General features: G+C 42.8%; 3 protein-coding genes across 11 annotated transcripts; 1 reads left to right on the top strand and 2 right to left on the bottom strand.

The window, feature by feature from the left end:
- Positions 1-7,686: 7,686 nt before the first annotated feature.
- On the bottom strand, positions 7,687-37,545 carry ODAD3 (outer dynein arm docking complex subunit 3). The gene is made up of 13 exons (XM_089487569.1): positions 37,202-37,545; positions 34,036-34,157; positions 32,470-32,547; positions 29,200-29,379; positions 24,868-24,969; positions 23,965-24,090; positions 23,099-23,221; positions 18,478-18,630; positions 15,345-15,505; positions 14,979-15,135; positions 13,613-13,768; positions 9,660-9,744; positions 7,687-8,391 (listed from the first exon to the last, which is right to left on the bottom strand). The coding sequence occupies exons 1-13, from the start codon at positions 37,284-37,286 to the stop codon at positions 8,264-8,266; spliced, it is 1,656 nt and encodes a 551-aa protein (XP_089343695.1). The 5' UTR covers positions 37,287-37,545; the 3' UTR covers positions 7,687-8,263.
- Positions 37,546-39,581: 2,036 nt separating this feature from the next.
- On the top strand, positions 39,582-102,785 carry PRKCSH (PRKCSH beta subunit of glucosidase II). 3 transcript variants are annotated; one of them, XM_089487505.1, is made up of 18 exons: positions 39,582-39,735; positions 47,707-47,822; positions 49,413-49,529; positions 51,382-51,477; positions 51,577-51,634; positions 54,139-54,256; positions 54,767-54,896; positions 60,550-60,634; positions 61,135-61,213; positions 66,360-66,446; positions 69,651-69,812; positions 72,780-72,876; positions 88,471-88,540; positions 94,533-94,622; positions 98,365-98,439; positions 99,373-99,472; positions 100,948-101,085; positions 102,156-102,785. In XM_089487505.1, the coding sequence occupies exons 1-17, from the start codon at positions 39,653-39,655 to the stop codon at positions 101,077-101,079; spliced, it is 1,695 nt and encodes a 564-aa protein (XP_089343631.1). In that variant the 5' UTR covers positions 39,582-39,652; the 3' UTR covers positions 101,080-101,085; positions 102,156-102,785. The 3 variants fall into 3 exon arrangements, with proteins under 3 accessions (XP_089343631.1, XP_089343643.1, XP_089343639.1); XM_089487513.1 differs by lacking the exon at positions 39,582-39,735 and adding an exon at positions 41,123-41,209; XM_089487517.1 differs by lacking the exon at positions 69,651-69,812.
- A 7,394-nt stretch (positions 102,786-110,179) lies between these two features.
- On the bottom strand, positions 110,180-203,646 carry ELAVL3 (ELAV like RNA binding protein 3). Of its 7 annotated transcripts, none has more exons than XM_089487521.1 (8): positions 203,593-203,646; positions 203,233-203,303; positions 145,894-146,116; positions 129,804-129,907; positions 129,150-129,303; positions 126,813-127,038; positions 119,088-119,126; positions 110,180-116,380 (listed from the first exon to the last, which is right to left on the bottom strand). In XM_089487521.1, exons 2-8 carry the CDS (start codon positions 203,299-203,301, stop codon positions 116,032-116,034), a joined length of 1,164 nt encoding a protein of 387 aa, XP_089343647.1. In that variant the 5' UTR covers positions 203,302-203,303; positions 203,593-203,646; the 3' UTR covers positions 110,180-116,031. The 7 variants fall into 7 exon arrangements, with proteins under 7 accessions (XP_089343647.1, XP_089343654.1, XP_089343648.1 ...); XM_089487528.1 differs by having other exon boundaries at positions 110,180-116,359; XM_089487522.1 differs by having other exon boundaries at positions 145,894-146,113.
- Positions 203,647-232,873: the final 29,227 nt, after the last annotated feature.

Genomic DNA, 232,873 nt, shown 5'->3' with positions numbered 1-232,873 from the left:
CATGACCCAAGAAAAGCTCAGAAGACTCCTAGAAATAGAAATTCACTCCACACAGGGTGGCCAGATGTTCTCCTGACCACCAAGGAGGATGAGGAATTGCAAAAAATGGAGGACATGGTCCAAGAAAAGCTCGGAACAATCCTAAAAATATTAATTCACTTCATACATGGTGACCAGAGGTCCTCCTCATTACCAAGGAGGAGGAGGAACTGCACAAATGGAGGACATGACCCAAGGAAAGCTCAAAAGACTCCCAGAAATTCACTTCATACATGGTAACCAGATGTCCTCCTCACCACCAAGGAGGACCAGACATCTTCAAATGGAGGACGTGACCCAAGAAAAGCTCAAAACAAAAATTTCTATTTCTAGAACTTCACTTCATATAGGGTGAGCAGATGTCCTCCTGACCACCAAAGAGGACCAAGCACAGCACCAATGGAGGGCCTTCTAGAGAAATGGAGGACATGGCCCAAACAAAGCTACAAAACACTAATAGAAGTAGAAATTCACTTCACACAGGATCACCAGATGTCCTCCTAACCACCAAGGAGGACAAGGCACTGCAAAATAGAGGATGTGACCCAATAAAAGTCTTGTAGATTCATGCCTGTGATCTTTGTAGAGTTCATCCATCTGGCGTGGGGTCTTCCTCTCTTTGTATTACCCTCAACCTTCCTAGCATTGTCTTTTGTGGCCACAGCATGGCAGCCTTAATTTGATCATTTTGGCTTCTAGAGGTATTTCACATTGGCTTCTAGGGGTGTCACACTGAGGATGGACCAAGCTTGTTTTCTGCTGTTCCAGAGACTAGAACACAGGAGCTACAGGAAAAGAGATTCCACCTAAACATTAGGAGGAACTTCCAGATAGTAACAGCTGTTTTACAGTGGAGCACACTCTCTCAGAAAGTGGTGGAGTCTCCTTCCTTGGAGGTCTTTAAACAGAGGCTGGATGGCCATTTGTTGGAGATGCTTTGATTGAGAGTTCCTGCATGGCAGGGGTTGGACTGGATAGCCATTGTGGTCTCTTCCAACTCTATGATTCTATAATTCTATGATTCAGGCTAGATCTGTTCAAGGACCCATTTGTCTGTATACTCAGCACCCTTCACCAGCACTACATTTCAAATTACTTGATTTTCTTTTTATCTGCTTTCTTCACTGTCCAGCTGTCGCATCTGTACCTTTCCTAACATCATTGTCTTTTCCAAATATTCATGCCTTCTCATGACATGGCCAAAATACGATTGCCCCAATTTACAGTAACAGTGACAGTTAACAAGAAGAAGAAAAGTGAGGAATCTGGTGAGGTACACACATGATGGTCCTGATCCAGGTTGGACACCACACACTTTGACAGTAAATAAGTGACTGTGTGATATGTGCAACTCATTTAAGGTAGTGTGCCTTTAAGACAGTGTGCCTGTTAATGCTTCATGCAGTTTGCGTGTGTTTATCACATGAATCTCACTTACAGTAACTCTGTATGCATATGGAAAAGCATCGTCCTCATATTGAAGATGGGAAAAGTGCCCAGGTGCTGAGGACAAGGTGGGAGATAAATACATAAAATAAAAATAATAAGAGGGCTTTTTAAGGCATCACAAGAGGCTCGTACAGAAAGGTCCTCTTATTTATTTGAGGCTCTTTCCCTTGGGTAAGGTAGTATAGCGGTTAGAGTGTTGGTCTGAGACTCGAGAAATCTAGTTTATGCTCAGTCATGATGTTCATTGGCCAACTGTTGACTAGTCAATGAGTCTCAGTCTAATACAGTATGTGAGGATAAAATGGAGAGGAAGAGGAGTATTGTGGTAGGTTCCCTGGATGAAAAAAGGACAAGTATAAATAGAATACACCAAAATCTAAGCATGGTTGGGCTGGGCTGCTGCCATTAGCACTGCCTCTGTCTGGAACCATTTTGCTCACACTGTCACGGCAAAAGGACTCTGGCACCAGTCAGTCAGTGTTTGCTTGGTAATTTCCTCCATTATGTTTGTGGAGTTAGTGAGATTGTGAAAAAATGAAGTTAGCCACAATGCAGCGAAGCCAACGCTGGTGTGGCCCCCTGTCTGGTTGCATCTACTAATGCAGAATTAATGTGGGAAACATATTCACAGGTAGCCATATTGGCCATATAGCAAAGTACAATAATGTCCAAAATTCCCAAAACACTGATACTTTTATTGGATCAACCCAAATGCACAAAATGTATGAAGCTCCACCGGCTTCTTCATCAGGCAAAGATGTTAAAATCATATAGGGAAAAAAAACATAATTAAAAAAAATGATTATACAAAAAACATAACAACAACATCTGAGGGGCTCAAAAGACCGCCCCTTCGGAGCAGCCTGCAGCAGCCCCTTTCCTCACTAGATCAGGGCCGTGGCAACTACATGCCACAGCCCTGATCTGGCCTTTCCGCAGCACAAAAAGAAGCTGCAAAAAGCGGCTTCTTCTTGCGCTGTGGAAAGGGCGTCCTAGCAATGGCGTTGGCGGATTTTTGCTGCTGCTTTGGCGCAGCACATCTATCAAAGCATCAGACCAAAAATTGAGATGTTGCACAAGTGGAAGGCATGGCATTGTCATTTCACTGCTATATTGTAAAAATAAAGACCATTTTCCTTCAAATAAAAAACTGTGATGTAAGGAACCAGAAATTTTCTCCATCAGCATCACATTCCAAAGTCTAGTCCACCAATCTTCCATTCTAACATTTCCTGTCTTCCAAGTTTGGGCAATTTCAATTCTTGTTAGTGCAAGAATTTTTTTTTAAAAAAAACATGACAGTGTTGGTCACAGGCCTGCATTTTTCAAGATATTGTTGTAGTAGTTCTGAGTTAAGATGATATGGAGGGATATCTGTGCAGACAGGGCTCTCCTCCTTCTGGCCAAGTAGCACTGGGAACAAAGCATTCCAAAGTCCAGGAGATAAAACCAGATAAAATCTCACACAAGGGATGGCCTCACAAGGGACAGAGACATGTTGAATCTCAGAGGAAGTACCTTTTTGTATTGATAATGGAATTTAAATTTTATGTGCTGTACTTTGGAATGCTTTGCTCGCAGTGCCACATGGCCAGAAAGAGAATCAATGCAGTCTGACACCGCTTTAACAGCCATGGCTTAGTTCTGTGGAATTCTGGGATTTGTAGTTTTGTGAAATATTGAACCTTCTCTGTCAGAGAGCTATGGCGCCACAACAAACTACAAAAGCCAGGATTCCATAGGATAGCACCTTGACAATTAAAACAGTGTCAAACCGTATCTGCAGTATGGCAGCAGCCTCTGTAAAAGATGGAATTTAAATGAATTTAAATGGTTTCTTAGGATACTGTTTACAGCAGGGGTGGGAATCATGGAGCCCTCCAGATGTTATTTGGCTGCAGCTTCCAGCATCCCTGACCATTGGCTATGCTGGCTAGGGTTAATGGGACTTATAGTCCACCGACATCTGGGGAAGGCACATGATTTCCACTCCTATCCTGCAGTGTGATCAGGGAGGTAATAAGTGTACAAATCATAGGTCTGTTGTCCTTTCTGTGCTGCATTGGGAGTTAATATGGGAACATCTGGGGAAGCATGGTAACTTTACACTATCTCTGCTTACTGGTTTGGCTGAGACCTGGCAACGTGGGTTTACCTGCAACAGTGTGGAAGATGTAATGGTGTTCTATGTGAAATCCTCTTTCCCCACCTTCTGTTGAATGTTATTTTCTCTGTAGGCATACTGTTTTAAAAGTCATATTTTCCTATTAATATACTCTCAGAAAGACCATTTTGTGGTAGTGGTCATGGGGAGAGGTTGTTGGCAGAATTCATAGCACCTGCACCAAACTACACATTTAGAGGATTTTGTGGCAATACAGATTTGATTGAAACGTGTACAAATTCAGAAGGATTGATAATAGTCAAATTCTCTCTTCTCAGCCTGACTTTCTACTTGTGTTTTATCTCTCTTCTCCATACTGTGCTTTCAGTAGCACAACCCACCATAAGCCAGACTCCAGTCCACATGGAGGCATTTACCTACTTGCTGGAGATCAAGAATTTAGGATTATCCTCCACGGTACATGGCCTGTGTGAGCTTTGGTACGTATCAGGGAGACTTGTCATTACGCTCATAGGATTTCCCACAACAGAAAACGGGATAGCTGTTTCTTCATGGAATGCTTTGGAGAGGGGTGTGGAGTTAGAAGCCTTTTTGGCCAGCAGCCTCAAAATCGAGTGCTCTCCATACAGTGTGAATGAGGGACCGAGAAGGACTGGACTGCACCAAGGAAACCTCAAGCAAAGGCAACTGAGCAAATGGAGCGGTTCATCAAGTATCTCCCCTTTCGTGCAATTTCAGCCACAAGGTGACACTGAAAAAAAGAAAACAGTAATTCAGTAGATCAGGGTCAAGACTGCCCCTTCTGCTCCTAGATGTGCTGTGAGCACAGGCTTGGTTATACTATGTCAAGATTCAAGCATGCGATCTGCAAGGCCAAGGCAAACTGGTTGCCTCTCTCCCTCTGTGATAGGTTAAACTTATTAGGTGTTTGGCAAAAGGAATCAGAGGAGAATGTGTACTATCTCACTCAGAGATACTTAATTCTGCAATACATTCATTCTGGGTTGGACTGGTCCTTTAATTCAGCACTGTCCCAGTGATGTGGCTGATGGTAGTGACAGCTGTGCACATCAGTGTCTGCAAGGGGGCATAGGATCTTAAATTATTTAGCATCAGTGTAATGTACACAGATGGGCAGACATCCAGCTAGTCAGCAAGAGGTTTAAAGCGATCTCTGAGACTATCTTTATGGAGATTTTGGTGACTTGAGCTCTCTGCACTGTTCTGGAGGAGAGCCTGCCTAGTCCTGCAGTCAGCTCAGACGACTGCTGATTGTTTTGATTAAATTATGCTGCTTTCACAAATTTTACAAGATTTGGACATTAAAAAATATAATGATAATATATGAACTGAGGACTATATGTTTGCATAAATAAGATTTTAATTTTGGGACTACATATTTGCATAAACAAGATCTTCATTTTGGGATAGGTTTAACAGCCTCCAATTTTTTGTTTTGTTTTGTCTCACCGTAGCATAGTTTTACAACCTGGAGACAACAGGAGACACCTTAGTATACTAACCACTACATTTATTGAATATTTTATAACAGGAGTCATGGGCATCCGCAGGTGGAAAGGCAAGGGAACAATCACCTCCCTCAGAAAGACGTAACTCCCAGCAATATTTTCTGTAAATCAAATGTTGTCATACATGGGGACATGTGCAGGCACTATGAATTTTAGTTTTTTCAGCCAATAAATTAAGCCATTATGACAATGACTGAATCAACCTCTCTCTAGAAAAGTTGCTTCTTGTTTCATTTGAAAACCAATGTTTCAATCTTATAGGGAGTGACTACTAGCCCATAATAATATTAAAACTAATAAGAAATATCCAGATTTTTGTTGGAGGAAGTTAGAGGGCTCTGAGGCAACCCAGCAATGTAGAATCATGGAATCATAGAGCTGGAAGAGACCACAAGGGTCATCCACTCCAACCCCCTGCCATGCAGGAGCTCATAATCAAAGCACACCTGACAGATGGCTATCCAGCTTCTGCTTAGACCTCCAAAGGAGACTCCACCACAATCTCCGAGGGAGTGTGTCCCACTGTTGAACAGCTCTTACTGTCAGGAAGTTCCTTCTAATGTTGAGGTGGAATCTCTTTTCCTGGAGCTTGCATCCATTGTTCCATGTTCTAGTCTATGGAGCAGCAGAAAACAAGCTTGTTCCATCCTCAGTGTGACACCGCTTCAAATACTTAAACAGGGCTATCATATAACCTCTTAACCGTCTCTTTTCCAGCCGAAGCATACCCATAGGTAGGTATGCATATGTCGATACACACACACACGTCCCTCCATATTTGCTAGGGTTAGGGGCACAAGACCCTCGTGAATATGAAAAAACTGCAAATAACAAAAACACAAATTTTTTACCTGAGGACACCTCTCTAGGAATCTCTACGTCCTCAAGTGCAACTCTGGTCAACGTCCAACAGACACTGAACACAGAACTGCACAGGAGGAACTACAAATACCTAGTGGAGTGTTCTCTCTAGAAATCTCTAGGTCTTTCAGTGCAACTTTTAGTTAAAGTTGACTACAGAGTTGCACTGGAAAGATACCTAGAGAGAACATATTTATTAAATCCATGAATAATCAAATCCGCAAATATGGAGGGATGAGTGTGTGTGTGTGTGTATATATATATATTATATTATAGTATGTAGGTATGTATATAGATATGTGTACCCATAGGGATGGGATGGGTATGTTCCGCCCCTCTGCCCATTAATCCCTCCCTTCAGATGCCCTGGATGGGATTGGGGGGGGGGAGTTCACATTGGCAGCACACTGATAAAACCTGTTCCACCACAGAAAAAGACATGGGGAAAACTTGATATTGGAAAACCTGCAATGGGGGATGGGGGGTGGATTTGCCCCAGGTCCATTCCTATTTGGGTGTGCAAAACCCGGTGCCAGTGTGAACTACCGATTTTTAAACTGGTTTGCAAGACCAGTTTATAACATAGTGTGAATGGCCCCTTAGTCTTTCCTCATAAGGCATGCTTTCCAGGCCCTTCCCCATTCTAGTGGCCTTCCTTTGGACACACTCCAGCTTATTCAGTCTTTCCTACTGTTGTTTTTATAGGGAAATGCAAGGGCTATGAAGTTGATTGTAACAGCAGTACAATTTATTAAGGGCCCATGGCCATGTTTCATATACAGAAAGTGTAGTTCTGAAAGAATGTCTGCACAGTTTAAAATTCAAGTCAGGCAAAAGTTATTTTATACGTGCTGATGTAAGAAGTGGATGATACTAATATGAAAAGTGAAACAAACATCCCAGCTCTTCCAGAACTCCTAATCTTGATCAAATATAATCTTCTCCCTGCTGTGAAAGACACTCCCTATAGGCCCCACTGTTGCTGTCTACAGAGTATTCACCAATATCTCCCAAGAGGAATGAAACCATTCTGGAGCATGCAAACCTTTTCCTGACAAGTCTTATGAAGTTGTCAACCTGATAAGGAATGTAATACTAGAAAATATCCAGTAATACTTAAATACTGTATTCATTTATCTGGGTCTCTTTCCCCCACTGACAGTCATCTTAGGTATTTTATTTTATAAAAGTTTCATTGGGGTTCATGATGCCTATCGTCTTGTATTTGAGTGCTGTCAAATGTCAAGTTTTGACTATTTTGCTTCAACAGTTTGTACTTCTAAATGCCACTGAATGTGACATTACAGAACAAACTTGTCTACACACTCTTCCACACACAATTTAAATGCACAGGTATGTTGTAACAGTGCATAGCATGCATGCAAATTATATTAATGTACTTCTGTGCAGCTTCCCATTCCCCACCTCCCTGGAAAAAAATTCCTTTGAACACTTGGCCATACTCTCTGGGTTTGGAGTTTTCAGTGTGTTTTCATAAGGTGGACTGATCTGACAAAAAGGTCAACACTCAAATTTGACCTCTGCCTAGCAGACTCACTTCAGAAAGTCAACCCCTGAGAGCTTAACTTCAAAGTCTCCTACTGCCCTGCCCTGCGGAGTACTGGGCCCACTTCAAAATGCAAACCATCCCATCCTTGGCAGAGGCACACACAGAAGGGCAACTCAATCTGAACAAGGTTTATTGCATGAAATACAGCAAACAATGCATTCAGCCGCCCTACTCCACCCTGAGTGTGACTGCCTTTGAGACCTCCAGTCCACCTCTCCCTAAGTGTGCAAAGGCCAAGGGGTCAATTGTGGTTGTAGGTGGTAGTGTAGATTAGTCAAAGGGTGTGGAAGGGTTTTGTTTTTGTTTTGCTCATGTTTTAGTCTTGGAATGGCAAGGGGCTGGGTTCACTTGGAGGATCTCTCTTCTTTCTCTCCTTGTGAGTGTCAGGGTCACTCCTCATGTACCAGCACTGAAGAAGCCATGCTTCTCACATTGCTGGGAACTCAAAGGCAGGAGAGAAGGAGAGAAACACCCACTGCAGGTCACTATGGGTCCAGACCTGGTCCATCCAGGGATGGGGAACAGATCCACAAGGAGTCATATTCCTTTCTTTCCTGGGGCCTGGAAGTGGTGGAAATGAAAGGTGGAACTGGCTCATATAGGAGACCAGTGCCTAGGAGGCATCTTTAATAACCAAGAACTTTGGTCTGCATCAGGAGCTGGGAAGGAGGACTACACAGGACACAGTCACTACTTCCCATCCTTCTTTCTGTAGCGGTTGCGGCGTTTGGTCTTGGCCTCTATGATTTGCTGGGATTGACGCTTCAGGGCTGTACGTGTCACCACGTCTGCATCATCCTCTCCACTGTCCTCCTCATCTGTGAAGAGACCAAAGAGTTAGTCACAGGGACACAAAGCTCAGTTCTCAAGCCCTGGGAGACCATTGCCAGGAATCACATTAAGGAGATAGATGTGTGCAGACATGTGCTGAAGATGATGGTTGTTGCAAACAAGAGAAAACACGTGCAATACAACAGAGAGGGCTTCAGCTAACTCATTGCTGAAAACTACTGAAGTGCCTACAACAGATTAAATTAGTGTATCCTGTGCAAGCAAAATTTAAAATTCTGGACCCAAGTTCTCTGAATCCCGGGAATTAAAGAAAGCTGAATTCTACACCCTGTATAAATTATGCAGGTATGTACATTTGCTCTGGTTTTATCAGCTGTATGTATACCACAAACCTTTTGGCCAGAATCCTGTTGGTTTTGCTAGTGGTGTAACTGTGTCCAGAAGTAAAGTCCATAGATACATCAACAGCAAAGAAAAGAATAAAAAAAGTCAGCAGTGGCAGAAGGCAGCATGTAGCTCTGTGCCTCCTGTTTCCCAAATGCCTGGCTTTAGGGAGAGTTAACTTTAGAGGCAACGTAATCTTGGAAAGATGGCTAAGACAATTACCTGCACTATGGCACAGGCAGCTGTCTAAGCCATCACTCCCAGAGTGTCTTATCTCCAACAACACTTTACTCCCAGAATAAAGGCACTTGGGAAACAGTACCAGCAGACTTCTGCTATGCCCACTACATCTCTTCATGAGTGCTGTGAAAGAACAATCATGCATATAACAGATACTTACATGTCACATACATTGAAAGCGTTCCGTCTTGAACTCCCAGCCTCAGCACTGAGATTCTTACTTAGCCACTTGTCTAGTACCAGAAGCATGACCATGCACTATTTACAGATTTTCACATCTATCTCCACAGCCAAAAGGGCTAAGAACTTACAGGTGTGTGTGTGTGTGTGTAAATGGAAAATCTCAGGAAGCTGCATTCTGCCCATGAATGCATGTTGCACCAGTACAGAAATGTGGCAGGACTAAGACTACAAATGGTCCACAGGTACACTGAAACTGAAGCTCCTGGTATACCGCTCAGGAGAGGTGCTACCATGATACGTACACTTTTCAGATTCAGAGTGACTGGAGTACCACAGAGCTAGTCTTCCTTGGAAAGATCTCCTTATGCATATGTTTTCTGTTCCATAGCCATACATTAGAAGACATGCACATTCCTGGCCAAGACTGTTCCATAGCCATACATTAGAAGACATGCACATTCCTGGCCAAGACTCAGTATTTACTTACCATAATAAATGTCTGCTTTCTGACCCATGGGCAGTTTGACCCTGGTGTTATAGGCAGGCAGCCTCCTCTCAAGTTTTGAATGGAACTGTAACAATAACACAGGGTGGAATTTAGACTGAAGCAGCCATGAAAAGGGGAGGGAGGGAGAAGAGAAACTATGTTGGGGGCAAAGAGTGGCACAGTGGGTAGCCCAACAATACTGTCTAGTTTCCTCCAAATCAAACTGTGTCTGCCTCACAGTCATAGGCAGAAGATCATTTATGGAAATGAACATTACATCATTTTTTAAAAAAAGGGTTTGTGTGGATAACAAAGCACTACTATCAAATATTAGCTATGAGAATGAGTTATGAACGGAACAGTCAACAGTTCAAATTTTTAATCAGCTTCCGTAGCAAACCATCACTTTCTCTCAACCTCCTCTCCAATGTGTAATATGGTGTTAACAGAACCAGCCTAATAAAACGATTATTAAATATTAATTTAAGAGCATTTTCTGTCCTAATTATTTTGAATGGGTGATGTTTTGCCTAAAGTGTCACCTGGTTTAATAAAGGAACCTTAATGTTTCTTAACAGCAGAGTGCTGCCTTGATGACCTAGATATTTCTGTTGTCTTAGATTATAACAGGGGAAGGCAATTGAGGGATGCTAGGGGGCTGGATTACCCCACCCAGGAGATTGTGGAAGGCTGCACACATACTGCACCCCCATAATTTTTTAATACATCCCCTACATTCTAGGGGGCATGGGAACATTTTCATCCTGTTTTTAGGCATCCTTAGGATTTTTCTCACAACAGGAGGTGAGTGGAAATCATTTTCTGTTCACTATCTGTTGTTTTTTTTAAAAACCTCTCCTGAGCTTAAAATGGCTGAGAAGGCCAACAAATGTGGTAAAAGTGTTCCCATGTCCCCTAGGGTGCATTTGGGGACAAAAATATTAATCCTCTGGGGGAGTGCATATGATGTCCTGGCTGTGCATTGTCCACTTGTTTTAAGATGTTATCAACTGGAGCCAAGTATGCCTTGGATTATACATACACATGCTAAGCTCTCTTTGCTGAGCTAAAGAGATAGGGAGAGAAAGTATTTGGTACCAGTTTGAAATATGGTAGGAAGAAAAAAACAAGAGCTGGTAATTTGTAGCGAACATAATAATATAATAATAATAATATAGTTTATTTGTAACCCGCTTTTCCAAAATTTTGATCAAAGCGGCGAACAATTATTTATAAAAACATTCCAATAAAATCAATTAAAAACAGCATTAAAAGCAACATAGTAATACTAATGACAAAAGGGCCAGATGGAAGGGGAAATCGATATATACAGTCTGGGGTCATCAATGAAAAGGGGTAAGAGAAGATTTTTCACGGTGGGAAGGCTTGGGAAAAGAAATACGTCTTCAGATTCTTTTTGAAAAGAGCTAAGGATGTGGTGGAGCGAAGCTCATCTGGGAGACTATTCCAAGATCTTGGGGCCACGATAGAGAATGCCCTCTGTGAGGTCCTCACATAGCGTGTCGCTGGGACCTCCAACAATTTCATCCCTGTTGATCTGAGTGTGCGGGGCAGATTATATGGGGAGAGGCGGTCCTCCAAGTACTCTGGGCCCAAGCCATTTAGGGCTTTATAGGTCATTACCAACACCTTGTATTGAGCCCGGAACCGAATAGGCAGCCAATGAAGATATTTCAAGATGGGTGTTATATGGTCAGACCTGGAACAACCAGCGACCAGTCTCGCTGCCATATTCTGCACTAACTGTAGCTTCCGGGTTTGGTACAAGGGTTGCCCTATGTAGAGCGCATTACAGAAATCCAATCGAGAGGTTACCAGAGCATGTACTACAGTTTCAAAGTCTCTCCGGTCCAGGTAGGGACGCAGCTGGTGTATCAGCCGAAGCTGATAACAAGCGCTCCTGACCGTCGCATCCACCTGAGATGTCAGCTGGAGCGACGAGTCCAGGAGCACTCCCAAGCTGCGGACCGAGTCCTTCAAGGGGAGCGTGACCCCGTTCAGGACTGGATGGCAAATCTTACCACCCAGACCCAGGGAACCTATCGCCAGTACTTCCGTTTTCTCTGGATTCAGACTGAGTTTGTTTTCCCTCATCCAGCCCATTACCGACTCCAAGCAGGCATTTAGAGGAGAGATGCCATCCCTAGTTACTGCATAAGTCGGGGACACAGAGAAACATATTTGAGTGTCATCAACGTACTGATAACACCACGCCCCGTGTCTCCGGATGATCTCTCCCAGCGGTTTCATGTAAATGTTAAATAGCATGGGGGACAGAATCGCTCCTTGAGGGACGCCAGATGTAAGCATCCTCTTATCGGAGCAGGAGTCCCCCAGCTGCACCATCTGGAATCTACCCGAGAGGTAGGAACGGAACCACTGGAGCACAGTGCCCCTGATACCTAACTCCCTCAGGCGTTCCAGAAGGATGCCATGGTCAATGGTATCGAAAGCCGCCGAGATGTTCAAAAGCACTAACAGGGACACGCTTCCCCTGTCCATGCCCAGACGGAGATCATCAACTAAGGCGACCATGGCAGTCTCAACTCCATAGCCCGCCCAGAAGCCGGTTTGAAATGGGTCCAGAAAATCCGTCTCATCCAAGATCGATTGAAGCTGGGAGGCGACCGCTCTCTCGATCACCTTCCCCAAAAATGGCAGCAACGATATAGGCAGGTAGTTATTATAAGCCAGGGGGTCTAGAGAAGGTTTTTTTAGCAGGGGTTTAACCACTGCTAGTTTTAATTTAGATGGAAATTGTCCCTCTCTTAAAGATGTATTGATTATGCGGTGCAGCATAGTTAGCACCACATCCCCCCCCCCTGGGCCGCCAGCCATGAGGGACAGGGATCGAGAGAGCATGTTGTCTTCCTAACACTTTGAAGGATCTTGTCCACTTCCTCGGTACTAACAAACTCAAAGTGATCCAGTATAACAGGGGCCATGGAAGCTCTGGATGCCTCTCTAATAGATTCTGAAGAAATACTGACGTTGAGATAAGCCCTTATCCGAGAGATTTTGTCCGCAAAGAAGTTATTAAATTTGTCACAGCAGGCTTTAGATGGTTCTAAAATAGGGTTCAGGGAGGGGGGCAGTTGTGTCAGCTCCCTCACTACCCTGAACAGCTCTGCCAGACGCGACTCCGCGGACGCAATACGTGCAGCATAGAACGAATTCTTTGCTGCACTTATTGCCACTCCGTAGGCCTTCAAATGAGAGTCTAGGAGTGCCTTGTCGGCTAAGTGCTGGTGTCCTCGCCAGTCGCGCTCTAGTCGTCACAGAACCCGCTTCCTTTCCCTGAGGTCTTCCGTATACCAGGACTGGTTTTTGGAAGCAGGCCTGAGAGGACGCTTGGGAGCGATACTGTGTATAGCCCTGGAGAGATCAGTATCCCAGATGTTAGTCAGGGCATCAACAGAGTCGCCGTCAGTTCCAGCCATATACCCCTCTAGGGCTTCTTGGAACCTTTTGGGTTCCATCAGCCTTCGAGGGTGGACCATCCTAATAGGTCCACCACCCCCGGGGGGGCTAGAGGTAGAAGCCTTGATTCGAGCCTCAACCAGAAAATGATCCGTCCATGACAGGGCAGAGATATTAGAGATCTCTGCCCACGGAGACTCCATTGGGTGCATTTGGGGAGTGGGGAAGCTGTTCTTGTTGAGTTAATAACTGGGCTGACTGTCTTAGGAATTTTCTATCAGAGTGCTTGTATATTTATAAATTAAACAAAATATATAATTCTACCAAATGTCTCATTTGAATTAAGCTAAAGTCTATAGCACTGGTTTTGGAAATGCCGCTTGATGAATTGGGGAATGCATCACTACATTACTCACCCAGACAATAGAACCTCAACCAGACAACAACATCTAGTCAAAAATATTAATGAGAAAATGAATCTGTCTTGGCCTGTTAGTTTGCTCTGAACCCACCTCCACTTCCTCAATTCTCTTGAGAAGCTCCTGCTTGTCTCGGTCCTTGAGGAATTCCAGCAGGTATAGAAATTTCTCCTCTGTTTGGGCTAGGAGGTCAAGCACATAGTCAGTGGCTTTCTCATCTAGCTCAGTAGTAGCAAAGCGACTATCTTCCTAGGAAAAAGAAGAGATGTTCATTAGCCCCTGGCCTAGCATCAGGGAAACATAGATGAGTTTTCTGAAAAAAATATTGTTGAAGCCACAAGGAGAAATAAAATAATAAATAAAACTTTATTTGTACCCTGCTTATCTGTAATAGAACAATCAAAGTGGCTAACATAGTTAAAAACATCCAATATCCAATATAATATTACAACATCCCTCCTTAAAAAAGAATTAAACATGGTATAGTTAAATTTAATTTTAAAATAAGCTATTAATAACAACATAGACAGTGGACAGAATGGTAGCATGATACATGGTGTAAGGGAGTAAATTTTATGGTCGAGTGCTTTTATTCAAGAAAGGCCTGCTGGAAGAGATCCATCTTGACAGCTTTTTTGAAGCCGTCTAAGCTTGTAATTTGACGGATCTCATCCTGCCGGCCATTCCACAGTCTGGGAGCGGTTGCCAAAAAGGTCCTCTGGGAGATTGCAGTTAGTCTGGTCTTTAAAGGCTGCAATAAATTCCTCCCAGAGGACCTGAGTGTGCAGGGTGGATTATGTGGAAGTAAGTGATCCCTTAAATAGGATGGACCCAAGCCATGTAGGGCTTTAAAGATGATACCCAACACCTTGTACTGTGCCTGGAAACCAATAGGCAACCAGTGGAGTGATTTCAATATTGGTGTTATAAGTTATATGGTCACTTCTAGATTTACTGGTGACCAGCCTGGCTGCCATATTCTGTACTAATTGAAGTTTCTGGGTTAAGCACAAGGGTAGCCCATATAAAGTGCATTGCAGAAATTGAGTCGTGAGGTTACCAGTGCATGTACTACAGTTTCAAGGTCTCCCGGTTCCAGGAAAGGATGCAGAAAGAAAGAAATGGGTAGAACCCAGAAATCCTGCTTCTCACTCGATATACCTTACAGCCTATCCTTTTGGTCGGCACAGAATCCAGGAGTCCTCCTGCCTTGTAGCCCTTTCAATGATTAATAATATGTACTGCTTCATTCCTCTTTTCCACTATGAAGCGCCTCAGTCAGCTCCCCACACTACTAATTCTGGTGGAGGAGAGCAGCTCAGAGATGCTATCAAGCACTACAGATCAGAAGTTTTTGTTTCTGCCCGCATTAGGCTGGTTGAAGGAAAGTTACTGATTTAGCTACATACCAGGTATGAGGCCATGTGGCTGCAGTAGTTAGGCAAAATGGAACACTCACCAGCTTGATGTGCTGTACTTTGGAGGCCAAATGTTCCACTCCAGCCTTCGCATCAAGCAGAAAACGATTCACTTTATCCAGTTCTTCCTGGGTTGCATTCTGCCTCTTTTCATCTCTCTTCCGGTATTCACTCAAATTCTGCATTAGTTTCTGAGTTCTGGAGGTGATTGACGCAAGGGTTAAATCCCAAAGAGAAGTCATGAACTCCAGATCCTAGTCCTCATGACTTTAACCAGTATGTAAAAGTGGGTTGGAGGAAGCAGTGATTAGCACACTCTGCATGACTGGTGGCAAGTATATGCCCTGCTCCCCCTTATTGCCCAAAGCTTATTTGCACAAAGCATGCATACTGAGGAACCAACTTACCCCACCTTTCGGGCCTCTCCTGAATACTTGGTGTGTTCAAGTTTACGTTGCAATGCATCCTTCTCCTCTTTAAGCTGTATCTGGGTAACTTCATTCATATTCTTCATTTCTTCCAGCTGCTTGAAAGTTTCTTCCTGAGCCATGAAGCAGGCTATAACATCCTATCAAGAAAACATATGGATTGACAAAAATATAAGGTCCCAGTTCTGAGAAAGGTCTGAAGACATTAGTTGAAAGACGTTTGCTGAACATCTCACAATGTTCAGCAAAAGGAACCATGAGAGAAAGACCAGCAAAATTCCTTAGTACTATCTGGCCATCAAGTTGAATCCTAGGCTGTACCAAAGGCCCATTCTTCCAACTCAAGCAGTTCCAGGGGAATGGAGCAAAACTGCCACTTCAGGAGTATGTGGTATATAGCTGAAACAATGGTGTAAAGCAACGGTCTGCAAAGGTATTGTAAAGGACAAGAGGATGGGTTTCTGGCTGCATAATGATAATTATGTCAAATTACTACAGCCTTAAAAGGGGCCATCCATTTGGTTAGGAGTGCTGTCAGGGTTGTGGACAGAATGGTCTCAGAAGCCCTGGATGCCAAGGGATTTGAGCAAATGCCATGTGCATGGGAGACAGATGCCAGTAATCTGGGCTGATATAAAGACGACCTGTGTTTTATTATCATGTGGATCTCCCCACACCATCAAACACAGTAAAGACTGATCCAGACACAAGCTTGACAGAATGTGCTAGGTTTGTGTCACTGTATGTTGAAGAAGTGATTGGAAGCCCTGGTGGCGCAGTGGTTAAATGCCTGTACTGCAGCCACTCACTCACAAACTAAAAGGTTATGAGTTCAATACCAGCAAAAGGGCTCAAGCTCGACTCAGGCTTACATCCTCCCAAGATCGTTAAGATAAGTACCCAGATTGTTGGGGGGTATTAGCTTATACTTTGTAAACCGCTTAGGGAGTGCTTAAGTGCACTGATAAGCGGTATAGAAATGTACTTGCTATTGCTAAAGTTGGCAGTTTGAGGCCCGGATACTGCATGATGGGGTGAGCTCCTGTCACTAGTCCCAGCTTCTGCCAACTTAGCAATTCGAAAGCATGCAAATAGATACGTACCACTTCTTAGTGGGAAGGTAAGCGTTCGGTGCTGTCATGCTGGCCACATGAACCAGAGCAGTCCTTGGACAACGCTGGCTTTTTGGCTTGGAAATGGAGATGAGCACACCCCCCCCTACAGTCGGTTATGACTAGACATTCATATCAAAGGACTACCTTTACCTTTAATGTTGCAGAAGCACTGCTGTGTATAGAGAGATGTAGCTCTAAACTAGGAGGCAGGGAGGGCATCAGAACAAACATTTTTCTCAGAGTAGCCAATAGGCAGAATTTCTAACATTCATGAATTTTACCATTCTATCAAGATGTATGAGTTCAGCTAATTCAGCCCTGCCATACAAGTTCATCCCTCCCGTCCCCACTCAGTACTGGAAGAGATCCAGATTTCATGCCCTTGGCCTTTTGCCCTCTGTGCATCCACCATGCAAATGCCTTGAAGCCACACTAGTGGCTGATTTCTGTCAGCTCTGATTCCTGCCAGGAAGCAACAATTGATTGGGCAGATATAGCTTGGCTGCAAGCCTGAGCCTGCTGCTAGCACAGCAGCATTCCTGTTAAGGACACAGATGGGTAGGCCTGGCTGGAAATACAGAAGGACATGCAGTTTTCCAGAACTGCTTTTATTACCAGGTTGATGGGGCAAGAAGGGCATTTTGAATAGGTCAAGTACAAGCTTAATTGACAACCAGGCCCCAAACAAATGTCAGAAGGCCAAGGTCATAAGAAAATTGACTCCTTTCTCAGGATGACAGACTTTATGAATGGAAATCAGAAAATGACAGCATGACACAGAGGCTGCTATGAAGCCTTGATTGGCTAGCAGCAGCTGGTGCATGGAGAACAAGTTTTGCAGTTACACATGAATGATTAGTGCCTTGAGCAACTATTGACATGTGGCGTCAAGGGTGCACCAGTAGGCAATAGTCATGGGATTTGCTGGAGCTGCTGAAAAATGAGAGTGAGAAGTCATGGACCAATACTGACAAAGAAGAGAAAACTGCCCAGAAAATGCTTTCTCTTTATTTGAGTGGGGCAGCTACACCCAGTTCTGTTTGGATCACTTCAGATGTCATTTCTATTTGTTGTCCTCTTGTTGGGTTAGTCTGGAGTGCAGGAAAAAACACACCCTTCCACGCCCCATGGAATCCCTCCTTCCCACTTTAAAAGGATTAAGGGTTGGACAATGGCATGTTCTAAGTAGTTGTCAGTCTGACCTCATTTCTTTTTTAATGTAGAATATTGGGGGATAAATTTGGGTTATTGTACAAATCACACCAGGATAAAGGAGCCTGCTCCCGCTTCAAGAACAGGCTATTCTTACTCCTGAGTTTGGGCATGCAAACAGGTAGCCTAAAGATAGAATTGGTGAATACCTTTTACACAACTGATAATATTGTAGGAATATATGCTCTTTTTGCTTGAAACAAGTGGACAGTCCAGTCTTAAGCATGTTGACTCAGAAGTAAGTACAGTCCGCCCTTCTTATACATGGGTTTTTTGTACGCGGATTCAAGCATCCATGGTTTGAAAATGTTCCAAAAAAGTATAAATTTCAAATATCAAACCTTGATTTTCCATTTTTGATAAGGGACACTATTTTGCTATGTCATTATATTTAATGGGACTTTAGCATCCACAGATGTTGTTATGCACGGGGGATCTTGGAACCAAACCCCAACGTATAACAAGGGTCCACTGTACTTACTTCTAGAGTTTACTTGCAAGTAAGTATACAAAGAAATGCAGTTTTAATGCCACACTGGGCTTGGCCAGATTCCCAGGACACATTTTTGGAAGGCAAGGCAGGTCAGATATGTTTTTTGAGCCCTTACATCAGTCCTGTTCTGCATGGTGACAGCCCGCAGTATAACAGATTTTGAGGAACCAGATAGCAACATCTCACTCTGGAAAGGGACTAGAAGAGAGTGGCGCTGACTGTAATATAATGATATCTACACGTAAGAAATCAACAGAGAAGTCTAGGAAGAGACAGAGGGCAAAGCTCTTACGTCTGCATCAGTGACACCAGTGGCTGATCGGATCTTGTCAAAGGCCTCTGATGCAACGAACAAGGCTTGTTTGCTCTTCATGATACTTGCTTTCTTCTGCTGGGGTTCTCTGAGCAACTCTTCAGTTCCAAATGGGACACGATCCTTTTGAGACTGTTAGAACAAACAAAGCACACTTTGACAAGGTTCTTTTTTAGCAACAGGGTGGGGAAAATGTGACCCCAGAGGCTTTTTTCACAGCTCCCAAGGATGCCCCACACTCTCCTCTATGTGTTTATACAAAAAGGTTTTTTTCCCTTTTTTTTATATCCCAAATGCCTCCCATGCCCTCTAGGGCAATCTTGTCATGTCCTTTCATCAGAGCACATTTTAAGTCTTGGGTGGCCTTTTTTCAAAATTGGAGGAGATTTCCATTGCACATCCTGCTGGCCTAAAGCAGCTGTGGGAAGACTGTTTCCAAAATATTATTAGGTTTTTTTTTTTTTTTTTTTAAAAGAGAGATTGGACATGAGGGATGTGTCCAGGGCTCTGAACTCTGTTGAAGGGCGTATGGCGCCTCCAGACCTAGGCTTACCAGAATGAAAACTGGAAACAGCAGGTGTTGCTTGTTACCTGGTTGCCAAATTTTCCTCTTTTGTCATTAAAGGTAGAGGAGCCCTCTATTCACACTGGCAACTTGACCAACCTCAGATAGTTGTCTACCCATTCTAGCCTACTGGTGTTATGTTTTCTGCACCAGGACCAGCACAAGGTTTTTAGATCCCACTCCTTTCTCATCATGGAGTTGTCCAGATTAATATTCCTTTCTAATCAGAAGTTCCTGTCTTGGATGCTAGTCTTATAACAGAATCGATCAATGAGGTGTCCAGCAACTCCGTGAATGAGATTAAACTGGATCAGTTGAGTCTGTGAGTACTGAGGATGTGGACAAACTTCGTGGTAGTATGAGGAAGACAACATGCCCCCTCTATCCTTGCCCTTCATGGCTAGTAGTCTGAGGGCAGATGCCATAGTGACGTATATGACATGTATTATTAATGCATCTCTTAGGGAAGGCCAGTTTCCAACTTGTTTAAAAGAAGTGGTTGTTAGACCGCTTCTGAAAAGCCTTCCCTAGACCCTTTGGACATGAACAACTATAGGTCAGTTTCACACCTTCCATTTTTGAATAAAGTGATCGAGAGGACCATTGCTCGTCAACTCCAAGTAGTTTTGGATGAAACCGATTATCTGGATCCATTTCAAACCGGCTTCAGGACAGGGGAAGTGTGACCCTCTCAGTACGTCTGGACCTCTGTGGCTTTTGACACCACTGATCATGACATTCTTTTGTAACGCCTGAGAGGGTTGTGAGATGGGGGCATTGCATCTCTTGGGTAGATTCCAAAGGGTGATATTTTGGGATAGTTGCTCTTCTAAAAGAGAGATCTGGCATCCCCCAAGGAGATCATCTGGAGACATAGGGTGGGATGTTATCAGTATGCTGATGACACCCTCTCCATGCCTCGGATGATAGCTCTGGCCAAAGACGGCATCTCTCCTCTCAATGACTGCCTTAAGGTGATAATGGACTGGATGAGGAAAAACAGACTAAAACCGAATCCAGACAAGACAGAGGTACTCGCTGTTGGGACCCCTAACCTAGGTATAGGGATATATCAACTGGTCCTGTATGGGGTCACACTCCCTTAAAGGACTGTGTTCATAACTAGGGAGTGCTCCATCACTTGTCGCTTCAGATGTCAAACCAAGTAAATGTGACGGTCAGGAGTGCCTGTTATCAGCTCTGGCTGATATGCCAGCTACATCCTTTCCTGGAACCAGGGAACCTGGAGGCAGTGGTACATGCGTGGTAACATCACAACTCGACTTCTGTAAGGCACTCTACATGGGCCTACCGTCGTACTTAGTCTGGAAACTTCAATTAGTCCAAAATATGCTAACCAGACTAGTTACCGGAACAGCTAGAGATCTCATATAACACCTATCCTAAAATCTCTATGCTGGCTGCCTATTAATTTCCAGGCACAAACAAGGCATTGGTTTAAGGCCCTTCATGGCTTGGGTCCAACTTATTTGCAGGATCTCCTTCTTCTGTACAATCCACCCTGCACACTTAGGTCCTCTGGGGAAAACCTACTGCAGCCAATAAAGACGAGAGTGGCAGCGCTTATCCAGAGGACCTTTTCATCTGCTGCTCCCAAACTATGGAATGGCCTGTCGGAAGAGATCCAGATGATTACCAACCTTGACAGCTTTAAAAAGGCTGTCAAGATGGATCTCTTCCGACAGGCCATCCCTGAATATGGACTATCAGGCAGAGAACTCCAGAAGGCCCATCTCTGTGTCGTTTAACTGTTTGTTTTAATCAATCTAGATGTTGTTTTACTATTGTCTTTGTGAATTATAGGTGTTGATTGGAGGGAGGGATAATGGGTTTATTTTGTACTGCTGTATTTTATCATATTTTATTTCATTGCTGTATTTTACTGTTTTATTGTTATATTTTATTGTAATGTAAGCCGCCTAGATCCTGCTGGAGAGGCGGGATAAAAATAAAATTTCTATTCTCTTTTAATCAGTTCTTTATGATATCTTTACAATTTTGTTTGTTCTAGATAGCTGGTGGGAAACAAAAAACTCTCATTTGCAACCCATAGCACAGAAGATACTACCCAAACAATAGTTTCTAAGTTGGTAGGGTGTGGAGGAAAATCAAGAAGGCTCCAAGGTTCAGGGTTAATAGCCCTGGATGATCAAACCACTGAGCTCTAAAGACCAGCTAGTCACATTTCTCTTCCCTGGAAAAACCTCAATGAATTTATCTGCATCTCCATCAGACCCACCCTATTTCCAATTAATCAGGTCACCCCAATTAAAGCATGCCTCAGGAGAATGTATACAAAGCTGGCTCTGCAAATTAATTGAGAATGGGGAAATTCTTTCTTACCTGGAAGTTGAGATCAATGAGGTCCTGAAAGAATGAGTGAAAGCCCATCCACTAGGACTCCACCTCTGAAGGAAAATGTGATGCTTGATGGAAGGGGAAACGTGGGTGGATAGTAAGCATCTAAGTAATTATGTAGGCCTGAACCACAGGGTCTAGGAATGCCTAGTTATGACAGCAGCTTTCATATATGATGGGCCGTGTGGGAAAATCAAAGCACAGGAGCTAGGAAGGCTGGAGTAGCTGGAATTCTTATCCCCATGCTTTTGAAAGAAAGGGATCTTCTTTATTATTATTATTCTCTTTAAAGCTAATCAATGTCTTTATGTTTTAGGCCTTTTCTACCATAGCTAAATCTTTTTTTGTTCCAGAGACTGAATATTAAAGGATTAAAACTGCATAAGAGTCAGGGCCAAGGCAAAGTGGCTGTGGCTAGATAGGCTGTATGACTAATCAGGAGTAAACCCAAGTCCAAACATTTCAGACATCTGCTCAGAAAGCATTTACAATCTACATACCCTACTGTGTTGAAAAGAAAGGCATTTAATGTCTTCAAATCTTTTATTCCTTATATCTGAGGGAGACACAGCAGGGTTTCAGCTGTCTTAAGTGCTGAGTAGGAAAATCCTCCCTGTTATCTTTGATCACTGATTGGAAATATGCAGAATCTTGGAGGGAAAAGCTTGTAGAAGAAGATGGTGGGCTAGACAGGCAACTCCTTCAGAATACTGGGCCTCAGAGCTGGCATTTTCCTGTCTGTCTCATAAGCTGTACTGTATGCAGTCAATAATTGAGTGCCTCTGAACAGAATTCAGCATTATATAAATCTGAACGTTCATTTTGAAAGACAAAGAAGTACCTAGCCTGGCTGAATACAAGCTCAGTGATATATAGGAACATTTCAAAAGCTAGCACATGTGCAAGGCAGAAAGAGTTGCTCTAAAACTAGTGCATGTGCATGGCAAAAAGAGGTTTTTCAGCTGCTAGAGCAGAGTCTCAGTATTTTCCACAGCTCTTTGTGCAAAGGAGACTAGGTGAATGCATGTAATTTTATAGTCTGCAAAGGTCACATAAAACAGCAAATATAAACTTTCCCCAAAGCAAACTTTGTGTGATTTTCATCTGGATCATGGTTGGGAAAGAAACAGTCAAATTTAAACTTAACTCCCTGTTTTTGGTCGTCATGAAAGTGAAGTGGAGCTCTAATATTCAGTTAAAAACTATCCCCTAAGATAGCTGCTAATGAGATATTAAGCCTTATGTCTTGTATCCCAAGATTATAATTCTTGTAGTTAGTATCTATAAGACACTAATCGACTAATAGTTATCTATTTTTTTAATCTTGTGAGCTGCCTTGGGCCCTTTTCTGGGAGAAAGATAGCATAGAAATGAAATAAACAAAAAAGAATCTAAAGAAATAGAAACTGACTGCTGTTGTGTTTGTGTCCATGTACACATGTCAAAGGTCGTCTTGCATATAAAATATCCCCCTGAAAATAAATATCCCCTTCAAATTTTTGCCTTGGGAAAATTACTTTTTTGGGCTATAACTCCTAGAATCTTCCAGTCAATAGGTCTGCAAACTGTAAAATTTTAAAGCTCTGCCCTCAACCTGTCACTAGCATGACAAAGAAAGGGCAATCTCTTCATGCAAAGCAGACGACTCTACAGTACCCGTTTTTCTGTACGCTCATTCTGTGCTCTTTTTTCCTCAATCAGCTTCTTGAGGTCCTTCAGCTTCTTATCACGTATCTTACGTTCTCGGAAGATGGCTTCCTCTTGAGTCTGGAGCTGTCCCTGCAGTTGCAAGGAAAAGAGAAGGTAACACATTGCCCTGATCTTGAAAGTTCTAAACTGAGGCATACACTGTAAGCATTTATGCTACCTCAGATGTTGTTTGGGCATTGGGCAACCAGATAAGCCTGCTGTTGTGTGAAACCAGCTCATGTTTCTGGGAGTGCCAATTATTCTGCTTCCTAAGACTACCTTCCTGATGGTTTTTGTCTAAGACACCAAGCTATACACAGAGTTCTGGGTTTACCCCTCAGTCACTATGTACTATTTTCCTGTTGTAAATCTGTCCCAGTTGCTTTTTGATCCATTAAGGAAAACATACAGGTATGTGGCAGCAACCAGGGATTTGTCACACAAGCAGTGTCTCATGTCTGGTGTGCTGCTCTGAACATCAAACACCTCAGGTTTTAGTTTCCATAAACTGAGTGTGACTTGCCCAATGTCACCCAGTGGGTTTCCATGGCTAAGTAGGGATTCAAACTCTGGTCTCCTGGGTTGTAGTCCTATGCTCACTACACCACAGTCTTTCTCTCTCTTTTACCACATACACGTCCCCAAACACACTATCCATTGCTGGCTTGTCCAGCACCCCTTTCTACCAGCCTGTTGCACCTGTTGTTGGATCATTCTGGACCTGATTTTTTTCACCTCCTGTAGCAAGACTGCAAGGCTATCCAGAGCTACCCCATATCACATGTCTTCTAGTCTTCCTTCATTTGGTATCCCACCCTGACCAAACCCCTTACTCTAGTTGTATCACGGGCATGTTGCGCTTCTGACTCCACGCTTTCCAGCTCGTTGAATTCATGACGCAGGTGTGAGATCTCGGTTTGCAGAGCATCTAGCCTGTTCTGAAAGTGGAGGCTTTTCTCCTACAAGAGGGATGAAGGTTCCCAGAGTGAATGGTAGAGCTAACAGCCTTGGTGCCCCACTCTCTCTACAACATGCCATGCTCAATTACAGCAGCAGGGACCACAACAACAAAACTCTAGGTCATGTAACTTCCTTAGGAGGCTCCCTGTTCTGACCTGGACCTGGATACAATCCTGAATAGCTCAAAAGATTTGTTTGGCATTGAGGCTAAACAGTTGAACAATAAGGTCTATTGATAGATAATGAGTGCAGAATATATTTTATAGCTTCCCTGAACTGACGGGGATTCACAGCACATGGTGTCTTTAGGCTGGTGCATGTCCCCCCAACCATGGAGTGAGACTCAGGTGCGGGTCACAGGAAAAATATAACAGTTTAAAAAAGGCATCCCTGGTGCAGACTCAAACCCAAATGTTAAAAACATGGGACATGGAAAAAGCCCTCCCACATCTCTCCTAGCTAGGATTCTCATAAGAAAGCAAGTCCTTAGCTTCTGCCTTATCTACTGGAATGACAGGGAATTTTTAAATATCACACTCATCATATGCCTTCTAAACCATCTGCTTGTTGGCAAATGTCATTCACCTTACAGCCCTCAATGCAAGCTTCAACTTGGTGATCTTTTGATCCAAACCCAAAACCTCACTGCTGTCTATTGGTCATCACAAACTGACTGGCAATGTAGTGACAAATGCTAAAACATGCCTTCCTTTCTCCACGGTGGTGGGAAGGCTACTTCCTCTCAACAATTACCTTTTAGGAGATGTCTGTCTCACCTGCATGTGTGCTTTTAGTTTCTGGTACATGCTGGTGATGCGTGCAGCTTCCTCATTCTTGAACCGAGCTTTTTCCAGACGGTTTTCCAACATACGCAGTGTCTGGACAAAAACAGCAGCAAACTGAGCAAGAAGCCAGAATCTAGAGAGCCTTCAAAAGCTATCCAGTTCAAAGATGTCCCTGCTCCATGGTGTTGTAGAGATGATCTATATGGCTTCTGTGCACAGAAGTGAGATCTTTCCTTCCTTGTGTTCTTCAGATCATAGTCTGGCAACCGCACAAAATGCTCTGGAACTGAATGGGAGTTTTTCCAAAGCCCCTCTGACTTGTGGAGAATTTTTAGCCAGCAAAGAACAATGGTGGCTGCTGCCTTGTTGTTAAAGGAGAAGGGAGCAGCCACCATTATTCTGGCCAGGGGACACCTAGTCAATCCACTTCCAGGGAATCTACTCTGGATTTTACTATCATTCCTGCTTCAGCTGCTCCAATACAAAATATAGGTCTAGATTAGTCAGTCAGAAAAGTGAAGCATTAGCTCTACACTGTGCAGATCTCATGGGCCAGCGATCAGGAATATTGTGGATGGGAAAGTTGCCTGCTTGCAAGTATGACCTTCAGGAAACAGACAGAAGATATGGAATAGGGGCTCAAGGATTAAATTCATCATAGACACTCATTTCCTGTGCTTCTGAGACATGTCTAGAGAACAGAAGACACTGGAACTCTCACCCTTTTTCAGGCAAGTTTATGATGTCACATCTGTCTCTTTCACTGTATGGGAATGGACTGTGGGCAAGTACAAAACCTTTGAATGGGACATTTAAGATCTGGATGGCTGAAAATTCTCAGTTGTCAATACACATAGTTCCAATAGTGGAGTAGGTGCTGTATAAGGAAAATGCTGTTTAATGCTGCCTTTTATAAAAAGGTAGAGAAACCAGCATCTGTTAGAAGATAACCAAGAATGCAAGAGAAATGTTTGGCATTACTTTTAAGAGATACATTAGCATTTGAAAAATGAAAAATGGCAATGTTAAACAACCTATTGGCTCAGTGTACAGTGAACTAACTGATGTGCCATTATGGAACCAGGCAATCCTTCCGTATTTTATTTTCATTACACATTAAATAGTACACATGGCTGCAGAAGTATTAATACCTCTAATGCCAGCTAGAGGAGTTTTGTCAACATTTTAAAGAATCTCATTTGATTTTTAAAATTAAAGCACACTTACATAGAAACACACAGAGTGTCCAAGTGTACTGAGACTTGACTTGAGGGTTCACATGAACATAGGAAATCAATGTACCAAACAAGATAGCTGGTTCTTTGTCTACCTCCCTACTTTGACTTCTGCAGCTCTGTCATCTATGATCTCTATGGCATACTTTCTCTAATGCTTTCTTTTTCAAAATGCAACTCACCTTTAAAGAGAACCTAAACCAATTTTTTTAAAAATTTTTGGTCTGCTTCCCAATGACATAACCATAGAGATCTTCATGCTACTGGCATCACATCAATATTCCTTGCTGCAAATGCAGTGGTATCTTGTCCTGCATCTGTTACATATTCTAAAACCCTTTGGAACCTACCTCATGCTCTATGCATGTCATGTAAATTCAAGTCCTGACTCTTATTTATTTCTTGAACTCATAAGAATGCTGCCCTTGCAAACATGAAAGTAGCAATAGATGCCCTAGTTGCTACGGCTGGAGCTTCATGTGCTTCTGTTAGGGTTGCATAATGGCCCCTGAAATTAGAGCAGCTATTGAACCATCTACTTGAGATATCTTCAGAAATTTTACCTTTTTTACACATGAATACATCCTTTGGCTATTTCCAAGATACCTTTTTGTATTCAAAGGTGTATTCCTTATTCTGTTTCAATTAAGTCCTTGGATATATCAGGTAATGGCATTTCTACGTGTGAAAGTAACTGTCTTTTTAATATTAAAACTATCCCATCTTTTTTGCTATTAACACCTTCTGACTACAAAGTTTCATTGGCAGGTTCTAAACCCAATGTTTGTAATACTCTTCAAAAGATTCTTAATGTTTCACTTCAGAACAATATATTGGGGGATATTTCTTTTATGTCCTCCTCTCAGGAATGATGTTCCTCACTGAAGATATTCTCCACTATATCATTATGCCACTCTCCTTTCACTTATATGACTCTAACGACAGCCATTTGTGAATTCTCTGCATGCTTTAATTTTTAAAAACACTTTTTGGTTAGTTTTCCATTACTCTGTACTTAGGTAAAGAATGCTACATTCTTTCTGTCCTAATCCTTATTTGCTTACATCCAATCTCTCACTAAATTCTTTACTTAAATGCACAGTATACATGTTGCAAGCTTCCGAAGCTTCACTGGCTTCTTCATCAGGCAAGGTGTTACAAATCAAACTGGAGGGGGAAAAAACCCTGAATATGTTAGTCATAGGCTTGCATTTGGCTGTTTCTCTTGTGAGTTAAGATAGTAAGGAGGGGCCTATCTTGTAGGCTGGTAGCTCCTCTTTCTGGCCATGTGGCAACTGGGAGATTTTCAAAGTCCAGAAAATTTAACATCTATTTGCATCACAACAAAGATACTTCATTTCCAGATGATGATTGGTGGTATTGTAGTATCACAGTACACAACAATTTTTGGTTTTTGAAATATACATTTGAGTATGCTAGATATTTTGTTAATTTTGTTAATATACTAAGAGTTGGGCTGCCACCATACTTGCAGTCAAGAGAAGTTATTGTTCTTGGTCCTAAATGGGGTTTTTTCTTTTAGCAATAAAGTTACAAAAAATTACAAAAAAAGTTATCTCCTCCTGTAGATGCTGTTAGCTCTAGTCTAGAAGGACAATATTTTTTTTTCAGAGGATGGTATTTCATTTAGAATAACCAGGTCTGGGGCATCTCTCTCTCTTTTTAAAGATATTCACAGCTAACCACTTCTCCTTTGTAGTTCTGAAACATGAAAGGGCTCACAAGAAACAAAGAAAGCCAACACTGACAAGACACCATCCTTTCCTCAATGTTTGTGTCTAAGGGATGCTTCTCCCCCATTTTTATTCCCCCCAAGGGCTACACTTGGCCATTTTCTGGGGACTGGCTGTTTCAAGCCATTGGGAGACCTGAAGAGAGAAGGGCAATTAAAAGGAAAATTGCACCTCCTGGAGGTGTGATTCTTAGTTGTTGGCTGAATTATTTTTCTGATCATGCTAGCTGCGGGATCTAGAATTTGTTTTCTAAAAAAGGAGCTTTTCCAAGCTCTGGATGAGGCTGTCACTCAGCCATGGGCATTTACATCTCCAGTTCCAGCCCTGCAACATTAGCTATAGATACAGCTTATAGTTTGGTCACGTTTAACCATCTACAAATAGGCAGTGGCTTCTAGTGAACTAGGCAAAGTATCTTTTGTGAAATCCAGGCATTGGATTTTGGCCCCCATTCCCAACTGTGGGAATTACCCAGGGTAATTAGAAGGGCTTGTCCTTCATCTGTGGCAGTCTTACCCAAAGCAGTGACTGCCAGATGTTTTAAGACTACAACTATCAGTCCAGCCAGCATGGCTAATAGTCATGAATGATGAACATAGCAGTCAACAACATCCCGAGGGCATCACATAATGGAAAGTTGATCTATGGTTTCTGACTTTTGTAAAAAAAATATCAATAACAAAAATGCCTTGCAACATATACCATATATACTCGACTATAAGTAGACCTCATGTGTAAATCAAGGGCAGGTTTTGGGGCCAAAATTGTGGATTTTGCTATGACTCATGGATAAGACAAGAGTAAAACTTAGGGGTATGTAATAAAGGATGCAAAGGCTGAAGCAAAGAAAACAGTGCTAGAAAACTTACAAAATTCCAGCAGGCATAACCATTTGTGCTCATACTAAAAGCTTCATGAATGAGAGAATATAATGGGAGTGTGAGTGCTTCCAGGACAGATTACAGTCTTGCCTTTCACCAGGGATGGCTACTTTTTTTTGTAAGAATTAAAGTACAGTACTTACATTGACCTGTGAATAAGGTGACTCACATTTTTGGAGTCAATTTTTGACTAAAATTTCTAGACTTATACAAGAGTAATATACAGTATATACAGTAAGTACAGCAATGATCCATGTGATTCACTGGGACTGTAAATAAATCTGATGTTCTTCTTTGGATTTAAGACAATTGCACAGTTAAAACGGGAGTCTAGTGGAAGCAAAGAGTCAGCTTGCCCAAACCTAGGATGTTTGGTAGGTTCTAAACCAGAGAAAGAAAACCTCTTGTGAAGCATGTTGGCATTCCTCTTCCAAGGGATGAAACTTTTCTTACCTTAGCTTCTTCAATGTTTCCTTCTTCCAGTGCTTGCATGTCACTGATCTCTTGAGCCCTGGTACTGTACTGAATCTGTAGCTCTTCTAGATGGTGCTTCTGCATCTCCACCTGATACTTCAGATTGTTTAACTGATTGATTGTCTCACGTAGCCGGTGATCTAGGATCTGAATAGCACCCTTGAAGCACAGGAGAAAATTTATAAGTTTGAGCAGTTGTGCAGATAGTGAATTCAAAGAAGGTGATCTAGACTGTACACACAATAATTTCTAAGAGAGCTGAAAATGATTTGAGCTGAGAGAGGTTCCCAATGTTTCTCATTTTTCACTTACAGCTCTCCAGTCATTTTATGAACAAATGGATATTGCAGGTTTCTGAAGTGAAACAGAAGCTTGAAAAACCAGCTTTCTAGTAAAAACTGCTATTTTTCATTTCTTCATCTTTTTTAGGATTTTCAGAGTTTTGTGTTTCTTATCATAACTATATTTGATAAAATTTAATCATGTATATGGAAAACACTGTTTAAAAGAAACAAAGGCAGGATTAACCTTCCAAACTTGAGCAGCAATCCCTCTTTCAATTAAGTTTACCTCTGGAGAAATAATTATCATCTGGACAGATTGTGACCAGAAAGAAAAGATTCTAGTTGGCCAGTCAAGAGATCAAAAGTTAGCTCTCCTCATTTAGCCTTTCCCACATTATTTATTTATATAACTTATATGCCACTTTATAGTCTTCAAAGCAAATCATCTCACATAAGACAATATAATTACTAAAAAAGGAGGGTGTAAGAATAATAAAATTTGACAACCTACAAAGAAAAAAACAAAACAAAACTGGCACAAAATGGATAACATTGGACACAATGATACACAAGTTTTATTGGGGCAGTATGAGCTTCAGACTTGTGCACTTCTCTCCTTCCTTCATGAGGCCTGCTAGAAAGTGACTACAAGCTTTTGCTTACAGTGTCAATGAATTATATTTGAAGAAGGGTGCTGAAATCCACAAAAGCATATGCTGAAATAAATGGTTAGTTTTAAGGTGCCACAAAATCCCATTTTTCCTTTTCTCTTCTTATAGACTAACATGGCTGTCTCTTTGAAAATTGCTACACTTGATAACTGTGTGTAAACCCAGAAATGTGGTTATTTTTAAATATGGTTAATTGAAACATAAACTACAGTATGAGGCTGGCTTGTTACAGTTAACCTTAGGTAAGGCTAATCACAATTGTTCATATTCAGATATTGCATTTAACTATATCCAATCTAATATAAAGTAAAAGCTTCTGAATTCTTTCTCCTGGCTATGCTAGAGGAGGGGAAGAGGAGCCTGATGTTCACTGCAACTCTTTCCTGTGGCATAAAATTACATTCATTATCAAATTGTTCACTGTCTGAAAAAAGCCAGTAAAATATTATTAAAAAAACATGTTGAATAACTAGATTTTAACCTAGCACCTTAAAGATGGTAATATTCATGACTCTTAATCTCTTTGAGCATAGCAATTCATGTTGTGAGGTGGATCTTTCTGCAATCCCACGTCTCCCCAAGACTTTGTTTGATGCTAAAAACTGACACACATCACTAGTATATGATCAGCTTTGTTGCTGCTGTGTCTTCAAGTCATTTCCACATGAAAAAAACTAAGGTTCACCATCACAAAGTTTTCTATGCAATATTTGTTCATAGGGGGTTTGCTGTTGCCTTCCTCTGAGGCTGAGAGAATGCGACTTGTCCAAGGTTACCCAGGGGGTTTCTATGGCTAAGTAGGGATTTGAACCCTGGTTTCCAAAGGGGGATCCCCAGTTGAGATGCAAATGGACCTTAAATTTCCTGGAAATCTCCCTATTGCTGCATGGCTGGAAGGAGGAGGAGCCTGCCTGCAAAAGATATCCTCCCCAGCATACCATCTTTACTAAGGACTGAAACAATATGCAGGCATCTGACTAATATCTCCAATTGTTTTTCCCCCTCCTGTTAGGTTTGTAACATCTTGCCTGATGAAGAAGCCCATGGAGCTTCGAAAGCTTACAACGAGTATATTGTGCATTTCAGCTGGCCAATAAACGTATCACTGATGGATTTTTGTTTGTATTTGTTAAATGGCCAACACAGCTACCCCTGCATGTTTTCTGGTTTCCAAAGTTGTAGTTCAACACTGAAATCACTACACTGTCTCTCAAGGTAAACTTTACTGATGGTAAATGATGCAGCAAGTGGTGTATAGCAGAGAAATCATTTCACACCTTTAGCTGATGGGGTCCAGTATCCCCTTGCAATAAGTGGTAAAACTGGACCTCTAAGAAACTAATTCTACCCAAATTATCCTAAGTCTTGCACTCCACATCACTGTGGGTAGCCTGTGGACCAGGGTTCACCCCTCTGGGAAAGGCCAATGGAACATGGACTTCCAAGGCCTAAACAGTGCGGAAGTGAATGTAGGAAATCAAAGTGCATAGTGGGGATCCATCTCCCATCTCAGTCGCTATGAGAACTGTGGAAGCTGGTGGCTAACAGCAAAGTTTATTCCCCCAGTCCATTACCAGCCTTCATAATGTGTCTGAGCTTTAAACTGCCAAGCTGAAGTAAAACTATCAGGGGTAAAAAAAAAAAAACACTGCAGAAACAATCCAGTTTGAGACTGCTTTAACTATCCTGGCTCAATGCTAGGAAATTGTGGCACCATAGAGCTCTCTGACAGAAGGCTAAATATCTCATGAAATTACAGTTCCCAGACCAAGAACTACTAAATACAGATTAACTTCTTCTATGGCACTGGAGAGTTGTTAATATTTGGCCATGATACTAAGGACTATAAAATCCAGCTGCCTGGTGGCAGAGGACATGTTCACTACAGGTGTCATAAATGCGAAGCCCTCTCTTCAGCTACCACCCATTTCTGTTCTGAAACTTGAGCAGAAAGAGGAGAGTCTCTTTTACACACATTAATGACGAGGCAGATCATATGGGATAAGGTGGGATTTCAAATACTCTGTTCTTAGCTAACTAAAACTGCACAAGCTAAAATTAGCTCACTGGATTGTGCACAAAAACAAACTCACAATGCAGAGTATTCAATACTAGTAACACAGATCAAATCAATAAACCTTTATGATGACATGGCAATCAAAATCGAAAGAAACTCAAACCTCTTAGTGAGTTCTTATTCCCAAATAAATTTGCAGGTTTTTGACTGCATTTCCAACTCTGAAAACTTCAATCTTTATTTCATTGTAAGCACATATACCTGCCTCATCACTTACCTCCCCAGTTTTATTTCTCACAGATCCTTGCTCAACTGGATGTTCTTGAAATGCAGCCTTGATGAATTTTTCCTCCCCCTTAAAAAATCCACAAATGGTTATATTCACTTTTGTTGACTTAAATGCAATATACTGCACAGGACCCAAAACATCCCCCCCCCCCCCATACAGATAGGGGGATGAGACATCTTTATGCAATAAACACCTCCCCTCTCAAAGCCCTCATACCAAGCTCTTCCCACTTTTTAAACATGCAGAAGATATGTGGAGAACTATTTACACAGAAACGTCCAAAAAATACAAAACAGTCATCATGAGCCCAAGTTATGCATGGCCCAAGTCCTGACTATCTGACCAAACAAATCTCTTTTTAAGAGCCTGCTTAGGGCCTGAGATCATCAGAAGAGGCCCTTCTCTCAGTCCCACTGTCACAAACATGGCTGGCGGAGACATGAGATTGGGCCTTGTTGGTGGCTGCCCCTAAGTGCTGCAACTCCCTTCTGAGGGAGGCCAGAACAACGTTGTTGTCTTTCCATTGGCAGGCAAGACCCTTTTTATTTCAACAGACTTTTAATATAGAAAGTGTTTACAGAGTGGGTTAATGGGTACTGTATTGTTTTAAACTCAACTGTTTTTAATAGTTTCTTAGTTGTATTTTATTAACTATAGTTCTGAATTGTTTTAATACTGTGATTAGTTTAATTCTATGTTAATGCTTTTAGCCATATTGTTCTTTTTAAATTGTATGCTGCCTTCCATCCCAATTTGGAGGAAGGCGGGTTATAAATAAATATAACAGCAAAAACAAACAAACAAAAATGTAATTCCTAGTTATGATCTAGGGCTGAGGAATTGTAGGTGCTACATGGAGAGAGGAAGAGACCACCTCTTCTTGCATCTGCTGGTGGGGCTTCTTACATCAGTGGAAGCACCCAATTAAATTCTTACATTGAAGTTGTTGCCATCATATGCACAATTTGGACACATATGGTATATTTACACTGCTTTGGACACAATTTTGGATACAGTCGCTCCTCCTAACTCGTGGATCTCGGATCTGTGACCTTGGAAATCCACAGAAGGGCGACCTCCACTATTTTTAAGGGGGTGCACCTTCGCATGCACACAGGCACATGCCCCATTCAAACTGAATATGTGCAAGCCTCTATTTTTGCGGGGTAGTGATGTCCAGAACGAATCCCCCGTGAAAACAAAGGCCAACTGTACAATAAACTTTGAAATATGTCCTTGGATCCTTTTGCTTGTTTTGTTTTTTAGATACAATACTTCAAGATAACCTGAGCAAGAACTGTAACTTCCAATACTGCATCAAAGGGGAGAAGAATACAAGGTTGTCCATACCCCAGCGACAGACAGAGTTACAAGTCTGGTATATCACTGCATTCATATCCACCCCACCTAAAAGGCTAACTTAAGAATTACAACAAACAGAATGCTTATCTCAAAGCAGAAGGTGCTTGGGAATTTATTACAAGCTTTTCTTAGTTTTCCCTTATTCGCGAGTGCACCCATTTCTCCCATAGAAGAATATGCTGCAGGGCTTACCGCAAGGGCCTCTGCGAGCTTCTGGTGGAGCTTCTTGTTGTCCTGTCTCAGCTTGAAAATTAAATCCTTGTTTTTCTTAATGTTCCATTGGGAATTCTCATAGAAAGCTTTCCGATCACTTTCTAGAACAAGTAGAAAAGAGCTGATAATTTTCATATTGCCCATTTACCAAGTTAAGCACAAGGTGAGCAAACTGGTGATTTTGAATCACCTTCATTTCCTCCCAGACAGATACTTTCTCAACTATATACTCAGTGCGACTAAAAAAACTTATGCTAAACTATGTGATATACTTTGGGACTGAAATTTTGCTTTGTTTTAGTAAGCAGAAACACAGCTATGGTTAGGATGACTTCTTCCTATAGGATAAATCTAGGATCATTCAATTCTACCTGTAAAAATATGATTTCAAACACTTACCTACCCTTGACTGAAAGCCTGGAAATAAGATGGCTTTTAAATTTCTCAGCAATTCCTTTCCATTGATCTTGTATGTCAATGATAATAATATCTACTATACATCTCTAGTAGATAGGGTTGTTATTATTGTTGGTGTGTGCTTTCAAGTCATTTCCAACATATCGCAACCCTATCATGGGGTTGTCTTGGCAAGATTTGCTCAGAAGTGGTTTGACATTGTTTTTTGAGGCTGAGGCACTGTGACTTGTTCATGGTTTTCCATAGGTAAGTCAAGTCAGGGTCTCCCAGTCTCCTAGTCTAACTCTTAAACCACTACACCACACTGGTTCTCAAATAGATATCTACAATTTAATGTAGTAGAAATAGCCACAAGCCTGATCATTGATGGTGCGTATAAATTGCTGCCAGGCAACCAAACAGGGATGTTTACTATCTCTTGTGGTTTTCTTCCCTTTACAGTATTGATATAGATAAGAGTAGATAGGTTAGTAAATAACATTGTGGGTTATAAACCCTTGTGGTCACAAATACCAGGGTAGCCATATTGAACATAATACAAATTCTAAACTTTCTACTATGATTATTACGCTGACCAGAAAGGGACAAAAATGTCTGAGAAGCTACATTAAAATAAAATAAAATCAGATAGAGACTATTTTTAAAAAAAGCAGGGAAGTAACTGTCAGTCACACAATGTGTATCCTGCCATGAGATGCCTCGGAGGTTCTTGAACCTATACTATATGATAACATGCTGATCATGCAATGGCCATTCTCCTCTTCCCCAGCCTATTTTTTAAAAATATTGTTACCAGATGATTAAATCCTATGGTTTGAAAAACTTATATAGATATTGTTGTACACCTTTAGAATAGTAAATAAAACAGTAGAAATAGTAATCGAATAACAATAGAAGTATTACTGCACAATGTTACTGCCATAGAATCATAGAGTTGGAAGAGACCACAAGGGCCATCCACTCCAACCCCATTCTGCCATGCAGGAACTCACAATCAAAGCTCCCCTGACAGATGACTCCAAAATCCTCTGAGGAAGCGTGTTCCACTGTCCAACAGCTCTTACTGTCAGGAAGTTCCTCCCAATGTTTGGATGGAACCTCTTTTCCTGCAGCTTGCATCCATTGTTCCGGGTCCTATTATCTTTAGTAGCAGAAAATAAGCTTACTCCCGCCTCAATATGACACCCCTTCAAATATATAAACAGGGCTATCATATCACCTCTTGACCTTCTCTTCTCCAGGCTGAACATACCCAGCTCCCTATGTCTCTCCTAATAGAGCTTTATGGTTTCCAGACCCTTTTCCAGACACAATTTTTGATCTGTAGTGCCCAGAACTGGACACACTATGATTCCAGGTGAGGTCTGACCAAAGCAGAATAGAGTGGCAGTATTACTTCCCTTGATCTAGACACTATATTTCTATTAATGCAGCCTAGAATCGCATTCATCTTTTTAGCTGCCACATCACACTGTTGACTCACATTCAACTTGTGGCCTACTAGGACTCCTAGATCCCTTTCATATGTACTGTTGTCACTCCAGGTGTCACTCATCCTCTATCTATGCATAGAAGCTTTTCATTCAATAATGCCACCTCCTCCTTTTTTTCCTCCTTCTGAGCGCCTGATCCCTTGACTCTTGAGGCAGGCCAGACTTACTCAGGGTGACCAAATCTCCGAACTGCAAAGGAGGGCAAGGCACCACAAAATGTAGGACATCTGAGATGAATGTATGCCATTCCAAAATAAAAGCTAAACATATAAAAGTAAATTAATGTTTCTTAGTCTTGCTTGAAATGGGGGACCTCTAGAAATTCTTCCTGGACAGAAGAGTGAAATGAAGGACATGTCCAGACAAAGGAGGAAGTCTGGGTCACCCTGGCTTTGGTAGCTATAAACCTCCTCTTCAGATATACTCAGGGTGACCAGCTTAAATGCAAAGGAGGACAAGGCACTGTAAAATGTGGGGCATTCAAATATAATATTTGTGTGTATATCTGTGTGTATATATATACACACACATTCATATTATGTCCTGGAAAAGGAGGACATCTCATCACCTTGGTTTTGGTACCTATAAACCCTTCTTTGGATACTCTCAGGGTGACCAGATGTCCTCACTGCAAAGGAGACAAGGCATCTCAAAATGTAGGACCTTTGAAAAAAAGTAAGACATTCCAAAATAAAAGGGCGAAAACACTAGTATAAATGTAAATCCATGCTTCTCAGTCATGCTCAAAAGGGATGACATTTTGGGATTCCTCCTGGGCAGAAGATTGAAATGGGGGACGCGTCCTGCAAAAGGGGGACCTCTCTGGTCACCCTGAATGTGATTCTTAGTCATGCTGAAAATGGAGAACCTTTTGATGTTTCCCCTGGGCAGGAGGCTGAAATGGGGGCCATTGCCCTGGAAAAGGGGGTTGATTCTATGAAATGGAGGACGTGTCCAGGAAAATAAGGACTTACCTAGAAGCTCCTGGACTTACCTAGAAGCTGTATCTTCTCCCTGCTTCTTAGTGTTGCTCAAAATGGAGGACCTTTGGGGGATTTCCTTTTGGAGAGAAGGTCTTTAAGCAGAGGCTGGATGGCCATCTGTCAATGGGGATGCTTTGACTGAGAGTTCCTGCATGGCAGAATGGGGTTGGACTGGATGTCCCTTGGGACGGTCTCTTCCAACTCTTATGATCCTATGAAATGGAGGACTTGTCCAGGAAAAGGAGGACTTACCTAGCAGCTGTATCTTCTTCTGGAGCTCTGCGATCTGCTCATGGACGGGGGGCTTTATGCCTTGCAAGGCCTGGGTCACTGGCATGGCAGCAGTGTGTGTTGAGGTTGTGGTTGTGTGTGTCTTTGTGTATCTCACAAACCCAAGGGGGCAACCCTTCAGGAATGGAGGGCTGCCAAGAAAAGTGTGTATGTATATATATCTCAAAAGATAAAGATTTCTAACAAGCTTTGTTTCTCTGATGCCTGGTTTGTGCTAAGAAGCCCCACAGTCCCTCCTGCTTCCCTGCCTTGCCAGGTCCAAGAAGTGGTCCTAGGAGTGGAGGAGCCTCAGCATCCTTAAGATGGGTCCGTCTCCATGGCAACGCCCACCACGCAGAGCTCCCATTGGCCGAGGGAGCCACCCGCCGCAATGGCCGACGGGAAGAAGGACAAGGCCTTCCGTCCCATTCCCTTTCTAAAATGGCGGGCCATTAGTTCCTGCCACTGAGGGGAATGGGGAAAGCCTTTTGTTCTTTGGGGTCCACAAAACACACTGGGGGAATAATAATCCCAGTTTGAGACCCCTTTAACTGTGCTAGGGAATCCTGGGAACTGTAGGATTCAAAGAGATAATAGTCTGTAAAATCAATCCATAGAGGGATGTTGTAGCACTTTTGAGACTGACTGAAAGGAAGAAGTTGGTAGTATGAGCTTTCATAGACTTGAGCCTACTTCCTCAGATGCATGCGTTGCATGTGACAATGAAGTAAAACAGCCCGATATACATGGCAGAATTCAAAGATACAGCTGTTTTAGTCTCAGTATTTAGACTAGACTGTATAGAATCAGTCTGTAGAGAGATCTTGTAGCACTTTTGAGACTCACTGAAAGAAAGAAGTTGGCAGCAGGAGCTTTCCTAGACATAAAGTCTAATCCTGAGGTAATATTTAGTGTACTGTATACTGTAGTATATTTAGATATAGCCATGTTAGTCTGTAGAGAGATCTTGAAACACCCTTGAAACTCACTGAAAGAAGGAAGTTGGCAGCAGGAGCTTCTTTCCTAGGCTTAAAGTCTACTTCCTCAGATAATATTTAGTATGCTGTAGTATACTGTAGTATATTTAGATACAGCCATGTTAGTCTGTGGAATCAGTATGTAGAGAGATCTTGTAGCACTTTTGAGGCTCACTGGAAGAAAGAAGTTGGTGGCAGGAGCTTCCCTAGACTTCAGTCTACTTCCTCAGATAATAGCGTATACTCTCAGTCTCTCCACATACTGATTTTACAGACTAACAGAGCCATACTCAATATACTACATTATACTACTATCTGAAGAAGTAGACTTTAAGTCTGCGAAAGCCCATGCTGCCAACTTCTTTCTTTCAGCGAGTCTACATACGATTTCTACAGACTAACATGGCTGTGTATCTAAATATACTACAGTATACTAAATATTATCCCAGTTTGGCCATGGAAACCCACTGGGCGACCTTGTGCAAAGTCTCAGTCTCAAAGGATGGCGATGGCAAACCCCCTCTGAAGAAACTTGGAAAGAAAGCCCCATGATAGGTTTGCCTTAGGGTCGCCCGAAATCAGAAAACGAATCAAGAAGGCACTCAAGAGATGTTTTATATATATATTTATTTATTCATATTCTGCTTTCCCCTCAAAAATTGGGGCACAAAAACAGCTTACAAATTAAAACAAACACCAAACACAGTACAATTTAAAATATACAAAAGTGGGCATGAATGTGGAATTGAATTAATATAGTGTTTAAAATACATTACTCGTATTTAGAATACTATATACTGTAGTATACTGTAATATAGCAATATATTACTATAATATATTAATATATATACTACAATATATTAATATAGTAATATAGTGTAGTATGTTTAGATATAGCCGCGTTAGTCTGTAAAATTACAGCACTTTATAAATAAAGGTTAATAATAATATTAATAATGTTGTAGTGCCTGAGAGACTGACGGAACGAAAGAAGTTGGCATCATGAGCTTTCCTAGACTTCAGTCTACTTCCTCAGATGCATTTAGTGGCGTGGAAACCAGGGACATATATATATATATATATATATATATATATATCTGCCATTGGTATGTGAGGATGTCAGTTCAAATTACAAATCCCTGGGAGAATGGTGGAATCTCCTTGTTGGGAGGTTTTGAAACAGAGGCTGGATGGCCATCTGTCAATGGGGATGCTTTGATGGAGAGTTCCTGCATGGCAGAATGGGGATGGACTGGATGGACTTTGGGGTCTCTCCTAACTCTAGGATTCTTTGGTTAGTGGTAGTGGGGAAAGGTGTGTGCAGCACTTCCGCCACACCTGCCATGGCCGCGCGAAGAAGCGGGACACTTCCGGCCCACTCTTAAAATGGCGCCAGGGGAGAGGAGAGGAGAGGAGTCTCCGCCTCTCTTTCCTCCCCGCCGCCGGCGCTGAGCGGATGTCCTGTCCTCCTTCCTTCCGGTTTGTGGGTGGCTGGACTTGGGACCGTGTTCCACGAGGGTTTCTGCGGCCGCCTTGGTGGTAAGGGAAGGCATGGGGCTGGAGGCAGGCTCTGGGCGGCGGCAGAAAGGGGTGGGAGGGCGGGGGGTCCCCTATAGAGGCTGCTCTTTAGGGGAAGGTCTTCCCACCTCTGGGGCTGTAGTTGGGGCATAGGGACCAGGGGTCCTCCTTTTCCCGGACGCGTCCTCCCTTTCAGCCTTCTGCCCAGGAGGAATTTCAAAATGTCCTCCGTTTGGAGCATGGACCATAGGTTTGCATTTATATCAGCGTTTCTAGCTTTTATATTGGGTCGTGTCCTACTTTTCTCCCCTTCCACGTCCTACATTTTGACTGGTGACCAAGCACCCTCCTTTTCGGGGACCTGTCCTCCATTTCAGCCTTCTGTCCAGGAGAGATATCAAAATGTCCTCCATTCTGAGCAGGACTAAGAAGGGCTTACGTTTACATGAGCGTTTCTAGGTTTTATTTTGGGTTATGTCCTGCTCCCTCCCCCCATTTTGCCTGGTATCCTCTTTTTCCAGGACATGCCCTCCATTTCAGCCTTCTGTCCAGGAGGGATATCACAATGTCCTCCATTTTGAGCAGGACTAAGTAGCATAGATTTACATTTCTAGGAGTGTTTTTAGCATTTATGTGGTCATGTCCTACTTTTTTCTTTTTACATTTTTCCAGGTGACCAGAAGTCCTCCTTTTCTAGGTCATGTCCTCTATTTCAGCCTTCTGTCCAGGAGGAATTCCAACGTATATTCCCTTTTGAGAATCACTAAGAAGCATGGATTTATATTTCTATCAGTGTTTTGAGCCTTTATTCGGGCATGTCCTCCGTTTTTTTTCTCGCAAGTCCCACATTTTTGAGGTGCCTTGTCCTCCATGGCAGTGAGATGATCTGGTCACCCAGATTTGGGGAGAACTGAGAAGGGGCTGGGCTAAATTTATGCCTCAAGGTTGGCTCTGGCTGGTAGGTTGGGGATAGCAGTCAGTCTCCACTCATAGAATCATAGAGTTGGAAGAGACTGCAAGGGCCATCCAGTCCAACCCCTGCCATGCAGGAACTCTCAATCAAAGCATCCCCGACAGATGGCCATCCAGCCTCCATTTAAAGACCTCCAAGGAGGGAGACTCCACTGCACTCTGAGGAAGTGAATTTTACTGTTGGAACAGCCCCTACTGTCAGGAAGTTTCTCCTAATGTTGAGGTGGAATCTCTTTTCCTGGAGCTTGCAGCCATTGCTCCATTGGGTCCTAGTCTCTGGAGCAACAGAAAACAAGTTAGCTCCCTCCTCAATATGACATCCCTTCAAGTATTTAAACAGGGCTATCATATCACCTCTTAACCTTCTCTTCTCCAGGCTAAACATCCCCAGCTCCCTAAGTCATTCCTCATACGACATGGTTTCCAGACCCTTTACCATTTTGGTCGCCCTCCTTTGGACACACTCCAGGTTTTGAACATCCTTTTTAAATTGTGGTGCCCAGAACTGGACACAATATTCCAGGTGAGGCCTGACTAAAGCAGAATAGAGTGGCACTATTACTTCTCTTGATCTAGATACTATGCTTCTATTGATGCAGCATAAAATCGCATTGGCCTTGTTAGCTGCCGCATTGCACTATTGACTCATGTTCAATTTGTGGTCTATTTGGACTCCTAGATCCCTTTCACACATAGTTTCATTCAGCCAGGTGTCACCCATCCTTTATCTGTGCATTTCATTTTTCCACCTTAAGTGCAGTACCTTACATTTCTCTGTGTTGAATTTCATTTTGTTAGCTTTGGCCCAGCTTTCTACTCTATTCAGGTCATTTTGAATTTTGATCCTGTCCTCTGGAGTATTAGCTACTCCTCCTAATTTGGTGTCATCTGCAAATTCGATGGGTATTCCCCCAATTCTGTCTTCCAAGTCATTGATAAAGATGTTGAATAGCACTGGGCCCAGGACAGAGCCCTGTGGGACCCCACTGGTCACTTCTCTCCAGGATGAAAAGGAGCCATTGTTGAGCACCCTTTGGGTTCGGCCGGTCAACCAATTACAGATCCATTTAACAGTTCCTTTGTCTAGCCCACATTTTACAAGCTTGTTTGCAAGAATGTCATGGGAAACCTTGTCAAAGGCCTTACTGAAATCAAGATATACTATATCCACAGCATTCCCTTCATCTAGCAAGCTGGTAATTTTATCAAAGAAAGAGATTAGATTTGTCTGGCATGACTTGTTTCTCTGAAACCCATGTTGACTTTTTGTGATTATGGCATTGCCTTCTAGATGTTCACAGACTCTCTGTTTAATGATCTGCTCTAGAATCTTTCCTGGTATAGATGTCAGACTAACTCTTCTTCTTCTTCTTCTTCTTCTTCTTATTATTATTATTATTACTATTATAGGATACTAGAGTTGGAAGAAACCTCAAGGGCAGGGTGACCAGAGGTCCTCCTTTCCCAGGTCATGTCTTCCATTTCAGCCTGAACTTTCTCTAGAAGCCAAAGTGGCTAAACTGATGCTTTTGTGCTTTGGACATACCATGGGTTGGTCCAACTCACTGGAAAAGACAATATGGTTGGGAAAAGTGGAAGACCACAGGTGGATAGACTCAGTCAAAGAAGCCAGGGCCCTGGTTTTGCAAAGCCTTAGCAGGGCTGTTGACTCAGATATCTCATTCATAGGGTCACCATAAGTCAAAATTGACTTAACAGCAATTAACAAGGGCATCAAGAAAGCCTACTCAATCAGTCATTACTTGTGACTGCCTCCAAATCTCACTGCTTCCCTAATGGCTCCAGATTACACTGAAGCATTGAGGAGGGCAAGAGGGTCAGAAAGTCAAAGGATGTTGGGGCTAAGTAGGTTTAAAAATGTTAAAAGAGCAACAAGGCAGTAGTGAACTGCTAGGCAGCCAAAGGGACACATTGATGTTAATCCTTTGCACTGTATATGTGGGGATGTCCCTAGATTCTCCTGTGAGGTTATGTTTTCCAACTCTTTGGTTAAAGTCTGAATATGAAACATCAAATGCCGTTTGCATCAGGAGGAGCATCATTGCTAGGGATTAACAAGAATTTAACTTAGAATTCCAAAAGTAAAAAAAATCTTTGGAAGAAGAATTTGGGAGTGCTTTTTAACTGGATTATGAAGAATGAGTAGAGAATGGTCTTCTGTCTTTGTGATGGGGATGGACAGATCTGTCAGCTTTGTTTTCTCCTATTATCACATTTTTAAAATCCTATTTTTCTATCAACTTGTGAAAAATATGTAAATCTTGGTTGTTACTCCAAAATGAACCAAATGAAATTCTTTAATTCCATAAACTCTGATCAGGAAAGTTAATATTTACTGAGATTTCTGCTTTCTATGTTAATGAAAGTCAATTAGAGTTAAACTATTAAAAACTTTCAGTTACTATGGTAGTTTCTCTAGAAGGGCAAAACTTGCTGAGCCTATGCTTCACTATGGTTAGTCTGCCTATGAAATGGGAAATCCCATTAGGGTTTTTCAGGATACTGAACACTGAAGGGGTGGCATCACAGAGAGCAAAGGAATTAAGAATCATATTGCAATATTAAAAGGTTGTTGTCCTTGTTTCATTCTGTCTACTTAAGGTTTTGCCTTTTTTTAAATGAAGGAGAAGCAGAGTTGACTATGCAAGTCTCCTGCAGTATATTAGACTACTTTCTTTCATAGTATGAAGCTCTAAACATTCTTAGCAAAGTTTATGCAAGGTATCTTTAGTTGGATTAAGTGGGCAGGCTGTGTAAAGTCATATCATCTATTTACTGTGATGATAGATATCTGAGCCCACTGTTTTTGAAGCATTTAAGTAAATATACTTTCTTGTGTTACGGGTCAGGGCAGGTTTATTAGGCAGAATAACAGCTCTTGTTCAGTATGTTTTGTTAATAATTCATTTTACTGAAAGCACAGCTTGTGTGCTTCAGTCCAAGGAAATGCTGAATACCTATAAGTCATCCCACAGTTATACCTTGAATCTTAGATCCAAAGCACACTGCAGAAATGATCCAGTTTGACACTTCTTTAACTGCCATGTCTCAAGGCTAAGGCATTCTGGGAACTGTAGTTTTGTGAGACATTTAGCCTTCTCTATCAGAGATATAGTGACACAATAAACTACAATTCCCAGAATTCCCTAACTGAGCCAGGTCAGTTAAAGCAGTCTCAAATGAGGTTATTTCTGCAATGTGTTTTGGACCTTACTAGAGACTCTTTCACCAGAAGGTGCCAGTAAATGATCTGTTGAGTTACTTTATGCTACCAGGGTTCAATTTCTTGCTCTAGCATAAAATCCCACTGGGTGACCTTGGGCAAGTCACACTCTCTCACCTTCAGAGGATGGCAATAGCAAACCCCCTCTAAAGAAACTTGCCAAGAAAACCCTACAATAGGTTTGCCTTAGGGCCTCCGTAGGTCAAAAGTGACTTGGAGGCAGACAACAACAACATATCCTTCAGCAACACAGATGAGGCACTTGGATGACCTGTTGAGAAATGTAGGAATTCTGAAGGAGTCAAGATATACTCATGTACATGTCTAGAAATTTTAGTCAGAAAATTGACCTGAAAAACCTGGATCAACTTATCTATGGGCCAAAATAACTCCTGTACTTTAACTCTTATAAAAACGGGAACAATCCCCTGGTGAAAGGCAAGAGCATAATCTGTCCTGGAAGCATTGACACCTCCTCTATTATCTCAGCCATCCATCCTTTAGTGTGAGCACATACAGTTATATCTTCTGGAATTTGTAAGTTCTTTGACATTGTTTTCCTTTGCTTCATCCTTTAGATCTTTTGTTACATGCCCCTAGGTTTTACCCTTGATTTATACACAGGTCATATCAAAAGCTATAATTTTGGCCCTAAAACCTGCCCTCGACTTATATATGAGGTTGACTTATAGTCGAGTATATATGGTAAGCAGAATTACATTTTCACAAAAATAACATACAACCAATAGAACTAAATGCTTTGCTGCTCTCAAAATGTAGTTTTGCCATTTTACCAACTTTCATTTTAATGTCAAGTTGCTCAAATTTTGGTTGCTGTTTTAAACATACCTGAGCTTTAAAGACAGAAGTAGCTTATAAGACCTATAGTGTTTTGTCTTACACCAAAGTGCAGCACAAATAAGAGGATGCTGCCTTTCCACTGAATCTTTTGGTGGGTGCAGAAATTTTACAGGATAAAGGAAGAAGGCACTCATTTTTGCAGTGGTTTGGAGGAGATAAGAAATAGTGGAGGTATTCTCCAGTGAGGAAGTCCTACTATTTATTTTCTCAAATCTCAGGATAAAATGAAAGAAGATGCTACCCTTCCTAATGGAGAACTTGGGCCATAGTTTATGTTTGTGCTGGGCATCATAGGGAAAGGATTGCCTAAGGGAATGGACAGGCAACATTGGAGAGCTGTTTGCGGCACTCCCGCCAAAATGATATTGGCTTTAATTAGCAGGATAAGCTGAAATGTGCTAGAATCCAACACTGATGGCTTCTTCAGATGAAATCTAGTATCAAAAATTTAAGCTTGGTTTGCAAAGTGTAGTGTAGTATTTACCTTTTGATTTCTAAAGTTTTATACTGTAACATTACATCTGATATGGTTCCATATGAGAGAAAAGCAGGACATAAATTAAATAAATATCATTACAAATACTCATGTGTTTACTAATACCTATGGATGTGCACAGTAAGATGCCTCCACTATGTGTTTGGAATTTCAATTTGAAAGGAATTACATAGTGCAGAAAGTTATAATTAAGAGAAATATCTTCCACAAATCTGAGTGAATGTGCTCACTGCTCACTTTCAGCTGAGTAATTTGGTCTCAGTTTATGCCATAACACAAGAGGAGGTGGCATACTAGATTGTGTTTAAGATTCTTTGTTGACTTGAGTAAGTGACATGTGTTAAAGTAGTACAAAAATCCCCTGGATAATTAATTAGTGTGGCTGGGGAGGGGACATGATCCCCCTGTCCTATATGCATTGTCTAATTGGACAAAGTTATAGACAAAACCCCACCCTTGAAGGCTACAGCATGCAGTTGTCATGAGGCCACACAGCCTTCTCACAGAGAGTCATCCCTTGTCTAGCTGAAAGGTATATAGTAATTTACTGTCTGGATCTTACCATTCCTCTGTGAATTTGCCATTTGTGAGAACGCAGAGATGTACACCCTCTTCTAAGTAGCTCTGTAGTTCGAGGCCAAGACAGGAATCCTTTTTTGAGAAAGAAGCTTTTGTTAATATCTTCACAACTATAATAGGTTCTGTGACTTTTTGGTGATCTCATGGTGTTTCTTAATTAGTTCATATAACAGTATAACAAAGAATTTGTACATATAACAAATACATGTGTGTGTGTATAAAACAAACATAACCAAAGAATTCCCATACCTTGGGCCAAACATTAATCAGAGTGGACACTGCAGTCAAAAAATCAAGAGAAGACTAGGACTAGAAAGGGCAGCTATGAGGGAACTAGACAAGCTACAAAAATGAAAAAAATGTAACACTGAATGCTAAAGTAAGGATCATCCAAGCCATTATATTTACTATCATGATGTACAGATGTGACACCTGGACAGTAAAGAAAGCAGAAAGAAAATCAACTCATTTGAGATGTAGTGCTGGAGAAGTGTACTAAAGAGACCATGGTTGGCCAAAAAGACTAACAAATAGGTTCTGGAGCAGATAAAGCCCGAACTCTCCCTGGAAGCCTTGATGACTATACTGAGGTTGTCATATTTTGAACACATCTTGAGAAGGAACTTCTCATTAGAAAAGTCAGTGATCTAAGTAAAGTGTAAGGCAGCAGAAAGAGATGTAGATTGTAAACCAGATGGATAAACTCGGGTGAAACAGACTGGCATAAATATCCGGCTTCCGGGCATCTTGGGGCATGGCACATAGACAGTGCCCACCCCAAAGACACCTGGAAGCTGGCTTCAAGCTGGGCAGGTGCACATACATGGGCCAGCATCCAAGTGCTCCAGCGGCACGGTATTTACACACTGCGTGTCATCAGAGTGCCTTAAAACCAGCTTCCCACTGTAGCAGGGTAGAAATGCAACATATTGCTGTACTGGATTTGTATGGGGCTGAGAAAATCCAGATTTTAGAACTGTGGTTTTAGGACCTCAGATTAGAAGATAAGATTGACCTGCCCTGACAAAGCAGAAAATATTACTTTTTAAAAAAAGAATAAAGTTACTTTAAAAAAGGAGAGGCGACATTGTGATTCAAAATCAAATCAAGCTCCTGCTATTTGAAAGCAGTCTTGCTTTCAGTAAGAGGTTGGGAAGCATTCTCTGCTAATTGCTATTAGCTATGATTGTTGTTGTATGCCTTCAAGTTGTTTCTGATTTATAATCACCCTCATGTGAACCTATCATGGGGCCTTTGTGGAAAGATTCATTCAGAGAGGTTGTTGTTGGCTGTATGTGCCCTGCAGAAATAATTCAGTTTGACACTACTGTAACTGCAATGGCTCAGTGGTATATAATTCTGGGATTTGTAGTTTGTTGTAGCCCCAGAGTTCTCTGGCAGAGAAGGCTAAATATCTCACAAAGATGCAGTTCCCAGAAATCCATAGCATTGAGCTGTGGCAGTTAAAGTGGTATCAGACTGGATTATTTCTGCAGGGCGCATGCAGCTATTGCCTTCCTCTGCGCAAGATCACCCAATGATTTTCCATGGCTGAGCAGGGATTTGAACCCTGGTCTCCTAGAGTACAGCACTCAAACTACTACACCATGTGGCCTCCATTAGCTCTGATGACTATATATTACTTCCATTATCAGAAGAAATATGCCTTTGAGTACCAGTGTCACAACAGGGGAGGTGTTGTCACCCTCATACACTGTATGTGCACTTCCCAAAGACATACATTTGTTTGCCACTTTGTTAACAGGATACTGCACTAGGTAAGTCTTTGGTCCAGTCCAGTAGTGCTCTTCTTATGTTGCTTATTTTCTCTTTCCCTCAGGAATTGCTGCTACTTTTGCCTGTGGATCATGCCTGTTCTGCCTTTAGCTCTGCTCTTGCTTTCTGGCTTAGCTGCTACTGTGGAAGTGAAACGCCCACGAGGTGTCTCCCTAACAAGTGAGTTCCTAACAGATTATACCAAGCTAGCGGACAGCTGAGAAATTGTCTTATAACACATTATTCCATCAGGAGGTCTTCTGTTCCTATTGTCATGGAGACTTGAAGCAAGATGGGTACCTGCCAGTATTGTAAATTTGTTGATACATCATTGATAATATAATACTGATAATAATTGATAATAATACTAATAAAGCTCCACAGTTATTTTTTCCTCTAACTTAGAAATAGTGCTATAAGAAAGAAACATGACTCCAAGTATGAGAACTACCATTATATCCTGCCCTAAGTAATGCATTATGTTGTAAAAATAAGAATAAAGCATCAGAGTCTAGTCCTTGCGGTCACACATGCATCTTTTGTAACATTTTTATTTTTTGCAATGCATGGGTGTGATTCTTGCTATTCTTTTGTAGTAAATGCTGCTGGGACTGGGACTGATGAGAAGCATTTCCTATTTAATATTCTCTGAACAGTTTCAGGTCAGTGTTAATGCTCTGGTTCCCACATAATGCCAAGTGAAAATTCAGTGCTATAAGGCTGAGCAAGAATGTACCCAACCAAAGCTATGGCACTTTTGCTCCTCTCCCCACAAGACCCAGAGAAGGACTCCCGCTGAGTTTAGTTGTAGTTTCCACAAATACTACCTGCATGTGAAGTTCAGAACAGAGATTGATTTGAAATTGACACAGGTTTAACAAAGGAGACAGACAAACCAGGCTTTAAAGCTGTCTTGTTTAGAAAATGACCAAAATATGTTTTATACCACATTCTCTGATTTTAATACAGCGGGTCCTTGTTAGCCACTGAAATTTGGTTCCAGGAACCTCAGTGGATAACAAAATCCATGGATGTTTAAATCTCATTAAATATAATGGCATAGAAAAATGGCATCCCTTATATAAAATGGAAAATCAAGGTTTGCCATTTAGAATTTAGAATTTTTCTGAATATTTTCAATTCGTGGATGCTTGAATCCGTGGATAAAAAAATCTGTGGATAAAAAAATCCGTGCATAAGGAGGGCTGACTGTGTAACAAGAAATGAGATTTTATAGAAAGTGAAACTAAAGTCAGCAGGACTCCTCCTCCTAGCCAAGTGGGGAGAAAGAGAGGAATGGTGTGAGATAGTATATATAGTGTTAAATACTAGTTTTATGTATTATTTTTAAATATATATACTTAACTCATCTGATTTGCAGCTCCCAGATTCCTGCGGTCCCCTTTGACATAAGGCAGAGGTGGACAACTTAGGATGCTTCAGATGTTGTTGGACTGCAGCTTCCAGCATTTCTGATCACCAGTTATTCTGACTGGGGCTGCTGGGATTTGTAGTTGATCACTAACTGGAAGATGCAAATTGTGTTGCTATAAAAGAAGACTTGGTTCTGTATCCTTCCTTCTCCCACTGTGTCACTGTAGGCACAACTTACCATGGGTGAGTTGCAGAGTATGAGTGGGGAGCAAAGGAATAATTATTAAGTATTCTAGATTCATCTCTGTCATCCACCATGTGTGCTTGAATACCTTTTTAGATCTGTGTATTTATGTTGCCCTTACTTGAGTCAAAGTGTCTCTTTTTCATTTTCAGACCATCACTTCTATGATGAATCAAAGCCATTCACTTGTCTGGATGGCTCTGCAGTTATAGCCTTTGACAGAGTCAATGATGATTATTGTGACTGCAAGGATGGTTCAGATGAGCCAGGTAAGTGAAGCACACGAGACAGATGTTCCACTCAAACACTTTGCTCCACCAGTAAACCTTTGCAGATGCTATTGTTCTGCTTCACAGGTTTATTCAGCCCCCAGTAGATGCCCATCCCTCCCAGTGAGGGAGAGTAGCACATCCTCCAAAGCTCTTGTTCCCCTTTATCTTGTTAGGATGCTATCCTATATACCCCTGGAATCTCCCATTGAACTCAGTGAAGGTCAATTTTTAGTGGATGTATATTGCACTGTGGCATTGGACTTTCAATTCTTAGTAGAATTATGAGCCACTTCCTTTTTTATCACTTTTCCTCTTTTTCACATGTTAAGGTGGGAGGAACCATACTATGTGTGTCCTATATCCCATGGCAAGTTTTATTACTTGATCTCAAGGCAAAGAAACGTTGCCAAACAAAGCAGATGGCAGTTGGATTCCCTTTACCTAATATAAATGTTGTGGAGGGACAATAAGCAATGGAAGGAGAATGTACTTACAATAGCTTCCCAAATGCAGTTGTGCATATCTTACAGTCATAATGGCTATTGGGAGGGACTGGAGGTAGTGAAATTCAATCTAGATCTGGGGCAGGATATTGTGCAGAGAGGTGGTTGTGGAGGGATGATGAAAGAGGTAGAGATGGTTATGCTGGGTTTATATTCTTGGGCTAGAGAAGCCTTTGTAGGAGCTTTGCAAATTATTGGCAGTACTACTACTGATTTATGGTTGTGGCAGAGATAGAAATCTTTTCAGAATTTTAAATTATTTTGTGGAATATATAATATGGCATCTGAAACAGACTGTATTTTTCTCTGCAGATTAAAAACTGAAGTTGGTTGGTATGGGAGTTGTGGCAATCAGATTGGGAACTTTTTGTGCTAAGTACAGATCATTGGTCCGAAAGATACAGATCCAGCACTTCCTGGGTCAATGCTAGGGAATTCTGGGAATTGTAGTTTTGTGAGACATTTAGCCTTCTCTGTTAGAGAGCTCTGGTGCCACAATAAACTACAATTCTCAAGATTGCCTAGCACCCAGCCTGGTCAGTTAAAATGGTCTCAAACTGGATTATTTTTGCAGTGTGTTTTGGACCATTGTCATTATTTAACTGTTTTGTATTCCCTTTTTCTCCAAGAGTTGGGGCTCATGATGGATTATGACATAGTAGAAAAGGGCACAGTAAAAACAAAATTAAGTTGTACACATAAAAATATTTTTGCACTCTGTGGCTGGAATGCTGTTGGTCAATTATGTTTCCATACTTTGCATTTCTTAGGTGATTGTGGCCTGTTACAGACAGGCCAAAATAAACCTGCTTCGAGTCACTTTGGAGGTATGGTATTTCAATGATGCATGCGTCCTAAGAGTCCAAAAGCCGCACCAAAGCCACACTCCAGTCCTAAGCACTGGAGTGCAGCTTTGGTGCAGCTTCCAGACTCTTAGGACGCATGTATCATTGAAATACCATTCCTCCAAAGTGACTCAAAGCAGCTTTATTTTGCCCTGTCTGTAACAGGCCTGTGTAAAAACAAAAGAAAAAACCAATGACTTAATGGTGTGTCCAAATAAAAACTGCCAATTTACGTAATTTATTTAAACCAGAGTGTTTTTGTTAGGGATGGTAAAGCTGGTGAAATTAATACAATATAAAGCTGGTTTTGTAGATTGCTACCAGTGTCCTGTATGTGGGAGAGAGGCAGAGAATCTATAGGATGGGTTAGAAATATTTTAATACATTACAAATAAAACTTTAGCCTAGCATGAAAACATTCCTTTACATTTTTTTCTGATTTCCCTCTCTCCCAGTTTATTAAACATACCTACAACTCTTCTCACTTTTTCCTCTGCCCAGGGACATCTGCATGCCCAAATGGCCGTTTCCACTGTTCCAATGCTGGTTACCGCCCTCAGTACATCCCCTCCTCTCGTATCAATGATGGGATTTGTGGTAAGCTTTGCTAGCTCATGGCAGTTGGGTCCTGTGGATGTGGGCAGCCAAACCCGAGTGGCTGGGTGTTAACAGCTCTCCTTGTCATCTCCCTTTCAGACTGCTGTGATGCAACAGATGAATACAACAGTGGCATTGTGTGTGAAAACACCTGCAAGTAAGTCAGCCTTTGGCCTTTGCACAAGTCTTTTCTCTGTTAAAAGTGATAATTCCAAGCCACCCTAGTGTGGAACTGAGGTAGCTTGGGAAAAATCAAAAGATGATACATACATGGCCCCAAGTGCCAGCTCCCAAAGTTCTGCATCCTCCCAGTTTCCCAGTCTTACAGAAATTCAGTTTACAGTTTTATTTAACCATAGCCCAGTTAAAGGATAAATCACAATGTTAAAGAGAATGCCAAGTTGATGTTGTGCTTTTAATCTTTCAAAAAGGCAACTTTTTAAAGGGTAAAATACAAGCAACAAACACATAGCACCACTTTTGAAAGAAAGGCAATCGCTGGCAATTAGTTACCGGTCTGAATTTAATGTGCTTTTGATGACCTTCAAAGCCCTAAATGGCACCTCAATACTTGAAGCTGAGCCTCTTCCTATATATGCCTGCCTAAGGGGCCTGAACAGACAGGCCAAAATAAAGCGGCTTTGGGTCACTTTGGAGGTATGCTGTTTAAATGATGCATGCATCCTAAGAGGCCGGAACCCACACCAAAGCCGTTCTCAAGGACTGGAGCACAGCTTTGGCTCAGCTTCTCACCTCTTAAGATGCGCGTGTCATTTAAACACCATACATCCAAAGTGACCCAAAGCAGCTTTATTTTGGCCTGTCTGTTCAGGCCCTAAGGATCGCACTCTTCCAGAAGGGTCCTCCTCTGTGTCCCATCAAATGAGGCATTATACTATGGAAGGACCTTATTAGCTGTAGCACCTGCACTTGTGGAATGCTCTTGGCTTGGAAAGCTGACTGACACCAATGTTGGTTTCTTTTTAGCACCAGGTCAAGGTATGGCCTTTTGTTAAAGATTTTGGGGCATAATTTACTTTTAAGTATGTACATGGTTTTTAGTCTTGTTTTAACTTGTTGAGGTGTGTAATGTGTTTTTATATTGTTTGAATTCATTGATTTTAGTCTGGAATTGTTCATGTTGTTTTATTGGGTTACCTTGGGTTATCTTGCTGATGAAAGAGCAGGTTAAAAATATTTCAGTGAATAAATAAGCACTCTTGCAAAGCAACATATATCAAAGTTGACATACTTTGTAAGTCAGGGATGAGAAGAATTTCAATTTGCAGAATCTACTTGTTTTTTTGTGTTTAAAATGAAGCAACAGTATATCTGCATGTGTTACTTCAGAAACTTGTTCTCTGTGCCATGACTTAAGGCTACAGTTCTTTTGCCTACAAATCTGCTGCCAACCCAGTTTTCCACAGACTTAGTTTTAGTGGCTTAATTTGGGGTGGAACATTTTCCATTTGATGTTAAACAGTGGGGAATCAGGTTCTAGTGAATTTACTGCAGATCACCAAGACATGTGTTCTCTTCACTCCCCTAGGTCCTGCCCCCAGTAGTTTCTTAGTATGTTATTATCCTGTTTTTGCATCTTTTTGGGCTCCATTGAATCATATCCATAAAATTTCAAAATGCCATAAAATAAAGACTCATGAAATAATAATGCCAATTAAACTCAAACTCTAAGAACACATGCATTAAATAATCGGAAAGAAGAACCATAATTCCTTGTGAAAAGAGTGTCTTCTCCTTAAAGACCAAAAAGGGAATACCAAAGTAAGTTTGCAGGGATAGAAATTATATCAGATAAGTTGTTGCTTTGTTTTATTGTTGTGTGCCTTCAAGTTGTCTGCAACGTATGATGACCCTAAGACAAACTTATTGAAGAGTTTTCTCAGGAAGATGTTTTCAGAGGGGTTTTGCCCTTCCCTTCTTCTGAGGCTGAGAGCATTATTTGCTCAAGTCACCCAGTGTGTTTCCATGGATGAGAGAGGATTTGAACTCTGGTCTCCAGAGTGATAGTCCAACACTGAAACCATACGCTGGCTCTGCTTTTTTTATTTTGCTTTGTTTTATTATGTTTTATCCTGATTTTATAGACTGCAGTTTTTACATTACTGTGATGGGTAGTCGTATGATATAGTAAATATTTTGCTGTAGGTTGCCTTTATAATGTTGAAAGATAATTTTTAAATTTTATTTCTATGCTGTCTTTCCCCCCAAAAGGGGCCCAAGGCGGCTCACAATATAAAAACACATTAAAATAATTTTTAAAAACATACAAAAGTTATTATAATGATGATGATAACCGTTTGTAATACATAAAACAGCAGTGGTATTCCTCAAGGATGCTCTTACCATTTTCTCTACTGCTGTACAGTTGCACATAGATTTATAGATGTGTGTACATTGTATGTGAGAACTATGCTTGGGTGCACAGAACAAGCTATTCTGTAGGTTTATTGTAGCATTGTCTGGGCTTCCTGCTTGTAGTCACTGTGCTAGTTCTGCCATGGATTATGTACCTCAAGTTGGTTTGATCACTCCCTGAGTGGGATACACACACACACATACACACACACACACCAGTGGTGATTATGAGTGGAATAAGATATGTTGGGCTAAAATCTAGCTATCACCTTTGCCTTTGTACAGAGAGATGGGCCGAAAGGAACGGGAGGCGCTGAAGCAGAAGGCTGAGGTGGCCAGAGAGGGCTTCGAAATCAAGAAGGCCCTGATGGAAGAAGCAAGTAAGAGAAAGGAAGAAAAACAGGTGAGGAGGAAGATGGTGTTGGAAACAGCCACAGCTTGTTGATAGAGTAATAGTGCCCATTTCCAGAAGGCTATAGCTATGTGGTTTTCTTCTCAGTGGTGTACTTTTGCAGTATCTGAGTAAGCAAAGATCGTGCTCTCTTCATGTAAGCTTTAGTCTAGCAAATGAGAGTCATACTTTTCCCAGTCATACATAAATGGAGTCATAAATAAATGGACACTAGGAGGGGTAGAGCTAAGAACTGGGAATACCGCATACATTTTTGCCACAAACAGCTGATTTTTCTTGAAGGATTCTCCCTTGTAGCTCCACTGTTTCCCATCTTGTGCTGCCTGATGGTAGATATTTTTGAATTTAATACTACAGCTTTGTTTATACAGCAAACAAAACAGTTGCTCAACAGACTTATTTTATGAGCATTCCTGTCCATTTCTCTCATGCAGTACTTTAACAAAGTGGGTCACTATGATATTGAAGCAAGGGACAACATTAATTTACCTTCCTTTTTAGAGAAAGCTAATTGAACTACAGGAGAGTAAGAAATCTGTAGAAGAGCAAGTGGAGACTCTCAAGGTACAGAAGGAGGCTGCTGAGAAGCCTGAAAAAGAAGCCAAAGAGATCCACCAAAAAGCCTGGGAAGGTGAGTACACTCTACCATATGAAGGAATTTGCTGGCATTGAGAATCTCATTGTTGGTTGCCAGCCACCAGCCTCCCCCGTAAAGAAATTCTATGAGAGACCATAGGGTGTTTTTAAAATCAGAATTACAGGTTGTTCTGTGGCAGGAAAATGTCATAGACAGTTTAGGAATCTAGGGAAAACAATTTCCAAAATCTGAATAGAGAGCCTCTTGTCAAAAGTTTATTGTTGGTCAGTGATGGCAGATGGCATAGGAGATCACATGGCTTAGGGAAGGCATCCCAACTATTTCTTTTTTTCTCTCCTACAGGAGAATGTTCCTGAATGAATGACCTTTCCCTGCCTTTCACCATTCTCATGGTTATTTAAAATGGTTTTGTTACAAGCAGGTGCTGCCCAAAACTGCGGTTTGTTTGGAGGCAAGCTTGTCTCTTGTGTGCCTATAGAACTGATTCTGATTGCTTTGCTAGCTGCAGATCCCTGCCTCCATGATCTCCAATCCTCACAACTTTGGTAGATCTCAGGCTCAAGGGAGAGGGAGTTACTTCAGCCCTCTTTCACTTTCTCCTTGGTCATATGAGCCTCTATGCGCATGTATGTGTTTTGGATTATCTAGCTGGTGGACTCCACAAAATGTGATGGCCACAGAGCTGAATGGCATTAAAGGTGTTCAGGATGATGATCTTTCAGTGGCTATAGCTGTGATATATTTGCAGTTTCTGTTTGCAAGGCAAATGAGCTCTGAATAACAATTGCTAATGACAAGGGAGGGGGCAAGAAACAGTGACAGGAGGCTCTTACCTTGTGTCTTGATATGGCTTCCTGGCAATATCTGCCTAAGCATTATTGGAAGCAGGATACTAGACTAAATAAGCCCAGCATAGTCAGCAACAGGAGGGCTGCATTTATGTTCTTAGTTTGAACCCAGACTTTACAGGTCCTCAGTGCATTTACCATATTACAAAATCAACATGGTAAAGCCAACACAGTAAAAGAAAATACTGTACCTGGAGATGGATTTGAATTGTCTGTCGATTATGGGCCTGGAGACATGTTGATGTGGATTCTTCCTTCCTCAACACTCCAGTAGACTGGAAATAAGAGTTCGAGAGAGTTACCTACAAGGGAGAGTAACCCCGTTATCCTCAAGTCTAGTTACTGCCTCTGTTCCACATAGGCATCTCCTAGATTTTTCCTACACTTCACTTCTTTTCGACCTTCCCTTCTTCCACCTTTACCACCTCAAAAAACAAAAACCCTTGCTGCTCCTTTCTATTCTTTACTCCCTATCCTTTACTCTCCTGTGGGACTAGACCAGTAGCTAGGCAAGAATCAAAAGAAGGAGCTCACTTGATGACAGCACAGGCATATGGGGTTGAAGAAAACCTGCCCTCTATTACCTCTGGGACTGGGAAGACCAAGTCCCAAGCAGTCTATAATATTAAAAGGAAGGCAGCCTCAGAAGACATCCCTTCAACCATGACCGGGGGGGGGGGGGGGGTGCTGCTGCAAAAGCAGGACCTGGACCAGGTTAGGACGTGAGGCAAACAAAGAATTGGAGCAGAGAGTGAGTAAATACAGTGGGCTCTTGTTATCCATGGGCTTGCAATTTGCGGATTTGAGCTGATGGCAAACCATGTTTTTAATGGAGCTGCATTCACGTGGCCGCACAAGCTGCCACATGCATGTCATGCTGCCATAGGAAACAACAGGACTTGAGGTCATGCATTTTTTCTTGTCCATGGGGAGCTCCAGAACGGATTTCCCCTGCTGATACAGAGGGACTGTATGAACCCCTCCTCCTATCCCAGCAGACCACACAGACTATTCACAGTTTTGCAGCTGGTTAAATGTGTTTGTCTGCACTGAGTCAATGGCCGTGAGTGTGCTCGCCACCACCACTTTGCACCAAATGCTGTCCTTTCACCTTTAACAAATTGCTCAAGTTGCCTTCTCAGCAGATGCCAGCTTGGACATCATGAAATTCAGCACCAGGATGCAAGTGGTATCTATCCTGGTTAGAAGGCAGATCTGAGTTAAAAACTGACTGCTTGATGCGCACTCAAACCAAAACCTAACTTTTTCCCCTTTTACAGGAGGCAAACCCTTTAGGGAGTCATAGACCCAGTACTAGTGGAGGCCAGGGACAAGAAAAGGCTCTATCCACTTTGGTTAAAAAGGATGACAGGAAGTCATTGCACCAGGAGCACTCCTCTTTTTGGGGGCATAGGTCAGGATATGGTTTCTTTCATGTCACTAACAGGAGGTACGGCAGGCAATGGTCTGAGTGTATCTCTATAATCAGCCCTATGTATCCGTGGATTCTTTATGCACAGATTCAACCTTCCATAGCTTGAAATTGTGTTTTTTTAAAGAAAGATACCAAAAAGCAAACCTTAATTTTGCCATTTTATGTAAGGGACATCATTTTAGTATGCCATTTTATTTAATGAGCCTTGAGCATCCATGGATTTTGGTATCTACTGGGTGGGGTGTTCCAGGAACCCAACCCCAGTGGATACCAAAGGCCCACTGTATTATCACAGAAAGCAGACCACATAAAGGGAGAGTTGAACACAAAAGCGGACTGGCTCAGCATGACAGATGTAGACCAGGCAGAGGGTCATCTGCACCCAGAGGTATTCCAACTGATCACAAGAAGATTCAGCCACCCTGAGAAAGATCACTGGTCAACAGACAAATGATTTTCTCAAGATTCCAGTCACAGGGGATAGAAAACTCTTAACACAAAATGGGCAAAGGGCCATCTATATGTATTCCCCCATGATATCCAGATGTGTCAGAAAGGTGCATGCAGAATGGGTGGAGCTGATCCTGATAGTTCTCCACTGGCCCAGGAGGACATGGTTATCAGAGACGATGAGTCTATGCCAGGAGTACTTTTAACTGCAGCTGAGGGAAGACCTGCACACAAAGACAGATATGTCACCCAGACCCAGCATTGTTCAACCTATCTGCACGGAGAGTCAATGGAAAAACTTACTGGACAAATCAGTTACTGCTCAAAGGGTGATGGATACCATAATCAATGCTAGACCCCTGTAACATGTAGGATCTATAAATGCACGTTCAGAGCTTTCATCATATGAAACAAATCGGTCATGGTGAATACCCTATTGTTTCTACAAGAAGTTTTGGACAAAGGACTCCACCCAAATACCCTAAAGAGATAAGTGATGGCAATCTCCTTGGCACTTCCATTATCGAAGGCAAAGAAGATATGTGTACACTGTACATCAAAAACTTTCTGAGAGCAGCCATGCTGATGAAACCTCCAACAATACACAAATATCCGAACTGGGACTTGCATACCATGCTGTCAGCCCTGACTAAGGGCCCATTCAAGCCCCTAAGGGAGGCTTCACTGAAATTAATGATAGGTACTGTTCCTAGTAGCAATCACATCGGTCAGTGAGAAAAGAACTTTGAATCTTCCACCAGGATTCAGTAGTGCTATGGTTAGATCATACGTTTGTGCCCAAGGTTACTCAATTAGTGCTCAAGAGATCGCACTGCCATCCTTTTATGCCCACATCCAACCAAGGACCTAGAGAAGGATTGGCACACATTCGGTAACTGAAGGGCATTCAAAATCTACATTAACCGGACCAAGCAAGTCAGAACACCCAATCACATGTTTGTTTCTCTTTGACCACCATTGATTGGAACGAAGGTGCCCACTTTGACCTTGTCGAGATGGATTAGGGCCTGCATCATCCTGTGTCATTTGCTGTCAGAGGCAGCACTCTCAGGGACGGTAATTGTTCACTCCAGTTGTAGTGCTCCTACCTTTGCTGCCTTGTCCACAAATGCCCCATCATAGACATTTGTAGAGCAGTGACATGGGCATCATTTTCAACATTTCTGTGGCACTTTTGTTTGAAAGCTCTTGTATCTGCAGAGGCATCCTTCAGCAGATGAGTGCTACAAGTGGTAGTGCCAAACTAACCAACTTACCTCAGTTCATCCACCCGTGGAGATGGGGGTGTGGTATGTCCCACATCAGGTTGTCTCCATCTCTGTCCTGGACTGCAGCCAGCAATCGCAGACGTAAACTGATAGGAATGACTCAGCTTAGCAAGTGAATGTAAACACAAACCTTGCAAAAGCAGTCCTAGAAATCAAGCCGAGGTCAGGGTACCAGAAGTCACAACAATCCAAAAGCCAAGCCGAAGTCAGGATACTGGGAGACAGAGTGGTCAAAACAGTCCGAGGTCAAAGCAGCCAGAAGATAACAAGGGTCCGGTCTGAGGTCAAGCAACAAGGAATCAAGGTACAAGAAGCCAGTGCTAGGAGCAATCACGCCAAGGGATCATGCAATAAACTCTGGCAAACAGTGAAGGTCTCTCCATAGTTTAAGTAAGGGGAACTCTCCCTCGTGCCACCTGAGGCTGGTTGGCTAATTGCCTCTTGGCAATCCTTTTGGATCTGCGCCTGCAAGCACTCTCAGCCCTTCTCTCTAGGAACGTAGGCACCTCCAGGCAAGTTTCCTCCCCAGAGTCACCACTAGGCTGTTGCACCATAGGAGGCCCCTCTCTAGCACTAGGACCTGGTTGGGCCTCCTCTTCAGGGGCAAGAAGAGTACAGTTGGGACCTGGCAGAGCAGGATTGCCACCTGGTGTAGCCTCCATCAGCTCTTGCTCTGGAGGAGGCTCATCCTCCTCCTCATCCTCCGAGAGCTGATCTTGGCTGGCCATGACAATCTCCACCACTGGAAAAAGGAACATTGGCATTACCTGTGAGATGTTCCTTATCAGCAATGGGTCTGGTGACATCCGTCCTACTCCGAATTGAGGAATTACAGTCTTCTCACAGAAGCGGTAGTAATCAGACAATATGTAGTTAGCTAGTAGTTAGGGATACTTTGTATGTCTTTAGTCCTCACCCCCTTTTTCTCCCCTTCATGTGTTGTATGTGTTCAACTATATTAGAGGAGCTTGCTATTTGGCTGTAACATGAACTGAGGAACAGGGGTGTGGGGTTGATCCTCTGTAGGTAACTCCCTCGAAGTCTATATCCTGTCTACTGGGGTGATAAGGAAGGGGCAACCCATGTCAGGATTTCGTCAACCCCATTTCTGAAAAGAACCATCTCAGAGGTAAGGTCAGTGTTCCTATTTATGCCATCCATTAGAAACTGAAACAAACATGGATTTATATGACAATGCTGGAAAATGTTCAACAAGACTTCAGGAAATGTGAGTCACATGATTCTTGAGCATCTTAAGCCACTGTAAACTAACTTCCATGGCCCAAGAACTGTTCAGTTTTTGAAGTGACATTTTAAAATGTTTTCTGTAAGTTTGAGATGAGCATGGATATGCAATAAAAATTAAGAGTAAATGTTGGGCATGGCTTTCCATTTCCTGTTGGGTGAAAAGCTTATGTGATCCTAGTGAATTTTGAATTTCAAAAGAATGGGAGAAGCAATCTTCAGGTCTCCAGCTGCTTATGCATGTGTTGATACTTCCTCGCTGGTTGCCCCTTAGGGATCCAGGCTTTTAGGGTGGGATTTTGGATTCAAATAGTAGTGAAAAACACTGCTGTTCAGATGGTTGCAGGAGAAAGCTGAGTTGGGGCCTTTTCTAATTTCGTTTAACAAAAGAGATTTGTGATCTGTCTGCTTTGCAACAGAACAGAAAGCAGCAGAAAGAGCAGCAAAAGATCAAGCCAAAGCAGAAGAAGCCTTCCTGGAGCTGGATGATGATGGAGATGGGATGTAAGTTTACTTGATTCCCCTCTCAGTGACTGACTGTTCCAGTTTCTGTGGGCAAAGCATAGTGCAGGGCAGATGTTGATCCAAAAGCTGTCCTTGTAGGTGTCAGTTTCTGCTGTTTTACATTCTTCATATTTATTTGCAAAACAGGGGTGCTTGGCACCACCAGCTCAAGAACTGCATTGGCTCAAGAAGTAACTAGATAACTGACTGTGTGTTGTTTGTAAGCAATGACATTTAAATAGAATAAACACTAGGCAGCAGTCAAATTCAATTTGTCCATTCTGTTCCATCACTTTTCTTTGAGGCAAGACATCTTGTAACTAAAATTACTCATAAAATGCTTCACGTACTGACAACAGCTGAATCTTGTTCTTCTATTTGATATGAGAGCTGACAATCATAGAAACCCAAAATGCAGTTGTTGTAGGCATATCAGTGCCAGTGTTGTAGAAGGCTTGGATAGCACCCTAATTACTTGTCTGCTATCCTGTTGTCTTCAGAGTATCTGTTACGGAGCTTCAGACACACCCTGAACTGGATGTGGATGACGATGGGATCCTTTCAGAAACAGAAGCCCAGGTATGATGGGGACTGGTAAATTTCAGAGAAGGCTATCTATAAACAGGAACAGCTACACATGATTATTCTAGAATTCAGAGACATAGCTGTGTTAGCCTGGAATATCAGTATGCAAGGAGATCTTGTAGCGCCTTTGAGACTAACTGAGCAAAAGAAATGGTAGTGTAAGATTTTGTAGACTTGCTAGATTACCACACTATTATAGCACTGCTATTCCACTTTAACTGCTCTGGTTGCCTCCTGTTGCATTCTGGGATTTGCAGTTTAGGAAAAGGCATTTAGAATTCTCAGCCAGAGAGCTCTTAGGCCTCACTGAACTACAAACTCCAAAATGCAACAAAAGATAGCCAGAGCAGTAAAAGTGGAATAGCAGCACTATAAGAGCGTAGTGCAGTAAAGTGGCTGATCTACGACATATCTGAAGAAATAGACTAAGTCTTTGGGAAGGCGTATGCTACCACTTCTTTTGCTCATTTTGTCTCAGAGGTTCTATAAAATTCCTTTGCGTAGTTATTCTATGTCAGTGACCTCTTGTTTCCAAGGGTTTCTGACATTTTGTGGTTCACTCCTCTTGGTAGCTCAAGGTGGATACTGCTTGGTATTTAAAGGCAAGCTGGAATCTAGGAGGTGGCAATGTTCTAAATAAACCAGAGGCTCTTAACGTTGTTTGGTTGCCGCTATTATCTTGTGAGAAATGGGATTTGCAAGGATGAAATGTTTTGTAGTTAACAGGTGTTCTTGTGACATTCCTTGTACACCTGTTACCAATGTACTTTTAAAAATATGTGCCCAGTAGCTTTCTTTGTAGAAATTCCCACCCTTTGGCAGATTTTTGCCCCTTAATTGTTAGTTTTTGAACAATTGTTTCATTGGTGACTACTCTGTTCAGTTCCCAAGGACTGGGATCACAAAAAAAGTTGTATATCATGGAACCCAAATGAACATGTATATGGTGATGTATATGACACTTCCTGCCTTGGGTGTGCCTTTTCAGTTTGCCTGTCCTATTTCTTTACATCATTTTAATGTCTTTTTGAAGCTATTTAAAAAAACAGACACAATTAACACTTTACTTTTCACATTCTTCCTGTTCTGTTGCCTCCTTCTCTCACACTCAAGTGGCCACTGGCTTTCTGTTCTCTCTTTCCCTTTCCACCCATTCTTCCATCTTTCCATGCACCATCATGCTTTCTAACCAATGCCTGCTGTCAAACTTTCTACTACAGTTGGCTACATTTGGCTCCATGGATTCTTTATTTATGGACGCAAGCATCCAATGCTTGAAAATATTTTTAAAATATATAAATTCCAAAAAACAAACCTCGATTTTACCATTTTATATAAGGCACACCATTTCACTGTACTATCATATTTAATGGGATTTGAGCATCCACAGGTTTTGGTATCTACAGGCCATTTTGGAACCAAACCTCAGTGGATACCAAGGGCCCACTGTATTTTCTCTTAGTCTCAGAAGTACTACAAGATCCCTTTGCATACTGATCTTAACTAACATGGCTATGCTTTTGAATTTTGCCTGTATCATCTACATTTAGAGAACTGCTGTTGAGTGTGCAGTTTATATTGTTGGGTTCTGGTGGATAGTTTGAGAAATGCTGGTCTAGGGGTATTCACTTGATAGAGTTTTTCCTTTCTTCTGGTGGGATAGTGGAAACTGGGTTGAGGAGGCAGCTGTTTGGGAGAAGGTCTTGCCTTGCAGCAGCACTGTATTGGGCCTGATCTTTTTTGAATATCAAGATCTTCCTTTCTGTAAGTATTGTGAATGTTACAAGGTATAAGAACCCACCCCCTGCAGATGCATAGGACTGATCAGTCAAGAAAACCAACCTGCATAGAGGTTTCTTTTAGAGTGGGCCATTGGTAATTGCTAGGGTTTGGTTCTAGGAGCCCTGGTGAATACCAAAATCCATCTATGCTCACGCCCCATTAAATACAATGACATAATAAAATGGTGTCCATTGTATAAAACGGCAAAATCAAAGTTTGCTCTTTGGATTTCTTTTCAAGCCATGGATGGTTGAATCTGTGGCTAAAGAATCTGAGGTCTGTCTGTATAACCTCAGAAAAGTTCAGGCTTGGGTGAATATATTAGACAGCAGGTGACTTCCCTAGTTTTGGCACAACCCGTTTGACTGGTAGGAGCTTTACTTGGGGCAGCCCCACTCTTCCCTTAGTTCTGCTTTGTCTTTCTGTATTCTGATGGAGCAGTTCTCTACAAATCTGAATTGTTTCAGGATTTACGATTTTGTCCAAAGGAGCAACATAAGCAACCATTTGTTTGTTTGTTTGTTTACTGTATTTATACCCCGCCCTTCAGCCCTAAAGGCTCTCAGAGCGGCTTACAATTATTATTTTAATTAGACGGTTCCCTGCCCTCAGGCTTACTATCTAAAAAGACAAGACACAAAAGGAGAAGGGAATGGTGGTGGGGAAGGGGATCAGGTCCAGCAGTTCTTCTCTCCCTCTGAGGCCTGGACCAAGGCAGATGGATTGGAGGGAGGGCTCTTCTCCTTCAGATGTTGGGCCTGTCCTTTCACTCCCTCCAGGTCAGAAGATGACAGTTGGCAAGGAGGGGGTGCTCTTTGAAGGACTCTTCCTTTACCAATTACAGAGTGGGTTTTGTTGTTCACTCCAGTCCAATTCCCCATTTTATGTCTTCAACAGTTTGCATGTAAGCTTGGCACGCCTTTGTAGTGCAATTACAGATCTAAATCTTACTGTGAATAATAACAATCGGAATGTGTCACATCAATATTTAATTCAATTGGAGTGCATCCTTGTGGTTGTTTTTCAGAACAAGTGAGGCCATATGGTCCTTTGTGATTGCAATAAAAGAGTGGCTTTAAAATAAATAAATAAAGGGGTCCACCAGGTGGAAGCATCATTGTATTTCCTCAGGTGGTTCTTGCTGGTCGGTGAGCCGTAGTAATGACAATGCAGAATTCCTGTTCTATTCCTGCTTGATCCTATGGAATTGCACGGTTAGACAATTTGGAAGAGGATAGCTGTATAACACAGGTACATGACACTGGAGCGGCTTTCCAGATGGTGAAGGACAGCCCAGCATAGTCAGTGATAAGGGCTGATGGGAATTGCTGTCCAACAATACCCAGAGGGCCACATGTTCCCCATCCTTGATTTATAGTTGTCTGTGACAACTATGAGGAATCTTCAGGTATGGGGATGCAAACAACAAGGAAGACCATGGCTTTCTTTCTCTTCTTTCCTCAGAGGTTATTTGTTTTTTTTTTTAATTTCCTTATTGTAGTAATGTAATCACAAAGGAAGACACAGAGCTGCTATTTGAATTCAGTGAAAAATAAGTGGACATTTTAGTAGCTCTGCTTTCTCCATCCTGGGGCCCTCCAGACGTTAGGACTACTATTGCTTGCCAAACATCACTTCTAGAATCCACCCCTGCTGCTGCCATCATCCCCAGCATAATTAGTAGCTATGCCAATTATGGATCAAAGTAGTTGTAAGTCCTATACATCTGCGGGAGGGGGGCAACTTGGGGCAGATGAAGGCTATCTTAGTTTACTTTATTATCATTTATGTTGCCTTTACATCATAGAATTCCACACATAGAAACTTATGGGAAGAAATAAAAACAATTAAAATATAAACAAATTTATATAAAATGCAAAACTGAAGCAGTAATGCACAAAACCCCTGAAAGCCAGATGAGCAGTCCACAAAGAATGCAATATAAGTAGGAGGTTTCCATGGATTGCCCATCTTAATGAATTTTTAACTGAATGCACACAATTAAATTATCACAATTGAACAGTTCCAAGTACAGTATAAGGTTGTTAGCAACCCCACTACTTAAAAACCCAATGAGGCATTATAATTTGCAGTATGTATTAGCTACATAGTGCTAATACATAGCTTAGGCAGGCATCTTGCCTTGATCATAGAAAGCAAAGCAGTTTTTGGTGGGGCTCGTGTCAACCATGTGGAGACTGGGAAGTGCAGTCATTCACTTTCTCCAGAACATATTCAGATGACTGACTTTGTTTCTAGGACATTGCTCCATTTTTCCACTGCTTAATCTTGCTTTCTTGTCTTCTCACACTAACAGCAGAGCAGGTTCTGAATCCTGATGTATCAGCTATGTTACATGGCTTGGTTTATCCCATACAGGAATACAAAGAGGTCACAGTTTGTCTTGCATTACATCCAGCGTAGAGGCTCAGTAGAAGTGTCTGACCAATTATTACTGGAATCCGGATGTCACCTGCTCTCATCTGACAGGGCTCCTTTTTCGATCCATAGCACCAATGTATTTGTGCAGTCTGGCTGGTTTCACACACTCTTATCTTCCCAAATTTCCAGCTGTAATGGGGAGAGTGGGAAAAGGTCAGATTGACTGATACAGCAGAATAATAATAATAATAATAATAATAATAATAATAATTATTATTATTTGTATACCGCCCTATGGCAAACCAATCCGGGCGGTTGACAACAGTAAAATATAAAATATAACAATTAAAAACACTTTATCCCTCCCCTCCTTAAGACAATATTAAACAGTATAACATATTAAAAACACAATATCAAAGCATAAAAACAATTAAAAACTAAAAACCCTGATGTCCCTCTGTTGATCCTCAACCATCACTAAGATGGGACCACGGGAGGAATGAGGGAATCAGGGAACCTGGGCCGGGATGATTAATCTGGAAAGGCCTGCCGGAAGAGATCCGTCTTGACCACTTTTTAAAAGCTGTCTAATGATGTTATCTGACGGATCTCATCCGGCAGGTCATTCCAGAGTTTGGGGCCGACAGCAGAGAACGCCCTCTGGGAGGTCGCCACAAGCCTAGATTTTAGAGGCTGCAGTAAGTTCCTCCCAGAGGACCAGAGAGCGCGGGGAGGATTGTACGGGAGGAGGCGGTCCCTGAGCTAGCTTGGACCCAAGCCATTTAGGGCTTTAAAGGTGATAACCAACACCTTGTACTGGGCCCGGAAGCTGATAGGCAGCCAGTGGAAGGACCTCAAAACCGGAGTAATGTGGTCCCTCCTAGATGTTAATTTATATAATTTATGTAATTAATTTAAAGTATAGTTTAGAACATATGAAATGATGAGAATTAAAATGTGTCTCTTGTTCTTTCAGACTTTGCTGGGCAACTCCTTGCAGGTGGACATGGACAGTTTCCAGAACATAGTTTGGTCTGCAATCAAGGAGAAGTACAAAGCAGAGGTCAGTGTGCTAGTCTTGTCTGTCTTTACCACAGCACCAAATAGCTCAAATGATCCCATCTGGACTATTGATTTGACATCTTAAGTGCTGAGTGAAATTAACAAGAGGTTGCTTTTCAAATAACACAGCTAAGTATCATAGTAGGGGAAAAGCCATTTATTTGTGGGAATAAACACATGCACACCCAAAATAATTTATTTTTATTTATTTATTTTATTCATTTTTATCCTGCCTTTCTCTTGATAATGGGACTTAAGGTAGCTAACACTATATTTAAAACAATATAAATTAAAAGCAGTACACAAAATAGGGTAAATATAAGAGTTATACTGGGACAGAAAGAAAGATCTCTGCAGATATTCTTAGATCTCTCATAGGCTCATAAAGGGAGACATAGTCCTTCAAATAACGTGGACCCAAGCCTAATTATTATTATTATTATTATTATTATTATTATTATTAGGCTTTATACATCAAAACCAGCACTTTGAAGTATGCCTAGAAATGGACCAGCAGCCATTGGAGCTGTTACAACAAGGGAGCTATGTCCTCCATGTAACCAGGCTGCAGCTTTTTGGCCAACAGAGGTTTGTGAACACTTTTCAAAGGCAGTCCCATGTAGAGTGCATTAGAGTAATCCAGATGGGATGTGGCCAAGACATGCACCACTGTGGCCATATCTGACTCTCCAGGAATAGACGCAGTTGATGCATTGGGCTTAACTGTGCAGAGGCACTCCTGGTCACTGCTGAAACCTGGGCTTCCAGTCTCAGAGCTAAATCCATGAGCACCCCTAAACCCCTGTATTTTCAGGGGAGAGTAACCCCATTTAACGTGTTGGATCCCTATTCCCAGATCTGTCATGTCTGGATTAAGCTTCAATTTATTTGCCCTCATCCAGTCCATTACAGCTGCCATGCACCATTTTAACACAGGAACAACTTCCATGGAATTAGGTGGAAAGGAGTGATACATCATAAACATACTCATGACACCAGACCTCAAAACTCTCCCAATGGCTTCATTCAGATCTTAAATATCATAGGGGACAAGACTGAACCCTGAGTGACCCTATAGGCCAAAGGCCAAGGAGTCAAGCAGGAATCCCCTAGCACAACCCTCTAAGAGTGTTCCGCCAAGAAAAAAATGAAGCCACTATAGATAGTACCTTCAAGCCCCATCCCAGAGAGGTGACTCAGAAGGATATCAGAAGCCATTGCGAGATCCAGCAGAACCAACAGGAACACACTTCCTCATCTAGTTACTTGTGCAGGTCATCCACCAAAGTGACTAAGGCGCGTTACAGACCGCCTGAAAGCGGCGGTCTGCCGCCACCGCCATTAGCTGTGCCGAGGAGCCCCAGCGGCCAAACCGCAAGGCTCCCCGGTGCCGCAAAAAAGAAGCGTCAAAATGGTGCTTCTTCTTGCGGTGCGCTAATGACGCCGCAAGGCGCCAATGGCGCACTCACGACGTCATTAGCCCCGTGCAACATGTGGACGCTGAGCGTCTGCTACGTCAAGATGGCGGTGCCCGCCATTTTGTACGTCCCCAGGACGTACTAGGGTTAGGGGCGTGCCACTCTACTCAAGTGGCAATATATAACTAGTCAAGTAAGACTGACGTTATCAAGTCAGAGGAGAGAGCAATCATGTATGTACTGGACCCTTGCCCTTACTGGCTCATTAAGAGGAAGAGGATTTGCTGCGTGAGTAAGAGAACTGATAAATGCCTCTTTACGACAATGCAGGGATCAAACATGCCTGAAGACAGCTGTAGTAAGACTTCTGAAAAAACCTTCCCGGGATCTTACTATACTAGATAACTATAGTCAAGTCTCCAACCTTCCATTTTTGGGCAAGGTACTGGAGCATGTGCTGGCTTCTCAACTCCAGTGGTTCCTGGATGAGGCGGATCATCTATAGATCCATTTCAGTCTGGATTCAGAGCTGGTTATGGGACAGAGAACCTTAGGCCCGTTCCGCACGGGCGTAAAGCACGCGCTTTCCTAACCCTAGTACGTCCTCTGTCCCATAACCAGCTCTCTCCTCTGACTTGATAATGTCAGTCTTATTTGACTAGTTATACATTGCCACTTGAGTAGAGTCATGGATTTTGGAACATAAGTAGAAATCACTGCAGAGAAAATAGTTTGAGAGAGGATCCCTTGGATTCTAGTTAAGGCTTTGAACATTTAAGTTCAGGCATCCTTTCTGATCCTGTAGTAACTGTGGACACAGGTCCTAGTTACTTTGTTATGTATTCCTGATTGGCACCAGCACAAATTTACTGATGTATAATATGAAATTGCTTGATGGTTATTCATCTGAACAGCACTGAAGTGCGTCTTGTGAAGTCTGTAATCTAAATTGTGTTCAAAATACACCCCCCCCCCCCAATGACTCTTGAAGTTAAAGTAACTGTGAAAGAGAAATGGTGGTGAGAACCATGAAGTCTTGTTTACTAGTTTGTTTGTGCTGTAGGTCAGCATTGAGTACTATTGAGTTTGCTTATTTTCTCCTCTTGACTTGAGGACATGTGATCAAAGCATTAATGTCAATAAGCATTAGCTTTCATTTTCATTGAACCCCAGCTGTGAGGATCTTTGTTACTAACAAAATGAAATTTCAGTATAATGTTACCTGCTCACCAAAGATCCCAGAGGCCTAGAGATATATTCATTCAGCAGTTGCTGAAAAAGTTTTTATAGGAATATCTTTAGCTTACTCATCCTCCAGAAGAAACATACTCCTTTCCATGTCATGCCTGTGTAATAAATCTGTCACTTGTGTATTTTCCTAAATGTTGATTCATGTGAAATTGGCAGTGTGAGGGGGAGCGTCTTCATTCATCTGGCTCGTCTTTGAAATATTCAAGGACAAAAGATCTTACTTCTGAAAGACACAGAAAAGAAGGATATGGGATGGTTCTTTGTTACTGAGCTCTTCAAAACGATCTTGATACACACTATGTTTCCCCTGACATTTGTGGTTGCAGGAGCTCCTGTAGACCTCTGCCTACCTCCCACATACCAACACCAAACTAGTGATGCCCATATGGTGTGTGCTTAATTTTTAAAGGTAGCATTCTACTAGCCATAATATCTATGTATTACTTCCAGTAATACTGGCAATATGCCTCTGTCTGCCAGTTGGTAGGGAACATGAGCAGGTACAGATTGGGCTGAACTCAGTCTTCCCTCTCTAGAGCTTGGCTGATATACAGCCTCCATCAAAGGGTCCAGTTGAGGAGGAGCCAGATAATCAGTCTGATGCCCAGTTGGACCAGTTACCTCCTGAAGAGGACTATGATGAAGATGATGATGAAGATGAAGAACCTGATGAAGACAGCATCGATGAGGAAATGAAGGTACTAAACTGAGGTGTACAGCTAAAATATGCCAGTTGGTTCATTGCCTCTCCCACCTAATTTAAATTCTGTATGCAAAGTCATGTGCCTCAGGAAGATGACAGCCAGTGTAATGTCTCCCTCAGGAGTCTTTTGCTTCCAAAAGAGATATTTCTCTGACCATTAATATGTATTCAAACCATACCTGTACAGCTAGCAAAGCTAGAAGCTTCTCCTTCCAAAAAATGAATCTGTATAGAATTCTGCATTTGTGAATTCCAAAAGGGACCTTTTCCTGTATCTATCTGAAAGCCACAGTGAGCCTGGGGTTGGCTTCTCCTGTTGTGCGAATGGGCCATCCAAATCTTCCTTTATTGGACAGGTTATTCTTTTTGGGAAGCAGAATTGACTTTTCTGTTCTAAAATTCTGACATCCCTCCCCTACAGTTTAATCCTTCTGGTTTCACTAATGTAATTATTTTTAGAAACGTATCCAAAAGTAGCCATGTTGGCCATACAGCAAAGTACAATAATATTCAAAATCCAGAAAACTGCAATACCTTTATTAGAACAACCAAACTGCACAAAATAAATGATACAGGCTTTTAAAACTCCACTGGTTTCTTCATCAGGCCAAGGTATTAAAAATCATACAGGAGGGGAATATATGATTCACAGGTCTACATTTTGTCAAGATGTTGTTCTCAGTTAAGATGGAGGGATAGCCATATAGGCAGAGACCATTCCTTTTGTCCCTGTATGCTCTGGAAGTCTTTTTTCTTTTCTTTTCTTTTCTTTTCTTTTCTTTTCTTTTTTTTTTTTTTTTGCATTTTCCTTTCTTATTGAACATTTAAAATATTATCAATCATACATCACCACAAATATAATCAACATTTCTTTAAACATTCCATAAGCATTTGATAAACATACAATAATTATTCCCCACTACTCTAACTCTGTTCTAGCTAACATTACTTACTAATTAATCTTCCAGTGAACTCAGCTTGCATTCCGTCATTGGTCTTCAATCTTCATATCCCCTTCCTTCCATTCCCCTGTACCATCTTCTTCTAATTCCCTTCACTCTGTCTTACCCAAACTCATTCTTTCTAAGTTTTTTTCCTTCCTTACCCTCCCTTCTATTTTTTCACATTCTCCTTCTCTTCAAACCCTTCCCCCACATTCTCATACTCCTTCTCTACATACGCTCACCCTCAGCAACATACTTTACCCTCACCCCTAAGCATATATCTACCATTGGTTTTAACTTCTTTCCTTTAAGCACTTATTTCAATTATCCTTTGACTTTGCTTAAATATGCTAAATTTGACTCATTTGTTCTTCTACCTCTACTTATTTTCCTCAAATCAATACCATATTATTATTTATGCTTATACCCAAATACATCAGTATTCATCTTCCATCATCCCCTTTCTTCTATCATTCTGTCCATCCATATAAATCACTTAGATATTTTAAGGTTCTGGTGCTGCTGTCATCCCCCATTTCTCCTTCAAAAATTTGTATACTATAGACCATTCCATATCAAAATTCTCTAAAGACTTATTTTGGAATACACAGTCTTAAAGTCCAGGAAATAAAATCTAAACTCCATTAACATCACAAAAGAGACTTCCTTTGAGGCAACCTGAATCTCAAAGAAAGTGTCTTTCGTGTTGCTAAAGGAGTTTAACTTTTATTTTCTATCTCCCAAAGCCCACATGGCCAAAATGAATGGTTTCTGTCTGCCTGTATATCCCTCCATACCATTTTAAACTGAGAACAACATCTGGCAAAATGTAGGCCTTTGACTCTTAACATTGTTATATTTTGTCCTCTCTTGTATGATTTTAACACATTTGCTTGATGAAGAAGCCAGTAGATCTTTGAAAGCTTGTGTCATGTATTTTGCGCATTTTGATTGGCACAAGTAAGGTATCACTGTTTTGTGGATTTTGGCTGTTATTGTAATAATTTTTGTTAGTTCTTCAAGGGACTTGGATCAGTACATTCAATTGGGTATTTATTTATTGCCCTGAGTTTACAGTATGGTGGGATATTAAATCTTAACTAATAAGTAGGACCTAGGTTTCTGTTTAATGTTAAGCAGCAGATAAGAAGAGAACTCAGGCTCTTCAGCGCAGGTCTTGTTTGTCCTTTGGGCATATCTCATATTTGACTATTACACAAATCTCTATGACTGTTACATGTATTTATTATTTGCGGTATTTATACCCCGCCCTTCATCCCTAAAGACTCAGAATATCCCACAAGTTTTCCCAAGTTTCTAACAGACAGTACTGGTATAATCTTTCACAGCTGTCTTCTTTCTGATATACATGAAGTAAAAGTAGGTTTTAATTTGTTTCACTTGCATAATGTTGTGTGTGCAAAAATCAAGATTTTATAAATGCAGAATCCTCCACTCTTGCAGATTTGAAAATCATTTAAAGCAAGAGCTCCGTTTTGGATAGATCAAGAAAACTATAAGCATCTGCTTGCAAAATAGTTATGGGAAGTTTTGAATACTGGTATTTACATTAGAACAAACCAGCGTATTATAGTGTTTTGGGCATTGGATTAGAACTATGGGAGACCAGGATTTGATCCTCCACTTGGCCATGGAAACTGACTGGGTGACTTTGAGCAAGTCAACACTTTCTCAGCCTTGGAGCAACAGCAAACTTCGTCTGAACAAAAGTTCCCAAGAAAAACCCATGATAGGGTAACATAAAGAGTTTCCCATATGTGTGGACAACAGTATTTAAAGGCTTCATGCCACATGTTTTCCAAAACATGAATGTTTACATGGAGGACGTAAAATTTGAACTGATCTTTACTTAGTATCAGTTGTGATACTAGCACATATTTCTCCCTATTCTCCTCCTCCTACGGATGTGGTTCCTTCTTCTCTTGCTTTGGATGTGAATGGAAACAGTTTTGAGATTATAGTGACAATGATAGTCTGCTTCATTGATGTTTCTGCAGGTCCCACCATCCAAGCCACCGTCTGATACCAGGGTGGCAGAAGAAGAACTGGAAAAGATGCCTCCTTATGATGAAACTACTCAGGCTCTGATTGATGGTAGGTTGTTCATTTTAAAAGCAGCCTTTCAAATGGAAAGGGATTCCATGGCTGTGTCTGGGTTTACTCTGTGGAAAAGAGGGAGCCCTCTTTGTTTTAGCAGCAGAAGCAGTAAATAGCATGATTGTGAGGGAAGAAGACAATCTTGTTTCCTCGCTTGTAAAGCTAGAGGTAGTTGAAGATCCCTCTAGGAGTCACGAAGAAAGATCCTCCCTAAGCTGTTATGGAAATGCCTTGTTTTCAGCAGCCTTGCCACTAGGTGGGCCTCTTTGGCAGCACTGGCAGTTTTTTCTTGGGCCACCTTGATGTGTGCTTTTTTGCTGCTTGTACGCTTTGCAATCAGTGTCAGCCTTGATGTAAAGGAGCACAGAGAAGTGAATGGGGCCTGCTAATTGGAGGCAACAAAGAGGGGCACGTGATATCAATTTTCCTGTCCAGCCATTCTCTTGGACATCTAATATTCTTCAGTGTTCTGTCTGAACTCAGCTGGGAAGGAGGCACTAGAAGCAATATTGGCAACTATAATTTGCTACTTGAAGGTTAGACAAAGTTTGGCCAGGGCTGTCAGAAGCCTAAGGTAAATAAATTAAAATTCTGCACCCAAGCATCCCAAATTCTGCCACAAGAAAATTTGAAGTCTATAACTTGTATAAATTAGGCAAATTGAATCCCTCTCTTTTCAAAATGTTGTTACTTGTGCAGTTTTGCATAGTTCATGGGGTCTTCCAGAATGCTGAAGACCCACTTCCAACCACTGCTTTGATTCATCCACACTTCTTCTGAGTTTTTAGCAGGCATAGCTCACACACTTCCCACCAAGTCTTAGCTGCAAGGGCTAAAATCTTTGCATTTTAAGATAAAGGTGGTAATAATCAAGGAAAATAACTGCATACATATAAATGTGCTGTACCATTTTCCTGTGTTTTTAAGTTTTGTCTTGTCTTGTCTAGTCTTAGCATTTAATTTTTGTTTTACTGTTGCTATTCCTTTCATGAATGCATTTAAACGCAACTCTTATTTTCGGGCCTCTTTAGTTGAAGACATTTACTGGGATTGGAGGGTTTAGAGGCCTTCACCACTGCCCCAGTAGAGTTCATCCATTGCTGGTAAAACCCAGTAACTTTTCCTTTCTTCCTGTTCAAATAAATGTCATAAAGAGGCTTATGAGCTTAAAGCACAGCAAATGTGCTATCAAGCCACAAAACAAAAGCTATTTGCTATAAGAGGAGATGAGCTGCTGCTTTTAGCACATGGCTGAAAAGGGGAGCTGTTTATGTCTGTAAGAAAATAGGCCTCCTCATTTTCTTTGAGCAGATTCTGAACAAAGCAAAGCTGCTTAGATTGTTTTTTTGCAAGATGGGGGACTAAGCAACGACTTAGATGCGGTTGTCAGGAAAAGAAGCCCTTAATTACATTTGAGTCCACAGCTATGGGGAGCTACCTTCTGTCTCTCTGTCTAGTTATAAATTGCTTTGGCTGAAGGCTAAAGATATAGTGGTTTAGTTGAATTCATGCAGTGTGTCATAATCCCAAAGCATTTGCAAGAGGTGGTAATGAAAAAAGTAGTAACTCTGAGTTGTGGTACTGCAGGTGACTAACCTTGCAGGAAAAGTGTTTAACTCAGTAGACCTTGTGTGAAATGAGGCCTGATCATTCAGTTCAATCTTTATTTACAGTCAATAGACCTGGCGAGACATGTTATAACTTAAAACCATATAAAATAGAAAGATTGCATATAACTTAAAGCCTGATAATGGTTCTTATTCTCAACTATGGTAAGAGTCTGGGAGGAAACTTCACTGTGCCTTATGGGAGAATGGGAATGATTTGGTGAAGGACGAGAGTGTTGAGTAAGGAAGACGCATGTGCACATGTATGTACCTTGGCTTTACTTTGACAAGAACATTCTTAGCCCATCCTATGGCTTCTACTTGTTTCACATTGTTTTCATGAACCTCCTAGCTGTGCTGTCACCAACTGCGTGATGAGCATTTCCTGCTGAATCTCCTCCTGTCCAGTTTTAATACAGTTTTACAAAGAAATGCTCTGTCCCACAGCAAATAACATGCAAATGCCCTTGGAGTCTTTTGTGATGGGCATTGGCCTGGGGCACTAGTCTGGCAAAGGAAGCCGCTTGTGTGGCATGATGGCTCTGCTTCACTGCTTTTGAATATTTGGGCTGCACCCAGCTTTTCTCAGTGGCCCATTGGGACTACCTTTGTGCACTTGGTAGTAATCCCTGTGTGCTTATGATCTTAAAGCAGGGGTTGAGAATGGATAGCCCTCCAGATGTTGTTGATGCATTGCAGATCTTGTCAGCCCTAGGCATCAAAACCAGTGGTAAAGGATGGTGGGGTTGTAGTTCAGCACTATCTGGAGAGTCATATATTTTTCCATCTCTGGCTGAAAAGGCTGTTTGAAGGTATACTTCCACTTGAAGCTGGTTCTTGTAGAGCTAATAATCTCCGTACTTAACAAATTTGCAGCAGATGTAATGGCCAGTGTTTGCTCCTTTCTGTCTTGAAGCCAGTTTCTGTATCCCAGCAAAAAGATAAAACAAGGAGCCTTCATCCATCAGCCTACTGGTAGTGGTGATGCTCTTGCATAAACTGCCCATCTCCTGGAAGTAGTCAGCCTGGTTATGGGTGTTCGTGCAAAACAAGTGTGTCCTGACGGGTAAGCCACAGCAGAAGGACCTTGCCAAAGTAAGGTCTCTGAAGAGCAGAGGATCATCATTTTAATGCTGTACTTGGATTGTTGCTGCTGGGAATAAGCACCTCCTGGAACCATGCTCAGATTTTGGCCAGGCCTTTGCTGAATGCATTAAAGCAGAGCTGGCCTAGTCGACCTCTAAACAGTCAGATATCTTTATTACTCTTTGCGTATCGATCTGTGCTTGAAGTATTCTTGCCAGGAATATTGGCCAGAAGAATACGTGTGTGAGAGAGCAAACATGAGAATGACTAAGCTTGGAAGAGAGGACATTGAGGGAGTAATGTTAAAAAGTTTATGCATATTTACAGTTTTGCCATTACACAGCTTCACATAGCTTCAGGTGTGTTGATGCCTCCAGCGAGTACCTCAGTGTTTATCAAATGGTTTAGCATAAGTAGCACCATTTAAGTCACAAAATCCACAATGCCATTTCCAGTTCCTGTATACTTGTGATAAGTCCTACTTTCCCTGGCTCCTGCTAGGAAATGTCTCCCAATGCAGAAAAGGGTTTGGCATGCCCAGATAGCTTTAGATACTGACATCCGTATTTCTACACATCCAGGCTAACTCTCCCTTGCCATCACTCTGTTTTAATGTTAATTAGGTCCATTTCTGGAATCACCTAAGCAGGCCATTCCAGGCCACTGACTGTCCAGTTTGAATTTCTCTCTCTGACCAGCCCCTACAGAAGTGCATTTTTCCCTAGACAACTTTACTGACTACAGTGGACCCTTGTTATACGCTGGGGTTTGGTTCCAAGATCCCCCGTGTATAACAAAATCCGTGTATGCTCAAGTCCCATTAAATATAATGACATAGCAAAATGGTGTCCCTTATAAAAATGGAAAATCAAGGTAAATTTATACTTTTTTGGAACATTTTCAAACTGTGTATGCTTGAATCCGTGTATAAAAAATCCGTGTATAAGAAGGGCAGACTGTAGTTCTCACCTCCTCCTTACTTTCTTTAATAAACATATGGAATTGGAAACTGGGTTTGATTTAATTCAGTTGCTTAGACTAAAAGCTTCAGTCATGTGCTTGGCAGAAACATTGATGTGGGTTCTAAGGTGTTTAAATGAAGCTCTGGGAAAGAAGCCTATTTCTCATCTCATTTGAAAGCTATTATATTCCTGTGTAAGTGACAAGTTCTTACAGCTGTATAAAAATTATCATTATTAACTTGTGGGAAGTGTCAGTTTGAGAGCCAGCTTGGTTTGGTTGAGTATTGAACTGGGACTCCAGGAGACCAGGTTTTGAATTACCATTCAGCCATGAAAACTTACTCGGTGATAACACGTCACACACACTTAGCCTTAGAGGAGGGTAGTGGCAACTCTTCTCTGAATAAACCTTGCCAAGAATACATAATGATAGGGTCACCAAAAGTTGAAGAACTGACTTGAAGGCATATAACAACAAAGTGGTAGTCTGTCTCTGAAAAATGCCACTATATGTTCACTTTGGAGCAGCGTTGGCTGATTTAAACCAAGTTGGTTTTAACCAAATAACTTTTTAAAAAATACTGATTTTTTAAACTGACCATTCATTTATGTATGTTAAATTCTGAGTTACTACTATTTTCAATCCCTCTTACTGGAACAACAATGATTGCCTGGATTTAAACACTTGAACAGTTTATTGCCATCTCTTCATTATTTATTTATTTATTTATTTATTTATTTATTTATTTAAGCCTAATGGCTACAACATCTGAACTGCATTTTGCTACTTAATATTTTGATTGAGTCCTTTATTGGTATAGTCCTATACTCCTAATAAATAAAAAGTAAGACTAATGATTAACATTAACTTATTCTTATTTTCATTTATCTCCAAGAGTTCTTTGTATGTTTTATTATATATAGTCTGCATATGCTCAGATTTAATAGGAATAATAAACTAAAAAAAAATTGATGCTTCATTGAAAGATGTAAATTCTATCAAAGTATAATAGCTTTGGATTGCTAATGTTAGAAAGGGTTAAAACATGTCTATCAGGCTTTCTAAAACAAAATGTTTCACAGTATTAATATAATAAGCAGGACTCATTTTTTCCATTAAAATGTTAATAGAGAAAAAACTGCTTTAAGCAACAACAATAAAAATGGTGGGTTTTTTGGAGTTTAGAAGAGCCCAAAACCCTTTTTTTCCAGCCCTGCCTTGGAGCTGGTTCTGTATTACAGAGTCGAAGTTACAGGTTTACTGGTGGTGCTAAGTGTAGCTAATCTGTTTTGCATGTTCCTTTTCAGTGTGTCTCCAGGAGCTTGGTCTGCACACTTATGCTAGATGATAGCTTAGATGAGAATGTGCCAACTTGTTATGTAGTTAAATCACCTTGAGTTGTGGACTTATTCCTCTATTCTGGAGTTGGTGCTTAACCTAGGGCCTTGCTAAAGATCTAACCATCTCATTTCTGTGCTGCGTGCTTAACCAGCATGCTTTGTTTGCACAGTTCTCATTCTTTTTTCCTCCAAATGGTTACCAACTGTGAGGGTTAGGTTGTTTTAGAAAGCCTGATAGACATTTTTAAATTCAAAATGTCTGCAATGTCGCACTAGGTAAGGAATGGAGTAGGACTGAGGCTTCTTCTCCACCTTGTTATTATCATAGAATCATAGAGGTGGAAGAGACCACAAGGGCCATCCAGTCCAACCCCCTGCCTTGCAGGAAATCCAAATCAAAGCATCCCTGACAGATGGCCATCCAGCCTCTGCTTAAAGACCTACAAGGAGGGAGACTCCACTACCCTCCGAGGGAGTGTGTTCCACTGTTGAACAGCTCTTACTGTCAGGAAGTTCCTCCTAATGTTGAGGTGGAATCTCTTTTCCTGCAGTTTGCAACCATTGTTCCAGGTCCTGTTCTCTGGAGCAGCAGAAAACAAGCTTGCTCCCTCCTCAATATGACGTCCCTTCAAATATTTAAACAGGGCTATCATATCACCTCTTAATCTTCTTTTCTTCAGGCTAAACATCCCCAGCTCCCTATTATTTTGTACCCTATTTGCTAATTTTTTTTCCTTGCACCATCTATCATTCTCCATGAGACATGCAGAGGCATCAACTGTGGGAGCAGAAGGTGTCTGCTCATGGGAGAATTTAATGGCATTTAGCATCTTTCAGGGTCAATTTATTTATTATTTATTTATTTTATTTTATTTTGAGTATTTATATCCCGCTGTTCAGCCACAAAGGCTCTCAGAAGGGCATGGAGCACTGACCTTGCCTGAAAAGGATGTAGCTGTTTGCTACTTCCTGCAAAGTAGGGCTTATCTTGATGGCAACCACTGTCCCCAGAGGAGCAGTAGAAATATCCTCTTGAATGAAAATTGCTGGACCAGAGGTTGGCGAACTGTGTCCCTAAGACTGTAAGCAGCCCTTGGCCTAAGTTCAGGCAATCCCCTAGCCAAATTTCAGAAGCCCTCTTTAAGTGATTGATTCAGACTTCTAGTAAGAGTGGCCTACCCATTCCCAGGAAGCCCATTGGGCAAGATTGAATGAGAATGAGTGGAAGGTTGGAGGAAGAAGACCAGCAGCCTGCTCCCTTTTAACATTGTTCCTGCCAACATGAAGACCCCACCAGATGAGGGAATATGATCCTTGACCAGAAAAAAGGTTGCACAGTCCTCATTTAGCCTCTTCCATCTATCCGACGCTAGCAAATGAGAGAGTAAGCATCAGCAATGGAGAATAGCTAGGCCTGGTAGGTTGACTCTGCCCAATCACAACTTTCTTCTGTGTACTGAGAAGAGCCACTTCCTTCTTGGGCTTATTTTGGAAGGCTGCCACTTGCAGTGGGTTGGCACTCAAACTGGGATGACCGTAGGCAAGGGACAGGATTCTGAAAGGTGAAGTAGCTCTAGTGAAATGAGCAGTCAACATTGCTCTTAGCCCAGGTTGGGGTCAGGTGTGAGTTCACGGTGGGTTTTCTGGGTCAGTTTAAGACTACTGATATGTATTTGAATGAAGGATGTTGGGGGTCCTTCATTCAAATACATGTATCACAGAATGGTGTGGTGGAAGGCAATAACATGAGTGGAGAGTGATTGTGTTATCCACACCCTCTGTGGCCTTGCGGTCCACCTCTCAGTGATGTTTGTGTTTTACTACATCAGATGAAATCGTAGTTAAATTTCTTTTCAGTATGACGTCTACCATGGAGTTAGTTCCAAAGTCCCACATTATTTCCTCATCACGGTGTTCTGGATGTGCTGAAAGGCCTTTGTTTCTAGTGATGCACTGCTGCCACTTGTAACGTGTGTAAAAAAGTGTTCAGGTTCTCATTTACTTTTATTGTGTTGAATCAAGTAGATTTTTGTTGTCGTTGTTGTTAGTCTATATTTGCATTCTTTATTGATTTCTGTGAGTCGCCTTGAGACTTTGAAAGTGGGGGTGAAATACCTTGAGATATTATTTGTCCATTTCAGATCTTGTTAGCAAGAGAAACAAAATGGGAAAACAAACAAACAAACAGCTTCATTTATATACCGCTTCATACTGAACTAACAGTGTCTAAACAGTTTACAACTGTAAGCTAACTGTCAGCTAAAAGTTGAATCATTTCCATGGGAAGGACAAAGAAGCTGTGAGTGTTACCTGAGATCTAGATATAGCACTTGTGATGTGTGTGTTAAATATTCCCCTCCAGATAAATGTCACAGAACAAGATTTGTATAGCAATAGCACACCTACATTTCCCCTTTTCTTCTGAATTCAGTTGGCTCTCTGAGACTCTAAATCAAGCAGTTCTCATTACTTCATATTTGAGTTATGGCAGCATTGAACAAGGTATTTAGGAGCCATGGGATGTGTGGATTCACTATTCCCGGATGTCTTAGTGAAAATAGCGAGTTGGCATCTCTTATATACTTTGGAAGGCAATTAGTTTTCTCTTCCCCAAATTTGGGGAAGGAGTGGCACTTAAACACAACCACCCAAATGGATGAACAGCCTTTGTTCAGCAGATCTTCCAAAATGCATCCTGTTTCCAGACAGGGTTTGTTGATCCCTTAGAACAGAGTTTGTTAGAATGTACCAAATACAGCAAACAGCTGTTTTATAGCTATAATAAAATGAATTTGGAGCCTTAAGCATGTCTGCACTTTGTGTTCTGGGAACATGTGCCACCTGAATAGATCACTTCCATTAGCACTGCAGAGCAATTAACGCCATTTTTCAGATCTTTAATGTTCAGGAAGAGAAAAGCGATCAATAATGCAAGGCTAGCTGTTGAAAGTGGCTCATACAGGTTAAAAGGACTGCCTGCACTTCTGGCATTCTCCTTAGGACCCACTGAGAGCCATCAAAACATACTATTTTTGAATGGTGTGTGTGTGTGAGAGAGAGAGAGAACATGTAGAGGTATCCTGTTTTGCTAGAATTCTGTTTTGCAAGAGATACTGAAATTGATGTGTTCTATTTTTCATTTATTCCAGCTATTTAGGGAAGGGAGAGCAGAGCATACTTGAGCTTGATACAGGTGCGAGTCAAAACAGAATCAGAAACAAGAGTTGGCTTATTCATACTTTTGTACTTTATTTTTTTGAAATCCTAAATCAAAATAGAACCCAAACAATTGTTTGTAGGTTTGGGTTGCCATTATGGTTGGACTTTTAACCTAGAATTGAACAAAGATGCAGACAGAAAAGGTTTCACCACAACATATGTAGTGGTGCACTGCTGATTTTGATCAGCCTGGATTGTGAGCTCCTAAGCTCAAAGTCTAAGATAATTTTCATACATTTTGTGTTTGTTTAGGCAAGAACAGCTGAGATGCTGTGAGATTGCTATTTACTGGCAAGGCTGAAGATAAACAGCTTGGCGGAGGAAGAAGAAGATGATGTTGGCTGAGTTCAGACAAAATACCTAATTGGTTTAATAAGGAGAGATCTGTGCATAAGCTTTGTGCACACCCACGCCACCCCTTCGTTACTTCCTTCTTAGCGTGCTGTGATTGAAGACTTCCTGGGTTAATTAATCATTACTTCCTGTTGTGTCTAATCCAGAAAACTATGGCAACCAGGTTGTGAAACCAACTTCAAACCATGGTTTTAAACCTTGCTTTCTGATGTGCTCAACATCGTCAGTGATCTGGCAACTGTAGCTTCCTGGTACATAACAGGAAGTTATGTGTAAATAACCTAGCAAGTTCTTAAAGTGTGTCCACAGGGGAATTCATTCCGCACCCCCACGCCTCCGATGCGGATAAGAAAAAAAACCATGGTGCCTCAAGTCACATTTATCCTCAGTAGTGGTGTGATGTGCAGGTGGCCCCTAGTGCAGCCACATGCACGCACCTCCATGAAAACAGTGGGGCTTGCCATCCACAGATGCTCAGATCCATGGATGGCAAGCCCACTGTATTTGTAGTCTATTGAGAAGAGGCAGTGTGCCCAGGCACAAGACTTATGCATTACTTGGCTTAATAAGTGAAGAAAGGTTGCATCCAACATGGGCCAGTGTTGCTCGCCATGGTAGAGAGCCCTCCCCATTCTCTTGCACATAGTCACACTTGGTAGCTGTCAGAATAGCTCCGCAAGCACTTTCTTTGAAATTTTCACCTTGAAGGTCAAGTTGTTTGTCAAAGAGAGTTTCCTTACAGACAGGTTTTCTGTAGTCTGATACAGGACAGAATGTACCAGCCTCCAATTGTCCAGGCTCTGAAATGGGTCATATCTCCAATAAACCAGAAAAATCTGAGGCATGGGTTGATGGGAAGTAGATGGTATGGGACTGAGCAAGAGAATGGCTTTGAGAGTTTTGTGTACATGCATGTATAATTATATAAACTCATCATTTCCCCCCATATTGCATCAAGTGATGAGCCAGGATTAATACTTTTTATGTTTCCCATTTTGCTCCCTGCTATGTTCCAACTGTCGATATGTGTTTAAGGCTTTTCTGTCTATTATGCATAATATTAGCATACAATATCCCAAAGCTATTAATTGCCTCATTACATAAGCAAATCAGCAGTGTAACATGATTATTTATATTTTTTTCACATGAGCCAGAACTGAGCCAGTTATCAAACCTTTTATCCATCTGAATGGAGCCAAATTAGAATCATTGAATGCTGAATCTAAACTGGAACAAAATGACAAAATTGAATGGTTTGATTCTATCCATATATATGTGGACTGATACGTACCTGCCATCTCTACCATCTCCTTTATCCAAAAATTATCTAGTACACTGCTTTCCTTCCTCTAGTATTGTGTATGTATCTTAATTTGAAGAATCCATCTGTTTATATATCATTGTGCTAGGGATGCTATCCTGTATGGAATCTAGGTTGTTCTCATATGTTTAACTAAACTAGGGATTATGTGTAGTATTTACATATACATAAATCAATAGCTCTGAAGAAGGAAAAAACATTGGCTTTTTCCCCTCAAGGAAGATTTCATATTATATTTGTCTAGAGGTATTCCCTGCTGTGTGAAAAGATAGCAGCCATATCGCCCCTGACATAGTCACATTATCTAAGGGTCTCTGCTATCAAGTTGGCTTCAGCTTACAGTGATTCTCCTGAGAGACCTCCAAGAGCCCTGGCCATCAACAGACCATCTTTGGTCTTGCAAACTCAGAGCCTTCCCAGATAAGATAGGGCCAGTTGCATTTTGGAGTACTGAGTACTGAGGTTCAATGTGCTTAAACTGCAAGTCCTGCTTTTCTTGAAATGTTTTATGATCCTCAAGAAAACTTGATTTATGCATGGAAGGCAGCTGTATAAAAGATTATTTGAAAAAAACTCCCTCTTGGCTAGCTTATTGGATCTAAAAGGAAATATTTAGCTTCTGTTTTTTGGGATTACATGGCTGGCATGCAAGTTTTCAGTTAGTGAAAAAAGAAATGATATAGTCTGGAGAGCTGTTATCACTATTCTGGTTTCCTGCATGTGGTCTTTGGAGGTTTCAGTGATTCCATAGCAGATCTTCCATCATGAACTCCTGAGCTCTGTCTCTATGACTCCGGAAGTGTGGGAATTAAAAGTGTTTGCTACCTTGGTCACTGGCTCACAGCTCGATGACTGCATAACCTGCTGCTTCCCTTGATACCAACTGGGGTGTAGTGTATGCCAGATTAACATCATAAAACTGGTGAATTCTTCCAGAAAACCATACTAAATTGCTTCTGAGGAGGTAAGCTCAAGTCTATGAAAGCTCATCCTACCAACTTCTTTCTTTCAGTTAGTCTCAAAGGTGCTACAAGATCCCTTTGCATTATTCTTATTATTCCAAGCCATGTAAACAACACTCACACTTGAAACACTGGAGTAACTTTTATGGTATACATTTTATTCTAAATTGAAAGATGGGGATCTGGATCCAGCAAGTCTTTTCCCCATTAGTGGAATACACTTTTTCTGAAATGAAAATGATCCAGTCATGCTGAAGATGCACAACTGCATTGGAGGGTTGATATGGAAGTTAAACAACCAAGAAGTCCAACCATAGCAAGCAGCATTTAAACTGCCCGCTAGTTTAATAGACAGAAGGAAGTTTCTTACAAATGCCCATTCAGTTATTAGAAAGAAGTGGCTTTAATATCTCCACCTTTAATGAATGTTCTGTGTGTAGGCTTCAGCCTTCTGTGGCTACCTTTAATGATTCCTGCCCTTTAGTTTCTTGGACTTCAGTTGAATCTTTTTGGAGTTGCCAAGTTGTAAGTTTACATGAAAGCAAAAGCCACAACTGGTAGAAGGTGACTGCCAAAGTTTTCAATGGGAAGGGAAACCTTTGTTGGTGGGAGTGCTGGATCTCCTCTTCACTGCCTACCAGGTTTTCAGTGGATTGGAGGAATGATGGGAGGTAGCATCACACTTATTTGCAGATGTCATCTGCCCCCAGTTGAAATGCTGACTTGGAGTTGTTCCAGCCAAGGCTTCAGTGGGGAAGCTACCTCGGCTATGTGAAGTCGAAGGCTTTCATGGCCGGCATCCATAGTTTTTTGTGAATTTTTCGGGCCAAGTGGCCATGTTCTAGCAATGTTTCGCCAGCATCTGTGGCTGGCATCTTCAGAGAATGTTTGCCTGGAAAGGACTTGGCTATATATATTGTGTGACCTGGAAAGGCAGGAGTGATTTGCATGTATATTGTTTGTTACTAATGGCAGTCCTAGAACATGGCCACTTAGCCCGAAAAACCCACCAAAAACTACCTCGGCTACTTGCAGGGCTTCCCTGGCAACTACCCCCTCCCCCGCATGCTATAAAGCTCTGTCTGGCTAGAAGAGCAGGGATGCCTTAGCTTGGGCTGCTTTTCTTGTCCCATGGTCTTGCCCACTTAAGGAGGATCCTGGGCAGGAGCTTTAATGAATGGTGGAATCCTTTCAGTTACTTTAGATCATTGATTGAAAATAATGGTGGAGATAGTTTTGGAGGAGGTAGAGCTTTGGGGAGAGAGAGATTTAGCTGGGACACTTACAGATAGGGATGGGTCCAGGGGCTAGAGCTTCCCTAATCCTGGTCTAGATTCACCTGAGATCAGAGTTCAAAGTGTGCTGCTTGTGACCTAGGAATCTTCTGTGCAGCCCCTTGACTTCCTTCAGACACATCTCTTCATTCCCAAATCAACTTTATTTTAGCAAAAGAAACAAGATAATGCCTCCAGAACCCCCCAGGATATTCTCTGTTACATTTCAAGGAGGCTTTGCCTAAATTTTCATTAAGAAGTGACCAGAACAGCACTTTGCACAAATGATGGGGCTAGATGCACAACTAGTGAGGTCTGACCTGAAAATGGAGTGAGGGTGGACCTTCCACCCTGTCTTCCAACTGCTGCATTGGATCATGTAACCAAGGTGGACCATTTGCAAGATGGACCTGTAGTTGTAGGACCACATGGAATATTCAGAATTGCTTTCATTGGGTTTATTTGGCTATTATGAAGGCATAGACTGCCACCATCAAGGGACAGAGCATAGCTTGGAATGTTATTTTAAAAAGCCAACATCAGTCCTATCTATCTATCTATCTATCTATCTATCTATCTATCTATCTATCTATCTATCTATCTATCTAATCTTATTTTATCATATTTTGTGTTTGTTAAAACACCCCCCCATAGAAAAATGACCCCAAATACTTACTACAAATGGCTGCCTGAAATACCTACTCGAAAGTTTTACTTGTTGCGGTCCTAAAAATGCCATCACCAAGTTGTTGTGTTGCTCCACGAAAGTGGAGCAGTAAAGTGTTGCAGGTTTCATGTGCTAGGACAAAGATATATTTCTGCTTGTATTATTTCAGTGTTTCACATGTCAGGCTGCCATTTGCAAATTGTTCAAAAACTGGAGCAGCTACAAGACAGAGTTGGATTACCAACTGGGACTAAGCAAATGTTTTTCATACACTGGACAAAGATATCCTTGAGTGGGTTATTGCTCCCACTTACTCTACTAGACAGAGCTAGGAATAGCTGTCACATAGGAATATCCCTTGTGGGAGAGAGTCCTTTCTAGTTTTCCTCCTTAACTCATCAGCAGGGCACACAGGTAGAGCTCCAGCTGGTTTTTCATGCCTTCTTTCCTTTCCTAAAAATCTCCAAATAATTTTATTTTGCCCCCTTCTGTTTTGTCCTCCTTCACCTACTCCCATCCACCTCCACTCTTAGAGTAAAGATAGTTGAGGTGGAAAATTGTCATACAGCACAATATTGAGCTTTAGATCCAAAATTCTCTCTTGGTCAGGGAAAATTTTCTGTGCACTGGCAAAGAGGCAGCAGGGGGAAGCAAGGCATACATTCAGCCAGTACCTCACTGGAATGGAGACATACTGGATTGCAAAAGAGGGGTCCCTGTTGCAAATGGACTTTAAATTTCCTGGACTTTGAAAATCTCCAAATTGCCGCATGGCCAGAAAGAGGAGGAGCCTGCCTGCAAAAGATAACCTCCCCAGCATACCATCTTTACTAAGGACTGAAACAACATGCATGCAACTGACTAACATCTCCAATTGGTTTTTTTCCCTATTTGGTTTGTAACATCTTGCCTGATGAAGAAGCCCATGGTGCTTCAAAAGCTTGCAACAAGTATATTGTGCATTTTGTTTGGACAATAAAGGTATCACTGATGGAATTTTGTTTGTATTTGTTAAATGGCCAACACAGCTACCTCTGCATGTATTCAGCCAGTAGTTCTTGAAGTTACAAGAACATTGAGTGTGAAACTTTTCAAAATGATGAGAGTTTTAATAGTCTTGTGTCCTGCTCCAAAATGTCTGGCTTGAAGAGAGGCTTAGCCAGTATTAAGGATAAGTGAATAAAACAAAGATATAGCCCTGTGCGTCTGTAAAATCAGTATGTAGAGAGATCTTGCAGCACCTTTGAGAGTAACAAAGAAGTTGATAGCATGAGCTTTCATAGACTTCAGCCTACTTCCTCAGATGCATGTTTTGCATGTGAGAATGAAGTAAAACAGTCCAGTATACATGGTAGAATTCAAAGATATAGCTGTGTTTGTCTCAGTATGTCAACTAGACTGTAGAATCAGTATGTAGAGAGATCTTGCAGCACCTTTGAGACTAACTGAAAGAAAGAAGTTGGCGGCATGAGCTTACGTAACTTAAGTCTACTTCCAAATGACCAAATACATCTGAGGAAGAAGACTTAAGTCTAGGAAAGCTTGTGCTTCCAACCTCTTTCTTTCAGTGTGTCTCAAAGATTCCACAAGGTCTCTCTCTATACAAATAAAATGAGGAAAGAGTAGAAACCTGGGACAAGAAAGCTGTTGCAAGTTTTTCTTCTCTATCCTGCTTGGAGAGCTCAGCCGCTTTTGCTTCTGCTCTCTGGCCTCCTTCCCCAGTCTGCCAAGGGCAGAGAAGAGCATCATCCCTTGCACCGCTCTTAAGCTGTGTCCCAGGAGGGTAGAGATTGGCTAGTGGTGAGCTCTTGGGCTGCAGTAAGAAGGAAGTGGTTCTTTTAGATAGCTATTAATAGACTACATCTGAGAAGCAGATCCATTGTGTCTTGTATTATCTTCTTCCCAGCCCACCTCCAAGTCCTTTGGACTAGACCCAGTGTTATGGGGAAAAGAAATTCAGATCAATTGCTCTTGTTGTGTTGTTTGTTTTTCCTTTTGCTTTGCATAACCAAAGCAGCTCTCTCCTCTGGTGTAAAAGCCTTGTCCTTGTAGCACAAAAGCCAAACTGATCTCCCTGATCATGCACTATAGGTCAGTCTACCCAGTCAGGTACCTTTCAGATATTTGAGGCTGCAGCTCTTATAATTTCTAACAGCTGGGACTGATAGGGATTGTATTCTAGAAAATCTAGAAAACCTCCGAGGAGGAGAGTGCTCTTGGTAAAGGGAGAGGGAGAGTGAATTTGCAACAGATACACAGTGTGAACCAGTGGATGGGTTGTTGCTTCTGAGAGTGCCATTTCATGTATTGCGCCAAGTGACTAAGCTGTGTTTTCAGCTTCAGCTCTCTGCTGTGAAATGGGATGAGCAGTAGTGCACCTTGTAAGATTGCTGATTTCTATATCTGGAAGACGTTGTTGTTGTTGTTGTTGTTGTTGTTATTATTATTATTATTATTTCAAGGAAAGCTAAGCAGAAGAACAAATCACTGACACTGGATATAGCTGCTGGAGTTCTGCTTCTTGTTCTGCAAATTCCTGTGAAATAGCTTTAGTCTTCATTTTTTCCTCCTATCACTAACTTATTTACCCACTTACACACACAAATGCATGGACAACATGCGTGTCCCTGTGTGACCAGTCATTGTTTTGCCAGTTCACAGGTAAGACTGTGCCTTGCCCAGTCTCCAGTTTTTGAAGTGCTGCTACATAGAAGAGGACTGTGCAGAGCAGTCTACGTGTGAATTACTATTTTAATTTCATTTGATTTAACCAGGCTGATTTTCTTTGTGTTTTCTAGCTGCACAAAACGCTCGGGAGCAATTTGAAGAGGTAGAGAAGTCCCTGAAAGAAATGGAGGACTCAATCAGGTAAACCTATGGACTAAATGCTGCAACTCTTCAAGGGTGTGGTGAGTTTCCGTGGAGAAGGAGGAGCATCAGCCTATACATCTTTGCGTATTTTTTGTACATTCCTGACACATTTTAATTATTTTTCCATCCACCCTCAGTAAAATATGTCCAGGTATGCTTTGGGGACAGCCAGCAAGCTGCTGTTTTTAGTACAAGCCCTTTGATGGACATATTTTCAATCTGATCAGATCAGTGTGGTCTGTTGAGTCTTTTGCATGCTTTTGACCAAATCACCGTGTGACTTGTGACACTGTGAGGGATGGCTGGGAAGATTGAAATGGCTGGCTTGTTAATATATTGTACTTATGCCCAAATATAGAAAAATTTTGGAGCCAGCCTTTGTAAAAAGACTAGGTTGCAGGGCAGAAGGAAGAAGCCCCTCTTTCTCAGGTTCATCTCTTGCTTTCTTGCTTTAGCAAGCAAGCTCATCTGACTTTTTCAAATATCTTTAAAGCCTGGTTTTGCAGTGCAGTGGCACAGCTGGTCGGTCCCCTAAGTGTTGTTTGCATGGCCTAAAAGGGTCAATTATTCCAGATTAACTTTTCTGTCTCATAAGGGCTTCCTAGAGACTAAGACAGAAGTAGGAATTGTTTGGCCTTGCGGTCTTGGCAGTCCAGTGGATCTCCCAATGCGTGTAGTGACCCAAAAAATATTTGGCTAACCTAACACTTTTTTGCCAAAAAATCCATTCAGATCTCAGTAATTTCACTTAGGTGTGCCATTCTGTCTCTCCCAGCTCCAAAATGAAACTCCAAAACTGCAGCTGCAGTTGTAGGGTGTGAGCCTCTGGAGGTCCTGAGGAGCCCCAAAGGTGCGGCATGACCTTCCAGGCTCTGAGACGTGCCCAACCTTGATCTATGTCAGTTACGACTTCATGACTCATTCTTCCTGTCGTGTGTGTCTGAGGGGCCTCTGCTGGCCCATCCCTCTCAGTCCAATTGCATTATCATGTGAGGTTTTTGCAGCGAACCAAAAATATTGGTCTTACTTAGTCTTAGCTTATGGATAGCTGATGATTTAATTCCTTGCTAGCTTGGTCTTATTTGAATATCAGTAAAATCCAAGGGACAGACCTAATCGCTTAACCTGCTGCGGCCTCTTTTTTTGTGGGATAGGGAATGTAGATGACCCAGTATGACCCATACCATTTGCTAGTCCCTTAAACAAATTCTCCTTGGATCCTGCCGGACCTCTCTCTGCTTGACATGACCCTGCTTTCCTCTCTCACATTCTTCCCTTCTGGCTTGTAACAATGACATTTGTGCCCTTGGCTAGCTGTTCCCATGGTGTTCCCCAGGCACCCAGCAATTTGGATGGAAAGCACCCTAGTTTGCAGTGGGTTGAGGAAGCCATATTATTTCCATAGTCTCTCAGGTGGGGAAGGGGAGAGTCTCTTTCCAGGACCCTTTTCATTGTCGTGGACCTAAGCCACAGAGCCCCCCTCCCTTTGCATCTCCTTTCCACCTGGCCACCCACCCTCCAGGCCTGGACAAGAATGGGTCTCCTTTCCCCCACTTTTATTTATGGGAGCTCAGCATGATGGATGTTTAAGGTCCCAAGTGTTAAGATGTGAATGCTGTGGAGGGTCACAAGGTGGCTGTCCCCAATTTAAGGGTTAGAACTAGGAGCTTTCAAAATGCATCCCCTACTCTTGGCATTTCCAACAGCTGCCTGCTACCTTAATGCAGCTCAGCTTGTATGTTGGTTTCCAGCTTCCCCTTAAAAACGAGGAGAGGACTTAGTGCAGATTTGCTGGTTTGGGGTTGGGAGTACACTGCTTCGGCTCCATTTGCCATTCAAATTGCATCTCCTTCTCTCCCCCCCCCCCCTCCAGTCCCAGCTGGGGGAAGGGAGAAGGGGAGAAGCCAAAAATAATTTCAAGCTGTGTCCTATTGATCGCATACATAATTATTGTCATAATCACGCCACTCCTGAGCTCTTAGGCTGGGAGGGCTGATGAAGGAAGCAGATGGGAGACCTCGGCATGCTTAGCTTGGCTGACCTTGGTGACAAGCACTTCATTTAGTTCGGGGGGAGGGCTTATTTTGCTGGTTTTGTCCTTTTCTCTATGAGTTAAAGATGCACAAAACCAGATGCATTTGTGACCCCAAATGGAGCTTGTGGGTTGGTAATTTTTGGCCATGCTTTAAGTTTACAGCCTTAGTTTTAGCTGTAAACTATTCTATAACTGTGCCCAGTCTGCTTATTCTTATCTAAAGCTTAGAAATTTTAGGGTTAAGTCACCAGGGAGCATTTCTGAAGAGCGGGATATAAATATATACAGTGGGCCCTTGGTATCCACTGGAGTTTGGTTCCAGGATCTCCTGTGGATAGCAAAATCAGTGGATGTTCAAGTCTCATTAAATACAATTGATAGTAAAATGGTATCCCTTATATAAAATGTCATAATCAAGGTTTGCTTTTTGGGATTTATGTATTTTTCATAATATTTTCAAGCTGAGGATGCTTGAATCCATGGATAAAAAAGTCCGTGGATATGGAGGGCTGACTAGTATAATAAATAAAAACTAGAAGTTCCTAGAATCCTCCCAGCCATCATTGGACGTTGCTGGTTGATGTGCGCTAGAAGTTGTAGTTTTTTTCTAAAAATAAAAATCCAACCTCTGCTCTTTTTATTATTTTGCTCTTTACTCTATTTCATCCTGAGAAGGACTGTGCTTGCAAATGAATGCAAGAACCCAGATTTCTTGTGATCCTGAGCATTGGTCACACCAGCAAGTCAGTTGTTTCTGTAGAGAAGTCTGTGAATCATTTTCTTTGCCCATTGGACAATCTAACCAAAGAAAGCCCCCCCTGGAGGGGAATGTGTAACACTGTCATGTTAGTAAGGAAATATAGATCCAGAAAACTAGCTATAAAGAACTTTTTTGAATCTGTCTTAAATATATTTCCACCCACCTCAAGCCATGGGAGATTTCTCTTGTATGAACCTGCCTGTAATATCTTGTTACCCATACATCTGCAAACCTATAAATACATTGTTTTTAAAAGTCTTTCATTTTCAGACAACATAAATGAAACAGATTAAATCTGTAAAAATGCCACTTATTCTTGTCACAGTATGTACTTCTGTGTGTAGACTTTGGAGGCTTCTTGTGCATAATGGGTACTTAGGCCTAGAGGCAATGAATTTTTTAAGTCCAAAGTTACAGACTCCCCATGGTCTTCCATCAAGGGCAGACCTGCTCTTTGAGCACCTTAGTTGAAGGGCAGGATGGGGTCTGTCCCTAGAACATGAATCCATCAACAGGCTTGAATCCATGGGTCCTGCAAGACTGCATTTCTGCAGTAGCTTCTCATTTCTCAATAGGACAGGTCTAGCATTCTTTAACCCATAAATGTTTCTGTGAGCAATTTTCTTTCCAGAGGTTTTCAAGAGACAGCTTTGCTGTTCTGACAATTAAGACTCTGATCTATTGAGATTGGGCTTAAGTCTTTAAGGTCCTGAAAAATCCTGTTTGTTTATCCAGGCAAAATTATTAAACTGCTTCGGTTCTAGCTAGTGTTGCTCTGTGCTCACTCTGAGCTGGTAAAACTTTATCTTGACTCAGATAACAGGTGCACAGACTACCATGACTGAGATTGCATCCACACTGCAGAAATAATCCAGTTTGACACCACTTTAAGAGCCATGTCTAAGTGCTATGGAATTCTGGAAATTTTATGTTGTGGCACCAGAGCTTTGCTCACTACAACAGTTCCCAGAAATCCATAACATTGAGCCATGGCAGTTCAAGTGGTGTCAAACCAGTTTATTTCTGCAGTGCAGATGCAGCCTGAATGTTCTTCAGAAACTCCATCCCTGTCTCCCCTTCCCTGTTCATAGAAAACCAAGTCAGAAGAAAGCCTTGACTCCCCAGCTTTCTTTTCTGCTCCCCAGTGACTAAATTTTTCATATTCAGAGAGGCTTGGTGTTGGGGGAGGATTGTCTGGAGTACCTTGCAGTCTTGTTAAGTTGCTCTCCCTCTGCCCGCTGTCTGATCTGGGGCAGGGAAGGTTCAGGTTTGCCACCTCAGGGACAGCGAGGCCTAAAACAGCAGGTGCAAAACAAGAGCCTTAATTGAAGTTCCCTTTCAAAATAGGCTCCGCATGACGTGTTTCCCACCCAGTCAGACTTCAGCTGTGATTTCAGCGCAAACAGCCCCTCCGTTCTCCAGGGAGATCTCTGGTTTGGCCCGTTAGGAAGGCTTTTAGGGGGTGGGGATGGAGAGAGGATGTGCCAGCTAAGTAAACAGCTAATGGAAGCCTGGAATAACTGCTGAGACCTGTTTTGTTTGTGTCATTTTTCAGGATGTTTCCCCCCCCCCTTTGGATCATGAAAGGCACCATTTCCTTTCTTGCAGAGGAAGGGGGGTGCTCTAAAGCAGTGGTTCCCAACCTGTGGGTCAGGACCCCTTTGGAAGTCGAACGCCTAAGACCATCGGAAAACACATATTTGCATGTAGCAATGAAAATAATTTTATGGTTGGGGGTCACCACAACATGAGGAACTGTATTAAAGGGTTGCGGCATTAGGAAGGTTGAGAACCACTGCTCTAAAGCAATTTGTTTAAGGCTTACCACCCACCTTTTCTTCAAAGGGCCTGACTGTTCACATTTACCCATTTTTTTCTCCTTATCGTCTTATCCTTATAAGCACAGGTTGCTGCGGCTCCCTTTTCCTAGATTGGAGACTTAGTGCAGGGGCTGCGACATCAGACTGTAGACGGGGATGTCTAGTGCACACCAGGGAAGGAGAAGAGGACAGGGATGGCCTTCTGTAAAGATGAAGCAAGTTGGTTACACAGTGGAACAGAGAGGAGGAAAATGATAAGGAGGCAGACTTTCTTCCCCAAAGCTATTTTGATCTAGCTGGGTCCAAGGCAGATCCTTTATATGACAAGGAGCTTTGCATCGGGGGGTGGGAAAGAGACTGAGCAAAAGAAAGACCTGTAATTAAGAGTAGCCTTGGTGACAGGGTGGTAACCATGGGACCCAGCCTCCCCACAAGTCCCTGTGTGGGGGTCCCCTGGGGCTGCAAGCAGATGATAAGGGCAAGAAACAAAGGCATCTGCTGAACAAAGAGCTAGGCAGAGGGTATTGATCCCTGACACAGACCAGGCCTTCCTTCTACCAGTGAGAGGGTTTTGTGATGGGGGGCAGGGGTTGATGCCAGGTTAATGTTTGACCCCTTGATGGTGACTGAAGCAAAAGGGCTCTCTCTAAGCTGTGCAGTGTTGGCAATTGAAGAGGAGCTGCCACTCACTGGTTGAACACAAATGGCAGCTTCAAGAGAGCTCTCACCCGATGTAGCTCAACCTGGGTGAGATGAACCGTTGGTGTGGTTCAGTGTAAGGCATACAGGCTATTGATAAAAATCAAAGAGTTTGTGAAAATTCTGTCACCCAGGTATCCCATCCCTTGTTTGCCTTTAATCCCTCCTTAGAATACACACATTCCACAAAGGCATCCCTTGACTGCTGCAGTCCTTCCTTCTCCTTCCACATTCCTGCTGTTAATTCCCTTCTCTACATGTGTTTCCTCTTTCCATTAGGAACTGCCAGGGTAGCAAAAAGCAGTAAGAAGCAGCTGAGAGACTGCTGGTTGTCCTCCATTGGCACTTTGGTCCCTGCTCTTTCTTACCCAAACCATGTTTGTTCCCGTCATCTTGTTCATATTTTGAGACTTACATTAAATAGAAGGAACTCTATAAAGTAATAGGAACACACCCTTAAGATCTAGAGGTCCATAGCCTCCTCCCCTCCTTTTTGTTTTTTAAGGAATGTCAAGTGAGAAAAAGGCTGGAAGATTAACATTTTGCTTTCTGACTAAAATCACTTTTTTTCAATTAAATGGCTGCAGCAACATTCCTGCACCCATTAGGCTTAAATGTCCTGTTATCCTCATCTCTGTAGTTTCCCCTTTAACTGCATCTTTCTTTTCTTTCCAGGAGCCTGGAGAAAGAGATTTCATTTGATTTTGGACCTCATGGAGAATTTTCATATCTGTACGGCCAATGCTATGAACTCACCACAAATGAGTAGGTGCCCCAAACTCTTGCCTAATGTGTTTCTTCTGGCATGTGGATCTCCTTTGACATTTAGAGCATTTCCTTCTGGTTCTGTGTTTCACTTCACAAGTGCCAAAATGCAGAAAGTGATGACTCAGATGGTGACCTTTGCAAGGCCAGCCCTACCATTAGGCCAAATTAAAATATCTAAGTGATGTGGAAAGGCAGCAAGTTCTTGGCAACTTATTTTGTTCTGTATTGTGACTGCAAGGGATCAGGAGTGGTGTTAGAGGGATTTTCTGGCTGCTAAGCCAGAAGGATATGGCTGTCCTTGGATACTCTCCCTCTTGGATTGGTCAGGTGCAGATGCTTCATTTGCTACTCTGGCCTTGATCTTCTTGGTTATGATCAGTGATTAATAATGGGAAGATGATGCAGATTTCTCCCAAGATCCTGCTTTCTGTTGCTTTATAGCTTAGCAAAATCCTTTAGTTGATGGCTAACTCTTAGCAGCAGCATGGTGGAAATGAGATCAGAATTGACACTGGAAGGGGTTGGAAAGAGCTGGAATCTGAGTTTAGATTTAGAGGAGATAAGACTGCTTTAAAACTGTTTTTGAGTATGTGCAGCAAAGTAGCTTCCCACAGCATATTGTTTAGTTGTCAGCTCTGATTCCATCTGACCCATTGTCTTGGTCAGTGGGCAGGATAGCTTTGAAGGAGCAGCATAATGATACAATCTTTTAGACCTAGTGCATGATCTCACAGCTAGCATCTTCAGACTGCAAGCCAAAAATGCAGCCACTGGATGTTTGTGGTTTAAGGAGGCACACAGAAGACTTCTCAGGCAACCCTAGTGTGCAAAAATGCATTTACTCAAGGCTGGGAGTTTTATAAGAGGAAAGCCCAGTTCCAGATCATTAAAGTCTTGAATGGTAGAAATACTAAGTCCACAGTGTGACCTCCAGAATATATTGAGCAAAGGAGTTCCCTTGAAGTCCCAAGCTGGTCACCTCAAGATGAATCCCACGTGAGTGCTGACATCCCCAGTTTGATGTTCTGCATCTCATTCTGCATGGTGTGTTAATTGTTTAGGGCACAGGTCAGTGAAAAGTGGCCCATGGGCCACATGCAGCACCCAAGGCCATTTTAAAAAATCAGCATTTTTCAAGCCCTTTGTAGGGTGGGGTGGGGGCATTCCCTTCATGTTTTAGGGGCCCAAGAGAAGCCGTTTCTGAAACATGAAGTGAACAGGAAGTGACTTCTGTTCATTTTCTCTTGTTAACAAAGGTTTGAATGCCCCCAGTGTCCCCTAGAGGGGGTTTGATGGCAAAAATCTGAATAGCAACAATTGTATGGAAGGGTTCTACTGCAACAACAGAAGGGGCACAAATTAAGAAATGTAGTCAGGAGAAAGAAGTTTAGGGAAGAAGTGTGTAGGGTGTGTGTGTCAGGGTTCAGCTCTCTTTACTTCAGCTCTGTATTCATCCCTTAGATAAGACTCCTTGTTTTCTGGGTAATTAGTGGTAGATCTGGGCTTTCCTACATGACAGCTAGTTTGGCACCCAGGGGCCTTCTTTTTCCTAAGCCAGAAGGATTGATGGATCATGTCAGGGCGAGTGCCAGTAGAGAAGGCATCTTGCTTCCTTTGGTGCCGTCATCTGGACCCTTCTTCCTTGGATCTCAGCTGTGAAAAACAACAACAATCGCAACACCCCCAAACCTTTCTGCATAGATCTCCTGGCATGTCATACTTTTCTAACTTAAAAGGAATAAAGGAGATTATTACCAATATTTTAAGATGCAGTTTTAAGAGACAAAACTAGACCTTTGGTTTTCAGGCAGGGAATCAGCTCTTGCAAAATGCCATTTTGGTGTCTCATGTGGAAGTGTTTTTTGGAAATGAGCCTGGCAATCAGGAATCCAGCAGTCGTTTTCAAGAGTGGCAGATGAAAACAAGCCTCCTACCCTTACTTTGACAGAGTGTCCTACAGCCATCCTGGAGGCAGGATTCCCATGGGAGTCGAGCCCAAATGAGAATCCTGCCCACCCTTCTTGTTGATCTGCTATGTTATGCATGTGGATCTGTCCCCATTCATCTAGCCCTCAGGCACACAGTGGCTTCTTAGGAAAAAAACAGCAATAACCGTTGAATGTAAAAAAACAAAAACAGAAATGCATGCAGTCAGTGACTTACAAGATCCGGATGGCTTTTTCAGGCTGATGTCTTGTTATTATTCCATCCCTCATGCTTTTGAAATTTGCCCCTCTATAAGGGTGAGCGCATACAAGCATAGGATTCTGTTTTTCTGTCTTCTGCTAGCTTTGGCAGGTTCAGCAGTGACTCCTCAACTTAGGAACACTGGCCATATATGCTTTTAAAGCAGACAGTGGCAGAGACAACTCAGCAATCTTTGTCTCTTGCTGACTGACCTCTTAGCAAAGAGATGGTGTACTCTTTGTACAAGTGATAGCACTGAGACTCAGTACTAGTATTTGCCTAGTTGCGAGAAGAGGGAACAAATGAATTCCCAAGAATGGGGATCCCTTTGATAAAGGAAAGGCTGCCATGATCAGGAAAGCTCAGTATTTGCTTTTTGGAGGTTGCTTTTGGGTGATGTGAATGGTATGGTGACAAGAACCATGGACATAGAGAATGGAAATGTGACTTTTGGGGGACTACAGCCTGTAGAATACTTACCCAGCACAGCTACTGGTCATGCTTGCTACAGATTCAAGGAATTTTATTCCAAAAAAGAACATTTCCAGGCTGTGCAATAAGGGACTGGAAACTGTGTTCATAAGTTCACTCTTTGCCCATTCTAATGCTGGTTTCTCAGCCATTAGTGGATACTACTGAGGCATTTTCAGTTCTTCTGCATTTCTGATTTTTAGAATCATTCTATTGCTTTTAAATGGGAAAACATGCCTAGGGTCTATACAGATGGGCACCATCCAGCCGCCCCTGTACTGGCTGGATTGGTGCCACAGCAGCACCAATCCACTCCCTGTAGGGAGCAAAAAGAAGCCGCCTCAAGCAGCTTCCTGGAAGGGGCGTCATAAGTACCATGGCACGGCGTCATGACACCCCTTCCGTGCTGCGCTGTTTGGGAGCCCTGGTGGTGCAGTGGTTAAATGCCTGTACTGCAGCCACTCACTCAAAACCACAAGGTTGCGAGTTCAAGACCAGCAAAAGGGCTCAAGCTTGACTCAGGCTTGCATCCTTCCAAGGTCGCTAAAATGAGTACCCAGATTGCTGGGGCAAATTAGCTTACAGTTGTAAACCGCTTAGACACTGCTTAGGCGGCATGAAGCGGTATATAAATGAAGCTTGTTTGGGGGCTGTGCTGCCTGTGCAGCATCATAGCGTGCCCCGTGTGGACAGGCACATGCCAAAATGGCGCACAGGTGGCGCGGTGAGGGCTTGGAGCGTGGGGACACTCAGCCCTCACCCCACGCACAGGCCGGTCCTTTCCACTAGTCTGTTGAGCTACTCAGTCTCATTCATTCCTGAATCCCTACATTTGACCACAGAAGCTAGATGCTAGATCAGGAGCCTGGTTAATCTCCTGCTGACATGTTTCAGGTTCCTTTTAATCTGGGTGGCCTCAGCAATGTGCTGAGCAGCATGTCAGCAGCAATGTGCTAGGTGAAGACATTTTGTTCTGAGCAACACTGCTTTAGAAATCTAGTCTGTAGGTTTGATTACAAGGACTACCAAATGTATGACATAGGAGTTCATGAGTCTCTTCTTTGCTCTTTCTTTTTTCCAGATACATTTATCGTCTCTGCCCATTTAACAGAGTGTCCCAGAAACCGAAGCATGGTGGCTCAGAGACCAGCCTTGGGTAAGAGGCTCTGCTACTCTCACTTAGTTCCAGGAACAAGGGTCTGGTACCCATGCTGCTCATAGCAACCAGAGGTCCCCTCCTGCCTGAGCTGTGGAATCTACAGGCTTACCTTGAGCCCTGAGCTCACTGGGCATGTCAGACTCTTGGCTTAGTACCTGCCTAATCCCACCTGCACTTTAGCAATGATAATACTGGCCTACCATGCAGGCCTGTTTTAATGCTTGTGCCATGTTAACATAACATATGGCCAAGCACCATATAAATGCTAAGTATGGGCCGGTAAAGACTGGCGCTTTGCACCGCCCTCAGCCCGAACTAGGGGTGTGCGGGGGGTGAGTGTTTACATGCTCAGCAGCCCTACTGCTCACCCTGGGCACCAGCTTGGCATGCCCCTGTACAGATGGGGCATGCCATGATGACATCCACGTAGTGCAGCATCCAAACAGCGCTACATGGATGTCATTATCACGTGTGGGTTTGCCAATGGCGCCCCACGTGCACCCTAAAAAGAACCCACTGGAAACAGGTTCTTTTTAGGCCTCCCAGAGGCCGCAACGTTTGGTTGGTGCAGTCTCCATCTGGGACAGAAAGGGGCGGCATTCCCCCCCCCCCCTTCTGCCAGTCTGTATCCCCCCTATGTTTAGTTTAATTGTGGATCGTAACATTCCTCCTGAACCTCAGCTTGGATAAGAATATCTTTCCCAGTAAATCTGATCAAGTTCTTTTAAAAATAAAAATGTAGCCCTGTTCTCTCATCTTGTGAAAACTGACATCTCCTTGATGGCAAGGTGCCCTGAAATGTATTTCTCCTTAAGGCTTGAAGGGATGGGGTGGCATTAATTCCATTCTCCTCTCACCCCCTGGGCCTCCAGAGTATTCTTAGGACAAGAGCTGTTATGAGTACTCTTACTTACCTTGCTTCCCTTTCAGCACATGGGGTTCGTGGACTGGTTCAGAGGATAACAAATTCAGTGTCATGAAATATGAACATGGGACGGGCTGCTGGCAGGGCCCCAACCGATCCACCACAGTGAGTTCTATGAGAAGGCTGGGTTGGATAGCTTGCATTTGAAAATGCTATCTCACAGAAATGATACCTATTGCAATACAAAAACTATGTGCATAGTTTGTATTCCAAAGCATGCTCAAGGAGATCACTGGTAAGGAAGGAAACCACAGGGATACCAATTCAGCACAACAGGTGTAGTTAGGATGGTGCAAGTGCAAAGCCTGGTCAGTTAGTTGTTAGAATATTTTGTTAACAGTTTGGGCTGGGCTGGGCTGGGCTGGGCTGATGAATGTTGCAGAAGGCAGCTAGAGGACCATAACCATACGTAGGTGAGCTAACATTGCCTTGCAGGCTTCAACTGATAAAGAGTTTTCTTTGGGCTAAAATTCTGGCTCAGACTGAGATGGTGTGCTGGAAGAGTTTCCCCTTCATTCAAAATAGGACAGCGACTTGCAGTAGGGTTGGCTCTTTTTCAGTCAGAAGCTTGTTAGTTTCTTTAAATCAGCTTTTTGAGCTGCCTGAAACTTTTGGTTGTGTTGTGAAGAAATGGCAGTAGGAAGGAAGGAAGATGATTCCTGAAACGATAGGATGAGGGAGATGAATCTTTGGTTGGAGGCAGAGGTGAAGCCCTCTGGGTCTGGACATTCATTGATGCTTAAAAGTAAAGGGTTTTACTCCTGTGCAATGGCTGTAATTCTAAGCATACTTATACAGAATACAACCTAATTGTAACAGTTGGGAACATTTTGACACTTTTCCATTAAAGGTTATTCCTACTTTACGACCAACTAAACTGTTATTCTTCACATTCAGCATGATGGGAAAAAGTCAAAGTTTTCAAAGTGAAAGAAAGCAACCAACAAAAAAGTTGTTTTTGCATCTGGGTCATGGACCACCTAGGGACCCCAGGGAACCCCTGAACTAGCCCTTAAGGAGTTTCTATACTCTGTACAACAAAACTGTTTTCCCTTGCACAACAGGTTTTCCACAGAGAATACGTTTCTCAGCAGTCCTGCTTGCAAATTAAGCCTGTGTTTATTTTTCAGTGATCAGTCACACAACACAGTATGCTAAATGCCAAATACATGAGTATTGAAAAACTTTATGGTATATTAGACATCTTTCACCACTGGGACAAGCAGCTCTGTAAAAAAAAAAAAAACAAGGCCATGATAAGTGCATCATTTAGTTTCTTCAGTTTTCTCAGTTTCTTTTGTTCAGTGGCTATCCTTGGTGTAGTTACTTGGAAATAAAGAATGATAACAGCGGAGGGGGGAATTACTTTCCCCACTTAGCATTCTCTATTTCACAGGGCAGTTGTGAGGATAACATGGGAAGGAAAGCATACAGGCCATTGGGAAATTCTTAAAGGAAGGTGGGCTAGTTAATCAAGCCTTTTGGATCTTGAAGTAAAACAGTGACCCCATTTTTAAGAGCCCCACTGATGAAATCCATAGAAAACTGAGAGCCATTATCGTGTTTTTTATTCCACCCAGGTGAAACTTTCATGTGGCAAGGAGACAGTGGTCACATCCACAACAGAGCCGAGTCGCTGTGAGTACTTGATGGAGTTTGTCACTCCAGCAGCCTGCCATGAGCCAAAGGACCTCAATCATGATGAACTCTGAGAGCAGGTGAGTCCATCAGCAAATCCAAACACCTTGCTCTGTCAAGGTGGGTTTTGCTAGCAACAGACATGACTGAACTGAGAAAGGAAAGGCAGCAGAAGTTCTTTATGCAGGAACTCTCCAACCTGGAGCATTAATATAGCACAGGATATTCAGTGTTCAAGAGAAACACTTTGGGACAAAACAACAACAAAACTTCATATTGATATTATGTTAGTATATACATATATAATGTGATTATAACTGAGAGTATACAAGACAGAAATTTTGAGGTTATGGAGGAAAGCTTGGTGAGAATATCAGTCCAGTGTAAAAGGTGTAAAAGACCACATCGGGCATAATTAGGGAAGAAACTGAAAACAAATCTGTCACTATCAAACTGCCATGATAAAGATCTCTGGTGCAGCTACACTTTAAATGCTGCGTATAGTTCTGGAAAGGGGGATATTGTGGCATTGGAGATGCAAAGAGGGCAACTAAAACAGTCAAGGGGCTGGAGCAACTCTCCTGTGAATCAATGTTTGGGCTGGGTTTGCTCCTTCTCTAATATTACTAGATGCCTGGATGGTGGGAGATTCAAGGCAAATAATATGGAAGAGATTCTTCACATAGAACATGTTAAACTGAAATTTACTACCACAAGATGTAATCGTGGCTGATAATTTGCAAGGATTTTAAAGGGAATTGAGCACCTTCTTGGAGATTTGGGCTGTCAGGGGTTACTAGTCATGATGGATATATATTCCCTTCAGTATCTTTCTGTAGGGAATCTGAACAGGAAGATGCTGTTATTTTCATGTCTCTACTGGCTGGCTTTTCATAGACTGCTGTTTATTAACAGAACACTGGCTTTTGGTCTTTCTTTTCTGGTCTCGTCCAACATGAGTCTTCATTTACTCTTAAGAACCCCTTCCCTTCCATGAGGGCTCTGTGGCAGGGATAGGTGTGCCTTTAACTGGAGGCTAACAAAGATTGGGCTATTTAGGCAGTGGCAGTTCCTCTTCCTCTTCTCAGAGCCCATTCCTGTGTCCCTGCTTTTTTCCTTTGATTGATTGTCTGCTTTTTTGTTTTTGCAGATGTGCAGAAGCCATAACTAGTAGAGCCAGGCTCAGATCCCAATGATTCCGAGACCCATGGCAGAATTCACCGCCTGCTCTTCTGTCCCACAGCCCACCCTCATGGACTTCCCATGTTGATCCTGGCATCCCTTCCCCACTGTTAGTGCTGCTTTGCCCCAGTGGACTTCGGGGTTTTTAAATACTGGTATTTTCCTTGCCAGTCCTGCAAAGATAACTCTTTTTCTCCCCGCCCTCCTTTCTTGCTTTAGGGCACCACCTGCCCTGGTCATGCACAGGACTGCAAAGCTGCCTGGCCATTTATCTTGATGGGGGAAGGCACTCTCCACCCCTCACTGTTGTTTCTTTGTAGGGGAGAAGGGGGTTAAGTTCATTCAGGAGTGGTGAAGAAATCTCAGGCTGTCTTCCTGAAGTGCTTTCTTCTGCTGGACTTTTGTTCTGAGCCAGATATCTCTCAGCCTGAGAGAGTGGAGTAAGACAGGCTGGGGAAAAGAGCCTGTGTCCAGCTTGCCTCCTGCACTGACAGTCCCAGACTGTCTTTCTGTTTTATTCTAATCTGCTGTTTGGTGGTGAACTCTTTCGGAAACAAACAAACACACATTCCCTTCCAATAAAGAAACATCTCTCGTCTCTTCTGTCTCTGGAGCATCAAAAATGAGAAAAGGGGTTGCAGAGTGCAAGGATCTGGTATTGAAGGGGTGCCACAAAATAAGGGTGGCATAACATGGCCTGTTTAGACTGACTGCACTAGGAGCAGCTGGTATGGGCTGTACACACGTTTTGCCCCCCCTCTGTGCCCACTGCCCCCCATAAGCAAACAGGAACTTCCTATGAAAAGCATGGCTGTGGGGATGGGATTGATGATGGGTTAGAACCAACAGGCTCTCCTCTTCTTCCTTGCTGGCTGCCCCTCTCCCCTTTGGGGACGTGGGCCTCTCTGCTCTGTGCCTCCCCTTGATAAGGGTTTGGAGGAGGGCAAAGCTGGTGCCTTTCACCTGCTCCCTTTGCTGTCTCAAAGGCTGGGCATTTCCATGACAAAAGAGGAGGCTGTGTCTCTCTCAGCCGCCATTGTTTTCCATCTGAGCCCCTTTCCATAAATACAGCCTGCTGCTGGCCTGGGGCTGCCTCCATGACAAAAGGCCCCTTTGGTGACTGGTGATAGGATAGTGTGGGTTTAGAAGAGGTAAGGATGTTCAGTTGGCTTTTGTGGGGAGGTTACTACCCCTATCTCCCACTTGGGTCTTCCCAGAGAATGGGAGAAGGAGGACAGATGGTTTCCTTTCCCACCCCATAACATCATCACGTGATGTGGGCACCTATTGGTGAGAGGAGGTATTAAAATATAAGCCTTTGCTCTCCATTTAGATTTATTTACTTTATTTTAAAGATTTATAACCTGCCTTTCTCCCACAATGGGATTTAGTCAGTTATGTGTTTATCTCCCCTAAGTTCTTTCCTTTGGATCCAAAGATCTGACCAGTAAGGAGTGGAGGGGAGGAAAATCTATGTGCCTCTTGTCCCATAAACACAGATCACTGTATTTTTTTTTTTTGGGGGGGGGGGGGGATACATTTTTTAATATCTGGGAAGTAAGTGCAAAACTGAACCATCGCTTATAGCCTAACCCACCGGCTTCCATAGATACACAAAGAAGGAACCCAAAGAGATGAAATCCACTGGTTGCTTTTTGTAGATACACAAGGAAAACATGCCTCACAACAAGGCAGTGTTGTTTCTGGGGCAGAAGTTATGCTGTGTGCACAGCCTTTGGTCTCAGGCCATGGTTGCAAGTCATCCACTTCACTGTCTTTAGGTGCACTGAGTTACTTGCCTTATAAATGAATTTGCCTCCTGCAAAGAATCAGTGTGGTGTAGTGGTCTGAACACTGGAGACCAGGATTCAAATCCCTGCTTGGCTATAGAAACCCCCTGGGTGACCTTAGACAGGTCATACTCAGCCTCAGACGAAGGCAAAAGCAAACCCCCCCCCCCAACACACCTTGCTAAGAAAACCCCATGATAGTGTCTCCATAAGGCATAAACAATTCAAAGGCACACAGGACCTCACCTCCAAAAAGCCAAGGATACACAGTTAAGGGGTTCAAACTTGTTCGCTAATTCCAACCTGAATATGGTTTTGCCCTTTTTTTTTTTTTTGTCCAGTGGGAGGTGTTAGAAATTGGAGACAAGGTTTGCGCCTGGTTCTTTCAGTACGTTTGACGAATAAGGCAGAGTAAGGACTATATGGACAAGTAGTGCGTGAACCTTTGTCCTCAAAATGTTAAAGCGAGTGAATATTTTGCTCTGATGTAACTCAGTATGCGAAACCATTTCAGTGTATGTTGTTGGTAGGAAAGGTGTTTGCAACAACATATGAAGTCGAGGATTTTCAGTTTCAGATGACACAATGATGAAATATTCTGAAGATGATCTGTGCTGGCAGTGTGTGGAAGGAGTACAGCTTCATACACAACACACACACCGTTTTTTGTAGAACTGTCTTCCTCTTCCCAGTGACTGATAGACAAAACTCGTATAAGATTCTGAACTTTTTTATTTTCTGGCATGAAAAGTACAAATAATTAAACAATTCCATGTAAAAGATTCATACAGCCGCCGTGCCTGAAATCCCAGTAATAAATAGTCTAAACTAAATGCAAAGTGTCATTTTTTTCTTATATTTTACAGCAGTTTTTAAAACCCTTCCCACATCAACTGACTCTCATGATTTTTTTTTATTTGAATATTTTTAAAAACTGTCCCAATACATACGCGTGAAGCTCAAGAAGATCAGGGGGCCAGGCACTCCAGGCCTGTCATCTTCTCCCCTGAGCCCCCCATGCCCCTAACTAAATACATTAGTGGGGAGGGTGGAGGGCATGTAAAATGTTATTAGGAACTCGCCATTACAACAGACAGACAATTCTTTAAACCCTCTGCTCCCTTCAATGTTGCACCCTGACCCATCACTGGAAGCAAATTTTCTTAGCAAACAGGTCATGTCGCAAGCCCCTCTTGCTTGCTGGCTCTTCTGGTGTCTGCCTTCATCCATATACAGCATTCTCTTTTTTTTTCCCTCCCCACTCCTGATCCAACCCCAAATCAATCCACTTCGCCTTTTTTTTTAAAATAGTAAACTCAAACTGGCACTTATTGCTACTTGAAAAAATATACTTGAGAAGAGGCTAGATTGCTGTGACCATTTAGGAGTTGACGGATCACAAGAGAGAATTTTGTTTGCAACTAAATGCCCTGGTCGAGATGCAGGGAAGGGAGTCAGATGCAGTGTGGTTGCAGGATTTGAACTTAAGCAGGATCTGAACACCCAGCGACAAGGCATTTTGACCAAACAAGTGGAACTGGAGGCAAAGCGCACAGTTACTTGGCTGTTCCAATATGCAGCTTCAGATTGACTCGGTGGCTCTGTTTCGGTACAATTCATTAAGCACAAATGTTATTTTGATGGCTGTATAGTCTACAAAGGCAGCTAAACTTAAGGCTGTGTGTTTTTGTTATGCTCTAAATAAGATAATTATAAGGGGTTCTCATCTTCTGGTCTCCACAACTACTTTCTGGAGTCTTTCTACCCTGTCTTGCCCTGCTATCCTTTATGTAGATGGCAATAGGCTTTTCTATTTCTCCAGCATGGTGCTACTTTAAGGAACTTGAAGCTCTTGACCCTAAATTTCAGTGACAGATGTGATGCTGGCCATATGAAAGGTGTGTTGACAGATGACAACAGCCCTAAATCTGCAACTGCCTTCTGGCAGTTGTGGGGTTATGTGGCAGCCCAAGCAAGTTTAAAAGGACACCAAGCACCACCATTTCAAAAATGAAGATGGCTATGCATCACGTGCTCTCAGCCTCGAGAAGGCAATGGCAAACCTCCTCTGAACAAATCTTGCCACGAAAACCCCATGATAGGTCTGCCTTAGGGTTGCCGTAAAAGTCAGAAAGGACTTGATGGCACACCAACAGCAACAATGCTTGCAACATTCCCATTTGCATACTAAGGATTTTTACAAGACCCTCTGCACCCTTGTGCATTGCTTGCAGGTTCAGCTCTAGTGCATTTATCTATCCAACAGTCTGTCCTCTACTTATTGAAAAAGTCAAGATAGTGCTGTTTCTTTTGGGTAAATACATATTTGGAAGAGGAGGGGACAAAAAATATTTGAGATGCTGCTGCTGCTTAAAATATACTTGTACTATATGGTGCAGCTTTGATGCACATGCATTTGTTTGAACATACACTGTACATGAGATGTGCTAGAGATTTGACTTTGGGTCTTTGCAAGGCAGAAAGGCAAAGAAAGGGCAGCAACCTATGAGAAAAGCATGACTACCCCTACTAAACAAGGCAGCGGGCTGGTGTGTGTCCCTGCAAACTCTTGCTATGCTTTGGGGATGCCACACTCAGAAGGCATGCAGCCTTCTATAGCTTTACAAGGGAACCAGAAGGGCACTTTTGGAACTGCACAGAGCAGAACTTTCCAAAGGGGCAAAATGCCTTCTGTGGTGTCAGCGCTGCTGCCTGCTCTGATGAAGGCTCAGTTAGCTGCTAAAGAAGCAACTTCCCAAGCAGTTTTCATGCAGTGAAAAACAAGTAAAATAAAGCAAATACCTAGCCAAAAACAAGTACCTCACTATGGGGCAGCTCATTATGGCACTCTCCACCGAGCCCCAAAAGCCTGACAATCCAATTGCTTTCAGAGGTAAGAGAAACCCCTTGGATATTTGTAGTTTAATAGATATTTGCCCAGGAACAGTGCCATCCCAGCCAGAAGTAAGTCCCACTGAGTTCAATGGGCTTAGTCCTGGGGAAATAGTTACACAGCTTCATTCTATAATCCCGCTAGGCTATTTCCAGCAGCCATGTTCTTTTGTTTTCTTCGTCATCTTTGCACCAGACCACAGCCAAAAACCTACACTTCTCCAGAGCCTCATTTTAGAGCTACATGGGAATTCTTTAAGCTGCAAGATCCTCCTCTTGGGCCCATTGCACATGCCCAAAAAGTGTGTCCATGCTTTTCCACTCCTAAATAATGAAGCAGTCATAAATAAGCCACACGACAGGCTAGAAATGTTTCACATATGATGGGGGGGATTTTGATGTACATACCTAGCCTCTCCAAAGTTCACGAAAGTCCTCATCTAGTCTAGGATACATTTCCTCTTGAGGCCAGCTACTCCAGGCCTTAACAGTTGTTGCTGCTGGTCCCCTAAAACAGGGAGCGTCCAATGTAACCAACATACTTCTTGGATTTGGCCTAACATCCATTTGGTAGCCAGGAATCTGTAGAAATCATAAGACTCTTCAGAAAGAGCATTTCATCAGCAGAGGTTGACCTAGCGTGCACCTTGCTGTTTACATTTTTGAAATCATGTTTTCAAATGTGATAGTATAACCATCTTTTCCAAGTAGTCTCAGGATTTCATTACCAGTTTGTTTTAACATTGCCTAATTTCAAACTCCTTTATTGCCAACTCCCACTGATCACCTACGTATTATAGACTCGCTTACCACTGCAAGTGATCTTTCCTGTTTATTTTTTTGCAATTTTCCTTTGGGGTGTGTGTGTGTAAATGCATGTTTCAGACTTCTCCCTTGTGCTTAAGGAATTCCATGAATCAGAGCCAGAGACGGTCAAAAAATGTCCTTTATGCCAACAAGCTTCAGCTGCCGGTGGTGCTTGCTTAAAATATTTAAAATCAAAAAAGCAAATTGTCACTGAAATAAGTTTTGTAACATGTGGGAGGGATGCTGAGTGGCAGCATGTGAAGGGCAGAGGGTACAAAACACAAGAATAAATAGAGAAAATGACAAGCTACATGTTCCCCTCCCGCCCTCCCCTTACCTTTCAATTAGGATGAAGACTCAAATGTTGTTTTTCCCCCCAACAAGACAAAAGTAGATGATGTAACATCGAACCCCACAAACAAACTCGCCTATCAAGATTTTGTTCTATATGCCACATTTGTAGGTTGTTTTTAAAAGTTTTACTTCTGTGCACTTTGCCCTGTTGGAGAGCCTGTCATTTAAGCTTTTATTGTTATTATTGTTTCAATTTTTGTTTGCTATTAATAAATAAATTAGGAATAATCACTTCTCAGCAAATTAAAAATATTTCCCTTTTAACTTGCAACTCTGATGAGAACATAAATATACACAAATGTACTCTTACAAGGCAGTAATAAATATTTAAGTTAACAATAAGTTAAAACTACAAGAAGCTAAAATTCGCAAAAAGATACAAGAGTTAATGGTGCCAGTTTTTTTGTAATTTTTTTTCTCATTTTATCGCAAACAGAAGCTGCCACAGACTCTTACGAAACACAAGTGAACACATTTATTGTCAAAAAATCAAGAAATCCTAAACTAATTTTTTTTCTAAATCATTAAACAATTAAAACTCGAACTAATGCTAAAATGTTTAATTATCATTAAGTTCGTCTTTTAAATGTTGTTCGTTTTGTTTCCGTTTTTGCGTTTGAGAGCAAAAGAAAAATTAAAAAGTCCCTTGCTCAAGTGCCAACGGTGACTTCGTTGTTTTCAGCGAAACCAAACATAAATAAATAAATAAATAAATGGAAAAGAGCGGATGTGCATTTTTATTCAGGATGTGATTTGTGAACACAGATCCAAAGAGATGCCCCGGGAAAGGCAGTAGCAATTGCGTCCCCCTTCAAAGTTAGTCTGTAAGAGAAACTTCCCTCCTCTTTCCCTTTGAAGCGCAGGGAGGGGAAGTAAGAAAGAAACACGGACAAGGATGTCGGCGTAAGTACAACCCTTACAAACAGATTAATCCCACTTCAAGGCTCCATTCCGAAGAGAGACGGCCACAAACTAAAATAAATTAAATAAATACTTAATTGTTTTTTTTAAAAAAAGCAGCAGCCCTACAGAGCAAACTTCTGACATTTTAAAAGTTCTTCCGGACTCTTTTGGCTTCGATTTGAGGACGTGGGTGATACTATGCAGAAATGGCTAAAACTCCAAAAGGTATTTGGCATTTATGGCTGCCAGATGGGCTAAAAACATAACCAGATTTCCCCCCCCCCTTCCTATTCTCTTCCTCTTCTCCCCCCCCTCCCCCCAAAATCTCTTGCTTTTAAAATAAAATGAGTAAAGAAGCTGGCCCAAGTTATGGAGGGACGGTCCCAAGTGAAATGTTTGGCCTGCATCTCTCTTCTCTCTTTCTCTGTCACACACACATACACACAGCCCTGCAAACTAGGAAAGATTTCTTAAGCAGGGCAAACGCCTAGAAAAAAACCTCTCGTTGGTTAAATGTTGAATTAACCCCATGCCCATCCCCACAAGCTCCTAAATCGTGAAGAATCTACCTCCGCAGGCATTTTAGTCATATTGTTCAGAATGGGGAAACACCAAGGGCAAAATCACTAGGAGAAGACTTGGTGTCCAGACCTGTCAGGAAAGCTTTCCCTGAGCTTCAGTCCAAGGCTGATGTGACTATGGCCAACTGGGAATTTATCAGAGCAGCAAGTCCTTTTCCTGAAAAGGCTGTGGGTTTTATTTTGCTTTCAGCGAAATAGAATATTCCCTCAAACACAGAAGATCCATTTGGTTAAAGATGGTGGTAGATGGGGTGAATTTTGCTTTTTTTCCCCTTTCTCTTACAATAATTGGACAGAAACAGGATCAAGAATGTCCTGGTGGACACAGAATGAACGGCAAGATGGAGTACCTGCAAGGCTGGGTCAGCCTCTGGAAAGACAGAGATACCCCTCTTGCCTTCTCTACTACTCCTATGCATCTTGCTCTCATGGTGTTTGGGTGAGATGAAGTTCAAGCCAGCACTCTCATTGCTGCTGGGTTTTGCACATTTCGGTCGGCCCCATGAAGATATCACTGTTTTGTGGAATGTCGATGTTACTGTACTTTGCTGTATGGTCAACACGGCTACCCCTGAATATGTTGCTGCAGCTTTAACACAGGGGCCAAACAGACAGGCCAAAACAGAGCTGCTTCGGGTCACTTTGGAGGTATGCTGTTTAAATGACACACGCATCTTAAGAGGCCAGAAGCTACACCAAAGCTGCATTCCAGTCCTTAGTACTGGAGCATGGCTTTGGCATGGCTTCTGACCTCTTAGAATGCATGCATCATTTAAACAGCGTACATTCAAACTGACTCGAAGCAGCTTTATTTTGACCTGTCTGTTCAGCCCCACAGTCACTTGTCACAGAGAGGCTGGATCCCTTCTTTAAAAAAAACACCTTTTAAAATGTTTTCGATACTGGTTTACACATACAGATATACATGCTGTGTAAAGACATGCACACACCCTTCCTACCTGCTGCTTTCGTAAACAGCCCTGAGCAGCAAGCAGGTTCCAGCTTTCCTATGGGAGCTGCACACAGAATCATAAGAGTTGGAAGAGACCACAAAGGCTGTCCAGAACAACTCCCTGCCATGCAGGAACCAGTGGTGGTGATGGTGGTTCTAAGGGTGTTCCTCTATGCTGAATGCAAAAAAGGGTCCACAGCACTGAAACAGGCTGCTGTCACCAGACTGAAGTCAAAACCTCTCTGGTGGCCTCTTGTAAGTGCCTTTTTCTCTCACTGTGGCCACTGTTTCCCCATCTCTCCCCCAGTTCTCATGCACATGCTCGCACACACCCACATCAAGGCTGACTGTAATGTGGCCAGATACCACAGGAGGGCACAAGCCATTTGCTTAGAATCTGGGGAGGGAGTGTCATGCCGAAAGGTAGATGTCAGCAGACGAGAAGCGTGTCTTTGGCAAGGATCTAGAAAGGTGGTCCGAGGAGCCCACCTTCCTATGAGATGAGCACAAGGCAATCACAATGGCCTATGCTGAAACCACTGTCCAAAGCATGAGTGTGTGCATCTCAAAAAGACTGGAAGGTTATTGCTGCCAAGAGGAAAAGAAAAGCCCCCTGAGAGAAATCTTAAAGCATGGGAATGGCAAGGCCGCCCTAGGGTCCACGTGCTCCTCAACTGTTTCTCGGCACAGTGGTGAGGCCTGCCCCATTCCTCTCAAGTGCTGCACATCTGAGAGCCTTTGCTGGAGGACAGTGAGTACCCACAGCTCTGGGGAAGTCCACAATGGGAAAGTGCAGTGCTGTTTTCAGAGGAGATTGACACCAAGCAGTATGATCTCTTAGGGGACGATCTGCCACAATGCACCAGAGGCTCTAAACCTAGCACAAAGGTTGAGGGTGAAAACATGGACTCGTTCCCACTTACAAAAAAAGTGGTTTGCAATCCGACTCAATGGATTGATTCAACAGTGGAGCGTGGCCCCCACTACATTTGCCCCAATCGCATTGTTTCCCTGTAAAATAATCCCCTTGTGGTTCACATTCACGAATGAATCAGTTCAAAATGGACCCGCTCCAGCAGGCTGAAGGGCAAGTTTAAATCGATTCCAATCCACCTCTGGTTCACACTCGCGCAGAATCGATTTATCCAAAAAGAGGCAGAAAACATCAGTGTCAAAAAGACATGGGTTAAATGGGTCTAATGCGGGGCCCTCCTCTCCCAACCACTTCAGTGAATCCATTCAAGTGGGAACCAGGGTCATTTGAACCAGTTCAAACTGATTTGTGATCTGGTTTAAAATGTAGTGGAAATCAGGCCCCAGTGTCATTTCAGAATAGGAGTGCCTGTGGTTAATCTGGGGCCAGGGAGGGGAATTTAACCATCCAAATGAGCAGTTTATCAGGAGAAAGAATGAATATTGATTCCCAAGCTAAGATTGGCCATTGACTCCTGAACCTTGTTCAGGCTTTGCAACATCATTCTTCCTCCTTTACCTGCTGCCATGAAATGGCTGTTATGAGGAATGATGCCAGTCTCCCCTCCTCTCTCAATCCCTAACATTTCAGTCAGCCCACATGGCTTTTCTGCAAATAACTGGGGCTGGGGTGATAGAGCTGATACATTTGGTTGCATTAGGCTTCTTGGAAAGAACAAGTGACAAATGTCCATCTTGGGTCCATGCAAAGAGAGAAAGAGCAAATCAGAAAGACTTGTGTGCCTCCCTAGAAACTGCTTACTCTTCTTTCTCACTCCTCCCTGTTAATTCCTTCCTCAAACATGACAAGAAAAGCAATTCTACTTTGCCCCAAAGCAGACTGGCTCAGTGCTACTATGCTCCTGATAAAGACCATCTTAGGGCCCTCACAAAAACATCAGTGTTTTGCCAACCTCCATCTGCAAGATCTCTGGATCACTTTTCCTATTCCTCTACTAGATCATAGTCTCAATCTCTCCTTGGCTTCTAGCTTTTAATTACTGGATCAGAAATGCAAAGCTAAGAGATATTCTTCAATTGATTATGATTCCCATTACACTCTATGGATTTAGGATGATCTTAGACAGCAGAGACATCCCTATAAATAAAGAGTTGTCCCTGAAACTAAGAGAGTCACCACTTGCCCTTGACAAGTCTTCTGTATGCTGTCTAAGTGAGGTGCCAATAAAACACCTGAACAATATGTAACACGCTGTGAGCACTAAGCTAAACGTATTGCACAGGAACCTCCCAAATTGGATCAGGCTGCCTTACTGCTAGGAAACTAAATATAAATCATTCATTCTTGACAAGAGACAGACTTTGCATGGTGCCCTTGGTTCAGCACTTCCAGGACCTCCTCTTCTAAGATTCTTTGCAACATTATGTTTAACAGCCTTAGGGCTCCTCAAGTGTTCGAACAACACTAAGAGAAGGATTCTGGCTCAGTTCTCCTTTCACATCCTCAGTAGAACTTGGAAACGTTCCTATTTTTTAAAAAACAATTCCCAGAATTGTGGGAGTCCTGGGAGCTGTGGTTCAACAGAGTATGCCTTTTGAGCCCTGAGCCTCAGCAACAGCAAAAGAAACTCCTTGCAGTGATACCTCTGTTAATGGCCATCCTTTGCATCACTGGACAGTGCAGAGGGGGAACCCTCTCCAAGAGTCATCCAAGGGTTAGAAGATTCACTCTTGCCTTCTCCGGGCAGCAGCAGGGCTTCACATCTGAAGCGAACCCATCTGCAGAAACTAGTTTTCACATACAAGCAGCATTTACTGGCTAGGTGTTGCCCTCCAGATGCTGTTGGACATCAATTTCCATCATCCCATATCATTGGCTTTGCATGATAGGCCTGATGGGAGCTGCAGCTCAACATCTGAAAGGCCACACATTTTCCAGCTCTGGTTTATTGGTTCAGAATGTTTTTTAAAAATTGTTCAACATTTTCCTAATAATTTCACCTTCTTCACCTTTTGTTAATTTTGTTTGTTTGTTTTAAAAAACACACCCTATGGAAAGGGGTATCAGTGGGAATTAAGGCTAGTATTAAATACAAAGCCTTGAATCATTGTTTAAACCTTCTCCTGGTTTTCTGTGCTTTTTGTTCTTTTGGCAGGAGGGGGAAAGTAGAGTAGTGAGTGGGGGGAAAACACTGTTACAATCAAATAGTTGTACCCCTTGTCTTATTCCCTGCCCCCCAATAAATGACACAAATACTACAGTGAAAGGAAGGAAGGAAGAATTTAAAAGAAAGGAAAGAAGAAGTAATCTTGAAAGCAATTTGGTTCCTTCCCTGATAGAGTAGGAAGAGAATCATCCAAAATCTTTGGGGTCTGAGGCACTAAGTTCTGCTCTTGCACAAGAAGTTCAAGGTCTTTCCAGGCAATTGAGGTTTCCTTTTCCCTAGGATGTTACTAGCAGTAAATGCAGAGTGTCCTTCCCCACCTACTGCTGCTAAGAATGCTTTTGCAGTGTGGACCAATGAATGTTACAGCAGTCCCAAGGAATCATGGACAAAGAGCCATACTTCTCCACCCTGCTCTCAGATCCAATGCTGCTAATGGTCCTGTTTCTTTTTCATTTGCATGCCTGCAAAATGTCTTAAAAGAGTGTCCAGTAGGTATAGTTCCTTTTGTGTAACCATCATGTCACAGGCGGACTCAGTGTTGGTGTTAAAGTTTCCCTCTTAGAAAGCAAGCTCATCACTTCACCTCTCCATTGCAATGTCAACTTAGGTGAAGGCTCAGGATTTAGGAAGGAAACCTTAACTGACAGGAACAGTTATTAACAGGAACCATAACTAACAGGAACATTACCATGTCTAGCCCTTCCCGAAAGCAAAGCCTGCAGCAAGACTAACATCCCCACCACAACTCATTCATTACAAGGGGACTCTGTGTTACACTCTGCATTACTCACTCTTATTGTAGTCCAATCTGTAAAAATGACTGGTTGCTTTTCCATGGTCTGGAAAGGGCCTTGGGAATCAATCATTGGGGTGTGCACAGCAGGAGCATTCTGGCATGCCATCTTTTTCTCCCTTTAAATTTCTTTGTTGTGAGTGTGTGTGAAGTTCAAGAATCCCAGTAAAAATTTCCAACAAGGTCTCTTTTCCTTTTTTATAAAAATAGATTTTCTTAAAATCTTTTAATTTTTTTGTTGGTTTTTTCCCCTTCTATTTCAGCATTTTTCTCCTTTGTTCGGTCATTTGTTTGATCTAACCTTGAAAAAGAAAAAGGAAGACCCCACCCATCAGCCCATCCCTACTCCAACATCTTCCCCTTTGTCAAAAACATATTTCTAGCTTATTGGGTAGTCAATGAAGACAGCTCTGGGGTTGCTTCCCTCCTCTGACTCTCTTTCAGATGGCCCCATGCTTGGTCCTACATATTCTTCATTAAACATTTTTTTAGGAGAAAGAAAAGAAAGAAGAAAGGAAAGGAAAGAAAGAAGGGCTTGATTTTGGAGGGGAAGCAAAGCAACAGTTTTAGTTATGCCACCATCTAACACTCAAATAGTGAATAAGTCCACATGTCTGATCCCAAAGAAGCTGATTCACTCAGTCCACACAAAGACTGGCTAAAAGCCACACTGACTCAAGGCATTTTGGATTCTGCACCAGATCCCCCATCCTTCCTGCTCAATATCACCATGGCCCATGCTCTTATTTTAACCCAAAGTCTTCAAAGACGTAAGCAGTTGATCAGATCTGATTTGAAATTTTACAAAATAGAGCTGGAAAAAGGGGGGGGGGGGACCTGGCTTCTCCCAGGGAATGAGACTTCTCTGGGGACAAGCAGGAAGAACCTGCATTTAGGACATAAGGGACCGGGTAATTTCCCAAATACGACATCATTCCGATTCAAGGCCAGGCAAAGTGGTGGGATTAACAACCAAAATCGCTAACATTTAGACCAAGGGATGAGATGAGCGCATTCTCCCACCACCACATTTGTCCTGTGTTGCATTCAAGGAGAACAAAGGTGGTGAGCCGGATCAGTTATAAATCCTCCCCCTAGGCTAGCTCAGAATAGTAATCATGACATTCTTTGATTTGCTGAGCCACAAGTATTCTGACTGGGGAAAGGGGGAGGACTGTTTCTATCACACCTTACAGATATTGATGTGTATCCTCCAAAGTCAGAAAACCTGCCCACCAAAAGAGCAATAGAGAGGTCAGAATTCACAAGGTGAAAAAAGTTATGGACAACTGGGGAATGCCTCTGACTTGGATAGGTATGAGGAAAGTCTAAAATGGGAGGGAGGGGTCGGGGGCACCAAGCATATAAACAGAGAGGTGTCCTATTCTGAGCAGATGTCTCCCCCTGCCACATTGCCAGAGTAGGGCTTGATTTTCAAAAAGTGGCTGACATGTTGCTGCATCCGTGCTCCCCGCTGGGCTGTCGGGCAGAGGGGAGAAGGAGGGGGAGGCGCCTCCTGCTTCCCAGAGAAGATCACGGTGTCTGGCGGTTTAATATTCTGCAACAATTGAGTCAATGAACATTTCCGTTCTTATGGTGAGTTGGGGAAGAGGGCTGGTGTCTCCAGCACGCTTGTTGCTCCCCCCTCCCCCCCTTTGCTCATCTGCTCACTCATGCCTTGTGTTGCTTACTGGTCTTGAAGGAAACTTGGAGGATTCGGTCACCCAGTCGGTAGCCATTGAGGCTGGCGATGGCCATGGCTGCTTCGTCGTAGTTGGTCATGGTGACAAAGCCAAAGCCCTTGCACTTGTTGGTGGTGAAATCGCGGATCACTTTGACGTTGGTGACTGCCCCGAAAGGCCCGAAGAGCTGCCACAGGACACTCTCGTCTGCCTCTGGGGAGAGGTTGTACACAAAGATGCACCAGCCAGCACTGGAGGCGCCTGTCAGGTTGACTCCCGCCAGGCTGGTCATGCTGTCGATCGTGATGGGAGAGAACCTGGAGATCAAGGAGAGAGGACTACTTTGGGTGTAAGGCTGGCATTCTACCAGCATGAGCTCAGTGTATCATGGACAGGCTAGGAAGAAGCTATCTACTCCCCAGGGAATGCGAATGGAACCAGATATTCACCCCTACAAATCTCAGCTCCAAAGGGCAGGAGAGAAAGAACATGGATCACTGAGGTGGCTTCTAACCATTACTTTACGGCTAGCAGGAGTGTAGGGTACTTGAGACAGAAACTAACGTTCTTATTTTTGTAATTTTTCCCTCTCACCAAAGCAAATCTAGGTCAAGGGAGTGAGTGACATTTTAAAGCACACTCCTTAAAGGATTGTCCTGCCTGGACTGGGCTCTTCCCCCAATTTGGTTCTGCCAGCAAGTGTGCTACAGATCTCCCATCTGATCTTTGGACTTCATGGCTCTAGTAACTAAGTAACCACATCTGTAAAGTGCTAGGGGAAGGTTGATAATGCAGAGCATTGCAACTTTCCTGTGCATGAAAAGGATGGCCGTGCAATCATAGAAATTTGAATCTGATGCAGAATTTGTCATCATGGGAATCTTGATTTCCATAAAATGCCAAGTTAAAAACCTCATATTAACAAAGAAGGTACATTTCTAATTAAAGGTCAAAATCAAATTGACAGAGCTTCCTGGGATACCAGTAGAGGACAAGTCTAGTACCTATATTCCTTTCTTTCCATCTTCCTCCCCCTCAATTATTATTCTTTATTATGCCGCTTATGCCCACCTGCAGGCCAGTTCCTTTCCTCTCTATGTGCTTGTGGGCCCCAACTGTCCTTTTTATAAAATCCAATTTTAAAAAACAACAAAAGTAAAATTCAAATAACCTGAATTGCTAAGCTGGTTCCCTCAAAGTGTATGGCTTAGCAATTTTTGTTCTTGGACTCAAATGCATTGCTTTTATGACTGAACAACTCACGTTTGTCTGCTGATACCACCACACTTTCCAAATACTAATGGAAATGATGAATTTTGTAGATTACTTCTTCAACTTCAAGCCAGATGAAGCACAGTAGTAGCTTCTATACACTGGTCTTCAAATGCACTTGACTTCAGCTACAATCTTATGCATAGTTACTTGGGAGGGAGCCCCACTGACCTTAATGAGAATTACTTCTGAATAAATATGCAGAGGAGTGTACTATTGTATTATTAGGTCCAAAATCCACGAATGAAGAATCTGTGAATCTCTTCGAACTGCCAATAAAGATTATCCCACTCATCTTGATGGGAACAGTTTAGTGATATAAATATTTGATTACTTCATCTTCACATGCAAGGATGAATCATTTCCATAGTTTTCTCCTTGCTATGGGAGAAAACCAATATTTCTGTGCAGTTTTCACCAAGTATTTGTACATATGAAAGTGTTTATTCTGCACAGAAATACACATGGAGTTTTTTTGTGTGCAAAGATGATGGGTGTCATGGAAAAAACAAAAAGCACTTTCCAAAAAATATTAATTTTTGTACAAAAACAGTGTTTTTGAGTTTAAAAAAAACCACACCTGTTTTGCACAAATAACATACATGTTTCTGGAAAATGCAGTTATTACCAAAAAAGGCTCGTGTGTATTTCTTTGTAGAATAGTTTCCCCAAATACTTTGAGAACAAGCAAATACCAAGTGAAAACTGTGTGAGTTGCTTCCCTTTTCCTGACCAGGTTTCCTGAATATTAAATAAATAAAACATTTTTGGAGTGGAGAAACAACCAAAGGTGAATATCCTTTCCAACCACCAAAGCTTAAGTGTGAGTTTAATATGTCACACAAAGCTCAATCTGGGGCCCAGTCATTTTAGTTTGGAAGTACCCAATGCTGGAGCACTGTTGAAGCTAAGCATGTATGACTTGGACTAGTGCTTGGGTGGGAAACCACTGACAGACAAACATAAGATTTATGAAGATTTCTAGGATTAGGAGGTGAGTATGAATTATAATTATACCAATATAGAGACAGCCTTCTAGCTTGCACTAAACTGCCCTCATATCTTTGGGAAAAGAATAATCTGTTTGGTTTCCAGCTTTCTAATGGTTTAGAGCAAACATCTAACTTCTGACCTTCAAGCAACACAATGAAATGAAACCAAGAAGCACTCAATACACTGACAACAAAGAGAAACATAAGACCAAAAATCATAAGGAACAGCCAGTCTTCTGACCAAAACAGCAAGCCTTTCTATCTAGCCAGACCCAAAAACAGAATGAAAAGAAAGGGATGGAAGTCTGCTGTGTGTCTTCCAAGACACACAACCCCAAATACCACAGGCCAAGGGCAGAAGAGGGAGGGACTGTATCATTTTAGCTTTTAATGTTTAAATTCCCATGCTCACTGAGAAAAGTAGGGAAGGTGAGCATGTGTAGGGGGAGATTAAAACTTAAAAGTTAATGTCAAGGGAAATAATGAACCAAGCAACCAAACAGTGTTATTTTTTAAAGCGTCTCAAACTGAATAGGGAAACATATTCTACCCAATTCAAGTCTCCATCTTAGCAATGACTCCCAATGCTCCGTTCTTCTTCTAAAAAGGATAGTGTGGCTGCTCTGAAGTGGGAGCTGGTAAGAAAAGAGAGCAGCGGGCTCTTGCCTCTGAGGGTTGTGTTGACAATCACCTTTTTTAAAATCCAGCCTTGTGCTGTGGGCCAAAGTGGGGAGGGAGAGGGGGGAGTGGCGAGGAGCGTAGGCTTTGGAAGGCTATTTACCTCTTGACGCCGTATGCCATGTTTAGCAAATTGTCGAGCCTGTGGGAGGAAGAGGAAGATGAGGAGAGGCCATTGTTAGTAGACGATCTCGTAACAAAAGGGTCCTGCGAGGTCATCTGGCTTGGTTACTGGTGCAGCAGAAAAGCAGCACACCGATTCTGTGACAAGCACAGACTGCTGTTTGTAACTGTGCAAATGCATTTGCTGGCTCCAGAGGAAGTTAATGTCTTTAAGTTAAAAATGTGTTGAAAAACAGAAGTAATGGGAAAAGAGAGTCACCTATTTTATTTTTTGGATTCTAGGAAATACGGGGAGTGGGCAGGCATTAATTACATAAGGGCAATGGAGGCTTCATTTCAAATATGGGGATGATGATGAAAGTGATAGCAAATAACCCTTTAAAAATAACCCTACGTGCCTAGAATAGCACATGTCAAACATATTTGCAATTACAGCTTGCCATCCCTGCTTTTATGATTGACTTTCTTCGACAAAAGTATGTCTAGGTTTCATCTACAGTGGGGCCCTCCACATCTGCTGGGGTTAGGGGTACAGGACCCCCATGAAAATGCAAAAAATGCCTAAAAAATCCACTATTTCTTCTTAGGTTAAAGAGAACACATCTCTAGGAATCTCTAAGTCTCCCAGAACAACTCTATGGTTAACATCTGCCAGACACTGACCATGGAATTGCCCTGGAGGACCTACAAATGCCTAAAGAAATGTTCTCTCTAGGAATCTCTAGGTCCTCCAATGTGACTTTTGGTAGCTGTTGACCATAGAGTTGTGCTGGAGGACCGAGAGATTCCTAAAGAGAACATATTAATCAAATCTGTGAACAATCAAATCCACCAAAGTCAAATCCACAAATGTGGAGGGCTGACCATATTGTACGCTGGGACCTCGGTATCTGCGGACTTGCCATCCGTGGATCTGAGCATCCGTGGCTGGCAAGCTGTGTTGACCCAAATGGCAGCGTGTGCAAGTGGCCGTGCCACCATTAGGGACAGCACCTGTTGTGGGACACTCCCATGGTAGTGCATGCAGGCGGCCATACCGCCATTAGGGACAACAGTATTTCACCTGAGGTCCCATTGTCCCTAATAATAGTGCAGTCACATGCACATGTTGCCACTGAGGACAACATGGGTTTGAGCATCCACCGATTTTGGTATCCACAGGGGTCCAGAACAGATCTGCCATGGATATCAAGGTCCCACTATATACACTCCATGACTGTCATTATGCCACTCAATCAGGCCTTTCTATTTTCATAACAAGAGGGCAGGTTTTTAAGCAATTATGGGTTGCTGGTGTGGGAGGGGGGAACCTCTAGCATTTCCAGGGTATCCAAGAGAACCAAGCCACATATGTATTTTAATAGGTTCTCTCTGACCTATCTTATTCTATGATATCCTTGTCCTTAAATTTAGATCTCTACTATTCATAAGCTACGCAAAAATTATTTCCAAGAACCCCAGCTCTTCCAAACATTTTGTGCTAAAAGGAAACATTTTGTAAAGAATACCTACAAACTGTTCAATTGTGTAAAAAGCACACATTTAAGTAATTGTGCTCAATTTACAATAGAAGCTGGGCATTTTTCTTCTGACACAGATCTCCAAATCTGGAACGTAGGTGTGCCATACATTTCTGTTGACCTGGAATTTTTGCTGATTTGCATATGCAGCAATGTGCATGAGGTGGTTGAAAACAACATTTTCCAGGCCCAATCTGCCTTGGATAGTTTTAGAATAACAGAATATTTAATAAGACAAAATTGTGTTCACAAGTTGCATGGATACATATGGATTTTCTATAGGTGTCTAATGCTTGCATGTTGTGCACCATGCAGATGCCATGGCTTTGTGCAGGTTGCACCAAGTGGTATGAGCAGAAAGGTCAAACCCAAACTACCATTCAGTTCATTACCATATAAAACCAAATTTTTATCCTGTCTAAGGGCTTAAGTGAACAACAAAAAATGTGAACAACAAAAAAAGTGAATTGTTAAGAAATACCAAACAACCATTGGCATGTAAACAAGCATTCTAATATTGTAGAACGCTCCATCAGGCAGAACAGAAGTGAGGCTCATTCCCAGCAACATTTCTTTTGGATGAAAACATATTTTAGGTATTTCAGACAGAAAGAACTGGATTATGCTCACTAGCCTGGGAGTGGAGAATGGGCCAGTGCTAATTTCATTTTCTCTCAGTTTCTTACTTTTCAAACCTCAAACCTTACTTTTCAAACCTTGGTGCATCTTGAACTTTCAGAATTTTACCAATTGATTAGTTCTAAAAACAGAGTTTTTAAAAACAACGTTTCAATGAAAATTCATACACATTTCCATCAAGACATTATTTTTAACATTTTTGCAAGCAATTACTTCTGAATGATTTATATTCTGTTTGTACTTTTCTTTAATGTGCCCACGCTTGTATGTATCTCTTGACTGGGGAACTCTATTGCAAAATTCAGAGAAATGCAAATTTTGAAGGTGAACTGACTTTTGGGCCATCTTTTGGTTTGAAAGTGTGGCATTAAAGTAAGCTCCAACACTATCAGGAGGCAGGAAGAGAGGGCACAGGAGTCTTCCCTTTGGAAAGGTACTTGCACTAGATTATTTGGTACTGTAAATTGATGAGTAACCGAAAATAAATTACTGAAGACTATTTGGTACTTAGGCCACTCTCTCACTGATAGCCAAGTTGTGATAACTGCATTAGATGGCTGCATTTTCTACCACCATAGATCATGGGCAAATATGACCCAATGGAGTGTTACTATTGATTTGAACAAGGATTGCAGAAGAACTTTGGGGAATTATCATCTAGTAGTTTTTAGATTTCTCTGCTGATAAGCTGCCACCACCAGACACAATAACCTTGAGCACAGATTGACTTCCCAGATCTTTTGGGCCCTGAATACACCAAACATCAAATCAAACAGAATGTTCCGCATTAAAATCTCTGAGAAATGAGAAGGAACTATTGGAATCTGAACCTAAAAGTATCAATTTGTATTAAATGAAAAAGGAATCTACTGGAAAAGGCAAAAGACACTATTAAAAGGTGATCGGTAGCTTCACGCACTTACAAATCAAGCACAATAAAACACATCTAAATCCTGTTCATCTTAATTTGAAAGGAGGCTGGGTTATTAGCCATTCTTTTACATAATAGCTGGAAAGTGGCCAATTAGGATCAGCAATGTGCTGAGTAGTTTAACCCTTCTTCTTTTAGAGCTTGTACAGACCAGCACTTTGTGCCGGCCTGCAGGCGAACTAGGACTGAGCGTTTACACGTTCAAAGCCCTACTATCACTGCCTGGCCGCCATCATGGTGCACACCCATCCAGATGGCATGCGCCATGATGATGTCCCTCATGCGCAGTGCCCAAATGTCACTGTGCACGAAGGGGGAAATAATGCCGTGCTGGGGCGCTTATGGTGTCCCTTATATGGCGCAAATAGGAGCTGCATTTCACGGCTCCTTTTTACATCGGGTTGGGGGCATGGTGTGCAGTTGCCGCGTCCCCAACCCAGCGCTTCCAGGGGCGGCATAAAGCTGCCCCTGTCGGGCTGACTGTACAGCCCCTCAGTCTGACAAAATTAACCCCTGTCCGCTGCAGCTATTTGCCTTGGTGGAGAAGTTGTCACTAGTGCCAATAACAGCTTCCTTCCTGTGCAACATAGTTTTATTGACAGGGGAGATTAGTTTTTGTTGGGACTGAGTAGTGAGGGAGGGGAATAGTGGGAGGAAAACTCCTTTTCTCTTGTGTTCCTAAGCCTAGTTAGGCCTGCTACAGCTGTCATTTTAAAGTTATTTACGAGTGTAAAAAATAGACATGTCAAAAACAACCATGCATTTAATGCAAGGGTGAGTTTTTGTGGTCCTCCAATCGTTATCACATGCTACCTATTACTGTTGCCCTTGACTCCAATCTGGTTCTTCTCAGATAATGCATAGCTCCATAGTCTCTTAGCCTAGTTAAAAGAGGACAAGGGGATGGGTAAAGATAATGGTGAAGAAGTCTGCCTAGCTCAAGAAGTGAAAAAAGATCAGCAAAAGAGGGCAGTACAGCACAAGATATTATCTTGTGCATTTTGTATCTCAAGACTGAACAACAACAAATTGCCTTTAGCAAAAGTGATCTGGTGTTTTAAAGCCCCGAGCAGAACACAAACATTTACAATAACCTTTCCTGTATTCATCTAACTACTTAATGCCAAAGACATCTATGAGTGCAAGAGAAACTACATCCAGTACTGGAAGAGTAGAAAAGTAGGAGGTCAGCAGAGGAGAAGTTCTGAAATACACCTCAAAACACAACCATGATCCTTTGGGCCTGCAAGGCTAAAATCAACTCTGCTACCCAAAATGTAAATTGGGTCTTGTCCAAAAGGGCAGAGCTATTCATAATGCCCCTCGCTACCACAGTTCCCTTCTACAAACCTGATTCACTGTCCTATAAGTCCTGATGTGCTTCTTGTGGCAATCTTTCCTATTCAATTCAAGCACACACAGTCCATATCCAAATTCATAATTGGCAGCACAACTAGTTACCAACTTCCATACATACTACCTTGACCTCCCTATCCTTGCTCATGCAGGGCTCAAATGATAGCTCCCTTCTCTCTCCAGAAGGAAACTTGCAACAAAATGCCACTTGGTTCTGCATTTCCTTACTCTAATTTTGTGAGATCCAGATTAAACTCCACCTCCAGTATGAACTCACAGAAATGCCCCAGGCACTTCTCAGTGTCAGTTTTTCAGCTGTAAAATTGGACTGATTCCCTAGACAGTTGTGAAGGTGAACAACTGCTGAGTCCTGGACAAAGAATGGATCTTGAAAAATATGTGATGAGTAAAATAGGTGCTAACCAATGTTATGTTGAAAAAGGAGCAAAAGGCCTCATCAGACATGATAATATTTTCCGCCTGCACAGAGAATGGAAGCTTGTAAAGCCAGGTTTATTGCCACATATGGAAGTCATATGTGTCTGCTTTGCCACATGTACATCAACTGGAAACTTATGACTGGTAGCTGCAAAATAAGCATCTGCGCTACCTTTATACACAAAGGTATGCTTAAAATCAATAGGTTGTTCTTCTATACCTGCGTATAATCATGTGGGTAAATGACACATGGGAAGCAACCCTGACACATAAAATGAACAATAAAACACAGAGGGCACTGAACATGTGCAGCAGGCTTGGATTTCAGGTGCAACCAGACATTGAAAAGCAAATCAGATAAAGGTGGATGGAAAGAATATTCAAAAAATATTCCCCAGAATGGTAAAAACAAACAGACAAACATGTTTTTGAGTGTTGAGAAACCCTGATAAGAAAAATCCTGTACTGACGAGGATCTTCATGGTTTGGGATTTATTCTGTGCACATTTCACATGTGGTTGCTTTGTGCTGAAAACAGCATTTTCTGCATGGAAAATAATATTTCAACGCAGAAAATGTTGTAATTAGGGATTTATTCTGTTTAAAATTGTACATGAGAAATTTGCATAGAAGACAACATTTTTAGCACAGGAATTATTATTTCTACACTGAAATATTTTCCATGACAAAAATGCAGTTTCCTGCACAAGACAACCATATGTGAATCTTGCACAGGAAAATATGAATTTCAAATAGCCTTTGAAAACTGTGAGGTTTTTGAAGACCATCTTGCAGCATTGCTACTTTTGAGAATGGGCCAAAATAAAGCTGCTTCAGGTCACATTGGAGGTATGCTGTTTAAATGATGCATGCGTCTTAAGAGGCTGGAAGCCACGCCAAAGCCATGCTCCCATCCTAAGGACTGGAACAAAGCTTTGGCACAGCTTCTGGCCTCATAAGATGCATGCATTATTTAAACAGCATACCTCCAAAGTGACCTGAAGCAGCTTTATTTTGGCCTGTCTGTTCAGGCCCTTAGTGAAAAGTTACATCCCTATTAAATAGCCTTTCTGATCTGTTTCAGTTTAGCTGGAGGTTTTCAAAACTGACCAGAATACAAGCTAAAGAGACTCTAGGAAATAGTCCGATCCATCAACGTCTCCTTCTCCATCATATCTACAGGTTGAAAAAGAAAATGGATGGTAGCATTCACAGGTTTACAAAACAAGGCAGGAAAATATCTTCCTGCTCCAGATGAAGTCTCTTCCATAGGTAAAAGGAGTAGGATGCTCAATAGTTTCGTATCTTGCTTCCCAAAGCACACAACACCCCTGACAAGTGTCAAACACTGACATTGCTCTGTTGAGATGGCTAATTCTCTAGCTACTCAGAACTGGCAGAAATCTGGAAATGCACTAGATTCAGCAATAAAACTGAGCTTTCATGTAGGCAGTAATCCCTTATTGAGCACCGAGATGCAGTACACTGACGTGGAGCAATGAGATCAGCTGCTGCTGAAATCTGCAGGAGAAAATACAGCTGCAACAGCCTGGCCTATCACTCTTAATTCTTTTGCTATGGTAATTTTCAGAATAGCATTACTCTACCCTCTAAAACAGAGGCAGGGAGCATGTGGCCCTCCAGATGCTGTCTGTCTGCAGTCATCTGCCTGCTAGTTGCCCCTTGCAAGACCTAATCTTTTTCAAATCAGCACAGCAAAGATATGAAGATGCCATAACTTGGTGCTCACTTGCCCCACACACAGCTTAGCATGATTAACGCATTTATAGCCAATGAATGATACCATTCCCATTTAGCCTGTGGTGTGGACATCAGATCAAAATATGAGGCCCAGCTCAATAATAGAAAGGGGTCAAGGATAAAGAAAGGGAGACCATGAGGCACCAAAGATGCACTGACCTACAATGTCTTTCGGGAGAGGACAGAGCAGAATGCATACAGTTATAAGGCCCGTACCCAATGGGTCCATTTTGCAGGAAGTAATCTCTGAATAAGAATTTGGGTAGTTAGTTTACTGCAAAATCTAACAAAGTAATCCAGTGTCATCAACACTATACTCATTATTTGTTACTTTTGCATTGCTTGTTACTTAGTGGGGAAAGAATCCATCACTAAAAAAGAAAAAAATAGCCTAAAATTTGAAATAAATCACCTCAAAATGCCCCAGGAAAGCATTTTGGCCTCTGAAAAGAAAACATGTGGAGTAAATTGTTATGTTTTTATTTTACGAAAAGTAACAATATTACTAGTTGCTACAGTGGGCCCTTGGTATCCACTGGGGTTTGGTTTCAGGACCCCCTGTGGATACCAAAATCTGTGGATGCTCAAGTCCCACTATATACAATGGAGTAGTAAAATGGTGTCCCTTACATAAAAATGGCCAAATCAAGGTTTGCTTTTTGGATATCCCCCCCCCCCCCCCAAGTATTTTCAATCCATGGATGCAGAATCCATGGATTTGGAGGGCTAACTATGCATTATTGGTAAAATAAATGCCATTATGTCCTTGCTACTCCAAAAATATAACACATTATAGGTAACATCTTTCTGTGTACTGCGTTATTTTCAAAACTGTTCTTAAAGGGCAACCAGTGGGATTATGCCGTAGGGGTACTTGGAGGAGACAAAGCATATGATGAGTTTGTGTAGATTATGGAAAACCTAATGGCCAAAAATAAATGGCTTCAGCCCTGGCAGCCTTGAGCCCTACTTCTCCTTCAAGCAAGGAGATAACAGTTATGGGGCACTGGATGAGGAGAAAGACCTGTCCACCAGCAAAGGAGAGGGGAAGGTGTCTCACCTGAATCGCTGAGTCTGGTGGTGCAACGGTCCAGTGTACCGCCGGGCTGTGGTTTGGTACAGGTGTGTAAGCAATGCTTGCCCTGTCTTCTGGCTAGGGTTGTTGGCAAACTTGACTGTGATGGGTTCACTGGCACCCAATGGTTTCTGCCCATTGAGGCCCTTGATGGCCTCCTCAGCTTCTATCCTCTTGTCAAAACGGATGAAGCCAACTCCTCTAGAAACACCTGTAAATGGAAGCAATAGAATTACATATGGCTACATGGGTGTTGTATCAGTATCAAGGGCCCGATTTAAATGGGCCTTTGCGCCACCCCCATCACGTGCTAGGGGTTGGCTGAGGACGTAGCATCCATACCGGCCTCACCCCTAGCATGTGACAGGGGCATAAAAATTGCGGCACCCTGTACACACGTGCACCGCCATTCTGACACGATGGACATGTAGTGTCCGCACATCCCCGTGCCTTTGTGATGCCATAAGTGCGCCATTGGCGCCTTGCAGTATCACAAAGGCACCACAAGAAGAACCCACTTTTTGCAGGTTCTTTTTGTTCAGTGACGGAGCCGCACGGTTTGTCCGCTGCTGTTCCCTTGTGGAGCAAACCAGGGCGGTGGGAGACCTCCCTTTTTGGGTGGTCTGTATCCTGCCAAAGACTGCATATTTTGAGTTATTCTACTTTCCAGGGATGGGGGCAGGCAAAATGTGCCTAGGAACATCATACACCACCTGTCCCAAGGCTGTTTTGGTATCCCTAATTTCCTTTAAACTCCCAGAAGTATCTTCCTCTGTCCAGAGAAAGGGTAGATTACCACCCCCACCCCCTAGAAGTCCTCTGGAGTGGCAATTCAGCTTTTAAATGGGTCACAGAGCCCCATGCACTAGTTAAAAGCTGCCTGTACTGTTTTTTTCAGAGCCAGAACTGGACTCCCTTATACTTCAAGGTTTATTCGTTTCTCTATTTTGGCATGTTTGACTGTCCATGCAGGCTCCAGATGCTCCTAGGACAGAAATGAGCCACCTGGGTCCACTACAGTGGCCCACTCTATATCTCCAGATATAGAGAAAGTTAATATTTTGGAATTTTATCCTAGCTGGAGATTGCACAGTTGTAAAAAAAAGTTCTGATTTGTTTTAATATCTTACATTCATTTTAATGCCTATTATTTAATAACTATGATATTAATGTCCCTGACAAAGAAAACAGGTCAAAATGCATTTACAAAATGAACTACTATTTTCAAGCATGAGCTTGAGATTTTGTTCTCAGTCTCTTTGTTTTACTAGTTGGGTTATGTAACTCATTTGAGACAATGCTCAATCCCTGAAATCAGTTTAAATGTTAGGATTTACATGCTTCTTTTAAGTATAAATTAGGATTTACATGCTTCTTTTAAGGCCTGGAATATGTAAAATGGTCAGAATGCCTTTGAATATAAATGCCTATGAAAGTAGGGCACTGTATTTCTATCTTGGACAACCCTATGAATTAGGTAGGGTTTTCTTAGGCAAAGAATACTCTGAGATGGTTTTACAAGTTCCTTCCTCTGAAATATGGCCTACATCACCTGGTATTCATTGGCGATCTCCCATCCAAGTACTAACCATGGCTGACCCTGCTTAACTTCCAAAACCAGATGGGGTCTGATGGCTTTCCGGTATTTAAATCCTAACACAATATTTCTACTGATACCCAAAATAAGAACCATCTGGTGAAGCCCTTTTTTTGCCTGCAAGAACAAGAAGATTATCGCACCGAGAGATACTCTCGATACAGATGTGGGATTGAAAATTCAAAACCGGGTGTTATCCCACTCACTGGCAGCCAGGCAAGTGCAACCCATAGGCAGCCTAGATCCCAGCTGCGCTTATCCAGAGGCTTTTCAAAAATGGCAAGCTCTGGTTTTTAAAAAGCCACTGGATAAGTGCGGCTGGGATCCAGTCTGTATACGGGTTGTATTTGTCCAGCCACCGCCACGTGCGATAACACCCAGTTTTCAGTTTTCAATCCCACATCTATATTGGGAATATTTCTTGGTGCAATAACCTCCCAAGACTGATGTATAAAGAGCTAGTACATAGTTACATATGCACATCAGCACATGGCTAAATACATACAACCTAGGATAATACGTAATACAGGAAGAGCATCATAAGCAATAGTACTTAGATGCAACTGGCTAGACTGTTCGTATGCAACCTATCCTGTTAAGTGAAAGCACTTAGGAACATGCAACATCTTCCTCTTCCCTCTACTCTCTGGTTGAAGTCTCTTCGGCACTTCTTTCCCACCAGAGATACTGGTACAGGACTGAAATCCTGCTCTTGCTATTCTTACCTGTGACCTGATCGACAAGGATGCGGGAGGTGATGATGCGCCCATACTGTGAGAACAGCTGTTCCATCTCTTTCTGACTCATGGTCTTTGGCAGGCCACTCACGTAGAGGTTTGCATCACGGATAGAAGCCGAACTAGGCCGTGCGTAGGACACCTAAGTGGGACAGAGTCTTGGTTAAAAGAGCTCTCTAGAAGGGCAAGGACCAGCGTTATGGATTACTTCCCACATCAGCCCCAGGATTCCTCTGCTCTGAAAATCACTTGGTGGCAGAACAGTATTACTTTCTTATCCCTCCCTTACTTACCCACGCATCCATCTGCACTCCCTTCCTCTGTAGCCTTCTATGGTGTCAAAGTTATGGAGCAGGAGCTTTTCTTATTGTAATTATTGTAAACATTGTTATGCATATTAATTGTCCTATTGTAACAACAATAGTAAGAATGTTTCCCAGATTCCCTTCCTAGCATACCTCCACACTTGGTCTCCTTCCATAGTTTGTATTGATCTCTCTATGGGTTATTCTATTTTGAAGGCTCAGAGTAGATAAAACGTAATGAGGTCATAAGAAAAGAGACCCCCTGCCCATTCTATTTAAATCACCCTTCCTTTCTTACACACATCTTGTGGCCAGCATCTCCCCACAACCTCCTCACCTTGATTGTTTTCGTCTGTAGTTTGAGGCCATTCAATGTGTTGATTGCTTTGTCAGCATCGTTGGAGTCAACATAATTGACAAAGCCATAGCCTAAACTCTGCCCTGTTGTGAAAGAAGAAAGAAGATGCAGTAAAGGAGACATCCACTACAGAGAAAAAATGAATTGTATAAGAAAATAATTTTATCCCTAAGAAAAATATGTAGAAAATAATTTGAAAGTACAATGGTCCCTCCGCATTCACTGGCATTAGGGGTGAAGGACCCCTGTGAATGTGGAAAAACTGCAAATAAAAAAATAATACTATTCTTTTTACCTAAATAACATCTCTCTAGGAGTCTCCAGGTCCTCCAGTGCAACATCTATATTTTAAAATAATAAATGACTGTGAGCAAAACCAACATGTAGACTTCTTTTTAAAAAATGATGGAATTCCAAAGTTTGGAAATTTGACTGAAAAATCCAACTTCAAATGCTGAATGCAAAAACTAGCCTCGACACGTGACAATTCCAATATGTGACAAAAAACAAACATTTGTGTGACAAAGGGCCTGAACAGACAGGGCAAAATAAAGCTGCTTCGGGTCACTTTGGAGCGGGGGTAGGCAATCTTTTTGAGCCGGGGGCCAGGTTGCTGTCCCTCAGAGAACTGGGGGGCCGAAGCAAATAAATAAATAAATAAATAAATTTTTTAAAAAATTTTAAATTAATAAATAAACTGGGACAAATGTAGGACAACATTTTCAAATGGTGGACACTTTTTTTAAAAAAGTGGAGGACATGCAAAAAAAATTGCTGATTTTTTAAAAAATGTTAATATAAATGCATGCTTCTGAGGCATCTATAGACAATTGCCCCCCTTGCCCCTGCGCGTGAGAGGCCAAAGGACCCAGCGGCAATCGGCAGCAGGACCAGGCTGGGGCCAGTCCCAAGGCCTCGCTGGGCCGCATCCGGCCCGCGGGCCGCAGGTTGCCTACCCCTACTTTGGAGGTATGCTGTTTAAATGACACATGCATCTTAAGGGTCCAGAAGCTGCACCAAAGCTACGCTCCAATACTTAAGACTGGACCATGGCTTTGATGCGGCTTCTGGACTCTTAGGATGCATGCATCATTTAAACAGCATACCTCCAAAGTGACCCGAAGCAGCTTTATTTTGCCCCATCTGTTTGGGCCCAAAGTTATCAAATATATTCAAATACTGAAATATAATTTTTAAAACTATATTTGGTAAGCTTTTTGGTAGGGCTCCTTTCTCCTGAAGCTCCAGAGTAGAGTGAGTAGCAGTGTAGCTGAAGACAACTCAGAAAACTATGAAGAGCACTGGAAACTGTGATGAGAAGAGCATAAGATTTTTATTTATTTTTTCAAAATCTTATCATGTAGCATTGCCTATTCAAGAGCACTCCTTTCCCTGACTTTTCAGGGCCAAAATCTGAAGCAGGATGTGGAAGAAACTTGTGATGTCATTGGATAACACCTGGTTAACCAAGTAATGTGACAACCCAGAGACTGGGAAAAATAAAAGTATTTTTCAGCGAAATGCATTGAGTACTTGCTGTCCTTACTGTCGGATTTCACATCCCATCGAGTCTTATGTATAGCACACATGATATGTGGGAATTTCTCCAGGCCACACACCACTCTATGACATGTGAAAGGTTCACTACCAACCTGCTGCATGTTTTTTGTCGCAGCCCCTGCATTGTTGCTGCCATAGCTTGTGCAACAGGAAGCCTCACAAGTTAAGAAAATCTTGCTGCTCTCTATCTTGCTCCAAGCAACACAATAGGCCCAAGTGCATGTATTTATAGCCCCCAACTATCCCAGTTTGGCAGGGACCCCCTCAGTCCTAGTGTCCCAACTATTTTCAAGATGTCTCATTTTCTCTCTCCTCCTCCCACTTTCTGCCTTTGTCCCCAACTTACATCAAAACTGAGTTCAAAGTGGAAAAGCAGTCTGCACTCAGTTAATTCACTGGGGGAAGAAAAAAAAGAAAGGGCACAGCATTGTCCTTTCCAGTAAGCTAAGGCAAAAGCAAACTGTGGCAGCCTTTCCTTACTAGTGTGTTCTTCCTCATTAATAACTTTTGTCATCTTGTCTACACTCTGAAGTTGCTTGGCATGTGTGTCCCAGATCTCATCCATGAAATGTTGGAGTGTATGTATATCTATTCTCTCTCTCTCATTCTTTCTCTCATTCCCCCCTCTCCCCCCAGTCTCTTCTCTGCCACTTTTGCATTTTGGTGCATCAATGTTGCACAAGGGCAACACACATACAAACAAGGGGACCTTGTTTCCAGCTGTACATGGGTGGAGGCTTTAAGGCATGCAAGAAAATCAACTTTATCCTCCTCCAGCACTGCTCACCATGGAGGAATATAACAACTCCCTAAAAATTGCAGTTGGGGTCCTGAAATTTATCAGCTCTAATGGGAGCTGTGGAGAGAAGAAAAGAGCGATTGACATAAGTCAGTAGAAAAAGGCTAGATCATTTATTTATGTAGCTGGGGATCTCAAGGTACCTTTAAATTTTACAAATACTAGAAATTAGGGCATTCAGAGGAGGGGCCCTAATCACTCCTGGCTGCTATCTGTCTCTAGCCCAGTGATTCCTAAGCTTTGCTCCTCTAACGTAGTGGTCCCCAAACTGTGCTCTTTAAGGGATTTTTGGACATTAACTCTCAAAATCCCAGACTACTGGCCAACATGAATGAGGCTTCTGGGAGCTGAAGTCCAAAATCTCTGTTTGGGGAGCACTGTTCCAAAGGAAAGTATCTTTTTTATTTTTTTTATTTTTTGCAAATGGATGTTAAATTGCCTAGACTTTGAGAATCTCCCTGTAGCTACATGGCCATAAGGAAGAGGTGCTAGCCTGTAAGAGATATCCCCCTGTACTATCTGAACTGAGAACAAAAACAGCAAAATGCAGGCCTATGACTAACATCTTCCTCCCCCCCCCTTTCCTGTATGGTTTTGAAAGATGCATGTTGTGCATTTTGGTTGACCAATAAAGGTATCACTATTTGGTGGGTTTTTGATGTTATTGGATTTGCTATATATGGCCAACATAGCTACCCCTGGATGTTTTTTGGCCCTCCAAGCGTTTTGGACTACAATTCTCAGAAGTCCGAGCCAGCTTGGCCAACAGTCATGAATTCCGGGAACTGAGGTCCAAAATATATGGAGGACCAAAGTTTGGGAACCACTGCCTATGTCCAAAGCTTCTGAGGTCTACACTGCAAATTCCAGCTGCTAATGTCACTGTTGAATTTGTTGCCAGAAAGTGCATCTGTGACAAAACTTTATATTTAAAGTAATTCATTACAGTTCCAGTTCCAAGCATCCTGAACAGCTATTTACCATGGTTCTATTTTTTTTTTAAAAAAAGCATTGCTTTCCCACTTCTCAGAAGTAATGCAATATTTTCTTTTGGTTATTTTAAAAAATACCTTCGACATCTGAATACAACAAGCTCTTGACCTGTTGCACAAAATACATTCATGCTGTGGTCACCTCAACCCACACAACAGAGCACAAGGCACTAGGCAGCCCTTGAATCATGTGATATGCTTTCTTCACCACTTAGCGAGGCTATAGTCCTATCACTATAAAAGCAACTGTTAAGTTACAACCATAATGTCACGCAGTTTTACCTAAGTTATTGGGGAAAAGAACAATGACAAGTAACATTTCTTTGCATCTAGCTGATTCGATACAATAAACTGGAAAATGATGGTGGCTATTTTAAATGGGCCTGGATGGGAGTATAAATGTTACTTTTGTAATAGAATCATCCTGTTAATTTTACTATATTTTACTTCGCCCTTCTTGGTTCTTAAATTTGCAGTGGGCCCTTGGTATCCACAGGGATTTGGTTCCAGGACCCCCTGTGGATACCAAAATCTGTGGGTGCTCAGGTTCCATTAAACACAATAGTATAGCAAATGGTGGCCCTGATATAAGATGGCAAAATCAAACTTTGCTTTTTGGAACTGATATGTTTTAAAAATATTTTCAAGCCTTGGATGCTTGAATCGGGGGATAAAGAATCCATGGATGTGAAGTGCCATCTTTCTTGCACAAGATATCTGTAGAGTTCACAACAGGGAGTGCAGTGTGAATGGGCCCCAAGTATCAAGCAACACCTGATGATATTCCCTCTTTTGCAAACCTATTCAAGGTCCAGGAGCCCTTCCCAGTTTGTCAACTCTATCTGGGGGTGAAACAAGGCATGACGTTATGAGAGCTGTGATTGTGTGAAGAACCTCCAGTGGCCCATTCATGGTATATTCTACTTTTAATGCCATGGCAACTTCCTATAAAATACTGGAACCTGTAGCTTGTTGAGGCACTAAAGGAGCTCTCTGGTTGAGAATTCTCAATGTCACTCCTGAAACTGCATATCCTTGGATTCCATGTGATGTTGCCATGGTCGTTAAAGTAGAATACTGTAATAGTGCGACAATTGTGTGCTATGAAAGGGCCCCACGTGGTTTAGTTGGTTGCTGTTTACTTGAAATGCAGCTGTGGGGGTTATGAGTGTGACAGGGGCTGAAAGTAGCAAACAAGCATTATTCACTCCTTTCACTTCCTGTAGCAGCTTCTGTGGAAGCTATGGATCAGGAGGCAGTGCCAGATTTACATACCGTACAAGCAAAATAAACTACAGCTCAAGGCCTCTGATTTGAGAGGACTCTAAATATTAACCAAGCAAAGCTAAATATAAAGACTTAATGTAATATATGCATTTTTAAGAATACAGCGGACCCCTGTTATCCACTGGGTTTTGCTTCCAGGACACACACACACACACACACACACACACACACACACACACACACCGCCATGGATACCAAAATTCATGGATGCTCAAGTCCCGTTAAATACAATGGGTAGCAAAATGGTGTCTCTTATATCAAATGACAAAAATCAAGGTTTGCTTATTTTTTTGGGGAAAAAATACAAATATTTTCAAGCCATGGATGTTTGAATCCATGGATGTAGAATCCATGGATATGGCGGGCTGACTGTAATACACATTTATTTGGTAATGCAATGGGACTTACTATACCTGCCACAGTTTATGCTCTCCAGTCCTGCCTGGACGAACTACACCCTAATTTTGAAACCACTTAGTCTAGTCCTTCTTAACCACCTGACTATTAACCAAACCTGATTCCACAGTCTACCTGCAAGCATTAAACACCATCATATCACTGACTGTCATAGTGATGCAAAAGACCAAATATTTCCAAATATTCCCATTGTCAGCATGAACAATCATCCTTGCAAAGGAAATGTTCTGAAGCAAATTTATTTCAGCTCCAACCTATGCTAATATAGTAATGCTTCCATCAAACAGGATGACAAACCCGCTAAGACTTCACAGGTGAAACCTGGGACATGTGTGACCAAGCAACATCAGAGAATGGTCAAGGTGGCAAAAGTTATCAATGTGGAAGAACACACAAGCTAAGAGAGGTTGCAGCAGTTTGCTCTTGCCTGAGCCTCCTGGGAAGGGCAAGATTCCATTCTCTCCTCTCCCTTCTACTGAGTTAACTGAATACAAACTAATTTTGCCTTTTGTTTGCAGCTACAGAAATAAGTTGAAGACAAAGGGGGGAAGTGGGAGGAGAAGGAGAGAGAAAACTAGGACATATTGAAAGTTGCTGAAAAAGTGGGACAACAGAGGATTAATTGGGTCTGTCTTTCTCAAGATCATTGGAGGGTAAAGGATGATCAAGACATGGAAACTTGTCCCCTAATCCTAAATTTGGATGAGCAACCTGACAAAAGTGGTATGACAATCAATTGACACTTTAAAAAACACCACCCTCACTAAACAGAATCAGTTAAATATTCTGCTATCGGTGAAATGCCAACTTTTATAGTTTAAACCTATGGCATGAAATCAAAATCCCTTTCTTGCAGCTGCCTGCTACCTTCATCTTCTTCCCACAGAAGGCCTCTGGATCTCATGTGAGCTTGTAGGCATAGCTGGCAAATGAAGATGTTCAGCAGCTCCAGGCCAAGAGCTTATCTCTGAGGCACACTGGCTAGGCTACCAAATAAAACTTATTTTCAAAAACAATTCACCCTTTATCTGAGGTCAGGCATATGGGAGAGAAAAAAAAGGCTCCCCTTTCTTTCTGTCTGGTAAGTTTAAAGGAAGGTTGTGAGATGACCTGGGTGGATTGGGTTTCTGTTGTTGTGTACCTTCATGTCATTTCTGACTTATGGCTAAGGTGAGCCTAACATGGTGCTTTCTTGGCAAGATTTGTTCAGAAGAGGTTTGCCATTGCCTTCTGTGACTTGCCCAAGGCTGAGAGGGGAATCTAACCCTTGTCTCCAGAGTTGTAGTCAATACTCAAACCAATATGCCACAAACCTGGAGTGAGCTGGGTAGGATACATGTTCACTAGAGAAGAAGTAAGTACAGGATGTACAGAGAGCTCATGTGATGGATGAATGGAGTGTATGACTGTAATTGGATGATGTGTGTGTTTAAGACACAATTTAGACATGATCCAGAAAGGAAAATAACACATGGAGGGGGAAGGTCTTGGAAAAGAACTGTAGGCCATCTTGTTGGCCTACAGTTTGACAAAGGCCCTGTCTGTGTGGGCCAAATAAAACAGCCTCCCTGCTTCCTCTTGGTGGACAGTCTGTATGATGCAGAGCCCAATCCCTGAGTCTAGCATAAAGAGTCCAGATGATGTCTGGTGCCAAATCTGTGGTATACCCCTCTCACATTGGATTTTAAAACGTGAGTAGCTGCTCCGGAATCGTCCTGGGAGATTCAGAGCCTTCCATAAAATGCATCCCACTATGCCATGTGGCACAGCTGCCACTGTGGCATCTCAATTGCTCTAAGATCAGAATGAAGTGCTCAGCCATGTGATTGAGGGTGGGTACCTCACTGTGACCTCAGAGCAAGCGACATGTGGCAGAGGCACCAAGTGGTATAATGGGATGCGTGAGCAAACAGCCACACAGTATCTGTGGCATCAGTAGGGGATGTGGTGGGTGTGGACTGTATCAGTTGACACCCCAGAGGAGTTTGCACACCAGGTAGGGTGGTACATTGAGTGGGACTACCATAGCTGCAGCCAGAAGCCACACCAGACCCAAAATGGCTATCTGGAGTTGTAGCGCTTCCAACCACAGCAGCAGCAGCTGCTGCGGAAAGCAGTGCCTCACTGACATCCCCACACCTGGTGTCATCCATTTGGGGGTTGGGGCTTCTGGGGGGAGCTTCCAGAGGCATGGCTTCTGGGGATGGCAAGTGCTCCCTCCCCCTTTGCCACCGAATCCTTTACCTGGGAGATTACAGTACAAGTTGCTAGTGGAATTGAAGTGGAATTATAACCTATGATTCCTTTCCTTTTCGCACAAAGTCATCACTCATCTGGGGGGGCGGGCATTATGTATATATGGCTGTATTTTAACCTGTTATAAGCCGCTTTGATTGCCTGGCAAAAAGTGGGATAGAAATAAAAATTTTATTTATTATTTATTATATCCATAGCTGACCTGTTGTTATACCATTATTATGTGCAATTTTGCATTAATGAGAGATACCTGTCAGTGTGAAATTGTGTGAAAATAACGGTAGAAAATGGATCAGCAACAGATGAGTGACAATGCTGTGCGAAAGGAAAGGAATCATAGGTTGTAATTCCACTTCAATTTCATCAATAGCACCTCAAGCAATAATCTCCTTAATGAGGGATAGGATGGGATGGTGTGTGGGGGGGGGAGCACACAGAGATGGGGAGCATGCAGGGGAACATGCAGGAACGGTATGTGAGGGGCCGACTGGGTGTCACCCCTATTCTGGGGTGTCACCCAGTACAAGCCACATCACTGCACCCCTCCAGTGATGTCCTCCAGTAGTTGGGATCCAGCGCAACTACTCCCCTGAGCAGCTGCGCCACATCCCAAACGGCCATCAGGAGGTCATGGAACCACCCCCCTCAGCAGCAGCCATTGCTGGGGAGGCAGTTCCTTCCTTCAGAGTCGAGCATGCAGCCATGCTGGGTCCTCTGAAGAGCCTTCTGAGCCCTCAGAACTGCCCCCCCTCAGCAGCTGTCTGGAGGGGCGATGGGTGGCCAGTGAGGGGTTATCACACTGGGTGACACCAAAGGGTGTAACACCACTGGACAGCAGCACAACAAAGGGCCCAGATAACAGGGGGAGGTTGGGCCACATTCGGGTCCAGAATACTTTGGGCAGACACCACCAAACATTTGGCAAGTGACTGGGAACTGTGGGATGCAAGGAAGTGTTTTGTGTGTCTGTGATCATATTACACCTGTGCCGTGTACTTGGGAACCTGGACAGGTTGCTTGTCCTTCAGCCCCTCCAATCTGTCCTTCTGTCAAATGGGCCGAAGATCCTATTTTATAGAAAAATCCATAAAGCCTTGCTGCTGCTTGTGGGCCTTGTGAGAAGAACAAAGGGGTTGTGCTGGGCAGAAGGTAAGATGAGTAGTTGAGGGCTCCATCATCTCTTCAACACTATAGACAACCCTAAGCCTTTTCATGTTTCATGTTCGTTCAAGCAATATGAACAAGCTAGGCTTGAATTTTCTTTGTTCCAGGAAAATTTAATAAACGACTGAGCAAAGCCATCTCTGCATAGTGTGTTCCTCACATTCTGATGATTTCAAACTGTGGGCTTTAAGGTCAATTCCCTGCCCCATCTTACTCATCCTGTGGCCAATGGAGGCTACTGAGCAGGGTATGGTCCTTGACACAGTGTATGGAAATAAGGACTGCAAGACAGAAAATGGGAAGGGACTTCTATATTTTCAGTGGTTGTGTAGAAAAGCATATTTCAGCAAGTGATGTTTGTTACCTGGCTATATGACAAGTAACACCTGCTGAAATTCCTCTTCTACACAACCATGGAAGGATCCCTTTCCAAATTTTCAGTCTAGTAATCCTAGTTGGAGATTTGTTTTATTTTTTTTACAAACTTGATGCTTTCTGCATATAGTGTATTGGGAGTTTGCTAAGGAAGTATAGTGAGCACTTGGTATCCACTTGGCTTCGGTGTCAGACCCCCTGTGGATACAAAAATCTATAAATACTCAAGTCCCATTAAATATAATAGCATAGTAAAATGGCTTCCCTTATGTAAAATAGCAAAGTCAAGGTTTGCTTTTGGGATTTCTTTAAAAAATATATTTTAAAATCAAGCTATTGATGGTTGAATCCATGGCTAAAGAATAGTGGATAAAGAGGGTCAACTGTATACAGAAATTACTTTGTCTGTCACACCAGTTTCAAAATGGAGTTGAAGACTATATTATTCAGGGAAGCGTTCCCAAGCATTGTTATGGGACTGTTATTTGATATTTGCTTTGATATGTGATATTTGATGTTTTTAATTTGTTGCTTGCTTATTTTATCTAATGCTATCTTGCATTATTATCTATTGTTTTATATGTATTTCGTTATTATCCTGTAGAATGTACGCCATTGGCAGGTTTTATTTTTATTGATTTTTTAATTGTATGTACAGCCCTGTGTAAATCTACAGCACAATATAAATAATGTTTAATAATAATAATAATGATAATAATAATACAACCTATTTCAGTACAAGATTATGGTGATGGAAATCTGTTTGCTGAAGGGCAAAATGGCAGGGGATATATGCTTCAAATAAATAAATAAATAAATAAATTATAAGGTAACCCACTTCTCAGCTTAAATGTTTTCAACTGAAAAGTTGAAAAGAAATGTAGCTTGCCAATTAAGTGCAGCAAGCAGTTGTAGTAAAACCTTCAAAACAACTCTAGGCTGTTTAAGGCCCAGAGTGCTTTTTCCCCCTTTCAAAACCAGACGTGACTTCTGAATTACTTCCTTCTTTGAAAGAGGCCTTTCCTGAGCTTAAAACAGCTGAGAGTAGTGAAAAACATGACAAAATTGCCTTACACACCCCTAGAAGAGAGATGGGAATACTGTGCCCTTCAGCTGTTGTTGAACTGCAGCACCCACCATTCTTCACAACAGGCAATACAAGCTAGAGCTGCTGAGAGCTGCCATTCAACAGTACCTAGAGGTAGGGTTGCCATGAGTCTGGACCTCCAAACCGGGATAAATGTAGGACAAATGTAGGACAAATTTTTCACATGTAGGGCACATTTTTTTAAAATGGAGGACACGCGGAAAAAATTTGATTTTTTTTTTTTAAATGTTACTATAAATGCATGTTTCTTAGGCATGATCAAAATGGAGGACATTTGGGCATTATTCCTAGACAGATGGCAGAAATGTACTTTCCCTTTCTGGCCACCCCCCCTCCCCCCATTCCAAACAGCACATTTGGGCATTGAACATGGCTTTACTTAACATGGCAATCTCTTGCATATTTCAGAGGCTTATTTGATAACCAAACTCTTTGGGTTTCACACTGAACATGCTATGCATACTGAATATGTCAAGGTGGTTTAACAAGAAGTGGGTTTGCCTTCAGATTCAACTGTACTTCCCAGAAGTGTGTACTTGGTCAAGGGACTTTGGTTTTTTTTCACTGAGCATGAGTTTGTAAAAATCAGAGCAACTTACATTGGTCGTGCCTCAGAAGCTGGCTCATTTCATCATCATCACTATCCTCTTCCTCCTCCTCCTCCCTTCCTTCTTCCCTCCCTCCTTCCTCCCTTCCTCCCCCTTCCTCCTTCTTTCCGCCCTCCCTCCCTCCCTCCTTCCTTCCTCCTCCTCCTCTCTTCCTTCTTCCCTCCTTCCTCCCTTCCTCCCCTTTCCTCCTTCCTCCTTCTTTTCTCCTTCCTTCGTCCCTCCTCCTCCTCCCTTCCTTCGTCCCTCCTTCCTCCCCCTTCCTCCTTCCTCCTTCTTTCCTCCCTCCTTCCTCCTTCCTTCCTCCCTCCTCCTCCTCCCTTCCTTCCTCCCTCCTCCCTCCTTCTTCCCTCCTCCTCCTCTGCCTCCCAGCCCAGGCCCAAGCAGAGGAGGAGGTGGGTGGCTGCCTTGGCGCGCTCCCCCCCGCCCGCGCGCCAAGGCAGGAGGCAGGCAGCCACCCACCTCCGCCTCAGCCTCCTCCTCTGCCTCCGCCTCCTGGGCCCAAGGAAGTGCCCAGCGTGGAGGCACGCCAGGCGGAGGAGGCGGTGGGTGGCTGCCTGCCAGTGCCTGCTGCCTTGGTGCGCGCGCACGTGCACAGGGAGCGCCAAGCCAGGCAGGCACCTCTGCCTCCTCCTCCACTTGGCGTGGCCTGCAACGGAGGAGGAGAAGGAGGTGCGCCTCCTGCGCGCACCCGCGCCACCCTCCCCCGCCTCCCCCCGTGCACCGCCTCCTCCTTTGCCTCCTCCTTCACTTCCTCCACATGGCCGCACGGCCTGGAACGGAGGAGGAGGAGAAGGTGGGTGGCGCGGCTGCGCAGGGAGGCCAGGGAAGGTGGGTTGGCACCGCGCGGCCCCGAACCGGGACCGGGAGGGGGCCCCCAAAAGCGGGTTTGTCACGGGGGCTGCAGGGTTATGGCATCCCTATTTGCATGTTATACAAATTTGCATAATATGCAAATCATGGTACCTAAATTTAAGGAACCAGAATACATGAACCCTACTTCTGGCTGTTGTTTGCACAATCTGTATTCCATATGCATTCAGATGGCTTTATTAGGATACAAAAATGCAAAAATGTAAAGACAGCTTCCAGGGAAATCCAAAAAGAAGAAGACATATCTCTAGATGCTAAAAAGATGGTCTTTATTTGCTAAAAGCTATACTGCTTAAAGCCTGTAAGGATGCTGTCTCTATTTTTTTCTTATGTCTATTTTTGTTGTTGCTGTGTGCCTTCAAGTTATTTCCGACTTATGGCAACCCTAAGGCAAATGTATCATGAGGTTTTCTTGGCAGAATTTGTTCAGAAGAGCTTTGCCACTGCCATCCCCAAAGCTGTCTATTTAGAAAATATTTAAAAGCTTCAGCCTTTATGTACATGACTTCATTCTGTCAGTAAATAATTCTGGATTTCCAGGCTCAGAAATTTTTGCAGCTTCGATTCAAAGTGGGTGTATATAGGCTATAAGCAATGTACAAATATACTGATGGTGTTATGCAAATAGATGCCATGTATTAATGTATTGTCCTTTTGTCATTTTTTAAAATATTAACCCCTAAAGAGCATTTATAGGTTGCACTGCATCTAGTCTTTTTAGCAAATAAGGACCGTCTTGTTAAATCAACAGCCACATACAGGACCAACATAAGAGAGTTAAGCTTTCAAGCCTTTCAAATGTATCCTTCTACAATGATGGCTATGAGATAATGTAAGGAGAAAATAGTCATTTGAGACTGCAGTCCAATATAAGGCCCTGAACAGACAGGCCAAAATAAAGTTGCTTCAGGTCACTTTGGAGGTATGCTGTTTAAATGACACACACATGTTAAGAGGCCAGAAGCTGCACCAAAGCTGTGCTCCAATCTTTAGGACCGGAGCGTGGCTTTGGCACAGCTTCCGGCCTCTTAGAATGCATGCATCATTTAAAGAACACATGTCCAAAGTGACCCGAAGCAGCTTTATTTTGGCCTGTCTGTTCAGGCCCAATATATATGCAATTTATAAATACTCTTGATAAATAATGCCCCTGTGACTCTGGCCAAATAGAGACAACAGAGTACATATTACTCCAGAGCTACAAGGACATTTGCCTCAGCCTAATTTCACCTCTATCCAGGACACACCAGTCAATTTTACACTTCTTTGTTGCTTTCAGATAGGGTTGCCATATCCCGCCGGGGGGCGGGACAATCCCGGTTTGGGAGGGGCCAACCCGGTCCCGGTCCGGTTTGGCGCCCAAACCGGGACGGCCCCGCCCACCGCGGCCACCTCAGGCCCCGTGGCGGCTCCAAGGCCTTGCTGAGGCCTGGGAAGGCTCTCCGCGGTTGGAGCTCCAGCCGCGGAGACGCTCCCTCCCGGACCCCAGCGAGGCCTTCGAGGCGGCTCCGCGGTCGGAGCTCCAACCGCGGGGTCCTCCAAGGCCTCCGCAAGGCCAGGGAGGAGGAGGAGGCCACTTCCCACTACGGCGATCGCCGCGATGAGGAGCGGCCCCTGCCTCTTTCCCGGCCTGGGAGCCTGCTGAGGCTTCCTCCCAGGCCGGGAGGAGGAGCAGGCCGCTTCCCCTTGCGGCGATCGCCGCGATGAGGAGCAGCCTCTGCCTCTTTCCCGGCCTAGGAGCCGGCCTAGGCTTCCTCTCAGGCCGGGAGGAGGAGGAGGAAGCCTGGCACCGCGGCGATCGCCGCGATGCCAGGCTTCCCCCCGCCCTTCTCGGCCTGGGAGCCGGCCTAGGCTCCCTCCCAGGCCGGGAGGAGGAGGAGGAGGAGGACAAGGTTTAAAAATCTAGGACTTTTTTTTTTAATTTCCTAGCCAGGAAATAAAAAAAAAAAATGTCCTACATTTTCAAACCTTGTCCTACATTTGTCCCGGTTTCGAGGTCCTCCATTATGGCAACCCTACTTTCAGATACCAACCCTGATATAACATATAATGTTGCCAGATTTTGTGCAGCTGCGGTTAAAATCTGTCAGCAATGACCTCTGTAGAAGGCTAGTACTAACCTTGCCCTGCCACAATGGATTTTAAAAGGATATTTTAAATATTCTTTTTAACCTGTGTGTTTACCTTATTTTTTGCCTTGTTTTTAACTTGGTTTTATCTTGCTTTTACCTTCTTTTATTCTGTATCCCTTTTTCCCCTGTGCTGGTCTATGAACGTAATAAAGAAGAACTGAACTGAACTTGATTAATTTATATGATTCAGTTTTCTGGCAGTATGTTGTTATATGTCCATCATCTCATGCAGCATAAGATGGTTTCAAACACAAACCAAACTGATTGTACAAGCCACCAAAATGTTATATCGACATGGGACAGGCACAGAGGTTACAGATGTTCATACTTATTTTTTTTTTTTAAAAATTGCTTTATAAATAATAAAATTTCACACAATATTTGGAAAAATAATTGGAAGAAAGTCTGGAATGGAAAAAAATTAATAGAAACACAGTTTATCATTTTCATATTAATCTTATTGAGGTGGCCAGTTTCCTGTACATGAAGAATTGCTAATGATAATTACAGAAATTACATTGTGTCCTATTTGGTTATGGGCTAAATTAAATGCAACATCAGAAACGTATAAATGCATTTCCTAATGCTGATTGAGTGATAAGGCTCAAAGGAGTTGCAGGAGACACAAACTGTGGTGTGATGGGGGAATTGTCATCTTTTCAAAATTGTTTCATGTACACACACACACATACACACACACATCCTGGAGCTGCTATGAGCTGCAGAGGGGGGGGAGGGATACATAAATAGCTCTGTGTAACAGCAGCTCATGGAGAGAACCAATTTTTACCAAGAAATTGGGCTGTATATGGGAAGCTTAGATGCACACTCCTGCTTGACTGTGACAGTCACTGGGAAGCGTTTGATAAATCCCTGTCAGCTAGGCATAAATCCCTGTCAAAGTAATATGTTTTGCTGTGAAAATGAGATCACTGAATGGTGAGTGGGGAATATAAACACCTCTTTAATTTAATTTGTTCTTGAGGAATCCCTATGTAAGCAGAAATCCTGCTCTCTTGAATATTAAAATACCCCAGAGTTACTCAATAAACACTTTATGAAGTGCCGTATATCAGTGTTAGTTATAAATAATAAATATTTTTGTGGGTTTTTCGGGCTCTGTGGCCATGTTCTAGAAGAGTTTATTCCTGACGTTTCACCAGCATCTGTGACTGGCATCTTCAGAGGATGCTGACGTCAGGAATAAACTCTTCTAGAACATGGCCACAGAGCCCGAAAAACCCACAAATACTATGGATGCCGGCCATGAAAGCCTTTGACTTCACAATAAATATTTATTATATAACTAGACCTGAAGTCCTAAACCACAATATTTATTTATCCAAATACCTATTTAATAGGTCAAGGCTCTGTGCAAAAATACTTACAATGCATTGTAAATTCATAGATTGTCATTTGTAAAGCCACAAATCAATGGAAAAAAATGTTTTCAAAGCGTTGTCAAATTTATTTGCTGCATGAGCATGCTGAGAATTTAGATGTTACTTGTAAATACTAGTTGGCCACCAAATTTTAATGTTTGTCTTACATTCAGCAGTAATTTGTATAAAATGTAATCTAAACTGGTAGCAATGTACCTTGAAGCCTAAGTTCATCATGATCAACCCGCAGTATATTGTAGTTGCCAACCAGATTCCTTACCAGTGAAATGGTGGGCTCCACATCATATTAGCATAAATGATTAAATTAATATATGCTAAGCAATATCAAATCCAATCCTGAAATGAAGCTTTTGTCTCCAAATGCACTTGTCAGATAGATATTCCACAGCATTAACTCCAGTCCTGCCACTCACTCTATCAAAGCTCCTTAATGTCCCTAATTCATACCAAGTCTCAATACAAATGTCACACAAAACTGTAGTCTACTACCTTCATCAGAAACCTAAGCATAATAAACTGCCCTTCTAGTTCTGCTTCCCACAGTGGTCAATAAGTGACCCACAAACAAGGTTTGAAAACCAAAGCCTCTTCAGTTGTTGCTCCCCAGCAACTAGTATCTGGGGACTCAGTATACCCATCACTTCTAAGAGCTTCCTGAATTTCTCTTATCTGTTATTAAAGTTATTTACTACTTGTTAATTTCCTACAACACCGTTTTTTAGCATGGAATGGCAAGAACGGCACATAATTTTCCTAATTGGGCTGCACTACAGGTTTCTATAATGGCACTATAATATAGACTTGTTTTCTTTTTATGCCCTTTCCTAAAAATACTAGCATGAAATCTCTGCTCCTTCAGCACTGCCCTATCAGGGTGTGTGAAGCTGTTGTCATTGCTTCAGTACCCCTTATTTGACACTATTGTAGATTGAATCTCATTTGCCGTTTTGTTACTGAATAACACAATTCAAAGTGACCAATTTGAAGCTCTTCAAAGTATGCTTATGATTCCATCATCCCATTGTGTGTTGTGATATAGAAATACACCAGACACTCTCTGTCTCCCCACAGACACACTGCCCTGCCCCACAGTCTTACCTGTGATTTTGTCTCGGACCAATTTGCAGGATTCAATTTCCCCAATGCTTCCAAACAGGCTCTTGAACTCCTCCTGTGTCATGTTCTGGGGCAGGTAGTTGACTATGAGGTTAGTTTTGGAGTCATCAGTTGCCCCGTTGGCACTGATCAGTGGCCCATTGGGGAGAGAACTGTTGCTTGTGGGGCCATTGGACACTTGGGTCTCCATTGTGCTGATTATCTGCTGAAAACAAGAGGGAGTGGAGGAGGGGGTTACTATGTTGAAGTAATGAGAAGCTAAGCCCAGCAGTTCGTGCTTAGTGTCACCATTTATGTTTGCAAAATGAGAACTTCAAGGATGTTCAGTCATGCTAACAATAGGATTCTCTGATTTGACTTGACCAGAAGAGCCTCTGTTCTGCTCTTTCTTGGAACCCCTTAACCCCTAACCTTGGAGGTTGGCAAGGCACTTGACTACTGATCAGGCAGACATTCATTCAGGTAACATTTATAACACCAAGGCCTGGGTCCCATAGTTGTCAACTTACTTCCAGTCCAGCCATGTTTGTTGTTTTACTCAAAACCCCAAACAGGTTTGAAAAGATAGCAACCACAGAAGGTGGAAATGGAGAAGGATTTCATCTAAGGAACCAATGCAAACTGGACTTAGGTTGGATTGTTCCAAGATCAACCAAAGCACAGTGAAGGTCTCATAGTGTTCTTGGAGGACAAAAGGAGATAGGTTTCATCCATTATGAATTGTACGGTCCACTGTAAGGGTGGCCAAATAGCAGCCTGTGGGCTACATGCAGCTCTTGAGACCCCTGAATACCCCCTCTGAAACTCCTAGAAAATTTTATTTGCTGATATTCTGCCTAAAAATCACTCAAAAGGTGCCAAAACTACCTGAAAATATGGCGGGGTTGTTCCCGTAATCCCTTCAGAACTCCCCAGATCCCCTTCCCCAAATTGGATGAAAATCAGTCAAAATAGAGACTAGAAGTGATACTGTATCACTTTGGGCATTCTGAAAAATATTAGTGCAGCCCACCAGATTGAGGGGAAATGCCCCCCGTACAGCTGCCCATAGAGTTGCTGTACTCAGAGCCCATCAGTGCCACAAACGACTCATTCTGGGCCCCAAGCAGCATCCTGATCTATCTGCATTTGCCAGAGGATAAACGATAAAACTATCTGCACTATCTCTGATCTATCTGTACTTCGCAGATACCAAGGTATATTTGCTGTCAGTTGGTTATTTTGCAAAGATTATCTTCCATCCATGGCACAAAAAATCCTATCTCAAAGCACAAAACGGAGCTAAGTAATACCTGTTCTGGAACAAAGATAATATCCAGCCCTATTTTTAGATTTTGCTCATGGACCAAACAGTTATCTTTCTTTTTTGATATGTGAAAGTGACCCGCACACAGAGCTACATACAGTACACAATCCACAGAGTGCATTGCTGGGCATCAGGGAACTCACACTTATTTGTACTCTGCCACAGGGCTGGTTATCTGTGACACTGCCCTCCTAATGCTGAGGGACTGCAACTCCTAACCCAGACCTAGTCATGCCAGTGAAAGAGCATGTGAATTTCAGCCCAATAACAGCATCTGGAGGCCCACAAATTCTCACTCCTGTCTCACTGCATCCTAAGTGTCTGAAGCAGAAAACCATCTGTTAATCACAAAACCCGAAATCAAACCGAATAATCAAAACACACTGTAAACAATAAAAAAAAAACAGTTTTAAACCAACACAGAATATGTGTAGAGCTGGGCCTTGGTGACTCGTGCACAGGCAGGGATTTGTAGAACTGAGGAGAGATGGACACGTAGAATTTTTTCCCTGTATCTACAACTCTTCTCTCTCATGGTAGGCCAATTCTAGGTTTGTTTCTTTACACACAACTGGGTCTATCAATTCTTCTTTAACCTTACAGGGATTTGAGGCACTAGTGCTAGATTCTGGAAGCCATATTCAGTACTAGAGTGTAGCCTGAGATATATGCAGTGATGAGAACAAAAGAGGGCCTTTCAGCACATGCAGGATTCCCACAGGCTTATTAAATTAGAAAAGGATCTTCTACAAATGAAACATATTTGGGCTAGCCTGCATAATTCAAACAAGGAGGAAAAAACTTCCCATATTTCATGTATTGTTATTTAATATTTATATGTATTATGCTACTGTTTCTTAGATTGTATGCCATGGGCAGGTTTACTCGTATCTATTTTATTGTTTGTATGTACAGCACTGTGCAAATCTACAGTGCTATATAAGTAAAGCATAATAATAATAATAATAATAATAATAATAATAATAATGTCACTATATAGATTAATTCACATAATGAATGAGCACTACAAAATTTCATAATATATTGTTAATTCAGATAGAGGGAAATGGTACTTCAGTGGGCCCTTCCTTTACGCGGGGGATCCATTCCAGACCCCTCCCCAGCGTATGGCAAAAAACGTGTAAGCTCGAGCCCCATTGAAAACAATGGCACATGCGCATGTGGTGCATTGTGGCGCACGCGCCATTCTTTTTCACACACCGTGGCTTCAGCATAAGCTGAAAGCCACGTATGGTGTGCCCCGTATGGCACGGGCGCATTGTATATCTACACCCCTGCCATATTCTACAAACATTCACACAACCTTCCGCTCAGCTGCCCATTCTTAACAGCAGTTGCTACCCTGTCTATTGAGTCCCGTTATTTTAACTCCCACATCACACAGCCTATAACAAGTTCAAATGTCATGCCACTATAATTTCATTAGCAATTAACTAAACAATTTAATTGTATATTAATTATAAGCAGTCTATCTAGAGCTGGTGTGTGTCATTATGAGCTTGCATGTATGTACACATAGGGGTGGTAGAACAGTCCAACTGTAAACAGCATGGGCACAATGACCCAGCTTTTATAGGCTCTACAGCTCCCATCTATGTGGCCACTACCCAGTTCCTTCCTAGAACATCTTGTCCTGATTGTCACAAAGCCTCTCTGCCAGGCATCCATCTCCCTATCCCTCCCAGTGAGGCCTCTGCTATCATAGCAGAGTAGCAATTCCCTGTTAAACTATTGATCAGGCCATTGATTCTACTATTATCTCCATCCCTGGGGCCACTGGTGGATATTGTCAAAGAAAAATGCTTCACAACCCTGCAGGGCTTGCTATTAATTCTGTTTCTGAAGGCAATCAAGGGCATGTCACTCTCACTGCTCTAGCAGTATGCGTGCCTAACTGTACTTATTGGGCTTTGAGGATCTAAACGTGCAAGTGAAGACTGAAAGTCTTCTAAAAACAAGACAAGAACAACAAGCAACCACTGTTGCAACCCATTTGCACTTCACACAACCATTTTAACATGTCAAAGTCAAGGTCAGCCCAAGGCAGGGGTTTCAGCACTGCAGTATGATGAACCAAAGAAGGTAGCTGGTGGGCCCACCTATCCTGGGCAATGAATCTATTCTTAATGTTATTACAGCTATTCAAAGTTGTATGAGAGCTCTGTTGACGTCAAAAGGACAGGGTCCAGCACCAGGACAGCAGGATCTAATTTTAATCCCAAAGGAAGCAATGACTAATTTTAGCAATTTTCTTTCTACGTCAAGAAAATCTTCAAAAACTGTGTCATTTTAAATAATAAAATAAATAATTTTAAAATGTTTATCCCGCTTTTTGCCAAGCAATCAAAGCGGCATACAACAGGCTAAAATATATCCATATATATACATAGTACCCACCCACCCCCTTTAAAACAGGATTAGACAGGATTAAACAAAGATGACCTGCGTCTCAGGACTTATTTTACACAGAAAACAACGCACGCAAAATATGTACATGATAATTTTGCACGGAGTAAATTATAAAATTCTGGTCCAGGATTCTCCTTATCAGGGCTCTCTCATCCTTGAGGAATCATTTTTAATTTCTCTCTTTTAATATATATATTATTGTTTCCATCCCCACAAGAGAGTTCCCACACAATTCGCAGCTGTTGCAGGAGGAAGAGTTCTAAAATGAAGAGATTTTCCACCCCCGCAAGAGATCTACCAGTCATCCCTGGCTGAATCGCTCTGATAAATGCTCTAATGTGTGCCACAGTTGTGAGTCAACCATATCACTGTTCAACCAACTAGTGAAGTATTTTCCAGGCACTCTGGTCCCATGCTGAAGCGCTCAAAAAAACAGATTTAGCACACCCACCGCAAAAGAGCTCATTTTAGGCTGATTTACCTCAATACATGTAAAATGTCTGTGAATTTGATGGGTGAGATGTAGCTCCCTTGAGGATCTAAATCCAGACTGTACAGACTTAACTTTGCCTTCTAGCTTAGGACTCAGCTATCTCTTCATGGATTGCCTTTATCTACTTCATGCCAGATAAATAATGGTATTGTTGCTAAGAACGACCTTCCCATCTTTTTTTCGAGGTTCGTGATCCTGGAACCCACAGTCGCGGTCTTCCATTCTGTGTATCATACCAAGTTCCATTATGTGTTGGCTTGTCCATGGGCTATAGCTGAGGCTGTATGTCCAGCACCCAAAAAGCAGACAGGTTCTCTTCCTCAAATTTCAATTCAACATGGGCGCGTTACAGACGAGCGTAAAGTATGTACTAGGGTTAGGAAAGGGAGTCCCTTCCGGATGCCCTAACCCTAGTACGTACCTAGTACGTACAAAATGGTGGTGCCCTATACACATGGGTGACTGCGCCGCCTCCATATGGTTGTTGCATTCACATCTAAAACATCTGTAAACTTAAAAGGGCAATATGTGAAGTATTCTTAAATCTTAGGGCTTAAGACTTACAGAAAGGCTGATGTGTAAGAGAATGACAGTCAGATAATAGACATCAATAAAAAGTGGCAAACTTTTTTTTAAGAAAGTACTGTTGTAGACCACTAGTAAGGCTGCAATCTGGGTCACCCTTATTTATGAAAAGACGAAAGGTTTGTTGGATGCCTATGTTGCTTTCAAGGAAGTATGCTTAGAACTGCAGTCAACTCCAAAACCCCATGCTTCTGCAAATTGTGTGTACAAATATTTTGCAACTGTTGTGCTGTGGTAAATATGTGTGGACACAGAATGTTGAATATGAACATCAAAGAGTAACCAAACAAGTTCTTCCTAAACACAAGACCAATTCACACAACAACTTAAAGCTGCTTCGGGACACTTTGGAGGTATGCTATTTAAATGATGCATGCATCCTAAGAGGCCAGAAGCCACGCCAAAGCCATGCTTAAGGACTGGAGTGCAGCTCTGGCACCACTTCTGGCCTCTTAAGATGTGTGTGTCATTTAAACAGCATATCTCCAAAGTGACCCAAAACAGCTTTATTTTGGCCTGTCTGTAAGGGCCCTTTGACTTTGACATGGCAAAGCCCCCACACACTGCCTTTTGTCAGCAATCCCCACTCACCTTCACCTGCTGAAATTATATTCTTTAGTGTGTGTGTGTGTATGCAGGTGTGTGACATGAATAGCTGCTTCATCACAACACAGTGAAATATTTATACAACCTTCTTCTGTGCCAAAAAGAACAAGTCTAGGTGGGTTAATTTTGCCAAGACTGTGGTGTAAGACAGCTTTCAAGATCTCTTCCCATACTACTGCCACTAGCCCCATTGTTCTAGGTTTGTCACTGGCATTAACTGGTATACCATCTGCAACTCTTCCTGAGAAAACTACATCTTGCCGGTTATCCATAGATTGATCACGCGCGCCCATGTTTGAACAGGGGCAACATTTTAAAAATGTGGCAGCCTATGACAAGTACCGTACTTCAAAATAATTCCAGATTACTGGATCTTAATTAACTCCCAAGTTTATTTCCTTGTGTATTTATTAAATATAACCTGAATCATCAAAAACATGTTGAGGTGCCTGATAAATGATAACAATACCAAAACTTATAATATAAAAAACCCCTTCCAAACAACTATGTAAAACAGATTTTACAAGTAAATACAAAAAAGAGCAGCACACAAAATATTATAGCATCAATAGCACTGAAAGTCCTAAAAGGAAGTTTACAGTGCACTACAGCAGTGCACCTAATGCCAATCCTATGTTATAGGCACGATGTTAAAAATGGTATCACTTGCTCAGGCCATTTGGTTACATTTCTGCTTGCTTTTTTAACCAATAAAACAGGCAGAAATGTAATTAAATTAAATGGCCTGAGCAAATATATCTCCTTTAACGTCATGCCTATAACATAGGAGGGCATCAGGTGCACTGCTGTAGTAACAGCATTCAAAACAGTGTCATCTGCAATGGACCAGTGGTCACTGTCAAATGTGCTCACCCACACCTCTCTTTGCCACTGGGAGTTAAGATGTCAGCCCTTAGGACTTGAACATGGCTTTGGTGTGGCTTCTGCCCTCTTAGGATGCATGTATCATTTAAACAGCATACCCCCCAAAGTGACCCGAAGCAGCTTTATTTTGGCCTGTCTGTACGGGCTATTAATCTGCAGTTTAACATTCAAGTAATTGGTATTCGCTCTGGTTCTCATTAAGACTGTGAACTGAATCCTCTGCATGCTTGCTTATTTGGAATGAGTCCCAATGGCTATGTTCATATAGAACAGTAAGCCAAGACTGTGGAAGAATCCTGGCTTACCAAAAACAAGCTGTAGGTGAATGCTTGCAGCCTTTCTATTCCTGATAGAGCAGGTGACTAAATGACCTAGAAATTGTTTGTTTAGCATGACATCTGAATTAAGGTTTCTGACCCTTTATTCAGGATCTGTAACTCACGAACAAACCTTGGTTTACAATCCTGGCTTGTGAAGGGCGCAACAAGCCAGGAGGCCCCGTTGACATAGTGACAGTTACTCTTGAGTAAATGTGCTTAATCAAGATCACACAACATGTGTCTCCTTACATAAGACTTGTTTTCAAGCTGTATAATTCTTGTCACTCTTCACTGCAGCCACTTCCATTTTCATCATAATTTTAAAAGCTTTGGAAGTACAGCTAACATAACATAATGTCAAATGCTTCTCAGCACACAGAGGGAGTTATGTGCAAGGAAGAGAAAACAATCTAATTAATTATGTAAGCAAAGGATGGCATAGTGGAATGCATACACAAAGAGGAAAAATAGGATGGAGCTGGCAGAAAGAACCCTCCTGAAAACTCTTTTTCTTCCCACAAATTTAAGCCAGGGGACACCCAATAAATATAGGATCTATAACACTTATCAATACAATAACAAGTAAATAATATTATTTTAGCTGTACTAGTTTATTTGTGTGAGTGTGTGGGTGTGGGTGTTTTTCAGAAATGGTGTGTTTTTGAAGAGTTTTCAAGACCATGAGGCACAAAACACCTTGTAGACTTATTTATGAGAGCTTGGAAAGTTACTTCAAAAATAATCAGATTTATAGGATCAAGGTTACCACAGCAGTTTACTACTGTTAGAGTTACAATTCTTTAAAAATAAGTTTTTATCTTCCTGTTTCTTACAACTAACCCCAATAGTGGTTTTTTGGTTACTTAAAAAAAAACACTGCATGCCCCAAGCTGCTGGCCTGCAATACAAAAGACACCTCAGTTAGCAACAGGAGCTAGCAGTTGAACCATTTAGTGAAACATGCCCTAGTACTATAAAAGCAACTAGTGTTGCCAGGTTTCCAAAACAGTAATAAGGGACGGTCAAAATTAACGGCATGCAAGGCTAACATCCACAAAGTAGCTATTAACAAGTGTGTGCCCTACCTAAATACGAAATGAAATAATTAATTTCATTTAACCTAGCCATGCAGTCCTTGGAAAAATTAACGTATTACCCACATACACAATTTACACGATGCACACATGCCCATCTTTAGAAGGGCCCACACTCCAAAATACAGCATTTTGAAGGGGGCATCTCATTCAGTCTTCATGAAAAGAAAAGCTTTTCAACCCTCAAATTGGGGGCAGCCCACATAATAAGGGACACCTGCTAGTCCTATAAGGCGCAAGCTTTCTGACCTTTATATAAAGAGTGTTCTTTACAATAAGGGACACCTGGCAACCCTAGAAGTAACTAAAAGTTATACCATATATATTCGCCTATAAGTTGGCATCAAGGGCAGATTTTGGGGCCAAAATTGTGGATTTTGCTATAAATTGAGCGTAAAACATATAAGTATGTAACAAAGGCTGTAAATGATGAAACAAAGGAAAACAATGTCAAAGAATGTACAAAATTTCAGCAGTTATAACTGTGGTCATGCTAAAAACTTGATTGATGAGAGAGTAGAGAGGGGATCAGTGCTTCCAGGACAGATTATATTCTTGCCTTTCACCAGGGGATGGTTCCTTTTTTGATAAGACTAGTGCAGTACTTTACACTGACCCATAGACAAGTTTTTTGGGTCAATTTTTTCTCTCTCAACATTCTAGACTTATACATGAGTATATACAGTAATTACACCAAAGAAGTAAACTTGGCCCTAGTTAAGCTACAACTGTGTAGTAACATCATTATGCCTTTGTTATTACAAAAGGAAGTAATTATAACTAACTGGTTATTTATCAAGCTGCACCTGCCAACTTTTCTTCTGTTACACCACCATTAAACAGAAAGGAAGCTTTATTGTCCTTGCTTGCTACAAGGTGTGTACCTATGGCACATCAGACAATGCAGTATGCATCTGTGTTCAAATACAATCCAGTGTGAAGCAGGGGTGACTACTGAGATTTGAGCTGAGAAATATCACTTCAAGTTCCCACTCTTGAGGCTGATTGTGGGCAAATCACTGGCTCTCATTGTTGTTATCTCAGTCCTATGAGTCCTATGGTATATGTTCAGAGCTGTTATTATTGTGCGCCTTCAAGTCATTTCCAACATATGATGAACCTATCACATGGTTTTCTTGGCAAGATTTCTTCAGAGGAGGCTTGCCCTTGCCTTCCTCTGAGGTTGAGTAGCTTGCCCAAGTGGTTTCCCATGGCTGAACAGGGATTCGAATCCTGATTTTCACAGTCGTAGTTCAACACTCAAACCACTATCCCACACTGGCTTTCATTTTCAGAGTTTAGAAAATGTAATTTTTTAAACATTTTTTTATTAACATATCAATACAATCATTCAAATTCATACAAGCAAATAAGCGACTGAACAATCAAATGTCATTTATATCATATCGTAGATCATATCAATTGATATTAAACAATCTACTTAATTAGTGATTCTCAATTCTTAGTTTTGAGTTTTTGACCAGGAAAGTCTTTTGTTCCTTCTACACTTATCTATTTTCCAACTTCTATTTCCTCTCATATTATTATCTTACACATTCTGATTTACCTTCTCAAGCCTCCACCTTCTCTTTCTCCTATCTCCAACTTCTCCTATTCCTCTATCATTCAACCTAGAAAATGTAATTTTTGAATTATCTTGCCCAGAATCTCCAAGCCAGAATGTAATGGCCAGAACAAGGAACAACCCTAGTAGTAACTAAAAGTTATAATTCCATCAAAGAAGTAAACTTGGCCCTTATTACATTTCCAAAACAACAAAAAATGTTGGAAGGCTCTTCTTGGTGGGACTCAGGAAGATTAGACAAGGGGGGGAACGCTAGTAGAGACCTGGGTCCTGTTGCAGATGCTCTCTTTCTTAACTTTGGAACAACTGCTTCCTGTTGTTCCTGTAGACAAGGAATTGCATCCCTTCCCCCCTTTAGCAATCTCCAGACTGGGATCACGCAGTGTAATCTGGTATCACTTTCAGGCTCTGGCCCACTTTAGTCCAGCTAAGCCCTTAATTGGCATGATCCTCAGTCTCTATCCTCTTTAGAGCCACACAATGAGATTTGCTCCCCCCTTACTTCCCCACTCTTGCCAACAAACATATGTCGATAGGAGAAAGCTTGGGGCTGGGAATTGGATTGAGATATGCACACCCCCGGGGTTTATCCTCCACCCCTTGTCCGCCCGGACCCCCTTTCCCACATGACAGCCATCTGTCCTAGGTTGCAGGCCCCATGGGCCTGCAGGCTGGTTGCCATGACAGCTATTCACTATGCGATGCTTTGGCAGCTTAAGCTGCTTCCCCTAATCTGATTGGTAAAGCAAGGGATGGGGGTCTGTAAACACCATAGGTGCAGCTAAAGGTCTTCTTAGAGGACTGGAAACCCCATGTCTCCCGTCTCCGGTAGAGTCCCCTACAGTCAAAACTGGTCTCTAATGCCCATCGCCAACAAAAAGGGAGCTCTCTGCAAAAGCAACTATAGCTGGTATAAAATCAGACTCAGAAACCAAATGATGGGAAAGAGCTTTGCCTGAGACATCACAGAGTCAATGCCAGGCAGTACAAGCCAGTCTGCCCTGACCTGGTGCCACCCAGATGTTTACTATATTATATTATATTATATTATATTATATTATATTATATTATATCATGCTTTTCTCCCAAAACTGAAGACTCAAACCGGTCACCATTCCCTACTTTCTGAACCACTAGCCATGCTGGCTCGGGATGATGGGGATCCAAAACACCTGGAGGAACTGGTTTGGGAAAAGTAAGGATAAACAGTACTGAGATGGATCTGAAAATGAAAGACCTAAATGCATGTCGGGGGTTGGACTTTATGGCCCTTGAGGTCTCTTCCAACTCTACGATTCTAGGATTTAGTAAATCAGTTTGCTATGAACTCTGTACTCCTGTCTACGAGACTCTTCTGTCAGTTAGTAACTGAAATATTAAAATTAAACAAAAAGATAATTACAGAATTTCATATACTGTATATACTCATGTATAAGTCTAGACATTTTAGCCAAAAAACTGACTCAAAAACCTAAGTCGACTTATCCACAGGTCAATGTAAGAACTGTACTTTAACTCTTATTCAAAAAGGAACCATGCTCTGGTGAAAAGCAAGAGCATAATCTGTCCTGGAAGCATTGACACCTTCTCTATTCTCTCAGACATCCAGCCTTTAGTGTGAGTATAAACAGTTATGCCTGCTGAAATATTGTAAGTTCTTTATCATTGTTTTAGTTTTCTTCATCATTTAGATCCTTTGTCACATACCCCTACGTTTACCCTCAACTTATACACGGGTCATATCAAAATCCATAATTTTGACCCCAAAACCTACCCTCAATTTAAACATGAGGTTGACTTATGGTTGAGTATATACAGTATATAGCTGCCCCCAAACACCCACAAACATGAAAAATACTGGTTAAATTTTATAGCTGAAAAACATGTATGTTTTCAATTGGGGGTTCTGGACATTGCAACAGTGGCAGTCATTTTTTGTCACCCTCTCTGATGGTGTCACCTGCACCACCACCACCATGACACTACTGCTGGCACCCTTCCTCAGCACCAATGGCAACTATCACTAATCCATTGTCGTTGCAGTTAGTTCCTGTATAGAACTGTTCCAATAAAACTATTATAACAGAAATTGGTGCATTTACTTATTTCTCCCTTCTCTCAAAATATGAAGACCCCTGAGGAGTATAATATTTAAGCACGTTGGAGATTTAAAATCTTAAGGATGGGGGGTGGAGGGGGTCCGTGGCAACAAAAGATATTTAAAGGGTGTCTCTGGTATAGAAAAGGTTAAGAATCATTGCTTTAAAGGTAAAGATTTCCCCTTTGATGTGATTGTCAAGTTGTGACCGACTGTAGAGGGTGGTACTTATCTTTGTAGTTTATTGCACAGGCCCTGGAATGGTCCTGTCACATTACAAAAGAGGGCATGATGGGAACGGAAGGCAGCATAAAACGCATCTTACCGCACAGAAGAATGCTGCTGCCGGAAGTTCTCATCACATTCTGGATGCGTTCCCCAGAATGCGATTTTCAGGAACTGTTTAGAAGTGGTCCTGAAAATCTCCCCCTCTGGCATGCTTCCGGAATGCAATGAGAATTTCCATTGACACCGGCATTCTCCTTTGCAGTAAACTGCGTTTTATGCCACCTTCTGTTCCTATCATGGCTCTTCTGTAATCCGCCAGGCCCGTTCCAGGGGCCTGTTTGATAAACTCCTTTGTTAATAAGCTCAGGGAGCCAGCATTGTCAAAGACGCCTCCATGGTCATGTGGCCAGCATGACTGCATGGAACGCAGTCACCTTCCCACTGAAGTGATACCTATTTATCTACTTTCGCTTTTACATGCTTTTGAACTGCTAGGTTGGCAGAAGCTGGGACTAATGATAGGAGCTCACTCTGTCACGTAGTGCCTGGATCTCAAACTGCCAATCTGCTGACCTTGCAATTGTCAGAGTTGGCATCTTAACCGCTAAGCCACCATGTCCCACTGCTCTAGCTATTAAAAAAAAGGACAGGCCTAGCCCTCTTGGTTCTTCATAAAGCTGTACTGACTACTTCAAGGAGGCAGTATTTCCTCATAGAGAGACAGTGTGATTGGGCAGATAGGTGGCAAGGAAGAAGAGCCACTGCACAAGGAAAGGAGGGAGTGATGAGGTAAGGGCCAGGAAGGCAGAAGAGGCCTTCTCACCGAAGGGATTTGCTTATCTTGAAGGACCTTCTCCATGAAGTTGCTGCCTCACTCTAAAGTGTTGCTAGACTGAAAACTGGAGCCCCTTTGCATTTAGCAACACCTAGAGAAATTCCTCCCTTCCTCTTGTGCCTTCAAGTCGCATGTTTTACTTATGCTGACCTACAGGACTTTCTTAGGCATGTAATACTCAGAGGTGGTTTTGCCAGGTCCTTACTCTGAAATATAGCTTACACTACCTATTATTCATTGGTGGTCCCCCATCCAAGTACTAACCAGAGCTGATACTGCTTAGCTTCCAAGATCAGATGGGATCTGGTGCCTTTAATAATAATGATGATGATAATAATAATTTATTTATATTCCACCTTTTCCTGAAGGAATCAAGGCAGATTACAGCAGAGTGGTGGTCCCTCCTATAACCATTAGAGATACAGGAGCCCTCTCCAATTTTCAATCTGGCAAACCTACTTTACCTAATGATAGGGTTGGTCCTGATCGAGCAATAGATTTCAGGATAAGGGTAGTGAAATAGGAACAGGAATTGATGACAGGAATCAGCAGGACAGAGGGCAAATTTAGATTGCACTTTCCTGGTATCCCTGAGAAGACAAGTCTAATTATAATGATAATGACAATGGAAGGTATCAACCAAAAAAACCCCAAAATAGATGCTGAGCTGAATGTATAAAATGACAGAGCCCCGAACACTGGCTTGCTATCTAAAAATAACGACAGAAGAAAACGGGGGAGGAGAACAAAAAAGGAAGAATTACAAGAGCAGGCCAAAAAAGTCTGGTGAATAATTAAGAACATACTAGCTGAAACAAATGGAATTGAGAGAGCTTTTTAAAGGGGGCAGGGAAAGACTGGATTGATTTCACGATCATTTAGAAGCAAAGTCTAAATTATAAATTTAAAGAGCAATGAAGAGGAAAAGAATATATGTAAGACAGCAGAAAGATTCTGGATTTCACAGCAATAGCAGAAGAAGAATGTAAGGAATAACCTGGAGAAAACTATGATAAATAATAGATGGTAGTAAAATAACTTAGATGAGGGGAACAAATATTCAAAATAAGTATAAAATGAAAACTAATTAAGAACAGCAAACAAGAACAATCTGGCCAACCTTCAAATTAAAAAAAGAAGAAGAAGAGGACATAAATACAAAAGTGATTGTGAAGATCTCTGGGTAGGCTTGCCATATCCCGGTTCCGGGCGGGACATGTTGATTTCTACATGTTGATATATATGAATAGTTGTCTCTTCGCTACACCTGTGCCTGTAAAGAGATATTCCTCATTGCCCCCACACTGTTAGCAAAGCAGAGGCAAGTTAGGCACTGGAAGGGATGTTGACTGAAGAAGTCAAAATTATTTGAGCACTTTAGGATGCATGGAACATAGATCCAATGAATCCCACCGGTAAATCACCATTCCCAGATTAAACCAAGCAGCTGCAACACATAGCTGCCTCCCAGGACAGTTTGTTAACTGATGGAGATGGTTGTGAATAAGATGGGAGGGAATTCAGTGTCATGTCTGCTAAAGTGACTTCCACCCTTACCTCCAGCAGCAGTTGTATCACACAACCAAAGCAATGGATGCTTTTACAATATCACAAAGGATGCTGGCACCCAGCACGGGGATGTCTGAGCTGATACGAGGCTGAAGGACAATTTAGGTTTAGAAAACACAATATGCAAACATGTACATTGCAGAAACTGTTGACTGTGTGCTACGAGAAGAAACTATAGCAAGGTTGATATAAGAAAACAAGAAGCTGCCTTGTACTAGGTGACACTCTTTCTTGGTCTTATATAACATTGCCTATAACTGACTGGCAGCAAACTCGCCAAGTCAGGGTGTCCTGCTGAGATTTTCTCCATCACCTCCTAGCTGCTTCCCTTGTTTAACTGGAGATGGGACTGTCTGCAAACAAAGCACATCTTTTTCTACCGGTGAACTACGGTTCTACATCTCATTGGGAACTGGACAAGTGGCTCAGTAGAATAACCTGGAATCAGGAAATTAGGCTGTGGCTGAGTCCCATGGGCACCCAACTAACAGGGATGCATGGAAGAGTTATGAGAACAAGCTGAACTTTTTCCTGGTATCAAATTCCTGGCTTTTAGAAGATTGGTCTGAGGACCAGAGAAATCTGGGAATTATTTCATTTCCAATTGAGACTGATGGGTGAGAGTCCCTCATGTTTCACCTTTTTCCTGCCCCAAGTATTTGAAATGGTGTAGCGAAGAGATAACTAATCATATATATCAACATGTAGAAATGCCCAGTTGGTTTTACAGTAGATGTTCATCCTTCCAATCTATCTGAATGTAGAGATTGGGAGACAATTCATTCAATGCCTGACTCCACCGTACATTGCAAGAAGGAAGCACAGGAGATGATGGAAGGGGACAAGGCAATTACAGTATAGAAGCTGTTGTTCTCCTTCTTTTAGTATGCAGTGAATTTGCCTGTAGCACACTGTGGCCTGGATTGTATAATCTGATCCGTGAAAGCTCTGAAATATTTTAAAACATTCTGTCACCTCAAACAAGGAATATTCATTGGTGGCACAATGGTTGGCACAACTGGCTAAGATGAGAGAGTCTTGGTTCTGGGCTTTATTCTCCCTTGCAAATGCCGTTTGCCCTCCCTCTGCCCTTCACTCTGCATGCCAAACATGCGCTTCAGAATCCTACCCTGGCCACTTAATGTCCAATTCCACCCTATTGCCCTCAACTGCTGAGAAAGGTACATCCACAGCTTTTTTTAAATCCAAATTGTTGCTTCAGCATTCCTGTCAAGAAATATCAGGCATCAAATGCTAGTCTGGAGAGCCCCAAAATTGTCTCTCTTTGCCATTGTCTAAAACCTTCATCTGGAACACGCTCCCTATAAAAGGCTCCCATCAGCTCCACTGCATCCATGGCAAGTTTCCAGTTGAATACAGATTTTTCCTGTTTACTTTAGCATGAAGAAATGTATGATGAGTTGGTTTTATTCAAATGGAACACATATCAGAACCATCACAAGATGGCAGAAGATATCACAAAACAGCATCAGAAAATGGCCTTGGAAGCCACCTACAGACCTAAGGTTCTCAGAAAAGGGAGGTGTTAGCAGAGTCGTGATATAATCACATGAGTGTGGTGTAGTAGTTTGAGCATTGGATTAGGAAGACCAGGGTTTAAATCCCTGCTTGGTCAAGAAAACCTACTACTGGGTGACCCTGGACAAATCACATTCTCTGAGCCTCAGAGGATGACAATGGCAAACCCTTTCTGAAGAAACTTGCCAAGAAAACTCTGTAATAGGTTTGCCTCAGGATAGCCATAAGTTGGAAATTACTCCAAGGCACAAACAACAACAACGACAATAGTTCCTTTGGACAGTACTTATTACATAACATCATGTCTCTCCTGTGGCTGCTCTGCATTCCAACTGTTGGTGGAACACACTTTTCATTGACGGGGAAAACTCATCAATGGCTCCCAATACCACTGTTTTTCTACTACCACTTCTGGTGCAATAGGTCCCTTTCACTGCAATTCCAATACTCCAGCAGTCACTTGGCATGAGTAGGAATGATTTGTCTCCTTTCCCTCTCCCTCACTATTCCCAAGTAGGCTGAGCTTGGTTTTACTTGGCACACATGTGCTGTAGAGGGCATACACAGGGAGGAAGGCAGGGTTAGTGAGACATTGTGGACAAGTGAGCACAGGACCATGGATCACCAAAGCAGCGTAAGAGTGCAATTGCAGAGAAATGTGATAGTGATTGCTTTTAAACCAGTATATTCCTGTTTCCTTCAACAACGCGACTGCTGTGAGGCGACCGGCTGGTGTGATAAAGTCCTTAGTGAAAGCCCAAGGTCTGCAGAAGTACAAAAAATATTTAGGAAAGGAAAATGTAGGTGGGGGCACTTCAACACAGCCCAATAAAGTGATGTAAACAGGGGTTTGGGGTTGATGAAACAGAATGGTGTACTATCCCAGAAAAAAAAAAAGCACAGCTGAAATACTAAGCAGGAATTCTCCACAGTACAATCCTTTGTTTCAGATCCCACTTGTAATAACAGTCTTTATTCCCCCCCCCCCCCCAAAAAAAAACACATGAGCAAACAAAGGATAAATGCTTCAGAAGTATTTTATGAATAGTCATATTACAGAGTATTTCTCTAAAGGTTTTTCCCAGTGCTCACTTGACATACTTCCTCAGAGTGAAGCATGAACAACCATTATAGTAGCACAGGGTTGTTAAACACTTTGTATAAGTGGAGACTAAACAGTGCAGGCCCTGCCATTAGGCAGAGTCAGGCAGCAGATGGTGGAAGGTGGTGGCAGTGGAAAAAAGCTGGAGATCATGGCTGTGTGAGCCACATGGGTTGCCCTGCACCCTTTTAAACAACTTACTACTCAAGAGAGCAGTGGAAGAGCAGTCTTCTGTTGTCAGGGCTGAAGTAAGATCATTTTGCCGCCAGTCACATGCCAGTACATGGAATAGTGCAGAAGGGACACAATATTTTGTTCTTCACCTTAAGCCAGCCCTGGATCTGAGGCCGGCCAAGTATTGGCTTATTTATGTAAAAGCCGCCTTGTTGAATCCCCGGTTCAGTCCTCATTGAATCCCCAGGCCTGATTCTCACTACCTTTTAAACCAGATCACAAATTGGTTTCAACCGGTTCACATGACCCTGGTTCCCACTTGAACCAAATCGCTGAAGCGATTCGAGTGGAGGGGCATGTACTAGACCACATCTTTTTGATGCTGATTTTTTTCTGTGTCTTTTTGGATAAATTGATTCTGCGCAAGTGTGAACCAGAGGTGGATCAGAATTGATTTAAATTTTCCCTTCGACTGGCTGGAGCAGGTCCATTTTGAATCAATTCATTCATGAATGTGAACCACAAGTGGGTAATTTTACAGGGAAAAATGCGATCGGGGCAAATGTAGTGTGAACCACGCTCTACTGTCAATTCGATCCACTGATTTATTTGTAAGTGGGAATGAGGCCCCAGTAAACTGGGGCTGTTGAAGGTCACACTCATCTTAGCCACTACAGCAAATCACCATCAAAACAGAATAGATTCATGGGGACGCTTTTTTAACTGCACAATAAGAGCAGAAAAATCCCCCCATTTTTCTGTCCTGTTCATATGTGAGTTAGGATATGGAAAACTTACCTATTGCAAATTTGGGAAGAGCAATGACCAAATGTGCCACTCTATTGAGCTGTTCTGGAGGTGAGTGGGGAATGAACCTTCTCACAATGTTTGCATCCGAAATCCAGATCAGAGGAGAAAGGGAAGCTGGCAGCTAGAACAGTCCAGCTCACCTCTCATTCTGTATCCAAGATTATATGCATTTAGTTCCCCATCCAACCCCTGTCACTAGAGATGCAAGACTCTGAGTATTTTAGTTAGTAACACAGCCTCATCATCAGCCTTAGAGGCTTCTGTGTAGCCAAGGTTCACATGCCCGCAAGGGGGTTTGGGCTGGCAGAATGTGGCAAGAATCAGACACCGTGTTCTCGCCAATGCCTCTGCCTCCTCCCTCTCTGCCACGCACAGACATCTATCCAGGCACTTGCTAAATATGACTGAAGCATGTGCCCTACTTGCTCAGCCACCGAAAGACATATAAAAAGAGATCACGTTCATCAGCATCCTTGGATTTGGGGGTGGGGCAACAATGCTCTTTGTAGACAGGGATCTACTTAGTCTATCTTTTAATTCATTTTAGAATGGAGAAGTCTCATTCCAAGCTTTTACCTAGAAATCCTTTCCCTCTCCACACAACCATCCCTATTGGCCAGCGCTCCCCTTTCAGGGTGGAAGAAAGAAGCAGCATAAGACCCAGTGCCCCTTGCTTTACATCCCCAGTTTCCAAAATCCTGGTCCCTAATCTAATCTCCACACCAAAAGTGAGACTTGGGCCCCATTCACAGTAGGAAAATAATCCGAGATGAATCCGGGTTAAACCTTTGTTGTTCACACACGTCCCGAATGTACTCAATGCATTTGTGTGGGGAGGGGGTAGCAGTGGCAAAAAACCCACTTAATCTAGGATATTTGATATAGGTTCCCCTCCCCCAAAGGTCTCCTGAAAGATCCTCATTGATCTGCATCTTTGACAGTGTGAATAAGCTTCCAAATTGGTTTGGATCCCTCTGTATTCAAGAAAATGGAGATGGTTCCATTTTATCCGGAAACGATGGCATGTACGAATAACAAAGGAGTTACTCAAAGAGATTCACGAACCCACATGAAAATGGGAACAACAAACCTAGTATGCATCAGCACGGCAATCCGCATCTCCTCGGGACAAAAATATGAGCGTAAATGCACCCTAAATCATTACCATCTCGTTTTCCTGTTCTACCCACCTTATTGTGGGAAGGGAGAGAAAAACCTTAAGAGTTATCAACAGGCATAAATAAATGTGCAGCGCCAACCATCAAACCCCCCCCCCACCCCCATGGCCACTTCCATTCCTTCCCTCTCCCCATCCGGAGACAAGCACAGCATGCAAAACAATGGCCTGCCCAGCCAGCCATTCAGGACAATGCAGCATTGAGTGCCCAGGCGACAGGAGGCACAAGGGCTGCCAGCCACCGAATGCTGCTATTCTTACATGCACCCAATACGCCCACACCAACAATGACACATATAGTTCCCTCCTCTCTAGCAAAGGGAACTGGAGAGAGAGAGAGAGAGAGAGAGAGACCACCGAGGAGAGAAACTAGAGACTAGGATTCAGGAAAAGCAGGGGGTGTGTGCTTCATGTCCTGTTTGACACCACTTTAATGCCACCGCCATGGCTGGATGCTATGAAATTCTGGGACCTGCAGTTTGTTCTTGGAATCAGTTTGTTCCCACAACAAACTACAGTTCCATGGAATCAGTTTGTTCCCACAACAAACTACAGTTCCCAGAATTCCATAGCACTGTGCCATGCCAGTTAAAACTGTGTCAAACCAGATTATTACAGTAGTGCGGTTGCAGCCTGGGTTTAGGCTACAACTGGGAATTAAAACCTCAGCTCCTGCATTCTTCTTCTAGACTGGTAGAGGTGCCAGGCTTGTTGCCTACAGATAAGAAAGGGTGATTTATCAGCACATTTTTAAAACAGGCTTTTTTTTCTTTTAGTGATGCAAATAAGGCATATTCAGAAATAATATTTTTGATGCTATACAAACATTATTTCTCTGTACATATTGCTAAGAGGGCGGAGAATCAGGTGCCCAACTGGGTGACATGTGTGCAGTTCCTTTCCCTGATCCAACCGATGGACATGCACATGGGCAGCAGTCCTTGAAAACAAAGTTCAGGTCCTGTTGGTCAGCTGTCTTTAAGGGGGAGGGATAGTGGACTCCCATTTCCCTGATTAATAGGATTTTAGTGGTGCATTGTTTTAAAGTTGCAATCGCATGAATTCAATCTTTGGCAGGGAAGCCAGAAGGGACCCGTAGCATATGTTATGTTGGGTCACGGTTTTTATTGTTTTCATCTTTAATCTATGGACCATTTTATAATCCACATGCTATCTGTTTACTCATTCTGATCTTTGATGCGAGGGGCATATTGTCAAGTTGCACAATATTACACAACATCCAAAGACCCTTTCAAGACAACCAATCCCAACATGCCACTATGGACCCAGGCACAAGCAACACACCACAACACAGTCCCATGGAAGACTGAAATGTTTTGAAGTCATAGGGCCTGAACAGACAGGCAAAAATAAAGCTGCTTCCGGTCACTTTGGAGGTATGCTGTTTAAATGACACATGCATCTTAAGAGGTCAAAAGCTGTGCCAACGCTGCGCTCCAGTCCTTAGGACTGGAGCATGGCTTTGGCGTGGCATCCGACCTTAGGATGCATGAAACATTTAAACAGCATACCTCCAAAGTGACCCAGAGTAGCTTTATTTTGGTCTGTCTGTTCGGGCCCATTGTTATTTCCATTGTGGTTCCACAACTGTGTTCCAGTTTTAGCATTCTCTTACTGTTAATATGCTATTGAAATATATTGTTTCCAGAGCAGAAATGGCCATCTCTGGCCTAGGGAAAGATACTCAAATGCTCTGGTTCTCTACAGCCAAAAACAATGATTGCTAGCCAGTAACACTCACAAAAGAGTTCATCCCACCCCAATGTCTTAATTCCTCACATCTGTCTCAGGACATTAAAAGGCTGCTGAAATAACCTCTTATACTACTTCAGATAAAGACTCACACAGGTGAGCATTTATGTGGGGGAAGCAATGAACAATCAGAAATTAAAGTAAGCCTAAAGGGATCTGGTGTCCACTGTAATTTTCCAGCAAGGGATCAGTTTGGGAAGCACATTACTGTTTCCGGCCACCTGAAAAAACAAAAAACAAACAAACCCTGTATCTGTCTTTGCACACTCAGTGCACACACTCGATGCAGAGACAGAAATCAAACAAACTTCACAATTTCTACAGCTTTATTCCCGCTTCAGTTTTCACAAGAAATCTGAAAGTCTGAAAAGAACTGCCTTGATTTGACTTCTTGATGGAATACAATTGTCTGGCTACTGTCACCCATCAACTGCATCACACACATACAGCCAAAAGGCTATAAAAAACATTTCACACTACACAGACTATTGCTTCAAAAGTGGCTGTGGCAGTCGGCCTAGAATGCTTTAAAAAGGGATGCAAGAACTTCATGGAGGATGGGGTTTATCAGTGGGTACTAATACACACATCCCTTGCCCTACCAGAGACTGTGCATGCATCCGTTATCAGTTGCTTAGAAGCACAGATTGACAGAGTTCATTTCCTGCTGCTAGGCTTCCCACAGGCAATTGGCTGGCTACTATATTAACAAAAACCTGGAGTCGATACTCTCATGAACAGGTTCTTTTGATTTCCTTTCTACAGAAGATTTCTTTTTCTTTTTCTAGCCAAGATGGCTGAGTAGGAGTGGTATAGAAGCTGCAGCCTCCAATTACTCTGGGATGGAATAAACTACCCAGAACCATTTACATCTGTTTTCTTCTGACAAGATGCCATATGGAAACAACCTGGGTTACCCGGGGTATATGGCACATAATTGGTGGGTAGGTTGGCAAATGAATATGGCCCTGTTGATTTGTTTGGGACCCTCAGTGGGCTTCTATGCTACCATTCATTCTTTGGCATGGGGTGAGGAATACAATCTTATAGGCTGGAGACTGATATTATTCATTGACACTTTCCGATGGAACTCCATCTTGTCAACTTAACATTCACAAGAAACGTCTAGGTGAGGTTATCTGGGGATTTCAGGCATGGTGTCATTGATGTGCTGATGATAACCTGGCTCTGTTTATTCCTTAGCTACAATTCTGGGCATGGTAGCCACCTCTGAATGTTTGCCTGAAGAAATTTATGAACTGGGTTATTGGTGAACACACTGCAAATCAATCTGAAAAAGATTCTGTCAACCTGAATATGGGAAATCTGCCTGCTGTGGATGGGAATGGTTTCTTCCCAAAGGAACAAGTTCATGCAAGGAACAGTACAGGAGGGCTCCTCTACCTTTGGACTTCCAGGTGTCAGCTATGGCCAGAAACATCTTTCCCTAGCTTTGGTACACCTTTCCTAAGACAAAGGACTTAGCTATTTGCTCTGGCAAATTCTCACTGCTGCAATGTATTCCTTCCATGGATGCCCTGAGGAAGTAGACTAAAGTCTAAGAAAGCTCATACTGCCATTTTCTTTGTTTCTGTTAGTCACAAAGGTGCTACAAGATCTCTCTCTACATACAGAGTTAACAATAGAGCTTCAAATGTTACTTGTTAAAAGTAATTACTTTTAACAGTGGCAGTTATCAATAGCTGCCATTATACTGGCAGGTCTTTTAAAAGTATGTCTACCTTCATGTCCCCCACACACACAAATGACAAAATTGTTACTGCTTAGTTACTATTTTAAAAAAAAACTTTGAATGCTAAAGTAGCTAACCTTCAGTAAAAAACACACTTTCCTCCCATCCTCTTCATCATCATCTTAACACCCACGGTGAACAGCACAAAGCACAGTACAAACCAGTGCCTGAGCCATATGATGTTCCTTCTCCACCATTTAATGAGGCCACAATACAGTATATGTAAAAGAAATCTTAAAAGGTTACACCGTACCATTGTAATTTAGGGCCCATACAGACAGGCCAAAATAAATCTGCTTTGAGTCACTTTGGAGGTATGCTGTCTAAAGGACACATTCATCTTAAGAGGCCAGAAGCTGCGCCAAAACTGAGCTCCAGTCCTTAGAACTGGAGCATGGCTTTGGCGCAGCTTCTGGCCTCTTAGGACGCATGCATCATTTAAACAGCATACCTCCAAAGTCACCTGAAGCAGCTTTATTTTGGCCTGTCTGTATGGGTTCTTAGTTATGTCACCATTATTGGGGAAAGGGAATTAATTACAAGTAACTAGTTTTTCCCCCAGAAAGATTTTTGCTAGGCCTGCTTGACATCTCCACTGAAGCTGGAAAAGAGCAATACCTCGCCCAAACCTAAGCATCATCATCTAAAAAAATCAGATTCAACTACGTCTGGAGTAGCTACTGGTAGCAAAAACAATCAAGGCCACAGTCCTAAATGTCCACATAGCTCTGCATGTGCAGTTGTGCATCCTTACACTGCTTGGCAGCTCTCAAGTCCTGGAAAGAGCTCTGCTGCTGTTGCTTACCAGGGAAAGGGAGAGATGGGAGAGGCAATTCAGATCATGGAGAAGCAGATGGTGGGGTGGTTGGGGAGGGGGGAAGAAATGTGAGAGTGCACCCTCTTTTTCATCCCCCAAGAGCTCAGAGCAGCTGTTTTGTCATGGCCTGAATTGCCTCCCTCCTTCTCTCTAATAAGGAACAGAAGCAGCAGCCGTCCTGGAGCTTGACATGCTGGACATGGGAGGTTTGGGGGCAGAGTGCAACAGCAACCGAACAGCCCTCTAACCCCTGTCCAAAAAAGGGACTTGTGTGCACATCACTAACAGGATGTCTGCCTGAGTCCTAACAGCAACTTTAGAACTAATGGGCTTCTTGCCACATAGGCTCACAATATGAAATGCACAATGCTGTCATACAGTCAGCTAGTGGAGGGGAAGTACAAAAAGAGATGAGTGTATCTCCAACTTGGTGTCTTCCAGATATGTGGGATTACAAAAGTCCTGCCACTTTTTCAGCTGCTTTTAAACACGTCCCAGTTTTTCTCTCCTCCCACTACCTCCCTTGTCCCTGAATCTACTTCAATTGCTGTAAACCTGAGTTCAAGGTACAAAAATAGTTTGCACTCAGCTAGCTTGACATAATGGTTTTGAGTGTAGCACTGTGACTCTGGAGACCAGGGTTTGAATCCTCACTGAACTGTGAAACCCACTGAGTGACCTTGGGCAAGTCACACTCTCTTAGCCCTCTGGAGAAACTTGCCAAGATAACCCCATGATAGGTTTGGCTTAGGGTTACCATAAAAAGGCATACAACAACACCTACAGGGATTATGGGGACTGTAAACAAGCATAGCCAGAAGGCTGAGAAAGACTGAAACTTGAATATGATCAGAGTGAAACAAAGAAAAAATGAGGCAAGAGCAATGCAAAAGGGAGAGTCATAATTATGTCATGGTACTATACTAAATATAAATGAATACAAGATCCAAAGCAAGGGAATGCAAGAAAGACGAGCCATTTCATCTCTCTACGGATATTTTCTTCCATTTCCAGAATCTGCTTGTGAAATCAGATTAGCAGGGCTGAGTTTTTCACAAATGTAGCTTTCAATCCAGTGGCTTTTTTTAAAAGTCATTAACCTCTGGTTTATTTTGGCAAAGCTGCTTCAGGTCCAAGGGAGTAGGATCAAAATGTTACAAGTGAGGGGTTTCAATACCAAACTCTCCCTAAATGTTGAACTGGAGAACTCTGTAGCCAGGGAGAGATACACTTACAGGAATCCCAGGACTGGCAAAGATAGATACAATAATTAAGAACATGGGCAGAAATAACCACAATGGTGGCGCACTAGGATCAGTCTGCAGATGCATTGAGGGAAAGGGAAGAGTGGAAGGAAGGAGCAGGGAATACATAGGCAACCTGGGAACATTGGTAAGCAAGTATCACATGGAACATGCAGGGTATAGCCAGAGCCCTAATACCCAAGTCAGTCCCCAGTGAGTTCAGAAGAGTCTTTCAAGAAGTCAGCAACATTCTCTATGTTTAAAATCTGTTTGTATGCCTCACTTGCTTACAGCTGCATGCACAGGCAGAAATGGGGGAGGCCGGTTGGTTTGCCCATAGTGCTGAGGTACTATAATAAAATAAATGATAATAAATTTTATTTTTATCCTACCCCTCCATGTAACACAACCAGGGTGGTTTACAAGATTAAAACATACATTCCCATATCCCACATTCCCCCCCCTAAAATATGATTAAACAACTTACAGTTTAAAACATAACTTAAAATAATAGACAAAATAAATAAACAATAACAATAGCAGAATTAGGAGTAAACAAATTAGGCTTGGGGGGCAGCGGCAGCTGGGTATCTCTTATGCTAGGAGAAGATGAAGGAGGCAGAGAAAACTCTGGCGGCCCACCCATGACAGTAGGGGTGGGGGCACAACACTTCCCAAAAGACCTTATCTCCCCCCCTCCCAGTTCCCAAGTGGAAAGACTCCTAGCTTTAAATCAAAGGTTTTACATCAGCAATCAGATGCCCACCCATGGAAGCTTCCTGAATCTGTCTCGCTGTCTTTTTAGTCAATCCCCTTAGAAATGGCTTCCCAGTATCTTTTACTGTGAGCCTCAAAGTGGAAACCTTCCAAATTTATGTACTTAACAGTTCCAATCCTGGAGTTGTATGGTTATGTGAAAAATCGCACCTTATTTTTAAAAGCAACATCCTCCATTCTTCACCTCTGTATCTGTGGAAGGGAGATGGAGAGCGGCAGAGGAGATGAATGTTTAAACATTTCTTCTTCCACCACACCCTAGGAAGTGCAAATCCCAGGGGACAAATATGTGGGACTTGGTGACAACAGTGATGATTTTATATGCTGCTGGGACTGCTATCACGAATATATGGAGCTCATAATGCTGCTGGAAGCTAAAATTACATGTGGAGACCAACAATGAGCCTCCCTGCAACACATGGTGGCTGTGCAACAGAACCATACCTATGCAGGACTGATGTGAAGAGTTTGTTGACACTCAGGTCATGTTTTGCCTTTTAAGTCAGGGATGGGAACTGCATGGTCCTCCAGCTGTTATGGAAGTACACCTAAGCCAGCATATGTAGCTCTGAGGAATGCTGAGTTGCAGTTCAGTGACAGCTGGAGGATGACGTGATTCTCACTCCTATTTTTAAGGAATGTCCATGGACTTCACCTATATTGCATTGGACCAGTTGGAGCCCATGGCCACATTACCACCAAGGCTGTCTTCATGGATCAATTGTCCTTGCGGCAGTGCTCTCCACAGCTGTGAGACGATATCTCCCATCCAGTATGGTCAGGGGCATGTTGGCTGGGAATGATGGGGAAATGTATCCCAGACACCTCTGGAGCCTCAGGCTGTATAAGTTTGCCAAACATTGAACAGATATCTATCTATAGAATCACAGAATCATAAAATCATAGAGTTGGAAGAGACCACCACAAGGGCCATCCAGTCCAACCCTCTGCCGTGCAGGAAATCTCAATCAAAGCATACCTGACAGATGGCCATCCAGCCTCTGTTTAAAGACACCCCCCTCTCTCTCTCTCTCTCTCTCTCTCTATATATATATATATATATATATATATATATACACACACACACACACACACATATACACACACACACATGTGTGTGTGTGCGTGTGCATATGTGTGTGTGTCAGTGTACAGATTACACATGTTGGCTATTCTCTAAAGTGGTTTGCTTGTGCACAAAATGCAGAGCTGAACCACAGAAAACCAGTTTCAAGTGGAACTGGTTTCCTGAGGTATGCACAATCCGGAACAGTTCCATGATGCATCACCCCTTTCAAGGTACAATGTACTTGATTATTAGGATTTTGACTTCCTGTACCTTTGAAGCATGAAGTGCTAGTGCAGCCCAAATCACTTCTAGTTTTGGGGAAAATAGAAAAAAAATTACAACGCAGTACAAAAATGGGTCTATATCCATTTATGTAATTGTCATTTGAGTTTTTATTATCGTTTTAATTTACATATTTTGTTTTAATTTACAATTAATTGTCTGACATCTTGGGTCCTATTCAAGGAAGAGGCAAGATGACATTTCAGTAAATGATACCCTATATACTCAACTATAAGTCAACCTCATGGGTAGGTTTTGGGGCCAAAATTATGGATTTTGATATGACCCGTGGATAAGTTGAGGTTAAAATTTAGGGGCAGGTAACAAAGGATGTAAAGGATGATGCAAAGGAAAACGATGCCAAAGAAATTCCGGCAGGCACAACTGTTTGTGCTCACCTTAAAGGCTGGCTGGGTGAGAGAGGAGAGGGGCTGATGCTTCTTTCAGGTGCTTCAAGAAGAGATTAATGTCTCACCTTTCACCAGGGCATGGTTCCTTTTTGATAAGAGATAAAATACAGTACTTACATTGACCCATGGATAAGTTGACCCAGGTTTTTTGGGTCAATTTTTTGACCAGATTTTCTAGACTTAAACATGAGTATATTAGATGATAGATAGATAGATAGATAGATAGATAGATAGATAGATAGATAGATAGATAGATAGAGGTGAAGAAAAATTACTGCTGTTGGAGACTAAATGTCAGCTGAAGCAAAGTATCAACTTTTCCCTGTGTCTGGTCTGAGAATCTAGGCATTATAACGGATCCTTCCTGACCAGGTAAGCCTACCTTACCTCTGCCAAAGAACACAACTTCAACACAGGGAAGTTATAGGCTTCCTTTAGCTCAGGAAGATTTTCCTTCCTTCTTCTGCATGGCCTTGGTGGCAACTCTTTTGAAATCAAGACTGCATCAAACCAAGAAACTATTATTTACTATTCCTATTCTGTTCTGGTGGATCATACATGAAATGATTTCTCCTTCTTAGCAGATCCGTGAATGTATGTAGAGTATGGGAAAGAATTTCATTTGTTTTGTAAAGGTTATTTGACAAGAACTTTCTGAAAATTTCAAATGTCCCTATATAAGCAAACTTGGGGGGGGGGGGGGAATCAGATACAGGAAAAAAGCAAAACTGACCAAGTGCCAATTCAGAGAAACAGAGAGGGCTGTTGAATTTATTGTTGTGTGCCTTCAAGTCGTTCCTGACTTATAACAACCCTAAGGCAAAAATCTATCACAGGGGCTTCTTTTTGGCAAGTTTCTTCAGAGGGAATTGGCCATTGCCATCTGCTGAGGCTGAGAGAGTATCACCCACTGGGTTTCATGGCTGAGTGGGGATTCAAACCCTGCTCTCTGGAGTCATAAATCAACACTCAATCCACAACACCACACTGCTGACTACAGACTATGAAGTTAGGGAAAAAAGCTAAGTTCTTTTAATGGGAATGACTGCTTTATGTCTGCTGTAGACTATAGAGATCGTGAAGTGATAAAATTATTTTCTTTGTTGTGCTAAATGCTGATGGTCTCTTTCATTTTTATTATTTTTATTGTAATTGCCTGCTTGTTTTAAATTGGCAAAACCAAATAAATTGTTTACAGTTCAGGCATTCCTTACTGTCATTTAGTTGTTGTTTTTTAAAAGAAGCAAATAAGTAAATTCCCTTTATAATTATTGTCAGAATAATAAACTACACTTCTAATATTGCAAGCATGATAATTTTATGCCAAACCAAATTAGCTAAACACAGTTTAGGTTCTTAAATCAACAGAAGTGACTTTCAATCTGTAAAGGATAATAACATGTACTATTTCCATCCTTTTCTGAAATTTTTCATTTGTTCATTCTTCAGAGAGGGTTGCAGAATACACATTATATACAGAGACATTTGACCATTTCAGAAGGTTCTTGTCAAATAAGGATTTGGTCCAGCTGCATAGAATCCAGGTGTTGTATCCTAGCCCCCTTTGTGAATAGGCAACGAATTTGGAGATTCATCTCTTATGGTACTTCTCCACTGCCCCGCTCTTAATCCAGAGTACAGTTGGCCCTCCACATTTGTGGCTTTAACCTTTACAGATTTGATTATTTGTGGTTTAGATTAATATGTCCTCTCTAGGAACCTCTAGGTCCTCCAGTTCAATTCTGCCAAAAGTTGACCATAGTGGAGCTGGAGAACCTAGAAATTCCTAGAGAAAATATTTTTCTAGCATTTGTAGGTCCTCCATTATGATTCTATGATCAACCTCTGGCAGACGTTAACCACAGAGTTGCACTGGGGGACCTGGAGATTCCTAGAGAGGTGTTCTGTTAGGTAGAAAGAACTATGGTTTTTAAAAATGTATTTGTGGTTTTTCCACATTCATGAGGGTCCTTCACCCCCAAACCCAGAGAACATGGAGGGACCATTATATTATGCTCTGGAGCTGCCATGGATTGATCCCCATGCAAGCCAAGGGTGTCCAAATGGGCTGCTGGTCAACACCGCATCGTCCCACTGGACCATTCCCCTTGGTGACACACTACTGCAAGATCCTGATTGTCACCTGTACAATCAACAAGGAGTGGGGTAGAGAGACCCCCTCCTTGTTGATTACATAATAATAATAATAATATAATTTATTTATATTCCACTTTTTCCAGAGGAATCAAAGCCAATTACAACAGTATAAAAGTGAAACATCATACAATTAAAAATTACAGTTAAAAATTAACCCCAGAATCCCAACCCTCCCCCCAGGCATAAAAACGTTAATCAGCCCATAAAAAGAAATTAAACAGCAGGAAAATTTAAAACTTTCCAATGTCAGTACGCTAAAATTACAAGCAGATCAGCACAAGAAATGAGTCTTCCTCTAGAGGAGGGCAGGGACGGGGATGATAATATCAATATCGGTTTCAGTGTCAGTATCGATAGGGGGAGGCAAGTCATTGGATCTAATCTAGTCTGAAAAGGCCTACCAGAAGAGATCCATCTTAATAGCCTTTTTAAAGGCTTCCAAGATGGTAATATGGTGGATCTCATCCGGCAGGTTATTTCAGAGCCTGGAGGTGGCTGATGAAAAGGTTCTCTGGGTCACCACTGAGAGTCTAGTCTTTTTAGATTGTAACAGGTTCTTCCTAGAGGATCGAAGCATGCAGGGTGGATTATATGGAAGTAGGCACTCCCGCAAGTAGTCAAGACCCAAGCCATGTAGGGCTTTAAAGGTTAAAACCAACACCTTGTATCTTGCCCACATGGTGGAGCATCCCATTCTGACCTAAGAAGAAGTGACAGTGACAGCCGGGTTCTTTCAAGGAACTTGGCCACTGAGGCCGCAACAGTAGTAGGACCAAGGTGGCGAGGCCAACTAGTTGATCTGATAGATATGTAATGTGTGAACAGCTGGGTTGCTCTGATCCAGCTAACCTCACGTCCAACACACCCAGGTTCACTCCATAGATTCCTGGACACTCCTGAGTAAGGTGTGGGTTCTATTAAACCTGATTAACAGCTTAAAACACTGGTTTTGCTGTGGATCCTAATCTCAGATCTTGGAAAACCTGATATTTTGAACTATAATCTCCAGTGTCCCCAGTCTGCAAGAAACTGACTGGCTGTCCTGGCTGGGAGACTCTGGAAGCTATGTTCCTTAAAAAAATAATGTTCAAACTAATTTGAAGTCTAGGAAGCAATCTCCAATAACATACATATTGGCATACTACACTTGCCTTAGTGTCTTCACTCAGCATCTTCACCCTTCTAACACAAAGACATTCAATGAAAAATAGCTTTGTTTCATGCCCTAACGGCCCTTGAAAATTAAAAAGTTTTTCACATGTATGCTTTGGTTCATGGACTTTTATCTGACTCATTTAAGTTCCTGTTAGACAAGATACTTCTGAGCCCCTGGTCAAATAAGTAACTGCAAAATGTAAAATCACCAAGTCATGATTTGCAGGATCACAAAGTCATAACTTACAAGTTACTCAAATTCTTTAATGGTAAGTAAGGTTCCCTGAAGTACTCCACAATGATGCAAATTCAATAAGAGTTTGAATTGGGCTTCATTGATGATCACAGAGGCAACAATCAATGCTGGAATTTCAAAACTATTCCAAGGTAAGGCAAGAGGCAGAGGGACTTCCACTCATCTCCCCAAGGCTACCTTCTGTCTTAGGCAGCAATCCTATACACATGTCCAGAGAGTAAGCTGCACTGAAAGCAGCAGGACTAACTACTGGGTAGACATGCACATGACTATGCTATTAATGTTTAATACACAAGCACTTTGGTAAGTCCCTGAATACATCGTGTTGGACAAGTGATGCAAAGCAAACTTCAACCGACATGAGAGACTGGGCCAGTTCTCATTTTACACTCTGTACTTGGTTACAGATGTCTAAGTACAACCCAAATGCACTGAAGAGCATGCATGTGTAAAATCTGGTGCACACCCCTATGCCATACACAGAAGCAGGACCTGCTGCTTCCAAATATTTTAAACAGATGTGCCCTGGAAAGGCACATATGCATATTATTCAGATTTGGGAGAGTGGACTCAGGATTCAGCTCCACCATTCAGAATTAGGATGATCCTTTGGCTACTGGCGGGGGAGTGGTTTGCTGTTCCAAGGTTTTCTAGGGCCAAAGTACCCATTACACAGAGCCTTTGCTTTCACATATGAACCTAGAACCCTGTTGTCATTCTTTCAATATCAACTTCACCCACAAACCAAACCAGCTTTGAGCCTTGCCCACTCCCTGACCTCAAACAAACCCAAATTCCTATTTTTTGCCCTCATTGCTGATCTAGCCTGCAAAGAACATCCTTGAGACAAGGAGCAGCTAGCTGCAGGAGCAATTTCAGAGGGGAAAGGATGTGAGAAGGACAGGGATCATCTTTCCCTCCTGGTTGTCTGTCAGGGTCCCAACTGTACTGGCATCCTGCATGCCTGCTTTTTTTTGTAAATGAATGGCATGGACCATTGTGAGTAGACACTTTGAAGCATGTGCATTATATAACTTGTAGTCTGAGATCCTCAGAGCTAATTCTAGGTTTAGATTTTCCTGAGAAAATGCTTGCAGTCATGGGGGTGACGTTCAAATATTCTCATGTGTCTTTAAATTAAAAGCATGAAAAGCATCACCATGAAGGATTAGGCTGAGTTCTCTATAGGGCATGTAATCCCACACTAGATGAATATGTGGGTTTTGTATATTTCTGCAAATGTGATGAAAAAGAAAATATGATAAGATAGCTTTTTCTCCTGACAATAGCTGGTGGCTTTTGTCAGCCCAATGGTAAGCCCTAACTGCTTCAGAAGCTGCCTCTTCCTTCACTAATCTCAAAGTGACACATCCAAGGAGGTTCTTAAATTGGCAAATGCATTTAAAGCAAGTAAGATTTCTTTTTAAAACGTGTTTTTAAAAAAGATTGCTAATCAATTTTGTAAGAATCCTTTTTTTAAAAAAACAACAACAATATTGTTACAGGTAGAGTTTTAAATGTAAGGAGTATGTCTTGTTAGATTGTATGTTTTGTATTGTTTTAAGTCTGTTATATATGTTATGATTTTATGTTTTCTAATAAATAAAGAAAAAAGCAAATAAAATTTCTTTTTTAAAAAATACACTATCACAATGAGAAAAGAGCCACTTTCAAAAACTCTCTCCATGCTCATCATTGCTAAAAAGAAGCATTCCAACTTCTCAGAGTACTAACCCAGTATAAACTTGAAGAGAAGAGAGCTAAATAATCATTACATCCAATCCTTCCCTCCATAAACATCAGTGCTCAGTTGCTTCCATGATTCCTCAGGGTTCAGTTACTAAAACTCTGAAGTCCTAGCTTCTGATCCCAGACTTTAGATGTCAGAAGAGTCCCAAACACAACACAACCATTGCATTCTAGGTTATCTTACTGAGTGGTTTCCTCCAGCCTCCACATTGTATTAGATCCCACAGTTCAGTCTTTCCCCAAACTGGTGGCTTTATATCTATTCCTAGCATCCTCTGGCAGGTTTTAAGAACTGTAGCCCAAAAACCTCCAGAGAGTACTAGGTTGGGAAATGGTGCCCTGGTCACTTCCCAAGCTGTTTCCCAAATTTTATGTCATGGCCAGAAATAAAATACAGGGCTGAGAACTGTTGGACCTATAAATCCATGGCACAGTCATGCAAAGGTGGTATCATCCCAGGTTGACATCACCACGATGAGAGAATCCCTTTGGGAAGAAAGGTAAGATCTAGAAGGGTCAAGCAAATAATAAATATGTGAAGTCGAAGGCTTTCATGAGCAGCATCCATAGTTTGTGTGTGTGTGTGTGTGTGTGTGTGTGTTTGGGCTCTGTGGCCATGTTCTAGAAGAGTTTATTCCTGACATTTCACCATCATCTGTGGCTGGCATCTTCAGAGACGCTGGCATCTTCTCCGAAGATGCCAGCCACAGATGTTTGCAAAACGTCAGGAATAAACGCTTCTAGAACATGGCCACAGAGCCCCAAAACACACACACACACACACACAAAAACCCCTATAAATAAGAAATAAAGCCTTAGAATGAAGAATCTCTTTCCAGCCTCTTTTCCCCACCTTCCATGGGAGTGAGCCAGAAATGTTGAGCAACATGTCAACAGGGATGCCAATTTGGGTGGGTGTTTTCCTTGTATTGTAGAAAGGGAGAGAGCACAACCACTTGGTTGTGATTCCTGGAATGTGAGATTCTCAGTAGTCCAGAACCTTTAAATACACAGCAAACATTTACTCATATTTCACCCAGTCCATCTCTGCAGGGATTAAAACATTAGGTATAGCATTAGTTGCCTTTCCATCTTTACAAGTACTACTCCTTAGATGCTCAGCAGTGATGCAGAGGTACAAAAATAGAAGCTGGGGTGGGCTGATGCTTCTACAGTATTTCTCATTTTACAGTTCCATACTTTCGAATATACAGCAATGCTAAAGGCATTGTGGTGTAAAAATGGGTGCAAAGCAACCCTGCCCCACCCAAAGCAGCACATAAATTTGAAAGCAGACGTATGGGTTCATTTCCAGAAATATATGTCTCTCACACATACACATCTCCACCTCTGTTATCAGCCATGGGGAAAGGGGAATCTCACCTTCCAATACACTCGCCTGTAGTATGAAAATGGCTCTGAAATTCTAACTTGAGAAACAGAATGGCATGCATTCATAGCGGGCAAGGGGAAACATTTCACAAACAAAGAACGTAAGCCAGCATCAGGCCAGGCCCTGCCTTCGTACATGAGCAAAGATTTGCATTCCAAAATTACAATGTCACCGAAGCTGCCCACATAAATTAGATCCCTTGTTGAAAGTTTAGAGACCAATTACCAAGAGTCAAGCTGGCATTTCAGCAGCTGGACAGGGATTTCAGCAAAGTGACTTTCATCAGTGTCTTTCTAGGCAGTTGGTCAATCCAAGGTGTATTATACCTTCTCAACCTGCTTTTGATATGCTTCCAACATTTAATCACTTAACTGGTTAGACTAACTGGTTAAGCCCCTTTCCGGTGATTTTATCTGAAAGCTGGCAGTGCTTACATATGTATATGCCTTGTATCAGTAGAAAGGTTTAATGGAATATAAGATTATTAAGGGACACATTTGCATGTGTGGGTCTCTGTGTATGCATAAACAAGGAGATCTTGCCTGCCCACAACAGGGCAGGGATCATTAGATCTGATCAGTTCTAACAAGTTTAGCGCCACAAGTTGTAAAGCTGGGTAACTAATACTGCAAGGCAGGACATGATGGGATTTAATCTGTGTGAACCAAATTCCACAGAGGCTTAAAGCTGCCTATGATTTTTACAAGCTGCTTATGGGTACCTGCATGCAGATATAGAAACGGCAGTGTAAAGAGTCATTCCTCTCACTGCTGTCACATACTGAGCAGATATGAGTCCCTCTCAGATCAGCCTCTACCTGTACTATATCACCCTTTGCTTTTTAATTACTGCCTGAAGCCTGACAGATCAGGGATCTTTCCCACAGTTGAGAACCTTGCACCTGGCATGCTGGGGGAGGCAGAAACGTACTTCTATGCATGCTTGGATCAATGTGAAATGACAGGCCAGCATATCTGCCACACTGTCAAGCTAGCAAAGAAACATCACAATTTTTTCCTACCTGTGACTTTTATTATAATGTGTGAATGGCACACATGTGTGAGCTGCAACATGCTGCCCACTGGATTCTAGGGAGAAGAGTCGTGGCTCTCCTTTCTCTAGGACAAAACCTTCATCACTCTGCCTGCTTTGGACTAAAACTTCCATCATCCTTTACCATGCTGGCTGGGGCTCTGGGAGTCCTCCTAGTTGAAGTCCAAAACATCTGAAAGACCAACATTCCTGTAGCCCTGCTCTAAGAGCTGGCTGATAGCTTATCTCTGACAGTGAGCTTTATTTCTAAAATGAGGTGCAGTTACCAAAATCCATCTGTGAGAAGAACTGCAAAGCCCAAGAGTGGACTTCATTCCCATTTAAGCTCTTAAAGTGCACAGGGCGAGCCAGAAGGAGGAGCTGCCAGCCTGCAAGAGATATCCCTCTATACCATCTGAACTAAAATGGAGGCCTATAACTAATATCTATAACCTCCTGTTTGGTTATTAACACCTTGCCTGATGAAGAAGCCAGTGGAGCTTTGAAAGCTTGCAACATGTACATTGTGCATTTTGGTTGGCCAATAAACATATCCTCGTTTGGTGGATTTTTGATGTAATTGGATTTACTATATGGCCAACACGGCTACCCCTGGATGTTTTCAATGTGATCCTGAGGCAGCCTAGGGTGAGCCTGCCTGCCTACCGTGCCAGGTTGTTGGGAAGTGTGCTTCACACAGATAAAGAAATGCAGTGAAACCAAACCCTGGACTCTCTGGAGAAAAAGCAGCACAAAACAAACAAAGGGCTGCACGGAACGTTAAAATCAAAACACCACCTTCAGCTGGAATGTGCATGGATACACACAAAATCAGATGTGAGTGACAGCCACACTTAAGTACCCCCTCCATCCCTTGCAAACCCACAGGAATCGTGCTGCATGGTGGAATTGGCCCTGGTGCCTGGCTTGTTCCTTTGAAGAGAAGGGAAGATGAGCTGCTGAGTCATTTCGATTTGTCCAGTGGAGGCTTGCAGCAGTTATATAACCAGCAGCCCTCTTTTCCTTTTCTCCTCAAGCTGGAAATAGAACAGATCTGGCTCCATCAGCCCCCATCTTCTCAGGCCTCCACTCCTGGGGATCCTGAGACACCCCTGCTTCCCAAAAACCTCGACAGAGCCCAAAAGAGAGAGCCCCAGCCCTCAGGGCAGGCCAGACAGAAGAGAAGCCATTTGTCCTCCTCTTCTCCTTGAGACATTGGTTGCCAAGGAAAATGCAAAGGAAGCCACAGTGGCAAGACAGCTGCTGTTCGGAAATGGACAGGCGGGGGACAAAGCAAGGAGAGATTTGAGGGCAATGGGACAAGGCAAGCCCCCCCTCCCCAGTCTATATGGCAGTGGGGCTTGGGGACCTTCTGGTGACAGCTGAGGAAAGCGACTGAATAATGTATAGGCAAGCGGCACGGTGAGGGTGGGTGGGGAGATGGTGCGCCAGTTCCCTCTCACGCAAACATGGCAGCAAGCGCTGAATATTTCATACCCAGCAGGATACTGAGTACTCAGGGTGCTGTGAGGCCAGGCCCTGGTGCTTTCGATGCAATGGCTGCTTGGCTCTGTTTGAAAAAGATGCACCAGAATCTCAAGTCTCAGGCTGGAGGCCAAGAAAGCTACAGATTCCGGGGCAGCCAAGGGATGCCAGTGGTGAAGACGCTCTGCATTTCATGGCTGCTTCTTCTCTGGCTTATCCGGGTGCTCTCCATGTGCTGAATGTCAGCCACTCACAGGACCCAGCACCTGAATGGCTCCTGTACAAGCTGGAAGGAACCAGCTGCAGGAAGAGGAACCATACAACCCAGCTGTGCTGTTGTATGGCCTAAAATTCTAATAAAAATTTTAACATTTATGAGGTTTACCATTTTAACTTCATAATCTATGCTTTTTAAATAACCTTTATATTAACACTTTCCCCAAACTTTCATGTAGTTTTTAATCTGTATTGTTTTGAAATAGGTTGTTAGCTGCCTTGAGTTCCACGATTGGGAGAAAGGTGGGATATAAATGAATAAAGCAACAGCGACAACAACAACAACAACAGAGTATATATTCACCACTCCCATGGCAAGGGATCCAACAATAATACGGACAAGACACCCTCAACCAGGAATTCCTCAGCTGTGGTCCATGGCTCTTGGGGATTTACAGATGGACTTCCAAGAGATCTATGAGCCAGGAACCCATTTTTCTCTTGCATTTCCCTCATTTTGCTTTGACCATTCTGTTTAAGTGCAATTTTTCTGGGGAGAGGTTCTGCAAAGGTGTAGCCTGTTGGTGGCCAATAAAGGCATAACCTCCCATCATGCCAACATATGCAACTGCTTGGTTGCAAAAGGAGGGATTCATACTTTCTTCTTTGTTAAGCTTGCCAGGCTTCCAGGTACCATCCAGAAGCCAAGAGGCAGGAAAAGTCATTGCCTACATGAACCTGCAGCAAGCATAACTGGAGTATACTAGGAATGGTAGTTACCAGAAAGGAAACACTGGAAACTAGAGAAGAATCAAACAGGTCATCTCATAGACCGCAGTCATCAATTCATTGTTTAAACTTGATCCTTTCCACTCCCGTCACTCCTTCTGTTACCTTTATATATTTCAAGATGTCAAGAAATTCTGAAAATCAAAACACTGGGCATAGTATCAGGTGTTCAAAATAACACAGAGGAAGTGACTTCATTGGCATGATTTGCTTCATCAAGAGAATATGGATATGTCTGTTGTAATAATAATAATAATAATAATAATAATAATAATAATAAAATTTTTATTTTTATGCCGCCCTTCCTTCGATCAGGGCGGCTTACAACAGATAAAATACATACAAATTAAAATGCATACAATACAATAAAACAAAACCAACAATAAAAATCAAAAAAGATTTGAAATGTTCTGGAATAAAATAGAGGCAGACATGACTGTAAACTTTGGGGGGAGGGAGAGCAACCAGTGGCCCTAGGAACACAGCCAGCCCTTCAGTCTAAGTTCAGAAGCTCTCTGGAAACCATCAGTTCAACTGAATATCTACAAGTAACAGATTTAAGATACAAGCTGACACATATAATGGACAATAGGCTGGGGGTAAGCAGGAGTTCCCATATCTCTACAGAAACCGTGGAAGACTATTTCTTTGGAAGCTTTCAAGGAGAAACTGGATGGTCATCTATTCCATTTGCCTTAGCTGCAGGTTGGCAAATCCAGGCTTGACTACGTGGCCCAGTTTCCAGTTCTAGGATCAGCTTTCACAGCCAACCATCAGAAGCTGCCCTGCCAAAAATGATCACATTGATAACTGTATTCTCAAAAACCAGGCAAGAGAAGGTGGACTGCAAAACATCAACCAGAAACAACCTGAGGGACACACAGCTGCTATTAGAAGAAAGCAATGAACAATTAGCATGATGAAACTAATTAGCTACCACAAAACGTGATTAAAATAACAGCCATTTGAAGTCTAGCCCCTTCCTTATCCCCTAAAACAGCCTTCTTCAACATGGCCTCATGTTGGCAGGTGATGATAGGAGTTGCAATACGACACATCTGCTGGATGCCACATTGGAGGAAGGCTACCAACATAAACAGCTAAGGACAACCAAATAATGGCTGGAGACAGGACAAGAACAAGGCCTCACTTTTTCTCTACACACCTCTGAGCAGATGTGAGAAGTCATCAAAACCATACAATAATAGAATTATAATAATAGTGTTTATTTCTTGCCCACCTCTCCCCATGGATTAAGGTGGCGAACAACAGACCAACAAATACACAACTTAAGTTAAAAACACAACATCAGTTTAAAAGAACAGACAAGAAATATACAGCTTGCCCTCTATATTGGCGAGGGTTTGCTTCTGGACCTGCCCCCGCAGATACCAAAAATTGTGGGACCTCATGTCCCGTTATCATCAATGGACGCTGACATGCACATGATGCAACTGCGTGTACATGCCGCCATTGACAATAATGGGGTGGGACCGTCCTCGGATGATCAAATCTGCGGATGGCTAGCTGATATGGAAGACCTATTGTATATGTTAGAACAATCCATGTTTTAAAATTAATCATTTAAAATTTACAATTTACAAATGACCTGGATTGGCCTGCCTGAAGAAACTAAAGCAGAGAAATCCAAATAAAATGTTCCAGTTGTTACAGTACTAGCTATAAAATGGGCAAGGGAATAACATGACATCTGAAAAAGCTAACTCCAAATGAAAACCCTCTCCAAAAGGGAACTAAATCCATTTCCAAAAGCACCTTCACAGGAAAAACAATGATGGAAAATAGGGAACCTATTCATGGAAGAGAAAAATCCCATCATGCACAGTTCTAAAACAAGACATAGTTGTGGAAAGAGCTGACCTTTGCTGCTATACTATGCAGCCCAAGGACTGGGTTTCTCGACCTACTGCAATGTCACAAAGGAGACCTTTCTAGTTACCATCTATATTAAAACAGAGCTGTAGTGAGCCTCAGACACTGTGATGCTTTACTGGCTCCCTTCTTCCAAAACATAGCTGCCTGAAGTGACTGCACTGGTTGCTAATACAATTCCCCTTCTAGTTTTAATTTGACTCTGCAGGCCTTAATATCCAACAAAGGTAAGCAGACAGTTTTGCTGAACACTTGCAGGCTTAAAATAAGATTGGGCATCCTGTTAAGGGATTATGCAACTCAGACTGCATCCACACTGCAGAAATAATCCAGTTTGACATTGCTTTAACTGCGGTGGCTCAATGCTTAGAAATTCTGGGAACTGTAGTTTTGTGAGACTTTTAGCCTTCTCTGTCAGATAGCTCTGGTGCCACAACAAATACAAATCCCAGAGTTCCATAGCATTGAGCCATGGCAATCATAGAGGTGTCAAACTGGATTATTTCTACAATGCGGCTGCAGCCCCACAAGAGAAGTCCATACATAGCTTGCTTAGAAGTAAGTTCCAGTAAAATCCCATAAAGTCAGTGACAATAAATGTGTCCTACAGCACTGCAGCACTAGCATTACAACAAAATTTTAAATGAACAAAATCTAACTTCTTCAAGAAAAGATCTGTGAGGGTTTCCTGTTGAGACAAAGGAGACTTGTTGATGGAAAGGTTTTATAGCCAACAGCCACCCTTCTCATTTGATTAAATATGAAATGGTTCCCAGACCTCAAGGGCAGGCCATAGCATTTCTTAAGGGAGGAGAAGAGTGGGCTGTTGTTATTGCTAAATAATCACTATCAAGGGTTCTTAGTTCAAAGTGATCCCTTTCACCCAGCCCTTCCCAGTCTCCCATCTTTTCCATTACCATTTAGTTCAACACATATGGAGAGCAACAGGCTGAAGCATCTGCTTCAAACCTATACATCAGAGCTGACCATATTGTGTGCCAATTAACCAAACTCAGTGTGAAATTCTGCACTCAATGGGATGCGTTTTAGCGTATCTTCCCCATGCAAATGTGCAGATCTCCAACCAGCTGGTTCCATCTCTTGTGGACTTAAGTACATGCATTTTGTTTGGTTTCAACCACACATTATGGAGAAAAGCATTAGAAGAAATAAAGGAATATGACTAGAACCCACAGATGGGAATACAAGCCTCATCCACTGAGGCCACAGCTGCCTTCCACATGTTTTCATATGGAACACCCTTCAAAATTTAAGTGCTGAGTTAGATGAAAATGCTAGATCCAAAACACCGTGCAAGATTTTGCAAACAGATCTCTTAGGCTGCATCTGCACTGCAGAAATAATCAAGTTTGACACCACTTTTGACTGCCATGGCTTAATGCTATGGAATTCTGGGAATTTGTGTGGACGCAGCCCTAGTTGTGGTAGATGACCCTATCATGGGATTTTCTGGGGCTAAGAGCGTGTGACTCGCCCAAGGTCAACATTCAAACAACAACATCATGATGCTTTTAGGAATATAAAATCTATTATGTGTAATTTGGCTTGCCATTAGTTATCATGTTTGGAAAATTAAAAGTGCTGTTTCTTCAGACAATAATTACACACTGAATTTCCTTTTTTAAAAAATTAAATTTTGTTACAAATCCAGCAAAAAGGCCCAGAAATGCAAAAACAAACAAACAAAACAAACAAACACCTGAACTGTAAGGAGGAACTAATTTATGAGGAACAGGTAAAAACAAAAACAAAAATGGAAGAAATTATTGGCATTAGCAAAACAAAAGGGATTATTTGGTCTCTTTAACCTGCATTGGAATCGATTCTTTGCAAAAGAACCGCTGGAAAAGTAGTGTCAGGAAAACCTGTTTCCCCCCCTTTCCCCCCACTTTATCGCAATAGAATTCGATTGAATAAGGATCAAATTCGATTCCCAGTGGGAATGACGGTCGTATAACCTGATTTGCGATGCGCTGTAAATTGTAGTGGGAATGACCCCCTAGTCCTCCATGTCAAGCAAACCAAAAAGAAAACCCTCATTCCCCTAAAAAGAACAAAGAAAAGGAAACCAAGACCAGGAATTGCAATGATCTGTTACTAAATATTGTTTTACATAAAAGCACCCCATAACAGTTTTTAAGAAACAGTTTTGCAGAAGTATTCTATGAATGCCTCAGCTAAATAATTTTATATAATTGTCAAAGAAAATACCCCACAGTCCAATATTTTTTCTATTTTTTCTAGGAGGGAAAGTGTGTGGGACAACTTTTTCTAGTTTTCCCACTTTCCCCCCAGGACTTTACAACTGACATAGTCACTTGTTGACCACCCGTCACAAAGCCAATTGAGAATGCTAAGTGATGCCCCCACTTTTGCAGCTTTTATCTTAGGAGGGTATTTTAAAAAGAAGAAGAGGAAAGAGAAATGCAAGGAGTGATAAACAGCATGTTTTTAGAGGTGGGCCAGGCCTTGGCCACACCAACTGGTGAAGCAACATCTCATGTGACACCCCAAACAGCCATACTGAGCATATTGAGAAACCGGGCCCAGGAGAGTCTTGGCCTAGTGGCCTCTTGGACAGAAGGGACCCCAAGAAAAGGTCCCCTGTCTTGCCACCAGACTAATTCTCTAGCAGGAACCCTAGCTTGTCCCTTCAATCGCTTTCTTGCTTCAATCCTATGACATCCTTCCCATTGCAACTGAAGCACAGGATGCTGGCACACTACAAAATTAATACAGTTTAACTGTCATGATTCCATCTTATAGAATCCTGGGATTTGCAGATGTGGCAGCAGAGCTCTCTGACAGAGAAGGTTACAAAACTACAAATCCCAGAATGCCATAATATTGAATCATGGCACTTGAAAGCCATGGCACTTAATACAGTCAAACTGAATTAATTCTGCAGTGTAAATGTGGCCACAGAAAAGTTACCTCTTTGGACTGCAATACCCACACCCCCTCACCAAGCATGCCTTCTTCTTTTATTTTATTGTATTGTATTCTCTATGTATTTCTATTGCTGTAACCCACCTGGATTCCTTGCGATTGGGCGGGCTATAAATTAATAATAATAATAATAATTTGTTTTATTTATATACCGCTATTCCAAAGATCATAGCGGTGAACAGCAAGTAAGCTAATTAGCAAGTAAGCTAATTTGCCCCCAACAGTCTGGGTACTCATTTTAGCGACCTCGGAAGGATGCAAGCCTGAGTCGAGCTTGGGCCCTTTTGCTGGTCTTGAACTCACAACCTTGTGGTTTCGAGTGAATGGCTGCAGTACAGGCATTTAACCACTGCGCCACCAGTTATTATTATTATTATTATTATTATTATTCCCATGCTACCTGGGGGATTCTGGGCACTGTAGCCCCTAAAAAGGTATGCCTCCCTCCATCCCACAGATACCACACACACACACCCCTGGTTACCAGCATCACATGATCCCTCTCAAAACCTCCAAAGAAAGTGTTTTGAACAAGGGACCCAGCAATTTCTAATAAGAGAAAGGGGAGAATTAGCAGGTGTAGAATCTACCAAGTTCTCCCCATGAAATGACAGGCATACAAACCAATGGCTTGGCCTGAAACAAGTCTTTAAACAGAGGCTGGGTGGCCATCTGTCGAGGATACTTTGATTGAGAGTTCCTGCATGGCAGAATGGGGTTGGACTGGATGGCCTTTGGGGGTATGTTCCAACTCTATGATTCTATCTTCTCCAAACATCAGTCCTCCACTTTTGTGCTCCTTTGTCTCCCACCCACACTGACCCAGGATTGCCTTGCTCAACATCTGGGCTCCATAACCAATCTGAAGCAGTTGCTGCACTTACCAAACCCAGCTGGACTCCAAGTACGGTATGGGAAGCAAGCAGCTGAAACTAAAAGCCAAAGAAAAAGCTGGAATAAGGAGAAAAGAATAGTAGAAATCTTGTATGGGATGGAATGGGAAATGGAGAACCTTCTGGAAAAAATTGTATGTTGTGGACATTGATTTCAACATTGATTTAACATGTCTGCATGCTTATCAAGTATTAGGAGTGTTTAGAAGTATAGTGTGTAGATCAAGGGAAGTAATAGTGTGTTTTGGTCAGGCCTCACCTGGAATAATACCGTGTCCAGTTCTGGGCACCACAGTTCAAAAAGGATGTGGACAAACTGGAGTGTGTCCAGAGGAGGGCGAGCAAAATAGTGAAGCGTCTGGAAACCCTAAAGCCCTATGAGGAGAGACTTAGGGAGCTGGGCATGTTTAGTCTGGAGAAGAGAAGGTTAAGAGGTGATATGATAGCCCTGTTTAAGTATTTGAAGGGGTGTCAAGGATGGAGCAGCCTTGAGGATGGAGCAAGCTTATTCTCTGCTGTGCCAGAGAATAGGACCCAGAGCAATGGATTCAAACTCCAGGAAAAGAATTCCACTTCAACATTAGGAAGAACTTCTTGACAGTAAGAGCTGTTCAACAGTGGAAGATGCTCTTTCGAAGGCTGCTGGAGTCTCCTTCTTTGGAGATCTTTAAAAAGAGGCTAGATGGGCGTCTAACAGAGGTGCTTTGACTGTGATTTCCTGCATGGCAGAATGGGGTTGGACTGGATGGCTCTTGAGTTCTCTTCCAACTCTATGATTCTGTTGTTCTGATTCTAGTCATGGAGTTTTTAGCTCTATATTTATGTATTTAATTTATATGCCATCCCTCTCCTAAAGTGGGACTCAAGGCGGTTCACAGAAGGGACACCTCTGGGACTCCAGCTCCCCAAGAACCTTATTTTTTCACCTCAACCATGTTAGGAAACTCAGAGAGAATATTCAACTGAAGAAAAAAACCACAAAAACACCCAGCTATGCAAAATCCCACATTCACAGCCATGTGTCAAGTTGCCATGTTGCCGGTGTCTTGTAGCGAGCAGCAAGTTGTCTTTGGCCCCAGGGTTTCCAAACCCTGTATGGGTACATCAGCATCCAGCCTCGGTTTAATTTATCAGCCTATAAAACAGATGCAGCAACGCGCTCATCCCTTCATCCACACATCACCCCTCTTCTAACACAAACACACATACAGAGCAGTGCATTGGGAGGATCAACCAGCTAAGGATTCATAGGCCAAATTTCAGAGAGGTAGCCATATTAAGTCGGCTGCTGCTGCTGCTGCTGCAGAAAGCGCAGAGCCTTCCAGCATCTTGAAGCCGAATGCGTTTATTATGCTTTTGTCACTCTTGTAGGCCAAATGTTATTAATAACCCGACACGACAGCCTCCTCCATTAGAAATCCCAAGGCTTTAACAATGCTGCTTATTTTTAGATGCCATGCAAGTAGCCCTGTGAGCTACATTTTGGGAGGCGAGAGAAGGCCAAGGCCTCTGTCTCACCATAGCTGTAGTTTCATCCCCACCATCCAGTATCTAAATCTCAAAAGAAACATTATGCAAGGTTTGAGTGTCTGATGATGACGAGTCTGGAGACCAGGGTTCAATTCCCCGCTTGTTCACGAAACCCAGTGGGTGACCATGGACAAATCACACTCTCTCAGCCTCCAGGGAAGGCAAGGGCAAACCTCTTCTGAACAAATCTTGCCAAGAAAACCCTATAATAGGGCCGCTTTAGGGTCGCCATAAGGTGGAAATGATTTGAAGGCACATAACAAAAACAAAGGAGGTAGGAGGGAAGAAATCATCCTGGTGGTTGAGTGATGAGGGTACTTTTTCAGAGGGATCAAGCTTGTCCAAGCTTTCTTTGGCTTCTTCTACAAAATCAGGCAGAAGGAAGGGGAAGGCAAGGCACAGATCAACCAAGGGGTTTCACCCCATGCTCTGGCCTCCACAGGGATCCTGGTCAATAAAACAGGAGGGCTGCCTTCGGCACCCATCATCCCCACCAAAAGCCAAGCCTTTCTTTGGCCTGTCAGTGATGGGGACAAGGCCGGCTTCTTGCATGCATTGCAACTTTAAGGACCCAGCTGGCTTCCCTCCTCCTCCTCCTCCTCCTCCAATCTCTCTCTCTCTCTCCATTTCTGCTGCATTGCTGACCCTGTGCCTTTCTCTTCCAATCCTCCTTTCTTGCCTTTCCCTGCATCATGGCAGCTGCTGAGGAAGACCACAGCCCTCCTGCACACCAGAACCAAAGCAGGCAGCCTTTTCTTCTTCTCCTACTCATCCCCATCCCCTCCTTTGGGAGGACACTGCGGTAGGGGTGGCTGGTCCCCCCAGCCCCAGGGTGACCCCATGTCCTCCTAATATGTAGCATGGTAGGACCATGGAAGAAAAATGGGAGGACAAGACCCAGGAAAAGCTCACAATAAAGGATGAAGGGAGGAGGGCATGGTGGAAGGGTGGGTCAAAAAAGACCCAAACCAGTATCAGTCCCTGCTCACAATGGAGGGCATGCAGGAATTCCTCCTGGAGAAGAGATGGAAATGGAGGACTTGTCCTGGAATAGGAGGACCTGTGTGTTTTCCCCCACCCCTGGTCCCAGCCATTGCTACAAGAAGGTCTTTGTGTCCTTTCTATATATGCAAAGGAGGCATTTTTTTCTGGAAAAAAGCAAACCCACTCACACCTTTGGAACACAAAGGCAAGCCATCCTCTCCCAACAAATGCCACCTTGACTCCAGGCACCTAAGGAGGGGGGCCTATGTTGGAGACCCCCAGGTCCCTTTCTCTTTTAGGGTGCCCCCTTGCCCACCCAGCCCTGCAATGCCAAGGCTTCCCCCATTGAGATCTGCCCCCCCTTTTCCTCCCCCCCCCACCATCTCAAGGGGTGAGCCTTTCTTCTTCTGCCTCCATCTCAAGGCAGGCAGGCAGGCAGGCAAGCAAGCCAGCCTCCCCCCCTCCTTCCTCTTCCTCCTCCTGCAATTTGCTTGGCATTTGCAGCACCAGGAGGAGGGTTTTCTTTTTTTTTGGGGGGGGGGGGGAGAAGCAGAGGGAGGGAGGGAAAAGAGGAGAAGGAGGCAGGCACTGAAACCCCTCCTGCTGCCACCTCCTTTTGTTCGCTTGCAAAGGCAGTAAGGCACCCAGTCTGCAAACGTTGCTTTCCAATAGCACCCCTCCCCTCCATCAGATCAAGGGTGGGGTGGGGGGGAAGGGGGAGGACTGGCTGCATGCCATGGGGTGGGGTGGGGGTGCTCTTCTTTCTTCTCCCCCCCCCCCCACACACACCATCCCCATCCTTGCTTTGCTTGCAAAAAGACGTTGCAACACTGCAAAAAGGCAAAGGAAGAAATCGCTTAATGTGGCTAAGATCAAGTGTAGCACAGTGTGTAGCCTCCTTTCTCCTGGAAGCTCCCTCCTCGCCCTCCTTTTCCAGGACGCGTCCTCCATTCCTAGGAGGACTGCCTAAAAAAGGTCCCCCCTCCCTTTGGACTAAGCAACATGCCTTTCTTTTTCTAGGAGGGTTTTATTGTTATTTTTAGCTTGTCTTTGGTCCCACTTGACAATTTTTCTTCCATCTTTGCCTCTCGGGGTGTCCTCCTTTTCTCGGACGCATCCTCCCAGTCCAGGAGGGAGGCTATAATACGATTTATAGCACCTCCTCCCTCTTGAGCATCCCTCCGAAGCTTTTTTTAGATCTGGCAATAAAGTCCTCCATGTTTCCCTTCCAATGGCCTGCAGTCATTTTTTGTTTGTTTTGAAGGTGCCTTGTCCTCCTTGTTTGGAGGACATCTGGGCAGCTTGGGTCCTCCATTTCCAGCTCCTCGTCCAGGAGGAATGCCTCCAAAATAAAATAATAAAATCTCCTCCCTTTGAAGCCGCAGGACTGAGAAGCAGGGATTGCTCTTCCTTTTAGGGGTTCTTAGTGTGTGTGTGTGGGGGATGTCCTCCTTTTTTCTCCCCAGTCCTCCATTTCGAGGTGCCTGGTCCTCCTTGGAGGGGCAATAGCAGGCTCTAGACGGGGGAGGAGACTCCTTGCAAGGGGATCGGCCCCTGCGTATGCCTCTACACACAACAAACACACAACACACAGCTCAGCAGGCAAAACTGGGATGGGAGGGGGCTTGTCTTTTTTCTCCTTGGCATAAAAATGAAGGTGCCAGGGGAATGTGTATGTGTGTGTGAAAGAAATAGAGGGGTCTCCCCACCCCAACAAGTCTCACACACACACACACACACACACACAAACAGAGAGAGAGACACACTCCCTCCCTCCCCTCTTTCTTCTTTTCTAGAGAGAGCTCATGATGGAGGAAAGAGGCACACCCTACTCCGGATTCCCTGCCTTTAAGGAGCCCCAAGCCCACAAAGGGGCCTTTGCTGCCCCAGGGATGCCAAGAGGAGAAGGAAGGAAGGAAGGGGGCACCTCAACATGTCCTCCTTCCCTCCCTGGCATGATGGAGAAAGGAGCCACACACACTAGAGACACCCATCTCTCTCTCTCTCTCTGCATCACTCTCCATTCCACCATCGCTATTGCTCTCCCAAGTAAAACCCTCACATATCTATATCTATACACACACACACACACACACACACAGATTTATATATTTATACACATACACATAAATACATAAATATACACACACATTTATATAGTTATATATACACACACACATATATAAATATACATAAATACACTCATATATATATATATATGCACATACACACACATTTCTATATTTATATACACACATACACATATATAAATACATAAATGTGTTTGTGTGTGTATATATATATATATATATGTATGTATGGGTTATTCTTGGGGCAGCAATAGCATGCAAATACACATACGTTGTATCGCCTGAAGGTCTGTTGTCTTTAATGAAGGCTTTGTATTGAATTGTATAAATATACAAACGCATACACACACACACACACACACACATATATATACATACACACACATATGCCTCCACGCACACATATGCACGCACACCTAAACACTTCTACACACACACACATACACACACACACGGCTCTCTACACGCACACATATATACACATACACACGCAAACACAAATACACATGTATATACACTCACACACATACATGTATATGTATAGATACATATAGAGAGATACCTAAACACACACACACACACACACACACACACGCAAACACATGTAATTACGTATATGCACACATACACGTGTGTGTACACGCAGATATATCTACACACACAGAAAGATAGAGAGATCTACACATACACACACATATACACACACAGAGATATCTGCACACACGCACACACATATACAGACAGAGAGAGAGCGATCTACACAGATATCTACACACACAGAGACAGATATCTACACACACATATCTACAGACACACATACACAGAGATCTACACACACACATACACACACACCCTCTAATGGCTGCTCTCATCTCATAATGGATGTTGCTTTGGATACCCACCGAACCCGCCCATCCACACACACACACACACACACAACCAACATACCCCATCTGACAAATTCCGTGGGGCGCCCATATATGTGTGTGTGTGTGTGAACCCTTCCTCTCCTTCTTCTTCCCAGCCCCAGTCTGTCTTCTAGGAGGAATTGGGGGGTGGGGGATGGGGTGGTTTTCCTTTCCAAGGGCGAGACAGGGTCAAGGAGGACCGGGGGCCCCAAAGATGGAGGACACCCCAGGAGACAAATGGAGGACGCGGTCAAAGCTTCAATCACTCAGAGGATCGACCCTTGCTTCTTAGGGATGCTCAAGATGGAAGGCATTTGGGGGACTCCTCCTGGACACAAGTGAGGAAGCGTCCGGGAAAAGGAGGACCCCGGGTGATGTCTAGATTGACATCAAGGCAGGTCAAGCTGGCCTCGGGGGGGGGGGGGCAGATCATCTCTTCCTCCTCCTCCTCCTCCTCCTGCTTTCCATCAAGGAGGACAAAGGCACCGCCAAAGGGAGGAGGACCGCCCAGGGAAAATGGAGGACCACAGCAGCAAAGAGACTCCCAGGGATGGAGAAGATGCCCTTCATCCGGAGGGGGACCAGATCTCCTCCTCCTCCTTCCAGAGAAAGGACCCAAGGAAACCCAAAAAAGACATCTTCAGAAATGGAAAAAGGATGCTTCTTGAGTGATGCTCCGAAGTGAGGCAACCTTTTGGGATGGGGGGATGGAGGGCCCGTCCGGGAAAAGGAGGACGCCTAGCCCCCCTGCCCGCCCTTCACCCCCTAAACCCCAGGATCCACACCCAAAAGCAAAGCGCGATGGATGCGCGAAAGACCTACCGTGACCATGCTTAGGGCGCGCCGGGGTCCAGCCGGGCGGCTCCTTGGGGGACGCGATCGGCTCTAGGCTCTCGGGTCTCTTGGCCCCCTCCCTCCCTCCCTCCTCCCCTCCCTCCCTCCTCCTCTTCCTCCTCTCCGGGTGGGGCGGGTCCTGGGTGCGAGAGATGAGCTCTCTCTGCCTCTTCCCTGCCCGGGCGATGGGTCCTGGCAGCCCCCCGACGAAGGTGGTGGCCCAAGGAAAGGAGGAGGAGGAGGAGGAGGAGGCTGTGGGTTGAGAGAGAGAGGAGGAGGAGGAGGAAGAGAGGGAGGAACACGGGGGAAGGAGGGAGGGAAAACGGGGGAAGGAAAGGAAAGAAAATGGAGGAACACGGGGGGAAGGAAAGGAAGGGAGATGGAGACAAACGGGGAAAGATGAGGGAAGAAAAGAAAGAAAACGAGGGGATATATGAGGGAAAGGAAGGGAGGAAAACGAGGGAAGGAAAGGGAAATGGAGAAAACGGGGAAATGAATGGAAGAAAAACGAGGGAAGGAAAGAAAGAAAACGAGGGGATATAAGTGGCAAAGGAAGGAAGGAAAACCAGGGAAGGAAAGGAAAGAAAATTGGGAAAAACGGGGGACTGAATGGAAGGAAAACGAGGGAAGGAAAAGGGGAAACGAGGGGAAATGAGAAGAAAAAGAAGAAAGAAAAACGAGGGCGCGAAAGGAAAGCAAATAAGGGAAAACGGGGGAAGGAATAGAAGGGAAACGAGGAGAAATAAGAAGAAAAGGAAGGAAGGAAAACGAGGATACGAAAGGAAAGAAAATGGGGGGAAGGGGGATGAAAGGAACTAAAACGAGGGAACGAGGGGGAAACGGAGGAAAAGGAAACGAAAACGGAGGAAAACGGGGGGGTAGGAAATTGGGGAAAGGAAACGAAAGGAAAGGAAAGACAATGGAGAGGGGAGCAAGGAAGGCAGAGGGTGGGGGGGGGGAAGGAGGGAAGGCAGAAGGGAGACCAAAGGAAGGAAAACGGGGAGCAAGGAGGGAAAGGGAAGAAAACGGGGGTCCCAGAGGGGAGGCGTGGAGGGATCCCTGTCAAGCGGAGAAGGAGGCCAAGAGGCGAAGGCAGCGTCGGAGGGGAGAAGGAGGCCAAGAAAGCCAAAGGGAGGACTTACAAAAGGGGGGGAAAAGAAGAAGAAGAAATGAGAGGAAAAGGAGAAAGGGGGCAGAAAGAAAGAAAAACGGAGGCGGGACCGGCGGGAGGCGAGGCACACACAATGGTCCTTTAAATGCCCTTGAATGCTCATGGCCCCCTCCAAGGGATTTGGGCAAAAGGGGAGGGGGAGGAGAGGAAGAGGAGGAGAAAGGCCTTCCTCCCCCCCCCCTCAGATCTCCCTTGGAGCCCCCTTCCCCATCTAGATCGGGGCACCACTGTGTATCTATCTATACACAATGTGTATCTATACACATTGGAGGCTACGAGGCATTGCCTAGCCGCCCCCCCCCCCCTTCAAGAAGACCCTCTTGATCTTCTTAGGACAGAAAAAGATAAGGAGAACGCACCCCCCCCATTGATCTTTGCCCCTTCTCCTTCCCTTTCTCTCTCTTCTCCATTGATTCCCTTTCTCCATCGTTTCCAGTCAAAGAGGGGATATTTGGACCATTCCCATTCCCTAAATTTGGGGGGGGGGGATAAAGTAAACAAGAAGGCATTTAAGGGGAGACATAGAGAACTGGGGGGGTGGGTCAGGCATCCAGACCCCCCCCCAAGTGGTTTGGGCGAAGAAATGATGGAAGGAAGGAGGGAGGGATGGATGGATGCAGAAAGCCCGACTTCAGCATCATCGTCCCTGCGAGGACAAGGCAGGAGCTCAACGATCGGGGAATAAGCAGAAAGGACCAGCTCTGTCCTCCTTTTCCCGGACACCTCCTCCCTTTCAGCCTCCTGCCCCGGAGGGATGCCCAAGCCTCCTCCCCTTTGGAGCAGCCCTCCGAAGCAGGGCTTCATCGCAGGAGGGTGTTTGATGAGCTTTTGTTTGGTCCTGGCTTTCATTCTTCTGGACTGGCTTACATTTCAAGGGGGGGGGGGGGTTGTCCTCCTTGGCGGTGAGGAGGACAGCTGGTCGGCTTGGCCCTTGTCCTCCTCTTTCCAGGACACGTCCTCCATTTCAGCCTTCTCGCCCTACCGGGAGGGATGCCCAAACTTCCTCCCTTTGGAGCATCATTCTGAAGCAGAGATTCATCAGCACCATCTTCCCCATCATCATCATTATCACTTATATCCTGCCCCTTTCCCAGAATCATCATCTTCATCAGCATCAACATCTTCATCAGCATCATTATCATTAGTATTTATATCTTGCTCCTTTCGCAGAATCTTCATCTTCATCAGCATCTTCATCATTATCATTGTCACTTACATCCTGCTCCTTTTGCAGAATCATCATCATCATCATCATCATCATCATCATCATCACTTATATCTCGCTCCATTCCCAGAACTGGGACCCAGAGCGGCTCACAACTAAAAACATAGCAAAGTGATACAACAGAATTAAATTGTTGCAGTATTAAATATGCGTGTTTTGTGCTTTGATAGGGTCCTCCATTTTTTTCTGGAATGGCCTACATTTTTAGGGTGCCTCGTCCTCCTTGGCAGTGAGGACATCTGGTCAGCTTGGATGCAGCGTAACCCGACGGCCTCCTTTTCCCAGGACCCGTCCTCCATTTCAACCTTCTGTCCAGGAGGAATTCCAAAACGTCGTCCCTTTGGAGCATCACTAAAAACCACAGGTTGACATGGTGTTCTGTAGCTTTTGTGGGGTTGTGCCCTCCGGTTTTTTCTCCAGTGTCCTCCATCTGTTGGTGCCTGGTTTTCCTTGGTGGTGAGGAGGAGGAGATCTGGTCCAGCTGCCCAGGATCCAACAGTTGTGCTCAGGCAGCGAAAAAAAGGAGGCCGCTTGTTCCAGTGCAACTTTTGGAGCAGGGGTCTAGTAGCACCCAATCCATCGGTTGCAAATGTAAGGGGTGTAGTAGGCACAGGGTGGCCCAATGTCCTAACCATAAAGGAGGACAAAGCACCGCAAAATGGAGGATATCCAAGAAAAGGGAGGATGAAACTGCAAGCTAAAAACACTTCTTAGTCATGCTCCAAAGGAAGGACTTTTTGGCATTCCTCCTGGACAGAAGGTAGAAATGGAGGACATGTCCTAGGAAAGGAAGACCTCTGCTCACCCTGGGTATATGCGCCCCCTTGGCACACATGCACAGCAGCTCATGGCCTCTCTGGGTGGCAAGATGCCCTTCAGGCTAGCCATGCCAAGTAAACCATGCAGAGAAGGCCCAGGGTAGTCTTCCCTCTTGCAAATGAATCCCTGAAAGATGCTGGGGTTTGTGGGGAGACACTAGAAAAAGACCACCATTCACATCTGCGGCATTTACTATGTTGTTGTGTGCCTTCAAGTCATTTCTAACTTATGGCGACCCTAAGGTGAACCAACCCATGGGGTTTTCTTGGCAAGTTTCTTCAGAAGAGTGTTTGTCATTCCCATCCTCTGAGGCTGAGAGAGTGTCACTTACCCAGGTTCACCCAGTGAGTTTCCATGGCTGAGCTGGGATTTGAACCCTGGCCTCCAGAGTCCTAGTCCAAAGTTGAAACCACTACATTACTGCTGGCTCCCACACTGTACACCATGGATTTGAAGATTGGGGGGAGGTTCCCAAAAGGGTTCTCTTGGTATTAAAAAAAAACTGGGTGGACAAGGAGGAAGACTGGGTGGGTGGGGAGCAAGGGACCCACCCATTCCAGGAGGATCCAAAATGAACAAACATGTTACCTGCCTTTTCTTTGGGCACCAAATTTGGGAGGGAAAACATGATATTAGACTAAGGTCTCCACTGCCACTGAGCAATTGAACCTCTCCTCCAAGCTCTGATGTCTACCACATCGTTCTCCAGCTAAGGTATGGACAGGTAAAGCAGAGGTGGCTAATCTTGGACACTTTGGATTTTCAGGCTTTGCTGTTAGAATCATAGGATCCTAGAGTTGGAAGAGACCCCAAGGGCCATCCAGTTCAACCTGATGCTGCCATGCATGAACTCACAATCAAAGCACCCCCAACAGATGGACATCCAGCCTCTGTTTAAAAACCTCCAAAGGAGGAGACTCCACTGCCCTCCAAGGCAGTATCTTCCACCTTTGAACTGCTTTTGCTTTCAGGAAGTTCCTCCTAATGTTGAGCTGGGATCTTTTTTTCCTGTAGTTTGAATTCACCTGATCCGGGTCCTGTTCTCTGGAGCACCAGAAATCAATCTTGCTCCATCCTCAATAATGACACCCTCCAAATATTTAAACAGGGCTATCATGTCACCTCTTAACTATCTCTTCTCCAGGCTGAACATACCCAGTTCCCTAAGTTGCTCCTCATAGGACCTCATGGTTTCTATACCTTTCACCATTTGGTCACCCTCCTCTGAACATTTTTCAGCTTGTCCACATATCTCTTGAATTGTGATACGACTTGTGTGCCTTCAAGTTGGTTCTGACTTAAGACTTTCCAATTTTTTTCCCAGGCAGCTTCCTGTCAGCTTTCTTCACTGTCCAACTCACTATCCATGTCCCCAGTACATGTTGAAATGCCATTGATGGAGCAAGTAATTACAAATTATGTACTTTGGTTATTGTAAAAAACATTTTAATGGATTCTTTAATAAAAATGTCAACAACAACAACAAAAAGAAAGCTGGAAAGAAGCTGACAGAGAACACACACCCCAGTTCCTCTCTCATCTTCCCTGCTGTTTTGTTTCCTTGGCTCACTGGTTCAGTTAAAATGGAAGACTGCAGGAAGCGTCTTCATAGTATACCCAGTTGCACATTTCCCCCCCTCTAGAGGTGAGGGGAGTCAGAGCATGGGGCAGGAGTTTCTAAATGCACCATGTTCTGAAGTTATGTTTTTCAAAGCCTCCACTGACACCAGTGGAAAGCTTCTAAAAGCCGAATCGCAATGTGCCTGGGAGGAGAGAGAAATCTCTTCTTTCTAACTGGGGAACAGAGAAGTTTGTAAACCCAATGGGACGGTATCTTCTGACCATGTTGTTGTTAACCACCTTCAAATTGATCCTGATTCATGGTGACCCTGTGGATGAGGCCTCTCAAAGATCCCATATCCTCCACTGCTCTGCTCAGTTCCTGTAACTTCATGCCTGTGACTTCCCTGAGTGTGGTCATCTTCGCTTTCGGCATCCCTCCACCTTCCCCAGCATTATTGTCGTTTCCAATGAGTCATGTCTTCTCATGATGTGGCTGAAGTATGACAGCCATCATCTTGGCTTCCAAGGAAAGTTCATGCTTGACCATTTGCTTGTCTTTTTGGCTCTTCATGGTTTTCTCAGCACTCTTCTCCAGCACCACATCTCAAATTAATTTTCTTCTGATCCACTTTCTTCACTGTCCAGCCCTTGCATCCATACATGGTAATGTGGAATGTACATCCCTAATCTAGTTTAATGTTACATTGGCCTATGGAGACCCCAGGGATTTATGTCTCTTTTGCTATGAACAGTTATGGCACTATGATTCCCCTTTAACAGCATCCTATGGAATCCTGGGACTTGTAATTTGGTCAGAGGCACCAAAGGAGCTCCCTGGTGGAAGAGGCTAAATGCTCCTCCCTACACTGCAAATCCCAAGATTCAATGGATGGAACCATAGCAATTAAAGTGGAATCTTAGTGCTACAATTGTGTAGTGTGAAAGAGAACTTAGCCTTTCATAGCCTTATTTTATGAAACTGCAGACTACATCTAGGGAGGATGTATTGTACACCTCTCCCTTGGGGTAGTTCAGAGCCACTCAGTTCTTTCCAACCTTCTCTTAATCTTGTGACCAAGAGAACCAAACAAAGAAAGTAGAAGAATCCTGTATGATCCACATTTGCCATATTCACGTTGAACATGAAGAATCCAGAAGGGACTGCAATTTTTTTTCATCCATTCGTCACTGGAATGCATATGTGTTCTTCTCTACGCATGCTCTGCTGTATTTTGTCAGACAAGGTTGTCTATTTGCACATGTGCTCCAGGAACCTTGCTGGTAAGGTTATCTTAATATAGTCCACAATGTTGTTTGTTTGATGAACCAGAAATGTGGGTAGCTTTAGATTTAAAGGCCACTCAGGGTCTTATGATGAGAGAAATGAAATGAAATGATGGAAATGAAAAGCAACAAGGATCCATTAGCACCAGTGTTAGGTGATATGGTCACAACCATTGTTGGGAGAATGGGCAGAAAATCAGGATAAGAAATGAATTTCCAGAATCTTGCAACACGCTTCATGCTGCACCATTTTGGAACATACTCTATTTGAATGTCTGTAGTGTCTGTATGACCCCTTAGAGAGAGTCAATGTGGCATAGTGGTTTGAGTGTTGGACTACGACTCTGGAGACCAGGGTTCGATTCCTCGCTTGGCCATGAAACCCACTGGGTGGCCATGGGCAGGTCACATGTTCTCAGCCTCATAGGATGGGCATGGCAAAACTCCTCTGAACAAATCGTGCCAAGAAAAATCCATGATAAACTTACCTTAGGGTTGCCATAAGTCAGAAAAGACTTGATGACACACAACAACAACAACAACAACAACAACTGAACTCAGCAATCAGTAACTTCTACCAATGGCCATATCAAAAGTGCCCAAAGAAACCCACATGATTTGAAGCCATAATCTCATATCTACATTACTCTGTAAGGCAATGAATGGTAGCTGTTCCCCTTTTACAGACAGAAAAACTGAGGTTGAGATATAGAAATCTACCAATCTAAACTCCCCACAGCTGCAACAGCTGAACCATGCATACCTTTGCTCTTTTTATCCTTTTATCCAAGGAATTACAGAATTTGGATAGAAAGATGACTGCTACAGAAGCAGGCCACTATCCCTACAACTTTCTACAGATCCCTGTAACTTCTCCTATATGTGTCCATTTAATCAACAAGGAGAATTTATTCTCTTTTTATAACTACCCAGGTAAAAGTCCAGTCTGAGGAAAGCAGTCAGAAATCCTGAACTTCCCACTCTGAATGGAACATACTCCCAATACTATGGCTGTCACTCCATTGGTTAGTCCCAACTAGAGCCAGCTCATTCAATCAACTGTTTGATAGTGGGACAACATATAGGTAAATCTTGTTGATCCAAAGGGTCTACTCTGATCAGTACTCACAAGAGGATTAAGATCTATTTTGCCATCCCTTCTGAAATAGCCCCTTCCTATCAATAGTACCAACTCCACATTCTTAAAAAAGGAATCAATATGAGATTCCCCAACCCCTCTCACCTTCGATTCCTCGCTTGGCCATGAAACCCACTGAGTGGCCATGGGCAGGTCACATGTTCTCAGCCTCATGGATGGGCATGGCAAAACTCCTCTGAACAATGCAGACATAGGTACACCTTGCTGAACTGTACTCAAAATCCAAGAGTTCTTTTCTACCAGCAACAACCTGTGAGGCCTCTGAAGACCTTTCTGTTTTGAAAACTCTTTCTTGTCTCTCTCCCTCTCTCCCTGCCCATAATCTCTCCTGGATACTTCTCAAAGGCTTCATTTGTGATATGTCCCCTTCCTTCTCCACACATATACCCATTCCTTTTCTCCTGTTCCTTTGAACATGGAGCAACCTGTTGAGAAGGGATGTGCATCATTTAACAACAACAACAACAATACCCCTTTCTCCTGAGAGATCAGCAGATTTCCATCCCCACCCTTGCTCCTCAAAGGAAGGTAAAGAAGAAATAACCTGCCAAAGTGCCACCCCTTTTGCCTGAGAGATCCAGTGCTTTTTACACCATGCTAATGGCCTGGAGCTGATCATCTACCCAAAGTGGAAGACTGAAGTGCCCCAATCTGAATATATACCTCCTTGGGCCTCCTTTCCCCACCAGTAATGTACTCTGTGTTCTTCCAGCTTCTCCTGGTCACATATGTATGGAGGATGGAGCATTTTGTAATAACTGAAGAAAGACAATTCCTTTCAGTGAATCCAAGACATCACCCCTACCTCATTTGCACTCAGGAGGTACCGTTCTGTGTCTTGTGGGCATCTGCTCATTTTCAGTAGCGTCGCCATTTCTGATGGAGGGAGAGAAAGAGAGACAGAGAAGAGAAGAGAGGATTACAGTAAGTCCCAGGGGAGATAGCAAGAGAGAGACACACGCGCACATAACTAGGTAACGGTTTTGTATCTATATCCGGTGGTGATTTATAGCTACGCTAGGCCTATTCCACTGGGGAGATGCATGAACCGCACACAGATTGCAAAGCAGATGATAGGAACCAAAACTGGCCGCACCCACCCAAGCCTTTTCATGCATTGACTCTCATGCACAAAGATGCAATGTAAGAAACAGGGAGTTTTTACCTGGCTACTTGGTCACTGGCAAGAAAGCTCCAAGAAGAGAGATAGGACCATCAGCAGCAAGCCCATTCCAGCCAACTAAGAAAGAGCATCACACACAGCCAGCAGCAGCAACTTAGGAAAGATCACTTTCAGTTTCCAATGAAAAGGGCTGGAACAGTTGCCAGGATGCAGCCACTGCTTCTGGAGAAGTGGCATGGTTGGCAGTCATTTTAGCTATCCAGAAAACTTAAAGGAACAACAAAGGAGAGGAAGCAAATCACATGTATGCCATCCTGTGGATGGAAGGGCTGGGTGCATGGAAAGGGAGAGGTGGCATCTTTTCTGCAGCAAAATACAATTTGTGCCATTCTACCAGGACCTTTGCAATGTGCATGTGTGGGATATCTCTCTCTCTCTCTCTCTCTCTCTCTCTCTCTCTATCTATCTATCTCTATCTATCTATTTCTCTCTCTCACACACACACATGTACATTGGCAGGTTTAGCAACCATCACATGTCAGCTCACCTGGGCTACTCATTGTCTCAAGAGAGATGGACCTGTGTGTGAAGAGCTGTGACTGCATGAGACAGAGATGTTTATCACACTATACTCTTAAAGTGCTACTATTCCACTTTGACTTCTCTAGCTGCCTCCTGTTGCATTCTGAGAACTTCTCTGCCTGAGAATTCTAAATACCCCTCCTTAAAACTGCCAATCCCAGAATGCAACAGGAGGCAGCTAGAGGAGTTAAAGTGGAATAGTAGCACTATAAGAGTATAGTGTGATAAACATCATAATGTGTTTTACTTGGAGAGCCAGGATGAGACATGTATGGCCCACCAGACATTGTTGGAGGGTAAGTTCCACTGGCCCTGGGCCAGCTTAAACTGTAGTGAGGGAAGATCAGCATACTTTGCCCAGCCGCTATGCAGATGGCTATGCCACTGGTTTATTTTGGAAGTAGCCATGCAAAACGTAAAAAGCCTTGTAAAGGATATCAAATAACATGGAAGAACACTCCTTCAGCTGAGACTGCTATTTTGAGTCCCATTTGGAAGAAAAGCAGGATATAAATGAAATAAATAAATGTTCAGAGAAGGTCACACCGGACCAGATTCTCCATACAGGGCAGCTTCACCCAACCAAATTTGACCTGTCCCCAAAATTTGGCAATGGCAGCAAGCTATCTGGTGTACACCTCTCAAATTGCTTATCACCCCTAAATAGTTCCATAAATAATTTAGGTGTGTGTGGAGGGACATAGGCTTCATTTTCACATCTGCATCCATTCTTCCTTCCAGGAGGGGGAGTAAGTCCCTCATCTGCTTCCCACCAGGAAGAGACCACATTTCTCTAATACTTCTGACACTCCTCACTACCATGATATAAGAAAGAGTAATCTAAAGAAGTATTAATTAAAATCTCCCTTTCTGGATATTATAGACACAGGTAATATTGGATATAGAAATATGTACAGTGAATAGGGGGGAAATCCTTGATTTATATTGCCTCTACCTTGCTCTCTGTTTTTATTTGCTTTCAGTTAAAAGGTATGAAAAAGACAGACTAGGCCATCTTGTTTTCAGTTCACCAATATTTTGTCTATTTCTCATGACCATTTCCTCTTTGCCAATGGACAACTTCTTCCCACTGCAAATGACAATCAAGTGTTTGTCATCTTGTTCATAATGAGTCAGCTGCACAATCTCTTCGCCTGGTTTGAAATGTCACTGGGCTGTTTTGTTTGGTTTCCCAATATAGCTCGATTTCTGAGGTCACTCACCATACCTAAAAATGATGTTTCTTTTCTGAGCAATAATGTGACTTTTTCCTTTCGGGAAACAGCAGGCAGGGATGCCCAGATACTCATGCCAGGAATGAGACCTTACTTTGTCTCTGAAAGAACCATGGCAGGCCAGGTACTGAATGATCTTCTTGGATGGATAGGGCTACTCTTCTGTGTGCCTCAAGGAGTGGATGGAAAGGCTTTGTACTCTCATAGACAGAAACCTTTCATGGGGTCCCTGCTTTTCCTTCAATTTGCTATCTCAGGGCTTGAACAGACAGGCCAAAATAAAGCTACTTCAGGTCACTTTGGAGGTATGCTGTTTAAATGACACAAGCATCTTAAGAGGCCTCCTTAGGACTGGAGCATGGCTTTGGTGCAGCTTCTGGCCTCTTAGGACGCATGCATAATTTAAATAGCATACCTCCAAAGTGACCCAAAGCAGCTCTATTTTGGCCTGTCTGTGCCCTATCTCTGCTTCTGCAGCTTTTTCTCTCTGAATCTTTTGATCCCAAGTTGGAGAAATAGTTGGTCTCCAAATGTTGATGGATTGCAACTCACAGGGCTGATGGAAATTGCAGTCCAATAACATCTGGAGAGCCCAGATTCCACATCCATGCTCTCCATCTTTTCCTCACTCTTACCCTACTAGTAACACTCTTCCTGCCCCTCTGATCAGTACCTGCTGCCTCTTCTGCCCCCCGTCATCTTACCTTTTCCAGAAAGTCATTCCCTCCCCAGCAAATATTTGTAATCCAGTGGACTTTTGTTCAGCCCAACTCCTTATCCATACTAGAACCATGTTCCACTTCACCTGCCATAGCTCTTTCACTTTCCAGGCTCTCCCTGCTCCCAGGTACTATTCCCAATGGCCTGCTGGGAGAATGGATCTGAAATTTGCCACATCCTATAAGTCTTCCTCCACATTTCCCTTAGTTCTACAGCTGGTTCTTAACCTTTGGGGTTCATTCTGTATGTCTCCTCTCTGCATCCCTGAGCAACTCTTTTATATTATCTCTGTTCAGCCACCAGCTTCCTTCCACTTTAATTTGTGACCTTGATGTGTGGCTGCTGTGCACTTGCTCTGATCATGCTCCCACTTTGCTCCTTGGCCACTACAGCATCAATGCTGAGAAACTTTCTGGCACATTTTCCCCCCTTTCCTCCTCTGTGACTTTACTTTTGCACTGATTTTATGACAATCACACTGTTGTTCTGATCTGAGAACTCCTTCCACTTTTGTACTTTCGGGATTCCTCCTAACCATCCAAGTTTTATCATTCAACATTGTACATATACCCTGTTGCACATATATACCCTGAGGAATCAAATAGGAGCCTCCAAACAAACACTCCATCCTGGAGGCCTCTTGACCTCCTAAAAGGGCTGTGCCACACTATAAAAATTTGTGGAGTATAAGTAATATCCAGCATGGTGCAATGGTTGAGTGTTGGACTATGACTCTGGGGACCAGGGTTTGATTCCCCACTTGGTCATGGAAATCTATCAGATGACCTTGGTGAGTTACATACTCTCTGCCCCAGAAAGCCTCATTATGGGTTCACCTTAGGATCCCCATAATCTGGAAATGACTTGAAGGCACACAACAACAACAACAACAGCAGCAGCAGCAGCAGCAGCAGCAAATAAGAAATAATATACATCTACATCAATTATTTCATCATAATGGTTAAAACTGGATTATTCATATAGATTTTTCTGAGAGGGTACTTGGTGATACAAACACTGGTATGTGTGTATGTTTACACATGCATGTGGGAGGGGACTCCTACTGCCAATTTTCTAATCATGGGGATGCCCAGCTTCTGAAGTTCTTGGATGGGCCTTACCTGTTTTGCTCTGTCTCTTTCTCACCCCCACACCAGAAATCATAGAATCATAGAATTGTAGAGTTGGAAGAGACCACAATGGCCATCCAGTCCAGCCCCTGCCATGCAGGAACCAACCCCCTGCCATGCAGGAAATCTTCCCACACAGCACTGGATGGTGATGGCACCACTGGAGCCTCCTAGTATTCCTTTGCAGGACCTCAGGTTTAAGTTTATGATTTCTGTCTGATGGTGAGTGCTTGCTTGAACATATATTCATTTTCAGTCTCTCCTTCTAAAGTGATCAGAAGCCAGGGAGCCCTACCTTAGACACAACTTCATCATCATTAAACAAAGCTACCTTCCCAACCAGAGAATAACATTCTGGATCCCTATATTCATGCCCCTCCCTATATTCCTTTTCAGCCCAGAATAGATGTCAACCTTTAGCTACAACACATACAGTCTATGCTTCCCAGAAAATGGGACAGAACCACACAGAAGCAGTCTTTCTGCCCTTTTCTTATTGAAAATCTATTTCAGCACCAGAGACAGTTCCCATCACTTTGTTCTCTGTCATCCTAATCATAATCGTGTAAAGCCAGACGTCCTGAATCCACTTTATGGAGATAATATGATTCTCGCTTTATTTTTAACAGCCCTTTGCTGTAGAATCCTAAGGTCTCTTGGCACAGAAGTGGGATACATTCATTAAAAGGGCACTGCTTTCCCCATGCAGTTACTGGAGGATCCTGACACATCAAAACTGAGAGTAAAACCCAGGTATTCTGGCTCTTCCTCTTTCCACTCTTGAAAGAATAAATATTTGCATTTTAATTCTGTAAATGTTTCCTAAGATAACTAAGGGCCCAAACAGACAGGCCAAAATAAAGCTGCTTCAGGTCACTTTGGAGGTATGCTGATTAAATGATGCATGCATCTTAAGAGGCCGGAAGCCTAAGGACTGGAGTGCAGCTTTGGCACAGCTTCTGGCCTGTTAAGATGCGTGTGTCATTTAAACAGCATACCTCCAAAGTGACCCGAAGCAGCTTTGTTTGGGCCTCTCTGTTCGGCCCCTACGTTTCTTAGCTGTTTTATTTGCAATCTAATCTATACCTATAGTTGTGTGTGCTTCCAAGTCATTTTCAACTTATGGCAATCCTGAAAGAACTAGAAAAGATCCTAAAATGCAAAGATATACAACTGAATCCAAAAGTTTGAATCGTACAAGCCACTGTTTTCCCTATTACCATGTATGGATGTGAGAGCTGGACACTTAAGGAAGAAAATAGGAAGAAAATCCATTAATTTGAGATGTGGCGCTGGAGAAGAGTGCTGGGGATCCCATGGATAGCCAAAAACACAAACAAATGGGTCCTAGAACAGATCAAGCCAGAAATCTCCCTGGAAGCCAAGTTGACCAAACCGAGTCTGTCGCACTTCGGACACATCATGAGAAGGCAGGACTCATTGGGAAAAAACAATAATGCTAGGAAAGGTGGAGGGAAGCAGAAAGAGAAGAAGGCCACATGCTAGATGGATGGATTCTATTAAAGAGGTCATAGGTATGGTTTGCAGGATCTAAGCAGAGCAATGGAGGATAGGGAGTCTTGGAGATGTCTCACTCACAGGCTCAACATTGGTCAAAATCAACTCGAGGGCAGTTATCAACAGCAACAAAGGTAAACCTATCATAGGGTTTTCTTAGCAAGATTTATTCAGCGGGGATTTGCCATTGCCTATGTTTTAGCCTGAGAATGTGTGAGTTGCCCAAGGTAGGTGTTCATGGCCAAATAGTGATTCTAACCCTGGCCTCCAGAGTCATAGTCTAACTCTCAGACCAATACACCATTCTGGCTCACATCTACATCTGTATCTAGCCACTAAATCCTGTGCTGGGAGAAAGGTGAGATATAAATTAAACAAACAAATAGTAAAATGTTTCTGCCTATTCAATTTGTGTTTGTTTGTTTGAAGCTCTAATTACGGAAGGCTCAGACTGGGGCAAAAATAAGCAATGTAAATAACCTACTGGGGTAACTTTTCTTCCTGAAAAGAGAGAAGATATCCGTTATGCCCTTCCAGGCCCCATTCACTCCAGTGAAGCAAATTCAAGATTGTTTTGCATGAGCTGTGATCCTAACCATGATTAGGACTGGAGAGTGAACATCTTGATCTCCAGATCTGAATCCAACATAGGTGCTTTACAGACCACCCAAAAGGGCGGTGTGCTGGCGCCGGTGTTTGCTGCGCAAAGGAGCTGCAGCGGACAAACCACTGCTCCTCTGCACAGCAAAAAGAAGCCGCAAAAAGCAGCTTCTTTTTGCGGCGCCATTATGACACCACAAAGCGCCATTAGCGCACTTGCGGCATCATAATGGCACCGAGACATGCGGACGCTGAGTGTCCACTACGTCAAAATGGTGGCACCCATGTAGAATGGGCGCTGCCATTTTGTATGTGCTTGGTATGTACTAGGGTTAGGGGCATCCGGAAAGGACGCCCCTTCCTAACCCTAGTACGTGCCAAGCACGTACTTTTTGGCGGTGTGGAACCTGCCTTAGGGCCTGAACACACAAGCCAAAATAAAGCTGCTTCAGGTCACTTTGGAGATATGCTGTTGAAATGACACATGCATCTTAAGAGGCCAGAAGCTGTGCCAAATCTGCACTCCAGTCCTTAGGACTGGAGCATGGCTTTGGTGTGGCTTCCGGCTTCTTAGGACGCACGCATCATTTAAACAGCATACCTCCAAAGTGACCTGAAGCAGCTTTATTTTGCCCTGTCTGTTTGGGCCCTTAGCTTTAATTGGGTCATGTAGCCAGAGCTTGCAAATTTTACTTTTTGGACTACAGCTCCCAGAATCCCCCACCTCTGCTGTTTGGGAGTTCTGGGAGGTGCACACCACAGTGTAACCTGTTTCTAAGGCCTGCATTTAACATATATTTCTAGTATAACAACCATTTAACTATTCAGATTATTAACCATTAGATGTCTATTTATTTATTTTTAATCATGCTCCTAAGGAAACACATGAAATCAAGACAAAGCACAGGAATACAGAAAAGGAAGCTGCTCATTGCCCACCCTATGCCTACCTATCTTTTGAAAAGGTGGAATATAAATAAAATTTATTATTATCATTATCATTATTATTATTATTACCTGCAGGGCCAGATAAAAGAGTTTTGCAACCCAGCATCCAATGTCCAGTATCCAATGGGAAAATGGGAAAATGTCAGGTGCAACTGGAAAGCCCAGATGAAGGCGGCAGGTTTTCCTGGCTTCTTTTCTTAGTCTTCAGAGGCATGCTGTCGCTTAATATGGAGTTTCCATGGATCCCGCATAAATCAAAGGAATGCATTTATTTATCTGTATCATAGCTAGTCCCTTTTAAAAACAGGTTGCATTGGTGGACATCAGCATATTTTACCAACGTTCTACATTAATTATACATCCTCTAAGCTTCTTTTGCTAGAAACTAACACACAGTTTCACTGGTAAACCCTGAGTTCTCGAATCACAGTATGAGAAAAGGAAAGTTTTGGGATGCCTTTCCTTGTCTGCTTCTCTCTTTTAGGATCCAGTACAAAAAATAGAAAATGTTAAGAAAATATGAAAATGACACTACATAAGGAATATAACTGGACAATTAAAATGATATCCGTCTTGAAAGTTAGTAATATGATTTAATTAATAAAAAGTCTGAATTAATGTTCTTTTGTCTTACATCAGATATAGTATAATAATAATAATAAAAAAGAATTTTGTAAAGAACCAAGTTGAGGACCTAAGACTACCGGTACATTTTATTCTTATATAGAAAGGTAATGAGAAAAAAGATTTAGAAGTTCTCATAAATAAAACTATGGAAAAGGAGTCAGGAACACTAATTTAAAAATAAGGTAAACTCAACCGGGAAGTTTTACTTAATCTTCTTTATAAGTAACAGAAAGTAACTATACGCGTTTGTCACTAATATGTATGTGTTTTTAAATGTATGTGTGTTTGTATGGTTGTATATAATTGTTTGTTTGTTAATAAAGTCAAATTAAAAACAATGATTTAATTTCATTGGGATAGGCATAGCTGAACCATATATTTTTTTCCATATTGTTTTTATGTTCCCCCCTTTCTCCAATATTCCCTTTTAAAATTAGATTGTCATTATCATGATAGATTGTTCAATTAGATTGTTAAGTACAGTTGGTCCTCTGCATCCATGGCTTCAACCATAGATAGCTTGAAAATATTCAAAACATCCCCCCCCAAAAAAGCAGACCTTGATTTTTGCCACTTTAGCGAAATAATAAAGGATATTATTTTAAGCGACCCATTGTATATATTGGAACTTGAGCTTCCACAGATTTTGGTTTCCACAGGGGGCCTGGAACCATACTCCAGCAGATACCAAGGGCCCAATGTATAATACTAACAACAGTAGCAGCAGCAAGTTATATCAGTGGTTCCCAGACTTTGGTCCTCCAGGTGTTTTTAGATTTCAGCTCCCAGAAGTCCAACCCACCATGGCCTACAATCAGGAATTCGAGGAGCTGAATTTTCCAAAACACCTTCAAGTCCAAAGTCTGAGAACCACTGACTTACCCCTTTGACTCAAGGGATATGGTTTGACACCACATTAAGTGCTGCAACTCCATCCTATACAATTCTGGGATTTGGAGTTTTACAAGGTCTTTAAGCTCCTCTGCCAAAGAGCGCTGGTTGTCTCAAAACCCAGGATTCTATAGAATGGAGCCATGGCAGTTAAAGTGGTGTCAAACTGCATTGTTTCTACAGTCTAGATGAATCATTTTATATTTACGTTGCACCTAACATACTTTAAATAGCCTTTTGGAAAATTAATGAATATTCTCACTTTGTACTATCTAGTGCCATTTTAATTGACAATTTTGTAAGATTTTAATTGTATTAAAATCTTATTTTTGGGTCCCAGTCTTGGGAGAAAAACAGGATAAAAATATATATAATAATAATCATAATCATAATAATACTATACTGGGAAACTAATTGGCAGCCAGTGGAGTGATTTTAATATTAGCGTAATATGATCACTGCTGTACATACCATCTGACTGCCATGTTTTGAACTAGCTGAACTTCCAAACTTGGAACTTAGCCATGAATCCTTCTATAATCACATGGACTCACCGGACCATTTACTGTACTTCTGGAGGCTAAATTCTAAATACCAATATTTTGCTCTGAGAGAGAGAGAGAGAGAGCACAGACAAGGCTAAGAGGACTTTACCACTTTCACATATGGCTCCCCTTCCAATTTTCTTACATTCTGTTCTGCTGAGTTTGTTTTTCCCCTCAAAACCTTAATGCAAGAGAGAATGAGGAAGCCATATGCCATCAATTAACCTAGCAAGGATTCTTCACTCCCTTGGGGTTCTTCTTCTGGTCAAAGTGGGGATGAGAGATGGGGCGGGGGTGACAAGTTTTTTCTCTAATGAGAAAGCTGGGCCTATGCCCTTGGGTCATGTCAGGGAGCCAGGTGCTGGTTGCATGACCCCAGGAACTGGCTTGGGAAAAGGTGTATGTCCCCAAAGCAGCCATCTGGCTGGGCTGGGAACACAGAGGATGGAGGGGGTGTGCATGCATGAGGAGGCAAAAGAAAGAGCTGTTCTTCTCTGCAGCTGAGCAGGGGGTGGTTGAAGGTTGTGGCGAGGAAGGAAGAAGGTACATCTTGGAGTAAAGACTAAATACATTGCTTCCTTGAGCTTCTCCCAGTCTGCACAGAGCCCAAACCATAGGATCATAGAGTTGGATGAGACCACAAGGGCCACCCAGTCCAACCCCTTGCCATGTAGGAATACACAATCAAAGCACCACTGACAGATGGCCATCCAGCCTCTGTTTAAAGACCTCCAAAGAAAGAAAGAAAGAAAGAAAGAGACTCCACCACTTTCTGGACTTTTTCACATGGAGGAATGTATCACCGTCCTGAAAGAAGAAGAAGAAGAAGAAGGGGGGGGGGATCCAAAAATGCAAGAAATTACATAGTAGCTTATCACACACACAGACAAACACAACGCCCATCCGAAAGAGAAAGCAGTGTGAATGCGAATGAATTAATCACATGAGGATGTTCCAATCGGTTTCTTGATTTCAAATTAGCATGTTTGCACATGCACAGGGAGGACAGGATCCCATGGTTGGCAGTAATCTCATGGCCGAACTGGAGATGCATTTCATACTCACACAAATGCAATTTGACTACGAATTGGCAGTGGAAAAGGATTTATAAATTTGATATTTTTCCAAATTCAGCTATTCTTGGGATATCGCACGATTGTATTTGGATTGCATTCCGTTTATGTGTGATGTCGTTTGAAAATCTCTTTCGAAATTATGTGAAATACCTTGGATGACCACAAATTAACCTTCGGTTAACCTTCCAATTTTCCGCATGTGATAAAGTCCTCCAAGGAAGTGTGTTCCACTGCCAAACAGCTCTTACTGTCATAAGGTTCCTTCTAATGTTGAGATGGAATCTCTTTTCCTCTAGTTTGAATCCATTGTTCCGGATCCTGTTTTCTAGAGCTGTACAAAACAAATTTGCTCCATCCTCAGTATGACACCCCTTCAAATATTTCCACAGGGCTCTTAACCTTCTCTTCTCCAGGCTAAGCATACCCAGCTCCCTAAGTCATATGGTTTCCTAACCTTTCACCATTTTGGTCGCCCTCCTCTGAACACGCTCCAGCTTCTCAGCATCCTTTTTGAACTGTGGTGCCCAGAACTGGACACAGTATTCCAGGTGAGGCCTGACCAGAGCAGAATACAGTGGCACTATTATTTCCCTTGATCTAGACACTGTACCTCTATTGATGCAGCCTAAAATCGCTTTGGCCTTTTTAGCTACTGCAACCCACTGTTGACTCATGTTTACCAGATCTTGGGCAAATGCCTTTTGTGTATTACAACTCACAGAATCCCCTCTCCGGCATGGTCAGCTGTCATGCTGGCTGAACATTTCTGGAAGTTGCAGTACATAAGTTGCTTTTTCAGTCTCTAACCAGAAGTGGGTTCAAGCTGGCCTTACTTGAAAATCTGATACAGTGGACCCTTGATATCTGCTGGGGTTTGATTCCAGAACCCCTCATGGATACCAAAATCCATGGATGTTCAATTCTCGTTAAATGCAATGGCAGAATAAAATGGTGTTCCTTATATAAAATAGCAAAATCAAGCCATCAAATATTTTCAAGCCATGGATGCTTGAATCATGGATAAAGAATCCGTGGCTAGGGAGGTCTGACAGCAGTCATTTTGCACACAACACAGAAACATGTTTTGGATTTTGGGTACTAATAATGTGGAAATAAAACCCATTTTTAAAATGTTGGCATGGGTGAATGTGATCAGGCTTAGTTTTCTGTTTCCCAAAGTGCCCATCCAGACTGCTCCCACCACCCCAACTTCACTAGAAGGCTATCATACCATCCAAGGAGGCATCCTTCTCCTGCACCTCTCCCTCAGCAGGGAAAAGGATGGCCCAAGACATCTTGTGTCCTGAGGTGGCCTAAGATATTTTGCTTCCTAAATTGGAGAACAAGATGGTGCTTCATTCCTCCATTCCACTGGACTGGAAATTGAATACTGGCAATGGAAAAGCCACTGCTGGCCTCCAGAATTTGCCCTCTGAACAGGCTGCTTAACTTTGCCTAACAGCAGGACCAGCTTAAATGTTATTCTCAGAATCATTCATATATATACACACACACACACACATATATATATGAGATTCTTTATCTAAACCTCTCCCTTATCCCAGAAAAATCCCTCATCTTTTTGTCTACTACAGAAGATGGGACTCTATTTGAAAGGATGTCATATTGAGGAGGGAGCGAGCTTGTTTTCTGCTACTCCAGAGACTAGGACCTAGAACAATGGATGCAGGCTACAGGAAAAGAGATTCCACATCAACATTAGCAGGAACTTCCTGACAGTAAGGGCTGTTGGACAGTGGAATACACTCCCTTGGATTGTAGTGGAGTCTCCTTCCTTAGAGGTCTTTAAACAGAGGCTATATGGCCATCTGTCAGGGATGCTTTGATTGAGAGTTTCTGCATGGCAGGGGGTTGGACTGGATGGCGCTTGCAGTCTCTTCCAACTCTATGATTCTTTGATTCTATGATTCTAGACAGGCAATTTCTGACAAGCCACTCCAGGTAGGGCTCCAAAGAAGAATTTTCCTGCCATAGCAAGGCCCGCTTTACTTCTGGAGGGGTAACATTGCTATGCTAGTAAAGCTAAACATATTTGGAAAGGCAAAATGAAAAACAGACCCAATCTGGGCCTATTTCTTCTCTTGCAAAACTACAGTCTGAAGATTCAGCCATAAAGGAAGCTGATGCATGTGGATACTTCAACAGGCCACATACTAGTGGCTAGTACATAGTCAAATGTTCTAAGCAACACATTTGTGCATGTTGCTTTTCAAGAAATACTAATGTGGGTAGGAATAAAACTGAAACTGGAAGCATGTAGCCCACCAGTTGTTAGTGGACTGCAATTTTCATAATCTCTCAGCACTGGCTGTACAGGTTAAAGCTGATGAGAGTTACAGTCCAACATCCAGAGGGCCATATATTCCCCTTCCTTGGTCTACACTGATTGTCATCAGCCGTTGGGGTTACTGAGTGAGAAAGGATCTTCACCAACCCTTCCTGGGGATGTCAGCTTTACCTATGGTTTTTTTTACAAAATAAGTGAACTCTCTGCAAATGTCCTGACTTGGCAGGAGCAGTCCCAATTAATCCTTTGCCACCCCACTGTTCAGCTACTTTAAAATGTCCCAGTTTCTATATCCTCTTCCCAATTTTCTCCATTGTACTCAGCTTACATCGGTTTTTGCAAACTGAATTCAAATAATAGTTTGTACTCAGTTCACTCAGAACTGAGGAGAGGAGCGGAGGACTCAAAATCTTGTCCTTTCCAGTGGGCTCAGGCAAAATCAAAATACTGCAACCTCTCCTAGGTTGCTTGTTCTTCCTCATTACTAACATTAGTAACATTCTTGACCACACTCCAGTGTTTGTTGGCCACACATGTCTCCGTTTTCATCTGTGAAATGTTGGAGGGTATGTAAATGCATTCTTATTAGTTTTGGGTTCACTGGTTGTGAGCGAGCAGGAAAATTGTTAGAAAAAAATAAACACCAATATTTGCAATTTTTGTTAGTTTTTGGCTGTTAAAACATCATCCACATCTGAAGGTGCATGAAATCATAAATGTGAAACCATTTCCATAACAACCGTGGAGGGGGGGGAGTGATTTGCCACATGCAGAAAAGAGACCCCTACTCAACCCCTCCTTGATTTAAACAATACAGTGCCAGCTGTATTTCTCAATTAATTCCAGTCCTGCAATTTGTTGCTTCAGCTACCCCTTTAATCTAAAATTAAAAGATTTGTGATGATGATGAAGTCAGTGGCAGTGATTTGCTAATGCCCTAATGCCAGGAAAGGGTGGGCTAGATGCAGAGGAGAAAGACCGGTCTGTGACTTTCCTTGCCCAAAGGCATATAAAAAGACAGGGCGAAAGGGCCCAGAGAGCTAGGTAAGAAGAAGCCCAAGAAGGAGGAAAAGCAAAGGAAATGGGACTAGGGAAAAGGGATTGGTAAAGGAGAATGAGTCAGAGGAAAAGACTCCAGATTTGGAGAAGGAGAGCAAATTGGGAAGACAAAAGAGACATGCAGCCAAGTGCTGCAGTGGTTCCCATATTGACTCAAAATTGCCAGCCAAATATTTGACTGCAGGCCATTAATTTATACTGAAATATTGCAAGCTTAAGGTCAAAGCCAGAATGCTCAGGAAGCTAGCACTTACTGCCTTCTTGTGATGTTTGTATCCCTCCTCCACCCCCACTTTAATATATATATGCGCGCATGACAGGGGGTTGGACTGGATGGCCCTTGTGGTCTCTTCTAACCCTATTATTCTAATATATATATATATATGCACAATTTGTGTCTACTCAGCACAGAGGTTGTACTATTTATGTATCCACCAGCATACCTATGTGCAGCATACATTCTTCCTCGCTTTCACCATCTCGGCTGAATCTCTCTCTTTTTCCCTGACCGAGGCCATGAGGAAGAGGGGCACAACCATCTCCTCTAAAGCAACAGTGGCATAATCTGGTTCCTCAGTGCCCTCATATGCTATGGCAGAATTGACAAGAAGCTATTAGTTCCCTGCAGGATCCCAGCAGGCTGAGTCATCTACCTTGCTTTTTCTTGGAGCTGCAATGAGACTGATGCTCACACTGTGAATACCTGATTTGCCTCCACAGCTGGCCCTTCGAAGTTTCATTCACTGCCCAATGCTTTATTCTCTTCTTCCTTCTTCATGTTTTCTCCTCCTGTGTTGTATCTGTTTACAGTCCCATCTTGAGGACAGAGATTGTCATATTTGTATTAAGAAAATAACAATCTTTGCCCCCCTCCCCCATAAATAAATAAATAAATAAACCACCCTAGGAGCATTTCTGGCTAAGGAACAAGGTATAAAAGCTTCAAACAAACAACTGTGGCCAAGTGATGACATCTGTGGTTGTAGATATGAATAGACCTTGTGTGGCAGATATGATTAAGCTTCTTTATTGGTGCCCAGTTACATTTCTGTTTTCATAAAGAAGCTTAATCACAACAATTGGATCACAACAGCTGCTGTGATTTATCTGGCCATGCTTGATGAGGATGATGGGTCTGATAGTCTAGGACATCCATTTCTGGAAAAACTGTATGCACCAGTTATGGGAAACTGCAGCAGGTGCCGGGAACAATATTTTGTCCTTTGGGTTGGCTGCACTATACCAATTTGGAGTTTGTTGCTATTATGGTGGGGTTAGAGGCATGTGTAAAAGAATCAGCCGCTGTCACAAGAGATCAAACACAGGAGCTGAAGTTTTTCATTTCTCAGCCCCAAAATTATCTGATATTTTACCAGGGGGCATGGGGAGGGGATGCTGGAGACCAAAAAAAGTTAGCATTGTATCCACCCCTAGTGTATACTATCATACCAATAAAGGAAAGATAAATGGAAAGCCCCTGGTTTTGCCAGGGGTTGTTGAATCTCTTTTAACTTGCTTTGCCCTCTGTCCAACCCCTTGAACATGACCACAAATGAGAGAAGGAAATGAGTCCTGGAGGGTCCTTTCCCAAAATGGTGTCACTGGTGGAGTCACATGTAGTGCACCACTTTGGCCTTGCTGGGGCTCTGATCAAGTTTGTAGAGGAACCAGCACACGAGGGACCAGGATGGCACTAAGGGATTTCATTGCCCAAGGCAGTGAACAAAATGGCTGTTCTCCTCCTTCTGTGTACAGACCTGTTGTTAAATCCCACTTGGACACCCTTACTTGAATCTTACTCCAAGAAGTGGATATCATCCTGTACCACCCCTGAACCAGGAAGCTAGGGTTGTTGTTGCTCTTTTTAAATATAAAATGATTGTAGAGACAGGATACACAACACACAGTGGCCAGTATCTTGTTAGCAACATACACAAGTGAAAGACCACCATATTCTTATGTGTGTATTTTTTTTAAAAAAATGTTGTGGAATTTGGTATTCTCTTCCTCCTTCCACAAGGTCCAAAGTGTTCCCCGTTGCACTGCAGTAGCCCTCCTACAACCACTCCATTGCTAGTGGAGAGCAGAGGAAATCGGAGAAGAATCTAGCTGTGTTTCCATAGCAAGATTCAGGTCCAAAACACACTGCAGAAATAATCCAGTTTGCAATGGCTTTAACTGCCTTGGCTCAATACTAGGGAATTTGGGGGAAACACTAGTTTTGTGAGACATTTGACCTTCTCTGTCAGAGACCTCTGGTGCCACAATAAACTACAATTTCCAGGATTGCCTAGCACTGAGCCAAGGCAGTCAAAACAATCTCAAACTGGCTTATTTCTGTGTTTTGGACCACAAGCTGATGACATGATCCACTGAGGTCTTCAGAAGATCCCAGTGGATACTGGCAGATGATGCCTTCCCCCACCAGTAATGGAATGGCCATAATGAGGGTTACTGCAATGCAGCCATGAGTCCTGGAATGGTGGTCAGGGGCCATAGTATTGTTCCAAATGGGGAACTCTTGTACCATGCTTGACAGTGTAGAATCTCAGCCAGTGATAGTTCAACATACACAGATCTGACCTCCAACAGATTAGGAACAACTCAGGTATTCAGCAGGAACAATCTGGAAAGCTGCCCTTACAGCATCTGCCTCCTGAAGCAATTGCCTCATTCTGCCTAATGGTAAGCATGGCACCTGAGGGCCTGATCATGCTATGGTAATTCTAAAGCACATCCCAGCACTGGCTTTCCAATGTGAATCTGGTGTCAACAGAATAATTTTCAGCTTCAGCAACAGTCCCTTCTCCTCCTCCAGGGGTATTTTTGATTGCCCAGGGAATCCAGCTAAAACAGCCTCCTGTGGGAAAAAAGCCCAGCTTCCTCCTTCAGCGGTCTCAGCAGACTGTGGTTTTAACATCAGCTTCTGGCAATAGCACTGGGGCATCATTTCCATACCAAGCAGTCCATGCTTTTTCCTCCACTGACAATGCTGTGCAAGCTGGCTGGGTGGAAAGAGAGTGGAACAGAACTGCCAGGAAGGGCTGGAGGTGAAATAGAGGATGCAGCAGGCTGCAGGGCAGGCAAGAGAGCAAGACACCAGGACCACCAACCCAGCAGATTTGGATGGAGGCATCTGTGGTATAGCAGTGAGAAGAGCAAATGCAGCTGAAGGAGATGCAGGTTGAAATAGCCTTCTCCCCAAATCCAGCATTCCATGGATACTGTTTTTTTCAGCATAAGTTGGAAGGTTGCTTTGTATACGTGAGACAGATACACACACCATCTCTGTTCTGCTCAGCCACCATTTCTGAACTGGTGCACTATGAATACATTCAGGAGAGCACTGCAGGAGGGAGGTGGTGCTTGGAAAAGTGACAATGAAGACAGTCAGGGATGATGGGTTGGTGATGTACTGTGAGTCAGCTGGTCCAGGTTTGCAGTGGGCCTGGCAGTGACATTAAGAAGATCATGATTATGCATGAGAACGGCGCTAAGGTTGCAAAATCACGCAAGGAGGCAGCTAATGGGACCCTCATGACCAATAATGCAGAGCTGCAAGGGGCTGCTGAAGAATTTGAACCCTTCTATGGGTTTGGGGAAGGCATATCAACGATAAGGAATGCCTCTCTTAGAACATCTCAGAGGCTGAGAGATTACAGCTGGGGCTTCAGGGACAAAGTGACTTTTTGTACTGCAACAGATCTAACAAGGGTGCTCTCAGTTTTAAGTCAGACTCACTTTGGAAACCATGACCTATGAGGAGTGACTCAGAGAGATGGGTATGTTTAGCCTTGACAAGAGAAGATGTGATATGATAGCCCTGTTTAAATATTTGAAGGGAGGTCCTATTGAGGATGGAGAAAGGTTGTGTTCTGCTGTTCCAGAGAACAGGACATGGAGCAACGAATGCAGACTACAGAAAAAGAGATTCCACCTAACTAAACATTAGGAAGAACTTCCTGACAGTAAGAGCTGTTCAGCAGTGGAAGAGTGCTGTATTCTCCTTCTTTAGAAGTTTTTAAACAGAGGCTGAACTGCCATCTGTTGGAATTGCTTTGATTGTGTATTCCTGCATGGCAGTGTGGAGTTAGAGCAGATGGCCCTTGGGGTCTCTTCCAACTCTAGATTCTATTGATTCTATGACTTTGACTTGTCTGCTGTCTTTCTAGTTAGGGATATGTGTCTTGACTTGTCTTTCTTTCATAAGATATTTATATCCTGCCCTGTATCAGAAGTTCTCAGGGTGGCTTTTAATGTTTTAAAATCAGCTAAAAGACAATAAACAATAGCAATAATTTTGAAAGACAAAAGGTATATTAAATAATATCACAAATAAATATCAGACAATTTAAAACCAGTTAAAACCATTTAAAGTAATGCAATCATAGCACATGAGCAGCCTGGATAAAATCAATTATGCCTAAAGGCTTTAATAAAAAGCCAAGTTTTGACTTAGTGCCTAAATGGTATCAATGTTGGTGTCAATTGGGCCTCCAAGGGAAAAAGGTACCACAACTGGGGGGCTACCACAGAGAAGGCCTTGTAAAGGTAGTCCAGAGCTTGCAAAAATAGGGCTGAGAGAAAGTTCAGAAAAGTTACTTTTAAATATATAACTTCCAGGATCCCCAAGTTGGCTAGGGGATTCTGGTAATTAAAAAGTAACTTGTCAAGCTCTGCATTCTGTAAGTTGTATCTTAAAAAGTAACTTCTCTGAGCATTGTGTTAGCTTCAGTAATGGGAATTCGTTTGCCTCAGAAGCAGATGAAATGCTACTTTCTGTTGCCTGTATTGTGCTGTTTCCAAACTGAACCATTCCATTTGTGCAAAATGGAAACAGAAAAGCCATAAACCCAAATTATGGGAAGGATGTGATGTAGAAAAGGGAGGGGGGGGGGAACACATTGCCTCCAACAGGCATTGAGATATTTTAAATGTGTATGAATTTAAATCAGATCCCTTCTGTAACTGAGTAGTAGACTAGTGTTGCTTTTCTTTGGGTATCTGCTTGTGGATGGGCTCCTTCCTTGCCTCCATAGCTCAAGTTTTCTCCAGTGAGCTCAAGGTGAGTTACATGGCTCTTCTCCTTTCTTGTTGATCCTGACAACAACCCAGTGAGGTAGGCCAGGCTGAGAAAGGCTAGGATAAGATCAGTTTTTTGAGAGATTAGCCTCTTTTTCATTCTTTCCCAGTTCCAGTCAACTGCACACAGTTCAGAACCTCTAAATAAGGCTTGGAGAGAGGATGATCCCTAAAATGAATTAAAGTGAAGTGGCTACTTCAGGTAGCAGATAGTTTGGGGCAGGGGGTTGGCACCATGACATGCTCCTCTCACTCTCCACCACACTTATTTATTTTGGTAGTGTAGTTCAAGAAGGGCCAGCATGGCATAGTAGTTTGAGCATTGGACTATAGAGAGCAGGCTTTGAAACCCCACTCGGCTGTGAAACTCACTGGGTGACCTTGGGCAGGTCACACACTCTCAGCCTCAAGAACAGACCATGGCAAACCTCCTCTGAACAAATCTTGCCAAGAAAACCCTATGGTGCAGTGGCCTTAGGGTCGCCATAAATTGGAAATGACTTGAAGGCATACAACAACAACAACGGCATGTGAAATAAGCAGGGCTATAGCCTGCAATCAATGAATCAATTAAAACTGCAAAATTTATACTTTTTGTCAACTGTAAAGGTACCCACTAATGTCTAATTAACTGGGCAACACTTTTGAAGGAGGGTTAATTATTATTATTTTCCCTATTAAATGTGCCCACCACTGTCTGGGATTGTACTTAATATCTTAAAGGGGGTCCATAGGACCTCTTGTGTTCCTAGACCCCATTTTTATCTTGAATCTTATTAGCCATATTTCAGAGAGCCCTCTCCTATTATCCCACCTTTTTTCTTGCCAGAGGAATCATATCACCAATACCTCAGAGAGCCATCTCATGTTTTCTGGATGAAATATACCAAGTGGTTCTATATCTAATATGCCAAGAGGGGTCCGTGGAGACTCCCATATTCCCATGCCTCTTTTTCTGAAGCATCTGCCAGAGTGTCCCAATAGTAAGTAAGCCTAGGTGTGTGTGTGTGTGTGTGTGAGAGAGAGAGAGAGAATATTGGGTGGTGTGTGTGGATTGTGTAGAGGTGAATGGCAGATGATTAGTTTTTAATAAGTCATAGGTGGGTGATGCTGGAAAAGTGAAGATGAGGGGTGTATGTGCCTTCATGTTGCCTGTTGACTGATGGCGGCTCCATGAATTTCGTAGGGACTTCTTTGGCAAGGAATATCCAGTGGTGGTTTTGTTAGTTCCTTTCTCTGTAATATAGCCTACAGGACCTGGTATTCCTTGGTGAAATTTCTCCCCATTTTTTGTTTCTAAGGCCCTCTGTGTATCCACTCAGTTTGGAAATTCAGCTTCCACCTTTTCCCCTCTACCTCTTCACATTTATGAAGGGATGCATGACACATGGGAAAAAGAATCATACAAATATGAACCCCAAATTTTGGAAAGTGAACTGAAAGCTGCACTCAAGCAATTGGGAAGAATACATCACCAAGAACAGATGGCATACCAAAAGAACTGCTATAAACTTCCAAGATTTTAGTTCTAACTAAAATTTGCCAAGAAATATGGAAAACAGAACAATGGCCCACAGACTGGAAATGATCAATATACATTCCTATCCCGCCAAAAGACACAAAAGAGTGTAGCAACTACAAGGCTATTCCACTAATCTCCATGCAAGCAAAGTTATACTCAAAATTCTGCAGTAAAGATGCTATGGACCAAGAAATTCCAGTGGTGTAAGCTGGGTTCAGAAAAGGAAGAGGCATTAACGATCATATTGAAAACATATGCTGGATAATGGAGTGCATCAGAGAATTCCAGAAGAAAATCAGCATGTGCTTCATAGACAAAGCCTTTGATTGCATTGCTCATAGAAAAACTATGTACTGACCTTAAAGAAATTGGTGTAACATTATATTTGATTGTTCTGATGTGTAACCTGGACAGGAGGCTACCATTAGAACAGAATACAGAGAAACAGATTGGTTCCCAGTTGGAAAGAGGGTTAGAGAAGGCTCCATTCTATCATCCTAAGTATTCAACCTATATGCAGAAAATATCAAACACAGAACAATTTTAGACTCAGAGGAGGGAAGAGTGAAGATCAGAGGAAGGAATATCAACAGTCTGATATGCAGATGACACCATCCTACTAGCAGAAAACAACAAAGACTTGGAATTATTATTGAACAAAACTGAGGAGGATAGTGTGATGGGTTTACTGTTGAACAGTAAGAAAACAAAAATGACCAGAGAGGATTTACATAAATTCAATCTACACAATAAAGAAATGGAAATAGTCAAAGATTTCCCATACTTTAGATCAATAATTGGTCAGAATGGAGGCTGTAGTAAACAAATCAGAAGAAAACTAGGACTGGAACGAGCAGCTATGAAAGAACTAGACAAGAACCTGAAGTGCAAAGATATACAACTGAACACTAAAGTTAAGATCATCCAAACCACCATATTTCCCATTACCATGTACAGATGTGAAAGTTGGATGGTGCAGAAAGTAAATAGAAAGAAGATTATCTAATTTGACATATGGTGCCAAAGAAGAGTGCTGAGGATACTGTAGCCAGCCAAACAGATCAGGAAATGTGTCCTAGAACAGATCAAGCCTGAACTCTCCCTGGAAGCCAATATTACTAAATTCAGGCTGTCATACTTTGGCCACATCTTGAAAAGGCAGGACTCACTAGAAAAGACAATAATGCTAGGAAAGGTGGAGGGCAGCAGGAAGAGAGGAAGATCATACACCAGATGGATAAAACCCTGGCCTGCAGTGCCTGAGCAAAGTGGTTGAAGACAGAGGATCTTGGAGGTATCTAATTCATGTGTCACCATGAGTCAAAGTCAACTTAAAGACAATTAATAACAATAATCTCCACCTCTTAAGTACATCTGCAACCTTGACTTGAAAAGCTGCACAGGGCAAATGACTTCCACTGTTTCTCTGTGGATCCCAGGTAATTCCCATGTATTTCAGGTTCATTAATCAAAGGGAAATCACCATTTCCTCATTGACTATTCATACAAACGACTCCAGGCCAATCAGTCTTCCATGCAGAAGCAACCATTTTGCAACCTCCCTTTTATCACTTTGAACTATCACAGTTCTGTGTATGTCAGTATGAAGGTTAAAGTATGATACATCTAAAGCAGCTCACGATGGCCCTTATCACACGTGGGGGGTTTGCAGCTCAGATCCGCAGTCACTCCTGTTTTAGCAATGTGAAAAGTGATGTTTTTTCACACCAGATCCAGAGTCACTCCTCTCTAGCAATGTGAATTCACGTTAAAACGTGATGTTTTACCACACCTGGTTGCCATTCCATTGCCTGTCCAAATTGAGGGGGAAACGGAGTCAGTTTGATTCCAAGCAAGTCACGTGATGTGGATTCAAGCAAAGGGGAGTGAGTGCACATTGTATTACCACACCTGAGCATACTTTGAGGGTTCGACTATTTGAATTGGCACCCTTGCGCATGCCCAATGGGGCTCTGGACGCTGACCTCCTTCCCTGCCCCTTTCTTAGCTGTCATCCTTCATTGGGATGCAGGAGCAGCAGGGGATGATGGGATAGGTGTCAGGATGGCAGAGAGGACGAGATGGCGATGCAGGAGCAGCAGGGGATGATGGGATAGATGGCAGGTTGGCAGAGGGGGCAATATGGGGATGCAGGAGGAGGAGGGCGATGAAGGAGCAGGACGCAGGGGGCCAAGGGGGGCGACATTGGAGTGGTTTTCCACACCAGGCCAATTTGAAGTGAAATTGAAGTGAGCTTCAAAGTGAATTCTGTGAATTCCCCCTTTTCCCGATTTCACCAAAATGAGGGGTCACTTTGGAATCACTGTGAAAGTCCCACGGAAGGAGCTCCCATAGAAAGGAATCGCGTCTGAAAAGACATTCACGTTATGATGTGAATTCACATCATTGGACCTGCACTCACGTCGGAACTGAGCTGCAAGAGCTCTAAAAATCTCCATGTGATAGCCTGTCTCTTTACTGGGTTCTACTTCTTTTTCATGAGGGTCAGGCAAACACACCAAAGAGAGAAAGGAGATGGAGAAATCAGTCCTACCAAGAACTCACTTCTCATGCACTTGAAAGCTAGGGTTCCTTCTCTCCAGTTGTTGATGGAAACACATTCCAGAACTTTAACTGTGGAGGGCTGTTGGAGCAGGAGAAATCCTGGGCAATGTGGCTCCCATTTTGCTGCAAGCGCTGTGCTGGAATCCTGGCTCTCTGATCGTGGCCTCCTGGAACCCCAGCCTTGGCCGCTAAGTGATTTTGACAGTTGCAGCTCCAGTGCTGGTGTTCAGAGACTTAAAATAGACACAATCCCATTTTGTGCCTGGGGTTCTCTACCATCTACTCCTTTGGCTCCAGGGCCCAGGGTGAAGGGTGGGTCTCTGTTCAGGCCTGCCAAATATGCTCACTCTCAAACCACTGGCACCCAGTGTGACAGATTTTTCTTTTTAAAATCCTCAATTTTAATGTTATTTTTTCCAAAGCAAATTACAGCAATGGACTAAATCCAATTGCTAATTTCAAAGTGGATCCATTGTACCAATTGGATTTACATATGTGTTGGTATACTATACAGTGATTAATTCAATAAATTAACTCTAGTTAAGATCAGCACTGGATTTAGAATCAGCACTGGACACATCGTGATTATAGAAGACTTATCCTGGGAAGAAACAGGAATGCTCAAGCAAAAAACCGGAGGGAAGTCCCGTTAATGGTTTGTTGCTGGAACATTTCTGTTTCTTTCCAGGATAAATCTTCTCTAATTGCGACATCTGAAAATCTTCACCGCAATCTTGCGACTTTGCTGGGAAAATGCCTTTTTAATACCAGCCTTTCCCGGCTTTTCTCCAGTGGATAAAGTCCTGTGAAAGAACTGCACAAGATCCTAAAGTGTAAAGATGTAAAACTAAGCACTAAAGTTAGAATTGTCCAAGCCATCATATTTCCCATCACAGTGAAGAAAGCAGATAAGAAGAAAAATCAACTTTTAAAAAATTAACTATCTTTTTAATATTGTAATAGTTTAATACCATTTTAATTGTCAATTTTGTAGGTTTTTAATTGTACTGTTTTTTTAGACTCTAAGCTGCTTTGGGTCCCAGTCTTGGAAGGAAAGTGGGATAGAAATAAATATCATCACCATCACCATCATCATCATCATCATCTCATTTGAGATGTGGTGCTAGAGAAGTGTGCTGAGAATACAATGGATGGCCCAAACGACACATGAATAAGTCATAGAATAGATCAAGCTGGAACTCCCCCTGGAAGACAAGATGATTAAACTGAAGCTGTTGTACTTTGGCCACATCATGAGAAGGCACAACATTAGAAAATACAACAATGCAAGGAAAAGGTAGAGGATAGTAGAAAGAAAGAAAGAAAGAAAGAAAGATCTGGCACGGGATGGTAATGATCTGGGCACGGAGCTATGCGATAAGACATGGTCCCAGCCCAGTCTCAGCCCATGCCCAGATTGGGAAAAGACAGCCTGTCTGATAATCTCTTGGTAGGCATCCTTTGCCATACCTGAGGAAAATAGGGGAGCTGAAGGTGGCAGAATTACAGAACAGTCACAGTATATGATATTTGGGAGATTTTGGAAGTTCTAGTAATACTGATGGTGATGATGTAACTTTTCAAAATTTATCAAATGACTAGATTATTTCTACATGCTGTTGTACATTTGGCCAGCTTGATTCTTGTAGATAAGTCAGGGGAGGGCCTTCGGCAAAAGTGCGTTAGGGTATATATGGAGGGTGGGAATACTGGTTTGCTTCTGAAGTGATCAGAGGTGGAAACAGAATATACATGCAAAGTTTCTAGCTGCTGGGATACGTGCAACCTTACAAGAGCTGCCAAGTTACTCCCTGGAGATATTCTGCCTTTTTATTTTTTTCAGAGTTAGTTTGATTCTAATAGGCTCTGGTTGTATGTTTATAGATAAAGAGAATTGTTACTAAGGCTCCCGAAGTCTCTAGTGCCCTGTAGGGCTCCTCCTGGAACTTCTCACCAAGTCAGAAAAGGGAAGCAGCACATAGCAATGGAAGGGCATTGATGGAAGCTGCTGCTCAGAGCTCTGACATCTCTGGCAAAATAACTATTGCCTCTGTGTGTGACATGTTAACCAAGAGGCAGCATCCAGTGAAAGATATTGCAAGTGGAGGCTGCAGAGCATAAAGAAAGGTAGCCTTGAGACTAGGCTTCTGGAAAGCCCTTTGTAATCTGTTCATGGTGTGTACAATTTGTTTTTTCACATGGGGTTCACAAACACAAGGATTGGGGCAGGTTTGTGATCAGAGGAAAACCATACTACAACCATTCCCAGCCTGGTGCCTTTCAAATGAGGATTACTACCACTTCCATCATCCTCGGTCAACAATAACCATGCTGGCTTGAAACAGTGGGAACTGTCATCCAACATATTTAGAGAATGGAAATGCCGCTTTCGGAACTAGGTGGGGAAAGATCATTTGACTCTATTTTCTACTCCTGTTCCCAAACAGCATCTTTCCTCAGTGTGCCAGGAAGGCTCTAAAAGAGATCCGGGGCCATTTCACACCATATACAGTTATAGTGTTATGATTCCACTTTAATTCACATGGTTCCTTCCATCTAACAGAATTCTGGAATTTGCAATTAGAATTCTCAGCCTGAAAGCTCTATGCATTGGTTCACAACCTCTGAGCTTCCAAATCTTTTAGAGTGCAACTTCCAGTAGCCCCAGCCAGCACAACCAATGGGAAGGGATTCATGGAGTTAAAGTCCAAAAATATTTGGGGGACCATAATGTTGAGGAGTACTAGTCTACTGCCTCCCCAAACCACAAATCTCAGGATTCCATAGGATACAGTCATGACAATCAAAGGGGAATCATAGTGCTATACCTGTGTAGTATGAAAGTACTCCTGATCATTACTCCTGAGAAGAGAAGAGTTCCTGCTACACTTTCCCCTGAAACCGACAACAGCCCCACAAGCGCATCCAGGAAAGTAGCTCTCTTGTTGCAATAATGTCTTTTTCCTCTTTCTGGGAGAAGAGCAGCATCCTTCTTCCACTCCTGAGCATCTCCCATTATCCCATCGCCCACCTGGCACTTCATTTCCATTTCAAAGGTCTTCTGCAACACTTTGCTGGTACAAAGCCCTGTTGAGTGCTGAACAGACTCTCATGGGCTCTGGAGTCAATGGAGCTTGGCCACCTAGGGCTGTGGAGCTGGATTAAGATGGGTCTGCTATGCCAGCCAGGGGCAAATGGGCTGGAGGGTGTGCTGCCAGGACAGAAAGGAGGGGGAAAGACTGAGAAAGAGGCAAGGAAACAGGGATGGGAGAGACAGAGAGAATTGGGCAAGGAACAAGATGGAATGAGGGCCAACTGCCAACTTTATTTGCTTTGAATTTTGTACCTTAGCCTGTCTGCCTGACTCACAAACACACAGATGTCTCACCCATTATACAATTAGAACAATGCTGTATTATGCCACTCTACTGCTCCCCAAGCCCACCATAAAATTCTACAAAACATGTTAAAGTTGCACATGTACCATCTCTAACTGTTTTTCCAAAGCATTCCTGAGGGTGGCAGGGAAGGGAGTCAAGATGTAGGGTTCGTGTGCAAATTACTTCATTGCAATTAAGCCTAGTAGAGATTAGTAATAGCTAATCCTAAATTATGGAATGGCTTGCCGGAGGAGATCCGTCATATCACCAATCTTGACGGCTTTAAAAAGGCCATCAAGACAGATCTCTTCTGGCAGGCCTTCCCTGACTGAGCATCTCAGCTCCACTGATTTGAACTGCCTATCATTGCCCTAAGATGTCTCGCCCCAAATATGACTATTTTACGTGATTTTAAGTGGATTTTATAATGTGTTTGTTATATTTATGTAGTTAGTTTGAGGAAGGGGTTAAGGGTTTCTGCAATTTTACTTTGTAATTAATCATGTATTTTTGTGTATTTTATGTTATAACCTGCCTCAATATTTGGGAGAGGTGGGGTAAAAATAAAACTACTACTACTACTACTACTACTACTAATAATAATAATAATAATAATTATATGAGAGCCCATGTTCTCTTCTTTCAGTCTGAGCAGTCTTTCTCCCCAGGCCTATATGAGGGGCTGTGTTTCATTTCCTCTTCAACACAGAGGTCAGCCTTTCTAATATCGGAAACTACAAAGAGAATGACTTCAATCTCTGTTCACTTTGGCGTGGAATGAAGGTTGGAAAGCATCTCCTGCTAGGAACAGCTACACCTGTGTAGGAGGGAGAACCAAGTCGTGATTCAAGCATCCCTTGGCCCAGTTTGTCTCCTGCAATGCTCTTGAGCAGAAGTGATTTCACCAGGCATGTCCTCTGCCTGTGGCAAAGATGGTTCCTTCACCATAACACAATGAGGGATGCGACAGCATTCAGGACAGCAATTTCAGTTGGTGGGGGCATTGGGCAGACTGAGCCTATGCAGTTATGCCGCCCAGTACTTTGCTGCTCTTAGTCTTCACCCCCTGCCCTTGTGCCTGCTGCCTGAACCAGCTGGCACATTCTGCCAAGCAGTAGGACGAGCGTCTGGTTTCACCATACGTTCAGGTGCAGCAAGTACCCTGGACAGCAGATTTTGGGCATCATAAAGGGGAGAAGAGTGGGGAGCACAGAGATTAGGCAGCAGGAGCACAATCTAAAGGGAAACCCATCAATACAATCCCCACCAAAAAAATATAGGAGCTGCAAAACAGCCTCTTTTGATTTTAACATGGGCTTGTAGTAAAGGACTTCCCAGTGGACCATGCTCTGTGGGAATAAATGTGAGTGGGAGGCAGGGAAGCTGGATTTTTCACTTTGGTCACCAGTGAAATATTTTCAACTGCCCATGCTCTCAAGGAAGTTAATGACAGAGAGGGGCCAGAAGCATTATCCAAGGGCTAGCTCTGTGCAGCTGTCTGGGTTGATGAATTATTGATGGTGGCTAATGACTGGATAATTGAGGGAGAGCAGAGAGCAGCGGGTATCAATTATACATAGGGCAGTGGGCAGCTGGGATTGAGAGTGGGGGAGCTGGGATTCAATGCCACCCTATCACCTCAAGGGAACCCAAAAAGCCACCTCGCTTAGCCTAGTACTGTAAGGTAAATCCCACCAGAAGCTTTGCTTTTCCTTGGCCAAATGTCCAAACAGAGAGATGGTGGGCAGAGCTGGAAAAAGTACAGTGGACCCTTGTTATACGCTGGGGTTTGATTCCAAGATCCCCTGTGGATAACAAAATCTGTGGATGCTCAAGTCCCATTAAATATAATGACAGAGCAAAATGGTGTCCCTTATAAAAAAAATGAAAATAAAAGTTTGATATTTGAAATTTATCCTTTTTTTGAACATTTTCAAACCGTGGATGCTTGAATCTGTGTATAAAAAAATCAGTGTATAAGAAGAGCTGACTGTAGTTGTTAAAAAAGAGCAACTCCTCTCTTCTGTCTATAGTGTGCCTCAATCATGGTGGCTAAGGGATTCTGAGAGTTATAACAAAAAATAATAACAACATATCCCAGTGCTGGTAGTGACAGGGCAAACTCCCTGGACAAAGCATGTAACTGAGAAGGTACATTTCAGTTCTGTTGGGGCGGTTTGGTTTTGTAGGAAATTCACCTTGCCCACCCATCTTGTCAGCCATGAATTGCTCAATGGCAAGGAACTGGAACTCTTGGACATGGAAACTCTTGACCTGCCTCTCAGTGGCAAATGAGAGGAAGAAGTAGAGTGGAAACAAGAAAACCCTACTTATATTTAGAGTTGGCAGGAACTGCAAGAAGCATCTATTCCAACTGCCTGCCACAGAGGAATACAGAACTAAAGCACTCTGAGATATGGTCATCCAACTTCTGTTTTAAACCTTCAAAGATGGAGAGTCCACAACACTCCAAGGCAGTCCATTCCACTGTTAAAACAGCTTTTACTGTGAGGATGTTCTTCCTGCTGTTTAGATGGGATCTTGTTTTGGCCTCACGTTCTAAGATACAGTTGTGACACCTAACTAATGGCTGAGTCTTTTGCTCAAAATAAAGTAGCTCTCAGAAAGGAAAGGCCCCATGGAAGACACTACCAAAAAACCAAAGTCCCATCTAAGGAGTGATCCATAAGTACAAACCTGGTTCTTTAGCAAGAGTGCTTCTCCTGAACAGGTTGCCCATCTATTCCCTGATCACTTTTCACACAGCTTTGAGCTTGCACATCCATTCCACCCTGAGTTGATCATGGGGGCTGCCATGGACACACACCAGAGGAAAGAAAAACATTCCTACATGCAGGAATGCTGAAGCTGGGAAGAGCCTGGCAAGGTTACTTCTTTGGACAGAAGCTCACAGAATCCACAAGCAACAATGCCATGCTGGCCAGGGGAATTGGGGAGTTAAGACCCCCCCCCCCTTCAAAAAGCAACTTCTCTAAGCTCTGAATAAGAGGAATGACTTGTCTTGGGGCCCGAATAGACAGGCCAAAATAAAGCTGCTTTGGGCCACTTTGGAAGTGTGCTGTTTAAATGATGCATGCGTCCTAAGAGGCCGGAAGCCACGCCAAAGCCACTCTCCAGTCCTAAGGACTGGAGTGCAGCTTTGGTGCAGCTTCTGGCCTCTTAAGATGTGTGTGTCATTTAAACAGCATACCTCCAAAGTGACCTGAAGCAGCTTTATTCGGGCTCTTGGTCCCATGAGCCATGGCAAGAATAGACTTGCAAGAGAGGCCACTAAAGATTGTGGGCTTCCATTGGTGGTGTTGAGGCAACTCTGCAGAGCCTTGCCCATAGACTTTCCCCTGGCAGACTCCTTTATCAATGAATCCAGTGTAGTTGGTTGTCCATTAGATAGAAGCACCATAAAGACTCATCAAGCATATCCACAGCTGCCTCCAGCTGGGGATAGCTCAAAAAGAGCAGGTCCCATTTCAGCCCCTGGCCAGGCCTGGCATTCAGGTCCATATCCCTCCAGACA

Source organism: Sceloporus occidentalis, unplaced genomic scaffold (assembly GCF_023333645.1).
Source record: "Sceloporus occidentalis isolate IW3139 unplaced genomic scaffold, rSceOcc1.0.p SCAF_1, whole genome shotgun sequence".
In the NCBI taxonomy this organism is placed as follows: Eukaryota; Metazoa; Chordata; class Lepidosauria; order Squamata; family Phrynosomatidae; genus Sceloporus; species Sceloporus occidentalis.
The sequence above is the reverse complement of the archived record's forward strand: the minus strand, read 5'-3'. Positions and strand labels throughout refer to the sequence as shown.

Bases quoted from the DNA above. Each gene is read 5' to 3' on its own strand.
- ODAD3 (XM_089487569.1), bottom strand. From the start codon at position 37,286: ATGCCAGTGACCCAGGCCTTGCAAGGCATAAAGCCCCCCGTCCATGAG. The intron at 24,091-24,867 runs GTGAGACAGACA...TCCCTCTTGTAG, and splicing joins AACTAAAAGCACACATGCAG to GAGAAAAGCCTCCACTTTCA. The intron at 9,745-13,612 runs GTGGGTTCAGAG...TTATTGTTACAG, and splicing joins AGAGAATTGAGGAAGTGGAG to TTCCATTCAAAACTTGAGAG.
- PRKCSH (XM_089487505.1), top strand. From the start codon at position 39,653: ATGTCCTGTCCTCCTTCCTTCCGGTTTGTGGGTGGCTGGACTTGGGAC. The intron at 61,214-66,359 runs GTATGATGGGGA...TTGTTCTTTCAG, and splicing joins TTTCAGAAACAGAAGCCCAG to ACTTTGCTGGGCAACTCCTT. The intron at 98,440-99,372 runs GTAAGAGGCTCT...CTTCCCTTTCAG, and splicing joins GGCTCAGAGACCAGCCTTGG to CACATGGGGTTCGTGGACTG.
- ELAVL3 (XM_089487521.1), bottom strand. From the start codon at position 203,301: ATGGCGACGCTACTGAAAATGAGCAGATGCCCACAAGACACAGAACGG. The intron at 129,908-145,893 runs GTAAGACTGTGG...CTTTCACAACAG, and splicing joins GGTCCGAGACAAAATCACAG to GGCAGAGTTTAGGCTATGGC. The intron at 127,039-129,149 runs GTAAGAATAGCA...TTCCATTTACAG, and splicing joins CCTTGTCGATCAGGTCACAG to GTGTTTCTAGAGGAGTTGGC.